The sequence below is a fragment of the Myotis daubentonii genome, chromosome 10 (genome assembly GCF_963259705.1).
Source record: "Myotis daubentonii chromosome 10, mMyoDau2.1, whole genome shotgun sequence".
In the NCBI taxonomy this organism is placed as follows: domain Eukaryota; kingdom Metazoa; phylum Chordata; class Mammalia; order Chiroptera; family Vespertilionidae; genus Myotis; species Myotis daubentonii.
Genome location: NC_081849.1, coordinates 38,573,235 through 38,837,254, shown reverse-complemented (window position 1 = coordinate 38,837,254; position 264,020 = coordinate 38,573,235). Strand labels below are relative to the sequence as shown.

General features: G+C 46.7%; 7 protein-coding genes and 11 non-coding genes across 32 annotated transcripts in view; 17 read left to right on the top strand and 1 right to left on the bottom strand.

Annotated features, from left to right (window-relative positions):
* The first annotated feature begins 3,267 nt into the window (after positions 1 to 3,267).
* On the top strand, positions 3,268 to 22,237 carry ZNF746 (zinc finger protein 746). 5 transcript variants are annotated; one of them, XM_059712125.1, is made up of 7 exons: positions 3,268 to 3,547; positions 6,446 to 6,745; positions 6,872 to 6,953; positions 7,892 to 8,005; positions 17,533 to 17,724; positions 18,226 to 18,351; positions 19,715 to 22,237. In XM_059712125.1, the coding sequence occupies exons 1-7, from the start codon at positions 3,524 to 3,526 to the stop codon at positions 20,767 to 20,769; spliced, it is 1,893 nt and encodes a 630-aa protein (XP_059568108.1). In that variant the 5' UTR covers positions 3,268 to 3,523; the 3' UTR covers positions 20,770 to 22,237. The 5 variants fall into 5 exon arrangements, with proteins under 5 accessions (XP_059568108.1, XP_059568107.1, XP_059568106.1 ...); XM_059712124.1 differs by having other exon boundaries at positions 19,712 to 22,237; XM_059712123.1 differs by lacking the exon at positions 3,268 to 3,547 and adding an exon at positions 3,858 to 4,082.
* A 12,850-nt stretch (positions 22,238 to 35,087) lies between these two features.
* On the top strand, positions 35,088 to 67,322 carry ZNF777 (zinc finger protein 777). Of its 3 annotated transcripts, none has more exons than XM_059712118.1 (6): positions 35,088 to 35,333; positions 41,428 to 42,279; positions 43,778 to 43,904; positions 46,452 to 46,565; positions 60,551 to 60,802; positions 65,778 to 67,322. In XM_059712118.1, the coding sequence occupies exons 1-6, from the start codon at positions 35,103 to 35,105 to the stop codon at positions 66,941 to 66,943; spliced, it is 2,742 nt and encodes a 913-aa protein (XP_059568101.1). In that variant the 5' UTR covers positions 35,088 to 35,102; the 3' UTR covers positions 66,944 to 67,322. The 3 variants fall into 3 exon arrangements, with proteins under 3 accessions (XP_059568101.1, XP_059568102.1, XP_059568103.1); XM_059712119.1 differs by lacking the exon at positions 35,088 to 35,333 and adding an exon at positions 35,444 to 36,077; XM_059712120.1 differs by lacking the exon at positions 35,088 to 35,333 and adding an exon at positions 36,185 to 36,418.
* Positions 53,123 to 53,229, top strand: LOC132211667 (U6 spliceosomal RNA). The gene has a single exon (XR_009447552.1). It is a non-coding gene; the product is annotated as a U6 spliceosomal RNA (small nuclear RNA).
* A 14,874-nt stretch (positions 67,323 to 82,196) lies between the features above and the next one.
* Positions 82,197 to 82,268, top strand: TRNAC-GCA (transfer RNA cysteine (anticodon GCA)). The gene has a single exon. It is a non-coding gene; the product is annotated as a tRNA-Cys (tRNA).
* A 1,432-nt stretch (positions 82,269 to 83,700) lies between these two features.
* Positions 83,701 to 83,772, top strand: TRNAC-GCA (transfer RNA cysteine (anticodon GCA)). The gene has a single exon. It is a non-coding gene; the product is annotated as a tRNA-Cys (tRNA).
* A 13,827-nt stretch (positions 83,773 to 97,599) lies between these two features.
* On the top strand, positions 97,600 to 132,903 carry ZNF398 (zinc finger protein 398). The gene is made up of 6 exons (XM_059712117.1): positions 97,600 to 97,876; positions 101,887 to 102,282; positions 111,507 to 111,633; positions 112,378 to 112,491; positions 123,311 to 123,424; positions 124,950 to 132,903. The coding sequence occupies exons 1-6, from the start codon at positions 97,853 to 97,855 to the stop codon at positions 126,101 to 126,103; spliced, it is 1,929 nt and encodes a 642-aa protein (XP_059568100.1). The 5' UTR covers positions 97,600 to 97,852; the 3' UTR covers positions 126,104 to 132,903.
* A 7,819-nt stretch (positions 132,904 to 140,722) lies between these two features.
* Positions 140,723 to 168,274, top strand: ZNF282 (zinc finger protein 282). Of its 2 annotated transcripts, XM_059712111.1 has the most exons (8): positions 140,724 to 141,003; positions 143,546 to 143,965; positions 150,199 to 150,325; positions 150,790 to 150,909; positions 157,303 to 157,419; positions 159,345 to 159,458; positions 161,291 to 161,404; positions 163,762 to 168,274. In XM_059712111.1, the coding sequence occupies exons 1-8, from the start codon at positions 140,839 to 140,841 to the stop codon at positions 164,523 to 164,525; spliced, it is 1,941 nt and encodes a 646-aa protein (XP_059568094.1). In that variant the 5' UTR covers positions 140,724 to 140,838; the 3' UTR covers positions 164,526 to 168,274. The 2 variants fall into 2 exon arrangements, with proteins under 2 accessions (XP_059568095.1, XP_059568094.1); XM_059712112.1 differs by lacking the exon at positions 161,291 to 161,404 and having other exon boundaries at positions 140,723 to 141,003.
* Positions 168,275 to 170,123: 1,849 nt separating this feature from the next.
* ZNF212 (zinc finger protein 212) lies at positions 170,124 to 181,059 on the top strand. Of its 3 annotated transcripts, none has more exons than XM_059712115.1 (6): positions 170,218 to 170,435; positions 173,048 to 173,139; positions 176,505 to 176,876; positions 176,966 to 177,092; positions 178,205 to 178,294; positions 179,038 to 181,059. In XM_059712115.1, the coding sequence occupies exons 2-6, from the start codon at positions 173,110 to 173,112 to the stop codon at positions 179,892 to 179,894; spliced, it is 1,476 nt and encodes a 491-aa protein (XP_059568098.1). In that variant the 5' UTR covers positions 170,218 to 170,435; positions 173,048 to 173,109; the 3' UTR covers positions 179,895 to 181,059. The 3 variants fall into 3 exon arrangements, with proteins under 3 accessions (XP_059568099.1, XP_059568098.1, XP_059568097.1); XM_059712114.1 differs by having other exon boundaries at positions 179,035 to 181,059; XM_059712116.1 differs by lacking the exon at positions 173,048 to 173,139 and having other exon boundaries at positions 170,124 to 170,435; positions 179,035 to 181,059.
* A 4,806-nt stretch (positions 181,060 to 185,865) lies between these two features.
* On the top strand, positions 185,866 to 202,908 carry ZNF783 (zinc finger protein 783). Of its 4 annotated transcripts, XM_059712107.1 has the most exons (7): positions 185,877 to 186,383; positions 190,068 to 190,469; positions 190,553 to 190,679; positions 190,817 to 190,945; positions 196,476 to 196,592; positions 197,570 to 197,680; positions 199,862 to 202,908. In XM_059712107.1, exons 1-7 carry the CDS (start codon positions 186,360 to 186,362, stop codon positions 200,671 to 200,673), a joined length of 1,722 nt encoding a protein of 573 aa, XP_059568090.1. In that variant the 5' UTR covers positions 185,877 to 186,359; the 3' UTR covers positions 200,674 to 202,908. The 4 variants fall into 4 exon arrangements, with proteins under 4 accessions (XP_059568092.1, XP_059568093.1, XP_059568091.1 ...); XM_059712109.1 differs by lacking the exon at positions 196,476 to 196,592 and having other exon boundaries at positions 185,866 to 186,383; XM_059712108.1 differs by lacking the exon at positions 197,570 to 197,680 and having other exon boundaries at positions 185,874 to 186,383.
* A 2,934-nt stretch (positions 202,909 to 205,842) lies between these two features.
* On the top strand, positions 205,843 to 205,914 carry TRNAC-GCA (transfer RNA cysteine (anticodon GCA)). Its single transcript has one exon. It is a non-coding gene; the product is annotated as a tRNA-Cys (tRNA).
* Positions 205,915 to 206,929: 1,015 nt separating this feature from the next.
* Positions 206,930 to 207,001, top strand: TRNAC-GCA (transfer RNA cysteine (anticodon GCA)). The gene has a single exon. It is a non-coding gene; the product is annotated as a tRNA-Cys (tRNA).
* A 3,958-nt stretch (positions 207,002 to 210,959) lies between these two features.
* Positions 210,960 to 211,031, top strand: TRNAC-GCA (transfer RNA cysteine (anticodon GCA)). The gene has a single exon. It is a non-coding gene; the product is annotated as a tRNA-Cys (tRNA).
* Positions 211,032 to 213,487: 2,456 nt separating this feature from the next.
* TRNAC-GCA (transfer RNA cysteine (anticodon GCA)) lies at positions 213,488 to 213,559 on the top strand. The gene has a single exon. It is a non-coding gene; the product is annotated as a tRNA-Cys (tRNA).
* A 4,650-nt stretch (positions 213,560 to 218,209) lies between these two features.
* On the top strand, positions 218,210 to 218,281 carry TRNAC-GCA (transfer RNA cysteine (anticodon GCA)). Its single transcript has one exon. It is a non-coding gene; the product is annotated as a tRNA-Cys (tRNA).
* Positions 218,282 to 229,849: 11,568 nt separating this feature from the next.
* TRNAC-GCA (transfer RNA cysteine (anticodon GCA)) lies at positions 229,850 to 229,921 on the top strand. The gene has a single exon. It is a non-coding gene; the product is annotated as a tRNA-Cys (tRNA).
* Positions 229,922 to 238,551: 8,630 nt separating this feature from the next.
* Positions 238,552 to 238,623, top strand: TRNAC-GCA (transfer RNA cysteine (anticodon GCA)). The gene has a single exon. It is a non-coding gene; the product is annotated as a tRNA-Cys (tRNA).
* A 6,125-nt stretch (positions 238,624 to 244,748) lies between these two features.
* On the bottom strand, positions 244,749 to 244,820 carry TRNAC-GCA (transfer RNA cysteine (anticodon GCA)). The gene has a single exon. It is a non-coding gene; the product is annotated as a tRNA-Cys (tRNA).
* Positions 244,821 to 255,005: 10,185 nt separating this feature from the next.
* ZNF786 (zinc finger protein 786) overlaps positions 255,006 to 264,020 on the top strand; it is a 12,357-nt gene continuing 3,342 nt past the window's right edge. The window contains exons 1-4 of one of the 3 annotated variants that reach the window (XM_059712106.1): positions 255,090 to 255,123; positions 256,337 to 256,760; positions 259,817 to 259,943; positions 263,389 to 263,541. In XM_059712106.1, the coding sequence (XP_059568089.1) occupies positions 259,910 to 259,943; positions 263,389 to 263,541 (187 nt within the window). In that variant the 5' untranslated portion in view covers positions 255,090 to 255,123; positions 256,337 to 256,760; positions 259,817 to 259,909. Of the gene's footprint in view, positions 255,202 to 256,336; positions 256,761 to 259,816; positions 259,944 to 263,388; positions 263,542 to 264,020 lie in introns of all 3 variants that reach the window. The other 2 variants (XM_059712105.1, XM_059712104.1) reach the window with 2 other exon arrangements.

The following is a 264,020-nucleotide window of genomic DNA, read 5'->3' as shown; positions in this document are numbered from 1 at the left end:
CCTCATCTGTACTCGGCAAGGTGACCTCACTTCTGCCCTGGAGAGCCCAGGCCCAGAGTAGAACATGGGGTTCATGCTCACCAGCTTGTTCCCCAGGCTCCTCTGGGTGAGCTGCAGCCCTCCATGACCACGCACCTTAGATTTTTCTAGGCGGGTGAAGGAGGTGGTGGTGGCAGTAGTAACAAACCAAAGGGGAGTGATGAATTCTTGGGACCACAGTTGATCATACCACATATCACAGTTAATTAAGATTTGTACTAAGTAATTACTTTATGCTCTGTAATACTACCCTGTATCCAGCACCATAAGGAGAGAAGAGAAATAAGATATAACCTCTGTTCTCAAGAAACTTATAATCTACTAGAGACCCGGTGCATGAAATTCGTGCACGGGTGGGGTCCCTAGGCCTAGCCGGTGATCAGGGCCGATCAGGTTCCCTGCCTCCCCCTCGCCTCCTTCTCTTGCCACCCATGTCTGTCACCACCTACTCCTGGTTCCCTGTCCCAGCCCTGGGCCTGGCCCCAGTTAGGCAATTGGGACCTGCTGGCCAGGGGAGGGCCAGGGGGAGGGACCCCGGAGGTTGGCTGCCGGCCCTGAGGAGGGAGCCGGCCCTCGGCTCCCCCTGGGAGAGGGGCCTCGTCTGCCACCACCACCCCCGGTTCCCCATTCCAGCCTGGGGGCCCGGCCCCTATCGGGCAATCAAGGCCTGCAGGCCAGAAGGAGGGACCAGGAGGTTGGCCCGCAGGCCCCATCGGTGATCGGGGCATGCGAGCTTGGGGCAACTCCTGCATTGAGCGTGTGCCCCCTAGTGGTCAGTGCACATCATAGCAACTGGTTGTTCCAGTCGTTCTGGTCGTTTTGTTCTGTTGTAATGATTACTTAGGCTTTTATATATATAGATGAGATGAGTTAGGACGCTATTTCATGTGTTAACATTTTTCTCTAAATGCCAACTGAATGGTACCAATATTGAAAGTTATGAGGTTGGCCAAGGCAGAGTTGGCTGCAAGCTTGATTGGGGTGGAAAGGCTCAGTGGGAGTTACGGGATGAGCTGGTCTGGGAAAGACAGTGGGGTGGGGGGGACCTCCAGGTTTATAAGAGGAGGGGAAAGGTTATGAGGAAAGGCATGGGAGTGGAAATTCTCATGCCTGCTTATGACACAGACTGGGCAAAAAATTGGAAATGGTGGGAAGACCATGGAGGTCTTAAATATCAGTTCAAAGGGGTGGGGTTTGTCTTTGTTCTTTTTGTGAACAGAGGCTGGAAGGCCATCTACCAGGGGTGCTTTGCAATGGATCCTTGCCTTAGGGGGAAGGTTGGGGGAGTCATTCTTTCCCAAACCTGGCTGTGTACCAGAGCCTCACCCCCACCCGAATCCCTATTAGAAGCTTGTTAAAAAATACCTTCTTTTAAGCAAGTTTTCCCCACAGTACTCAGGACCCATCCCTATTTTGATTCAATCGATCTGGGATGGGATCCAGAAATCCATGTCCTTCACGAGCTCACCCCAGAGACTCTGATGGAGCTAACCTGAGAATCTGCTAGGACAGGTTATTTCTACCCCAAAATGGCCCTGGCCTAAAGCAAAAGTTGAATTTTTAAAAAATCATATCCCTGAAAACTAGCTCTTCTTTCTGATCACTTCATTTCTATCACAAGTGCACACTCCCGGCCCTTCAGACTCAGTACTTTAGCATTATCCTGGAATATTTTTCACATAAACAACACAGGCAGCTGATTACCACTTCTCATTTCATATTCTTGACAGCGCCCTCAGATCTGCCGGTTCCTTTCTGTTCCCACTCGGGCTACATTTAGTCAGACCTTTTCTCACCTCAAGCTTAGACTGCTGGAGTAGTCTCCTGATTAATCTCTTATCCCTCGGGCACATCGCCTTCCCTGTCTCTGTCAGCACCATGAGTGGCAATCCCTGGGAGCTGAGGGCAAAGGAAAACAGCCAGGCCAGTATCAGTGAGGAACACACACACACACACACACACACACACACACACGGCCAATATCAGTGAGGAACACACACACACACACACACACACACACACACGGCCAATATCAGTGAGGAACACACACACACACACACACACACACACACACGGCCAATATCAGTGAGGAACACACACACACACACACACACACACACACACCCTCCCAAAATAGTTTGAATTAAGTGTCTCCCCCAGCATCACTCCTGAAGAGGCTGCACTTTAATACACAACGAACGCATCCGGGGTGACCCCTTTGCCCTGGTCTGCCCAGGCGGACGAGAGAAAACAAGGGCACGCTGAGCCCTCGCTGCTGCCCCCAGCCCCGCAGAAGTCTGGAGCACGTGGTGCAGGTTCCTCTGCAGGAAGGAGCCACCCGAAAAGGAAGCGGAAAGGAAATGCATCCTGTGGCCACAGGGGGGCCCCCTTCAAAGGCTCCTTCCGCCCCCACTCAGGTTCACTTTAGGTTTTTTTCCAATTTATTTTTCTCTCTCCTTCTTGTTTAAAAATACTATTATTGCCACAAACTACTATAAAACATTATTATTACAAAATTTTTAAATTTGAAAAAGTTAGAAAATGTGTAAAAATGGCCTGAGGTCTGTCTCACTGTTATAAAGAAGATTCCTTAGACTACATGCTTCCAAACTGGTCATTTTATACACATACAGTCATTAAAAAAAATAAAAATAGGACCATTCTGGACCGGCATCTCTTGTTTTGTTTTATTTCTTCTTGGGCCGGCGTCTCTTAAAATATCAGGAACATCTTCCCATACCAAGTTCTTTACCAACATAATTTTAAATGATGATACTGTGTCCCCCTGGTCATTCCATTAAAAATGTGTTTATGGGTAATAAACACGGTAGGGTTCTGAGTGGCTGCCCACCGGGGTTGACCGAACCACGTTCCTATTGTTGGGGGAATTTTTTCCGTAAATAAGCAACGACACCGTAAGAAGCCCAACGCGCCCGGCAGGACCCAAAGCGGCAGGTGCGACGTCGCGGGTCCCCCGGGGGCGCAGGGGGCCGGGGCCAGCCGCGCGGGTCCCCGGAGGGGGGCGATCCTCGCGGTCACCGGGTCCCTACGGACGCGGCCGGCGGCAGGTGGGGCGCGGGGTCCCGCGGTGACTCAGCGCGCGCGCGCGCGGCCGTTTCCGGAGGGGCGGGTGTCGGGGGTCCGCGGGGCGGGGCGGGGCGGGGTGCGGCGCGGCGGGGCGGGGCGGGCGCCTGCCGTTCGGCGCTCGGGCTGCAGGTGGGGCTGTGCGGCCGCGCTGCCTCCAGGAAGCCTCACGGGCCTGCGCCGGCTCCCAGGATGCAGTGTGGACCGGCCGGGCGCTGACGGCGGCGGCGCGTCTGCGGACGGAGCAGCGCGGGCCGGCCAGCGAGGAGCGCGCGCCGCGGACGGGGACGGCGGGCCGGGCGGGCGGGCAGGCGGCGCCTGCGGAGAGGCCGGAGCCGGCCTGCGTCGGGCCGCGCGGCGGCGGCGACTTCCTCCGGGCCGGGCCGGACAGCGCAGGGCCATGGCCGAGGCGGCCGCGGCTCCGGTAAGGGCGGCCCGCGCGCGCGGACTCGGGGCCGGGCCCAGCACACGGCGCCGCAGGCCCCGGGGAGGGGCTGCGGGGGCCGGGCCGGGCCGCCGGGCCTGGGGCTGCGGCGAGCGGGGCGCGGGGTCCGCCGGGGCCTACGGCGCCCGCCGGCTGGGCCCCCCATTCCGGGATGAGCCCGAGCGGGGTGGAACCGGCCGTCCCCGCCCCGGAGGCCGCCCCGCGCCGGTTCCTGAGCCCTCGGCGGCTTCCTGCCCCGGCCCCACCCGCGGGCCCCTGCGTCTGGGCGCCCCCACCCTCCCCGCATCTCCTTTCTCTGCCCACCGCCCTGCCCGGCGTTCCCTGCCCCCGTAGCTCCCCCCAGCGGCCCGGTGGCACCTGGGAGGTGTCCGAAGCGGCTTGGATTCCGCATTCACCCCGTGCGGAGTGCCCGGCTCGCTGGGGTCCGGGCGGAAGACAGCTGCCCCCGTGCGTAGAAACAGGCGCCGCACCAGCCCGGTTAGGCATGCCTCTGTCCGCACAGCAAGCCTGCAGGGTAGGTGCTCGCTCGCTCTGTCGTACGAAAGGAAAACCTGAGGCCTAGAGAAGTTAACTTGCCCAGGATCGCACAGCTAGGGAGGGCGTGCAAAGACAAGGTCGCTCTGTGTTCAGGAGCACGCTGCATGGGGCGCAGCAGGCAGGGGCGCAGGCAGGAGTAGTGCAGGACAGGTGAGTGTTCCCCGCATTGAGGTAGACATGCTTGCGAGGCGGGGGAAGCAGAGGGCACGGGCTGCCCTTGCAGTCCGCACCCCTCCCGGCCTGAGCCTCTGTGATTTGAGCTGGGCTCGCAGGGAAGGCTAGGATTTCAGGCGGGGAGGACGGCTCCCGGCTCAGGGAGAGGCGGCCGTGCTCGCCTGTTCAAGGAACGGAGGGGTGTCCTTGCACCTGAAAAAGATGGCTTTGGTCGGGAGGCTGCAGGAGAGAGGAGGCTGAGGGAGAGTTGGAAGGGGTTCCAACGCCTGGACTTCCACCGCATGGGTGAGGAGCTGTTGAAGAATCTGGGGCTCTCTTACCATCAGCTCCTCTCAAGCACAGAGGTTTCAGCTTCCTTGGCAGGAGTCGGGACAGCCCCGTATTGTCCAGCCACCGTTTAATAAGGAGCTGGGCTTGAGCAGAAAGAGTCGCCACCTCCCACCAGGTAGTGTGAAAGCCTTACACAGGGCCAGGTTAAAGTGGTTAGAAAACGGGAGGGGGGGGTCATTGTTTACAAAGTAGGAGTTTTCTCAGGCCCTTTCTGCAATGCAAAGATTGTCATGATGGCCGACAGGTGCGCTTGGAGGCTGGGTGAGTAGGACTTAAGTGGATGGGGAGCTTCTGGAGCAAACTCTTGGAGGCTGGGATCATGATGGGGACAGGCGGGGGGTTGGGGGGGCAGAGGTGCTAGCCCAGTGCAGACACTGCAGCCCCTGGAAGGCAGGAGTGCCACGCACAGCCGGCTTTCTGCCTGTCCGGTTCCTCTGAGGCCCGGCCAGAGCTCTTCTTCAGGTCAGAGGTCATCTGGTCCAGCCTCCCTGCAAACAGCCAGATCCTCTGGCCGCTGCTCGAACTCTCCTGTCACTGTTTTCTGAGGTGTCCACCCATGTTCTAGTGCTCAGTGACTTTCCCTACCTGCATCCACACTGGTTCCTAGTAGTCACTTCTTTATTTTGCAAATAGTCACTTACCATTTGTTTAGGAGTCATTTCCAGAACGTTGTAAGGTACTGTGGGTCCTCAGGCAACGGGCCCGCCAGGAAGAGGCATGAATAGTGAGGACCGCCGCCCCCCCCCACACACACACACACTGACATGTGGGTGAGTCAGGTGGTCCAGCCCCCACCCAAGGCAAAATCTGCCCTTTCCTCAGTGTCCCCAACTGCCAGTCAATCAAGCCACTGTGTGAACTTTCCAGAACAGGAACGTCAGCTGCATGGGGAGGCTCCACGTCTGTGGGATGTTGCTGCACATGCCAAAGTCAAACCTAATGGCGTTGTCTTACCTTCCCCTCCAATCTGTAAGGTGTGTCGCAGCCTGGAGCAGCTGCAAGAATGTCTGAGGCACACACAGAAAAGAATGTCTAAGACCATAATTCTCCTCTTGGGAGGAGCAGTAGGAACAGTGACAGAAAAAGTCAGACTCTCGAGGGGCCTCCGGGACTCGTGTTATAGCAAAAACCCTAACTTGGCTGGTGGAGATTTGCAATAATGGTGATTTTTAAATTGGGGTGGGGGGGTGGTAACTGGGTAGGGAACCAAATCAGATTGTCCTGTGGGGAGAGGAATTAACCATTAGGTTTTTATGTTTATTAAGAAGAGACACAAGCTGCTTTTTAAAAGCAGTTGAGCAGCACTCTTGTTTGTGCCGTTTCAGTGAAGCAGCTGAGTTGTTGTTTTGCTCGGTCATCATCAGTAGAGGTTCTTGTGTGATTGTGATGGGAAGTGCTGGCTGGCCTCTAGTAAACCTGCAGTTTACCGTTTCTCCACTAAAACACCCAGTAGTGCTCAGTCATCATTTGTTTAGCAGAATTGCACTGGGCGCCTGCCGCAGGCCGTGCGCCATGCTGTTAAAAGGGCCTGTGCAGCCTTCAGAGGTCATACAGGAGGGTGCAGGAGATAACCATAGGGCAGTGAATGCCACCGTAGGGGTGTGCATGGCGTGCTGCAGAGGCCTGGGGGGACGGCAGCCACCCAGGCTTGGGTGATGTGTGAGACACCCAGAGGAGGTGATCGTTAGACTGAAACCTGGCGTGTGGCCCAGGGCATCCCCACTTTTCACATATGGGTTCCCACCCCTACTCCAGCTCCCCCACACCTAAGACAGCTGGGCTCACAGAACATGACTGGTGGAATGATCAATGCTGGTCTCTCTTTGTTTCTGGAAGATTTCTCCCTGGACAATGGCAGCTACCATTCAGGCAATGGAGAGGAAGATCGAATCGCAGGCTGCCCGCTTGCTCTCCCTAGAAGGTCGAACAGGGATGGCCGAGAAGAAGCTGGCCGACTGTGAGAAGACGACCTTGGAGTTCGGGAACCAGCTGGAGGGCAAGTGGGCCGTGCTGGGGACCCTGCTGCAGGAGTACGGGCTGCTGCAGAGGCGGCTGGAGAACATGGAGAACCTGCTGAGGAACAGGAACTTCTGGGTCCTGCGGCTGCCCCCGGGCAGCAAGGGAGAGGCCCCCAAGGTAAGCTGGGCACCTGGGGTGGGGCAGCCCCCGGGGCTGTGCCTATAAACGTGGATGGTGTGATGACACCTGTGCTTCCAGATGCCCATGACTTTTGATGACATGGCTGTCTGTTTCTCCGAGCAGGAGTGGGGCAAGCTGGACGAATGGCAAAAGGAGCTGTACAAGCACGTGAGGAGGGGCAACTACGAGACACTGGTCTCCCTGGGTAAGGCCTGATAGTCTGTTCAGTGTTATCTGGGGAGTCCTCAGATCTCTCTTTTCATGCTGGTGGGTTTTATCACGAGGATATATAAATTACTGGAAACTTTGACCATGCAAAGAGTTATCTCTTCATCCTAAAGATGAGCGCTGGGTGACTGAGTTATAAGGTCCCTTCCACCTGGCAAAATTCACAGGATACCAGTCCGAGGTGGGGTGGCCCCTCACCTAACCAGGGGTGGAGCACGGCTGTTTCCATTCCCCTGCTGGGGCTTAGAGAAGGCGCCTACCACTGACTCCAGGAGCTAATCCACCCACATCTGAGAAAGGCCTTCTCTTTTCGCTTTCTCTTACTGAGAGATGTGGCCTTGACTGTGACGCTCCTCTGGGTCAATGGAGAATGTGAGCAGACCATGCTTCTTGCAGCCAGTGCTGTCTTCATGCTCGAGACTTTGCTCCCCCAGACCCTGGGGCTGTTGCCACTCTCCTCATGTGATACCCCAGAAGGGCTGGGCTCTTTCTTCCTGGGCTCACTTCCTCTCGGGGTGTTTCTGTGACCCCAGACCTGGAGGCAGTGAGCATCCTTAGTGAGGCTGGAGCAGGTGAAGGTGTGATGTTATATTTCAGTTTGCAGAAATGTGTCGCTTCTTAATGTAGAGACTATACCAGAGTTTCTTCACCTTGGCACTGCGGCATTTGGGGCCAGATGATTCCGTGTGGTGGGGTAGCAGCATCCCGACCTCCTCACAAGGTGCACCTCTCCTCCAGCCCTCAGGCCTGACAACCAAAAATGTCTCCCTGGGGATAGAATTGCTTGTGGTTGAAAACACTGCCCTGTGTCAATCAGGAAATTTAGTGTCTTGGCCATTCTGGGTTTCCCAGGCTGCTATCCCCAGCTCTGAATGGAACCACGTGGCAAAAGCTAACCTTTATGTCTTTCCTCAGACTACGCCATCTCCAAGCCCGAGGTCCTCTCCCAGACTGAGCCAGGGAAGGAGCCGTGTGGCTGGCGCCGCACAGCCCCCAAGGTTCCAGATGTTCCTGTGGACCCGAGTCCAGGTGAGGAGCTGGGCGGGGGCCCGGGAGACGCCGGGAATCTGATGGAAACAGGAGTAAAGGTCCAGAGAGGGCATGGCCTTCTAAGTTTTGTTTTGTAGTTGAGCTATGACCTATATACCCTATTCAGCTAACACTCGGGAATACGTCTGAGCATGGAAACAAATGGCAAACCCAGACTTTTAGGAAAGAAATAAAACCAGTAACACTGAATTGGTGAAAGTGAAGGAAGGACATTGATAGGGAAGGTAGGCGTCTATTAAAGACAACATTGAGTTTCATGAAGAGTCAGCCTCTCCTCCATCCCAGAACCACATCTCATTGAAGTTCATTAGTTGTCTCAGAACATTAACTCATTAGCCACGTATTAACCACACGTTTGCTATGATTTAGAACCAGATTGATTTAAGGAGAATCTGAATACCAGGTATCCCTGTCTCAGATTTTCCTGGAGCCAGTCAGCACCTTTGAAAGTTAAGGAAAGGACGGGTGGATGTGTGAGTCAAGCCACATGACTGAGTAAGCCTGGCGGGGCTGAGGGGTAAACGACAGTCTGTCCCTTGACCAGGGAGACCCTCCTCCTCCTCGTCTGTCCCCATGCCGGGGCTTCCCTTTCTGCCCTTCAGCTGTGTTGCTAAAGAGTCTTACTGTGTGTGATTTGTGGTGACTGAAATGTGTCTGCTGTGTTTGCCGTTTCACCGCGACTACACTTTCACTTTTCAAGGGCAGATGGTGTACAGAACCAGCCACACTGCCAGTGGTCAGAGCATTCACCTGTTTAGGTGCCTAGGACAGCCTGAAAGCTAGATGACAGAATGACAAAGGGTTATGACACAGGATCTTGCAGTTTCTTACTCTGGGTGGGAGGTTCACAGTGGGCTTCTTTTATTACATTTATAACATGAATGGTTTCTATACCATCGTTAATAAGAGTGAAAGGGGACCTGGAAATAGGGCAGCTGCTGGTAAGACCCCCCCATGCCCTGCCTACACACCGAGAATTGTGTATGGCCTTAATCCCCACTGCCCCTGTCCAAGACCGGACCCCACTCACTCATCTCCTCTGGGCTTGGTGCAGCCCCTGTCAGACCTCCTCCCCACTTCTCTCCAGCTCTAACTGCCTTGCTTTGTGGAACTCGGGTCTCAGCAAGACCTCCAACCCTCAGGCTCTCCTGGGTGTCCCTGCCCCACCGTCCTTGCTCAGATGAGACCTGGGTCCCTGGGGGCCCGGCGTCCTCTGCAGCTTCCCCTTTCCCACATCCCTCCACCCCCGGCCTGGCAGGGGCTGCTCTGTGCCAGGCTCCCCCCTCCCTTGAATTACATGCTTTCCGTCTCTCCACCGCCTTCTGCAGACCTCCCTCACTTATCTCTGCTCCTGCCTTCGCTCTTGGCAATGGCAGTCCCATGAGGGTGGTCCTTTGAGCACCTGGCCTCTCTGTTCCTTAGCTCCCCACTCTGCACTCCCTCTCTGCCACCCACCCCGTGGTCATTCCCCTGATCGTTGGCGACAGCAGTGTACCTCTCCCATCGCCTCGATCTCATCATGCCCTCCCTGTCCTCCAGCTCTCGAGAGCCTTTGGGCCTGCTGCCTTTGCCCACCCGGCCACATTTCCCTCCTCACCCAGCCTGGGTTCCGGGCCCATCATCATCATTCCCTTGCACACACCCTCAGCTCCATCACCCCTTTTATTCCTTGTAGTCCTCTAGCAAAACCATAATCCTGGTTTAACCTGTCTGCTGTTCTGCACCAGCTCCCCAGCAGCTGCATGTGGCTGGAAAAAGCCCCATGTGCTCGCCATTTCTCACCTGGGATTCAGAGCGCAGTCGGCGTGTCTCCTCAGTCCATTCATTCAGTAGTCCAGAGGTTGGCCAGCTGTGACCCACAGGCCAAATTGCCACCTTTCTGTTTAGAATAGTTTTTATATGAAAATACATTATTTAATTGAAAAACAAAGCAAAACACACAGTCCTCACCACCCCATCTGCGCATCTGCCAGCATCTGTGCCCAGTTCTCTCTTGGCTCCTGTGACTTATGACAGACTGACAACCCTGTGGTCAGAGACCCTCCTCCACTGGGCACTCATTCCCATCCAGGCCACCTTCTCCAGGACTGCAGCTCAGCACTTCTTACCTGTCTCCCTCATCCCCGCCAGCATCTACCCCTGCTCATTCCCCAAAGCCTCTGCCCCACACTCCCTGCTGCCTCCACCCTGTCTTCCCACTATGCACCCCTTCACCTACTCCGGTCAAGGCCACCGGGACCTCCATGGTGCTAACAGCCCATCACCCTACCTGCCCTGTTGGTGACATTTGCCATTATTGATCCCTCACTTCCTAGATGCACTTTGCCTGACAGGACATCCTGCCCCCCCCCCCCCCCCGGTGTTTCCCCCCAACTCACTCACCACTTTTCCTTTGCTGTGTCCTGTTGCTCTTTCTGACCTAACCGTCTTTCTTGCTATTCCCCCAGCACTCTAGGTACCGATCTCCGAGACTTTGCACCTGCTGTGTCCTCTGCCAGGACGGCTCTTCATATGTTTTCCTGCTCAATTCATTCCCTCCTGGTCTCTGCTTAAATGTGACTTTCCCTAATCACCCTACTTGAAGGTGCAGCCCACTCCCCGCCTGGGAGTTCCAGCCTCCCTTTCCTGCTTTGTTTCATGACAGATACCGTCATCTATTGTTATGTTTTATATCTATAGATTATTAAGTGTATTTCATATTTATTTATGGATTTATGTAGTGTCTCCCCCCCCCCCCATTAGAATGTAAACTTCAAGAAGATAAAAACTTTGATCTGTTTTGCTCATATAATCATCTGGGCATCTAGAATACTGCCTGGCACAGAGTAGGAATTCAGTAAATACGTTTTGACTGTATGTTATGTTTCATAATTTAAAGTGTGTGTGTGTAAAAAACCATTTCTGATACAATTTAAATTCCTTTTTAGATCTCAGTCTTATTTGTCCCCGGGTAAATATCTTTTCCACCCACATTTTAAAACGTCTATTATGTACATATGTAGGCATAAATAATCTATAATATATGTTTTTCTGTGTTTTGAAAAATTACATAAATATATATTTATCACTTAATATTCTTTTTATTTTTATTGCTTAAAGTAATACAAAGGGTATTACATATGTGTCCTTTTTTTTTCCCCTGCCCTTGACAATCCCCTGGCCTCCCCTACCCCCCAGTGTCTTATGTCCATTGGTTATGCTTATATGCATGCATACAAGTCCTTCAGTTGATCTCTTACCCCCTTCTCTCCTGCCCCCCAACCCTCCCCAGCCTTCCCTCTGCAGTTTGACAATCTGTTTGAGGCAGCTCTGCCTCTGTATCTATTATTGTTCAAAAGTTTATAATCGTCTTTATTATCCATGAATGAGTGAGATCATGTGGTATTTTTCCTTCATTGACTTGCTTATTTCACTTAGCATAATGCTCTCCAGTTCCATCCATGCCATGGCAAATGGTAAGAGTTCCTTCTTTTTTACAGCAGCATAGTATTCCATCGGTCACTCAATATTCTGTATTTCAGATTTATCCCTCTTGATGCAGATAGGTGTTGATCATTTTCACAGAAGCTTCATATTCCAAAAGCAACTGTATTACAGTTTATCCTCTGTCCCTCCATTGAGCTCTCTCTGATTTTTCTCTTATATGCGGTGTTGCAGTGAACATTCTAGAACATGCCTCTTTATGTCCACAAGCTGATGTCTCCATAGGGACTAGACTGAGGGGTGGAACCCTGCAGCACAGAGCGTGCTGGTCTGCACCTCTGCTGGGCTCCTGGGCTCCGGGCTCTCCCGCGGGCACACGAGCTTGCACTACTGCCCAGCACTTAGGAAGGACCTGTTTTCTTAAATCTGTCCCCACTTTTCAGTTAGATTTTTGTCAATTGGATGCCGTTGAAATCATACCTTGTTTTAATTTGCATTTGAAGTTGAGCATCCTTTCCATAGGTTTATTTGGTTTCTTCTCCAGGGAAATGTCTCTTTCTGTTTTTCTACTGTTGTTTTCTTTTTCTTACTGATTCAGGACTTTCTGTGGGTTCTCCACATGAACCCTTTCTTTGCCTTGCAGATACCTTCTCCCAGTCTGTGGCAGGTCTTTTCACTGTATAGTTCGCATGTAGAAGTTTTCGTTTGGGGTAGAGTCAGCATATCAGTCTTTCCCTTTATGATCCCTGCTTTTCTGTCTTAAGATACCCTTCCCCGCCCTAACCGGTTTGGCTCAGTGGATAGAGCGTCGGCCTGCGGACTGAAGGGTTCTGGGTTCAGTTCCAGTCAAGGGCACACGCCCAGGTTGTGGGCTCGATCCCCAGTGTGGGGTATGTAGGAGGCAGCCTATCAATGATTCTCTCATCATTGATGTTTCTATCACTCTCCCCCTCTCCCTTCCTCTCTGAAATCAGTAAAAATATATATATTTTTTTAAAAGATATCCTTCCCTGCCTCTCCCCAGCTCAGAAAGACAGCCTTCATTATTTCTTATTAAACTTTTAAAGTTTTGTTTTTTTCACATTTAAGTCTTTCATCCATCTAGAATTAATATTTGTGTAGATTGCAAGGGAGAATTTTAAAAATTTCCCCCACGAGGACGTATGATTTTCCCACAAAGTTTGCTGAACATTGACTTTTCTGTGATGATTTGTGATACCAGTCCCATGGGGAGCAGTTTCTGGGCTCTGTCTGATGTTTCTTGGTCTCTGCCATCTCTGCACCCACACGGACTGTTGGAGCTTCCTAGGAAGCCAGATTCTAGGAGACCAAGCCTTTCCTACTCCTTTTCAGAACTTTTCACAGCTATTCTTGGACCTTTATTCTATGAGTTTCAGAAGCTTTATGGCAAGTTCTCAGAAAATCCTATTGAAATTTTGATAGGAATTGCACTTTATAATTTTGTTTCTGGAGAATTACCCTCATTCCAACGCTGAGTCCCTCTATCCATAGAAAGACTTATCTCCTGAAGGCTTCTATGTGCTTGAACAAGTTTTTATAGTTTTCTTCTGAGAGTTATTATTTGTATTCTGAATGGGATTTTTATTTATTTAATTTTTAAAAAATATATTTTATTGATTTTTTACAGAGAGTAAGGGAGAGGGATAGAGAGCTAGAAACATCGGTCAGCTGCCTCCTGCACACCCCCCTACTGGGGATGTGCCCACAACCAAGGTACATGCCCTTGACTGGAATCGAACCTGGGGCCCTTGCGTCCGCAGGCCGACGCTCTATCCACTGAGCCAAACCAGTCAGGGAAGGGGATTTTTATTTTTTAATCCTCACTCAGGGATATGTTCTATTGATTTTAGAGAGGAAGGAAGGGGGAGAGAGAAACATCTATGTAAGAGAAACATGGATCAGTTGCCTCTTGTACGTGCCCCAACCAGGGACTGAGCCTGCAACCCAGGCATGTGCCCTGACTAGGGATTGAACCGTGACCTCCTGGTTCATAGGTCAACGCTCAATCACTGAGCCATGCCAGCCAGGCACTAAAGTTTTTATTGTAAACAAGTGTTATATTGGATCAGCTGTTTTTTAAAATATATTTACTGTGTATTTTATATAACAAACAAAATCACATACTGAACAAATTCAGATAAAGATTAGAGCAAGACAGTAAAACCCCATAACACCCTGCATGAGAAATAGATCACCACCAGACCCTTCCAAGACCCCATTGTCCCTCTCTGGTTCCAGGCCCCTCCCTTCCTCTTACAGATACAGATACACACACACACACACACACACGCACGCACGCACGCGCACACACACACACACACACACACACACACACACACCTCAGAACAAGCCTGATAGGTCTCTTGCTTTTCTTTACATTTTTATTTCTTATGTATATATTTCTGAATAACATTTAATTTGCCTGATTTTGAACTATATAGGAATAAGGTCATATATATTCTTCTTTAACTTGCTTTCCTCCTTTGACATGTTTTTGAGAGTCATCGTGTTTGTGTGGCACAGCTGTAGGTCATTCATTGTCACAGCTTTCGCCACATTATCCCTTCCTATTTTGTGGATGTAACTCAGTGCATTTATTCCTTCTGCTGTTGATGGTGTTTGTATTGTTTCTAACTCTTTTGCTTTTAAGAAAAATGCTGTTGTGAAAATTCTTATACATGTGTAAAAGTTTCTCTAGGTATAGACCTCGGAGTGGAAGTGCCGGGTCATAGGAAACATGCATGTTCGACTTTTCCAGGTACCGTCGGAGAGCTCTCTGAGTTGGTAGGACCAGTCAGTGCACAGCCGTGGGCCTGGTGGGCCCTGCTGCACCTCACCCTCACCAGCCCTGGAAATGCCTTACATTTCAATTTCTGCCCACCCGGTGGGAGTGAAAACGGTTAAAATTTGTAGTTTAAAACATGTAGTTTTTCCTGATTAATGAGATTGAATGTTGTATACTGTTTATGGGCCACTTCTCCTTCCTTTTCTATGAAATACCTATTTGCCTTTTGTCCATCTTTCTTTTCCGTTGTCTTCTCTTTCTTAGATTTGTAAGAGTTCTTTACATATTCTGAATATTAATCTTTTTGTCAGGTATGTGTATTAATGATGTCTTCATTTATGGTATATTGAACAGATGCTTTTAATATACTTAGATTTACTAGTCTTTATCTTTATGGTTTCTCCTTCTTATGTCATAAAAATTAAGAAAATTTCCCCTACCTCGAGGTTGTAGTACACCATCTCATGTTTTCTACTAAAAGTTTTGCCTTTCCTGTTCAAGTTCTGAATCCATCTGGAATGGATTCCTGTGGCAGTAGGGGGTCGGGACCCCAGTTCTTTCTCATGAGCGCTTTGGGTCTTCTTTCCCTGTGCTCTTTCAGGTAAACTTTCAAATTACCTTATCAAGTTCCATGAAAATCCAGATGGGATTGTGGTTGGAGTTGCATTCATTCAATTAATCATTTTGGGTAGAATTGGCCCCTTCACTGAGGCTTGTTATCTGTGAATATTTTAAATCCCTCCATATAACTCATCTGTAATACCTCCATGAAGTTTTGTGATTTTCTCCAAAAAAAGTCTTGAACATTTCTTTGTTAGATAGAGTCCTAGGTTCCTTTTTTTTTTTTTTTTTTAATCACTATTGTCATGGGTACCTTCTTTAACTTGCATTTTCTGTTTGTTGTTCATATGGACTGGGGGCTTGGGGCAGGAACATCCCTTTTCCAGTACATGTTCTTGTGTAGCTGGGCTGTTATGTAATACCCCTCTCTCTGCCTCATTAGGCACCCCACCAGAGGTCCCACCAGGGACCTATATGGTTAGAGAGTTTGGCAGCAAGGGTTGGGCAGCTGGCCGCCCCAGGGGACAGGTGGTCTCTGCTGCTCTGCTGGGGACAGCCTCTCTGACCAAGTGGTCTGGCAGGCGGCTTCCTGATTCCAGGGTCAGTATAAGAACCCCTCTCGCCCACAGATAAAAGCTGCATCCTCAATTATCAGTGGGAAAAAATGGTGTACCCTCACCTGCCTTCTCTTTTGTTTTACATCTCTATTAAAATCCACGACAGAGGAGTGGGATAGAAGAGGGTAAAGGGGGGATAAATGATGATGGAAGGAGACTTGACTTGGGTTGGTGAACCTACAGTACTATATACACATGTGTTACAGAAGTGTACAACTGAAACCTGTATAATTTTACCAACCAATGTCATCCCAATAAATTCAATAAAAAAGAAAAAAAAAATGACCCATAACAGAAAGATAAATGGTCATTGATGGGCTCCCTTAAAACTCTAGTAGTGTACAAAAATCCATTTTCTTTCATTTATTGATATTTCTGTCTAGGAAGCTTGATAAAATTTTCATTAATGCTAATAAGTTTTCTAATTGATGATTCTCAAATAATCTGAAGGGATAATCATATCATTTATGAGTCAGGAGAATTTTTTGTTTCTTTTAAAATATGGTTTATTTTTCTCATTTTCTTTTTTTAAAATATATTTTTATTGATTTCAGAGAGGAAGGGAGAGGGAGAGAGAGATAGAAACATCAATGATGAGAAAGAATCATTGATTGGTTGCCTCCTGCACTGGGGATTGAGCCCACAACCTGGGCATGTGCCTGGAGCGGGAATCTAACTGTGACCTCCTGGTTCATAGGTCAATGCTCAACCCCTGAGCCACGTGGGCTGGGCTCCTTGGTACCTTTTAAGATTTTGTCTTTACTGTTATTCCATTTTACAGAACATTGTCGAGGCTAATATTTTTTAATTCCTACTTAAGAATTGGTGTGTCCCTTCAAACTGTGTGCTCGTTGCCTTCAATTTGGGAACATTCACAATCATTATTTCTTTACATATTCCTCTTTACTCGTTTCTCTATTCTCTGCTTGGATTTCCCAGTGTGTGTAGGAACTTCTCATTCTCTACTCCATGTCTCTCAGTTCTCTCTCTTTTTTTTATCTCTCAATGGAGTGCTGTGGATTATTTTCCCAGATCTTCTTACAACTCACCAGTCTTCTCTCTAGTTATGTTCAGTCTATTTTTAAGCCATCCATTGTGTTTTTCATTATGTTGTCATTTCTCGAATGTCAAATATATTTAGTTCTTTTTCAAATCTACCTTTTAAAACATGGTTTGCTTTTCTTGCCTTAGAGAGTCTGTTCCTCCCTTCATTTCTTTGAATATTTTAGATATACTATTCTGTGTCTCTCAGCTTATTCTTTTTTCTGTAGTTCTTGGAAGTGAATTCTGCAGTAACTGTCATGCGATTTGGCTGCTCTTCTGGTTTGTAAGTTTAGTTTTTATTAAGGACCCTGTGGGGCAGGTTTGCATTTACCTGTGCTGGGCCTCCCGGGTTGCCGGGGTTCTCAGTCAATCTTTGTGTGAATTTCTCAGGTTAGGGTCCCTACATCGTATGGGTAGTATGAATTCAGTGTGGGCATGGGATTCTGATTTCTTATGTGTGGCTTACCACCTATGGTCGGGGACAAGAGGGCAGCTTCCTTAGAGGCCCCTCAGATGGAGCTTTCCTGGTCCTTGTCTCACAGCTGGGACAGAGCCTGTGGCTCCTGGCTTCATGCAGGCAGCTCATCTCTGCTCTTGCCTCACTTGAACATCAAAGCCCCAGCCCTTAAGGCTTGCATCCTGTCCCAGCAATTTCCTGGGTCACTTAGCTCCCACTCAACTCTTGATTTCACTTTGTGTTTGTCCTTATTCTCATACCCAGGATCTTTTTCTTTATGCTCACTTAAATACCTGTGTGTGTTTGAAAGCAGGACCTCCGCAGAGTGGCTAAGTCTTTCCCATGTACCAGTGGTCTAGCCCTGAGAATGTGTTGGTGTATTCCTCACCCTTTCTCACCCGCCCCATGTGCTCAGTGCCATGTGCTCAATGCCATGCTTTGCTTGGGAGCCCTTGCAGGCCCTGTTTGCCCTTCTTCCCCTTCCTACCAGGCTCTCATGCTGTGTGACTCTTGAGAGGTCCATTTCCTTGCCTGGCTGTGTGTCCACCTCAGGGCCAGGGAGCCCTGAGGCTGTGCTCACACACTCTCCCTTTCTTAGGCTCGGGAGCCCCGGTTCCTGCCCCTGACCTCTTAATGCAGATCAAGCAGGAGGGCGAGCTCCAGCTCCAGGAGCAGCAGGCTCTGGGGGTAGAAGCGTGGGCAGCTGGACAGCCAGATATCGGGGAGGAGCCATGGGGCCTCAGCCAGCTGGATTCCGGAGCAGGAGACGTCTCTACAGATGCTGCTTCTGGTGAGTGGCTCAAACTGGGAGCAGATACCAGGAACGAGAGGCAGAGCCCAGGGCAGGCCTTGGGGTAAGGAGTTCCTGGGAGCCACATTATGGGAACTATGGGCTTTCAAACATCTGGCCTGACTAGCACAGAAGTTTCCTCACTTTAAGACAGGACCTGCACTAAAGGACACCTTGGGCACCTCTGGGTTTGGTGAAGCTTTTGCCCTGGTATTTCTCTGCCTCATTCCATCAGCTGCACTTGTCTTGCCCCCAGCATTGGGCATTTAAGGCACCCGTTGCCTTATATTAAGGAGTGGCTATATGAAATAAGTCAGTGACCTCTGAGCCTCCTGGTGCCTCCAAGAGGGGAGCAAAAGAAACCTGGGTTCAGGGGCAGTGGGTGGTTCTGCTCATGCAGTGTGCCCGGGTGGGTCTCAGGGTCTCTTCTTTCTATCCTGTGGGGTTTTTTTCCTGCTGCTTCTGTTCTCTAACCCACAGGCTCTGATCTCTTCATTGCAGGCGTCCACTCCAACTTCTCAACCACTATCCCACCTACTTCCTGGCAGGCAGATCTCCCTCCCCACCACCCCTCCTCCGCATGTTCAGACGGAACCCTGAAGCTCAACACGGCGGCCTCCACAGAAGGTACAGGTGGCAGAGAGAGGGTGGGAAAGACTCACAGCTGCCCTGCAGGCTGCCTAGGCCCCGGCTGCCTCCTCATTGATGAGCTGCCCTGCCCTGTCAGCCAGCAGGTATTAGGTATCTGGGATGTTAGGGCTCAATGGTCTGTCTTTCATCTCTGTCGAGATTCTTAGGCTTGGACAGCCTTCCTTGAGCATGTCCATATTTCCAGCCGTTCTTTTCTCATGTTAACCAGTCAGTGCTCATAAGCCAGTCCCTTGAGAGAATGCGCCTCCTGCCCAGGCTCAGAACCTGCCTCCTCTTCCTCTCTGGCAAAGAAAAACAAACCAAGCCAGAAGCACTTTTTCGATATCAGCACTACCAAAGACAAGTGTCCAAAGGCCAGAATTGGGAAGAAAACTTCCAAATTTATGTATTATTTTTCTATTTATTTCTATTTTGTAGGCCTGTTATCTGTTACTTTATATTTTAGCACTCCAAAAATGTGCTCTAAAAGCCTAGATCCCTGATACAAAATTTCAGGAAATGAATTTCAAATACATTTACATAATCACATTTTTACTCTTTACTAATATTTTTATTATTAGCTAGCTGGCCACATTTATTGGATGCTTGCTGCATGCCAAATCGCATGCAAGGTGTCTTCAGACATGTTATCTGGTAACCCTCATACAGCCCTGTGACCAGGGTTCACAGATGTGCTGTTGGTTAAGAAATTACCCTGCAGTCCTGGCCAGGTGGCTCAGTTGGTTGGAGCATCATCTGATACACCACCAATATTTTTTAAAAAGGTTGTGGGTTCGATTGCCAATAAGGGTACATACCTAGGTTGTGGGTTCGATCCTTAGTCGGGGCAGGTACGGAGGGCAACGGGTCAATGTTTCTCTCACCTTGATGTTTCTCTCTCTGTAAATCAGTACAAACATATCCTTAGGTGAGGACTTTTAAAAATCATCCTGCAGCCCACAGCTGGTCTGTGGGAAGCTGCCGAGCCACCTCAGATGATCCCCAACCTGGTGCCTTTCCCTCCGGTACATTGCCACCGGCGGTCAGAGTTCCTTCCTCGAGATAAATTCTCGATTAGCCTTAACAGCCAAAGTAGAAATGGAATCCTGTAAGCAGGTGCGATGGTGGTTTTACTTGCAATGAAGGTACTAGTACAGGGATGTCCTCACATGGGGTTTGAAGCAGCCTGGTGACCATCTGGGGGCGCTCTGCTGAGCTGGATCCTGTGGCTTGGAAACCAGGGCTCCGTGGGCTGGTAGGGGCGGAGGAGCTACTGAATCTCCAGATGAAAGTATCAGATAATTGCTCTAAGCCCAGGAGGGGACAGAATGATATCTGGTCTTTCTGTCTTTCTCAGCAGATGTAAAAATTGTGATAAAAACTGAAGTCCAGGAAGAGGAGGTGGTGGCCACACCAGTGCACCCTACTGACCTAGAGGCCCACGGGACCCTATTTGGACCAGGCCAAGCCACAAGGTTTTTCCCTAGTCCTGTCCAGGAAGGCGCCTGGGAGAGCCAGGGCAGCTCCTTCCCCAGCCAGGACCCTGTGCTCGGGCTCAGAGAGCCCGCCCGGCCTGAACGGGACCTGGGAGACCCCAGCCCCGCCGTGGCCCAGGACGAGACCCCACCAGGTGACTGGCTCCTTGGGGGAGTCCGGTGGGGCTGGAATTTCAGGTGTAAACCTCCGGTGGGGCTGAACCCGAGGACTGGGCCTGAGGGGCTGCCCTATTCCTCCCCTGACAACGGAGAGGCTGTGCTGGACCCAGGCCAGGCCCCGAGATCCTTCAATGACCCCTGTAAATACCCTGGCCGGACCAAAGGCTTTGGCCACAAGCCTGGCCTGAAGAAGCACCCTGCCGCGTCTCCCGGGGGACGGCCCTTCACCTGCGCCACGTGTGGGAAGAGCTTCCAGCTGCAGGTGAGCCTGAGCGCACACCAGCGCAGCTGCGGGCAGCTGCCCGATGGGGCGGCTGGGGCGGCAGGGGCTGCACGCGATGGAAGCGCCCTGCGGTGCGGGGAGTGCGGGCGCTGCTTCACGCGGCCAGCCCACCTGATCCGGCACCGCATGCTGCACACGGGTGAGCGGCCCTTCCCCTGCACGGAGTGCGAGAAGCGCTTCACTGAGCGCTCCAAGCTCATCGACCACTACCGAACCCACACGGGTGTGCGGCCCTTCACCTGCACCGTCTGCGGCAAGAGCTTCATCCGCAAGGACCACCTCCGTAAGCACCAGCGCAACCACACGGCGGGGGCCAAGGGCCCGGCCCGGGGCCAGCCGCTGCCTCCCCTCCCGGCCGCTCCCCCGGACCCCTTCAAGAGCCCTGCCTCCAAAGGACCCTTAGCCTCCACAGACCTTGTGACTGACTGGACTTGTGGCCTGAGTGTCCTGGGACCCACCGAGGGCGGGGACCTGTGAGGCACCCCAGGATGGCCAGAGTTGTCTCAGCCTTCTGACCCTCGAGGGCCATGAGTGTAAAAAGTCCCGTTTCCAGATGTCCTCGGGGTGGCGGCCAGCGCAGAGGCGGGAGTGGAGACGGGGAGACCAAATCCCCAAGTTGCTGAACTGATCACTGGAAGAAGAGAAACTGTCAAACAAATACAGCTTCCGCCTCTGAACAAAGTAGAACTCTGATTGTGAAACAGCACCATAGAATTTTAAGTAACTTAATTACAAAACTCTTTTTTAATTCTTGAAGAAGCTGAAAAATAGTCGTAGTGCCAGTTTAAACTTTCTAGCATATTTTTGGTTTCCGGAGGGTGTTCATGTGGGCTCTGTCCTTACCAAGTCTGACGTACGTGAAGGTCGGCGGGGCTGGGGACACAGTGAGGAGGGCCACGGACCAGACCTCCCCTGGCCCCACTGACTCCTAGGGAAGAGATGGTCTTGGCAAAAAGTCCTGGGGAATTGAGACCCTGCTCTGCCCAGGCCTGGGCTGGGCTCCAAGCCTTCTGGGACCTGAGACCAGCTGGGTGCTGTGGAACTGCAGCCTCATCTCAGCAGGGAGAAGGACTCATCCCCAGAGCAGCCCGCTTGCCCCTCCACCTGATAAGGCCCCCAGCAGTGCTGGCCCTACTGTGTGTCCCCGTTAGGGCCCTGGCCATCCCTATCAGACCCCTGGGCTGACAACCCGCCTGGAGCTGCTTTTCCACTCTAGCAAAATGCTTCTGTGTCCTTGGTGTAGTGTTTTCTCATGGTCAAAGTTCTCTCACGTCGTGTCTCATTTGTTACTGTGACTTTGTGAAACACGCAAGGCAAGTCTTGTTAGAGTTGAGAAATAAATTAACTCAAAGGGGATATATCCCACTAAGCCTTGCACCATGGGGGCGAGTGGGGGGGCAGCAGTTGGGAAAAGCCTCAGGTTAGACATGGCTTATCTTCCAGAAGTTCAGTTTGGGGAAGGAGAACTGTTTTTGCCCTCTCAGAAGATTTGTCCCACATGTGCATGAGCAAAATCGTCAAGCCTCAGGCTTTAGCTGAGCCCGGCCCCGCGCCCCCCCCCCCCCCCCCCCCCCGCCCCGTGTGTGCACACCCAGCAAGGTCTGAGAGGCTGGGTATGGATGATGCTCCTCTGCTGACATCCTAACGGTGGAATTGGACATCGGCCCAGGTTTCTTCATTCTACCACAGTGCTGTCCCCAAGTAATCATTCCTGTTTTTTTGAAGCCGTCTCTGGATCCCTTATCCCCCCACAGAGGAGAGACCAGGGCTGCTATTCACTTGGCTCCCCCATGTGTACTTTTGTTAGGCAATAGACTAGTTAAGAAAATTGTTTCTCTGTACTGTATATTTTGTACCTGTTTACACCTCTAATTGATATAACTGATATTTTGAAAAACACATGAAGAGGAAATGCCCTGTTAAAATAAAACCTAACCAGCACTGAGGTGGTTTGGTGGGTTTCATTCTTAGATCTGCGTCTCTGGTGCTGATGCCTCTAAACATGGCCCCCCAAGGCTGTGTGGTCAGCTCCCCAGGCACTTGGTCACTTTGGACCCAGGGAAGTGACAGTGCCTAAGACAGCCGTGGGCAAACTACGGCCCGCGGGCCGGATACAGCCCGTTTGAAATGAATAAAACTAAAAAAGAAGACGACCGTGCCCTTTTATGTAATGATGTTTACTTTGAATTTATATTAGTTCACACAAACACTCCATCCATGCTTTTGTTCCGGCCCTCCGGTCCAGTTTAAGAACCCATTGTGGCTCTCGAGTCAAAAAGTTTGCCCACCCCTGGCCTAAGAGCTATGAATGGAAGATTCTGGAGACGTTTGGAGGGGTTTATGTAATTTAGTCTTAGGTAATTTGATATGACGCACAGGAGGACAGGAAGGTCAGGAGAAAAAGTGCAGAACATCAAAGCAAAGCTGATGCCGGATGTTTTCTCTCTGCATCTTCTGGCTCAGCCAAGGCGAGGAAAGGATGGGCAATGCCTGTAGTTGTGTCTTAGAGTCAAGTCTGCCCCATGGCATTAGACTCAGGCTGACATGCATATTCCCACCAACCAGAGGTAACAGTTGTTATCTCATGTTTTCATCTCTACCACCAGCCCCCTTCCAAGTTCTCATGCCTTCTCTCCCTCTTGCCCATGTTCTCTGCATGCAGGAAACTTTTCATGCAGAACCCCCAACCATTTAGTGGTTCACTAGATGGATGACTTGGAAGCATCTGGCTCGGCTGCACTCTTCAAGACAATATGGGAGGAGAGGGTTTAGATGAGGGAGGGTGCGGAGTTGAGTTTCAAACATCCAAAAGGGGGTTCCCAATCAGTAGTTAGGGAGACCACCAGTGGCGGGGACCCAACACTGTTTTCAGACTCCTGGCAACTCTCGCTCTGAACCATTGCTCTGAAGCATTCTGTTAAGGCCATAGCACAGTGATCCCTTCCTGTGTTAATCTTAGGTTGCTACTGTGACAAATTAACACAGACTTTGTAGCTAAAGCCAACACAGATTTTACCTGACAGCTCTGGAGGTCAGAGGCCAAAATGAATCTCATGGAGTTAAAATCAAGATGTTAGCTGGGCTGCTTCCTCTGAGAGTCCAGAAGAGAATCTGTCTCCTTACCCCTTTCAATTTGCAGAGGCGCTTGCATTTTATTTTATTTTATTTTATTTTATTTTTTAAAATATATTTTATTGATTTTTTACAGAGAGGAAGGGAGAGAGATAGAGAGTTAGAAACATCGATGAGAGAGAAACATCGATCAGCTGCCTCCTGCACATCTCCCACTGGGGATGTGCCCGCAACCCAGGTACATGCCCTTGACCAGAATCGAACCCGGGACCCTTCAGTCCGCAGGCCGACGCTCTATCCACTGAGCCAAACCGGTTTCGGCGAGGCGCTTGCATTTTAGCACAGGCAGGACAACTCTTTGATCTCACCCTCTAGGTGAACTGAATTGCCTGCCCTTCCCTGAGCGCCATGTTGTTCCATGTGTCTACACTGTTTAGTGTTGTTCCTGCTGCATACAGTGTCGCCCTTCCCCTCACCCCCAGCCATCTGGTATATTTCTTACCCTCAGGTCTTGGCTTAGTGTCCCCCAGCTGTGCCCAGTCTCTGCAGGTAGAACTGATGCCTCCCACGTTTCTCTAGGACCCTTGTTCAGACTCCTGTTAGCTTGTTAGACTCTCCCTGACTTTGTATATAACATCTTCCTGGAAATGTGTATAAAGGTATATGTATAAAATGAGACAACAGACTCACAGACACAGGAAGGCTTTATTCCCTGACCGCTATAGAAAGAAGTTTCTGATTTGGTATAATTGTCAAACTCCTTTAAGACCCTGAGTATTGTACAATGTATACATGATTCCTTAAAAATATTAAAAGCATAATTTAGACAATAAATATATGCAATTTCTGTCTTTAAAAAATAAGTAAAAAATGGGTGTTCTCCCACCAGGGAGCACACCCATGCCATTCCCTTCCCCCTATCCTCCCTCCCCTTGGCACGTGTCCCCTAACCTCTAAGGCAGCGGTCACCAACCTTTCAGACCTCACAGACCACCGGTTGGCGACCACTGCTCTAAGGGACCTTATGAGACTTGCAACCAGGGGAGCAATGGGCAGCAGCAGCTCATCCCAGGCTAATCCTCTGAACCTGTCTCCAAGTCCCCCTTTTCCCCCTTTTCTCTGACTTCCCAGTGAGCTAAGGCAGCCCAGCATAGGCTCTCCTATTACTTCTTCTATGCCCTTCCGTGTTTCACTGCCCTAGTATGTTTTTGCTGTGGTCAATAAATTCTTGCTTTTCTACAAAAAAAGTCAAAAAAATGTACATATCATGGATTGTATATCCTGAACACACTCCTGATATAAACATCTAGAAGTTCCGAATGGGATATAACATAATATTAAATATAAAGATAAAATAGAAAGTAATACATGAAAATCCAAGTGTGCCAGAAATGACAAAACTAAACACCCACTGTAAGCATTCGAGGAGCTGCTGTACCTACCTGCTGTGGGGTAAGGAGTTGGAACTGACACCTCCAAATAAAGTCCCTTGAAGGCTTTGTCTTCAGAAAATACATAGTTTAGTAAAAATGCATCCCAGTACCAAAAGATGTATCCTCAGGAAGTAGATGCTGAGACAAAAGTACAAGAGGTTTATTGGGGAACTAGAAACCCAGTGCACAAAATTTGTGTACGGGTAGGATCCCTAGGTGGGGCTGGTGATCAGGGCCAATATGTGGGTCGACCGGTGACACCCACCTTGGTGGCGGCCTGGCACCGCCCGCTCATCGGCCCTGACAGGGGGGCAGCTCCTGCATTGAGCATCTGCCCCCTGGTGGTCAGTGCGCATTATAGTGATTGGTCATTCCGCCATTCAGTTGATTTGCATATTAGGGTTTATTATATAGGATAATGACTATGAAAGGTAAAAGGGGGAAGCGGGGTTTTGCATGAAAAGTCTCAGAACAGGATATATATCCAACATCTGTGAAAGGAAAGGAGAGGAAGCAGGTTCAGGCAGCAGGAACAGAACATGAGCAGCTCTGACAAAGTTTTAACCAACCGAACACAGGGTTCTAGAGCAAATATTGCCTAGTAGAGGAGTCTTGTGCTGGACAGAAATGACCAGGCCCTATGAACATACCCACTGAGGACTGGGGCTGCCCAAGAAAACTGTGACCTTGCTTTAAAAGCCAAGGCATTTCTCTGGTTGGGATGGCTCAGCAGCCAATGTTTCTCACATCGATGATGTTTCTCTCTCTCACCTCCTTCTCTCTAAAAAATCAATGAAAATATTTTTTTAAAAAAGCCAAAGCATTTCCTGAAGGAAATAATAACTGGAACAGTCAGCTGAATCACTCCTTGCAGCTGAATGATAAGTTCTTGAATAGAGATCTGAGTGGCATAACTCCATAGCTGGGCTCTGGGTGATGGTAGTAGATGGGGCAGTATCTTTCTTGAAAATCTAAAACCACAGCTATTGCCTCATGGAGTTTGGGATTCAAATTTATATCCCACAGGGCTGATAAATTGACATAAGAACTGGAATTGGGCCAATGCTAGCACTTGAGGTTTCTGGCTGAAGGGAACTCAGAAACAGGAGGAACTACCCCACAATCCAGACCACAAAACTGGCTCAATATAAGCTCACAATTAAAATGTTAAACCCACAAGGAAACAGTCCACCATTAGTGAGAACACAACAAACAGCAGGATCAAAAAACCAGGAAGTTGAGTCTGGCCTGCATGGCTCAGTGGTTGAGCATCAACCTATGAATCAGGTCACAGTTCAATTCCAAGGTTGCTGGCTCCATCCCCAGTGGGGGGCATGAAGAAGGCAGCTGATCAATGATTCTTTCTCATCATTGATGTTTCTGTCTCCCTCTCCCTTCTCTGAAAATCAATAAAAATATATTTTAAAAAAACACAAGAAGTTGAATGTATATAAATATCATCCAAAATAGAACATAAACGTGATTAGTTTCATAAGGTATAAAACTAACAGGGCAGAAAGTGGAAGAAGCATGGAAAGGCATTGTAAATACAAATCACCGAACCTTAAGAAAAATCAAGTTACTGTTATAAAGAAAAATTTGGAAACAGAATTTCTAAAAATAAAACACATAGTCAATGAAATTTTAAAAAACTCAATGAGTTGGATCAGGGGTCCTCCAACTACGGCCCGCGGGACACATGCAAATACAAATATTGTATTGGTTCCCGTTTTGTTTTTTTACTTCAAAATAAGATATGTGCAGTGTGCATAGAAATTTGTTCATAGTTTTTTTTAAAACTATAGTCCGGCCCTCCAATGGTCTGAGGGACAGTGAACTGGCCCCCTGTTTAAAAAGTTTAAGGACCCCTACGTTTGATAAACAGCAGACCTAGACACAGCTGAAAAGAATTAGTCAAATGAAAGATAGATGATGAAAGTACACACAGAATGAAAGACACAGAGAGAAAAATGGATGGAAACACATTCAGAGCACAGCCTACAAACATCTACCATACATCTCATCAGATTTTCTCATCTACACTGCTGGTGGAAATGAAAAATGGCAGCCACTTTAGAATTCTGGCAGTTCCTCTAATGATTAAACATAGAGTGGCCATACAATCCAGCAATCCTATATAGTAAAAGCCTATACATCTGCACAATGGAATACTACACTGCTACAAAAAAGAAGGAACTTTTACCATTTGCAACAGCATGGATGGAACTGGAGAGCATTATGCTAAGCGAAATTAGCCAGTCGGAGAAAGATAAATATCACATGATCTCACTCATATGTGGGATATAATGACCAACATAATTTGATGGACAAAAATAGATCCAGAGACAAATGGCAGGGGAGGTGGGGAGGGTTAGAGAACAACCAAAGGACTTGTATGCATATATATTAGCATATCCAATGGACACAGACACTGGGGCAGTGGGGGCTTGCCCAGGGTGGGAATGGCTGGGGGGTGGGGGGAGGTAAATCAGGGAAAAAGGAGACATGTGTAAAACTTTAGACAAAAAAAAAAAAAAAACTGATCACATTTATACTGAAAAAATAAATAAATAAAGGCCTAACATGCTAAGTGTCCAGTTGTCGAGTTGACCATTCAACCAATCAAAGCATAACATGCTAATGATACACTAAGGCCGCTCAACCACTCGCTATGATGTGCACTGACCACCAAGGGGCAAACGCTCTGACCAGTAGGTTAGCCTGCTGCTGGGGTCTGGCTGATAGGGACTGAGAGAGACAGGCTGGATATGTCCTGGAGCCTTCCTGCAGTCCCTCTCCGGCTGGCCAACCTCCCATGTCCCTCCCAGCCCTGATTGTGCACCGGTGGGGTCCTTTGGCCTGGCCTACGCCCTCCTGCAATCCGGGCTGAGGGACCAACCCCCCCAAGTGCATGGATTTTGTGCACTGGGCCTCTAGTTTCACTATGAAAGATTTGAAAGCTGGTATGCAAATAAATATAAGTACATGACTGTTCATAGCAGTACTAGTCACAATAGACAAAAGGTTGAGACAACCCAAATGTCCATCAACTAACTAATGGATAAATAAAATGTAGTATAGCCATATGATGGAATATTATTTGACCATAAAATATGACTGAACAACTAATACATGCTACAACATGGATGGACCTAGAAACTATTATGCTAAGTGAAAGAAGCTAGTCACAAAAGACCACATGATATATGACTCCATTCATACAAATGTCCACACATTGATAGAAACAGAAAGTATATTAGTGGTTGCATAGGGCTGGTGGTGGAGGAAAATATTAGGAGTAGGGATAACTAAAACATATAGGGGTGTGTGTTTTTTGAGGTAATAAGCGTTCTAAAATGGACTGTGCTAATGGTTGCACATATCAGTGAATAAAAACCATTGAATTGTACATTTTATTTTTTTAAAAAATATATATTTTATTGATTTTTCACAGAGAGGAAAGGAGAGGGATAGAGAGTTAGAAACATCAATGAGAGAGAAACATCGATCAGCTGCCTCCTGCACACCCCCTACTGGGGATATGCCCGCAGCCAAGGTACATGCCCTTGACCAGAATCGAACCTGGGACCCTTCAGTCCGCAGGCCAATGCTCTATCCACTGAGCCAAACTGGTTAGGGAGAATGGTACATTTTAAATGGATGACTTGTATGTGTGTGCATTATATCTAAATAAAACTTTTATTAAAAAGAAAAGAATAGCTGACAATATTCAAGAATTGATAAAAGACATAAAAAGAAAATACTCAAATTCAAGAGAAAAAGACTGACATCAAAGAAAAAGATATTAACCCTGGACGGGTGGCTCAGTCAGTTGGAATGTTGTCCTGTGTTTTGATTCTGGTCAGGGCACATGCCTGGATTGCAGGTTTGATTCCCCATCAGGGCACATGCAGGAGAGAGCTGATGGATGTTTTTCTCTCACATCGGTGTTTCTTTCTCTCTCCCTTCCTCTCTCTAAAAAAATTAATAATCAATGAAAACGTGTCCTCAGGTGAGGATTAAAAAAAAAACCTTTTAAAAAGGTAAAAGCTATTAGATTGACAATAGACTTCTATGATAAAAAATAGAAGTCAGAAGACAGTAGACTAACACCTACAAAGTGGTGAGGGAAAATAATTCAACCTCAATTTTATACCCTGATCAATTATCATATACAAGCAAAACCAAATACAGACATTTTCAGAAAAGAAAAATTGAGAATGTACCATTCACTGAAAAACTACTGAGGACTATCCTTTGAGTAGAAGAAAGAAAGTAAGGGGCCTAGTTAGCAAAAAAAAAATAATGAACATGGGTAAATCTTTAACATGTGTTGACTTTATAAGACAATAAAAACAAATTTGGGTGGACACAACAAAATGGAACTAAATACTAAACAACAATAACATGTAAGAAGGATGGAGCATGATGTCAATGAAAGCATCTTATGGACCTTGTAATTTCAAGGGATGGGCAGATATATCAATTCCATTTAAACTTTATAACTCAAATACATTTAAAATGTTCATCATAGCGCTCAGCCTGTGCGGCTCAGTGGTTGAGCATCGACCTATGAAACAGGAGGTCACGATTCAATTCCAAGTTGTGGCACATACCTGGGCTGCAGGCTTAAATCCCAGTGTGGGGCATGCAGAAGGCAGCCAATCAATGATTCTCCTCTCATCATTGATGTTTCTCTCTCTCTTCCCCTCTCCAAAATCAATAAAAATATATTTTTAAAATAAAATATGTTAAAAAATAAATAAATAAAATGTTCATCATAGCTGCTAAAGGAACAGAAGCAGAATAACTCCCAGCAGAGAGAGAAAAGGTGAATAAAGAAATCTTTTTTTAAAAATATATTTTATTGATTTTTTACAGAGAGGAAGGGAGAGAGATAGAGAGTCAGAAACATCGACGAGAGAGAAACATTGATCAGCTGCCTCCTGCACATCTCCCACTGGGGATATGCCCGCAACCCAGGCACACGCCCTTGACCGGAATCGAACCTGGGACCCTTCAGTCCGCAGGCCGACGCTCTACCCACTGAGCCAAACCGGTTTTGGCAGAAATCTTGATTAATCTAATAGAAGTAGGAAAACAGGGAAAGAAGCAAAGAAAAGCAGCAAAATAAAATAGAAAAAATCCAAACATATCTATATTCACCATAAATGGGAAGAAAATAAGCTCTCCAGTGAAAAACAAATGGTTAGCCCTACCTGGTTTGGTGCAGTGGCTAGAGCATCAGCCTGCGGACTGAAGGGTCCCGGGTTTGATTCCGGCCAAGGGCACATGCTTGGGTTGTGGGCTTGATCCCCAGTGTGGGACGTGCAGGAGGCAGCTGGTCAGTGATTCTCTCTCATCATTGATGTTTCTATTTCTCTATCCTCCCTTCCTCTCTGAAATCAATAAAAATATATTTTTTAAAAAATGGTCATATTATAACACTGACAAATCCAGCTCTATGCTTTGAAGTTTTAGTGAGAAACATTAGGTTATGATAATGGTTGCAGAACTTTGAACACACTAAAACCACTGAATTGTACACTTTAAATGAATGGCTTATGATACTTGAATTATATCTCAGTAAAGATGCAATTTAATAAAAGCCAAAAAATTTTCTAGATTAAAGACCTGTGAAAAAGGGAAACTGTACAGGTTGTATAACAAAATGTTGAGGACTATCCTTAAGGCACTGGAGGAAGGAAGAAAATAAACAAAAAGAGACAGAAAAAAAAATAAAAACCTAAAAAGAAAAGTACTAGATTTGATTGTACTTAAATATAAATTTTGGTGCAACACCTACCATGAAAAATCTTGAGATAGTTGGGAGAAGATTTTTGGTCATGTGTATAATCAACACTGCATTATGCAGATTATAACACTAAGAAGCATCAAATGTAAGCACAAGGGTGGGGGATAACTTGTTGTAAGGTTGATGCACAACAGATGAAGTGGTAGAATGTGTGTGAAGTAGGCTGTTAAAAATTAAAGATGTATATTATGAAACTTAGGGCAATCATTAAAAATTAGATATAAGTGAATGGCGAAAAATATAATTATTTTAAAATTAATTTAAGCCCTGGCCAGTGTGGCTCATTTGGTTAGGTGTCGTACCATGCACAGAAAGGTTGTTAGTTGTATTCTCAATCAGGGCACATGCCCGTGTTTCCACCTTAATCCCCGGTCAGGGGCATGCAGGAGGCAGCTGATGGATGTTTCACTCTCACATCAATGTTTCTCTCTCTCCCTCTCCCTCTCCCTTCCTTCCTCTCTAAAAATCAATTTAAAAATCTTTTAAAAAACTAAATTAATTAATTAAAAAGGGAACTTCCATTTGACCCAGTAATCCCATCCCTAGGAATATATCCCAAGAAAGCAGAAACACCCATCAGAAAGGAGATATGCACCCCTATGTTCATAGCAGCACAATTTATAATAGCTAAGATTTGGAAACAGCCTAAATGCCCATCAGCAGATAAGAGTATTGAAAAACTGTGGTACATCTATACGATGTAAAAAAGAAGGAACTCTTACCATTTGCAACATCATGGATGGGCCTGGAGAGCATTATGCCAAGTGAAATAAGCCAGTCAGAGAAAGATAAATATCACATGATCTCACTCATTTGTGGACTATAATGAACAACATAAACTGATGAGCCAAAATAGAGCCAAAGGAAAAAAAATATTTTAGGATATAATAGAGGTAATCCTGTTATTTGCAGATTTTTAATATTTTCTACAATTTTTGTGATATTATACTATGTTAGTACAATTTTGGTAATATTATATTTAAAATATTTTTTTCTTGAAATATTAATTTTTAGTGCATGTAATATTATATTTTAAATCGTTTTTCTTGAAATATTAATGTTTATTGCATGTAACATTATTATACTTAAAATCATTTTTCTTGAAATATTGTTTATTGCATGTAAAAACAAAATACATATGGAAAAAAAACTAAATAAATTACAAATAGAACTTCCATTTGACCCAATAATCACACTCCTACAAATCTATCCCAAGAAAGCAGAAACACCAATCAGAAAGGATATATGCACCCCTATGTTCATAGCAGCACAATTTACAATAGTTAAGATTTGGAAACAGCCTAAGTGCCCATCAGCTGATGAGTGGATTAAAAAACTGTAGCACATCTACACAATGGAATACTACACTGCTGTAAAAAAGAAGGAACTCTTACCATTTGCAACAGCATGGATGGACCTGGAGAGCATTATGCTAAGAGAATAAGCCAGCCAGAGAAAGATAAATATCATATGCTCTCACTCATTTTTGAAATATAATGAACAACATAAACTGATGAACCAACATAGATCCAGAGACATAGAAGCATCGAACAGAATGTCTAACCTCAGAGGGAAGGGAGGGGGTGGGTGGGTGGGGAGGAATGTAAGAGATAAACCAAAGGACTTGTATGCATGCATATAAGCATAACCCGTGGACACAGACAGTAGGGGGGTGAGGGCATGTGCTGGAGGGTGGGAACGGCTGGGAAGAGGTCAATGGGAGGAAAAGGAGACATATGTAATACTTTAAACCATAAAGAATTTAAATTTTTTAAAAAGCCAGCTAGATTTTTTTTTATTAAAATTGGGCTCAATTTATAATCAATCTTAACATATTGAGTCTTCCAATTTATAATGATGGTATTTATTTATCATATTTGTATAGTTTTAGTTTCTTGTAATGTTTGTAGTTTTCAATACAAAGACCTTTGCACATATTTCACTATATTAATATCTAGTTATTTAACATTTTGGTGATGCTATTATAAGTGATGTTTTAAAATTTTATTTTAATTTTTCATTGCAAGTATATAATATATACCGACTTCGTATCCTGAAGCTATGATAGATCCACTTTTTAGTTCTAATAAAATTTGTGTAGATTAAAAAAAAAACCCTAAATAAAGTAATTTAAGAGCAGACAAAAAAGGGGAATTATCAAATATCTGGAACACATGGAAAACTACTAGTAAGATGGCAGAGTTAAATGCAATCACATCAGTAATCACATTAAGGATTTGATGATAAGATCAATATCCAGAATTTTTTTAAAACACCTGTAGCCCAGACGATGTGGCTCAGCGGTTGAGCGTCGACCTATGAACCAGGAGGTCATGGTTTGATTCCCGGTCAGAGCACATGCCCAGATTGCGGGCTTGATCCCCAACCTTGAGTGTGCAGGAGGCGGCCAATCAATGATTCTCTGTCATCACTGATGTTTGTATCTCTCCCTCTCTGAAATCAATAAAAATATATATTTAAAAAAATAAAAACACCTATAAACCGCCCTGGCCCATGTTGTTCAGTGGTTAGAGCATCAGCTTGCACACCAAAGGGTCTTGGGTTCAATTCCCAGTCAAGGACAGGTTGCAGCCCTGACCGGTTTGGCTCAGTGGATGGAGCGTCGGCCTGCGGACTGAAGGGTCCCGGGTTCGATTCCGGTCAGGGGCATGTACCTGGGTTGCGGGCACGTCCCCAGTGGGGAGTGTGCAGGAGGCAGCTGATCGATGTTTCTGACTCTCTATCCCTCTCCCTTCCTCTCTGTAAAAATCAATAAAACGTATTTAAAAAAAAAAAAAAAAAAAGGACAGGTTGCAGGTTTGATCCCCAGGTCCAGTTGGGGCACGTGTGGGAGACAACCAATGGATATCTCTCTCTCACATCAATGTTTCTCTCCCCCCCCCCATTTCTTCCACTCTCTCTAAAAATCAATGGAAAAATATCCTCCAGTGAGGATGAACAAAAACAAAACAAAAAACACCGGTGAGAAAGACTTCACAACAGGAATATTGGCAAAGGATATGAAGAGGAAATTCAGAGGAAGGAACCGAATGCCTAGTAAATATGAAAAGATGTTCAGCTCTCTTAATGATCAGGGAAATACTAATATAGATACCAAGGAAAGTCATGAGCTACCATTTCACAGTCATAGTGCTGGCAAGGCTTCTGGGTCCATTATCAGGGAGTGTTGGCAAAGATGTGAAAACAGGACCCCATCCAGGGCTGGTGGGCGTGTCACCAGGCACCAGCTTGCTGGTGAGCTGTGAGGTGGGCCTAGGGAAGGCGGAGGGGCTCCTGTCCCCAGGGTGCTGCGGCCCTGTCTCTCCCAGAGCAACCATGTCACGGTGCACAGAGACCCGCGGGCAGATGTTTCCAGCAGCACGTCTGCTCTCATTCCCCTCAGGGGCATTGGAAGTAAACTGGAGTTTACTTATTCAATGAAATACTATGTAGTGGTTAAAATGAATGAACCTGATATGCTTGTTTAAATGTATCTCAGAAACATGACAAATGGGGGGAGGGGGGGGGAGAAAGCAAATTCCAACGGGATATAGACTGAATTTCATCATTCACAAAAAACTGTAAAATACCAATACTAATGGAATGCACTGCTTATCGATAGAGGGTAGGGAAAGCAGCAAGACTAGTGGTAAGTCTGATCTCTGGGAAGGGAAGGGCAAGGGCTGGGTGGCGCTGGGCTTATCTCTACCCATAAGTTTCCATTTTTAAAGAGAGACCCGAGCCAACAGCACACGGAGTCCTGCTCCCGTTGGCCTTTCATGCAGGCTCCACCCCTGACCTCCCTGGGGTCCCCTTGCAGTGGTTCTCAACCTTCCTAATGCCGGAACCCTTTCATACAGTTCCTCATGTTGTGCTGACCCCCAACCATAAAATGATTTTCCTTGCTACTTCGTAACTGTAATGTTGCTACTGTTACGAATCGTAATGTCATTATCTGACAAGCAGGATGTATTTTCAGGGGTCGGGACCCTAAGGCTTAGGGGAACAAATATTACCCCCCCCCTCCCCTTTAAGTTAGCCCCAGCTGTCTTCTCATCGCTTGTAACCACAAGGCCTGCCTATACGTTTTCTTTCCTTTTTTCTTCTTCATTTCAACTCCAGTTCTTGCTCCCTTGTAGGTAGATGTCCCATTAATATGTGAGTGAACCTGCGCAGGTACAGGAGTCGCCAACTCCCAGCTCCACCCTGGCGTGGGGGACCCTGCTCAGGGGTGGAGGGAGCATCCACACCGGGGACTTGGACTGCGGCTCCGGGTAAACAAGTGCCTTCCCGCCCGGCCTCAGTTTCCCCCCCAGGACGGGTCTGGCCCCCGCCGGCCCCGTCGCCCCGTGATTCTCGGAATTCCGCCCTTTCGGGTCACACACCGCGCGCGGGCGCTTCGCTCGGGCACCCGGCCCCCTGGCTCCCCTTGGAAGCGCAGCCCGCGTCCCCGGCGCGGCCCTGGACCCCGGCTGCACCGAGCTGGTCACATGCGCCGGGGCTGCCTCTGGTGTGACGGGCGGCGGAGATCCCTTTGTGAGCGCAGGTTTGAAAGGGTTCTGGGTTTGAGAGGCGCCGGGGAGCCGGCGGGGGAAGGCTGTCGGAGCCAATCGAGCCGCCTCCAGACCCCACCACGTCGCCCCGGCTGCGCGCTCCGCTTCCTCCTCTGCGTTCCCGCCGCCCGGTCTCGCCGTAGGGTGCCGGGCCGGCGAGGACCCCAGGTGAGAGGCCGGGGCCCGAGGGGGAGGAGGCCCGGGCGGCTCGGCCCGGGCGGCACGACGGGCTGGCCCGGGGCTCAGGGCGTGTCCGTCGCCGCCTGGCTGCTCGCTCGACACTGTTCGCTCCTACCGGCTGTAGATGGAGCTGTCTGGGTTCCTGCAGCCTCCGACGAGCCCCGGAGTGTTTCTCTTTAAACGGCCTGAGAGGGACATGCCTCCCAGGATGCAGTTTGTATCAACATGGCAGCTGCGGTGCAGCTCCCCTGCTGAAGCGGCGCCGGGACGGCAGCGCAGCTCGCAGCCGGGGCCGGGGCCGCAGCCGGGGTCGCAGCGGCGGCCGCACAGGGGCCGCGCGCGGGCCTGGGGCCGGTGCTGAGGGCCGGGCCCAGCTCGAGGCCGGACGCCGCCGGCCGGGCCGCCCGCCCCGCCGCGCGCCCCGCTCCGACGCCGCCGCCGCCGGGCTCGGCCGCTCCGTCCCCGCCCGCCCCGAGCAGGCCGGGCCCGACGGCCGCGCGAGCCCGGGCGGGGGAGGAAGGCCGGGCGGGCGGGCGGCGCCCGAGGCGAGGCCGGGGCCGGCCTGCGTGGGGCCGCGCGGCGGCGGTGGCGGCGGCGACTCCGGGCCGGGCCGGACCGCGCAGGGCCATGGCCGAAGCGGTGAGGGCGGCCCGCGCGCGCACGGACACGCGGACTCGGGGCCCCGGGGACGGCCTGCGCGTCCCGGGCTCGGCGGCCCGGCCCGGGGTCTCGGTAAGGGACGGGAACGCGGCGGCGTGGCGGGGGTGGGGGACAGGGCTCGCGCGCCCCTGAACGGGGCGGGGGGGCTGCGGGACGGAGCGGGGCCGCGGCGCCGGCCGCCGTCCGGGCGAGGCTGCGGGGACGCGCCGGGCCGGGCACGCACGCGGGCTGCCGGTGGGCGCCGGGGCGGCGCGCTGCGCTCCCTGCGGAGCCGGCGCTGCGTCCGTCGGGGTTGCCGCCGCGCGTTTTCCGCAGAGCTCGGCCCCGCGGCGCTGACGCGGCTCTCCCCATTTCGCGGAGCGGAGACACTGAGGCTCGGACGCGCGGCGGCGACCTGCCCTGCCTGCCCCAAGGTCACGTAGCGAGTCATCGTGGCTCGGTGCCCGCGTCCCCAGAAATGCCTGCCTCCCGGGCCGCGGGCCTGGACGGGAGGGGGGCGGCCCCGGCGGCGGCCTCCCCTGGGTTCCGGGCCTGGGCCCGGCGCTGGGTGGACGCGGCCCGTCGGGGTGGGGGAGGGGTGGCGGCCGGGTCGGGGGCCCGGCGGCGCCCAGCGGAGCGTCTCCGTCGCGGGCGGGCGGTCGGGGCGGAGGGGGGGGGGTTGGGGGGAGGCGGTGTTGTGCCCCTCGGGCTCGGCATCTCGTCCTCCAGCCTCTGCGTATGGAGGGCCCGGGACGAACTTTGGGTGTCTAGACGGATGGGGTGTGGGGCGCGCGCTCCTAAGGGTTTGGGGGCTGATGTGACTCTTCCGGCGGCCAGTCACCACGATCTGCCCGGAAACCTCCCCGCAGACCACCTCTTGGAGGCGCGGCAGCGGCTCTGGGGGGATCGCCGCATGGGAGTCGGTGCCTCCGAGCCTCAGTTTCCCGTTGTGCACAGGAAGGGGGCCGGATATACGGCTTTCTAAAGAGCCTCTCGGTTCTTAAATAATGATAATAAAACTCTTTGTAAAATAACCTGAAATGAGGATTTAAAAATGTCTACCTCCAGGCTTAGGTCTGCAGGGCCCCATATAATTCTGGGTGCATCACAACAGCACAGCTTTCTTTATAAATCAGACATGTAAGGTTATGTATTTTTCTGCTAACATGGCATGAATCCTAAAGACCCCATTCACTCCGGAGACATGGGGTAGGGAGGGACAGTTAAATCCTATACAATACAGTTCAGAAGAATTCTGTCTCCCCTACAGTTGGAGAATACAGCCTATTAATCTTAGAGGTAATATTTACATCCCTCTCTTGGGCCACTTCTCTCTGCTTAAGGTAATATAAAGCCATTATGCAAAGATAGCAAGGGGCCTTTATTTGGGGGCAGGGGAGGGGACATGCTCCTGTGACCCCCTCATCCCTCCATAGTCTTCCAAATCCGGAAATGGAGAGAGACAGTCGAATAATAGAAAGCAAAGAAATGATGTTTTCCTTTGAGCTCTGATTAGACTAGTTGGTAACGATGTCTTACTCTGCTGGATTTATTTACTGTACTGGGCTTGTTTTCGTTGTTTTGGTTAAACCCCTGAATTACTCAGGGAGGCTAACTTGGCCCCCAGGGGATTTTCCCTTCTTCCTACTACTTGTAGGCAAATGCCCTAATCCCCTCAGAGGATGGGGCCATAATGTGCCTATTGTGTTGCATTACGCTAGTCACTTTCCCTGTGTCTGAGGTTCCCGTCCCAGAGGGCCGTCCAGTCTTGCCCTCTCACCTGGGAAGAGTGAAGAGTTGAGAGGTGGCTTAGTTGTTGATGAGCCCTCAGCTTTAGGGGTCTGTGAACCCCTTGAAAGTGTTTGCAGAATTTTGTGTATGTGCCCATGTGCATTTTTTGAGGGGGAGAATCCGCAGCTTTCATTAGGTTTTCAAAGGGATCCCTGACCCCAGCTTTAAATGGCAATGTCTTTTCCAGAAGGGCCATCCACCTCCCCCACCGTAGGACCCCCCCCAGAGATCTTTGTTTAACGTCCAAGCTTCTGAATTGCAGAGGTAAAAAAGGATTCAGAGCACTAACCAGCTGCCTCTGTTGATAGATAAGATTTGGAGGTGACCTACAATGTGAACTGAGACCCGGGCCCAGGAGCCAGATCACTTTTGTGACCTTGGGCAATTACTTAGGCTCTTCTGCCTCAGGGTCTTCATGTGCAAAGAATGGATAACAATTCTAGTAGTCCCTGTTTCATAGGGTTTCCTGAAGATTAAATGAGATAACCCTTTAAAATGTTTAACACAATTCATGAACATAAATGTGGAGTAATCGTTAGGCATCTCCCTACAAATAGCTGTCATGTCTGTCTGGTTAGCTGTAGAGCTGTTGTATCATACTACCTCCGAATTCTCTTGCCAGAATAAAGTCTTACGCCTTTCATCCTTGGCTTACAAATGTAATAGTGTCTTAGTTAGTTGACTCATAAGTGAATGAACAGAGAAAAGAAAGATGGTAATAGAAGTATAAATAGGTTTAGATGACCTTTGATACAAGACTGAAAGAACTTTATTTACCTTAATAATTTTTTTCATAACTTGACAGTTTATACTATTCATTCATTCACCAGCCATTTATTAAGCACATACTATATCTCAGACTGGACACAAGGGATATGTTAATTTTCAAACAAAGAAAATGGGGATTTCAGTTACTTTAAAGATCCCTAGTATTTGGTGCATAGTAATTGGCATTTGGTAGATTCATTGAAGGAAGCTGATGAGGAAATGGGCAAACGTTGTTATAGGAGAGATTCTGTTCAGTTTCAGTAAAGCTATTGGTTGTCTGGATAGGTAAATGGGGAACTCATCATGCAGATGTTGGCTTCACATCCCTGATGACAAAAGAATTCTCTCAACATGGTTGTGTCAAGGTGGGGAACAGGGAGAGTATGACTAATTGAAATCCCAAAAGGAATCAGTCTTTATTTGGGTTCTCATCCCCTCCAATCTTTTTTTTTTTTTAATTTTTATTTATTTATTTATGTTTTAAAAAATATATTTCTTTATTGATTTCAGAGAGGAAGGGAGAAGGAGAGAGAGATAGAAACATCAATGATGAGAGAGAATCATTGATCAGCTGCCTCCTGCACACCCCCTATCGGGGATGGAGCCTGCAACCCAGGCATATGCCCTTGGCCAGACTCGAACCTGGGACCCCTCAGTCCGAAGGCCGACGCTCTATCCACTTAGCCAAGCCAGCTAGGGCATCCCCTCCAATCTTGACATGCATAACAAAACTGGCAGACTTTAGCTCTGCTTCCAGCCCTGGCAGGCCTCTTCCTCATTTCCCACCTCACAAACCATAGGGAGGAACCCAGACCATGAAGTAGACCATCTGCCCAAGGGACCTCCCTAGGAGTGTTGAAATGCCATGCCTCTGCCAGTCTCCTTGCTTAGAGCAGAAGGCCATTCAGCCTCCAGTAGGGGCTGTGTCCATATAACATGTCAAAGCCAACCCACACCATAAAACTCTAAAGAATTTTATTGGTAAGTCAACAGTTCAGCTTTTATCAAATGGTCAGTAAAACTTAAGGTCATTGTGTGTCTTCACTATTGGACAAAGTGGGGAAAAGAATATGGGCACCATTGACAATTCGAGTAGAAGCAGGGGGCCAGATGACTTACCTGTGAGATAGGTCAGTTGACAGCACTGGCCTCACCTGACATCACCTCTCACCTTGCTGGGAGTCGGCATAGGAACCATGCCTGGCATTGACAAAATTCTGCTCTGTCGTTTTCCAGGGTTTTATTTTATTAAAGAACTAGAGGCCCGGTGCACAAAAATTTGTGCACTCGGGGGGTAGGGGGGGGTCCCTCAGCCCGGCCTGTGCCCTCTCGCAGTCTGGGACCCCTCGGGAGATAACGACCTGCTGGCTTAGGCCTGCTCCCGGGTGGCAGAGGGCAGGCCCAATCCCTAGGTGCAGCCCCTGGTCGGGCTCAGAGCAGGGCCGATTGGGGAGTTGGGGCACCGCCCCGTCATGCACAGAGCAGGGCAGATTGGGAGGTTGTGATGCCACCCTCAGTCACGCTCAGGGTAGGGCCAATTGGGGGGTTGGGGCACCGTCTCCTGTCACACTCAAGGCAGGGTCGATGGGGAGGTTGTGGCACCACCCCCTGTCACGCACAGAGCAGGGCCAATCAGGGGGTTGGGGCACTGCCCCCGTCACACACAGAGCAGGGCCCATCAGGGGGTTGGGGCACTGCCCTCTATCACCCACAGAGCAGGGCCGATGAGGGGGTTGGGGCGCCGCCACTCTCACACTCAGGGCAGGGCCGATGGGGAGGTTATGGCTCTACCCCATCACACACAGAGCAGGGCCCGTGTGGGGGGGGCGTTGGGGAGCTCCCCCATATCAGGCACAGAGCAGGGCTGCTCAGGGGGTTTGGGCGCTGCCCCCTGTCACACTGATCCCGGTGCCGGGAGGCCTCTTGGCTCCGCTGATCCCGGTGCTGGGAGGCATATTACCCTTTTACTATATAGGGTAGAGGCCTGGTGCACGGGTGGGGCTGGCTGGTTTGCCCTGAAGGGTGTCCTGGATCAGGGTGGGGGTCCCCACTGGGGTGCCTGGCCAATCTGGGTGAGGGGCTGAGGGCTGTTTTCAGGCTGGGGGTGACTGAACTCCCAAACGCTCCTTTTTTTCTTTTTTTTTTTTATTCTGGCCCAGCTTTACCTTGATGCTTGGCTCCAGCTCTTAGGCCTCCACGGCTGAAACTAGGTTTCTGGCCTTTGCTTACAATGTTGCAAATCTGCTTGCTGAAGTCCGGCAGTATTTGTTACAATGTTTCTTAAACTTCCTGCTCAGAGGCCTGCAGCCACAGGTCGGGAGCAAGCCTCATGTTAGTTTCAAGCTGCCTGGCTGCCGGCCGCCATCTTGGCTGACAGTTAATTTGCATATCTCGCTGATTAGCCAATGAAAAGGGTAGCGGTCGTACACCAATTACCATGTTTCTCTTTTATTAGTGTAGATGCTCAACTCAGTGAGGTAGCAGGATGTGTCGCATTTGATGGATGAGGACACGGAGAACAGAGGGGTAAAATGACTGGGCCAGAATGACATTGGCAGAAATAGTTGTGGACAGGCCTGAGAGCCACGTGTTCTAATTCAAGACCAGTACCCTTTCTCCTCTCCAACACTACAACTCCTAAGATGGTACCCATGAAAAGTATATTGTGAAAAAGGAACTGGCTCTACGAAGAGAAGAAGGTGGCATAACCATCTTCTATTTGTTGTTAATGGTTTTTTAATTGATGTCTGAATGAGTGCTAGGTTTTCAGGAAGATTCATATCCACAGAACACATTGCTATCAGTGCCCTATTAATGTGTGTATCTTTGGCATTTATTTTGCTAGCTGTAGACTGGCCTTTACTCCTACCCTTTCCTTGAACAGGTCCAACAGCTGGACATGGAGACCCAGCGCTCATCGCCTCTGTCATTCCCCAATGTCCTGCCAGAAGAAACGCCACGGCAGGCCCCTGCTGGACTCCCCCGAGAAGCCCTGTTCCAGTCCCGTGTTCTTCCCCCCAAAGAAATGCCTTCTTTGTCTCCCTCTGTTCCCCGGCAAGGCTCCTTACCCCTCACCCCCAAGCAAGAGACCTCCAGCCGCATGCCGCACATCCTCCAGAAGGGACCCTCACTCCTGTACCCTGCAGCCTCTGAGCAAGAGACACAGCTCCAGGGTCCCCTGACTTCCCAGGAAGAGACCCGGTATCCACCCCCATGTGCTGCTGAACAAGAAATCTCACTTCTCTCTCACTCCGCCCACCACCAGGAAGCCTCACTCCACTCCCCTGAAGTTCCTGAGAAAGACCCCCTTCCCCTCTCCCCCACAATTCCCGAGGCTGACATGGACCCCTTGCTCCAGAGCCCAGTTTCCCAAAAGGAAACCCCCTTCCACATCTCTTCTGCAGCCCAGAAGGACACGCCACTCCCAACGGCGGAGATCACTCGCTTGGCCGTGTGGGCTGCTGTCCAAGCGGTGGAGAGGAAACTAGAGGCCCAGGCCATGCGGCTACTGACGCTGGAGGGACGGACCGGGACAAATGAGAAAAAGATAGCTGACTGTGAGAAGACGGCTGTGGAGTTTGCAAACCACTTGGAGAGCAAATGGGTTGTGCTGGGGACCCTGCTGCAGGAGTACGGGCTGCTGCAGAGGCGGCTGGAGAACATGGAGAACCTGCTGAAAAACAGGAATTTTTGGATCCTGCGGCTGCCCCCAGGCAACAATGGAGAAGTTCCCAAGGTAACCCTGTCCCAACTGGGGCTCCCAAGGAGTGATCTGAATTAGAATATGTTTTAGGAATGTAGTTAAATGTAAAAGAAGGGGAAAGTGATGGTTGAGAAGAAAAAAATATAATGATACCTGGTTGGTTTTCAGCATCGCTTTATTAAGAACAGGACACACCACCCTTAAATTATTTCTCCTGTTGTTAAAAGCATAGGTTAATAGATCAGAGGAAGGTCCTAGTGATCAGAAGTGTTGATTTAGAAGGGCGTTCAGTCCATGATGTCTGAGAGGGTGAGAGCACAGAGCAAAGGCCCAGGTATAGAGATGTAGTCGGTCCTCATGAGTGTGAATTAGCCATTCACCACTAGGGAGAACTCGGGAAATAGTATGGGGCTTGGTTGGGCTTAATGTTTTTTTGTTTTTTTCTCTCAATCCTCATGTGAGGTTGTGTTTTCGCTGAATTTTAGAGAGAGGAGCATCAATTGGTTGCCTCCCATACTTGCCCCCACCCGGGAATCAAATCTGCAACCTAGGCATGTGTCCAGACCAGGAATCGCACCTCAACCCCCTGGTGCACTAACTAGCTGAGCCACACACAGCTAGGCTGAACTCAACATTTTTATCAGTTGACTTATAAATCATGTTAATGCCAGTAATAATATGATTTCAAGAAGGAGCCTAAAAACACGAGAACATTAGGTTTTTGGTTTAAAAAAATTTTTTTTATTGATTTCGGAGAGGAAGGTGAGAGAGAGAGAGAGAGAGAGAGAGAGAGAGAGAGAGAGAGAGAGAGAGAGAGAGAAACATCAATGATGAGAGAATCATTGATGGGCTGCCTCCTGCACGCCCCCTACTGGGGATTGAGCCCACAACACAGGCATATTGCCCTTGACCAGAATTGAACCTGGGGGCCCTTCAGTCCGCTTGCCAGCGCTCCATTCACTGAGCCAAACCAGCTAGGGCAAACATTAGGTTTTAATATTATTTTCCAGAAGATTCTGTAAGAATATGAATGTGGACCAGATTTCTTTCCAGTTTTTTGTGCTGCTGCCGCTTTTCCCAGCCTTTAGGAAAGAACTTGGACTATATTCTTGAGGCCAGCACTTGTCCAATTTTATTGTGTATGTGAATCACCTGGGTTGCTTATTAAAAGCAGAATCTGATTAGTGGGCTTACAGTGGGGCCTGAGAGCCTGCATTTCTAGCAGGTTCCCTAGCTGTTGCTGCTGGTCTGCACACCAGGCTTTACAGCAGTGAGGGCTATCCCGTTGCGAGGAAAAGAACCAGACAAGATCAGGTCCTTACTCTGTGGTGTCAGAACAGTGGCCCAAGCCTGGTTAGACCTCTTGGACACATCCCAGGCCATGCTTTGGGGCCTTTCCCACTCCTGTCCTAAGAAGAGGTGCTTGAACCAGGCCAGGGGGTTGCGGCCATTTGCTTCCTTGGGATTTGGCAGCCGAGGACCTGTGACAACCCTCCAGTGGGTCCCAGCTGAGCTTGTCCTGTGGTTTCAGGTCCCTGTCACGTTTGATGATGTCGCCGTCCATTTCTCGGAGCAGGAGTGGGGGAACCTGTCCGAGTGGCAGAAGGAGCTGTACAAGAACGTGATGAGGGGCAACTACGAGTCTCTGGTTTCCATGGGTAAGGAGAGGGCTTCACTCGCCAGGGCTGCCTTGACACAAGCTTGAGGTTCATTTGGAACCGTTGGGAGTTCTGAACTCCAGCACTACCAGTAGTTGAGAACAAGGGAAACTGAATGTTAAGAGAACACAAGAGATTAGAAAAACGGGTGCTCATATACTTAAGTATATCAGTACATCCCAGATCAGGACAGCTCATGAAGTGGTCCTGGAAAAGCCACTGGGGCAAGAGGAGAAGGCAGACTCGGATCTCTGGGGTCTCTCACCTTGTATTATTTTCCCCATGGGCCCTATATGTATATTTTAAAATTAGTTTGTCCAGCAGACTGTTATTAAGCAAATGTAAGGTGCTTTACAAGAATCATATTACTTAATCCTCCTCATCCTCAATAAGGGAGTTAGGAACAGAGGTGAGCACTCCTGTTTTACTGTTCAGGTGACCGAACACTGTCATCTGTTGAGGGCTTATGTCCCCTAGGTTCCCATCCCCCTATGTAGAGAGGGGCTGTGACCCAGGGCGGTCCTAGGTCCCCACCAGGAAGTCAGTTTCACTGAGCTCTCTCTCACCCCAAAGTCTAGGGATTATTGTTGTCTTCATTAAGTAAGAATATCATTAAATAAGAATATTTAAAGATGAAAATCTAGGACAACTATAGTTTTATGTGTATCCTTTTCTCTGATATGGAGAACTTTTTGGGCACACAAAAAAGTTTAAAAATATTAAACACACTGTTGTATAGAAATGTTGATTCTTGCTAGAGTTGGTAATTTTTAAAAAAATATATTTTATTAATTTTTTACAGAGAGGAAGGGAAAGGGATAGAGAGTCAGAAACATCGATGAGAGAGAAACATCGATCAGCTGCCTCCTGCACACCCCCCACTGGGGATGTGCTCTCAACCAAGGCACATGCCCTTCACCTGAATCGAACCTGGGACCTTTCAGTCCTCAAGCCGACGCTCTATCCACTGAGCCAAACCGGTTATGGCTAGAGTTGGTAATTTCATACACATCTCTTCATAGGATAACTTTCCTCTTTTTAATTTGTTTTTTCTTTTCATTTTAAAGTACATACATAATTGTGAAAAATCAGCAATTTAGATTTATATAATAAAGAGCATCCCCCACCCTCGCACCAGTACCACTTCCCAGAGGTAACCACCTCAAACCCACTGGCCTGCGTGGTTTCCCATATTTTTTTAAAATATATTTTATTGATTTTTTTTACAGAGAGGAAGGGAGAGGAAGAGGGATAGAAAGCTAGAAACATCGATGAGAGAGAAACATCAATCACCTGCCTCCTGCACACTCCCTACTGGGTATGTGCCCGCAACCAAAGTACTTGCCCTTGGCCGGAATCGAACCTGGGACCCTTGAGTCCGCAGGCCGACGCTCTATCCACTGAGCCAAACCGGTCAGGGCAGTTTCCCATATTTTTTGTGCACATGCAGACATAACACACGATGCTTGCACTCGTGCACATGCAGTTTGTGGTTTGCATCAATGGGATCCTTCACTCATTTCATCTAACGGCAGGTCACAGACAGCTTTTCATGTCAACACACATAGGCTTGCTTGGGAAGATGAACACTGGGCATTTAATGGGCAACCACTGGATTTTGTCTTCTCCCTGTTAGAGTGTTGCCATAAAACATCTCTGTGTGTCTGTGCACTTAGAAGTATTTCACTGGCACAGATTCCTAGAAGTGGGTTTTGGAGTAAAGAGGATGCACATTTACAATAATATCATGGTCCCTGCTATAGTGCCCTCCAGAGGCCCTGTATATTTATGCAATGGTGTGTGAGAATGCCTTTTCTCCACACCCTGGACCAACTGATGTTCTTCTATTTTAAATATTTGTCTTTTCTGATGGGTGAAAAATGACACCTCATTATCTTAATCTGTATTTCTTTGATGATTAGTGAACTTGTTTATCATTTCATGTGTTTACTGGCCATTTGCATTCTTCTATGAATTACCTATTATCTGCTTTTTTATTTTTTACTAATTGTAGAGACTTTTTATATATAATTATGGATATTAGCCATTTGCTTTACATATGGCAAATGTGTGTGTGTAATGATATTTTCTCCATGTTTCTTCATCTTTTAACTTTATTTCCAAATAACTTTAAGCTTTTTTAATATAAGGAAATTTATCAGTGTTTTATGTTATGGCTTCTAGAGTTTATCTGGATAGTTTTGTACTTTATAAAAACTTAAATATCTTGTGCCTTTGTCATGAAAAACCTGAATAACAGGTGTGACAATGACAAAAGAGCCAGTTTTCGTTGGTGGCAGGTAGAGCCCTACTACCGGACCCCGCATGGGAGGACATAGTACATGGCTAACACACACATCCATGTGCACATGTACACACACAGTGGGCCCCAAGAAAAGGGCTGGAAACTTGGCTCATTTCTTTTCCAACATTGTTAGCTGCAAATTAGGGGAGCTGCCGTGGAATCACATTCACACAGGTGACACATTGGCAGCATCCAGTGCAACCTCACCCCATATTATACCTTCTTTCCTTCCTTCTTCCCAGACTATGCAATTTCTAAACCAGACCTCATGTCACAGATGGAGCGTGGGGAGAGGCCAGCCATGCAGGAGCAAGAAGACTCAGAGGAGGGCGAACCGCCTGCAGACCCCAGTGCTGGTGAGTGGCTGCCAGGCAGCCCAGAGATCTGCCTTCTAGATCTTTCAGAGTTATAATCCAGTGTAAACCCTGGTCAGATATGTTAGCCAACTGCATGCAGGAAGGAGGTCCATCTGCAGGTGCTGGGGTCTCCTTGATCACCAGGCTGATAAGTAGGTCTGCTGTTGGGTTCCTTGTCTCAGGGAGTTTTGTCATAACTGAGTGTCACCTCAGTCTACAGGAAACAAAACAAGAACTGAAAGAAAGATGGGCACTTGTCAGGGTGCTCATACATGCTAGAGCTCCCTGGAGAAGGGCCACATCCGGATCCTGTAGCTGGTCAGTGGACTAGGGACAGACGTGGCTTTACCTGAAACATCCTCCAATGTGCAGGGCAGTGTCTATACAGGGCGTTAGATGGAGGCAGCAGAGAGGACTGGCCATGTGGCTCAAGTGTCTGGCTGCCTTTGTTTAAATCCCAGTTTGTCTGCTGATCAGCAGTGTGAGTTTAGTTACTCGGCCTTTTTGGAGGCCTCATTTCTTCATCTGTTAAATAGGATTGGTACTAATATGTAGGGCCTGTGTGGTGACTGGCATATAGTGATGGCCCAGTAAACACCAGCTGTTGTCATTCTGTGGGGCGTTGTCCTTTCCACACCGGGCATTTGGTAGCTTGCGCACTTACTCTGTGGTGCTTTCATGGTGTGTAGTTCACTTTGGGAGCTTCTGGTTTGGAATTACCTTTGGACTTGCATGACTTGTCTTCAGTGGAAGCAGGTCCTTGTCCTTCGTGGCCAGCCGTCACTGGTGATCGTGGAAGGTAATCTCATTGGGGCCGACAGTCAGGTTTTATTTTGAGGAAATGTCATTGATTCTAGGACCTATAAACTGGCCCCAAGATGAAACATGAAGGGTTGTCATCCCCATGGACTAAGAGCAAAGGTCACTTACGGAAATGACAGACCCTGTGGAAAAATAAGTGCTGGCATGTTTTAGAGAAAACAGTGCCATACTCTCTCAAGATTTGCCTGGAGATTTGAATCAAAGGGAGTGGCTTTTCCTGAATTAATCCGGCAGACAAAAAGATGAATTTAAAAGTAGATGAGAATGGGGGGTTGGGGCAAAGTGTGGCATGTGACAGAGTGATCTTTTGCTTGGAGGAAAGTAAGTATATATATGAAATGTTTGGTTACATCCAAAAACAAGGGCTGTGTGCAAATAAAGAGATTCAGAGTAGAAGAAATAAGGAAAAAGAGTTGTGAGGCCAAGAATGAGAGTATGGGAGAGGTGATTTGGATGTTCCAGTGTGGTCTTGTGGTCAAGGTGCTGCTCTTCTAGCATCTAGTTGCAGCGGCTGGAATGAGAGTATCGCTCCCCTTCCTCTGTCCACTTGTCATACCCTTTTCACAGGTGGGCCTCCTACAGACTGGGGCCAGAATTGAAAAGCAAAGAACCCCACCTACTGTGCTCTGGGCAGTTTGTTCTGGCACATACACATCCATGGCTGGAGCTTCTGTGGGAAGTTGCAGCCTCACAGAGGCTGCCTTGTATGGCGGGAATGTGCCATTTGTCCCACTAACCATCTCTAGCCACTGGAGCCTGACCGGGAGGGAGGAGGGGAGAGCATGGGAACTGTGCTCCAGGGTTGGCCTTGATCTCACACCTCTGTGTGAAACCAGAGGCCCTGGCCTCTGGAAAGCAGAGTTGTTCTGAGAATCTGCAGTTACCAGAGCCCCAGACACGCCCCTAACCTGTCTGTCCATGCGTCTTCTCCCTTACAAGGGGGCTGCGAAGCCAGCCCTGAGCTAGACCCAGCGGTATACCCAGGAGGAAAAGTCCAGAAAATTGAGAATGTTCATAGTTCCATAGTTGTTTGCTTAAGGTGGGGATTGCTAAAGCCTATTGGAAATTTTGATGGGAAAGTTAATGATGAAGAATTGGAAAATGTCAATACAACATGAAGTCAGTGATGTAAACAAAAGGGAAAAAATAATGGATGTAACCATACCAAAATCACATTTTTCGGTAGTTTGCAGAATTTTCTGAAGTGAACATGTATTCTTATTCATTAAAAAATTTTTTAAAAATGTGTGAATAATGACGGGTTTAACGAATTGAACATGTGTTTACCCCATCTCCCCCCAAATCCTACTAAAACCAGAGTGAAGGAACTTTCAAACAAATGGACAAGGAGACAACAGCAACTAGATTTTGGAAGCCTGAAAGCAAGTGACTAGATGATGACCGATTTAGAAAGCTGCATCCAAAATTGATACTGGGGAAAGCTGAGCAAAAACGTGATTTTCACTCCACCCAACCACATTCAGGACTCAGGAATTAGTACCAGAGATTTCAGGTATCTTTGGAGATGGGGTAAAGGTCAGGTTAAACTAGGATTTGTGAAACAGCTTTTATTTATTTTTTGTTTTATATTTTTATTGATTTCAGAGAGGAGGGGAGAGGGAGAGAGACATAGAAACATCAATGATGAGAGAGAATCATTGATCAGCTGCCTCCTGCACATGTGCCCTGACTGGGAATCGAACCATGACCTCCTGGTTCATAGGTCACGCTCGCTGGCTGGGCAATGTGGAACAGCTTTTAAAAAGGCCTTTAAGGCACTACCCTCTTCATTGCTTCCCCCCAATTCTGTTCTCTGCCTCTCCCAGCCCTGGTAGAGGACCAAAACATTTTCTGGAGAGGATGAACAAGAGGGTCTCTGAACATGAGCACCAGGCACAATTTCCCATGCTGAAAATAAGGGAATAAGTAAGAGTTGATAACCAGATGTTGAGATCACCATCCTTCTTCCCTAACTTCTCTCCCAAAATAACGCTGGCATCCAGGATTAAACCCTCAGGGTGGGATATTGGAAGAGTTTTATAGGGAGACTTTTGGGACCATCCAAGAAATTTCCCATTGAAATGACCCAAAGAAATCATCTTACTGGGAGGTGCATAGTCAGCAAACGCTACCTGAATGCACCAAATTTTCAGTTCCCTTCTGAGTGTTCCACTTTAATATAAATGGACAGCCAAGAACCACAAGACATTCGAGAAAAGCCTCTAATATACAGAGACCAAAGGGGAAAAAGCCAGAAAAAATAAATTTTGAGACAACAGAGACCATGCAGAGAGGGAGAAAAAGAGAGTTTAAGTACATACAGACTTATATAATCCTAAGAGAGTTAAAGTGAATGCATCTATGACACAAAAGTACAATGCTTATTTTTAAAAAAAGGATAGGAAGGAGCTATTCAAAATTAAAAATTTAATAATAGCCCTAGTTGGTTTGGCTCAGTGGATAGAGCACCAGTCTGCAGAGTGAAGGGTCCAGGGTTCGATTCTGGTCAAGGGCATGCACCTCAGTTGCAGGCTTGAGGCCACATGCAGGAGGCAACCAATCAATGTGTCTCTCATATCAGTGTTTTTCTCTCTCCCCCTCCCTTCCACTCTCTCTAAAAATTAATGGAAAAATATCCTTGGGTAAGGAGCAATAACAAGTGTGTGTGTGTGTGTGTGTGTGTGTGTGTGTGTGTGTGTGTGTATAAATATATATCCTATAGCCAAAACCGGTTTGGCTCAGTGGATAGAGCGTCGGCCTGCGGACTGAAAGGTCCCAGGTTCGATTCCGGTCAAGGGCATGTACCTGGGTTGTGGGCACATCCCCAGTGGGAGATGTGCAGGAGGCAGCTGATCGATGTTTCTCTCTCATCGATGTTTCTAACTCTCTATCTCTCTCCCTTCCTCTCTGTAAAAAAATCAATAAAATATATATTTAAAATATATATATATGTATCCTATATAATAAAGAGGTAATATGCAAATTAACTTTCATGCCCTCACAAGATGGCTGCCTACAACCAGGCCAGCAGGGGGGTTAGTGAGAAACGACCAAAGGACTGAACAAGCAGGCCGTGAGGGGTGAACAGGCCAGCAGGGGGGCAGGTAGGGGTGACCAGGCCAGCAGGAGGGGCAGTTAGGGGCGACCAGGCTGGTGGGGGAGGCAGTTGGAAGTGATTAGGTGGGCAGGGGTGGCAGTGAGGGGCAACTTGGCCAGCGGGGGGCAGTTGGGGGGTGACCAGACCAGCACAGGGGTGCAGTTAGGGGCGACCAGGCAGGCAGGCAGGTGAGCAATTAGGAGCCAGTGGTCCAGGATTGTGAGAGGGATGTCTGACTGCCAATTTAGGCCCTGGGATTGGGTCTAAACTGGCAGTTGAACATCCCCCAAGAGGTACTGGATTGGAGAGGGTGCAGGCTGGGCTGAGGGGACCCCCCCACTCCCGTGCACAAATTTCGTGCACCGGGTGTGTGTGTGTGTGTGTGTGTGTGTGTGTGTGTGTGTGTGATACAAGTTAAAAGCTCATAACAGTGTTAGTATATAACATTGACTGCACATCTCAGAAAATAAAGCAAAAGGGTAAAAAAAGAAAATAGGGAACGAATAAGAAAATGGAAGGATGAAAGTCCAATTTCCAGACATTGGGAATTCCAGAAAAAAAGAATAGCAGAACCAAAAAGAAGGGAATTAGCAACAAAATAATTCAACAAAAATTTCCAGCTACAACTGAAACTATCAACTATAATTGAAAAATAAAAATAATAAAAAAACAAATTTTGCACAAAGAAAGAAAAATTCCCAGCTTCGAAAGACATGGTTTTCCAAATTGAAAAAGTCCCCACCAACTGTCCAGAACAATGGATGGAAATAAACCCACACCTTAGATGCTGCAGCAAGAAATTTCAAAGACACTGAGGATAAAGGAGACCCTGCAAGTTTGTGGAGAGAAAAAATGGGTTCACACAGAGGAACAAGATAGAATGGCTCTGGACTTTTAAACAGTATTGGAAGCTACAAGGCAGTAAAGCAATGCCTTCAAATTCCTTTAAATTTTGAAATTGGAAAATATCATCCAACTGTTCTAGAATGTGATATCTAGACTGTTAATTCATTATGAGAGTGAAATTGAGACATTTTGAGGTGTTCACAGTCTCCTACGCCTCCATTCTCAAAATGGGGAAGTAAACCCAGAAAGGCTTAGGAGCTCCAACATAAGAGAGATGAAGGGAGCCCTGGGTGCTGTGGAAACCCTCAAAGACAGCTGTGCACCTGGAAGCAACCAGGCCAGACTGGAGCACATTAGGAGGTTTCAGAAGTTTTTTTTCAAGTAGCTGACATTGAGAAATATCCAATTTGCATTGTTTGAGAAGAGAGTTACAGAGCAGGTTTGGGGGAGAGTTCATGGTAATAGTAAGCCAAGGAAAAAAATTATTAGCTCCAAGGAAAAGCAAAGAGGGCATTGAACAGTGCTTATAGTAGACTGTATTGATCCAATCAGAATTATAAGCTAAACTGGAAGGATCAGGGACTTGGAAGAATATGGCTGGATGAGGAAGAGATGGTCCTCACTACAGCTCTTGGAAATCAATAGATGACACTTAAAATTGAAAATTCTAAAATCCTCAATAAAATTCTAGCAAATCAGATCCAGCATTACATTAGAACAGTGGTTCTCAACCTTCCTAATGCCGTGACCCTTTAATACAGTTCCTCATGTTGTGGTGACCCCTAACCATAAAATTATTTTCATTGCTACTTCATAACTGTAATTTTGCTACTGTTATGAATCGTAATGTAAATATCTGATATGCAGGATGTATTTTCATTGTTACAAATTGAACATAATTAAAGCATAGTGATCAATCACAAAAACAATATGTAATTATATATGTGTTTTCCGATGGTCTTAGGCGACCCCTGTGAAAGGGTTGTTCGACCCCCAAAGGGGTCGCGACCCACAGGTTGAGAACCGCTCCATTAGAAAGATCATACACCATGACCAAGTGGGATTTATTCCAGGGATGCAAGGCTAATACAATATCAGCAAATCAATAAACATGATACATCACATAAATAAATTGAGAGACAAAAATCACATAATCATATCAAATGATGCAGAAAAGGCATTTGACAAAATCCAACACTCTTTCCTGATAAAATTGAAAATTCAAGGAGTAGCAACCTAAGTATGTTACTTAGAGTTATAAAAGTATGTGACAAACATCAGCTAGAAGAATTGAAAGTGATTGTCTCTGGTGAGCTGGTAATAAGGAGTTGGGGTGGAGGAAAGCCTATTTATTTATTTTTTTAATCCTTATCTGAGGGTATGTTTTTTATTTATTTTAAAGAGAAAGTGGGTGGGGAGAGAGGGAAAGAGACATCGATCAGAGGCCTCCCATAGGCACCCTGACTTACCCCGAAATCTGAGTATATGCCCTGACTGGGAATCAAACCCATGGCCTTTTTGTGTATGGTACCACACTCCAGCCAACTGAACCATACTGGCCAGGGCGCGGAGAGCTTTTTAAGAACAAGTTTTGAAGCACTGTTCAATCCTCTGACCTGTATACATGTATAACTTTTTAAAAAGACTTAAAAAGCTAATATACCAAAAATTTAAAAATCTAACAGGAAGTGTAGCCATGAGAAGGTTGGAGAGCCAGTGTGAACTGTCATTTCTTTGCTTAGAGCTGATAGAGAAGGTGAAACAAAGTTTCATCAAAAAGAAGAAAATAACAGTGCTCACTTGGGCAGCACATATACTAAAATTGGAATGATACAGAGATGATTAGCATTTCCCTTGCTCAAGGATGACATGAAAATTCATGAAGCATTCCATATTTTTTTAAAAACCCACAAGAAAAGAAAGTTTAGAGAGTAAAAGTCCCACATAATTCTCCTACAAGTCAACAGTTTATTCCATCCAATTTATGTGCAAATAGTAACACACACAGAGAGCCTTAATTTTATAAGTGATACATACCCATTGTAAAAAAATATCCAAACAGCATAGAAGTATATTATTGTTTGGCAGATAGTTTGTTTCAATACTGTATCTTTGACATCTTTACATGTCAGAACATATAAATCTATCTTGTTATTTTAAAACTAGTGGCCCAGTGCACGAAATTCGTGCACTCGAGGTAGGAGGGGGGGGTCCCCCAGCATGGCCTGTGCCCTGTCACAGTGCGGGAGCCCTGTGATCCATCACCCCAAAGAGGTAGGCCCCGCCCACCCATCCGGGGCTCCTTGATGGATTGCCCCAAAGAGGTAGGCCAGAGCTCGAGGAGGCCTGCAGACTCCCAGTGCAGGCTCACGGAGGCCCTGCCATGGCCCTGCCCCTGGGCTGGGCCACAGCGGAAGCCTGTGAACCTCCGCACACCTGTGGACCCTTGGCCGGGCCCACAGTGGAGGGGCCTCTCCATGCCTGCAGAACCCTGGGCCGGCGCAGGGGGACAGGGACATGAGCCTCCCATTCCCTGGGCCCATTGCCGAGGTCAGGGACGCGAGCCTCAAGTCCCTGGGCCGGCGCAGGGGGCGGGGACATGAGCCTCACGTTCCGGGGCTGGGGACACGAGCCTCAAGTCCCCTGGCTGGTGCAGGGGGCGGGAGCGCAAGCCTCACGTCCCAGGGCCCGTTGCCGGGGTTGGGGACATGAGCCTCATGTCTTCGGCCTGGCGCAAGGAGCGGGGACACAGCCTGCCGATGGGTCATTACGTGATGGCATCCCAACCAATTTGCATATTATTCTATTATTAGGTAGTAGAAGACTATAGCATCCTGTGCATTACTTACATAACTTATTTAAATAAACTTCCATTCTTGTACACTTAGAGTGGTTACAAGTTTCAGTGCTTTATTAAATGTCCTTTATAAATATACTAGAGGCCCGGTCACAAAATTCGTGCAAAGGCCTTGGCCCTGGCTCCCGCCCACCATGGCAGCGGCTTTGTCTGGAAGGAAGGATATCTGGAAGGACATCCGGTCTAATTAACATATTATGCTTTTATTATTATAGATTTTGTGCACATGTCTGAAACTTATTTAGAAGTATATTTTCTGGGTCAAAGGTTATACCCATTTAAAAATTTAATAGATATTTGCAAGTGCCCTTGAAATCAATTGTTCCAATTTATAGACCTTCATCTATGCATGAAACTACCTGTTTCCCCACATCCTTGGCAATAGTAGGTATTATTTATCCTTTTATTATTTGCTAAAGTGATGAGTAGAAAGGACAGTATTTTGATGTTTTCATTCCACTTCTGTAAAAGTGAAGTTGAGTGTATTTTTATACCTTTATTAACCACTAGTATGTCTTACTTTATGAATTGCCTTTTGCTCATTGTTCTTTTGAACTATTGATTTTTTTTATTATTGATTTGTAAAAGCTTCTTAAATATTAAAGATAGTAGCTCGACTCTTTTTTTAAATATGTTTTTATAGATTTTAAAGAGAGAGGAAGGGAGGGGGAGAGAGAAACATTGATGAGAGAGAGAAACATCAATCAGTTGCCTCCTACACAGCCCCTATTGGGGACCGAGCCGGCAACCTGGGCATGTGCCATGACCTAGAATGGAACCAGCAACCTCTCAGTGCTTGGGACGACATTCAACCAATGACATGAAAATTCATGAAGCATTCCATATTTAAAACACACACACACACACACACACACAAGAAAAGAAAATTTTGAGCCACATCAGCCAGAGCAGCTCTTCTCTGTTTTATGTATTTGAACATGCTCCCAAGTTTATGCTTTAACTTTCTATAGTATTTGTGTGTAGTATAGCTATCTTACATTTTTATGTGTTCAAATTTATCAAGTTTAAGTTTCTATGTATTTAAATTTACCAGTAATTTTCTTTATGGTGTCTGTGTTTTGTATCAAATGTAGAAATACTTACTTGGCCCATTTTATTCAGTAAACATTATGATCACAGACCTTGCACCTATGTGCTTTTCAAATTCTATAAAGATATTTGAAACATGGATTAAAATATATTTTGTTCCAGAAAACAAAAATAAAATTGCAAACTGTAAATTACTGTTTAATTAAATGTTTACAACTTTAACCATATACCAGATTTATTAATTATTAAAAATGCATTTGAAAAAAATTTATCGGACAGATTTTTCCCATCTCATCAAAGTTCTTATGAAGAAACGTGATTACAGAGATTACAGAGAAATCATAAATTAGATGTGTCCTATACCCAAACAATATCGAGGCAAAACTACAAAAATGGTTTTCAAAAAATTATAGTTAATATGGGTTGGGTACACCAAATATGTTTGGATGACTGACTAGACAGCTTCCAGAAGGGATAACTCAGGTCCCTGGTGTCTAGGAATAGCCGGTTCTTCAGCTCAAAGTAGAAAAAGAAAAAGGAAGAAGGAGGGGAAGAGAGAAAGAAAGGGCTGTGCTTTTTTCTAATACTAGTAGATTTTATTATTTATGTTTACATTGTGGATTCATTAGTAATTAATTTTGATATGAAATATATGAAGCTTTTTTTCCCCTAGGAAACCAGTTGTGTCTAATTCATTTGTTTGTGTATTTATTTAGTTAGTTATTAATATATTGCATTGATTTCAGAGAGGAAGGGGGGGAGAGGGAGAGGGAGAGGGAGAGGGAGAGGGAGAGAGAGAGAGAGAGAGAGAGAGAGAGAGAGAGAGAGAGAGAGAGGGAGAGGGAGAGAATGAATCATCAATGGTGAGAGAGAATCATTGATTGGCTGCCTCCTGCAGCCCCTATAGGGAATCAAGCCCACAACCCAGGCATATGCTCTGACTGGGAATTGAACTGTGACCTCCTGGTTCATAGATTAATACTCAACCACTGAGCCACACCAGCTGGGCTTTAAACTTTTTGAAAAGCTACCTTTGGTCATAAACTATATTCCCACAATGTATGTGTCTTCAATTCATTTTTTCAATAGGAGAACAAATTACTACTTAAAATTGCAAGTTGGTTATCAGTATTCTTTCAAAAGTTGTTTGGGTGGGAGACCTTTTTGGGGAAAAACAACTGGCTTCTCTACTACCTAACAAATGCAGGGGAGGGTGGAAATGTGTAAATACATGTTTTGAGAGGAAAAGAATTAAATATCACACTGAGGAATAGAAGAGTACTAGGAGTTCAGAGAAGAGCACAGCTGTGCTCCCTGAAAGCACTGTGAGAAGTTTGGTAGAGTAGGGAATGCTGGAGTGGGGTCTTGAAGTAGGGACAGGTGTTGGAAGGCAGTGGTCTTCAAGCTGGGGTACCCATGCCCTTGATGGTACAAGGTCCAAAAGAGACATGACAGATGGCATTGAAGGTTCAATTTTTGGGTCTTTAGTCCATCTGTTCCCATTCATAAAACCCATCAGCTAGAGTGCACAGCACAGGCAACCCCTGAAATGCTGGTCTTTGTCTAGAACAGGTACCTTCCACCCATCTCTACCTTATTATGGAGCATTTCACTTAAGTATAAAAAGCCCTCTGGGTCACGAAACAAAGAAACAATCCTAAATGTTGGGGTACATGACCAGAAGTTCATGCTTTGGGGCCTAGGTGGCAAATTCTTTTGCAAGTGAGATCATTTCCAATACTTTGCTTTTAACAAAATTGAGAGAGAAACTAATTAAGATGTCAGCTAATAGGTCATTAAAAACAATTTTTGATATGTTCACCAGGTGCTTTCATAGAATTATATTTCAGAAATTCAAAGAAGAGTGATGATTCCCTAACAAATCTCCTGCTAGCCCATCTATGTATCTATCTAAATGAGCTTTCCCAGAGCTTTTATATATAGAAATGAAAAATAGGAATAGATTGGATTCTGAACTCGGCCTAATTCAAACAATGAGAATATTCATTTTCAGATACATTAACTAATTGGAGAAAAAACCCTATCTATCCTTGTAAGATACTTTTCCAACCAGTTTTTTTTTTTTTTGTTTTCTGTCTTGAATAATTGTTTATCTTCCTACAATTGTAATAAGTAAAGGTAACTTAAACCAGGGATGAAAAAAATAAACACTGAGAGCCCTATGGTTATTAGAAATGAAAGCAAAATTAATCTTTCAATTTACATACACATTTTTGTGGCAGAGTGGTAGATGAGGTGATCAGTAAAAGGCTTCTAAGCATGAAAATGTTTTCTATTAGGATAAAATTATGTGGGCAAAGTGGGAATGGAAATAGAAGTTCAAGGTGGAAAGGAATGATATAAAAACTTCAACTATCAAAGAAGAACTTGTTGGTGTGTTTTTTAAGTGAAGAATGGTGGGTTTTAAATTGCTGGGATTTTTAGATTCCATTGGTGACATTAAAGGGTGATGGAAGAGTTTATTTTAAAATATCAATATTTACAATACTCCAGAAATGACATCTTTTGCAGTTACTGAAGCATTTCATATGTTTATTCAAAAAGATGCAGAAGATACATAGTTTTAAAAACATTTTAGGGAGGAGGATAGCAACAAAATATTTTAAGGAGTCTGCCAGGAAAATCTTTTTCTAATGCTGGAGTCATGCTGTTTGTGGATTTACTGCAGAGAGGAGGATTGAAGACAGAGAAGAAAGGGACACAGCGCATGCAGCACACACAGTTCCAGGGGGAAACATGGGCAGGACTAAGGAAGCAAGCAGAGGACTTAGGAGAGAGGAGAGACACTGTGTAACTGAGATTGGGGTCGGGGGGTGCGTTCCAGATGGTGACCTTGAGCTAGAGCAGGGGCAAGTCCAAGAGGTAAGTTTGGATAGAGCATAGGACACTGATGACTTTGGACAGTGAGAAGAGATCTTTGGAAACTCAGCTCTGGAGGAAAGAAGCCACAGTCTGCATTTAAGGCTGGGGGCGGGCCTGTAACCTGGGAACATTAGAGCTGCTTCATATTCTGTCTACTCCCTCCCAGATGGGCTCAGGTGGTCAGTCAGAGGGGAATTAAAGGGTTTCCGCACATCAGAAGGAGCCCAGTTTGGGGTCGTCAGGTATGGTTACTAGCATACGTGGCCGGTTCGCTTTCTCAGTGATGTGGTCCACTTGATGGGAGTGATGAGAGCATTTGGCAGAAGAACAGAGGAGGCTTCGGGGAGGCAGGGACTGTCATCCTTGTCCACTAGTTTTCTGGTCCCTCCCTCCCTCCCTCTCTTCCTCCCTCCCTCCTTTTTTTTCCTCACCCAAGGATATTTTTCCATTGATTTTTAGAGAGAGTGGAAGAGAGAGGGAAAAACAGACAAATATTGATGTGAGAGAAGCACATCGATTGGTTACCTCCTGCACAAGTCCCCACCCGGGCCTGGGCCCTGGAGGAGCCTACAACTGAGGTATGTGCCCTTGACCGGGATCAAACCTGGGACCCTTCCCATAGGCGATGCTCTATCCACTGAGCCAGATGGGCTGTGGCATAATTTCTTCTCTTTTTTCCACAGTACTTACACTTTCTAACATACCATAGAATTTATTGGTTATTTTTATTGCCTTATGTAGGATATATGATGCAGGGAGCTCTGCTTTGTTCACCACTGTATCCCAAGTCACTAGAACATGGCATAGTTTGTGCTTAATAAATATCTATTGAGTAAGCATTCAGTGAAAGAACAGATATGTTTATGCATTATACATTTATTATTTCCTTAATTAACAAAGTGATGTTCAGCCTGCAAGGGGGTTTATGTTGGCACAACTCAGAAGGAAGAAAATAAAGTGGAACCTCTAACTCACACCATACACAAAACAAAAATAAATTTCAGATGCAGTAAAGACTTAAGTGTACATAATTAAACAACAAAAACTTTGGAGTAAAATCTAGGAGACCAGCCTGGCCAGCGTGCCTCAGTGGTTGAGCATCGACCTATGAACTAGGAGATCACGGTTCCATTCCTGATCAGGGCACATGTCCAGATTGCGGGCTGATCCCCAGTGGGGGGTGTGCAGGAGGCAGCCAATCGATTCTCATCATTGATGTTTCTATCTCTCCCTCTCCCTTCCTCTCTAAAATCAATAAAACTATATTTTAAAAAAGAAGAAACTAGAAAACTAACAAAAGTAATTTAAAACAAAATCTAGGAGACCAGATGAACCATCTACGATGGGGCAGATCCTCTTAACTAATGAAGAAAACTCAGGAGCCATAAAGAGAAAGAGGGACACATTTGACAATATGAAAACTTTAAGGAATAGGTGTGGTAGAAGGCAACAGAGTCAGCAGACAAATGATAGATTTCGAGGAAGTATTTGAAATGTTGATAAGAGCAAATGGGTTATCTTTAACACAGAAATCAAAAGACTCTTAAAAATTGAGCAGAACATGATTGGCATATAATCAAATCTAAAAGGCTAATAAAGAAATGAAAAACACACACACACACAAAAGAAATTATATTTAGATAAACTTAGGGACATGGAATTAAAGTATCAAAAGTTATCACTTTATACCCATCTGAGGAAAGTTACAAGTACATGGTGTCTGTTGCTGGCAGGAATGGGGAAAGGATGTTCTCTTGGTGGGCTGGTAGAAATCTGAATTGTCACAGCCTTGTTGAAAAGCAGTCTGATGACATTTATCAGAATTAAAAATACACTTCTTGGCTTTGCATTAACACTCCTGGGATTCTCATAGAAATAAAACCGCAATTTTTTAGTTAGAGATATAAATAAATAAATGTTTATTGCAGTATGGTTTATCATGGCAAAAGACTGGGAAGAAAAAGTGAATGTTCTTCAGTAAGGGACTAGTTGAACACATTACAGTATCATTCTCACCATAGTGTGTGTGCAGTATTCAAAAGGAATGCATTAGCCTACCTGTAGAGAAAGGTACTAGATTAGTTACAGGGTTATCTGGGAAGGTCATAACTATGAAATGGGAAATGAGGGAGGGGAAGGCAAATTAAAAGGAAAAAAATACTGTACTAAAGGACAGAAAAGTATGCCATAATCCCATTTATGTAAAATGATGCCTGTGTAGGTGATGACATTTGAAATTAGCCTTCAGACTTATAGGCAAGTTTTAAAAAAAGTCAGGTCCAGAAAATTCTATGTCAAATCAGTGCCAACTTAGTATTACATTTCTTCAGGAAATATAAGAGTTTTTGAAATGTAAATTCTAGGGCAGGTAGAATGAATGTGTTCTGGATTCTTCTGTCCTCCTTCCCCCACCCCTCCACCTTCTCTCAGCCCATGACGGCATCGTGATTAAGATTGAGGTGCAGACCAACGACGAGGGCTCAGAGAGCTTGGAGACGCCAGAGCCCCTGATGGGACAGGTGGAAGAACATGGCTTCCAGGACTCGGAGTTGGGTGACCCGTGTGGAGAACAGCCAGATCTGGACATGCAGGAGCAGGAAAACATGTTGGAGGAGTCCACAGAAGGCTCCGGCGAGTTCAGCGAGCTCAAGCAGATGCTGGTGCAGCAGAGAAACTGCACAGGTCAGTCGGGGCAGGGACACTGATGGTTCAGCAGGTGTGACAGAAACCAAGCACAACCTCAGGTACAAGCTTCCTGCCTCAGGGTTTGTGAGCATCTGTCTCTGGGCTAGGGAAGAGGTGTGAAAGCCAAATACTAGGTCAGGCAGGATCCCTCCTTCTACAGGCAGGAGACGATCCAATGAATTGCCCAAGATGGTGGCAAAGCTAAAACTTCCCGGTGCTGACATGTCCTTGATTGTTCTTATGTCACACTAGATCTCTCACCTGACTTGAAAATTTCAACCCTTGGAGAGCACGTTTTTTTGTTTTGTTAATCCTCACCTCAAGATCTTTTTTTCATTGATTTTTAGAGAGAGTGTAAGGAAGGGGAAGAGAAAGAAATATCGATGTGAGAGAGACACATCAATTGGCTGCCTTCTGCACGTGCCCAGGACCCTTCAGTCCAAGGACCAATGCTCTAAACACTGAACCAAATTTACTAGGGCCAGAGCACATATTATATATATACTAAAGGCCCAGTGCACCGATTCATGCACCGGTGGGGTCCCCCCAGCCTGGCCTGCGCCCTCTTGCAATCTGAGACCCCTCAGAGGATGTTAGACTGCTGGTTTTGGCCCGATCCCTGCAGGAGGCCTGGCCTGCAGGGATCAGGCCAAAACTGGCAGTCCAACATCCCCCGAGGGATGTAGTAGTGCATGAAGTGGCAGGCAGCTGGGGAAGAGCCGCTCCCGCTCATCCCAGCCCTGCTGCACCTGCTGCCAGCAGTAGCAGCTGCACTCGCCAGGTGTGAGCCTGGCATCTGGTGCCCATTGGTCAGCTGAAGTGGCGTTTCCACTGTGGGAGTGCACTGACCACCAGGGGGTAGCTCCTGCCTGCTGGTGATCAGTGCACATCATAGCGACTGGTTGACTGGTGGTTCGGTTGCTTAGGGTTTTATATATATAGACTAGAGGCCTGGTACACGAAATTTATGCACTGGGAGTGGGGTCCTTCAGCCTGGCCTGCACCCTCTCACAGTCCAGGATCCCTTGGAGGATGTCCACCTATGAAATTTGTGCACTTGGAGGGGTGGTCCTTCAACCCAGTCTGCGCCCTCTCACAGTCCGGGAGCCCTCGGGGGATGTCCAACTGCCACAGAGGCAGGAAAGGCTTCCACCACTGCCATTGTGCTTGCCAGCCATGAGCCCTGCTTCTGGCTGAGCAGCGCTCCCCCTCTGGGAGCGCACTGACCACCAGGGGGCAGCTCCTGCATTGAGTGTCTGCCCCTGGTGGTCAGTGCGCATCATAGCGACCCGTCATTCTGCCGTTTGGTCAATTTGCATATTAGCCTTTTATTATATAGGATATTTTATTTCAGAGTGGAAGGGAGAGAGAGAATCATCAATGATGAGACTCATTGATTGGCTGCCTCCTACATGCCTCCTACAGGGGATCAAGCCCACAACCTGGGCATGTACCCTGAATGGGAATTGAACTGTGAACTCCTGGTTCATAGGTAAACGCTCAACCAGTGAGCGACACTGGCCAGGCAAGAGCACATGTTTTAAAACAACTGACTGTGCTTTTTCTAGTAGAATCTAGGCATCATTTTCATTTAATTATAAAATTTCAGGGTCACCATTCTGCAAACTTAGGAGTCCAAGGAGAACAGTAGAGAAGTGGGCTTGCACAGCCTCATCCCAGGATATCTTTTGTGGTCATTTTCTGATGCTGAACCAACCATCCATGCATTCCTAAGAAGAAGCCCTACCTGATTGTGGTGGTGTCTTTCTTAAACCTATATTAGACCTTGTTAGCTACTATTTTATACAGGAGCTTTATAACTGCATTCATAAATAAAATGAACCTGAAGTTCTCTTGAGTCATCCTCATCTGTATTGGAAGCAATATTGTAGTAGACTTAACCAATGATCTGGAAAGCTTTTGCTCTTTTTTCTATATTCTAAAAGTAATGTATAATACAGGAACTAAATATGTTCCTTAAATTTTTGGTAGAACTCACTTGGGTTTGGATAATTGATTATGTGTGAAAGTCAACCATCATAGCAATTTACATATTCTTTATATTTAGAAATATGTCCACATCCATTTTCTATTTATTTTCCAATTTTTATTTATTGAATTGAGAGAGAGAGAGAGAGAGAGAGAGGGAAGGAGAGAAAGAAACATTGATTTATTGTTCCCCTTATTCATGCATTCATTGGTTACTTCTCATATGTGCCCTGACGGGAGATCAAACCCACAACCTTGGCATATTGGATGACACTAACCAACTGAGCTACCTGGCCAGGGCATTTTAGTTAGGTTTTTTAAAGTATTATGTTGATTTTTTAAAGTTTTTTTATTTTATCTTAGATGATTCCTCTGCAGTTTGCCTTTTTGCACCTAATAAAATGTGCACATCCTTGGTCAAAAAATGTGGATCTAGTTCCTTATTTTTATCTTTTAAACATTTTTTATTATCCTCACTCAAGGATATATGTATATATATTTTTAATTGTAAAGAGAGAAAGGGGACGGAGAGAAAAAGAGAGCAACATCATTGTGAGAGAGAAAAATTGATTGGTTGCCTCCCATACATGCCCCAATTGGAGATCAAACCTGCAACCTTTTGGTGTACAAGAGGATCCTCCAACCAACTGAGCCACACCAGCCAGGGCTAGCTCCTTATCCTATACAAGAGGCCCAGTGCACGAAATTCGTCCCTCAGCCTGGCCTGCGCCCTCTTGCAGTCTAGAAGCCATTGGGGACGTCCGACTGCCAGCTTAGGCCTTGGAGAGTGGGCCGAAGCCGGCAGTCAGACATCCCCCAAGGGGTCCTGGACTGCGAGAGGGTGCAGGGCGGGCTGAGGGACAGCCCCCGCCCTCCAGTGCACGAATGTCATGTACCGGGCCTCTAGTTTTTAAATAACTGCATGCTGTTTCAGAAGCCTTTTTAATATACCGTGTTGTCTTTCACAAAAGAATAGTGAATTGATTCCAGTCAAGGGCATGTACCTTGGTTGCGAGCACGTCCCCATCATCAATGTTTCTAACTCTCTATCCCTCTCCCTTCTTCTCTGTAAAAAATCAGTAAAATATATATTTTTAAAAAAGAATAGTGAAAGACACAAATCAAATTGTGAGTAGATGCTAAATTAGACCTTCATGATAGAAATTCCAGATTGTCCTTTGAACAGTCCCCACTAATTCTATTAGAACCTTAGAAAATTACTAAATAGTCCTTTTGGGATTTTGAGCCATGAATTTTAGGGCCAGATGTTCCATTCTTATTTCATTAAGAAAAAACAACTCTGATGCTGAGTCATTGAGATTCTTTCTCTTCTGCTCTGAAATAAAATATATAAATATAAAATGTGCTGGAGAGTCTGAATCCTCTAAGGTCTATACTTCCCCTCTGTCTTTCACAAACAACCCTGGATAAATACAGGGCAGCTAGTTACCAACCTCGAAAGCTGCTTCCTCCTTCCCCGTCTTTTAAGCATTGTGGTCCTAGGACCTTCTAGATCACTTCCTGTCAAGAATCCTGACAGTACCGAGGCAGCGTTGTCTTATGGAGCTCAGCACATCTATGTTCTGACTATTACACTGCAATTGTTTTGGCTTCAGAGGAGTAGTAGAAAGTGCTATGGCCTAGCAGTCACTAATAAACTTTCAAGACCTTGCCAGTCACAGACACTGCCAGCTTCAGTTTCTCTGTCAGTTGAGGGGATTGAGTAGGTGGTTCCCAAACTGCAAGCTCTGGAAGTTCTGACTTTATTTACTTTATTTGGGAACACAACTTGATATCTACAGTCTTGGATGCCCCATGTCTGTGAAGTAGGGGTAAGATATAGTGAATATGAAAAGAGAGAATAGGTATGAAGTGCTTTGAAGAAGTTCTCTGTTTGCTTTTAAGAATTCCATCTCACAGGTGGGATTAGAAAAGTGACTTTCTCAGGTCACACAAAGTTGGTCAGTGTGACTAAAAATAGAATCCCCCATTAACAGTGTTTAGGGAGTACCAAATAAGTTCAAGGCACTTTTCCCTAGGACTTACATTCTCATGGGCCACAGGAACACAGCCTTATTTTGGTCGTAAAGGACCAGATTAGAGGGGGGAGGGGGAGGACATTCGTTAGTGGGAGTGTTTGTGGCACACACACCAGGGCTTGTGGGAAAGGCAAATGAAACCCCCTACCCTAGCTTCAGGGTTGGTAGAGCCTGACTGTGCAGGTGAGTCATCCACCTGTGCAGGTGAGATGCTGCAGGGGAAGGCTGAATTCTCGGTCCTGAGGAGGTGCACCCCACATGCTGAGGGCTGCAGGTTGGGATGATCAGGGAAGGTTTTAGGGAGATGAGAGGATTGGAGGTGGGTGTTAATTGATGGGTACGATTTGGAGACATGGGAACGGGGCGGGGGGCGGGGGAGTGATGAGTAAAGGTACCTGAGGAGAAATCTCCAGTTGAGTCAGAAAAGATGTAGCCAGTGGGGCTGAGCTGAGTTCAGGTAGAGGAGACCCGGTAACAACTTGATGAGTCAAGACCCTTCGGATACAGCGGGAAGAAACCCATCCCTTAAGTAGCTTAAATGGAAAATTAGTTTATGGGCTTGAATAACTGGTAGGTTCACGTGTATGCCAACCTCAGCACCTGGATCTGGGGGCCCCTCAAGAGGACTCACATACTGGTGTTCTTTCCTGCTGATTACTAGCAATGTGGGAAATGGGCACCAGCAACTCGCCTTACGTAAAGTTCCGAGAGGATCTGGGCTCATTCCTGAACCAAATGGGTATTTGGTTATTTATCCAACCCTGTGGCTGTGGGGATCACAGTGGCAGGCACTGGAAAGTCTTGTCCCAAAGAAAGGAATTAGGGTGACAATATTTGTGCCATGCTTGTTGGTGAGGATGGAGCGATGCTTACCTAGATTAGCGTTGCCAGTGCTAGGCAGCAGCTAATTTCTTACTGTCTCTCCCTTCCTGTGCCTGGAGCAGAGGGGATCGTGATCAAAACCGAGGAACAGGAGGAGGAGGAGGAAGAGGAGGAGGACGAGCTGCCGCAGCACTTGCAGGACCTCGGGGAGCTGTCCGGGAGATACAGCGCCAGCATATACCAGACCCCGCTGCCAGGGGAGCTGTCTCCTGAGGGCGAGGAGAGCCCCCCGCCCCTGCAGCTAGGAAACCCGGTGGTGAAGAGGCTGGCGCCCATGTCCCATGGCGACCGGCACATGGGTGACCGGCACATGAGTGACAACCGGAGCTCCTCGAGTCAGCAGCAGCGGAACCGGCGTGGAGAGCGGCCCTTCACCTGCATGGAGTGCGGCAAGAGCTTCCGGCTGAAGATCAACCTCATCATCCACCAGCGCAACCACATCAAGGAGGGGCCCTACCAGTGCTCTGAGTGCGAGGTCAGCTTTCGGCACAAGCAGCAGCTCACGCTGCACCAGCGCATCCATCGCGTCCGTGGAGGCTACGTGTCGCCAGAGCGTGGGCCAGGCTTCGCTTCCAAGCACACGCTCAAGCCACGCCCCAAGTCGCCCAGCTCAGGCAGTGGCGGCGGCCCCAAGCCCTACAAGTGCCCCGAGTGCGACAGCAGCTTCAGCCACAAGTCGAGCCTGACCAAGCACCAGATCACGCACACGGGTGAGCGGCCCTACACATGCCCGGAGTGCAAGAAGAGCTTCCGCCTGCACATCAGCCTGGTCATCCACCAGCGTGTGCATGCGGGCAAACACGAAGTCTCCTTCATCTGCAGCCTGTGCGGCAAGAGCTTCAGCCGCCCTTCTCACCTGCTGCGCCACCAGCGGACTCACACGGGCGAGCGGCCCTTCAAGTGCCCCGAGTGCGAGAAGAGCTTCAGCGAGAAATCCAAGCTCACCAACCACTGTCGCGTGCACTCCCGGGAGCGCCCGCACTCCTGTCCAGAGTGCGGCAAGAGCTTCATCCGCAAGCACCACCTGCTGGAGCACCGGCGCATCCACACGGGCGAGCGGCCCTACCACTGCGCAGAGTGTGGCAAGCGCTTCACGCAGAAGCATCACCTGTTGGAGCACCAGCGCGCCCACACAGGCGAGCGGCCCTATCCCTGCACGCACTGCGCAAAGTGCTTCCGCTACAAGCAGTCGCTCAAGTACCACCTGCGGACCCACACAGGCGAATGAGCCGCTGCCCAGCCTGCCTGCCCAGAGGCCTGAACCCAGCGGGCAGGGCACCCCTCTAAGCCCCCAGCCCCTTTGCTGTGAGCCCCCCTCTCCTTTCATCCCTCCTCCCAAGGACACAGGGGTCCTGAGACCAGGTCGCTTGCTGCCGTGTTTACCGGGGCTCCAGGGGTGGGGAGAGCTTGGACCTGGGGGAACCCCTTCGGGCTGTTAATTTCCTTGACAATAAAATGGATGAAACCAATCAGCACGGGGGGAGTGATTTGGCCGCCTGCCACTGGGAGGGGCGGTGCAAGGGCACTTAGTTGGGGGATAGAACTTTATAATTACCTTTTGGATACTGTGGTTCTATTTGATAATAATAGAGTAATTTTTTAAAAGATGAGTGTTTCCTGTTTGCCGTTTTTGTTTGGTTTTGAAGGGGAGGGGTTGAGACGGTGGCCAGGGGACATCATGTGCCTAGTGTCAGTTGACAGGTTTTCTTGAGTCCCTTTTATGTGCTTATTCCCTATGTTGGATGGTGAAGGGGATGCAGATCCCACTGATTATAAAATCGAAGAGAGACGGGGCTAAGGAGCTTGAAACAGTGAATGGGCCTGTGGAAGTGTAGAAGCTCCTGGCGCCCTGATGTTGGCGGACAAGTGGGAGTTCAGGGGGAGGCAGGAAGAGTGACAGGTCTAGCATGGCCTGGAAAGATGGTCCTGCAGCAAAAGCTGGGTGCTTCCCTCAGGACCAGGCAGCCTGCTGAGCTTGAAATGTGGCTGGAGGGTGGTGTGGCTGGTGGCAGGGAGGCATAGGGAAGGGGTGCAGAGGCCCCTGGGGCCAGTCTTAGGGGAACCCATAAAAGAAGACACCATTCTGGACTTTTTTTAATTTTGTTTGTATGTTGCCCTAAAACTACTCTCTAGATTTGTTACATGCATGAATGCACCCTGGTTTCACTAGATATTCATTACCAATTGCCATCCAGTGAGGCCTAGAGAAAATGCAGCCATGTTCCATTGCCCACAGAGCAAATGACTCATTCTGCTCCTGGGTTTGGCAGTGACCCAGAGAGAATTCAGGTACTATGGAGGCTAATGGAGTGCCCCACTCCATGAGAACCGGGGAGGCCAGACTTCGCTGAAGGCAGAGAGACTGACCTGAGAGACAAGAAGTAGGCAGACTAAGTCGTGAGTCTGGGAGTGGGGCGGGGGGCTAACACACAGGAGAATTAGAGGGAGGAGATGCTACACTATTGTCTGAAAGGACCATAGCAGTCAACCCACCTCCTTTCCTTGTAAAGATGCATAAAGCATGGAAAGGGGAAGTGATGCCCAAAAGCTGATACTTGAAAGGATATGACTTCTCTGTTTAGACTGCAAATTTGTAAAAGGATGGTAGGACATCAGGGCAGGCAGCCAGAGCAGGGGCAGAGGCTGGACTGGCACAAAGAGCTGGAGAGGTGGCCAGTCTTAATCCGGATCTCCGGAACCAGCTGGAGAGGAGTCACATCCAGAAGCAGGGACTTAAATGCAGGAAACAGCGCCAAGCACAGTGTTCTACTGACCACAGGAGCTGGAGAAGTCAGGACAGCTCCTCCGTGGAGGTGGATCTGTGGGCTGGGAGAATTCCACAGATGAGGAAAATGAGGAAGGCCTTTGGGTGGGGGTATTCGGAAGTGTGGAAAGTGGGCTGTAATTGATGAGAGAACAGTGATTTGGGAGAGAACTTGTGGAGAGAAAACAGGGTCAACAAGGTTGGCTTGGAGTAGACCTGGGGTGCAGAGGGATCTCAGACTTCAAGACTGGAGTTTGAATTTGACCTTTTATGAGAAATCACTGAAGACTGCTGAGCAGGAGAGAACACTGATGCAAATAGATGGCAAAAGACTGAACCTGGAGAAGGAATCCTACCATAGACATGGGAGAACCAACTGTATTCAATGGATGGGTCATGATGATGTTAAAGGATGGCTGAGGAAATGGCTCTTTTGAACACCACCGTATTTGAAGCCTTGAAGAGGTGTTAGCAGAGATTTTTTGGAAATATTTAGTGGAGGGCCATTGCTGCTCCAAATCTTGACTAGTCCTGGAATTTGAGGACCAAAGAGTGCTGGAAACATTCTGACTCAAGTGAAAGATGATGTTTTGGGATGAAATCCAGGGTAGGAACTCAGAGAGTAACTTCATTTGTTATGCATTTACCAAGAATGGTGCTAACAAGCTTTCTTTTTCTAGGCATCTGGTGTAAAAGATTCAGTATAGTCAAAGACTGGTACTTCTTATGTGGAGCTGGGCTGTCAGGGGATCTCTGTGTCCCTATCTCCCTTTCCTGGGCTTTAACCCCCTCTTCAGGCCTCTTCCTTCTACGCATCCAGCACCCTGTACTCCAGTCGTCCCTCTCCTCATCCTGACACCTTGATACCATCATGATTCTCACTTTCCACCTGGCATAAGTTCCATAGTGGTCCGAGGCCGACATCTACAGAGATGGTCGCTAAAGTGTGGACAGCCTCTGGGGTCAAGCAGATGTAGATTTCAGTTTAGTTGTGTGAACTTGCACAAATTAACAGAAAACCAACTTCCACATCTGTTCAGGGGGATAACAAAGTTCCTATTGTTCTGAGGCTTAAATAACATAAAGAACAAATACATAACAAAGGCATTGGCACCTACTAAAGTTTTTTTAAAAATATATTTTATTGATTTTTTACAGAGAGGAAAGGAGAGGGATAGAGAGTTAGAAACATCGATCAGCTGCCTCCTGCACACCCCCTACTAGGGATGTGCCCGAAACCAAGGTACATGCCCTTGACCGGAATCGAACCTGGGACCCTTGAGTCCGCAGTCCGACGCTCTATCCACTAAGCCAAACCGGTTTGGGCCTAAAGTTTTGATAGAAGTTGTCTAGAAGCTAAAATTTCATTATGAGCTTCTAGCTAATAATGCCAGTTTAACTTCGTTAAAACAGAAGTTCACGTAGGTGGTGGGCTGACAGTGTATTGTAAAAGAATGAATCTCTGAAAAGGAAATTTCCCCAGCAAGCAGAAGCAGAAAATTATTTTCATGTGAGGAAGTTCAAATCAAACCACATAGGCAACTACACTGGGTCATGATGTCATAGTTGGTGGGGGCGAGGGGGGGGGCGCGTTCAGCTCACCTTGCAGCCGCTCCTCAGAGTTTGCAGTGGGTAATACCCTCCTTGCTGGGTATCGGGTACTCTTTCTTAGTGCTTCCCAAGAGTGCCCTTAATTTAATTAGAAAACCAGACTTTAAAACTCCTAAATTGCCACTGGCCCCATGGGGTTCTGTACCAGAAAGAATAATTGCCACTTATTGAGCACATATTACTTTAGAAGACTTTGCCTTCTAAACAATGCATAATTCTGTATGCATCATTTGACTCGTTTCATAGGCGAGGAGCTTGAGGTTCAGAGAGATTAAATAGGCCCAAAGTCACACAGCAATCAAATGGTAGAGCCAGGATTTGAACCTGTGTCTTATTCTGAAGTCCATGTGCTTGGCCACAAAGTTCTTTCCCTGGGACCTGAAAGATTATTAAAAAAAGGAAAGCCGGCGCCTCTTTCAAATTATTCCATTTTATTCTTAGACAAAATGAAGGAAAACAACATATCAAGCAGAACATGCTCTGTGCCATATGTTTGTCAAAATTATGAATGTAGTAAGAAAATAAAACTTTTAGAGGCAAAAATGGCCTTGGTGTCCAGCCTATGGTTTTCCAACTGGAGAAGTTGAGACAAAGAGGAGCAGGTTGCCTGTGCTGGCTTGGTCACTCACGGAGGTCAGCAGATGGAGCAGAGCCTGGCCCCTCAGGGATGCGCACTGTCACATAGCCCCCATTTTTATTAATATATGTGTGCAAAGCGTTGTGCTGAGCTTCATGGAGAAACAAAGGATCAGGAAGCCATCCACTGCCATGACCACACTGAGAGCCTGATGGAGACTCTGTGGCCTAACTCTCTATGCCAGGGGTGGGCAAACTTTTTGACTCGAGGGCCACAATGGGTTCTTAAACTGGACCGGAGGGCCGGAACAAAAGCATGGATGGAGTGTTTGTGTGAACTAATATAAATTCAAAGTAAACATCATTACATAAAAGGGTACGGTCTTTTTTTTTTTTTTTTAGTTTTATTCATTTCAAACAGGCCGTAGTTTGCCCACGGCTGCTCTAGACTCAGCCTTTGGGAGTCTGGAGAGCCGAGACCATCATGGAGACCTGTAGGCAGAAAGAGTCACGCCTCCATCTTTTCTCTGTCCCTCCTGTTAGGGTAGCTTTAACTAGCCAGGTGTCTGTGGGGACCTTTCCTGAGGCAATGTGGTAGGCTCTTCAGATTAAGGGATCAGGGCCAGAGGCCTCTGGGCCCTACTGTTCCCAGGGCAACGGTGAGTCAGGCCAAGGCCTATCCTCCCGCTTTTTGGAAAGTGTTTTGGTGCTGAGGCCTCTTGCTGCTTCCCAGGCATAGTGGAAATCTCTAGATTTAAATTTAAAAATCAATTCTGCATTTTCTAGTTCTAGTTAGGTTCCTTGAAACGAGTATTTTTTGTTAAAACATAATAGAATCTAACCTTTTTATTTCTATTTTCTACAAAGGGTAACTCCAGCCTAAAAGAATTTTTTTAAAAAGGGAGAGAGGGAAAGGGGTGGGGGGAGAGAAAGGAAGAAGAAAAAGAGAGAAAGGGAGGGAGGGAGGGAAGAAAGGAAGAGGAAAAGAAAAAAGAAAAGAAAGAAGGAAGAAAGGAAAGAAAAATGAAATCAAGTAGTACTGATAGTGGCCTCACATGAAAACTTCCAGGAAGCAGTCAGACCCTACCCTCGAGTTTGTTAGGGATAATAATAATCATCACTGATTCTTACCATGTTCCAGGCACTGTACTGAGTTAATGTCTTGTTTTATCTTGTGACAACCTGTGAACTCATATTCATATCCCCTTTTACAGATGAAGTTCAGAGAGATTAAGCAATTAGCCCAAGGCCACATGGCCAGAATTTAAACCTAAGTACAGTGGGGCCTTGACTTACGAGTGTCCCAACTAACGAGTTTTTCGAGATACGAGCTGTCTCTCAGCCGATTTTTTGCTTTGAGTTGTGAGCTAAAATTCGGGTTACGAGCCAGCTTCAGATACCCCACCGCTAGTTGGCGCAGCGAACGTCACAGTGAAAGCCACAACATCAGCCCAGCATCACGTGTCTCACTCGTTCACTTCTTGATTTGACATACGAGTAACTTGAGTTACGAGCTCCGTCACGGAACAAATTAAACTCGTAAGTCAAGGCCCCACTGTATGTGCTGTTAATTGCTGTTATATACTGCCTCCCAATTTCAACATGGATCTTTAATAAAAAGGCAAAACAGCCCTAACTGGTTTGGCTCAATGGATAGAGTGTCGGCCTGCAGACTGAAAGGTCCCAGGTTCGATTCCGGTCAAGGGCATGTACCTTGGTTGCTGGCACATCCCCAGTAGGAGGTGTGCAGGAGGCAGCTGATCGATGTTTCTAACTCTCTATATCTCTCCCTTCCTCTCTGTAAAAAAAATCAATAAAATATATTTAAAAAAAAAAAAGGCAAAACAGTACTATTTCTCTCTGATTGGCAGCTCTGCCTGTCCTGTGTAAGTGCCAGACCTGGCTGAAAGATAGCTCGCTGGCTGGCCAGTCCAGCAACACTGGGACTGGGATCCAGCTCACCTAACCAGGATAGAATGGATGTGTCTGGATGCCAAGCTGGCCCCCATTTTAAACCGATCCCCTCTCTTCCGGAGGAACTTTGGGAAGAGGCTATCTATCAAGGCAAAGGCTCCCTTTTTGTGTCTGTCTCTGATGTTGGGACCTAAGAAGCCATTTGTTTAGCCCTCAGAGAAGGAGTTGAGTGAAGTAGAGTATAAGGAAAATGCACTCATACCCTAATAAAATAGCACTCACACCCTGAGTCTAATCTTTTGGGCTTTTTTTTTCTTTTCTTTTTTATATTTTATTGATTTTTTACAGAGAGGAAGAGAGAGAGATAGAGAGTTAGAAACATCGATGAGAGAGAAACATCGATCAGCTGCCTCCTGCACATCTCCTACTGGGGATGTGCCTGCAACCCAGGTACATGCCCTTGACCGGAATCGAACCTGGGACCTTTCAGTCCGCAGTCCGACGCTCTATCCACTGAGCCAAACCGGTTTCGGCATCTTTTGGGCTTATACTACCTCTTGGGGTTCTCACCATTCCTTCCCCTACTATTACATGAAAGAAATGCACTGCTTCTCTTTATAAAATAATGGCCAAATTCTCAAACTAACTCAAACTGCAAGATAGAAGTACCACAACTGTCTCTTTTTTTTTTCTTTTTTTTTTTTTTCACAACTGTCTCAACTAGGGTAATAGAAAGTTGAATTTTAAGGACAAAATGTACCAGTGAAAATTACCCTCACAAGTAATGTTATTTAAATAATGAATTTCAGGATAACAAACTGTTTCCTTCTGGGATCAGTATCAACACTAATAAAAGAGAAAAATGGTAATTGGCGTACGAGCTACCCTTTTCATTGGCTAATCAGGGCTATATGCAAATTAACTGCCAACTAAGATTGGCAGTTAACTGCCAACAAGATGGCGGTTAATTTGCATATGTAGGCACAATGCAGGGAGGCGAAAGGGAAAGCAGGAAGAAGCCCCCTGCCACTGACAGTGATTGGAAACCCTGGGGCCGCCTTTGCCCTGCCCCCCAGCCATGATAGGAGAATCGGGTGCCATTTCCGCCCTGGCCAGTGATAGCAGGAAGTAGAGGTGGAGCCAGCGATGGGAGCTGGGCACGGTCAAAGCTGGCAGTCCCAGGAGCTAGGGGTCCCTTGCCTGGGCCTAAAGTGAAGCCCACGATCGTGGGGCCGCTGCAGCTGCGGGTCCCCGCTGCCCGGGCCGAACGCCTAGGCCAGAGGCGTCAGGCCTGGGCAAGGGGCCGATCCTGCGATTGGAGGGTGATGGGGGTCAACACCTGAGGGCTCCCAGTATGTGAGAGGGGGCAGGCTGGGCTGAGGGACACTCCCCACCCCCCACACCCAGTGCACGAATTTTGTGCACCGGGCCCCTAGTAGTCTAATAAGTATACAACCTTTAAAAGGACCATATTCAATCAGTTCTTTATTTTCAGGATACACAAGTACTAAAGTTATGCCCTCCAAGGATTGAAATTGATTGGATTTAAGCTAAATTCACTTAAGTAAATTAAACAGGTTATGAAATGTGACATTTACCATTCATTCTCCTACTGAAGGTTTGATCCAAGAACCACAAGATTCCATGATCAAATTTTCTGCAGATAAATTATTTATGCAAATTCTAAGTTCTAAGATAAAAAATTTATGTCTCTATTATCTTCATTGCATGGATGGTCATCACTGAATGTCATATTAATTTTGTCCAAACGTAAAAGCCGTAAGTTGGTTGGCATAGTTACCCCCTGAGCAGTTTAATAACAAATGTCCCACTAAACGTATTATTCCTTTCCCATTTTAACCCAGTGGTTTCCTTTGTTTATCTTGAAGTACTGATACCTTACCAAGCCAAAGGTTATGATACATTTTGAAATAAAGCTAGAAAAAATTAAATCTCAAACATTTCAGAGTACCACTAAAAAAGCCAGTCAATATCCAGACCCAATCACACCAATCGCCAATATATTTGATGCAAACAGTAGACATAGTGAGAAGAAATAGACAAGTTTTTCTTGCCCAAATCTCTGCCAGTTCTTCAATCTTGGAACAACATAAACTGCATACAAACTTGCTTGGGTGTTCATTTTACCAAAAAGATTAAGTCAGGTAATAATCGCATAACAGAATTAATTTAACCCCCCTCCCAATAAAAAGGCCATTGGTAGGTGTGTGTTTTTTGGTCACCTTAAAGGGATTTCTGAGTTCCAAACAATAAAAACTAATCTTAGAATTGAATGATCCCTTATTTCTCCAAGAGAAGGTATCAATTCTTATCCATTAATGTAACAGAAAAAAATCATTTTATTTCCCAACCAATTTGAGAACTTTTAGCCATCTCCACACCTCACATATTTTTCAGATTCAGGACACAATCTTTATCAGGTTTATAATGTTGGCCAACTTTTCTGGGCATTATGTGTGGTGGTGTTTGTTTTTTTTCAGTTTAAAATGTATAAATTTTTATTACATTCTTTTTTAATTAAATCTTTATTGTTCAGATTATTAAAGTTGTTCCCACGTTATGCGTGTTTTCAAGCTGTTGTTTTTAGCCTCAGAATCCCTTGTTTAAATAGAACCATTTTCAGAAGCTACATATGTAAAATACTTGGAGGCAGAGGAGCTGGAATTGGAGTGAGTGGGAGCCAAACCCACCTGCTTGGCCCTCTCTGGGGCCGGGAGGCTGCTCTGAGGGGTCTGCAAACCCTGCCCTGGGCAAATCCTGCCCATCCTTCTCCCTTGCTTTAACCTTTCCCAGTCTCAAGCCAAACTCCATATGTTTCATTTATCCAGTGACACATGCCATGCTTACTTAATTCTTTGCTAGGACACAGGATTCCTTAAGTTTATTTCTTCCTTCAAGGGCATACCTGCATTTCTACTCTATAATCTCTACTGAGCAGATGGTCTCGGCAGACAGTGCGGAGTCCCTATAACCTCATCCAGGAATCTAGCGAGCTGACACCCACCAAGAATCCCTGGAAGGCATGGGAAATAGCAGCACAGATGTCCAGAAAAGCCCTGTCAGAAGCTACAAGGATCCCCAAAGTTATTTTTGCAGCAAACGCCTACACTGAAGGCAAGGGAAGATTCAGATGCAAGTTACAGCCCTACAGGACCCTGGGCCCCACAGCCTGGCTGCAGGCAGCTCTGGGTCTCCCTCCCTGCTTCCCTGGGCTCAGCGGGCACACCCGGTGGCATGTGTGCTCAGTGTTCCCAAGCACAGGCTTCTGTTTCCCTGCTTGCTCCTGGGTCTGGCCCTGCAAGGCACTCCATAAAAGTTAAAAAATGAATGGGCACAGAAGCCACAGACAACAGTGCAGGAAAAAACACAGGTAAAATCCTAAATCTGTCCTGTTGGGATGCAGATAACTTTCTTCATTAAAGGTAATCCAAAACCTTTAAAAGATACAATGAACACGTCTTGCATTATTTCCTCTGGTATTAGGCAGAGCCCCCATCGCTACCAAATCCTCTTACCACAGTCGCAGGGTGCCTCCGGCGATGACAGAAATCCTCTGGGCTGCTGGGCCTTTGAAGGAAGGTCACCCAGCCCCCTGAGAAGGAGTCAGGGGCAGGCAGCAGAGCTAGACTGCAGGGAGATGGAGCCGTTGGCATCTCCCTGGCACCCAGCGCCCTCCCACTCTTCCTCTGCTGGCCGTGAGCTGTCACGTAGTCACTGGTCTGTTTGCACAGGCTTTCTCTCGGTTTAAGTCGCCTCGCTCTGCTGTGAGCTCCTGCTCTCTACAGCAGCGGCACACACACACACACACACACACACACACACACACACACACACACACGGCACAACATCGAGGCGCCGGGACCCCCAGGAAGCGGCCTCTCCCAATCCCAGGTTCCCAACCCCCTGAAGACGTCCCTGGAAGTCCCGCCGAGCCAGGTCCCCACGGGGACAGCCCTGTCCTGTCCTCGGCCTCCCTCGTCGACCTCCTGGCTCCATCTTTTCCTGCCTGAGACTCCGTGCACCCTCCGTCTGGGCCGAGTGAGCGCCTGTGCACTGAGGACGTGCAGTGTCTACCGCAGGGGCGCTGGAGGCGACGCGGCGGGACGACGGGGGCTGGGGTTACTAAAAACCGCTACATATTTTTAATAGATTTATATTTTAAATAAATGTATGTGTAGTTTGTAAATTTGATTTCTAATGACTTGAATTATTTGAATTCCTCGTCCCGAGCCTCCGCTCGGCAACCGGCGGACCCTGCTGCGCGCACCCCGGCCCCGCCGCCTGCTCCGGCCTCGCCGGGGGCGCCCGCGCCACGTGGGGCCGCCGGGCCGTGCTGCCCCCTGGCGGCCGGAGCCGGAGCCGGAGGCCCGAGGCCGGCGCCGCACCTGGCCGCCGCGGCCGCTCTAGGAACGCCGGCCTCTCGGTGGTGGCGCGGGGTCGCCGTCGGGCGCCTGGGAAGGGCCGTCCCCGGAACCCCGGGGTCGTGCCGGAGCCGGGCCGCTGCACCCGGAGACCAGCCAGTATCCCGCGTTTTCTGGTTTCCTCCCACGCCCGGCCCGCCGGGGCCCGTGAGTGGTGCAGATGCGGGCGGCTGGCGCGCACACAAAGGGCAGGTCCCTGGGCCCTGCGGGGTGCGACGGAGCCGAGCGAGCCGCATCCGAGGGCGCCAAGCCACTACGGAGGAGAGGGGTACAGAGGCAGTGCGGGGGCGCGGGGACAAAGAAAGGAGGGATGGCCCCAGGAATTTACCCGAGCGAGCGGCAGCGTTTATAGAATCCTCTCCCGGGCGGCAGTTCCTTCTAACGACTGTCCGTTAAGCTAGTGGCAGATGCATTTCCACCATGTGCAGGCGGGTGCACCTTGAGAAGCGCCCTGGTGATGGGCGGGACCTTTCCTGGTCCTTGAAACATTTTCAGATATTTGTCTAGTTATGTCCAAGGGGTCGACTTGCCCTGTCAAAGGATATGGACACTTTTTTAAGGCTTTGTATGCATATTGCCAAACCCGTCTCCAGAAGGGCATGAGTTTACCCTTGTTCTCTGGTGGGTACCTGCAGGCAGAGGTGAGAATTGGGGAGGCGGCCCCCTGAGGGAGAGGGAGGACACAGAATCACCTGGTTCCTTGTGAGTGATGGCCATGGCATCGGAACGGTGGCCTGGGCCAACATTGTGAGGCCTGACTCCATGCTTTGAGAATGTTGGGCCCGAGGAATCCTTTGAAAATGCACATTTGCTCATGGTGTTCTGTGGTGTTTGTTTTGTTTTTTGGTTAATCCTCACTGGTTGGTTGGTTGCCTCCTCCTTGACCAGGAATTGAACCTGTGACCCTTCTGTGCACAGACAGATGCTCTAACCACTGAAAACACCAGCCAGGGCCCCTAAGAGTAGCGGTTCCCGTTGCTCTTGGGGTAAAATCCAGAATCTCCTGAGGGCCCGCCAGGCCCGCCTGCCTCTCCAGCCCTATCTTGGGCTGTGTATTTGTTTATTAGTTTCCTAGGGCTGCTGTCACCAAGTACCACAACGTGGATGGTCTTATACAACAGAAATTTATTGGCTAGATAGAAGTGCAAAATCAAGGTGAGGTCACAGTTGGTTCTCACTGGCGGCTCAGGGAGAATCTGTTCCACACCTCTCACCCAGCTTCTGGTGGCGGCCGGTAACCTTTGGCATCCCTTGGCTTGGAGACATATCGCTCCAGTATCTGCCTCCGTTGTCACCTGGCTTTCTCCTTGTGTGTCTCTATCTCTGTGTCTCTTCTTATAAGGACAACAGTCATATTGCACTAAGGGCCTACTTACTCCAGTATGACTTCATCTTAATTTAATTACATCTGCAATGACCCTATTTCCAAGTGAGGTCACATTCTGAGGTTCCTGGGAGGACATGAATGGTAAGACACTATGCAACCTCCAAGACGCCCTGGCCCTGGCTCCGCCCAGGCTGCCTGGTCCTCCTGGACTACTCATCTCCTAACTCGCTCCCCTCCCTCCTGCAGGGTGTTGTGGAAATGTCACTTCCTCAGAGAAGCTCTCCCGAACCCTACAGACTAGGGTCACCCTGCCCTGCTCTGTGGGCTCACAGCACTCATCACATGGTATTTGAAGGGGTATCTGAGTGACAGTGGGTCACCCTTGCATGTGCCTCCTCTGCTATAATATGGCCGCCACCAGGACAGGAACAGGCCAACCGGAAGAACAATAACAAACCTAAAATCGTGGCCAAAGAGGCTAACACGATAGGACAGGTCAGAGATGACAGGTCCCAGGAAACCCACTGCAGAAAGCCCATGAGGAAGGCTTCAGAGCAGTGGCCCCTGCACATGGCCGGAGATAGGTCTGCGTTCAGACCAGGCTCCACCCTTCCCTAGGTGGCACATGAAATAAAACCCACTGCTGACCGTGGCTTACCAGGCCCTGTACTGTGACCTGCCTCACCTCCCTGACCTCTGCTCCATCCTGTCCTGCCCCGTCCCTTCCCTGCAGCTGCACTATTACTGTTTATGCTCCATAATCCTGCCTTGCTAGTTCCTACCTTAGGCCCTTGGCAGTCATTCTACCCATAGCCTGGAATGTTCTGTATTCAAATTTCTACATACTGGTTTCTTATCAGTCAGACTTAAGCTCGAATTGCCACTTCCCTGAGCACCCCATCTAACTTCCACCGTCTTCCATCACACCACCCTGCTTTACTAGTATTTCCCTACAGTGTTTTCAGTGTCTGCAGTGATCTGGTTCATGCATTTGCTATCTGCCACCTTACACGTCTCGGAATAGAAGTTCCATGAAGGCAAGGACCGTGTTGTTTGCCTTGTTCACTGCTGAGCCCTCAGTGCCTAGAGTAGAATTTGGGATGCAATGGGTCCTTACTGTTTGTTGAATGAATGAAAGTGACTTAACTTTCATTCATTCAACTTGTTGGGGAGCACACAAGACTTGGTTGGAAAGTTTGTAAGGAGGTCATTCTGAGAAAAGCAAAGTGCGCCAAAGGCCACCTGCCCTGTTTATCAGAATTCTGACTTAGGAGAATGCTGAATGACCTATCCAAACAAGTCTGTGCATGTGCAGACCCCCAGGTGTTTACTGGAATCCTTATGCTTAAATCTTTGGGTGTCCTTGCTTAAAGAATACTACAAACATGTGTTCTCCCAAGATTACTTACCCTACTGATTGTCTCTTAAGATAAACTTTATCTCAAACTGCTGTTACAATAAAAGCCTAATGAGGCAGGCAATCAAGGCTGCCTGGTTCCTTTAGCCAGGCAGTCCCTTAGCCCTCTCTTTCACAGCAAACATGTTGGAGTAATCCATTCATTCTTCACTCAGGGTCTGCTGGTCAGCCCTGGCATCAACTGAATGTTTTTCATCTGTAAAATAGGGGTAATCTTAGCTACTTCATGGGAGACAACAATTTTACCTGCTTCAAAGAGTTCTTGGGAGGAAGCTGTCCATGCAGTGCTCCCAACAGAGTAAACACTCGACATATGTGAGCCTTGATTAATGTCTTAGATTGACACACATCCTAACTGAAGAGGTAGTAGACAGCAGATGAAGCTATGTCCTCATCTGCAAAAATGGAAATAAATGTCCGTTTAAAAGCTTGATGAGCCCTCACTGGTTTGGCTCAGTGGATAGAGCATCGGCTTGCAGACTGAAGGGTCCCAAGTTCGATTCCGGTCAAGGGCATGTACCTTGGTTGCGGGCACATCCCCAGGGACTGGTGTGCAGGAGGCAGCTGATAGATGTTTCTCTCTCATCGATGTTTCTAACTCTCTATCCCTCTCCCTTCCTCTCTGTAAAAATATCAATAAAATATATTTTAAAAAAAAACAAAAGCTTGAATGAATGCTATATAAATTATGCATATTTCTCAAATTAGTGTTCCATTGATCCTTTTTGTCATAAAGCAATTATTTATGACAATAGGAAATTATGTCAATAGGAAATGGTATTGCTTGCCATTACTAAAAGGGAATATGCTTAAATTTGTGGTATTTATTGGTTGTTTTGATTTTGAAAGCAATACATTCTATGCAGAAAATTTGAAGACTATAGAAGAGTATAAATAAGAAAGTTTAAAAAGTCACCCATATATAGAATGGTGCAGCCACTGTGGAAAACAGTATGGAGTTTCCTCAAAAATTTTAAATGGAACTGCCTTTTGACCCAGCAATCCCACTTCTGGGAATATATCCTAAGAATCCTGAAACACCAATCAAAAAGAAAATATGCACCCTTATGTCCATAGCAGCGTTATTTATAATCACTAAGATCTGGAAACAGCCCAAGTGCCCATCAGTAGATGAGTGGATAAAAAAGCTGTGGTACATTTACACAATGGAATACTATGCAACTGTAAAAAAGGAAGGACCTCTTACCCTTTGGGACAGTATGGATTGACCTGGAGATAATTATGCTAAATTAAATAAGTCAGTCAGAAAAAGGCAAATACCATATCATCTCACTAATACGTGGAATCTGATTAACAAAATAGAACCAGAGGCATGGGTATATGATACAGATTGACCATAGGGAAGGTAGGTGGGGGAGACTGGATAAAAGAAGGCGAAGGGATTAGTCAACGAGCATATATGCATAGCCCATGAACACAGACAAGAGAGTGATGAAGACCAGGGAAGAGGTAGGGGGCTGGATGGATTGGGGCAAAGGAAAGGAAATGGGAGACATCTTAATAGCATCATCATCAACAACAAAAACACACAAAAGTCACCTATAATTGCCCTCTATATTTTTTTAGCCCTCACCTTAATGCCATGGAGAAAACAATGCAAATGTAATTGTATCAGAGAGGAAATGCGATGCCAGCAGGCCGGTGGAAGGGACAGCTACGCATGTAGGCTGTGATAATCTTTTCATTAAATCTGCATATATACTGTGGTGTTCTCCCAGTTCCGGACTTCAGGTGTCCTGTTCTTGGGGCTGTTTTCAGTCTTGGGTTTCAGTAAATGTTCTAATTTTACTAGGATAAGTCCTCCAACACTGCTCTGTTATTTTCAGTTTTCTTAGCTTCCGACATCTATTTTGTTTTGGGGAGTAAATGGTCCACGTTTTGTTTACTAGGCCTGTCTTCCATTTATATCTCAGGTAAGGAGTAAGTTTTAAAAAGACAACATTTGAAGTAGAAAAAGGACTAAGAAGGTCTGGGTGGTTAGGAGAGGAGAGAGGCTGGGGAGGTGGGCAGTGACATCAGAGAATAGTGGGAAGAGGAAAGACAGGTGGCGAATAAAAGAGGAGAAAGATAGCAAAAAGGAGGGATGAAGACAAGATGACAGATGGAGTGACAAGTGAACAAGGTGGGCCAGGCCCTCAGACCCAGAGCTTGGTGTGGGAAAAGGGTTTTTTCCCTCTCAGTAACAAGCGGGTACCTAGACCCCTGCTATCTCTCACTGTGAGCAAAAGATTGTGACCAAATTATGGATGGATTCACCAAACTTGGGAAAGAAAGTGGGTTGGACTTCAGAGCAGAAAGGCCAGTTTGGAATGACAGTGGATATGAAGCTAATGATGCAGAGGCTGTGATTTATGGTCTGGGCGAGGCTATATGAGTATAAAGGTATGAGTGAAGGAAAAGCACATACCTGGGGGTATAGCTCAGGGGTAGAGCATTTGACTGCAGATCAAGAGGTCCCCGGTTCAAATCCGGGTGCCCCCTTTGTGTGTCCCTTTTTCCAGGATTCCAGGCTCCCAGCAGCCTTCCCTGGTCTCTGTAGATCCAGCATCCCCCCTAGAATGAAATTAGGACCCACTCTCTCCTCTTGACTCTGTGCCCTCTGTTAAAATATGTCTTCACAGTCTTATATCATCCTCAGAGGAAAACTACAAGATAGGTATTTTCATCAGTAGTCCTCTTCTGGTTACTATCTCAATCACCACCGCCATCACCATCCTTATCATGGATGACGGTGACACAGAAATTTGAGGCACCTTGTCCCAAATCACAAAGTGACAGAATCAAGGGTTAAATGACTACCACTAGTCATTTAGCCAGTAGTTTGTGACTACTTCCAAAAAAGAGGAAACCAAAGCAGTTATAAGATAAACTAGAGGCCTGACGCATGAAATTCATGCAAGAGTAGGCCTTCCTTCCACCGGCTGCTGGCACCAGCTTCCCTTCGGCTGCCGGCAGACACCTGGGACGTGGGCTTCCCTCGCAGCCCTGGCGTCATCCGGAAGGTCGTCCAGTCTAATTAGCATGTTACACTTTTATTATTATAGATGACTCTTGGGGTGTAATGTATAGCATGGTGACTATATTGTGTATTTGACAGTTGTTGAGAGAGTACATCACCCAAGTTCTCATCACAAGGGAAAAAATCCTAACTATGTATGGTGAGGATGTTAACTAGACTTACGTGATTTCTTTTTACTTTATTTGTATTAAATATTTTCCAGTTTTATTGTGATATAACTGACATAAAATTGTAGTTTAGGTGTACAACATAATAACTTCATATGTGTACATATTGAAAAACGATCACCACAATAATAACAGAGTCTTAATTTTTCTCTGTATGCTATTTTGTACATTTTCAATTCTTTGCCATGTGAAAACATTACTCGTATAAAAGCTAATGAATTCACACATTTAGAAAATCTCAGTTCAAGTGCTCTGACTTCCAGAAGCCACTTGGGTCCTCTCAAAGCTCTGATCCGCTCTGCTTTTCTGGGCACCTCCATTATAAGAGGGGGAGGAGTTTGCAGGGAGGTAGGGGAAGGGGACTGCTGATTGTCACAGGGCTGGAGAAGGGTTGGTCCTGAGGCAGCAAAGCCCTAAACACCCATCCTCCAAGGGCAGCTGAGTTGTGGCAGGGTGAAGTGGTAGTCGTTTAACTCTTGATTCGTCACTTACTCTGTGATTTGGGGCAAGTTGCTTCAATTCCCTGTGTCACCGACATCCATGATAAGGATGGTGATGGTGGTGATGGTTGGGACAGTACTACCACAAATAATTTTTTAAGTCATACATATGAAGGTCTTAGAACAGTTTATCTAGCACATTGTAAGTGCTCAATAAACATTATAATAGGTGTCTAGGGTGTGGCTGCTCAGTAGAAAAGTTCTGAGGAGGCCCAACTCTTCCAAGAGGGGGTATAGCTCAGGGGTAGAGCATTTGACTGCAGATCAAGAGGTCCCTGGTTCAAATCCAGGTGCCCCCTATGTCATTTGACTTTTACTCCAGTGGAAATATATCTCCTTGTTATCCCAAAGGCCAAGCCTCATGGAATCTAAATTTAGAGACTTAAGTGTTTCTTGTGACATTCATCATGCATTTCATTTTTACCTCCTCAGCCATACTCATTTGCTAGAGAGGTAGAGTAAGTCTGTCCTAGGCGTTCTCTGTTTCTCTAGTGCCTAATTATTACCATCCTGATTTTATTTGTTTATACCAAGCTTGCTTCAAAAAATAGGATTTGAGGCAGCTTACAATAAAAGATGCAATAAAAGTCCAACTGATCAAGCAGGTATAAAAAGGCAAGGGCTTACTTATATGAGGCAGTCAAAGTCATAGAGATGGAAAGAATCATGGGAGCCAGGGGCTGGAGGTGGAAGGATGGGGGGGTTATTGATTAATGGGGACAGTTTCGGCTGGGGAAGATGAACATTTTCTGGAGCAGGATGGTGGTAATGGTTGCACAACATTATGAATTACTTAATACCACTGAACTGTACACTTCAAAGTGTTATGTGTGTTTTACCACAATTTTAAAAACAGAAGGCAAGCCCTGGCCAGTGTGTGCAATAGTTAGAGTGTAGGCCCAGGCACCAAAGGGTCATGGGCAGGTGCCTGGGTGCAGGTTCCATCCCTGGCCCCAGTCCAGGCACCTGTGGGAGGCCACCAATCTATATTTCTCTCTCTCACTCTCCCCCACTCCCCGCCGTCCTCACCCCTGCTCCCTCTCTCCCTTCCACTCTCTCTAAAAATTAATGGAAAAAATATTCTCAGGCTGGCCCAGCCGCCTTGGCTCAGTGGTTGAGTATCAAGCTATGAACCAGGAGTTCACAGTTCCATTCCTGGTCAGGCCGGGTTGCAAACCCCCAAATCGCAAACTATAAAAGATAAATTTGATTATATCAAAATTTAAATTTTTATGTGACAAAAACTCCTTAAACAAGAGATTGAATTTTGCAACATATATGATGGAGACTGTATTTGTCCCAGAAAATAAACAAAATGGAAAAGGAAAGTGTTTCTCAACAATAGTCTCATCTCCAGCAACCTGACCCTCTGTCCCCAGTGCTAGGTGAGTAATGTAGTTATCAGATGTGACTGAGATTTCCGCAGGGCACTCTGTCTCACTCCTGCCTCTGGTGCCTGTACTGATTTTATTTTGGACTCTCAGTTAAACCACCTTTAACTGTTTAATTTGATTACATTATAGAACTGAAAAGTTTTATTTACCTATTCCACTATTAATGGACATACTAGAAATGTTTTGTCTTTTTACAAATGATGCTTCAATGAACATCTTTGTACATATCTCCTGATACACATATGCTAGAGTTTCTCAAAGGTACTCTGAAATGAAACTCCTGAATTGTATGCACACTTCTAATTTTATTAGAAGTGGAAACCCCCGAGGCATGGCCTCAGCTAGTCAGGGCGAGGTGGAGGCAACTGGAAAAGGCCTCAGCACAATTCTTTTAAATGACCCAAGACCTAGACTTCCTATGAGGAAACAGGTGACCCCATAGTACTCAGCCAATGAGGAAACGGAGGAGGGACTGAATAAATGGGCTGTGTTCGCTGCCCCAGGTGTGCCTGTACAGCCAGACAGACACTGCTCTCGAGAGCCTATTAGAAGTCTCGTTTTCACCATATTTCTGTCTCTGAGCACGTTATTTGAATCTGGACAGGTGAGCATTTCTCACACTAGGAATGAACGCTAGGTGTGGAAGGACCATGTCCCAACTCTCCCACTTCTAGAGAAGAACAGAAGTTGAAATCAGAATCCATTTCAGAGTATTGATTATTACATGCGATTGGATATTTTGATTACTGAATTCAGACAGCAACTATGGGGCTTTCTGTTACCTATGATCATTAAAGTCACTTGAACAAGAAAATATTTCACCGAGAAAGTTTAAAAGGTCAGCAATGAGAGACAAAAATGAGGTTGCTTTTCTCTTTTTTAAATATATTTTTATTTATTTTTAGAAAGAGGAAGGGAGAGGGATAGAGAGATAGAAATATCGATCAGCTGTATGTGCCCTGAATGGGAATCGAACGTGACCCTTGGTTCATGGGCTGATGCTAAACCACTGAGCAATACCGGCCAGGCGAGGTTGCTTTTCTTATTACCTCCTGAGTCCCACAGGTCCAGTGTTACCAGATCAAGAGTGACACAGATAGCTCTCAAAGACATGGAGTCTTGTGCGGAAAAAATTAAGATGCAGAACTACACATCCAGCCACTTGGGTTTTAAAAACCTAGAACAGTACTGGCTATTGTTTGTGCATTTTCAGTTATGAACATAAAAGTATTAAAAGGGGACTTGTATTTAAAATACATAAAGAGCTGTCAAAATTCAACAAAATGCCCAATTAGAAAATGGGCCAAAGATATGCACAGACACTTCACCAAAGAGGATGCACGGATGGCTAATAGGCACTTGAAGAAGTGTCAACATCATTACCATCAGGGAAGTGCAAACTGAAACCTCAGGGAGATGTCACCATACACCTATCAGCAGAACTGAAATAGGAAAGGTGATAATATCAAATGCTGGTGAGGGTGCAGAAAAAATGAGACCCTACTGTACACAGCAATAAGAATGTAAAAGGATGAAGCCACTCGGGCAAGCAGTTTGTCAAGTTCTTACCAAACCAAATATGTGCTTACTACATGTGATAGTTGATTTTATGTGTTAACTAGACTGGGCCACCTGGAGCTCAGATATTCAGTCACACACTACTCTGGGTGTCTTTGAGGGTGTTTTTAAATGAGATTAACACTGGGGGAGGCCTGTTGCCGTGTCAAAAGGGTACATCAAGAAGCCCTGTGAAGAGGCCCATGAGACCAGGACCTGAAGCCTCCCCCGACAGCCAGTGAGGAACCGGGTCCTCCTTCCAGCATCATGTGAGTGTTCAGAGCTTAGGCTGGCTCCCCCAGCCCCAGGCAAGCCTTCAGATGAGCATCCCCAGCTGACATCTTATCTGCAATCTCATGAGGAACCTGAACCAGAACTGCCCAGAAAAGTCTCCCCCAGATTCCTGAACCTGTGAAACTGCAAGTTAAAATAGAGATTTATCATTCAAAGCTGCTAGGTTTTGTGGTGTTTTGTTATGAAGCAGTATCTAACTAACACAGAGTCATTTTGCCCTAGAACCAACCAAGCCTCTGGACCTCTTGGGGAAAGCACAAGAAAGACAGCGATTTGGTGACTAGAGAGAAAGTCAAAGAAACAAAAAGTTTAGAAGATTTATATCATCATGGATGGGAGGGAATGGCTAAAGAAAAGACAGGACGGGGAGTGAGCAGTGAGGGCAGGATACAAAAGACAGAAAGCTGAAATAAAAAATGAAGTTCAAATGCCTTAAACAGGTGTGGAAACTAAAGGTGATGGGAAGAGAAGATCATCTTGGTCTCACACTATGGATTATTTGAAAGTGATTTCAACTGAAAAATAGGTAATGAACAGTCTAGTCCTTGCTCGTGAAGCATCAGCTTGCCTCTGGGCTTCATTTATTTGATATACCAAGCCAGGTACAGGCTGTGCTGTCTCAAATGGAACTGGGCAGTTCTAAATATGATTCATTGCTAAATGTTAAAATACAGTGTAGTATTTTGCAGACCCAGCAATAAACAAGATGAGCTGACAGCAACTCAATCACATGAAAGTAGCCAACTGCAAAAAGAGAGAGGAGAGAGAGAGAGAGAGAGAGAGAGAGAGAGAGAGAGAGAGAGAAAGGAAGGAAGGAAGGAAGGAAGGAAGGAAGGAAGGAAGGAAGGAAGGGAGAGAGAGAGAGAGAGAGAGAGAGAGAGAGAGAGAGAGAGAGAGAGAGAAAGAAAGAAAGAAAGAAAGAAAGAAAGAAAGAAAGAAAGAAAGAAAGAAAGAAAGAAAGAAAGAAAATGTAATTAACCAAATACCTCCAGGAGGCAGAGCTTTGGACATGAATCCTGGGTCTCCTTTACTATCTCAAAGTTCACAAAACTACCTTGTGGCAGCCACATCTGGTTCTTAAATGGAGCGGCCCCTGTAGTGAACCCCTTGTGTTCAGTTAACAGCACTTCCAAGCTGGTGCCAACAAGAGATGGTATCTTTTTGGAAAAGAATGATAGTTATGGTGTGAGGAATGCATGCACCAGCATTCCTTAAGGAATGAGCAGGACCAGCAGCTGGCTGCTGAGTCAGAACCAACAACCTGTGTGTGAATGGAAGTGTAAAGAACACTATTAGTTACACAGTATTGTTAGTAAAAAGGGATATAGCTCAGGGGTAGAGCATTTGACTGCAGATTAAGAGGTCCTGGGCTCAAATCTGAATCCTGGATCCTGGGTGCCCCCTCTAAGAATCTCTTTCCCTGTTTGATCTAAACTGACAAAATCAGCTTTATGCCAGCCATACTGTAGTCTGCTTCCAGGAGGAGACTAGCTAGAGCAGTGGTTCTCAACCTTCCTAATGCCGAGACCCTTTAATACAGTTCCTCATGTTGTGGTGACCCCCAACCATAAAATTATTTTCGTTGCTACTTCATAACTGTAATGTTGCTACTGTTATGAATCGTAATGTAAATATCTGATATGCAGGATGTATTTTCATTGTTACAAATTGAACATAATTAAAGCATAGTGATTAATCACAAAAACAATATGTAATTATATATGTGTTTTCCGATGGTCTTAGGCGACCCCTGTGAAAGGGTCGTTCGACCCCCAAAGGGGTCGCGACCCACAGGTTGAGAACCTCTGGGCTAGAGCCTATGAAACAGCACATTTGTGGCCGTCCCTTCTTATTAAGGATCCAATGAGGTGCTAAGCACAGCCTTGAAGACCAAGGGCAAGACTAAATGTATCCTCAATGCCTTCTTTTAGGGTCTGTTTCCTGGAACCCCAATGGGACTAAATTAAGTCTCATCCAGGGTCCAGTCCAGACACAAAAACTGAGCCAGTTATGGGTGAGAAAGGTGAAGGAATTAAGGAGACACACACATACACAAACAGCCCATAGACACAGTCAACAATATAGTGATTCCCGGAGGGACAGGGAGGTAGAAGAGGGTAAAGGGGGGAATAAATGGTAATGGAAGGAGACCTGATTTGAGGTGGTGGACACACAATACAATATACAGATGATGTATTATAAAATTGTACACCTGAAACCTATATGATTTTATAAACCAATGTCACCCAATAGATTCAATTTAAAGAAACTGAACCAGTTATTTTAACAGAATTTAATATAAATAATTGTTAACCAGTATATCAATTTCCTGTAGCTTCTGTAATTAAGGACCACCGTGTGGGTGATAAAACAACAAATTTATTGTCTCACAGTTCTGGATGCCAGAGTCTGAAATCAAGACTCTAGAGGAGGGTCCCTCCTTGCCTCTTTCCAGCTTTTGGTGTTTGTTGGCAATCCCGCCTTCCTTGGCAGCTACGAGCTGCTGCCTCATTTCAGCCTCTACCTCTGTCTTCACCTGGCTGTCTTCAGCCTGCGCGTCTCTCCTCTTCTTATGACACCAGTCACGTTGGATTAAGGGCCCACCCACTCCATGGTAATCTCATCTTAAATAATTCCACCTTTGAGGACACATTCCTGCACACGGGGGCTGCGGGGATGCTACAAATTCAGCATATCTTTTGGGGGATACAATTTAATCCACAATAACCAGGAATTTGAAGTAAAAGGGCAGAAAGGGAAGACTAAGTATCATAGAGGTAGTTTCTGTAGAAGCAGCCACCACTCGAGGGCTGCGGACAAACAGAAAGGAGGAACTTAAGTCTTACAAGTTTGGGGAGTATCTCTGGGATCAGGGACTCAGATCTCCAAGGTGATGCTCCTGTCCCTGAAGAGTCATGACGAAGCCGGGCCTGTGAGCACCACACTGCACGTGGCAGTCGCTGTGTCTCCTGGATGGACAGCGGCTGCCAGGTAACACTGACAGGAACCTAACGCCGGAACCCAAAGCAAGCGCTTCTTCCTGCTCCAACCTTCCATCTCATCTTGCAGCTCTACTGGCAGGACCAGCCAGGACGCCACCTGGCGAAGGAGAGCCTGGCTTACAGAGGCCCAAACCCAGCACCACAGAGCAGAGCACAGGAAGGTGGACTTGGAGCCTAGAGGCTATCATGTTCATCTCCCCCAGCAGTTAAAGGGTTGACTGTGGAGATTCGGGCACGGGGAGGGGTCAGCACTGTGCAGAGAGCTCTGATCTGTAGCCAGGCAAGTGTGTTCTCTCTTTGAGGTGCTCCGTGCCTGGTCAGGCCATGAGGCATTTTGAGTCTGTTTTCAGATGCTCAGCACAAAAACCACTATAGAGATGTGAGTGTGGATCCTTCCAGGGCCAGGGAGTGCTCCCCACATTACTGCCCTCCTCTAGGGACTGAAGGTGGGGAGGGTGTGGAGCTGTGGGAGGAGGGAACCTGCTGCTTCTTCTAATGTGGGGAGATGAGTTAGCATAAAGCAGGTCTGGCAACTCAGCCAAGCTATGTGGACAGGGTATCTAGGGCAGAAGCTCTGGGAGTGGCCACACAAGGAAAGGGTGTTCATTGGGCCTCACTGGTATGGCAGGGGGTATAGCTCAGGGGTAGAGCATTTGACTGCAGATCAAGAGGTCCCCAGTTCAAATCTGGGTGCCCCCTAGCATTTTAGTCTCAATGGTCATAAAGGTCATAAAGGAGTTCCAGTCTCCTCTCCTCTTTCTGAATCTGATCTCTAGTCTTCCTGCAAAAGGTGAAGAAGCTGAGGAGGCCCTTTCTGCCCAGAGCAGGGCAGCTCTGCTCAGATGATGTGTTTATCTCACCGCTCTGATCTTCCTACTCTCCCCTCACCTGGTCCCCTGCTCTCCAATGTGAACTTGATCTCCTGGCTGAGGTTGAGCACTCTGACCTTTGCAAGTAGCCAGAGGGAAACCTGAGATCACCTACAAAGGAACAATAGTTGGACTGCGGGTTGACTTCTCAATAGTTACAAAGAAAACCAAAAGATAGTGCAATGACACATTCCATATGTTGAGAGAAACAACAGTTAACTCTGAATTCTATTCCCAGCTAAACTGTTCTACATTCGAAGATCAGAGAGTTTACTACCAACTGACCCCCACTAAAGAAAAAATTAAATATATACTTTGTAGAAAAGAAAACTGATCCCAGATGGGAGGTCTGAGATACAAGAAGTAATCTGAATAAGGAAATTGTAAGTTATGTAAGTAAATCTAAAAATCATTGACCATATAACAATATTAATGTCTAAGTTTGCAAAGTTTTTTTAAGTTAAAACTAAAATACTGTTTAACGATATTATGTCAGGAATGGGATGATAAGAGTGAAAATTTTTATGTAATTTGGGAGGAGGGTAAAAATATTTATTAACTTAGACTTTCAAAATTTGCACACAAATTTCTAGGGTATCATTTTAAAGGTTGTGGTTTTGCCCAAACCGGTTTGTCTCAGTGGATAAAGCGTTGGCCTGTGGACTGAAGGGTCCCAGATTTGATTCCAGTCAAGGGCATGTACCTTGGTTGCAGGCACATCCCCAGGAGGGGGTGTGCAGGAGGCAGCTGATCAATGTTTCTCCCTCATCGATGCTTCTAACTATCTATCCCTCTCCCTTCCTCTTTGTAAAAAAATCAATAAAATATATTTTAAAATAAAAATAAAATAAAGTCGTGGTTTTGCCAAACTAAAGGTGATAAGGGAATGTATGGCTTATGGTGTAGCCTTGCTAAAACACTCATTAATTCTAATAATTTGTTGATTCTTTTAGATTTCATATATATATATAATCATACCATCTAAAAATTTTAAACATTTTATTTTCTTTATCCAACCCTTATATATTTTATTTCCTTTTCTTACCTTATTATACTTATTAGGACCTCCAGTATAATGTTGAATAAAGATGTTAATAGTAGGTGTTGCCTCCTTTTGATTTCACATGAAAAGTTTTCAACATCTCACCATTAAATACGTACTGTAGACTATACTTCTTGTAAATGGTCTTTACCAAATTAAGGAATTTACCTTTAGTTTGCAAAAATAAAATTATCATAGCCCTAGCTGGTTTTGCTCAGTGGATAGAGTATCAGCCTGCGGACTGAACGGTCTCAGGTTTGACTCTAGTCAAGGGCACATGCCTGAGTTGCGGGCTCAATCCCCAGTAGGGGGCATGCAGGAGGCAGCCAATCAATGATTCTCTCTCATTAGTGATGTTTCTCTTTCTCCCTCTTCCTTCCGCTCTGAAATCAATAAAAATATATTCAAAAATAAATAAAATTATCATGGATGGATGTGAATTTTTATCAAAACCTTATTTTTGGAAACTATTGAGATAATCATATGCTCTTTCTCCTTTAGTCTAATATGGTGAATTATATTTACAGGTATTGCTTTTTGTAAAATTAAATACAGCTTGCAGTCTAGATGCAAGTCCAACTTGGTCATGAAGTTCCATTATTTTTATGCAGGTTGGGCCAAAAGAAGTTTACAGTTGTGAGTATGTGAAACACAGAGTGTATTTTTATATTATTTATTAATTATTGTATTATTTTCCATATGAACCACTGTAAACCTACTTTTGCCCACCCCTTTATATTTGTGGACTTAGTTAGATCATAATTTATTTAATTTTGTACCTATGTTATGAGTGAAATTGGCCCATACATTTTTTTTTTTGTATTGTCCTTGTTGTGTTCTGGAATCAAGGTTATATTTTTGTTGTTGTTGTTGTTGCTGTTTTTTGTTTTGTTTTGTTTTTTTAAATATATTTTATTGATTTTTTACAGAGAGGAAGGGAGAGAGATAGAGAGAGTTAGAAACATCGATGAGAGAGAAACATTGATCAGCTGCCTCCTGCACATCTCCTATTGGGGATGTGCCCGCAACCCAGGTACATGCCCTTGACCAGAATCGAACCTGGGACCTTTCAGTCCGCAGGCCGACGCTCTATCCACTGAGCCAAACCGGTTTCAGCCAAGGTTATATTTTATTTTATTTTATTTTTAAAATATATTTTATTGATTTTTTACAGAGAGGAAGGGAGAGAGATAGAGAGAGTTAGAAACATCGATGAGAGAGAAACATTGATCAGCTGCCTCCTGCACATCCCCCACTGGGGAAGTGCCGGCAACCCAGGTACATGCCCTTGACCGGAATCGAACCTGGGACTCCTCAGTCCGCAGGCTGATGCTCTATCCACTGAGCCAAACCGGTTTCGGCCAAGGTTATATTTTAGATGTGTCTTTTGTAAATAGGATATACAAAATCTTGTCATTTAATCTGGGGCATTTAATTAATTTATTTTTAATGTAATTGCTGATGTATTTATATTCACATCTACCACCTTATTTTGCACTTACAATGTTTATCCCTTACTTATGTTTTTCTCTCCTACTTTTGTTTGAGTTTTTTTAATAATGTCATTATTTCCCCCTGCTACTTTGAATATTTAATACTATTTCTTCTATTTTAGTGGTTTTACCAGAAACTCCATAATCCCATGGTTAACCGCAAAATTTACCCTCCTTTCAGCCGAAACCGGTTTGGCTCAGTGGATAGAGCGTCGGCCTGCGGACTGAAAGGTCCCAGGTTCGATTCCGGTCAAGGGCATGTACCTGGGTTGTGGGCATATCTCCAATGGGAGATGTGCAGGAGGCAGCTGATCGATGTTTCTCTCTCATCGATGTTTCTAACTCTCTATCTCTCTCCCTTCCTCTCTGTAAAAAATCAATAAAATATATTTAAAAAAAAAAAATTTACCCTCCTCTCAGATAATACAGGCCACTTGAGAACACTTTAACTCTCTCTACTTCCTTCCCAACTTATAGTAGCTCTTATGATATTAATATCCCATTGTACTACTTGGGCACTCTTTGTCCCATCACAGTGAAATTCACTCTAAGGCCTTAGCTAGTGGTGCTCCTGAGTCATCAAAGCCACCGGAGCCCCTTTCTCTTTAGGTGTGGAGCGCTCACAGACTTCCTCGGTGTTTTTGTAGTCTCTCCAGGGCTCTCCCTCTCTCTCCTCTGTCAACAAGCGTGTCACTGTTATTTTCATGCGTCCGCTGTTGTTGTGGCCACCGGCTGTTTCTCCTAAAGCTGCTACTGGGTCTTGAAAGTTGGGGGCCTGTTTGTTTTTTTATCATATATAGTTGTCCCCCAAAAATGTATGCACACTTTAACAGTTGGTAGCTGTTAAAGTGTGCATACACTTTTGAAAATGAAATGTTAGGGTTAGGCCAGTGCCAGGGGCTGTGAAAAAGAATTCACAACTAAGAGAAGAGATGCAGAGAGGAAATGTATTTTACTTTCCAAGGGAGGAAAGGGCCAGTTTATTGGTAGTCAGTACAGGGTGGGGAAGAAAGAGTGGCCTGCACTTCCAAAGAGCAAGCAAGAGTCAACCTGTGAACCAGGGGGTCACTGTTCCATGCCCAGGCAGGGCACATGCCAGGGTGCAAGCTCGATCCCCAGTCAGGGGCGTGCAGGAGGCAGCCGATAAATGACTCTCTCATCATTGATGTTTCTATCTCTCTCTCCATCTCCCTTCCTCTCTGAAATCAATATATTTAATATTTAAAAAAGTAAAATAAAGAGCAAGCAGTTGCTGTTGCTAAGTGACAAGGGGGGGAGGTGTTGAAGTCGAACAGATTGGCAGGCGGGGTATCTTGAAAAGTTACAGTTTGTTTGCTTTCCAGGAGACAGTCAGACAGATGTCCTAAGGCAGTGTCTTCGTATTTTCCCCAAGCCCATAAGACATACTTAGAGCAAAAGTTACAAAGAGGCTTGTCTGAAGGGGAGAGGGAAGGGAACTTTGTACTAATTAGAGATTCCTTGGTGCAAATTATCCCTGAGTTGTTAAAACGGCAGGAAGAGGGGAATGCGAGGATGCAACCTTGAGAGTAAGTAGAGGAGCCAGCAATCTCGAAGTTTAATTACCAGGTGCTTCTCATAAATTGTGGAAGGCCACAGCAAAGAAAAGGAGAGGACTTTTTCTGTCCTTACAAAATGTATTTTAATAAACAATGCCTTTATAATTATTCAAAGTGTGTGTATACATTTATTGGGACACTCTATAGCTTTTCCCAATTACAATTTGTACTCAATATTATTCTGTATTAGTTTCAGGTGTGCAGTATACTAGTCGTGGTTAGAAAACCATGTGCTTTTCAGAGTGGTTCCCTCCATGTTTCAAGCATCTACCTGGCCCAATACCTAGTTACTATAATATTATTGACTCGATTCTCTATGCTACTTCACATCCCGGTGACGATTTTGTAACTACCAACTTGTACTTCTTAATCCCTTCACCTTTTCATCCATCCCCCCCCCCCCCCTTCTCTCCTGTCAAATGGCAGTTCTCTGTATCTGTAAATCTGTTTCAATTTTATTTATTTGTTTATTTTGTTTTAAAATTTTTTTCCTGATTTGTATTTCTTATGTACCAAAAAGGTGAATGAAATTACTAAATATGCTGCCACAGTGTATGGTATATGTGACTTTTAGACATGAAGAATCAACCTTAATTTTTTAGGTTCAACAACAAAAGGATAATGATTAGTTCAACCATGTTTCTGCTTTCTTTACCTGGTGAAAGATTCCTGGGTCCCACCCACATAGTGGTGAAGCCGACTTCAAGTAATATTTATGGCATGTAAAACCAGTGAAGAGAAATGCATGAAATTATCGTTGACGGTGAGACAAATATGGTGCAGACTATGAGCAGAAGCAAACTATAATTTGTTTATACATTTTAGTTTATAATCAGAAATGGTTATAGCTTTAAAAGATGTAATAGAAAACGACTAGCTGCAAGCAGAAAGACCGTCGACCACTTCTGCCAATAACAAATTATATGACACACAACAGATTTCAAAATTGTCTTGTCATGTACATATACAAAATATTTAAACAAGATGGAGCAGCAGCTATTGGGTCCTTCAAAGGCTTAAAGAACAAAGAAGACCTTAATTTTGTATTTTCCAGAGTAAGACTTACTAATAACTAATAGTTGCTTGCATAGAGAGCAGTTTGTGGGAACTTGCTGAATAAATTGATGTGCCTACATGATTCCTGCTGAAAATATTTCCCTTTGATTCTACTCGAGGGAAGATGCTACAGTTAGTATGCCTACAAGGAAAGTTAGATACAGATGGAAACTGCAAGTCTTTTCTTAACTTGACAACCAATTAAATTGCTCCATTGTCACATTTCTTAAAAAAATAATAATTATTGCTTCTAGAGAGGAAGGGAGAGGGAGAGAGGGATAGAAACATCAATGATGAGAGAGAATCATTGATTGGCTGCCTCCTGCACGCCCCCTACTGGGGATGGAGCCCGAAACCTTGACAGGAATCAAACCCGGGGACCAGTCTGCAGGCAGATGCTCTATCCATTGAGCCAAACCGGCTGCTAGGGCATAGGTCCAAACTTTAGGACAAATTTTTCTCTAGTGATTGTGTGTAGCAGCAAGAACAGACAAAAATATTATAAATTGGAGATAAAAATATGAGTACAACCATCTTAAATCTACTTCTGGAATCATGTATGTTCTTGAAACTGAGTAAAACTTCAGTCTGTGAAATTGCTTCTATGAAATGCCATCACCATTCAAAAAATTTTCAAGACTAAGAATTAAAAAGGAGTAAAGTCTTTTTACCCTAAGTTCCTATTAAAGGAAGGTCCATTTAATAAATTGGTAGCAATGTTACCATATTATACTGGCAGAACTACACTTGCTGGCTAAAGAAGCTCAGTTGAAAATACCTCTTTTAGTAATGTCCCTGTTTAATGGCCATGGAGGTATCCAGCAGTTGACAGGGCTGTGAAATTCCTGTTCTTGCATGAAGGTCAACTTTAAAATTTTTAATCATTTTTAATAGTAAAAGTTATAAAAATTAATTTCCTTTCCAAGAAAATTCAGGGTTGTTTTTTTTCCTTTTTTTTCTAGAAGTTCATTCTGTTATGGTGATATTTTGATTCATAGAATTGCAATTTTTAATAGCCAAACATTACATTTGACCAAAATGTATATTCAGGTATATTCGACTTACATGCTGCAAGTATAGCTACTGTCTAAAAAGAGCTTAGTATACAGGTGCCCCAACAGGATGGTCCTCATACTTCAGTGATTTATGCATTTTGTTATGGACATCGGCTTGATTCGGTTGTTGAAATACAGGTTTGGGTGGACTCTGGTTTGTGTTCACCGTGTGTGAAAGGAGGGCTATCCTGGAAACTCCTGGTCACGTGGTTGTCAACCGGAAACACACAGCCCCCATAGAGAACACGTGCTTCCTTCCAGTCCGTTTGCACGGACCTAGCAAACCATAACGCCAATGATCCGGATGTAAGGACAACTGTACACTAGCTTTTGGTCCTAACACGGGCCACGTGAGATGTGAACCGCTTCATCTTGGCTGCCACATATGCAATTTATGCAACTTAAGGAACGTCCTCTTCCTCACCGCCGTGTGCCCCTGCGCCACTCATTCCAGCCCGCAGGCTCACGGGCACCTGGCTCCCGCACTGCGCCCTTTTCCACCTTTCGGAACTGGGCTGCCTCCCGCCCCAGCGCCTCCCTTCAGGCGGTGCCTGCTCCTTGGACCTCCAGGAAGAACACACTCCCCTGACGAGCACTGGTTTGCGGCTGAGCCCTAAGCTGCAACCTGTTGAGAGCTCTCGGGTACGAGAAAACGCTACACTTGATTCCTAGAGCAACCACCGCGCACGAGCCCAGACGACCTCGCCGCGGGGCGAGAGTGTCCGCCGGGCCGGCAGGGGGCGCGCTGCGCGGCGGGTGGGAGGGCGGGCGGCGCGTCTAGGCCGCAGCCGTGCCCGGCGTGCGCTCGGTGCCCACAAAGCGCCAGCTGAGGGGCCGCTGGGGGCCGAGCGCAGCTGAGCTTCCCCGTCACCGCGCTCCTCAGGCCGGTCCTGCCCCTGCCGCGTCCCCGCGCCCCGAGCAGCCGGGCCCCACGGCCGCGCGAGCCTGGGCGCGGAAGGCAGGCCGAGCGGTTGCCGTCTCTGTGGGTCTGTGCGGCGGCGACAGCAGCGACTGCGGCCCGGGTCGGACAGCGCAGAGCCATGGCCGAGGCGGCCCCAGCTCCGGTAAGGGCGGCCGGCGCACGGAGTGCTGCACGCCCGGCGGGGTCTGGGCGCCCCGGACTCCGGGGCCGGCCCCGCGGGAGGGGAGGAGGGCGAGAACCCGGGCCTGTCAGGGACACAGCCCGAGCGGCGGAGCCGGGGTGTCGGGTGGAACCCCGACGCCCAGCGCGGGTCTAGGAGGGCCCGTCCCCTCCGGCCTCCCGAGGCCGCCCTGGGTGTGAGGCCCGGAGCTCCCCAGCCCGGCGGAGGTTTCCGGCGAGCGCAGGTGCAGCCCCGGCAGCCGGCCGGACGCAGGGCGGCGGGCTCGGTGCGGCGATGCCGTGGGCCACTCAGCCGCCCCGGGCGCATCCTCATCCTCGCAGAATCAACCCGGGGCGGCCCACCGGAGCCTCGCACGGCCACATCTGCGGGGAGACGGGGACACCGGCCGCGGGGGCGCAGGGAGCCCGGGCCCCGCACGCGACGGCGCGCCTCCCCGTCGGTGCCAGCCGGGGGCTTGTCAGTGTTTGTTCTGGGCGTGTGGACTGCGGGCCGCGGCGCCCCGCTGTCCGCCTGCTGCCGGGGCTGCGGGACCAACTCACACCAGACCCCGGTGGAATGAGCAGGAACTAGACAGGTTACAAACGGCCTTGCATTTGCGAACTCAGGTTTTCATCCCCCCCGCCCCCGAGGAGAGCAGTCTCGGTGGGCCAGGAGCCAGGCCGGGCTATGGAGAGTGACCGGGGAATGAGAAAAGCAGAGGAAAAAAAGGGAGCAGTACCACTGGGGTGGGGAATGGGGCACAGGGGAATGCCAGCTCTGCTCCTGGGTCTTCTCTTCCTTCTCCAGTCTTTCAAAAACATATGGTAGAGGTGAGCACGTGTGTGCCAGCCCGGGCCAATAGAAATACAACGGAAGCCGCATGTGTCACCTGATGCTTTCTAGGAGTCGCATTTACAAAGTAAAGAGAAATAGATGAAGTGGATCTGAATGATCTACTTTATTTAACCCGGTGCATACAAAATGTTTCAAAGTGTGGTCAAAAGTAAGGCATTAATCGAGCTTTGCATCCCTCCTCCCCCATACCAAGTCTTTAAAATCTGGTGTGTATTTTATACTCACAGCACATAGTGATCAGAATAAGCACATTTCAAGTGCTCGGTAGCCACGGATGGCTACCATATTGAACAATGCGGGTCTGTCTTATGGAGAAGAAATGTTGACCATAAAAATTAAAAAACAGCCCTAACCGGTTTGGCTCAGTGGATAGAGCATCGGCCTGAGGACTGAAGGGTCGCAGGTTCGATTCTAGTCAAGGGCATGTACCATGGTTTCGGGCACATCTCCAGTAGGGAGTGTGCAGGAGGCAGCTGATCGATGTTTCTAACTCTCTGTTCCTCTCCCTTCCTCGCTGTAAAAAAATCAATAAAATATATTTTTTTAAAAATTAAAAAACAAACAAAAAAACAATGTACCCAAAAATGTGGAAGGAGTTGGTATTCGGAGCATGAAGTGGAGAGATTAGTTTTAAATATGATGAACCTTTTTCCTGTGGGAAGGAAAAAAGAAAGCGTGGGTTAAGTTATTAACACTAGAAAGACTGAAACTTAGTATATACGTATATTGCCCAAAAGCAGTCAAAATGACTGCATCGTGAAAGAATAATATCGGAGCACTCTTCACTTATGTTCCTTAGCGTTTCCAATAACTCACTTCTATTCGACATTTCTTTCATGAATTTAGGGCGCAAAAGAAATAAAATAAACAACTTATTAGAACAAGTATCACTGCATAAAGATTCAAATAACAAGTACTAGTTTAGCTTATTGAGCAACTGCAACTTATCAAGTATCGATAATTTATCATGTACTTGTATGTTATCATGTGACGGTAATCGAAAAAAAATGAAAACTGTTATTTCAATACAGAGCCGAACTGGTCATATAAGAAATTTACTCAGTTCAATAATAAGAGTCATTTGATTATTTAAAATTTCCCAAGCAGTCAAAATGACTGCTTTTGGGCAATATAGGTATAACACACACACATATATATATACCGGAAATGAAGGAGGGGGGAGGTAACTACAATTATTAATAAACGCATTTATATGTTGTACAAAAAGTCACAAAATTCTAAGAAATTGTGTCATTATATACATCATTGTTTTTCTAATTGAAATTAAAAAGCAGTCAAAATGACTTCCTTGGGCAATCTAGTGTTAATGAGTCTGAGGTGGGAAGGGGTGAGAAGAAAAAGGAAAACGTTCAGAGAGTTTTTATCTAATTTTTTTCCATGCCATCTGAGCGTGAGGGGCGGGCCCTGCGGCAGCAGCAGTACCTGGGAGCTGGTTAAAATGCAGAATCTCAACCTTCCTCCCAGACCTACTAACTCAAAGTCTGCATTTCAATGAAATCTCCAGATGATTCTTACGCACATTAGTTTGAGGAGCGCTGTAGCAAAAAGCGTAAGGAGAGGGGCTGGGGTTTGTAGTGGCCACACATGGGATGGGAGAAGCAGTATGGGGGTTGCCAGGCAGTGTTGAATCCCTGCTGAGCTTAGAGGCGGCCGGTTGGTGCGTGGTGACACCAGTTTGCCTGGTTCTGTGACTTACCAGCCTGCCTGCAGAAACAGAACGAGAAGGATCAGACTGATTCCAGCCTGGAGGTTAGCCCAGCAGGTGAGGCAGAAAGACAGGGTTGAAAGTGGCTGAAGTGATCAGCTGAGGAGGAAAGCGAAGCTGGGAGCGGTCTGATAAGCCAGCAGCAAATGGAATGGCCAAGGGTTTGGTGGGTTGCAGAGCAGGTGAAATGAAAATAAGCTCGGGGGTGAGCTGAAGAAGTGGGAGGTTGTGGCCGTAGAGCCGGTTACCATAGCATCAGAAGTCTTTGTAGAGGCCATGCTCATCCAACCTCCTGTTAGAGCAATTTCCTTTTTTTAAATACACTGTTTCAATGTACATTCAGTGATGGGATAACCTGTTACTTTCTTAGAAGACCTAGTTCAAAAGTTAACTTATATAGACCAAAGTTTGCCTGCCTAAAAATTCCATGTTGGTTCTAGTTCTGCCTTGTGGAGTAATACAGTATATTATGTTCTGTTTTATAACTCTCCAGACTCAACTTTCAAAGCTTGTTGAGCTATTACTGAATAGTATGGTTGTGTTGTTGTTGTTTTTTTTAAAAAAAACTTACATTTTTATTAATTTCAGATAGAAAGGGAGAGAGAGAACCACGGATCAACGCCTCCCGCACCCCCAGCCCGCCCTCCCTGCACTGGGATCCAGCCGGAAACCCAGGCATGTGCCCTGAGTGGAATCGAACCGAAACCTCCTGGTTCAACCACTGAGCCACACCGCCGGACATATGGTTGTGGTTTGTAAGAAGGGTGGTAGACAGGGTCAGAGCCCAAGTCAGTACGCACACTGAGCCGGGTGAAATCTGGAAAGTTCCTGGGGCATGTAGGACTTTCCATGTAGGCCTTTCCCACTGACAGAGAATGCAGCAGCAATCTTGAGCCTGTGAACAGTTGGCTAAAGTTCCTTGCGTCTAGGGCAGTGGTTCTCAACTGTGGCTGCACATTAGAATCACCTGGGAATCTTTTTAAAATCCTGATTTATGGGCCTCATCCACGGGAAATTCTGTTTCTTTGTTATGGGGTGAGGCCACAACATTAGTAACAAAGAAACAGAATTTCTGGCGAATGAGGCCCAGAAATCAGGATTTTAAAAAGATTCCCAGGTGATTCTAATGTGCAGCCAAGGTTGAGAACCACTGAATTCTAGGGAATATGCCAGGCTAGTTCTTGATCCAGTTTCACTCACTGTCTTGACCTAATCCATCCCTGACCCATCAAAGCAGTTCTCTTGACTTGATGCTGATGAGCTCCATGAAGATGAGGCATATGCAAGCAGTAATCAAACTATATTTAGATGAATCTCAGATAGCCAGTTAAGCAGTTCTTATCTCGTTTAAGTTTGGATTAGGGCTTCTTCTAACACTCAGTGCCTTGTCTCATCTCTCCACTGCACACAGACTTCTGAATGGGACTCCGAATGCCTTACGTCCCTACAGCCCCTTCCCCTCCCTACACCCCCAGGAGCAAACGAGGCACACCTGCAGACTGCAGCCATCTCCCTGTGGACAGTGGTGGCAGCTGTGCAGGCTATAGAGAGAAAGGTGGAGGTGCACAGCCGGCGTCTCCTACATCTAGAAGGACGGACAGGGACGACAGAGAAGAAGCTGGCCAGCTGTGAAAAGACAGTGGCTGATCTCGGGAACCAGCTGGATGGCAAGTGGGCCGTGCTGGGGACCCTGCTGCAGGAGTACGGGCTGCTGCAGAGGCGGCTGGAGAACTTGGAGAACCTGCTGAGGAACAGGAACTTCTGGATCCTGCGGCTGCCCCCGGGTATTAAAGGAGATATCCCAAAGGTAGTGCTTCACTTCTAGTTGGAAAGTGATACCACTCGTCCTTAGTAAGGGACAGTCTTGGGAACCTTGACCTTGTTTTATGTGTATCTATTTGGGAAGCATTTCATGGTCAATTTAGCAGTTCATCTGAAGTGTCAAACTTCAGATTGGAAAACTCTTTCCAATACAAAATTGGCAGTCTGACAGGTGGATTTTTTTTCTCTTTTGCTTTCTCTTACTCATTACACCCAAGTCACTTTTTTCTTTGTTAACCTGTCTGCCACAATCTTGGTGTGGAAACTAAATTAAATATCATTAAATCAGTCAATTTTAATTTGTTGGCAATTCTGGTGAAAAAGTTAGAGGAAGGACAAGAGAAGGGATGCAGAGTAAATGGTCAATGTAAGGGTTTGGGGTGATTTGTAGGTCTAGGGTTGATGTAGACTCTGTCCTTCAGCTCCTTTACAGAATTGTGCTGCAATGCTGGGGCCCAGCCTTTCTGAATGGAATAGCCTTTAAAACAAAAGGAAATAAACATTATTCTTAAGCTATAGAAGACAGCCTTGAGGCAGCTGGTTCCCAACCATGCCTGTTTGTTTATTCATTCATTCAACAGATATTTCCTGAACACTTACTCTTTTGCTTGATATTTGCTCTCTGAAGGCATAGCAATGAACAATTCCTGTAAACTCCTCTGGAGCTTAAATTTTAGTAGAGAAAGAAAGATAATATAAACAAACAAGAAAATGAATATATTTAAGTGCTTTGACAAAAATGAAGGTGCTATCCGGTGATTTATTAGATTGGCTGTCAGAGACGGTCTCATAAAGGAGCTAATATTTAGGCTGAGACTGATTAACAGGAAGGACTCATCTGTGAGAAGTTCTGAGGAAGAGCTTTCTGGCAGGAAGAATACCTAGTGCAAAGTCCTGAGGGGAAGTAAGAAGGCCAGTTAGCAGGTATGCAGTGAGTAAACGGGAGCGTGACTAGAAGAACGAGGAGGGCAGTGCTTTTCAACATAGCCATCACTTACATGGTTTTAAATTGTAGATGGACATCTCACCTTGAGATTCTGATTTAATAGGTCCAGGATGGGGCCTAAGCATGAATAATTCTTAGAGCTCCATCATGATTCTAATATGTACTAGGTTTGTGAACCACAGCTGTAGGGCATTGGAGACCAAGGTAAGGAATGTGGATTTTACCTTAATACTCTAGGGCAGGGGTGGGCAAACTTTTTGACTCGAGGGCCGCAATGGGTTCTTAAACTGGACCGGAGGGCCGGAACAAAAGCATGGATGGAGTGTTTGTGTGAACTAATGTAAATTCAAAGTAAACATCATTACATAAAAGGGTACGGTTTTTTGTTTTTTTCTAGTTTTATTCATTTCAAACGGGCCAGCCCGCGGGCCATAGTTTGCCCACAGCTGCTCTAGGGAATAAATTGGAGGGTTTTAAGCAGAGGAGATACATCTGGTATATATTTTGAAAGTATCACTTTGGCTGCTATGTGGAGAATGGATCATGAAGGTAAGAACAGAAATGGAGAAGATTAATAAGGCAACTGTAATATTTGGGGGGATGAGAGTGGCTTGGATGAGGGTAGCAGTAATGGAGCTGGAGACAAGTGGACAGATTGAGGATATTTTGATGGTAGAATTGATGATAGGACTTACTGGTGGGAATTAGAGAATGAGGAGTTAAGAATAATAATTTACTGTTCTAAATGTTTTCATCATTTTCATAAGAACCCTAACTTGTCCAAGATCATGTAGTTACGAGGTATAAATAATGGAGTTGTATTTAGCCCAGAGCATAGTCTCTTAGAGACCTTAGGTTCACTGACACTTAGGCTTTTGGCTTGAAGAACTGGATGGATGATGTTGACATTTCCTGAGATGGGGACTATCTTGTGGGCAGAGGAGAGTTAGGAGTTTTCCTTTGGCAGGTTTGGGATGCCTGTGACACATTCAGGAGAGGTGGTAATTGGTCTCTGAAGCTCAAAGGTAAGAAACACTTGGGAATTGTTGATGTACAGATTGCAGTATAAATCATGAGCCTGGAGTGGTTACCGCAGGAGAGAAAGTGGAGAAGCAAGAGAAAGAGTCCAAGGACAAAACTCCAGGAGTGGGAGGAGTGGCTATGAGGTAAGAAAAGAAACAAAATGGAAGTATGTGGAGTCCCAGGGACGAGGAGAAAAAGCATTTCAAGGAGAGAATTGCCATTTGAGTTGAGTGTGTTACTGAGAGGTCTAGAAAGATGAGGATATGATTTGGCAACATCGGCTGGTGACCTTGATAAAAGTTGTTTCAGTGCAGTGGTAGAGATAGAAGACTGAATGGACCAGGTTGAAGAGTGAACGGCAAAGGGGGAAGTGGAGAAAATGACGTTAACTGACTCTTTCAAGGAAGAGGTACCTGGAAGGATCTCAGAGGCAGTGTCTGATGGAAAACCTTCCCCACAGTGTGTTTCATTTTTGTTTTGTTTGTTTTTTGTGTTTGTTTGTTTGTTTTTTGGGTAATCCTCATTCAAGGATATTTTTCCATTGATTTTTAGCGAGAGTGGAAGAGAGAGGGAAAGTCAGAGAGAAATATCCATGTGAGAGAAACACACCGATCAGTTGCCTCCTGCACAAGCCCTGACCAGAGCTTGGGTTGGGGAGGAGCCTGCAACCAAGGTATGTACCCCTGACTGGAATGGAACCCAGGACCCTTCGTTCCACAGGCCGATGCTCTATCACTGAGCCAAATCGGCTAGGGCCCCACAGTATGTTTTATTTTTATTCGGAGCCCCTCCAAAAATTCTTTAGGATACTTTAAACTTAGCATTTGCCATAATAATAGCAGAAAAGGTAAGCTAAAGTTACTTATTGTCTTCCCTGGGTAAGTGGGTAACATTTAAACTGTCCATCTTAAATTCTAAAATCATATCCTATCTACTAAAAGAGAAACATGGTAATTAGCCATACGTCTGCTACCCTTCCCATTGGCTAATCAGGGCAATATGCAAATTAACTGCCAGCCACGATGGCGGCCAGCAGCCAGGCAGCTTGAAGTGAACATGAGGCTTGCTTGCTTCAGTGACGGAGGACTCCAACGTTCCCCGCCTGCCCTGCCTGCCGCTGCCGGCCTCTGAGCTTGCAGTTTGAAACATTGTTACAAATACAGAAGCTAAACAAGACCCCAGAAACCTGCTTTCAGCCAGCCGGGATCTCAGAGCTGGAGTTGAAACAGTGTTTCGATTATAGAACCCAAACAAACCAGATACCTGCTTTCAGCAGTGGAGGCCTAAGAACTGGAGCCAAGCCTCAGAACCAAAGCTGGCTCAGAATAAAAAAGAAAAAAAGGAGCGGTTGGGAGCTTCAGTCACCCCCAGCCTGAAAACATCCCACAGCCCCTCACCCAGACTGGCCAGGCACCCCAGTGGGGACCCCCACCCTGAAGGGCATGTGACCAGCTGCAGACAGCCATCATCCCCTCATCCAGGCTGGCCAGGCACCCCAGTGGGGACCCCCACCCTGATCCAGGACACCCTTCAGGGCAAACCAGCTGGCACCCACCCGTGCACCAGGCCTCTATCCTATATAGTAAAAGGGTAATATGCCTCCCAGCACTGGGATCAGCGGAGCCGCGAGGCCTCCCGGCAGCAGGATCAGCGTGACAGGGGACAGCACCCAAACCCCCTGATCGCCTTGCAGCTCTGTGTGTGACGGGGCGGGGCCACAACCTCCCTATCCGCCCTGCTCTGTTCATGACAGGGGAAGGTGCCCCAACCCCCTGATCAGCCCTGCTCTGTGCCTGATAGGGGGGAGCTCCCCAACCCCCTGATCACCCTGTGGCTCTGTGTGTGACAGGGTGCGGCGCCCCAACCCCCTGATCGGCCCTGCTCTGTGTGTGACAGGGTGCAGCGCCCCAACCTCCCGATCGGCCCTGCTCTGTGGGTGATAGAGGGCGACGCCCCAACCGCCCCCCATGGGCCCTGCTCTGTGTGTGACGGGGTAGAGCCATAACCTCTCCATCGGCCCTGCCCTGAGTGTGACAGGGTGTGGCGCCCCATCCCCCTGATCCACCCTGCTCTATGTGTGACAGGGGGCAGTGCCCCAACTCCCCTATCGGCCCTACTCTGTGAGTGACAGGGGGGAGCTCCCCAACCCCCTGATCGACCCTGCTCTGTGCGTGACAGGGTACGGAGCCCCAACCCCCCTGATGGGCCCTGCTCTGTGCGTGACAGGGGGTGGCACCGTAACCTCCCCATTGACCCTGCCTTGAGTGTGACAGGGGGCGGTGCCCCAACCCCCCAATCGGCCCTACCCTGAGCGTGACTGAGGGTGGCATTGCAACCTCCCGATCCGCCCTGCTCTGTGCATGACAGGGGGGTGCACCTAGGGATTGGGCCTGCCCTCTGCCACCCAGGAGCAGGCCTAAGCCAGCAGGTCGTTATCTCCCGAGGGGTCCCAGACTGCAAGAGGGCACAGGCCGGGCTGAGGGACCCCCCCCCCCCCTGAGTGCACAAATTTTTGTGCACCAGGCCTCTAGTATAAAATAATGTTATTTATCTTAAAGATTTCTTTATATATATATATATATATATATATGTGTGTGTGTGTGTGTGTGTGTGTGTGTGTGTGTGTGTGTGTATATTTTTTTTTAATTGATTTTTTACAGAGAGGAAGGGAGAGGGATAGAGAGTTAGAAACATTAATCAGCTGCCTCCTGCAAACCCCCCACCAGGGATGTGCCTGCAACCAAGGCACATGCCCTTGACCGGAATCAAACCTGGGCCCCTTCAGTCCACAGGCCAACACTCTATCCACTGAGCCAAACCGGCCAGCGCTATCTTAAAGATTTCTTAATGAAATTACATATATTGAAGATTTGCTAGATTGGTATATGGGAACTAAACTTTTATGTCCTTGCTTTGTTGAAAATGTTCTTATTCTGCCCTTTTGAATTCCAAGTTCAAAATAATTTTCCCTCGGAAAACTCTTTATTTTAATTTTTTTTTTATTAAATCTTTATTGTTCAGATTATTACATTTGTTCCTCTTTTTTCCCCCCCATAACTCCCCTCCTCCCAGTTCTCACCCCACCCTCCGCCCTCACTCCCCACCCACTGTCCTCATCCATAGGTGCACGATTTTTGTCCAGTCTCTTCCCGCATCTCCCACACCCCTTTCCCCCCCACAAGAATAGTCAGTCCACTTCCTTTCTATGCCCCTGATTCTATTATAATCACCAGTTCATTCTGTTCATCAGATTATTCACTTGATTTTCAGATTCACTTGTTGATAGATGCATGTTTGTTGTTCATAATTTGTATCTTTACCTTTTTCTTCTTCTTCCTCTTCTTAAAGGATACCTTTCAGCATTTCATATAATACTGGTTTGGTGGTGATGAACTCCTTTAGCTTTTCCTTATCTGTGAAGCTCTTTATCTGACCTTCAATTCTGAATGATAGCTTTGCTGGATAAAGTAATCTTGGTTGTAGGTTCTTGGCATTCATCACTTTGAATATTTCTTGCCACTCCCTTCTGGCCTGCAAAGTTTCTGTTGAGAAATCAGCTGACAGTTGTATGGGTATCCCCTTGTAGGTAACTGTGTTTCTTTCTCTTGCTGCTTTTAAGATTCTCTCTTTGTCTTTTGCTCTTGGCATTTTAATTATGATGTGTCTTGGTGTGGTCCTCTTTGGATTCCTTTTGTTTGGGGTTCTCTGCGCTTCCTGGACTTGTAAGTCTATTTCTTTCACCAGGTGGGGGAAGTTTTCTGTCATTATTTCTTCAAATAGGTTTTCAATATCTTGCGCTCTCTCATCTTCTGGCACCCCTATAATTCTGATGTTGGTACGCTTGAAGCTGTCCCGGAGGCTCCTTACACTATCTTCATATTTTCGGATTCTTTTTTCATTTTGCTTTTCTGGTTGGGTGATTTTTGCTTCTTTGTATTTCAAATCTTTGACTTGATTCTTGTGCTCCTCTAGTCTGCTGTTGGGAGTCTGTATAATATTCTTTATTTCAGTCAGTGTATGCTTAATTTCTAGTTTGTTCTTTATCACAACATCGAGGGTCTCATTAGATTTTTTGAGGATCTCATTAAGTTTATCAGCTGCTTCTAGACAGTTCTTGAGAGACCTTAAAAGTGTGGTTTTGAGCTCTATATCCTCCATTTCTGTCATTTCTGTCCTGTTTCTTTGTCTCGGCATTTTTTATGCTTTCTTGGTGCCCCCCCTCATGGTCTTTGTGCGCAGTCTTGTTGTAGTTAAGCCTTGATTGTTTTGGGTAATACCGGGGGTGATTTGACCTCCAGGCCAACTGGCTGTGAGAATCAGTTGTGTCTGCAGTGAGAGAACTTCTGTCCTCTGGGGAGGTGCTAATCTAGCCTTTGCCTGAGGCTATCCAGCAAATGCCTCTGTGCAGGGCTTGGGCGGGGCGGGTCGCATGGGATCAACAGTGCGGGCAGAGCGAGCAGTTATGGCTGCTCTCAGTCCCGTCCCCAGAAGCTCTGCCTCTCAGAGTCCCAGCAACCGCTGCAAACCTCGGAGAGAAAGCTGCCTTCAGGTTCCGACTGAAGCCAGACAGTCCCGCTTCTCCCATTTGAGTCTGGGTCCCTAGAGACTTGCCCAGAACTGGAGCTCAGAGCCTGAGACTCCCTCCCGAGTGAAACAGACAACCGCGCCCTCAGCTGCCAGCCCACTCCACGCGCTCCTCCGCACCTTTGTATTTTCCGCACTGTGCCTCCTCTGAGTCTCAGTATGCTGTTCTCTTTCCTTCTAGTTGAAGAATTTCCCTTCAGCCAACCTTCCTGTGGTTCTGGGTGATGTCTGTTCCGTCTTTTAGTTGTATTTTTGAAGTGGTTGTGCAAGGCAGCAATCTCCAGTGTTTACCTATGCCGCCATCGTGGTTCCTTAATTTTTAAAATTGTGGTAAACCATACATAAAAGTTATCATTTAACCACGTTTAAGTGTACGGTTCAGTGGCAGTAAGTACATTTACATTGTTTGCAACCATCACTGCCGTTCATCTCTAGAACTTCCCAAACTAAAAAAAACTCTATTCCCATTAAACACTATCTCCCCTTTCCCCCATTCCCTGCCCCTGGCACCTACCATTCTACTTTATTTCTCTGTGAGTTTGATAACTCTCATACAACTGAAATCATACAATATTTGTCCTTTTGTGATGGGTTTATTTCACTAACATAATATCTCCTGGTTCATCCATGTTATAGCATATCAGCATTTCCTTCTTAAGGCTGAATAATATTCAGTTTTTCTCAGAATTTTAAAGGCATTGGTCCTTTGTCTCACAACATCAAATGCAATTGATGAAAAGTTTACTACCCAATTCTCATTTGTTTGTAAGAAATCTGGTTGTTGTTGTTTTTCTCTCCAGAAACTTTTATCTTCTATTCATACTGGTTTTTCTAAAATTTATTGAGGATATGTCTGCATGTAGGTTTTGTTAAATTTGTATTGGGCAGTTGTCATGACCTTTCAATCAGAATTCTGGGAAATTTTCTTCTATGAATCTATATACTATTTCATCCCCTCCCCATTTTTTTCTATTTTCATCCTGGAACTACTCTAGGATTATTTGTAGTATTTGTTCATCTTGGTACTTTTTTTATATTGCGTAATCCTCGATTATATATATATATTTATAAGTAGAGGATTCCACTGATTAATAGGTTAATTATAGGAAGCTGGCATGTCTTCTCAGCCACTGCATAAGTCTGTTTACCAAAGGATCTTGCCTTTGCAGGACAGGGTTAGGTCTGTAGGTGCCTCATACAGATGGGCTTCACTTTAAGGTTCTGTGGCAAGGAGTAAATAGGCAGTGCAGGGACCACCCAGAGGCCAGGCGGAAGATGGTACCTAGTGGTCAGCCCATAGGAATCCCATGCTGTCTCCAGGCAGGCGAGACAATTTCTTTACAGGTGAGGCTTGTGGTTTCAGTTTTGTGGTAAAGGCTTCTGCTACTCCACTCTGCCAGGGCTGATGAGGATGACAATGGGGGCCCCACTATTATAAAGATGGACCTTCAAACTGCAGTTTATAATCACTTGCATTCCTACTCAGTGTATCTGCCAGCTTTCAGCTTGGAATTCTCTGGGTTCCTCACCTGCAGTCCTTTCCCATGTACAGGTGCCGCTTCCTCATGCACCTTAGACCCCAGCAGGAGCCCATCCTCTGGGTCTCAGTGAGAAACTCATTAAGAATTCTGGTCTAGTGATGGCCTTTCCTTCTCATTCTTGGTGCTGTTGTAGATACAGTTCCTGTTGATCTTACATACTGTCATTTCAATGGAACTCTGACAAGGAAGGGAAGTACATGTGTGCTTAGTTCAAAACCTGGAACCAGAAGCCCATCCTGATCCTTAATTTTTGTCATTCTTTTATCATCTGTATTTTTGTTGTAAGATACACAAATCTTTTGTGCAGTGAGGTTAGATTAAAATAAACTATTGAGTATCTACATTTGCCCTAAGAACAATTTTAGGTACTGAGCAAGATGTAAACATGAGCTTGGCCAGGGTGGCTTAGTGGTTGAGCATCGAACTATGAACCAGGAGGTTGCGGTTTGATTCCCAGTCAGGGTACATGCCCGGGTTGTGGGCTTGATCCCCAGTGTGGGGTATGTAGTAGGCAGCTGATCAATGATTCTTTCTCATCATTGATGTTTCTCTCTCTCTCTCTCTCTCCTTCTCTCTTCCCCTATGAAATCAATAAAAAAAATATTTTTAAAAAAGATGTAAAAATGAGCAATTGGTGGCTCTAGCCTGTTTATAATATACCTGTCCTTTAAGACTAGCTAGAGTCCTATCTCTTCTAGACTCACCACAGCCCCAGTATAGCTATTTCCAAAATTTTTTGTCCATGTCATTAATTCGAATACAGCCAAGCACTCCTTTTGAGTCAGTTAGAGAAATAAGCTTATTTTTATAATCCTGGTGCTTTGGATAGGCTTAGTACTTAGTGAGTATTCAGAATATGTTATGTTGTGTGAATTAAATACTGTTTCTCATTTGTACCTATCTCTGAGTGACTGTAGCCCTGAAGCTTATCACCTTTCTCCTTGAAAACATTGTAAACTCCTGGAGGTTGGATCTGTGTCTTAATTTTTTTTTCCTGTAACCTTTCAGCAGCTCACGTAGTTTTTTATAACTAGAAGGCACTTAGTATACTAGTAGGTTTATTGAATGATTGAATTGCAGTGGGAGGGACTAACCCCACTGTCGTTGTAATTTCAGGTGCCTGTGACATTTGATGATATCTCCATCTACTTTTCCACTCCAGAGTGGGAAAAGTTAGAAGAATGGCAAAAGGAACTTTACAAGAATATCATGAAGGGCAACTACGAGTCTCTCATCTCTATGGGTGAGGCTGAGTTGACACCTTGTGAGTAGGTGATAGCAGCCCCAGGAGGGCTCAGAACAGGCCCTTTTCCTCCAGTGGTCCTCATTTTCATGCTGTCCTTACACACTTCAGATTCTGCTTCCAAGCCACAGATATCTAGTTCACACTTGCTAAATAGGAAATATAATTTCTCCTTGTGCCAAACATAGGACAGAGAATGAAGTTCAGAGCTATGCAGTGGTTTCCATGGGTAGCCTTCACTTTGGGAAGGCCTTGATTCCTCCTCTTGAGACACACTGTCACTCTTCCTCAATGAAAGTAGCAGGTGGGCTGTGCCAAAGTAGCCCATGTGCTTTTCCCACACGTTACCTCTCCTCTTACCTATTTTCCTAAAAGATATAGTTGGAGGTGAGTGGATGGGGAGAAGTGATCTATAATTTAAAAGAAATCTGCTTGGACTGTGGACCCCAAAGCCTTCAGCTCTCCCTGGCCAGTTGCTCAATGGTTAGCGCGGGTTTGATCCCCCAGCTCCGGTCTGGGAGGCAACCAGTTGATGTGTCTCTCTCACATCAATGTTTCTCTCTCCCTTTCCCTCCACAAACCCTCTCTTCTTTCCACTCTCTCTTAAAAAAAAAAAAAAAGTCAATGGAAAAAATATCCTGGGGTAAAGATTTATAAAAAAAGCCTTCAGTTCAACCTTGATGGCAATTAGTTGTCATTCTGATTTATCTCTTTGTTATACCTCCTTTCTCTTCTTACTCCTAGATTATGCCATGAATCAGCCTGATGTCTTATCTCAGATTCAGCCAGAAGGAGAACATAATACGGAGGATCATGCGGGGCCAGGGGAAAGTGAGATTCCCACCGACCCCAGTGAAGGTAAGCGAGAGGAAAGATTCGCCACTCCGTGTCTCCTGTATACCTATCACCTAGATTTTACTTGGTCAGAGATGATGGCTCAGGACTGAAGAAGCAGGCCTGGTGGCTTCTAGAGCTTCTCAGTGCCACAACAACTAGACTGATTGGGTCAGTTAGAGAATGAGCTGAGAGACCACCTTGTCCCATGTTTTCACCCATCAGTACCACACATGTGAGCACTGCTAATTGCATCCCATGACAAAGGTTGTGAACCCTAGTTATTTAGTAAAATAAACATGTCCTTAGGTGGCAGAGCAAGCAGTTGTGCTCATTTGGAAGGAAAGTGGCTTCCGGGGAATATACACCTGGTCACTGAGAAGTGCTGGAGATCTTCAGGGTTCCTCCGAGAGATGCACTCAACCAAATGTTGCCCAGTGTGGGAACCAGCTATCATTAAGTAACCATCCCTAATATATTTTTTGTTAAGCTGCTTGGTTTTGTGTGGGAAAGACTGCTAGCCAATGTCCACCTCTGCTAGCAGAAAAATCTCATGCCATTTTTGTTCTTTGCTGGATAGAAAGCTCATAGAAACCTCATCCTCCAGATGTCTCTACTAGATGAATGTACAACCCCCCCCCCCCCCCCCGTCTCATCTACTGTTATTTTATTCTAACATTTTATTGCAAAAAATTTAAAGCAATCAGAAAAGTAAAAATAATTTTACATTAAACTTCTAGGTACCTGTCACCTAGGTTTTACCACTAACATTTTATACTTTATCACATATATACCCATCTCTACACCCCTCTATCCATCATCAATTCATCCATTCTATTTTCATTATATTTCAAAATCCGTAGAGACGTCAACACATGTCCCCCTACGTAGTTTAGCATGGATAGCATTAATCTAGAGTTCAGTTTTGTTTTTTCTTTTGAGGTAAATTTTACATGTAATGAAGTGTTCAAATCTTAAGTGAACATTCTCTCTGTGGTAAGGATATATCTGCCACACATTATTTTTAAAAATGTATGAGTGATAGTATTTAGGCAATATAATAGGTTGAATTTGATTAATATCTATGTCATGAATATATGTAATGAGTCTTATCACAAATAGAGATGAGTGACTTGATCAGAAACATGCATTATTCTTATTCTACTTTATTAGTTACCTAACATAGCCCTCAGCAAGGATAAAATCAGTGTGTCATTTTATTTTGAGGGATGAATGGAAAAGATGTAAGTAATTTGGTTTTGTAATGATGTCTGAAAGTTTTATTTAGCTGCCATCTTGTCAACTTGTGGATAGTCAACCTATATATGTTTATACATTTTTAGTTAAAATTAAATAGTATAAGCTATGAATTTACTTAATACTGTGGTTTGATTCTTTACAGTTTAGTTTTCATTGGTGATTAACAACCTAGACATTTACCAGAACTTGAAGATAGGAGTCTTAAGACTTGGACCAATCAATGTATAGCACTTTTTTGAAAAGCCCCTCAAGTTTGTCTATCTTTAGAACCCTTTATATTTCCCCCCTTTTATGTTTATATCAGTGGTTCTCAACCTTCTGGCCCTTTAAATACAGTTCCTCATGTTGTGACCCAACCATAAAATTATTTTCGTTGCTACTTCATAACTGTAATGTTGCTACTGTTATGAATCGTAATGTAAATATCTGATATGCAGAATGGTCTTAGGCGACCCCTGTGAAAGGGTCGTTCGACCGCCAAAGGGGTCGCGACCCACAGGTTGAGAACCGCTGAACTATATATTCAAGAGTTTATTAAGCCAATTATTTTCTTTGTGTTGTTCCAACTGTCAACTTGGCTAGTGAGAGGACGTTACATTGTCTCCTGTGTCCTTTCAGTACTGCCTCAGTACTTGTTTTCTTCAAACATGATTTTTTTCTTATGGAAATTTAAGCAATAAGTTATTACTTTTATCTTATTTATTTATTTACTTATTTTTGGTTAATCCTCACCTGAGGACATTTTTCCCATTGATTTTTTGAGAGAATTGAAGTGAGGGGGAGAGAGAGAGAGAGAGAAACATTAGTGTGAGAGAAACACATTGATTGATTGCCTCCTGCATGAGCCCCAACCAGGGCCAGAAATCGAGCCTTTAACCAAGGTATGTGCCCTTTACCGGAATCAAACCTGAGACCCTTCAGTCAGTGGGCCGACTCTCTAACTACTGAGCCAAACCAGTCAAGACAGTACTTGTTTGTTTGTTTGTTTGTTTGTTTTTAAAAATAGATCCTGGCTGGCATGGCTCAATGGTTGAGCATTGACCTATGCACGAGATGGTCACGGTTTGATTCACAGGCAGGGCACATGCCTGGGTTACGGGCTTGATCCCCAGTGTGGGTTGTGCAGGAGGCAGCCTATCAATGATTCTCTCTCATCATTGATGTTACTATTTCTCTCTCCCTCTCTCTTCCTCTCTGATATCAATAAATATATATATTTTTAAAAAGTTCCAGGCTGTGTTTGGGGTCCCAAGACCACCTTCAGGTTCGGTAACTCACATACAGGACTCAGCATATAGTCATGCTCAGGGCTAAGATTTATTGCAGCAAAAGGACAGAAAAGAAACCAGCAAAAATAAAAGACACAAGGCAAAGTCTGGAGGAAACTGGAGCTTCCAGAGGCCTCTGCTCTATAGAGGACTCACTCAATTTCTCCAGCATGGGGTTGTGACACTTGCAGAGTGTTGTCTCCCAGAGAAACCGATTAGAGACTCAGCACCCAATGTTTTCATGGGAGCTGGGCATGTAAGCACCCTCTGCCGAACACATACCAAAATTCCAGATTTCCGGGAGGAAAGCGGGTGTTCAGCATAAACCACATATACATAGTAGGCCCCCTGAGGCACTCTTAACATTTAGGGAAAGTTTTACATCAGTATAGGCAACTGTTTTCCAGCCAGGGGCCAACCTTGCAAGCAGGCCTTTCTAACAGAGTCCTATGTAGATTTCTGCTCTCCTTACACATTAAAAACACCCTGGTTCCTTTCAGTGGAGAATAGAATTAAACCGTCTGGTCCTTAAGGTGCATAACAGATCATTTCACATGAATATTAGGTGGAGGATATGCCGAAACCGGTTTGGCTCAGTGAATAGAGCGTCGGCCTGCGGACTGAAAGGTCCCGGGTTCGATTCCGGTCAAGGGCATGTATCTAGGTTGCGGGCACATCCCCAGTAGGAGATGTGCAGGAGGCAGCTGATCAATGTTTCTCTCTCATCGATGTTCCTGACTCTCTATCTCTCTCCTTTCCTCTCTGTAAAAAATCAATTAAAAAATATATTAAAAAAATATATTAGGTGGAGGATAGTAATTCTAGACCACTTCAGTGACAGAACTAATAAAATATCTTTTTGATAGATTATTCTCCACTTAACTTTCACTTAACTTTAACTACTTAAATCCTTTTTCATCTTGTTCTACACCTGATCTTGGCCAAAAGGCCAAGAAGCAATCATCTTGTTCCCATAATTCTTATAAAATTAAACCCATAATTTATTATTGTATTCCATGGAGCTTTCAGAAGTACATTGTGATTAAATAAAAATATAGTGTAGAATGGAATTAATTTTATATTCTCAATCACCATTGTCTAAATCCAATGAAGGGAAAGATAAATTATTATATCCTTTCATGGAATAGTCTTTGATTCCTAGTATCTACACTAATAAAAGAGAAAAATGGTAATTGGCGTACGACGATACCCTTTTCATTGGCTAATCAGGGCTATATGCAAATTAACTGCCAACTATGATTGGCAGTTAACTGCCAACTAAGATTGGCAGTTAACTGCCAACAAGATGGCGGTTAATTTGCATATGTAGGCACAATGCAGGGAGGCGAAAGGGAAAGCAGGAAGAAGCCCCCTGCCACTGACAGTGATCGGAAACCCAGGGGGGAGCTAAGAGCTGGGGGGCAGGGCAAAGGCGGCCCTGGGGCCACCTTTGCCCTGCCCCCCAGCCAGGATCGGAGAATCAGGCGCCTTTGCTGCCCTGGCCAGTGATAGCAGGAAGTAGGGGTGGAGCCAGCGATGGGAGCTGGACACGGTCAAAGCTGGCAGTCCCGGGAGCTAGAGGTCCCTTGCCTGGGCCTAAAGTGGAGCCCACGATCGCGGGGCCACTGCAGCTGCAGGTCCCCGCTGCCCGAGCCGGACGCCTCAGCCAGAGGCGTTAGGCCTGGGCAGGGGCGGAGCCTGCAACCGCGGGGAGCTGGGGGTCCCCTGCCCAGGCCTGACACCTCTGCCGGAGGCCTCAGGCCTGGTCAAGGGGCCGATCTGGTGATTGGTGATCGGAGGGTGATGAGGGTCAACTCCTCAGGCTGAGGCATCAGGTCTGGGCGGGGGGCTGAGCCGGGGATTGGGGGGATATGATGGTCCCCTTGCCCAGGCTTGAAGACTGGGTCAGAGGCGTCAGGCTTGGGCGGGGGGTGGAGCAAGCGATCAGAGGGAGATGGGGGTCCCCTGCCCAGGCATGATTCCTGGGCCAGAGGCCTCAGGCCTGGGCGGGGGCCAGAGCCAGTGATCAGGGGGAGATGGGGGTCCCCTGTCCAAGCCTGACACCTCTGGCGGAGGCGTCAGGCCTGGGCAAGGGGCCGATCAGGCGATCAGAGGGTGATGTGGGTCTACGCCTCTGGCTGAGGCATCAGGCCTGGGCAAGGGGCAGAGCCAGCAATCGGAGGGGTCTGGGGGTCCCCTGCCCAGGCCTGATGCCTGGGCCAGAGGCATCAGGCCTGGGCTGGGGGCAGAACCAGTGATGGGGGAAAACGAGGGTCCCCTGCCCAGGCCTGACGCCTCTGTCAGAGGCGTCAGGCCTGGGCAAGGGGCCGATCCTGCGATTGGAGGGTGATGGGGGTCAACGCCTGAGGGCTCCCAGTATGTGAGAGGGGCAGGCTGGGCTGAGGGACACTCCCCCCACCCAGTGCACGAATTTTGTGCACCGGGCCCCTAGTCTTAGAGATAAAATTACATGCAATTAGAGAATGGGAGAATACAAAAAAATGAAAAGTTGAAATTTTCTGAAATTCTTCTTTAATTCTATTACTAGGACTAAACTGCAGACCAGCTGTGTGTATGTGGCCATTATTTGGTCACTGTTAGGTTTTGTTTTGTTTTAATCCTCACCTGAACATATGTACTCTTTACTTATTTTTTTAGAGAGAGAAACATTGATGTGAGAGAGAAACATCGATCACGTTGCCTCCCGTACACACCCTGACTGGGGATCAAACCCACAATCTAGGCATGTGCCCCAACTGGGAATTGAACCTGCAACCTTTTGGTGCATGCTCCAATCAACTGAGCCATTCGGCCAGGGTGGTTACTGATCATTTTAAAACTGAACTCCAGGTTTTTAAAATTCTTTTGGAAAAACAAGAGGGTCAGATGGGATAATTACTAAAAGTCATTATCCAGCCAAGAATGACCCAAAAGTAAAATATATTTATTTCTAAATCTTGTGGTTCTGAGGAGACTTCTTTTTTTTTTAAGAAATGGCCCGGTTTGGGTGGGTTTATTTTACTTTAAATTATTTTTAATTTTCAATTACAGTTGACATACAATATTATTAGTTTCAGGTGTACAAGCCAGTGATTAGACATTATATAACTTACTAAGTGATCACCCTGATAAATCTAGTAAGCATCTGATACATAATTATTATAGTACTAGAGGCCCGATGCACGAAATTCGTGCAAGGATAGGCCTTCCTTCCCCTGACTGCCAGGACCAACTTCCCTCTGGCACCGGGGACCTGGGCTTGCTTCCCTCCAGCTGCTGGCAGGCACCCGGGACCCGGGCTGGCTTTCCTCTGGCTGCCCGCAGGCACCGGCTTCCCCCAGAAGGACGTCTGGTCTAATTAGCATATCACCCTTTTATTATTATAGATTATTGACTATATACCTTGTGTTGTACTGTACATCCCTGTAACTATTCTGTAACTACCAATTTCTACTTCTTAATCCCTTCACTTTTTCCACCATTCCTCCAACCCCCCTCCCATCTGGCAACCATCAAAATATTCTCTATCTATGGGTCAGTTTCTGTTGTGCTTGTTTGTTCATTTTGTTCTTTATGTTCCACATATAAGTGAAGTCATCTGGCAGTTGTCTTCCTCTGTCTGACTCATTTCACTCAGCATAATACTATCTGGGTTCATCCAGGGTGTTGCAGGTGGCAGCATTTCATCTTCTTTATGGCTGGGTAGTATCCCATTGTGTACATGCACCACCTCTCCATCCACTCATCTATTGACGGACACTTAGGTTGCTTCCATATCTTGCCTATTGTAAGTAAGATGTGTTTCGATTTAGGGTTTTAGGTTTCTTTGGATAAATATCCCGAAGTGGATCCTTCTTTGTCTCTTGTTATATAGCCTTTGTTTTAAAGTCTATTTTATCTGTTGTAAGTATTGCTACCTCAGCTTTTTTTGTGTATCCATTTTCATGAAATGTCTTTTTCTATCCCTTCACTTTCAGTTTGTATGTGTCTTTCCATCTGACTTGAGCTGGGAGACTTTGATCATCTTTGTTTTAGGTGTATCACCATTATCCCATGTTTCTCCCTCTTCACTCTGGTCCAGCAAGACCATCTTTTCATAAGTAAAATCAGTGATTAAGGCACATCCCAATATAATCCTTTTATTTTAGTTTATCCTATTTGAGAACAAGAATCATCCTGGAAATGATAAAACTTAAAGATTTTGAATTATTACACAAATACTGAACACATTCACCTATTACAGCTCCACACCTGTTTCACAGAAAGTTTCAAAATATTAATTTTTATATTTACCCATGGTATTTGCATGTATCAAATATTTTTTTGTCTGCTTAAGCTTTAAGCCTTAAGGAGTCAGATCTCAGTACCAGTTTTAACTCAGTTTATATCTTAGTATACATCCCAGAACCTCAAGGTTTCAGCTCCATTCAGACAGCATGGCCCTTACCTGTTTAAAACATACACACAACACAAAATCAGATTTCCTCATAGTTAAAATAATAGTCAACAAGTGTAGACATTACAGTCTTATATTTTCTTGTGATCAGACTTTCTATTCTTGACTACCTCTCAAACCTTAAAACCTCAGCATTTATCACCTTCCTCTTACCTGGTCAGTATTCAGTTTTTTCTGGATTCTCTTGCTTTCTCCACAGCCTGTTGTTGGCATAAACTAATGATTCCGCGTTCCTTTTGTATGTCTTTAAGTGTCCACTGTTGGGATTCCTGAGGCCTGTGAGGAATGTGCTTTGAGTGCCATTGTGGTGACCTGGCCAGCAGTTGCCATACTGTCACCACACAGGTATCTGTATCAGGCCTGTATCTTAGTATCTAAGTTCTCCTGATCTTTTATTTATAAAAGTCCTCAGGTTATATACTCCCACCACTCTCACCACACTGTAGTTGATATAACTGTATTCTATGCACTGTAGGGTTAAAACCTAATTATTTAATCCAGTAAATATTAACTTACTTATACTGATCTACTTAAGTGACCAGAGAAACTTTTAGCATCATTATTCAAAAAGAATGGTTAGCTTTCTGGGATTTCCCAAGTTTAATGAAGACATACACAGCCAATGAACTGTATTAACAACTTATACTTCTAGAAAACTGGCTTAGTTTTTTTCAGTTCTGCATAGCTTTTATGGTCGGCCGCTGACTAATATTGTACCCAAAGGTTGGAGAGAATCCAAATGCCCATCAATAGGAAATTCTTGAATAAACAGTGGTACAGCTACACAGAAAAGCTATGAGAAGGAATGAGAAAGATCTCTGTAAGCTGCTGTGGACATGTCCAGAATATACTGTCAAGTAAAAAAACCAAGGTACAGCAGTTTGTCTAGTATGCCACATAAAGGGGGGAAAATATCAAGATGTATACATACTTGCTTATATTTTCACAAAGAAACAATGGAAGATTAGAACAAAACCAGTAAGAACAGCTATCTATTCAGGGAGAGAGAGACTAGAAGTGGAAACTAGACCTCTCTGAATGTACTGTTTTATAGGGTTTTGTTATTATTATTATTGTTGTTGTTTTTAATCCTCACTCGAGAATATGTTTTGTTGATTTGAGAGAGAGAGAGAAACATCAATGTGAGAGAGAAACATCGATCAGTTGCCTCCCATATGCACCCCGACCAGGGACTGAACCTGCAACCTATGTATATGCCCTGACTGGGAATCAAACCCATAACCTTTTTGGTGTACAAAACAGTTCTCCAACCAACTGAGCCGCCTGGCCAGGGCTACAGTTTTGATTTTGTAAATATTTTACTTAAATTTTTTAAGATCATGTTAATGTCATTAGGAACCAAAACTTTTCAGGGTGAGAAAGAAAAGATACAAGTATTAAATCAAAGGATTTAATTAAAATCTTATAATCTTAAATATGAATATAAACTCATGACACTTTCCTTTTTCTAAAAGGTATGTCTTTTATAGCTCCATCCATTGAAAAGATCTAGAAGCAGTGACAACCTATTAGCAGTTAGCATCCTTACCATCCAGAGTGTGGTCTCTAAATTCCATTGATTGTGTGCTTGGAATGTCCAAAGTGAACCTGAGATAGTTTGTCATATCAGAAATGGAAAAAACCCCACAGATGTTTGATGATGTGAAATGACAGAGCAGATCTGAGGGGTCTCCTGCTGGCCAAAGTAAGGACCATTTGAGCATTAAAAAGAATAATGACTACAGTGGATTGGAGCTCATCAAATATATAACATTCTATGAGTTTGTAATGATAAAAAGAAATGTCAGAGCCACTTGAATTACTTTGAGGTTTTGAGAGCACTAACTTGTTACTCAGAAAATTGATGCAGAGAAGCAATTAAGCATTTTTTAAAGGCTTTTTATTGATTTTTGGAGAGAGAGAGAAACATCACTGTGAGAGCAAAACATCAACATTGATCGGCTGCCTCCTGTATACCCCCTGCCAGGGATTGAGCCCACAACTCAGGCATGTGCCCTGACTGAGAATCAAATTGGACACCCAACCAACTGAGCCACACTGGTCAGGGCAGCAATTAAACATTCTAAAAGTCTCGTATCGTTGATGAAGAGAAAGTTCATCTATGGATGTCTGTTAAAACATCCTTTTCCTTATGCTTAGCCTTTCCCCTTCTGCTTCTTTCTTTATATGTGTGTATATCAAACCTGAAAGAAAAAGAAAAGTTAAGGTCAGAGCATGTTTAATACATTTCAACCTTGTAGCTCAAAATGGGATGTTGGAAAGGCAAACTGCCACATGTGCTAACACCTGTGTCCAGTCTCTGTGTAACCTGACTACCTTTGGGGCCTTAGTTTTGTTCAAGCTCTTATTTCTGCTTGGGGTATACCTTTAGATTTCAGTGGTCTCTGACTCAAAGGCATTGGGAAAACCAGTGCGTTCTCATTTACTAAGGATAAAGCCATAACCTGCCTATAAGGCTTTTCTGAGAAATACTAGTAATATAGAGAGCATGAATTTACTCTCTGGACCTTGTCAGCTTGCCAGCTTGTTGTTTTAGTCCAAAAAAGGTTATATAGGCCTCACCTGGAATAGCAAGCATAGCTGTTTCTTGCTGACCAGATGAGGCATGTTATAAGCTTCTGGAGGCTTTTCTTTCTGAAAGAACCTCCAAGGTCTGAGGGACTTATAAACACTATTTTCCCCCATCCCAGCATTCAGGAAACAAAGACCTGTGTAATTTAATAGGCAAAGGTAATATGATGTCTTAGAGAGAGCCTAGAATTGGGAACCTGAAAAATATGTTTCTGAGGAGTCAGGTCTGTATTTAAACTTAACCTAACTTTGTAATTCTGGAAGTATATTTGTTTTTTAATTAACATTTAAGAAAAAAATTGTTGGTCATTCTTGTTTCTTTGTGTTTTTTTCTGCTGTATTTTAAAGTAAACCATTGAACATAAGGTACTTACCATAAATACTTATTATCTATTTAACTTCTGTGGGCCCTCTACTTAAATGGAGAGAATATTCCTTATTTCATAAAAAAGCTATGAAACAAAAAATGGAAATATTTTTTTTTAAATATATTTTATTGATTTTTTACAGAGAGGAAGGGAAAGGGATAGAGAGTTAGAAACATCGATGAGAAAGAAACATCAACTAGCTGCCTCCTGCACACCCCCTACTGGGGATGTGCCTGCAACTAAGGTACATGCCCTTGACTGGAATTGAACCTGGGACCTTTCAGTCCGCAGGCCGACGCTCTATCCACTGAGCCAAACCGGTTAAGGCAAAAATGGAAATACTTTTAAAGTAATTGTGCTAATGAAATGTAAGGTACTATTGATTTTAGATTATTTCTTTTTCTTTTTTTCTTTTTGGAAAATGTATTTTTATTGATTTCAGAGAGGAAGGGAGAGAGAGAAACATCAATGATGAGAGAAAATCATTGATCGGCTGCCTCCTGCATGCCCCCTGTTGGGGATTGAGCCTGCAACCCAGGCATATGCTCTTGACCAAAATCGAACCCTTCAGTCTGCAGGCCGACACTCTATCCTTTGAGCCATACTGGCTTGGGCGATTTTAGATTATTTATGGGTGTTATCTACAAAATAAAAATGTACTTGTTTTGAAATGGTCTCACTGAAAATAGTGAATCAAGCTGAGTACATCATGTAAAAATAAATTTGGCTTCATTTTGAACTAGTTCTCTAAGTATTGTAAACATTTTTTAAAGGCTGACTCCATTTTGTTGTTAGAGTTAAATTTGGGCAAAATGTGTAGTAGTCAACAAACCAACATGATTATTTTCACTTTCTGATTCAAGTCCCTGAAGGCCATTCTCTTTTCCCCCCACAAATAGAGCCTGTCATTTCAACATCAGATATTCTGTCTTGGATTAAACAAGAGGAAGAGCCCCAGGTTGGGCCCCCACAGGAGTCCAAGCAGAGTGACATATACAAGGGTACCTATGCTGGTGAGTAATGCATTGAAGAGACCTTCATGCCCAAGTCCAGCTTTGCCAGGACTGACTGAAGACACAGCAGTGAAATGGGTTGTGGAGGCAAGGAGGTGAGAGAAGAATGGGAAAAGGGGGAAAAAAAGACATACTCAAGTAAGTTAGAAATGAAACAAATCAAATTAAGATACATTTAAAGCGAGAAAACACACTCTTTTTTAAAAAAAATATTTTTATTGATTTCAGAGAGGAAAGGAGAGGTAGAGAGTGATAGAAACATCAGTGATAAGAGAGAATCATTGATTGGCTGCCTTCTGCACACCCTACACTGGGGATTGAGCTCACTTCCCCGGGCCCCAACCAGGACTCAAACCGTGGCCTCCTGTTTCATAGGTCAACGCTCAACCACTGAGCCACGCCAGCCGGGCAAGAAAACACACTCAAGTGTAAAGACAAATTAGAATTGTCAGAGGAAGAAAATCAGTGCATACAGATGGACCAAAAATATGAGGATGGGAAAAAACAGAAGAACATTTAAAGATCATGGAGAAAGAATAGAACAAAAAGGGGGGAGGGGAGCAGGACAAGCAGTGGAGACAGAAATATTGGGGAAGCACAAATGGGACTATGGATAAAGAGCTGGCCCTCAGGAGAAATGATGAAGGGAAACAAAACAAATCATCTTCCTTTTAAGGTAGGTAGCACCATCTTTATTTTGCTATCTGAATTACAGAAGAGAATCTCAAGATCAGAAGGTACCTGATTGTTTACATAACTTAATGCAACCTGATTTTTAATAGCCTCTATGCCCTATGTTCTTTCAGAATCTAGGAAATAAGACAGTTTCTGTTCTTCAAGATATTTATATTGGGGACTCACATCAATACTAGGCCTGCCTGTTGTTAAGTGTCAGGGGTGAGTGGGATGGGTGACTTATATACAAGAAATGAGAAGTTTGAAGAATATGCATTGGTTTTAGTTTACATTTTTAGAGAAGGCCTAAAGAAGGAGGTGAAGCCAGAACTGGGCCCTGGATGGTTGGTGTGAAGTGCTGGGTACAATTGGAAGAGGGTGGATGCATTCTACAAAAGGAAGGACAGAGTAAGCAGAGATGTGAAGCAGAAATGTGTACTTCATTTTCAGGGACAGGAAAGAGAGAGCTAGCAATCGTGAAGGATTTATCTGGCAGAATACAGAGGAATGGGAGTAAATTAATACTCCTAATATGAGTTTAGGCCTGTCACAATAGGCAACAGAGACTCTTGCAAAGTTTGTGAGCAGAGGAGGAACATAATGAAAGTAATGCTGGGAAGATTGATGCCAAGGTTGTTCCTTTCCAAACAGGGAGCATTGAAGATGTTCAGTAGTAAATTCTCTGATGATTTGCCACTGACATCATGGATGGCTTGATGATCATCTCAGCCCTACACTGAGCTTCTTATCGGAGCCAGCTGAGAACTCAGAGCAGCCTGTGAGAGCGGGGGAGGAACACTCAGTTGCTGTGAGACTTTTGATGGGTGTGACTCTGAGTCCTTTCTTTCAGATGAACAGCTTGTCATCAAAGCCGAAGGCCTTGCCGGAGCCTCCTTGTGCCCCGAGGTTCCAGTCACCTTCTCTTCACCACCAGCAGCAGCAAAGGATACTTTTTCAGATGTGGCTTTCAAAGGCCAGCAACCTGCATCCATGACACCTTTTGTACATCCAGCCACTGACCTGGCAGAAGCCTCTGAGGGACAAGTGACGTTCACACAGTTGGGTAGCTATCCCCTGCCGCCCCCTGCTGGAGAGCAGATGTTCTCATGCCACCACTGTGGCAAGAGCCTCAGCCAAGACATGTTGCTGACCCACCAGTGTAGCCACACTGGTGAGCACCCCTTATCCTGTGCCCAGTGTCCCAAGCACTTTTCTCAGCAAGCCGAGCTTGGCAGCAACCCCCAGACCCATGCCAGTGAGACGCCCCCCACCTGCCCGCACTGCGCCAGGACTTTCACTCACCCGTCAAGACTCACCTATCACCTCCGGGTCCATAGCAGCACTGAGCGCCCTTTCCCCTGTCCTGATTGCCCCAAGCGCTTTGCAGACCAGGCCCGCCTCACCAACCACCGGCGAGCTCACGCCAGCGAGAGGCCCTTCCGCTGCACGCAGTGTGGCCGGAGCTTTAGCCTGAAAATCAGCCTCCTGCTCCACCAGCGCGGGCATGCACAGGAGCGGCCTTTCTCCTGCCCCCAGTGTGGCATTGACTTCAATGGCCACTCGGCCCTGATCCGCCACCAGATGATCCACACAGGCGAGCGTCCTTACCCGTGCACTGACTGCAGTAAGAGCTTTATGCGCAAGGAGCACCTGCTGAACCACCGGCGGCTGCACACGGGCGAGCGGCCCTTCAGCTGCACGCAATGTGGAAAGAGCTTCATCCGCAAGCACCACCTCATGAAGCACCAGCGCATCCACACGGGCGAGCGGCCCTACCCCTGTGCCTATTGCGGCAGGAGCTTCCGCTACAAACAGACGCTTAAGGACCACTTACGTTCAGGCCACAACGGAGGCTGTGGGGGTGAGAGTGACCCATCTGGACAGCCGCCTGACCCCCCAGGTCCTCTCCTAACGGGGCTCGAAACCTCTGGCCTAGGCGTTAACACTGAAGGTCTAGAAGCCAATCAGTGGTATGGGGAGGGTAGTGGAGGGGGAGTTTTGTGAACCTCCCTCCCGGTTATCCATGCTCACCCAGGACAAGAGAAAGGGGCATGAGCCCCTCCACTCCTGAAGTAATCACTATTGATTGCTATGTTGATGCATTTGGGGTCCTATACACTTGACTAGAGACATGCTTGAGTTTGGGAACTTCACAGCATTACAAGTATACCACTTTTTTTAACATATTTTTTTATTTCAGAGAGGAAGAGAGAGAGAGAGAAACTTCAGTGATGAGAGAGAATCATTGATTGGCTGCCTCCTGCATGGCTCTCACTGGGGATGGAACCCGCAACCCAGGCATGTGCCCTGACCAGGAATTGAACCGTGAGCTCCTGGTTCATAGGTCGATACTCAGCCATTGAGCCACCCTGGCTTGGCCAAGAATAACACATTTTGAAACACAGAAGAGCCCAGCATCCCCATCTTTTCAAAAAATGAGACCTAAGCAGAAATTGCAGAGAGAGAGGAAAACATGATTTGGCCTTTGGTAATTCATCACAGGGTAATAGATTGAGCATGATTGCAGCTCTGGGTAGAAACAGTTACATGGGAAGAACCTCCAGAGCTTGAAGCCCATCTGAGGCAGAGCCTTTCATTAGTCCCCTGATGATAAGACAGTTGTTAGAAGAAAGTACTCCAGCCTCAGTCCATATTCCTGCTCCTTCCAATGCTAGCTAAAGCCCACTCGTGCTGATGGACTGTCTCTTCCCAAATGATAGTGCAATACGGCCTTCCTAGACTAATTCTTTTTAAATACATTTTGTTACATATTGGGTGAGCAAGAAATCTGACTAAAAACTTCTTGAGAACAGTGCTTAACTTTCACCACTTGATTTGCAGCATTAAGCCTCTCACTGGCATTTAAACTGCCAGAAACCTCTACCGAGGTCCTGGTTTAAAAAGTTTGGAACAGTGTTCTCAGCCCCAGCTGTAAAAGCTAGAAATCTCAGAGAAATGATGACAGCCTAACCTTTATGCCTGAACCATGTTTCTTAGAAGTACTTACTTCCAGTTCTTGTTATCTATAAGCCAATAAGATGGCTTTTCAATTTCTAGTGTCTGATATTCTTGACAGTCCTCAGCAAAAAAAATCACAGCACTTCCAGAAGCATTATGGAGTTTCAGAAAAGCTGGGTGCACTGGCACACCCAGCTTTTGTCTCAGCAGTGAGGTGCTGGTGTGATAATGCAACTTTCTTGAGCCGTTAGAAAATATTCACCCATCTGGCCATTCCCAAGTTGGCAGTGGACAGATTGAGGGACTTCATAGATCACTGAGAGCTAAGCACCAGATGCAGACAGGGATAGCCTCTTCCTGCTGATTTTGCTTTTAGGGACCTTGACTACCATGGGTCCTTTTGTCGGGGTCATTCATTCCCCTGGGAGCATCTGAGCCTTGTGCTGCTCCTAAGTGGCTTTGCAATTGTGCGTACGTCCCTTCTTTTCCTTTACAAATCTCATATTTTCATCTGTGAAGTGAGGCTGGTGAAAGAAAAAAAGTGAGCTTCTAAGAAAATTTTTTTTTAGATCTTGTGATACATTGCTTCTTCTGCCAAAATCCTCTCTCTGTCTCTGGCTTCTATCCAGGCAAAGCCAAATAAGAAGCAAAATCAAAGCAGAGACATTCCTGCTGAAACTTGACTGAAATCAATTTGATTTGTTATTTTACTCCTGCTTGGAGCCTGAGGTGGAAGGCAGAGAATACAGAAAACCCTTAAGTCTTAGGCAGAAAAGCTGTGTATATCCGCACTCTTTTGTTTCCCCTGATCTTCCTGAGCTGCCTGGAAACAAGGTCTGCGAGTAATTAGGACACTTTATTGATGAAATAGTAAGGGAAGGACTCATTTTTTCCTTATCACCTAGCACAGCCTTTACCCTGCCTGGTTGTGCATAACCACACCAGGAAAAAGCGTCTTTACCCCAGCCAGCTTTGCCTCTAGGAAGGCTCTGTCTGAACATGCTGCTCTTCAGATAATCACAGTGATAGCATCTACTCTGTGATAGTCACAGTACCAGGAATCATATGAAGTAATGAAGAAACCCAGGGGTATAGAACAAACCAGGACATGAGGAACAGAATGCTGGCATAGTGGGAGCTTTCTAACTAGGATCTAGACTTGTACTCTGAGAAAATTTTGGGGTTCTGGGAATTCTAGTTTCACAGGTTGACCCACTAGGAACATGAGTGTGAGGTCCAGCTCTGGTTTCCACCCTGATCTTAAAGATAAGGGAGAAGAATTAAAAGTATTACCTTTAGGTGGTATGTTCCCTTTTCTGAACAGATTTAAGCATTTAACCACAGGATGCTGGAGAAGGAATTCTAGGTATGATGTTGGACTAGGTAATATGGAAAATTCTTTTTTACTCAATGATTTACTGATGACATGGAGTTTACTAACAAAAGAGACCTGTGGGTTAAAATGCTGCAGAAAGATGGAGGTAGGGGTTTTCCTAATCTTTGGCCCTGGTACACACTAGATGTTCGACTATGGTGCATTCTGGTCTCCTCTCCCTCCACCAGGTAGAACTCCAGGCCATCTCCAAATTGGAGAATTTGCGTAAAATTCAAGAATGGGTAAGTAAAATGGATCAGTGGAAAAGATTTCAGTGTATGGAGAAGCTTGGTCCAGCCAGGGCTCCTGAGTGAAACCAGGCATTTAACTCAACAGTTAAAGAAGTACCCGCGGATTGGGTGTCATGAGCAGATTTGATAGGAAAGCCAGAAACATGCTCATTAGGCTGCCCTCTGGACTAAGAGATCTGTACTATCACATAAATGGGCACCATCTCACCGGAGTGGATCCAGGTGTTGACTGTAACCAGATTCAGTCTGCTTACTAGGTTTTTTCATTGTCACCATAAGACGAACCTATGGTTCAGCCACAGATGTGGAAATAAATGGAAGTTTATCTAGAAAGTGAAAGCTGATGACTGCTCCTTTCTCCTGGATATTCGATGCTGGCACCATAGCGGGGCTCTTGCTAGAGCAGTGTTTTATATAACTTCCCTCATCAGGAACAGTCCACAGAGTTCCCACTGAAGGGCTGCTGGGCTGCTCTTTGGAGCATTTTTGAGAGATTGAGTATCCCAGCCTATCTCAACCAGGACCAGACCCTATGCCCTACTGGGGCATAACATATGCTCACTGTCTGTCTGCAGAAGCCTTGTTGGTATAAAGGACCCACGTTCCTTTATCTGTTCATTCTAAATGATATGGAGAACCCAAATTTTTTTTTCTAATGATGCCCCTGACCAGAATCGAACCCACAACCTTTCAGTTCACGAGCCAACATTCTAACCACTGAGAAATCTGGCTAAGGCAGAACCCAAATTTCTGCTCGGATTTCTCTTGAGGAAGGGCAGGAAAGCACCCCATCCCTTCCTCAACAGCTAGCGCCCAAGGGCTGCTCAGTAGCAATGAATAAAAGCAAGTCTTTCCACAAGGCTCTCATAGACCAGGGACTCTTATCTTCAGATACATGTTTTATCTGTGTGCTTGATAGCTTTGATCCTGTTCCCTTCACTCTACAAAGCAAACAGCTTGTCCACGGAGGACATTCTTTGACTAGGAAGTGTCAAGCTCTTACAAGCAAAAGGTAGTCAAGTTAGGTCAGGTCGGGGATGGGAGGGAGTGGGAGCGGGCAGTGTGCAAGGCCTTAATTTGAGGCCACATCACGTGGGTTAGTACAGCTTCATGGTTTAGAGCATGGACTCAGACCTAGATTCAAGTCCTGGTATCAGCAAAAGTAACATACTGAACATGCATTATTTAACCATCATGGGCCTAGTTTCCTTATCTGTAAAATAGGGAGAAGGATACCTCTGTCTCTGAGGTGTTAGGTTAGGGGATACCTGTGAAAGTGCTGAGCACGAAGCCTGACATGTAGAAGGTGTCAGAATGGCAGCCCTCAAGAGGTGTGCAGGACCAACCAGAGAGGGCCACACAGCCAGCTGAGCCTGAAGTGGTGTCAAGAACCAAGGCTGCTCTACGGAATCATGGGATTTTTTTTTTTTTTTAAGTACATGGTTCTTAATGTCTCATCTTTTTGCTTTCATGCAGCCTGTTCTGTTACTCCATCTTTTCTGTACTTCTGGCTCCCACAAGTTCCTGTGTGCCATAATACCATGTGGCTCTCTGGTTCCCTTGGTTTTTCTTAGTTCAGATTCTAAGGGGTGGGGTCTGGCCTTGTCCTTTCTATATCAGGCCACAGGAGTTTACAGCCAACCCTTGGATTGGCTGCCCGTCGGTTACGTGCTCATCTTGGTTCCGTCAGCTGTAGTCAGGAGGGACGATCTTGTGGTCCTTGCACCAGGATCTGTGACTTGGGAATGGGCAAACAGTGGCATAGTATGGCATGTCCAGTACTACCAGGAGAGGAGAGCGTCCGCTTTACCTGCATGAGGGTCTCTTAAAAGACTTCTGCTTCATGAGCACTGTCAGAGACTAGAGGTTGTTATTGTCTCTCATAAAGGACCCGAGAGATGCTGTTTAAATAACTTGCAAAAGGAGTAATTTGTCACTTTGTAGGGTTGTAGTCCTCCCTTTCTGGTCCTGCTCCAATTTTTTTTTAAAGTGTGTGTAACTCTGAGCATATATATATATATATATATAATTAACAATGGTTGTTCTAGGTGTGTGTAAACACACACACACATACAATGACTTTCATCAACTTGGCCAAATTGCCTCTTCAAAACAAAAAATTATTTCAGCCCTGGCCGGTTTGGCTTGGTGGATGGAGCATCGGCCTGGGGGCTGGGGGGTCCCGGGTTCGATTCCGGTCGAGGGCATGTACCTTGGTTTCGGGCACATTCCCAGTGGGGGGGGGGGGCGGTGCAGGAGGCAGCTGATCGGTGTTTCTCTCTCGTCGATGATTCCAACTCTCTATCCCTTTCCCTTCCTCTCTGTAAAAAAAATAAAATATATAAAAAAAAATTATTTCAGTCCTAAGACCATCCACTAAATGCGGAAAGGTACAGTCTAATCAAGGAAGCCGAAGAGCAGTGTGCTGCAATGCTCTGAAAATTGCCAGGTGACATTTCAAATAAAAGAGTTGATAAAACCTCAGTGGGCAACATGGCTTTGTTTCTGTTTATTAGCAAAGCCAGTATTTGCTGTGAAATCTTGAAACTGGTCTAAAAATTCAGCCACCCAAGAATGGAGGCCACATGCTGTTAGGGATGTGGCTACTCCATGAATAATTGTACAGTGGGAAGACCACCTGAGCAGGGGTTAAAAACGGGATTCTGGTCTTAAGATTCTCTACCTTCCTGGTACGGAGCAAGCCACTTAATTTGTGGAGATCTCATTTTCTTAATTCTAATGTGCACATTGAACAAAATGGTAATGTAAGGTCACATCCACCTCTAAAATCATAGACTTCAAGATTTCACTTCCTGGTCCTTTCCTTATCTGGTTTCTCTCCAGATTCTGCCATACTAAGTGATTGCTTCCACCCAACAGAATAAGCACCTTGATGAGTTCGGCATCATTACCGAACAGCTTCATTCTACTAGTATCTTTATTATAATTACTCCAAAGCCACACAAACTGACAAGATGTTAGCAAAACTGTAAACTTTTGTTTTAAATACACAGTATGCAGTTGACTGCATTTTTTAAGGCTAGGAAAACACACCAAAATTAAGAATGGTTTTTCTAGGGTGTTGGGGTTATTCAGTGGTTATTTTACCCTGTAAATTCTGTGTAATGTAAAATATCTTGTGTATAGCATTCAGAGAGGAAGAAAGAGGGAGAGACAGAAATATCAATGATGAGAGAGAATCATTTATTGGCTGCCTCCTGCACACCCCCTACTGGGGATTGAGCTCACAACCAGAACACGTGCCCTTGACTGAATCGAATCCGGGACCCTTCAGTCCGCACGCTGATGCTCTACCCACTGAGTAAAACCAGCTAGGGAGTGTATAACGTTCTTAATGCTTTTATAAGAACATGGATTATTTTAGTGAGAATGGTCCTGGAAATGAAGTCAGGAGGCCAGAGTTTTAATCTTGCTTTGATTTGTCATGTGTAATATGAGAATAATGCACATTTTACTAACTTTACATTGGTGTTGTGAGGCTCAAATGAGGGGTGGTCTTAAAAAGTGCTTTAAAACATATTAAAGGCCTGAGAAGCAAGTGTTGCTACAGTAGATGCAGAAGAATTACTTGCTGACCAGGTAAACAGTCTCTGGATGTCGGTGCTCCTCATTCAAGATTGGACAGTGGTTGCTTCTTCACTTCCAGTTTGCCTGTGCTGGCTGGTGGGGAGAAGCTGCCTGAGGTTGCCAGTTGGGAAGCAGTGGGGAAAGGGAAGTACGTGTGGGCAGAGATTGAAAACAAAGTGGGATGGAGAAAATACCAGGTTGACCTATATCCCATAATGTGTTGACTTTTACCAGCAACTTATGCAAGATCACCAGCTGTACGTATACGAGGAATTGTAACAAATCAGGGAGGCAGGCATGTCACTGGAGAGATTGGGTTAAACAAGCAGAATTCACAACCAGGGATGTACCCAAAGCTGTGCACATCAAGCCAGTTCTTGGCTTTGAATTTATAGTTAGTAAAAATTATACAAGAAAACCGGTATCGACAAGCTAAGCTCATGAGTAAGCAGGATAAAAACAATGCGCAAGAACAATGAAATCATAGTTTATTTTTAACCAGTAAGTGATCATTTAGAATGACCCTCAGGGTGATCTTGTGGGGCTGAGTCAAGGACCTGAGGAACAGCAAGAAGACTGTTAGCTGGTTCTTGGCTGGACATTATACTAACCTGGGGAGCTTAAAACTCTGTACGCCAGGGCCCGCCCGGCGTGATTTCGTTTGTCTGAGATGAGGCCTGGGTGTTTGTTTGTTTTTAAGGTTCCCCCAAGTGATTCTAATGTGCCTGCGAGTTTAGAAGATGGTGGAGTCAAAACGTGAATCATTAGACTGGAAATGATCAGTTAGCCTGCTTTTCTTGAGCAGGGAGCTGTGCACTGGAGATTAATAAAGGGCCTTTGAATCCACAGTGGGGAAGTCATAATTTGGTTCTAGAGGCAGGGCTCAGAAGGAAATAAGGCAATGGGAATGGTTGTTGAGAAAGTCCTGACACATCTCAGTAGTTAGGTCAGCAGCTCTAGAGGCTGTGGGAGAAGCAGCATTCACTTGGGCTATGCCCACTGTTGGCACTGTCCAGAGAGTGGGTACATCGAACACTGGCAGCATACCGGATGAGCACAGATGGTCCCCGGCCTGCACCTTTCTAACCTCTATGGTGGTGAGGCCAGCACCTCCTTGCCAGAGCAGTTTGCTGAAGAACAAAAAGAGACCTTGGTGACATCACTACCAGCTTGGATTTAACAATAATACATGGTTTTAATACCTTATTTGTTGCTTTTAGAAAAAAACAACAGTATTGTTCTGCATGAACATTAGGTTTTATTTGGAAATATATTTGACTATTTTTAGAAAGCAAATCCACACTTAAAAGTTGAAGGGTTGCCCACTGAGAAGATTCAAGAGAACATACTGCGGTTATTTCCAGCATAAACCATGTCTTCTGCAGAAAGGGTTTTTAGCTGTAGGTGCTGGTTGCATTAGAACTGTTGAGTAGGGAACTCAGTCACCCAAGTGATTACACATTTATTAAAATGAGAAAAGTACCACAGAGCTATTAAGAACTGAGGAGAAGTCAATGAACTTCACTGTCTTCTGTGCCAAGACTTGTAAGGAAGATGATGAAATGCCTCTTTGAAGTAGGCTGAGAATAAACTGAAGAGGGAAAAGGTCATATTTTCCCTGAACTTTACATAGGTATAAAGCAGAAATGTTCAGAAGTTAGGAAGAGAGGGAGTGAAAATGTGTGTGTATTTGGCACTTAAGTTTGAATTAAATGGTGGCAAAAGGTGGATCTAAAAAAGGCAAGGATGTTGAAAATTCATTAGCAAGAGCAATTGATCTTAAAACTATGATACAAAATATTTGACCGTGATCCCCACATTAACACTTGGTGTCTCTTCTAAGTCTAGGAACTTTACCACCTGGCCCCCAGTGCCCTTCCTCTCCACAAAGCCTGCCTCTGATTTGTAGTCACACTTAGGATGTCAGTGACTTTGAAACCTAAGGAGTTACCCTTCCTTGGAGGTTGGCATAAGGGACAGTGTCCTAGAGTGAAGACAGGTGTTATAATCACGGACATGCCAATGGGCCAAGGAAGCTTGAAGACCTCTGGCTGCCATTTTCTTTTCTCTGCCCCATTGATTACATTGTAGTCCTTAAACCAACTTGTGAAATTAGGCACGGGAGACACTAAGATAGAAGTGCAAATCTGTCACCCTCTTGATTCAGCTGAGGGTTAATCTAGAGGTTTTCTTCAAATAAAGCTTGTATATAGTTGTTGAAGGACTTGAAGTGCACAGGGAATGGTAGAGTTCTCCAGAGAAACAGAACCAAAAGGCTATAAAGAGATCTAAGAGATTTAATATATGAATTAGTTCCTGCAGTTATGGAGGCCAAGAAGTCCCTCAACCTGACATCTACAAGCTGGAGACCCAGGAGAGCCGGTGGGATAATTTATTCTGAGTCCAAAGGTTCACGGACCAGGAGCACTGCTGTCCAAGGCAGGAAGGATCCATGTTCCAGCTCAAGGAAAGCGAGTTAGCCTTCCTCTGCCTTTTTGTTCTATCCAGGCCCTCAGTGGACGGACAATGTCCATCCATATTGGTGAGGGTGATTTTTGCTCAGACTACTGATTCAAATGCAATGTTTTCTGGAAACACTCTCACTGACACACCCAGAAATGTTTTATCAGCTATCTGGGCATTCCTTGGCCCACTCAAGTTGATATGTAAAATGAACCCTCATGACACATACATGTTCTGGTATTTATGAATTCCCTCTCCTTTGGCCTCCCCTACATCCTGTAGTTCAGCATCAAACGCCCTGTCCAGAGCAGTAGCTATAGAATTCCTAGGTAAGGAGATGAAAAGCAGTCAGTTCCCACCTGAGAGTGAGAGGCCAGCCTGGGTCCTTCCCTTGCGAGAAATGTTTATTAACAGTGATATTTGAATCTTTAATCCACTTTATCCCGTTGCTCATTCTGCTCCTCCATAAGTTAGCTAGCTGCCTCCTAACTGACCCAGTAATTTATACAAACAAGCCTAATGACAGACACCTCTTCCAGCTCAGGACCTCTCCTGCCCTTGCTTCTCTCTGCCCACGGGTCACTGAGCATCCAGGAGAGGGCCCATGGCCTGTGCTGCTACAATAACCCCCTCCTCATGTCTCTCTGGTCTGCTTTCTGGGAAGCACACCTAATCCCATCATTCACTACCTCCTGCTAGATCCACTTCTGGTTTTTGTGGTCTGCAGTTGCTAGATGGAGTGGTTGTAAACCAATGCTAGTACAATGAAGCTTGTGCATTTACTGCCGGGGTTCTTGTCCCAGCATCAAGAAGGGTTCAGGAATCTGGAGAAGGCTGTGCGTAGATGACAGGAATCCAGAGACTAATAAAGAGTCCAGAGACGAGATATAATTTTGAAAGGCATTGGGGGTCAGAGGGCCTTTAGCTAAAGGAACTGAAGACTCCCTCCTTGTCTAGGACCCTTGCTTTTATTAACACAATTTGTCCTAAGGCAAGGTGGAGATAATACACTTCAAAGGGTAAGGTTTCAAAGAGTGCAGAGCATTGTCAGTTTGGGGGAATTAGCCTACAGCTGTTCAGGTGTTTGGTCAGTAGGAGGCAATAACATGTAGATTAAGATGCCCTTTAACTGTCTGGCAGCCACAATCAGTTTACCATTCAGGTTTGGGGAAATGCCTTTAGCCATTCCCAATAGGTGACTACATGTGTGACTCAACCCTGTTGAGTCCCCAAGTTTCATCAACCTTTTGATGAAACTCTTGAAATTATGACATGCTGGAATTGGGTCCAGCATCTAGCCCTTTTTGATTTTTTAAATTTAACAAGAATGTATGTTTTGCCCTAACCGGTTTGGCTCAGTGGATAGAGCGTCGGCCTGCGCACTGAAGGGTCCCAGGTTCGATTCCGGCCAAGGGCATGTACCTTGGTTGCGGGCACATCCCCTGTAGGAGGTGTGCAGGAGGCAGTTGATCAATGTTTCTCTCTCATCGATGTTTCTTACTCTCTATCCCTCTCCTTTCCTCTCTGTGAAAAATCAATAAAATATATTAAACAAAAAAAAAGAGAATGTATGTTTTAAGATTTTTAAATTCAATGGAAAGGGCAGAGTTCTATCATGTCCCTTCAAATTGCTGCCAGGTATTAAAGGAATCGTTTGCAGTAAGTTTCTTTTTGAGCCAACAGTTCTTAGAGTCCCAATTTCAATGTCCAACAGTTTCTTTTCTTCCCCCTCCCCCCCCCCCCAACAGTTTCTTACGTATACATGTCAGCAATGATACTTCAGTTCTGGATGGTGGACAAATGGTGGCAATGCAGGTCCGACCCTCTCTGGTTTGGTCCTGGGCAACCTGCAGCGATGCACAGCTGCTGACTGCTAGCATGGCAAGGCGTCTTCACCATCTTCATTTCTGGACTGTTTCTCTTCTGTTGTTCTCATGGGGCCACTGCCATTCTGTGGCTGGAGAAGTCTGGTCACTTCCTCTCTGGAATTCCTTGTTGCAGGAATCCACATGGGCTTGGAGGAGTTTTCTGAAAATATACAAACATATTCTCCACCAAAGGTTAATAAAGGAATCATTTTTATAAATTAGACTTGGGATCTTTTTCATTTTTTTGCCCAAATGATTTTCCTTTGGCTTATTTTGACACCATGTGTGTTTTGACACCATGTGTGTCTTGCTATTAGCATTACAAATTAAAATTAATTTTCAAGTAAAAATTTTTTTGATGTAATTAAGGCTTTTACTTACAGGGCATTATTCCACTATCCCCCCTTTTTTGATTTAAATATTAGGAGGCTTTTAGAGATTTTACAATGCAGTCATGATAACTTTTAATTTCAATTTCTTGTATAGAAATATGACTGCTCTGGATTTATTGCATGTTAAGCAACTTTAATATAAGATGAACCATCAATAAAAAACTATAGTTAATACTTCAGGAACAGTTTCCTATCTAGTACAATTAAATTTCTTGAATATTTCAATTAGCCAATTTAAATTAATCTGAATAACATTTATCTTTATTATTTTTTTAACTTTACTTGTCCTAGGACCTAGGTTATAGGCAATAAATGATACTAATTAAATTTCTATAATCAGTCTTTTGAGTAATTTTACACTAGCTATATTAAGGGGTGCAAAAACAACTTATTTACCTTTTCACATTAGACCTAATAAAATTAACTGCAGTTCTTAAGATGTTTGAAGGAAACCTCTTTATTTACTTCTAACGTAACTTTCAGTCCAGCTTAAAAATTTCAACTAAGAAGCATCTTTGTCTTTGTCTTTACACCCAGCAACCTAGAAGGTCATTTCCTGGATGTTAACTGATAGTGCAGCAAGGCCATGTATTTCAAGTCCTTATTCATTCATGGTGACTGTATTTATTTTCAGATTTGGTATTTTAATAATAATATTTAGATTATCCTATAAATATTAGTGGAAGAGGTTTCAAAAATTTAAATTTCTCTTTCTATTAAATTTAGAATAATATTTTTAAACAGCATTCCCTTTCAGCTTATTTGCATATACAGAGCGATCATGGGAAGCCTTCAGTAACTTTTTTAGAAGACTTTACTAGGATTCAATTGTTTACAAAGATATTGGCTTCTCATATAACTTAAATTATAGGAAACTTTGATTATATTTTTAAAAGTTAATTTAATAAGTAATTTAAGTAGGTTTTTTATTGAAAAAGCAAAGTTAGTAAATTTAGTAAACTTTTACGTCTGATTCACAAGACACAAATGCCGCCCACCTCCAGCCTAATTTAAAATGCAGGTGGCGAGGAGCTTTTGTCTTTTAAATTACATCTTAAAATTCCACTGCTGTATTTTCAGAGATATTAAACAAAACTTGTTTAGCCCTTCTTAGAGGCCAAACCTTTTATAACATTTAAGATATAAGTAAAATATATATGATTTAAAGATTATATACCTTTTATAGTTATCTTAAAATATCAATTACTAAATTTAGACTGGTTTTAGTATTAAAAATTTCGGTTGGGATCACAGAATGAATCCGCTTTTTTAATTAGACTAATGAGGAACATATTTTGAATTTCTAATTTTTCAGAGAAAACACAAGATTTTCTTAAAAATTAAATTTCTATACTTTAGACATTTACTTACTACCACAACTATAATTTCTCCCAATTTATTCCAAAAGCTTTTAGATCTGGCAAGTCAAATATTTAACATTTCTTTAGATAAATAACACCTTATATTCTTAAGAATAAACTTCAAAAATACAAGACACAATCAATATATTCAATTCTGTCCTCTAGGTTTTTCATGAGGCAAATTTAGATTATTGAACAAGTTTTATCATTTGATTTAGTAAACTTTACTTTTTAGTTTCTAGCAGCGCTGGAAAACCACATTTGAGCCTTGCAAAGCAGGTTTTGGCCTACCTGGTCTTTTCAGACGTAAATTGACCACATTCTTTTTTTAAGATTTTGCTACAGGCAGGAAGCGACACTAGCCCCTTCCTCTATTAGAATGGCATAGCTGGCTTTTTTAATTAACAAAGGGCTACTTAGATTTTTTAATTATCTATTTTTCACAGAAATCCCAGACGCATTTCTAAATTTTGTAAAACTTTTCAATTACGAGAAGGAGACTTTAAATTAGAATACTTGGGAAGGGGGCATCCATATTGGATCGCCATGTGCTCCCTTCTTCTCTTCCCCCACATCCTGCTTTGGGGGAAGTTTCAGCAAATGACTCAGATGGTGTATTTTTTCCCAAAGTCATGCTTAATAGAAAAAGACATATTTTAAATTTTTTCCTATTTCGCTTTCCAAAATAGTAGCTATCACCCAAGGTTATCTTAGCCAAAATTTGGTTATCATAGGATGTTCTCTGGTAATTTTTAAACAAAACATTAAGTAATCTCATTGTGGGAGAGCTTATAGCTCTGCCCTCTCCTGCCACCTTTGAATCTTTCTGCACCAGAGGCGGATTCGGCAGCGGAGTTTCATTTCTTACTACAGATTTTAGATTCCAGATACGAATTAAGATTTTAATTTGAACAAGAAACCACATTAAAGATGACCATGGCACTCTTTTTTCAGCCTGATTTAAATGAGTACCTTTTAATAGTCTAATTTCTTTATAATTTTACCTTCTTATCAAATTTTTCCCCATAATAATCTGACTTAAACACAAAGTATCACCCATGCACTTGCGGATCCGCGGGCTTCCGAAGCTACTGTGTGCTACGCCCTGTTCTCATCTCATTTGATTCTACAGTTGGTGAGTTGGCATTAGTTTTTCATGTATTTATATACAGTGGGGCCTTGACTTATGAGTTTAATTAGTTCCGTGACGGAGCTCGTAACTCAAATTACTCGTATGTCAAATCAAAAAGTGAACGAGTGAGACACGTGATGCTGGGCTGATGTTGTGGCGTTCACTGTGACGTTAGCTGCGCCAACTAGCGGTGGGGTATCTGAAGCTGGCTCCTAACCCGAATTTTAGCTCGCAACTCAAAGCAAAAAATCGGCGAGAGGCAGCTCGTATCTCGAAAAACTCGTTAGTCGGGACACTCGTAAGTCAAGGCCCCACTGTATGAAGAGACAAAGTGAAGCTCAGAAGTTAAATAACTTGTTAACAGTCAAAGCTAGTGATTGGTGATTTTGGAATTTAAACTCAGGTGTATCCAACCTCAAAGTCCAACCTCTGTCTAAGCAGCACCTGGCAATATTTGTGGAAGGAATTAATGAATTTTCTCCCTTCCGCCTATCTTCTCCATTCGCCTACCCTGGCCTCGCCTTGGTTCCTCTTCTTCCTTGGCCTGAAGTGTCAAAGTAACTTTGACCTGCATTTTTTTAATATATTTTTTATTGATTAAGATATTACATATGTGTCCCTATCCCCACGTTATCCCCTAGCACCCCGCTCATGCCCTCACCCCCCTGTTGTCTGTGTCCATTGGTTAGGCCTATATGCTTGCATATAAGTCCTTCGGTTGATCAAAGTAACTTTGACCTGCATTTAAAGATTTTGGAAGAGGCTGCTATTAACACGCAGTGCACCTTTCCTGGTAGGAAGAGTTCAGCCCTCCTCTGACACATTAGCCCGACCACTTCTCCATCATCCACACCAGTGCAAAGGCCTGGAACTGGTCCGGTAAATTTGGATTGGGAAGAGGGAGAGTGGGGAGGTGACGCCTGCAAAGGAGAGAGGGAAGGGAGAAAGGCCAAAGGAAGAGGCTGGAGACACAGTTATTCTTGCAAAATTCCCCCAAGGGTCATTCACCATTTCCCTTGGGATGCCCAGTACATGTGCAGAGTTAGCAGAAACCAGTGCCCTGCACTGTTTGGGACGTTAGCGCAGGCCACCCCAGACTGAAGGGCGCTGAGGAGCGTAGCCGCCCAGGGGCCGCTTCGGGGTGGCCGCGGCCCGTCGGTCCCTCAGGCCGGCAGGGACTCGGAAGCCATTGGCTGGCGCGCGGGCTGGGCGGGGCGGGGCGCGCCGCCAAAGGGGACTGTTTGCTCCTACGGGCTGTAGATGGAGCTGTCCGGCCCCGGCGAGGGGGAAGGCGCCTGCGGAACGTTCTTCTTCTCCCTGGCCGGCCCGAGCGGGGAACAGCACTCCCAGGATGCAGTTTGTGTCAACACGGCCACAGCCTCAGCAGCTGGGCATTCAGGGCCTGGGGCTGGACAGCGGGAGCTGGAGCTGGGCCCAGGCTCTGCCCCCGGAGGAGGTCTGCCACCAGGATCCGGCGCTGCGCGGGGAAATGGCCGAGGGAATGCCGCCCATGCAGGTGGGTGCAGCCCCAGCCCAACGCCATGGCCGCGCCGCCTGGCCGTGGGGGCGGGGCTGCGAGCACCGGGGGGCCCGGGCGCGGAAGCGGGCCCCCGGCGGGTCGGGCACGGGCGGGCTCCGGTGGCGGGCGGGCCCCGAGGCAGGCCCGGCCCCGAGCCCGGTACCCTGGCCGGCCGGGGCCGCGCCGCAGAGCCGCAGGCCCCCGAGGCCGCGTGCCGCCGGGCCCAGTGCCGGCGCCGGGAGGAGGCTCCGCGGGGCCCAAGGGCCCGGAGCGCGTGGTCCGGGGACCTGCACCCGGCCCGGCTCACCTCCGCGGGGGCCGGAGGGGTTGCCGGGAGCGCCTGGGCCGCCTCCGCAGGGCTACACTGTCGCCACTGGGACGAAAAGCTGTTTTAAACCTGTGACCGTCTTCCACCCAGTGTAACGAGTCATTCACTTTTCCCTGCACCGGGCGTGACGGGGCCATGGAGAGGTGACTTTGCCTTCCCTCCTGCGGTTGGCAAACTTGGCTGCATAGTCTAATCACCTGAGCAACTCTCAGACTCCTGCCGCCCAGGCCCCATCCCCGGCCAGTTCAGTCGCGTCCGTGGGGTGGCGGGCAGGCGCCGTTCACTTCCGAAAGCCCCGCGGGGACCTCAGCGTGCGGGCGAGTCTGGGAGCCAGTGCGCCGGGCTTGTGTGCACAGGCCAGAGGCCTGCGGGGGAGCCTGGGAGCAGGCCCGGGGGGCCCAGAGCCCCCCAGCGGCTGGCCTGGTTCTCTCAGCGGGCTCTGACCGGTCAGCCGGGCGCTGTGTCTGATCATTCTTCAGTTTTAGGTCTCCAAACCGCGGAAAAGTTAGCTGGGCCTGGTGACTTCCCCAGTTCGCCCTTGTTGCCTTCTGTGGGCCAGGCAGGAAGGAAGCCTAAACGAGCCCGGGTGCAGAGCTCGGATGGAAATACCACTGTCTCTCAGCAGGGTCTGGGGCCCAGAGGCCTGGTCCCCTTTCTCCTGTGTCAGTGATTTCCCGGAAGCTGTGGGATGTTCCTCTGTGGCCGTCACAGCTGCTCCAAGTTAGAGAGGGCGGTTGGCATGCCTGCCCCAGGCCTGCCCAGGTCACCTCTAAGCAACAGGTCTCCACTTTGCCCAGCCTGAGGCCACTTCAGCAGCAGCAGCAGCAGCAAGAACAGAAAATGACACCTCTTCCTGTCCCTGGTGGCAAGGAGAGGCCGCTATTAGACCCGCTGTTGTCCAGTAACTGCTGGGTGCTGGTCCCAGGTCACCTGTGAATGGTCACCAACCTCACTTGGTCATAGGATTCATTCAGCTCCCAACCTGCACCCATGGGGTACCCCTCCCCAGGAGGCAGGCAGGGAGGGGGCTGAGAGGTCTTCTCTTCCTCTTAGGGATGTCTCCTCCTCCCCTCCTCAGAGCGTGACATTTTTTTGGCAAACCTATTCTCATTTTGGAAGGAATCTGAACCAATAGTTATATATGGAAAAAAGGCTGCTCGTCTGCTCTCTCGCTTGGGCTGCTTGGTGTCCCCCCTGGTGCGACTCTGCTGGGAAGGTGTCAGCACCACGGACCTGCACTGTGTTTCGTTACCTGCAGCCACACCTAGAGTCGCTCGCTCCAGGTGGCAATGAAACCAGGTGCTGTAGAAGGACCAGCTGCCTGTCTTCAGAGCAGAGATCATCATTAATGGCCCTAACTGCTTAGAGTTTGCTGGGAAGGTTAGAGTCAGATGACTTACATCAGTGGTTCTCAACCTTGGCTGCACATTAGAATCACCTGGGAATCTTTTTAGAATCCTGATTTCTGGGCCTCATCCTCCGGAAATTCTGTTTCTCTGTTATGGGGTGGGGCCACAACATTAGTAACAAAGAAACAGAATTTCCGGAGGATGAGGCCCAGAAATCGGGATTTTAAAAAGATTCCCAGGTGATTCTAATGTGCAGCCAAGGTTGAGAACCACTGACTTACATGAACATTCTCACCTTGAAACAGAAAACATGAGGCCACCCTAAACAGTGCATCATGCCTGGCTGGTGTGGCTCAGTGATTGAGTGACAACCTATGAACCAGAAGGTCACGGTTCTATTCCTGGTCAGGGCACATGCCCGGGTTGCCGGCTCGATCCCCAGTGGGGAGCGTGCAGGAGGCAGGCAACAAATACGTAATTTTCTCTCATCATTGAGGTTTCTGTCTCTCTCTCCCTCTCCCTTCCTCTCTGAAATTAATAAAAAAAGAAGAAAAGAGTTCTTCATTAAGTCTGGCCCTTGAGGAAAGTAGCTGTTCTGTTCAAAGAAAGTCATATGTGACATTTTAGGCCAAAGCTCAAAATGGGTGAACTAGTGACCGGACTGACTGGTTGGAAATGGGAAGGTTGGGTGGGTGGCTGCTCGAGCTGTTGCTGGGGACATTCATGAACACCATAGCCTGAGAGGCAGGGGCTTGGCAGAGGAATGGGAACCTGTGGCATTTGATTCGTTGGGCTCTTAGGCCACTCTCCTCCGCCACACAGGGTCTCATCCCAGGTTGTCATTTTCTCCCTCTGCACCCAGGCTCAAGAATGGGACATGGATGCCCGGCGACCTATGCCTTTTCAGTTCCCGCCCTTCCCAGACAGGGCACCCGTCTTCCCTGACCGTGTGATGAGAGAGCCCCAGTTGCCCACGGCTGAGATCTCCCTCTGGACCGTGGTGGCCGCCATTCAAGCTGTGGAGAGGAAGGTGGATGCCCAGGCCAGCCAGCTGCTAAATCTGGAGGGACGGACGGGGACAGCCGAGAAGAAGCTGGCCGACTGTGAGAAGACGGCCGTGGAGTTCGGGAACCACATGGAGAGCAAGTGGGCCGTGCTGGGGACCCTGCTGCAGGAGTACGGGCTGCTGCAGAGGCGGCTGGAGAACATGGAGAACCTGCTGAGGAACAGGAACTTCTGGGTCCTGCGGCTGCCCCCCGGCAGCAAGGGGGAGGTCCCCAAGGTATGTGGTGGAACGTTCTCCCTCCAGGAGGTAGCCTCCTCCCAGTCCCCACAGAGTCTGCATGCTTCTGTCCTTGACCTTTCCCCTCCCTGAGATGTCTGGGTGTCTGCAAATTCCTGAAGCTTTCATGCTTGGGTTTTCCACTTGGCACCGAGTGACCATTTGTCGTTGGTTATCTTTGTGTACGCTTTTTGTCTGAACGTGGCTGGAGACAGACCCAAACCATGCTGATTAGAATCCCTTGAAAGTCATAACCACTACCCTCCGGTGTCCCCTCTCACAGTTCCTATTCCATTCGCAGAGAATTCATGCTCCGGTTCCCATTCCAATCGTGGCTCATCAACACCTCACTTTCTGTCCATGGCCCTGGTTTCTAGTCCACTGAAAAACTGGAGTCACTCACAGGTGACGTCCACGTGCAGCCACGGCATTCATCCGTCCGTCCGCCTTGTGCACTCTGCCTGTTCTGTTCCCATGGGCTCCCTGTCCCCTGTCACTTACTCCAGGAAGTCACTCCAGCATGTCCCCCTTTTCTTCTGGGACTGGCCAGCTGTGCCATCGAAAATCCCCCTGGCCCCTGCATTTCCCTCCAGTTAGTGCCTAGATTCTCAGCTCTGCTGTAGAGCAGAATTCCTTCGACTGGTCTGTATGTCTCCAGTTCTTGCTTCTCCACTTTCTTTCCCTCCCTTTTTCACCTTTGTATTGTAGAAAATTAAGTCGCTAGAAGAGTATAATGAAACCTCGCAAACCCATCATCCAGTTTCAATAATGATCAACTCTTGGCCAATCCTGTTTCATCTAAATCCCTACCCATCGCCTTCTCCCATTTTATTTTGAAGCAAATCTCAGACATTAATTATTGTGTTTATAAATATTTCTATATGTAGCTCTAAAAGGTAAAGACTCCTTTTAAAAATGAATAATCTCAGTATTATTACCACCACAGCAAACGCTTCAACCTCCTCAAATATCCAATTGGTGTTCACGTTTCCAGTTCTTTAAAAAATGTTGTAATCCCCCCACCCCCCATTTGTTTGTTGGTCTGTTCATTGTGATTGCTTTGTCTCCTAAGTCTTTTTTGAATCTGTAGGTTCCTCTTCCATCTCCTTCACTTTTTCTTGCAATTTCTCTGTGGAAGAAACTGGGCCATCCATCCTGTCAAGTTTCTCACTGGATTCTGCTGCTGCATCCTCCGTGGTCTCATTTAATGTGTTCATTGGATCATGCTCCCTGGCACCCACCCCATCAGGCTCTGCTACCACCTTTCCATCCTCCTGGTCTTGCCAGAGCCCTCATGCCCTTCATAGTGTTAAAGCCAGTGGCCGGTTCTCAGTCTTCCTCCTCCTGGCCCGACACAGCATCTCCTGGAGGTGACCTCTCCCTCCTTGAGACCCCTTTCCTGTGGCTTCCAGGCCACATCTCGGGGTTCTTTTCCCACCTCACTAGCTGCTCCTCTCTTCCTCCCAGGTTTCACCTCCTTTCCCGACTTCTTATGTTTGGAGTGGGCAGGGTTCTGTCTGACCTTCAGCTCATTTTCTACACTCCCTCCCTCACGATTTCATCCAGTTTCAGGGTTTTAAACCCAATCTATGTGCTGTCAGCTCCCAAACATTGTCATTTCTTCCTGCTCTTTACCTTGCCCACACTTCCTTGAATGCGATTCACAGTCAGCATCTCCCTGGGGGTGTCGGTAAATATCTTAGGTTTAACATGACCTACCTGAGCTGACGCTCTGCCTGACACCTATTCTGCCCAAAGTTGTCCTCATCTCTGGGGAAGACAACTACATCCTTCCACTTGCTCAAGACAGAAGCGTTGGGGTCACACTCCTTCCTCTTTCTCACACCAACTTCCAGTATTTAGTAAATACCATCTGATTTTTCTTCAAAATAACATCCATAGTCTGACCATTCCTGCAACCTCCACCACTCCCACCACCCTCATCTCTCATCTGGTTTTTGCCATGGCCGCATGCCTGCGCTCCTTGTCTCTGCCCTGTCCCCCAGCCCACATGACCTGTCCTCAGCAGAGCAGCCAGAGTGGTCCTTTTCAAATATCAGGCAGTCATATTACCCCTCTGCTTAAGACCCTCACCTGGCTTCCCGTCTGATTCAGCGTTAAGCCCCTGGTTTGCCAGTGGCTGTCTCTCTCTGACCACCTTTCTGACCTTATCTCCACTCCACCCCTTTGCCACTCCTTCCTGGCACAGTGGCCGTTTACCATTCTGCCATCACACTGTCCATCCCCCTGAGGGACTTCCCTCCACTGAAAAGTTCCTTCCCTCCCTGTCACTTCCGCCAAGGTCTGCTCAGTGTCACTGGATCATTGTGCCCTTCTGTGGCCCCAGGGAGCCACGCCTCCCCAACCCCAGCACGCTCTTCTCTCTGTGCCTGCTCTCATGTTCTCCAAGCACTTACGCCACCAGGCATCTTAAATATTGACTCCTGTTTTTATCTTCTTGGTCGGTTCTCTCTGACCACAATGTCAGGTTTGCTTGTTTCACTGTTATGTCTCTGTGCCTAGTCGGTCGGTATGCAAGAAAATTCTTACCGAGTGACTCCAGCCGGAGAGCTCACACTCCCATGTCCGGGACCGGGTCTTCTGTGTCTGTATCTGCAGGGGCAACGCCCAGTGATTTCGCCAGAGGAGCTGTTAGACACAGGTTAACTGAGCCCTCATAGAACCTAGTTGGAATAGGGGCCTGGTTCCTCCATGAGGCCGTCCCTGCCACCGCAGTCCACGAACCTGGTTGTCAGTATGGCTCTTACAGTGCCTGTCCAGCACAGTCAGCACCTCTCACGGTGCTTTATGGTTGACCTCGGTGCTCTGTCCTTACGTGGCTTTGTGGTGTGTTCTGTGCGTTGGATCAGTATTAGGACCCCGGAGTTGACGTGTGCCATCACAGAATGATGGAGTGGTTATGGGTCTGCAATCAGAGGACCAGGGTTTGGATCTCAGCTTCATATGTACTGGTTTCCTTACCATTGGTCGAGTAGGTGTTTTGCTCTCGCTGAGCATCCTCGATCCTTCCTTTGAAAGAAGTGAAGTTTAAATGAATACTAGCCTGGGAAATTTCCAGCTGGTCTCTGAGCTTGTGCTCTCTTCTGGAAAACGAAGGTGATAACATGCTTAGTGCATGGAGTTGTGAGGATTTGTTGGTTTTGCTGATGGGACACTATATATTAGTTCTCTATTGCTGTGTAAAAAGTTACCCCCAAATGTAGCAGTCTAAAAAAATCTTGCCCCTTTTGTGGGTTAGGAATCCGGGAGCAGCTTAGCTGAGTGGTTCTGGCTCAGAGTCTCATGAAGCTATTGACTGAAGGCCTGACTGAGGTGGGAGGGTCTGCCTCCAGTATCACTCACTCATTTGGCTGTTGACAGGAAGCCTGAGTTCCTCCCCTTCTGGGCTTCCCCACAGCGCTGCTTGGGCATCCTCCTGACATGGCAGCTGACTTCACTCAGAGTGAGTGAGTCAAGAGAGAGACTAGAATGGAAGCTGCAGTGTCTCTTATGACCTAGTCTTGGAAATCATATGCTATCACTTTTTCATTTATTTCTTAGAAGACAGCCACTAAATCCTGCCCACACTCAAGGGGGAGAGAAATAGGCTCTGCTTTTTTTAAGGGACTGTCAAAAAATATATGGACATATTTGAAACCCCCACAACCATAAAGCACTATGAGAATATAAGTTCATATTGCTAGCAATTATTGTAATTCATTGTGGACTCTTGGCTGTGCTGGAAGCATCCTGTTTGTCAGATTCAAGGAAGGCTGTTGGCTCACAGATCCTTTATGCCTCTTAGATTTTGTTGTGTCTGTTCATTGGTTTGCAGATAATTTGTGGGTGCTTTTTATCTATCTAGCTCAGCCGTGGGCAAACTACGGCCCGCGGGCCGGATCCGGCCCGTTTGAAATGAATAAAACTAAAAAAAAAAAGACCATACCCTTTTATGTAATGATGTTTACTTTGAATTTATATTAGTTCACATAAACACTCCATCCATGCTTTTGTTCCGGCCCTCCGGTCCAGTTTAAGAACCCATTGTGGCCCTCGAGTCAAAAAGTTTGCCCACCCCTGAGCTAGACTGTAGGCTCGGGCCATGTCTCAGACTTCTGTTGTATCCATAGTGAAGTTTTCAAAAGTGACTGTGAGAATTTCCAGCTGTGAGAATATGGTTCTAGGATGTTGACAGTCCACAGTAATGGTGAAGTGAGACAGAGGAGATGGCATGTCAAAAAAATAATGAACTTGATTTTGGATACGTTTAGTTTGAGGTATTTAAAAGATGATTAAATGGAGCCACTCAGAAGACTGTCGAAATGTGAAGTATGAAGGGAGCAACGAAAATTGAAGGGTGTCGTCTACAAAGAGGTAACCGTTGAAGTTGTGAAAAGAATGAAATTGCCAAGGGAAGAGTGAAGAAACAGGGAAGGGCAAGGGCAGGACCTTGGGTCTTGGGGGAGGAAAAGGAAGCTGTAAAGAAGACATGAGCCACGAGGACAGGAGGCAGCATCGCTGTGGAAACCAAACAGGAGAAAAATTCCACCAAGGTGGTGTGACCTTTAAAAGGGTGCAGGCTAACAGCAGGAGACCACCGATGGCCTTCCAGGGTGGGCTCCAGAGAGGGGGTTAGTAGAGACACATTTGGAGGTTCAAGAATGTGTGAGTTGTGAAGAAGAAAGCACAGAGTGTGTCTTGGATGTTTCAAGTGAAAGGAGAATGTAGAGTTGGTTGCGGTAGCAGAGTTGAGTGGGGTTCTTCTTGGGTTGGATGACCCTGGAGGGAAAGCCAGTGGAGGGGGGACTGAATGGCCATTTGGGTTAGGTTTCCCAGGCAGGAGGGAGAGGAGAAATGAAGGGCACATGAGGAGGGGTTTGGCTTGGCAAGAAAGAGAAGGGCAAGGAAAAGGGAGCTTGCCAACAGCTCCCCGAGATCAAGGAGAGACTGGGGAACTCGGGGTAGAGTTTGAAAGAAGCCTCTCAGGGAGCAGCCTGAGGCAAGGGATATGAATGCACTGGGCGTCACCCGCAGAATGTTGTGATTTTTATCAGCAGCTGGGAAGCAAAATGAAGAAAGTGGTCTGCATTGGCTGTTCCAAACTGGGGACTCACCCAAGTCTCTTGAGGGTCCAGGGAGTCTGTTTCTCAAGATGGCTGGTGAGCTGTGATCAGCATGTAGGTGTGTGCATCGTGCCTGTGCAGGAGGCCCTTAGGGCTGTGAGCACTGGTGCACGGGCTGGCGTTCCTAATTAATGGGAGGACATTGCCCACCCACCACACTGTGCACCAGTGAGCGGAAACCTGAGGGCTGTCTCTCATTTGCACACAGGTGGCTCTGTATGTGCAGGTAGGAGACTGGTGGACTAGGCTTAGAGCCTGGGGGAGATCTGAGGGGTTGGATTTCAGAGAGAGGGTGAAAGGCTGGTCCATTAGGGATGTGAAAGTGGTGGGAGGTAAGGCTCTGTGGTCAGAGAAGGGAAGTTCTGTTATTAAAATCATGGAAGTGAAACCATTTTGAACGATTCAGTCCCAGGTGAGGCCATGCTGGTGAGTGACAGACAAGTATCCTTGTCAAACTGAAATAACAGCTTAGATAACAGATTAGACTGCCTGGGATAACGAGGGACTGACAGTAGATGGTGGGTGACTCAGGCTACAGTGGGACTTCCTGGTATTGGCAACCGCAATTCAGCACATTCAGCAAATGTCTTGATTTCAAACTTTGTGCTTCTAGCTTGGGACATAGCTGTGAACAAAGCAGGCGGCGATCCCGGGCTTCCTCGCATGCCTTTAGCTATTACATGGGTAGTGACCAAAAATGTCACTGTGTGCCCAGAGGTGACCTGACCAGAAATACAGGTTTTATAACAGGGTTTTACTGTGTTTGGCTCACCGATACCCACTCAGAACTGACCACGCCCCGTCTCCCTGAGCGCCAAAAGCAGCACAATGACTCCTCCAGCTCTGCCTTCATGAACACAGTAACTTAAAGGTGAAGTTACAGAGGGTATGGTAAATGCTTAAAAAAAAAAAAAGAAGGCAGTGTTGACCATCATTGTTCTGGAAGCAAAGGTAGGAACAGAATGGACTGATCCCATTGAAATGGAGCGGGCTGGGTTAGGGGGACGAGGAGCCCTGGAGAGCAAAGGCCGGGCTCCAGGGTCACATGGGCCCCAAGGTCTGAGAAGGGGAGGCAAAGGGAGGTGCAGACTAAAACTCTTGTTGGCCCAGGTTCCGGTGACTTTTGTCGACATTGCTGTGTACTTCTCTGAGGACGAGTGGAAGAACTTGGATGGATGGCAGAAGGAGCTTTACAACAACCTTGTGAAGGAGAACTACAAAACCCTCATGTCCCTGGGTGAGCACCCCTCCCGCCTGCGTGGCCGCGGTCCTACCGAGGGGCATGGCGTGCTTTCAGCCCACGTTCACACTACCTGGCCAGGCTGTTTCTGTAATGCACAGGAGATAGAATGGTTCCTAATCGGATGAGAATGAAAAATCCAGGAACAGGGCTGATCATAGAATCGAATGCCACCACTCTTTTGGAATACGGTCGGAAGGGCTACCTCCCAGCAGCCTGGATAAGCCACAGTTGGCCTGCTGTTGGCTTTCCGAGACCAGCTATTTCCACACCAGAAATTGGGGTATCTATGGACTCGTTTTCAGGTTCCTCCTAAGAGATTGATTACCTGACGTGCTCACATAACGGCTGCCACCAAGAGGGGCACTCAGCAGGGGGGAGGGGAGGGTTCTGCCAACGCCCTGGATCGTAACCCCTTGCTCAGCTTCACTCAGTCCTTCCTTCCTTCCAACTCATTCCAGACGCAGAGGGTCCTGGGCCCAAGCCAGAGGCCCCATCCCAAGCTGAGCCCAGGGAAGAGCCTTGCGTGTGGGAGCAGCGTAACCCAGAAGAGAGAGAAATCCTGATGGACCCTGACACAGGTGATGGCAGCTACAAAAGAAACCCCAGGTCCCGGATAGGGCAGGAGAAAAGCCCTGCCCCGACCCGGACCCCCCCCACCCCCGCCTCGCCTCAGTTCAACAGGGGCTTCTTTTTAAAAATTTATTTTTAGAGAGAGGGGGAGAAAGAGAGAAACATCAATGAGAGAGAAGCACATCAATTGGCTGCCTCCTGCACACCCCCTACTGGGGATCGAGCCCACAACCCAGGCAGGTGCCCTGACCAGGAATGAGCTGGTGATCTCTGGATGCCTGGGTCCACGCTCAGCCACTGAACTACCGGCCGGGCAGCAGGGCTTCTTTTGAGTTGTTTGTGGGGCCAGTTCTGCCACCGTTGAAGTTCGGTGGCCACTCACAGGAAGAGATTTCAGGGCCTGAAAGCCCACCAGGGTGCTGGGATAGAGCCGTGCAGCTCTGGACGCCCAGGCAAGCTGGGGAGAGAGAAGGGGACCAGGCAGGCTTGCAGCATCCCAGGCCTGACCGTGACCTGCAGTGAGAGGCCTGAGACCTGGGGGCAGCCCCATTGGCGGGCGGAAAGGGAGTGTGCATGGTCGTGCAGTTTTGCTGGGGGCCTGCTGCTTCTTGCCCATGTGTCATCTCCAGTATCGCCATCCATTCTCACACGACCCCCGCATCACAGGCAGACTTCTTACCCCTAAGGCTGTTTCCTCGCTCAAGAAGGAAACCCAGCTCCTGCAGCATCACCCCTGGTCAGCTTTCACTGGGGTGGGAGGTGCTAGGCTTCCCGCCCCACTGTGCCCTGCAGGTCCCTTCTCGGGGCTGCAGCTCTCCTAAGCCGTGTTGGACCAGGTGAAATCTGTGCTCTAACTGCATTCTCTGCCTTAGCATATAACTCACCTGTCCGTGCCTGTGTTTGGCATTTTTATTGTAAGCATCTTTGCTGCAAGCATTTTTGCCACATATGTTTTGCCACACAATTGGCCATAGGCAATTTCACCACAAAAGATCAAATAACCGGCTGACATTTTGGTTTATGTTTGACAGGCTTCACGCATTTAAGCTGATTGTCAGTTTGGTTTCATCTGCATTGACAAGGTTCTCACAGTGTTCATGTTATTAAATCTTTTTTTTTTGAGGGGGGCGGGGAGGAAGAGAAAGAAATATTCATTTACATTTCACTTATTTACGCATTCATTGATTGATTCTTGTATGTGCCCTGACTGGGGATTGAACCCACAGCCTTGGTGGGTCAGGGTGATGCGCTCACCAACTGAACTACCCTAGGCCAGGGCCTCTTCATTTATTTTTTTCTACATTTTTTGCCTTCTTTTGGGTTAACTGGTCAATTTTTATGATTCCATAGCTCTTGTATTGAATTATTATTTATATATATATTTAAATTTTTTCAGTGTTTACCAGAGAGTTTTTCCTTCTTCTTAAAGCATTTTTTATTTTCAATTATAGTTAATATACAATATTATATTAGTTTCACGTGTACACCTCAGTAATTAGACATCATGTAACTTACTAAGTGATCATGCCGACAAACCTTGTACCCACATGACACCATACATAATTATTAGAATTTTATTTTTACTTTTTTAATCCTCACCCAAGGATATTTTTTCCATTGCTTTTTAGAGAGAGTGGGTCAGAGGGAAGAAGGCGGGGCCAGGGGTGTGTGTGTGGAGGGTGGAGGGAGAGAGAGAGAGATATACATCTATCTGTTGCCTCCCACACGAGCCCCAACCAGGGCAGGGATTGAACCTGCAATCTAGGAATGTGCCTTTGACATGGACTCAAACCTGTAATCCTTAGTGGTGCAGGCTGATGCTCTGCTGAGCTACACTGGCCAGGCCTAGAATATTATTGACTATACTAGAGGCCCGTTGCAGGAAGATTCCTGCAAGAATAGGGCTTCCTGCGGCTGGAGCGAAGCAGGGAAGGGAGTGAAACCCGCTAAGGCGGGCTTCGCTCCCACTCTGAGCCGCTCCTGCTGGGTTTCCCCTCCCGCTTCCAGCCGCTCCTGCTGGGTTTCCCCTCCCGCTCCCAGCCGATGAGGCGGGCTTCGCTCCCACTCCCAGCTGCCATGGCTGGGTTTCCCCTCCCGCTCCCAGCCGCTCCTGCTGGGTTTCCCCTCCCGCTCCCAGCCGATGAGGCGGGTTTCGCTCCCACTCCCAGCCGATGAGGCGGGTTTCCCGCCCACTCACAGCCAATGAGGCAGGCTTCGCGCCCACTCCCAGCTGCCCTGGCTGGGTTTCCCCTCCCGCCTCCTGCCTCCGCAGCGTTGGCTCCATTCCTGTCTCCGCCGCCTCTACTTTGTATCTTCTGTAGCACTTTGCTTCCACGTTGTCTTCAGTCTTCGGTCCCAGCAGGTATATGCAAATTAACCACCATTTTGGTTGGGTTAATTTGCCTATAGCCTCTCTGATTGGCTGGTGGGTGTGGCTTAAGGCGTAGCAAAAGTATGGCCAGTTTGCATGTTTGTCTTTTATTAGTGTAGATTCCCTATGTTGTATTTTAAATCCCACGACTGTTTTGTAAGTACTGCCTTATACTCCTTTTTTTTTTACTTTCTTTTTTTTTTGTTTTAAATTAAATCTTTATTGTTCAGATTATTACAGTTGTTCCTCTTTTTTTCCCCCCATAGCTCCCCTCCACCCGGTTCCCACCCCACCCTCTGCCCTTACCCCCCCTCCCACTGTCCTCATCCATAGGTGTATGATTTTTGTCCAGTCTCTTCTGCACCCCCCACACCCTTTCCCCCACTAAGAATAATCAGTCCATTCCCTTTCTATGCCCCTGATTCTATTATATTCACCAGTTTATTATGTTCATCAGATTATTTATTCACTTAATTTTTAGATTCAGTTGTTGATAGAAGTGTATTTATTGTTCATAATTTTTATCTTTACCTTTTTCTTCTTCTTCCTCTTCTTAAAGCAGGGGTCCTCAAACTACGGCCCGCGGGCCACATGCAAATACAAATGTTGTATTTGTTCCCATTTTGTTTTTTTACTTCAAAATAAGATATGTGCAGTGTGCATAGGAATTCGTTCATAGTTTTGTTTTTTTTAACTATAGTCCGGCCCTCCAACGGTCTGAAGGACAGTGAACTGGCCCCCTATTTAAAAAGTTTGAGGACCCCTGTCTTAAAGGATACCTTTCAGCATTTCATATAATACTGGTTTGGTGGTGATGAACTCCTTTAGCTTTTTCATATCTGTGAAGCTCTTTATCTGACCTTCAATTCTGAATGATAGCTTTGCTGGGTAAAGTAATCTTGGTTGTAGGTTCTTGCTATTCAGCACTTTGAATATTTCTTGCCACTCCCTTCTGGCCTGCATAGTTTCTGTTGAGAAATCAGCTGACAGTCGTATGGGTACTCCCTTGTAGGTAACTGAATCTCTTTCTCTTGCTGCTTTTAAGATTCTCTCTTTGTCTTTTGCTCTTGGCATTTTAATTATGATGTGTCTTGGTGTGGTCTTCTTTGGATTCCTTTTGTTTGGGGATCTCTTTGCTTCCTGGACTTGTAAGTCTATTTCTTTCACCAGGTAGGGGAAGTTTTCTGTCATTATTTCTTCAAATAGGTTTTCAATATCTCACTCTCTTCTTCTGGCACCCCTATAATTCGGATGTTGGTACGCTTGAAGTTGTCCCAGAGGCTCCTTACACTATCTTCATATTTTTGGATTCTTTTTTCTTTTTGTTTTTCCGGTTGGGTGATTTTTGCTTCTTCGTATTTCAAATCTTTGACTTGATTCTTGCGCTCCTCTAGTCTGCTGTTGGAACTCTGTATAATATCCTTTATTTCAGTCAGTGTATGCTTAATTTCTAGTTGGTCTTTTTTCATAACCTCGAGGGTCTCCCTAGATTTCTTGAGGGTCTCACTAAATTTATCGGCGGTTTCTAGAAAATTCTTGAAAAATCTTAAAAGTGTGGTTTTGAACTCTATATCCAGTAGTTTGCTTTCCTCCGTTTCTGTCATTTGTGTCCTGTTGTTTTTTTTTGTCTCCGCATTTTTTGTGCTTCCCTGTGTTGGTAGAGTGGCTTTCTGTGCTAGGTGTCCTATAGGGCCCAGTGGCTCAGCCTCCCCAATTACCTGAGGTGGACACTCTTGGTGCACCCCTTTGTGGGCTTTGTGCACAGTCTTGTTGTAGTTAAGCCTTGATTGTTGTAGGTATCACTTGGAGGAATTGACCTCCAGGCCAATTGGCTGTGAGAATCAGCTGTGTCTACTGTGGGAGAACTTCTGTGCTGGAGACACCCTTCTGGGGCAAGACTTGCTTCAGTGGGGCTTTGGTGCTCACTGAGTCTGCCCCCTGAGTGTGTCCCTTATGGATCTGAGGAGTTGTAATCTGGATGGTCCCACTCTGACCACTGGCTCTTGAATCTCTAAGGAGGTGCTAATTTAGCCTCTGCCTGAGGCTACCCAGCAGGAGCTATGGAGAGATCTGCAGATTCCTCTTCTTTGTTTGGGTTTTGGAGGTGCCCAAATGAAGCCCAGCTGTGAAGCAGAGCAAGCTGCTGTGGGGCCTTGGGCCTTCTTTTGGATGTTCTGGGTCTCTCTGACCCAGCTGCAGTTTGTTAGGTAATTTTCAGATTGCAAAGGGCCAGGCCTTTCCTATGCAAAAGCCTCTGTGCACACCTTGGGTGGGGTAGGGTCTCAGGGAATCAACAGGGTGGAGCAAACAGCTATGGCTGATCCTCAGTCCTACCCAAAGAGGCCCCGGGTCTCAGTGTCCCAGTAATCGCTGCAAGCACCTCTGAGAGAAAGCCACCCTCAAGTTCTGCCCGCTTCGAGACAGTCCAGTTTCTCCCCATATGAGTCTGGGTCCCCAGAGACTCGCCTGGAATTGGAGTTCAGAGCAGTCGGGAGCTTGAGACTCCCTCCCGATTCAAAAAGACAGCCGCATCCTCAGTTGCCATCCCTTTCCACATGCGCCTCCGTACCTCTGCACTTTACTTCCGCACCTCCTCTGAGTCTCAGTGTGCTTTTTTCTTTCCTTCTAGTTGTAGAATTTCCACTCAGTCAGCTTTCCTGTGGTTCTGGATGATGTCCGTTTTGACTTTTAGTTGTATTTTTGAAGTAGTTGTGCGAGGCAGCAATTTCCAGTGTTTACCTATGCCGCCATCTTGGTTTCTCTCCTGCCTTGTACTTCTTAATCCCTTCACCTTTTTCAACCATCCTTCCAACCCATTCTCCCTCTGGCAACTATCAAATTGTTCTCTATATCTATGAGTCTGTTTCTGTTTGTTTGTTTATTTGGGGGATTTTTATTTGCTTAGATTTTCATGTTTTATTGCATCCTTTTTATGTCTCTCTCTTATATTTTCTTATTTTTATCTATTATGGCTGAAACTGCTGTATGGCCTGTTAGTTGTGCAGTGAAAATGCTTGTGGCAAAGATGCTTAGGCTGGAATATCTAGAACCTACAACCGTCTGAGGTCGGCGGCCGAGGCAGCCTTTCACAGTGACAGCACTGAGTTATGGCCCATCAGTGTGCCCGTAGGACAGGGACCACTGTGTCTGTTTTATGGGTGGGATGAGCAGGCAGAGCCAGAGAAGTCAAGTGATTCATCTACTGGGCTGGGGCAGAGTTCAGACCAGGACCACATGTTCCGATTGCTCCTCTAATCTCTTTATTGCTGCCTGAGCTGTCTCCTGCCGGGGCTGGTACGGCAAGCCATAGGACAGCGCAGGAGGAAAATGCCTTCTTGTCAGATGTCAGGGTCTTGTCCTGTCTGTTATGTGTAAGGATGCCATGCTGTGCATTCTTATGGGGGGTTGGGTTGCAGCTCTTTGCCTAGTCTAACTTCTTGCTAATTATATGCCTGTGTGAGAGGGTGCATGGGAGTATGAGTGTGTATATTTGGCCACCTCTTTCTGACTCGGGTGACAAACAGGACCAATGAACTCCTCCTACACGAAGGTCAGACTAATCCTGATTAGCACCCAACCCGGCGTGGGGCTGTTTCTAGAACTCTCTCCTGGCCTTTCACACCACATTTTGCTGCTTGGCCCAGTCGTTCTCAACCTTCTGGCCCTTTAAATACAGTTCCTCATGTTGTGACCCAACCATAAAATTATTTTCGTTGCTACTTCATAACTGTAATGTTGCTACTGTTATGAATCCTAATGTAAATATCTGATATGCAGGATGGTCTTAGGCGACCCCTGTGAAAGGGTCGTTTAACCGCCAAAAGGGTCGCGACCCACAGGTTGAGAACCGCTGCTTGGCCTAACCCCTGAATGTCTCTGCTCCTAGGACTTCTGCTCATTGGGGTTTCCCATAGTTGCCTGCAGGATCCCGAGACCCCCTGTGCTCGTCCCTGCTCCTGACCCCAAGAGCACATCCAGATGACAGTCATTCAGAAAAAAGACACTAAAATGATACGATTTTATGTCCCAGGAGCGGAGCCTCTGGTGCCTGCACAAGACGCGTCTCAGGTGAAGCGTGAGGAAGCCCTGTGTGTCCGGGGTCAGCGGGGCCTGGAGGAAAGAGCTATCCCCACGGAGTCCATTACCGGTGAGTGAGCCCAGTAGCCGCCCACACCAGGGAGGAAGAGGAAAGGTTCAGCAGGGTCTGCAGGTCCCAGCATCGTCTACCTGAGCTGGAAATTGAAGAACTGTATGTCCAGGATGGATGGAGAGACAGGGTTTCCCCCTGGGGCACAGACGGGGCACACAGCATGATGATTTGCCAGCACATCTGGGCTTAGTTTGGTTTTCTCTGTTCTTTGTAATATGTTTTTAACTATTCCTTTTGACAAGCGAGGTTAGGGCAGCACTTTATGAGGCTGTGTGGATGGGGGAATGTGTCGGTCCGTAAGACCTTCTCCTGACCAGGAAGAGTGTTCACTGTTTTATACAGATATTCATGGACTGTGGCCTCCAGGCACCAGCTCGGTTGCAGTCCTGTGGGGTAGTCTGGGGAGTTCCTCTTAGATGGCATTGCAGCTGAACTCTGTGTGAGAACTCTGTTAGAGCACATGTGTGTTGAAATTCTCCAGAGAACCAATAGGGGTGTGTGGGGGGGGTGGTGTGTGTGTGGGTGGGTGGGGTGTGTGTGTGGGAGGGTGTGGGTGTGTGTGTGTTGGGGTGTGTGGGGGTGTGGGTGTAGAGAGAAAGAGAACAGATTGATTGATTGATTGGTTGATTGATTGATTTGAAGGCATGGCTTCTGTGACTGTAGAGTCTAGCACATCCAGAATCTGCAGGGTAGGCTATCAGGCTGGAGACCTGGTCTGCTGGTCACAGTTCCTCTTCCCCGGGGGAGGCCAGCATTTTCTTTAAGGCCTTCAACTGATTGGATGAGGCCCACCCACATTATGGAGGGTAATCTGCTTTACTCAAAGTCTACTGAGTTCAGTGTTAATCTCATCTTTAAAAAATACCTTCACGGCAACCTCTAGAATGTTTGGCCAAATATCTGGACATTGTTTATTACTTCCCTGTTCCCAGAAGGTCCTGGGAGCAAGAAGTAAGAAACATTCAGAGGTTAGGCCAAGCAACAGAATGTGGTGTGAAAGGCCAGGAGACATAAAATGAGACATCACCCAATATGTTAGCATACGGCAGCTCTCCTAATCCACAGATTGGAGCTCACAAACCTCATCCCCTTTGTCAGAGCCTCACATCCATAAGCAAGTGACAACAGAGGCTGAGTGGAGAAAAGCCCTTGTCATGCAGTCCTCCACGGCACTGCAGCATTGCTATCTTCAGAGAGATCTTTCAGAGATGAGAGGGCAGTGAAGGGTAAGTGAGGTGTGATGGCTGCTGAACTAGAAAGGGGATGTAGAATACATCTTAGAAATAGCCCACTAAAATGGTTGAGATAAAAGGCTCCCGAGAAGGTATGATTTTCCTGGAAAATCCCCACGTGAGGAATAGCTGCTTCTATGGTGGTGCTCAGTACTCAGTTCATAGTACTCAGTACCTGAGCATGAATCTCCTCTAAGGAGTTAAGTTCCCAAGCACAGAAGGACTTACTCTTTTTTTAAATATATTTTATTGATTTTTTTACAGAGAGGAAGGGAGAGGGGTAGAGAGTTAGAAACATCCATGAGAGGAAATATCGATCAGTTGTCTCCTGCACACTCCCTACTGGGGATGTGTCTACAACCAAGGTACATGCCCTTGACCGGAATCGAACCTGGGACCCTGGAGTCCACAGGCGGATGCGCTATTCACTGAGCCAAACAGGTTAGGGCCAGAAGGACTTACTCTTGAAGTCACTGTTACATCATTCCCCAATGGAATCCACTTATTTGCAGCAAAAGCTCCAGTATTTGAGGCCAAGCTGACTTAAACCTCTAATTAATTATCATAAGTTAGTTACACCCAATTTGTAGGAAAAAGACACAACTGCATGTAGTAAGAGATTTACTCAGAGCAAAGACTTGTGGGCATTTTTGTGTCCCGACGCCTTTGCTGGTCTCTTCCCACTTGCAGACTCGCCAGCCTCTGCCCAGGACCTCCTGTCCCGGATCAAACAGGAGGAGAACCCGTGCGTGTGGGATCAGCAGGACTTGGCAGAGAGAGATATTCCAACGGACCCCAATTCAGGTGAGCATGGTGCTCTGGAATATTGGGAGGACAAGGCTGCTGAGTTTTTTATTATTATTGACTAGAAGCCCGGGTCACAAAATTTGTGCACTGGGGAGGGGATTTTCCTCAACCTGGATTGTGAGAGGGTGCAGGCCAAGCCGAGGGACCCCACTGGTGCACGATCGAGGCCTGGGAGGGACACGGGAGGTTGGCCAGCCGGGGAGGGACTGCGAGAGGGCTCCAGGGCATGTCCTACCCATCTCGCTCAGTCCCAATCTGCCGTACCCCAGCAGCAAGCTAACCTACCAGTCAGAAGTCTACCCCTAGTGGTCAGTGCACATCATAGCCACTGGCTGACCGTTTGACTGTCTGCCCCCTGGTGGTCAGTGCATTTCATAGAGAGCGGTTGAGTAGCCTTAGCATATCATTAGCATATTATGCTTTGATTAGTTGAACAGACGACCAGATGACTGGCCACTTAGCATATTAGGCTTTTATTATATAGCATTTTACAGAGTGAGAGTGAGATGAAAACATCAATGATAAGACAGAATCATGGGCCCTGACCAGTTTGGCTCAGTGGATAGGGCGTTGGCCTGCGGACTCAAGAGTCCCTGGTTCAATTCCGGTCAAGGGCATGTACCTTGGTTGTGGGTACATCCCCAGTGGGGGGTGTGCAGGAGGCAGCTGATTGATGTTTCTCTCTCATCAATGTTTCTAACTCTCTGTCCTCTCCCTTCCTCTCTGTAAAAAATCAATAAAATATATATTAAAAAAAAAGAGACAGAATCATCGATCAGCTGCCTCCTGCATGCTCCCTACTGGGGATTGAGCTGCAACTCAGGCATGTGCTCTGACCCAGGAATCGAGCTGTGACCTCCTGGTTCATAGGTTACTCAGCCACTGAGCCACTCCAGCTGGGCTGCAACTTTGTACAGAGTTTAGAAAGTGGAAAGGGTTTTTCTAGAGGAGTCATTAATTGACAATTTACTGTGTTAATGTAACTAATACTAAAATTACTTCAGCACCAATTTTTAAACAATAAATATAACTGAAAAGGCTTTTAAAAGTTGTGTATATGTCTGTAAATGTATAGTTACACTTTCTGGAATTTTTCTTGAGTGAATACTAGTTAGATGTCTCCCAGGAAAACTTCTGGGGAGGGTCTAGGCATAAAGGAAAACATAAAATAATAATTGGGACACCCTACCTGCCTTGGGCCTGTGTGTGTGTGTGTGTGTGTGTGTGTTGACATGTGCTTGCAGACCTGGAGAACTCCAGTGTCATCTCATTTGGTAATTATGACCCCAAAGTTTGACGCTACCCCTGCATACCAGGAAGAGAAGACCAACTCTACAGCTTTACAATGGGGAGGTTGAGAGGCTCCAGGGCAGAAGGGAAAGCCAAGCCTTCCTGATAGAGTGTAGTTCTTATGACAACCTTTGCTCACGGCTTCCCCCATCGCTGATCTTTAAGTTCCACCTCTCATCCCTCGGTCCTGTGGGCCTTCAGAGACCAGGCTGCCCTCTGGCTTGTCCTGGACCTACAAGCTGTTCTGGGGCTCAGTGGGCATAGCCAGGAGACCTGGGTTCTAATCCTGGCTCTGCCGCCACACACACTTTGGGACAAGCCTCCTCCTCCCTGACCACAGGGAAATGTAGTGAGCACAGTGATATCCCGTTTATGAAGGCGTGAGGAGGGAGGACTGCCAGTAAATGAAACTGATACCAAAACCGCCACTTGCCCCGCGAGCTGGAGCTGCGGCCTTTGCATGTGATGGTTTTTGAGCCTTTGATGGGATGCTCAGCAGAAATGAACAGATGCTAAAACTGCCTTCTTTCCACCAACAGAGTCTCTGATCTCAGCACATGACATTTTGTCATGGATCAAGCAGGAGGAGCAGCCGTACCCATGGGGGCCTCGCGACTCAATGGAAGGAGAGCTGGGATTAGACTCTGGCCCCAGTAAGTGCTGCGTGCAGCGCCCCCGGGGCCCCTGGGTGTTTGTCCAGAGGGATGGCTGCTCCCTCAGCCTACGCCTGATAAGGCGATGCTCTGTTGGGGCAGGCAGCCTTCCGTCAGTCTGTCCCAGAGGCAGTCCCCTTTCCTTTTGCAGGCTGGGAGGCATGTTCGTTTCCTAGGGCTGTCTTCAAGGCCCCCACACTGGGTGGCTTTAAAAAACAGAAATGTGTTGTCTCACAGGTCAGGAGGCCAGGAGTCTGAAGTCAAGTGTTGGGCAGGGCCACACCCTCTCTGAAAGCTTAGGAAATCCTTCCTTGCCTTTCCCAGCTTCTTCTGTTTTGGCAATCTTTGGTGTTGCTGGGCTTGTGAGTGTGTCACCCTAGTCCTCTGTCTTCACGTGGCATCTGTGTGTTCACCAGGCTCATAAGGACACAGTCATATTGGATCAGGGGCACCCTCCTCCAGTGGGACCTCATCTTAACTAATTCCATTTGCAAGGACCCTATGTCCAAATAAGGTTGAATTCTGAGGTCCTGGGCATTCAGATTTTTATAGTTTTTGGTGTGGGAGAGGGGAGGGAGGTATAATTTAGCCCATAACAGTAGGGAAAGGAGAGTGGGCTGGGACAGAGCTGACAGGAGTTGATGGCTCACGTCTAGACAGCACTGGCCAGAGCCAGCCCTGAGCTGGCACCCCCGTGTCACTGGTGAAGATTCTGAAGCTCCAGTAGAGAGAGAGGGGATTCCCCCCACCACCATCACCAGCAACAGGTTTCTGACCAAACGTCTCACTCAGTTTGGGTCTCCTGGGCATTTTTTGAAGCTCCACGTATTAACCAGTGACCTTAGGCATATGTTCATGGGGATTTAACACTCTTAGCATCAGGGTAGTGTTCCTTGCCAGACCCAGTACCGTCACCTCTTCTGGTTGATCGGAATGTTGAATCCATATTCCTGACACCCTCTAAGAGCTTAAAATCCATGTAAGAGCCGAGGACACAAGTCATTCCTGACCTGAAGGGCCATTTCAAACCCAGGTCAGCACATCCCACTCTCTGTGAGACACTTAATTCAGAGTGGAGGCCCTTCTGACATGAGTGACTTCTCCAGCCCTCCTCAGCTGCTTGAGACCGGACGCAGCAGTGGGTTCCGGTTGCAGGCAGAACAGAGGACAGAGGGTGAGGGGGTTTCACCGTGAGTGACCGCAGCGCTGACCACAGAGCTAAGCTGGGTCAGGAAGGGAGAACAAAGGAGACAAAAGCAGCCCGGTGCTCACAATGCGTTTGCGGAATCGTCAGAGTAGCATTAGGGCTGTTTTGGGTTGGGTTTCTAGGGAAACGGTCCCTGAGATGGAGGTTTAGTGTAAGTGGTGTCCTCAGGGTCCTCTGGGAAACGCCTGTGAAAGAATGAGGGGGGCAGGTTGGAGTAGAAGGAGCAGCGAGGCCGCAGGCATTGTCCTGGACGTGCTGACTGAGGCCTGAGCATTACCTCTGCTCTGACCACTGTCCTATGGAGAGGGCTCTTCGTTGTTTGCTGGTCAGTTGTGATTGGCATAGAGAGAACAGGCTGGGCCCAGTCTGTTTAGGGGTGACATAGAAGGAGAACAGGCTTCAGTCAGATACTGACGAGCATGGGGGTAGGAGTGTGGCAGATGTGGCCTGAAAAGTCGCCTCCAGGGAGCAGATGGGTCCTGAGCAGAGGAGAGAAAGGGATGCCCACAAGAGGTGGGGGACAGGGTGCCAGCTTCACCTTTATTCTTCTTCCATGGACTGCCCCTGAGTGGGGGAGGGGGACCTCCAGGGGAAAGGATTGCCAGCTGGGGGTTGGGGAGGTGATGGAGGGTAGAGAGATGAAAAGACTCCAGTTTGCAGAGGGAGTAGTTCCTTAGGCGGAATCCTGGGCCAAAGGTCACTGCTCTGATGCTCAGCCTGGACTTTGTGCCTCACGGTACAGGAAAACTGGGAACTTGTCCTTGAGACATGGGGGTGCAACGAAAAAGGCATCATTGCAGGAGCAGGAACAGGCTTCCTGGAGAGGCGGGCTGGGCAGCCACTTCCACATTGGGGGATGGGGCCCCAGGCACACGTGGTCAGGGTCCAGGTGGGGTCAGGCCTCAGGATGGGACTCACACCCACCCAGCTGACCAGGCTGCTGTACAAGTCGGAAGGCAGCTTGCCTGGTAGAAAGATGACTCACCTGGGAGGGTGGGTATGGTCCCAGCTCCCCACAGCCCATTCCTGTTGGCCTCTAGACAAGCTTTTCAACTTGAATACCTTAAGCCCCTGGGCCCCTCGCAGGGACAGTGTGGGGTCCTGGTCAGAGCACTGTCAGGGTGTCATTTCTCTGTCTCTTCTTCCCCAGGTGACAACCTGCTGCTGGTGAAGAACCCGACCCCGGCCCAGCCGCCCCAGCCCGCGCAACCTAGCCTGCCCCCACCTCCGGTGGCCGAGAATGCCGGCGGCCCCCTGAGCCGGGGCGCGGCCGGGCTGCTGGATGACAGCTTCCCAGCACTGGCTGGGGAGCGGGGCCCGGCTGGCGGGGCGCAGGCTGGCAGCGGCGGGGGCGCAGGCGGGGGACCCGGGGGCGGTGGGGGCTGCGGCAGCTGCTGCCCGGGGGGCGGGCTCCGGAGGGGCCTCCTGCAGGGCGCGCGCAGCAAGCCCTACTCGTGCCCCGAGTGCGGCAAGAGCTTCGGGGTGCGCAAGAGCCTCATCATCCACCACCGCAGCCACACCAAGGAGCGGCCCTACGAGTGCGCCGAGTGCGAGAAGAGCTTCAACTGCCACTCGGGCCTCATCCGGCACCAGATGACGCACCGCGGCGAGCGGCCCTACAAGTGCTCCGAGTGCGAGAAGACCTACAGCCGCAAGGAGCACCTGCAGAACCACCAGCGGCTGCACACGGGCGAGCGGCCCTTCCAGTGCGCGCTGTGCGGCAAGAGCTTCATCCGCAAGCAGAACCTGCTCAAGCACCAGCGCATCCACACGGGCGAGCGGCCCTACACGTGCGGCGAGTGCGGCAAGAGCTTCCGCTACAAGGAGTCGCTCAAGGACCACCTGCGTGTGCACAGCGGGGGCCCTGGCCTGGGCGCCCCGCGGCCCCTGCAGGCGCCGCCTGACCGAGACTAGGGCTGGGCTGGGGGAGGGAGGGCCAGCGGCAGGCGCAGGGGTGCGGAGGGCCTGGGGGCGGCCTGACGACCCTCGATCCTGCTGTGGCTCCCAGTGCGCCTTCCCTCCCTCCACCTGCCACCCGCTGGAAATCGGGAACAGGAATTACACTCTAAACAGGGTCCCCAAGAGTTGGACAGGGGTCCCCTAGACCTGTCCAGCCTGAATGGACGGCCCAGCTCATCTCCTAGGTGGATCAAGGGGCCGGCTGAGCGGCTTCCCGCAGGGAAGGTGCGGGAGGGACAGTGAGGAGGCCAGAGGCTTCCCGCACGCCCGCAGACACCTGGAGTGCCCATTTGGCCACTGGGGTCACAGATTGTGATCAAGGGAAGCAGCCAGGGAGTCTCGGAAGCCCGAGATCAGGAAATCAGGTCCCAAGGCTGAGACGCTGCAAGAGGAAGCAAAGGTGTGACTGAGCTGAGGGATGTGCTAAGGGATGCCACCTCCATGACGACAACACTGCCTCGCGTTTGAATAGCGCTTTATACTTTTTTAAACGTGTTTTCTATCCGTTATCTATTTTCACCCTTAGCCTATCCCTCTGTGGTAGGTGGGGGTAGGGTTTGCCTGACTCGGTAACCAAGGAAAGGAGGTGCAGGCCAGATGGTTTAGCCCAGATTACAGAAGAGCGGCAGAGCTGGGACCAGGGCTCCTGACCCAGCGCAGTGTCCCCACCACACACACTGCCTACCTCCTGTGTTTGAGAGACAGACCTCTCTGGCCTTGCCTCTCCTGGTCTCTCTCCCTTGCCCCTGACCCACCAAAAGTAACCAGAAGCCACCGGGGACAATTCGTGGGGTTACTGGGAATGGGGAACAGATGGGCGACAGAATGCCTCAGGTGGTGCTTCCGAAAGACTCTTCCTATGTGGGCACTTTTGGGGTCCAGGGCCCATCCCCCAGCCCGTCCCTCCCACCTCTAGTCCCTCAACCTGGTGCAACCCATCTTGTTACTACACAGTAGTGACCCGGCCCTCCAGAGGCAGCTGGTGCCCTGGGTCAGAGCTCACCCTGATGATTTATTCCAGTTTCCCCAGAGCCAAAGGGTGAGAGCAAGGCTCATGCTGCAGGGGCTGCCATCGAGGAAGTGAATCTCTTCCCAGGAGGGCCAGGCAGTGGGTGCTAGAGGCCGAGAGCCTCAGTCTCTCTCCTGCCCTGAGCCTCCCAACCGGTGCTATCTGTTAACTGACCATGCTCACGGACATGGACGTGGACACAGACCTCCTCTGCTCCAGACCCTGCAGGCGCCTCAGGAGGTGCCCAGAGGACTCCCTTGTGTTGGTGCAATGCTCCATGGCCCTGAGGGGCCACCGTCTCCATTTCTGCGTCTTGCATGGCCAGGCACTGGGGTGGGGTGGCATGCCCCAGGACCCTTGTTTGTGTTGAGAATGACTTTTCCTGCGCCGCCCATCCACCCCACTTCTCTCCCATCCGGGAGCACAGTGGGCAGCCTGCACCTGGCACCACATTTGTGAGCGCTCTGCTTCCTCCCTCACCCGCACCGCTTGGCTTTCCTCAGACCCCTGTTTGCCATGCAAAGGGAATTCTTGAAATTAAATAAAAGGTGTCCAGATTGCAGACTGCATGTTCACAGGGCCGAGGGTTCTGCATTGTGGCTTCGGACAGGAAAGCCTCCATGCGACTGGAACCCAACTAACTGGGATTTTTCTCCTTCATTCTTTTTGAAGGAGGCAAATCTTAAAACTAGTTGAGAAATTAAGCAGACAAATTCAGTGGAGTTTTATTAGAGCAGAAGGGACCCTCTAAAACATTGTTTTTTGTGGGGAGGGAGCAGTGTTCTGCTTTTCAAAGGCATATGCAGAAAATCAAGCTTTTCATAATCTAAATAATTGGAAATAAGACTTTTTTTTTTTTGGCTGTTAAGAGTATAAAGATAGGGAGAGGTCACTATTGAGTGATCAATATACTCGTGTATATTTTGCCCTCAAGGAGCTGATTCCCAAAGAGGTTTCGTGACTAAATTAGAGGGCAGAAAGTATCTGGTTCCTTCATCCTAGTCTGGTAGCTCCCAGGGCACCAAGAGCCCCTCAGCTAGGAGTCACCCCAGCCTCCAACACTGGCCCCAGGAGAGTCCGATCGTGAGCCCTGCCCCCGCGCTATCCAAGGTGATGCCACTCAAGATGGACCTCTCCCAGGCAGCAAGGATCCCGAGTGGGGACCCTGCCGTCCACTTTCTGAAGGGCCTGCTTTGGGTGGATTTTTATTCTCCATCTGATAGTGTGTTAATTAAAATTAACTTTTAATTTAAAAGCTAATGTGCACAGTAAAAATTCAAGTGGTTAAAAAAAAGACAATCCTCACTCGAGCATATATTTTTATTGCTTTTTAGAGAGCGGAAGGGAGAGAAGCATCAATCATTTTCCTGCCTGATCCCCTGTTGAAAAGCATCCACAGCTAAGAGCTTTTTTTTTTTTTTTAATATATTTTTATTGATTTCAGAGAAGGGAGAGAGAGAGAGAAACATGAAAGATGAGAGAATCATTGATTGGCTGCCTCCTGCATGCCCCTCACTAGGGTTGGGGCCCACAATCTGGACATGTGCCCTGACCAGGAATGGAACTGTGACCTCCTGGTTCATAGGTCAATGCTCAACCACAACCACACTGGCTGGGCAAGAGCTTTTTAAAAATATCTTCACCCAAAGATGTTTTCATTTCTTTTCTTTCTTTTTTTTTTTTTTTTTTTTTGAGAGAGAGGATGAGAAACATCAACTGGTTACCTCCTGTGCCTGCGCTGACCAGGGATCGAACCCACAACCCTCTGATGTACAGGATGACACTCCAAACAACTGAGCCACCTGGCCAGGCTACTAAGAGCTTCTTATATGTCCTTCCAGAACTGGAGAAGTCCCCAAAGGGAATGAGGTGACAGGCCCAGAGGAATGGAGAAGTGCTAAGCTGACAAAATTATCAGATGTCCGCCGCACACGTACACAGCACGGTGGTGCAGCTTGAGCCAAGCGTATTCTGCTAGGATTCTCACTGACCTCCAGCCTAGTGAGCATGCTCCCCAGCACTGTGTTTGTTTGTTTTAGAAAGAAGGTACACAAAGGATATGGTCCCTGCCACCCAGAGACTAAGATAAGGGGAACAGAATAGAAAGGGTCTCTACTAAGTGGAATAAAGCTGTGGCCTGTAAACTTTCTTGGATAAAAAATGTTTGGGCATATATATGCTAATACATATACTATAAGCCACACTTGCAATAGAAAATTTAAAGGTCAAGGTAAATATTTTAAAGCATTTTAAACTATATTATTTGTAATTCAAAGAATATTTCTGTCACTAAAAATGGGGGTGTGAGTGAGATATTCAAGGTCACATTCAGCTCTGGGTGTGTGTTATGTATTTATTGATTTCTAGAGAGAAACATCGATTTGTTCCACTTATTTATCCATTCATTGGTTGATTCTTGTATGTGCCCTCATCAGGGATCAAACCCACAACCTTGGGGTATCAGGAGGGCACTTTAACCAGTGAGCTACCTGGCCAGGGCCTCTGCATGTTTCAGTCATTCTATAGATGACAGGATATGAGTATATTGATTTCTCTGATAACATTACCACCAATGGGAATAATTGTGAACCTAATTTTAAAGTTTATTTGGTAGTTGCTCTTTGAGCCTGCCCATTCTCGCTCTCCTCCTGAGAGTGTACTTTCACTTTAATAAATCTTGCCACTGCCGCTTGAACTCCTAAAAAAAAAAGTTTATTCAAAGGCATGTGTCAAGATCTGTGTGTCATTGGGAAAGGACAAATGGGTGGCTTCTCAGAGTCAGCAAGGAGACATTTATCTTGGTGAATTCTAGCACCTTGACAAAGCAAAGACAAACCAAAATGAGAAGTTGCCTGTTATTGAGTGCTTACTCTATACCAGGCCTTCAGCTACATAAGCATTTTACTTACACAATGTCATTTATTTTAACCCCATTAAAAACCCTTGGAAAAAGAAAAAAAAAAAAACACCCTTGGATATGGTTTTCATATCCTCAGGGAGAAGACACTGAGGCAGAGTGAGCATGAACCACACCACTTGGTGAGTGAAGGAGCCAGGACACACATAATAGCAATCGTGAGCATATCTTGAGCTCTTACTAGGACAGGTTGCACTGTAAGCATCTGACTTGAACTAACTCGTTTAGTCTGCACAACAGCTCTCAGATGCGTGCTATTATTTCCCACTAATAATGAGGAATTGGAGGTGCCAATAAGTTAATGACTTGCCCAAAGTCCACATGTAGTAAGTGGGGATGCTGGTCTCACTCCTTGGCCCCACTTTCTAACTCCTTGCGCTACCATCTCCAAAAGCCCATGACACTGCAAAATAGTGCCTGATGCTTCCTCCCTTGCACACTGGAAATTTGATCTAAATATTCTTCCAGAGTTCCAGGCTCAGTCAGGGATGCTGAATCATGCTGACTCTCAAGAGACTGACTGATGGATAAGCCGGAGTATCAGTTTAATAATTTCCAAGGGTGGGCTGGATAGTTGCATCAGCCTGACCTGTCTGTTGTCTCCCAATACACAGGGACCAGCATCAGCATAAGGTTGCCTGGTGGACATAGAAATGGAATGGTGTTTGAGTTCTCTACCTGGATCGCTTAATGACCTCAGTATTCTATGTCCTGATATGTCTATCTCCACAATCTCTGTACATTATTTTCTGTATCTGCAGTAAGTTTTTGTTGGCCAGAGAGAGTAGATCAAACTCTGGATACATCTCAATGGCTGACTAGTTTCCTCCACATGGCCCCTTCTTTAAATAGATTAATGATTCAATCAATCTGTCAAAGTGGTTGCCCTGGACATCATGCCTTCTCTTGGAGGTGACTTTTCCTAGCCTTGCTCTCTGATTTGCTATTAAATCACCCAAAAATATTTATGAGCACGTCTATGAGCAAATAGAAGTACCGAGGAGGGAGAGACATTTTAGTGAATTACCATATAAACAAATGAAAAAAAAAATGAGGTGATTTTGGATTGTGATAAATGCTATGAACAATGTTCAGAGGAAGATAACTAGACTGAGGATTGGGATAGAGGAAGATACAGGGAATGTCTCTCTGAAGAGGTGAAGTCTGACCCGAGCCCTGCGTGCCAAGAAGGACTTGGTCATGTGAACATAGAGTTTAGTTCTCAGGGGAAGCATTTTATGTCTATATTGGAAGTGGAAGTTCATTGCAAATCTCTGCAGAGACAATGTGGCACAAATTAGGCAAATACAGTTGCAAAACTCCACACGCATCATTTCACATGCAGCATGTGCACTGGATTACATATTTGATATCAGGGCTATCTTGGGGTTTCCAAGGCATGTGATTACTATAATGAATAGGCTACGGTGGGTTGGCCTTGGCACCTGACCCCACATTGTTGAGATGGGAAGTGTGCTTCTAGCTGCTAAAAAGCAACATTTTGGAATACAACCGCTTGCCATTTGGGACCATAGCTCTTTTCCCTAACTAGATTACATGTTCTCTCAGAGCAAAGTCTGAGTTTTATACATTTTGGAATATCGCAAAGCACCTAGCAGAGTTCTGGGCATGTAAAATAAGAAAAACAAAGTCCGCTGGGTTTGCCTTAACTTTGGAACCTGCACTTGACTTGGAGGGACCAAGTCCTCCGCGCGAAGCTGCTCTTCACCCTCCGGCCGCGCGGGGGCGCAATGGGAATCCCGCGCGCCGAGCACGAGCGGCTGGAGCCGGTCTTGGCCTTGTGTCAACACGGCGCTGGTGGCGGCTTCGAGGAGGGGCTGGGACGCCCCGCAGACCCGCGCGCAGTCCGAGGGAGAGCAGGCGCGGCCCCGCCGCGGACGGGCGACTGGCAGCCATGGCGGAGTCGGCGTCGGCTCGGGTAAGAGTCCCCCTGGCCCGGGGGTGCGTTCGGGGTGACGGAGCTGCGGGGCGGGGCGGGGCGGGTCCCCCGGGCTGCCGCTGCGCCGGTGAGCGCCCACCTGCCCCCGCGACCCCCGGCTCTGCCCTCCCCTGTCCGGTCCCTTCCGCGTCGGGCCGGAGCCCCCGAGCGACGCGCCTTCGCCGGGAAACTTCTCCGAGGCTAGTTCCGTGCTCTCGGGCGTGTGACCGTCCCCACCCGCGCTCTCCGCGGCGCCCGGAGCGGTGTCGCGATGGAAACTCTGGGTCCCCACCGCCGCCCGGGAGCCCGCCGGCTGCTCCGGGCGCCCGAGCGCTCCTCGCTCCTCGGCGGCCAGCGCGGCTCGCTCCCGGCCATTGTGCTGCGCCGGTCCCTCCGGCCACATTGTCCCGCGACGGACTTCGGCGGCGGGGCTGCAGCCGCAGGTTGAAGGCGGGCTGGGCTGCCGCTCCCGGGGGACAGGTGTCAGCTCGCCGCTAGTTGCCCGGGTTGGTGGGTGAGGCTGGGGGGTCCCCCCGAGCCCGCCCTCCGCGGGACTCGGGGCTCGGGGAGAGGAAAGTCCTGGGCTTGGAGGCAAGAAACTGCTTCCAGCCGCAACTCGGCTCCCACCCCCCAGGGCCGGGCCTCCGTTTTCTTCCCAAATTATGTTGGACTAGTTGCTGGATAGTCTCTAGGGTTCCTGCCAGCTCTGACATTCGCTTGTTATTCGAAAGTAGTGGTGGATTTGATCATGCGAGAGGATCTGCGATGGAAAGGGCAGATGGAATTTAATTGGTTTATTTTATTTTGTTTTTTGATTTAGAGAGAAAGAGCAAGAGAAACATCGATTTGTTGTTCCGCTTATTTATGCATTCATTGGTTGCTTCTTGTGTGTGTGCCCTGATGGGCGATCGAACCGGCAACCTTGGCATATCCGGACGACACCCGGCCAGGGCTGGAATTTAATTTTTTTTTATTATTGATTTTTAGATAGAGAGAAGAGGGAGAGAGAGGGAAAGAGAGAAACATCGATTTGTTGTTCCACTTATTTAAGCGTTCATTGGTTGGTTGGTGTTTTTTTTTTATAACCCATTGATTTTTTTTTTTTTTTTACTCATTGATTTTTTTTTTTTAATCCTCACCCGAGGATATGTTTTTATTGATTTTAGAGAGGAAGGGAGAGAGAGGGGGCGGGAGAAAGAGAAACATCGATCGCTGCCTCCCATCTGCGCCCCAAGCATTTCGTGGTCTAGAAACACTTTCAGAATCATATGAGATCTCGTGAGAATTGAGGGCCAGCAAGATGCACTGTATTTGATTCTTTTTTTATTTTTTTAATCCTCACCCGAGGATATGTTTTTATTAATTTTACAGAGAGGGGAAGGGAGAGAGGCGAGAGAGAAGCAGCGGTGGTCAGGGCTGTTTGATTCTTGCAGGAAGGGGGTGAGAGCTCGGAGGGGAAGGATTGGCAGGCTTGCAGAGAGAGCGGTGTTTGCTCTCAAGGAAGCTGAAGTTGAACTATGAAGACAAGACACAAATGTTTACAGCATTTGCCTCATCTGACTCCTTTAACTAAGGCGATACAGTCAGACCTGGCTTTTCCTCAAGGCCAGATTAGTAGTGAAGCAGGGCAGGAGGGCAAGCGGGCGAACGGCCAGAGTGCTTCTGCCTGGCTGGTCAGTGCACAGCGACTTGTGTGGCATCAGCAGGTCTTGTTAAAAGGAAGCCTTGAAGATCCTCCAAAATTCGAAACTACGCTCTAAGTAACTTATGGATCTGTCGTTGTAGAATGTATTTAAATTGTCCTCCAGCATATTCCTATTCTCAGGCATTTTCTTTTCAGATGAGGATTCTGTACCTCTCATTTGACAGGGTGGCCAAGTAGGTACCATGATGAAAACAACTAAAAATGCTGAGGGGGGGGGGGGACGACGACGATGACGACACAAATATACTTGATGTTTATGTTAGTAAAGAATACTTGGAGCCCAAAATCCAGGGGAAAGAGGGAGCTCTTAAGAGGTAAGGAGAGTTCTGAAACCAACTTTGAGGGCTTTTGCTGAACATTCATCTGTGGTGTTTATGACCTCAAGGGGCCTGGAAAATAGAAGATAAAACTCAAAGCCTAAGGTGAGAGTCAGGAAGCCTCCTGCCTGAATCCCATAAAGCTGAGACCCAAAGGGCAAAGGGCAACATGAACGAACTAAAAGCTCTTACCCCCAGGTGATTGCAGAGAAAGTTACATATGTCCAACCTTGGTGCCGAGAGATGGGTGCAAGATGGCTCTTGAAAATTGATGACTCTTAGATGGTTTTATTGCCTGAATTTATATGACCTGGATGGTCCAAGAAACTGCAAGCAGAGAATTTAATTTAAAGTAGAACCTCCAGCTGTCTGACAAAAATAAACATGAATTGCCCTAGCTGGTTTGGCTCAGTGGATAGAGAGCATCGACCTGCAGACCGGTTCGATTCCGGTCAAGGGCACATGCCCAGGTGGCAGGCTCGGTCCTCAGTAGGGGATGTGCAAGAGGCAGCCCATCAATGATTCTCTCTCATCATGTGTTTATCTCTCCTCCCTTCCTCTCTAAAATCAATTACAATATATTTTAAAAGAAAAAAAGGAGGGGGAATAACAGAATAAGGAAAAAATCATCTAAAAGAAGGCAAGAAAGAAGATGAAAGATGGGATAAATCACACAGAAAAGGTACAAAATAAATATACATCAATAATTAGAATAAATGTAAATGGACTGAATGATCTAGTTAAAAGAAAAAAAGATGGGCTGGATGAGGGAAATTCAACTGTATGGTTTATAACATACAATACAGAATAAAGCTGTGGAAATGACTGAATATGAAAGGATAGGAAATCATATACCAGGTTAATACTAATGAAAAGAAAATTGGCCCTTGTTGGTGTGGATCAGTGGTTAGAGCATCGACCCTCGATCCAAAGGGTTGCAGGTTTATTCTGGTCAAGGAAACATACTGGGTTGCAGGTTCCCTGCCCCAATTGGGGCGAATGCAGGAAGCAACCAATTGATGTGGCTCTCTCACATTGATGTTTCTCTCCTCTCTTCCCTTCCCTCCTCCCACTTTCTAAAATCAAATGGAAAAAATACCCTCCGGAGAGAATTAACCAAAAAAAAGAAAGAGAGGGAGGAAGGAAATAGGCTTAACTATATTAATATTGCTAGAGATAGAGAACTAGTACTACTTTTATAATGGTAAAAGACTCAATTTACTAGCTTGATATGACATTTCTAGTGTTATATGCACTTAATTATGTAGCCTCAAAATATATAAAACAAAAGTTGATAGACCAAGGAAAATTCACTACCATAGTAGAAGATTTTGATATTGCCTTATTATTATTTTATCAAGCAGGAAACAATTAGTGAGGGTGTAGTATCTCCAAAGAACTTTCTGAGATAGTGGAAATACTCTGTCTACACTGCTCAGTGCAGTAGCTACAAGGTACATGTGGCTATTGAGCACTTAAAATGTAGCTAGTATGACTGAGGAACTTGCATTTTTAATTTAATTTCAATTAATTTAACTTTAAACAGCCACACGTTTCTAGTGGCTATTATAGTAGACAGGACATATAGAGAGGATATGATTAATTTTCCCATATATCTACCCCATATATATACTTCTGATGTATAGAGAGATTGATGAAGAGAAAAGAGAGAAGGCATAAAGCCCTATTACTGCCCTGGCCGGTGTGGCTCCGTTGGTTGAGCGGTGTCTCATGCACCAGAAAGATACAGGTTCGATTGCCAGTCAAGGGCACATGCTTGGGTTGCGGGCTAGCTCCCCAGTGGAGGCTGTGCAGGAGGCAGCCGATTGATGTTGCGCTCTCATATTGATTTTTTCTCTCCTCTCCCTTCCTCTCGCTAAAAATCAATAAAGTATTTTTTTTTAAAGAGGTGGTGGTGGAGGGATTGAACAAAAAGAAAAAAAGAGCTTATGGACACGAACAACAGAGTGGTGATTGCAAGGTGGTGGGGGTGGAGGTGGAAGAGGGATAAATGGTGAAGGAAAAAATAATAAAAGAAAGAAAAAAATAAAAACAAAACCCTGTTAGTAATGAAAGTGTGTCCTGGTGCTGACTGTGGGTGGGGCTGGGACCTTAGGTAGGGCTGCTGAGCAGAATGTCACCATGCGCCCTCTGTGCGTGGCTTGGGGTTCCTCAGATGGTCCCAGTGCCCGCTTGCCTATTATCTGCTCCAGGTGACACAAACTCCCTGCCAAACCCTCATTTAATTGCAGATTCACGAGCAAGATAGATGTTGTTGTCTTAAGCCTCTAAATTTTGGGATTTGAGGATTGGAACAGGTACCTGGGAAATATGCTCAAATATTGAAAGACATCAAAAATACTTTTAAAAAGGAGTGTATAGTATGTGCATGGATTGAAACATTTCATCCTAAAGATGTCACTTGTCAAATTTACCTATGGATTTGAGGCAGCTCCAAACAAAATCTCTAAAGATATTTTTTTGTGAAATTTTTCAAATTTGTAGAATATCAACAGGCCTAAAATAGTCAATATACTCCTGTAAAACAAGGAGGTAGGACTTTCCTTACCAGATATCAATAATTATCAAAAAGCTATGGCCATTAAGATGGCAATATTGACAACGTGATAGAAAAATTGACCCGTAGAACAGAATAGGGAAGCCAGAAACAAGCATATGTAAGAAAACTTGACTTATGACAGAGATAGCAGTTCAGATCAGTGGGTAAATGATGGATTTCTCATTATGTAGTGTTAGGTCTGTTGATTTCCCATATGAAAATTGAGTCTTGCACCGCAAATATCAGTTCTAGTTGAGGTAAATACTTAAATGAGAAAATCAAAACTATAAAGTATTTAGAAGACTGTATTGTAGGTTCTAGATTTCTGTTTTACAACTTTTGACACAAAAGTTCAAACCATAAAAGTATTAATACTGATAACATTCAGCTCCATTAAAGTTAAAGACTTTTGGTCAAATAATACTGAAGAGAGTAAAAAAAAAAAAAGTACAAATAAAGAGAAGATATTTGCAACATATATAACTGGTAAAGATTAGTGTCCAGAATTTACAGTGAAATCCGAGGGGACGTGAAAGAAAAGTCAGATAACCCAAAAGTAAGTGGGCAAGACTTTAGCAGGTAGTTCACTAAAGGGGACATTGAATGGCCTGTAAACATATTTCTTCTCAATGTCTTGGTCTCAATGTCTTCATTGTGGTGAGAGAAGCAGCCTTGCACAAAGTGTGCCACATAAAAGGAGATGAGTCTTGCGGGCTTAGGACTGAAATGTGAACCTGCAGTAGGACAGTGGGGCTAAGAGGACAGCTTCAAGAGGACTCCCCAAGTATTGGACTTGGTCATGTTGAGCTTCAGCCACAGTGATTTTCCTCTTGTCAAGGACAGACCATAAAAGTGAGAAGTATAAGAAGAATGTCAGAGGACTTTGATCATTTCACTGAATGATTATGAAGAATTTGTGCACTTATACTGGCTGCCAGGGTGCACAGATGAATGAGTTGAGTCTTGTAGGTCCTGCTACAGGAACCTTAAGGGCTGCTGAAAGGTTTCAGCAAAGGGGACCTGATCAACTATGAAGTCTGGCAGGAATGTGGAGACAGGAGTAGATGTAAATAATCTCATCACAGCAAAACATCACAAATAGCCCAAAATATCAAACAGAGAGATTGGTTTAAAAAATGAATCCTGACACAGAAAAGTGTTAGACAATATGCTATGTATGAGACACAGGTAACAAAACATGTACAGTGTGATTTCAATTTCATTGACCAAAAAAAGATGAAGGGAAAAAAACTTATAGGAAATACACCAATATTCTAACAACATATTTTACATAATCCTCCTCCCCTCCTTCCCTCTCTCTATTTTTCCATACTTTTTATTATATGTGTACAATTTGCAGTATCAGAATACAAAAGAGCATACTTTTTAAATTAAAAAGTAGCAGCCAGGTGCTCGTTATGAGTCTGCCGGACTCTCCTTGGGTTGGGAAGTGGCGCTGACTGACCGACCCGGGTCTGGCTCTTCAGCACAGGAGGAAGCGCCGCGCCACACCCTTGGCTTCTCCCTCGCCGCCCCCACAAGAGACAGAGGCCGAAGAGATGTCACTCCAGTCAGTGATGGCCGCCCTCCAGGCCGTGGAGAAGAAGATGGAGGCCCAGGCCGCCCAGCTGCAGAGCCTGGAGAGACGCATGGAGACAGCCGAGAAGAAGCTGGCCGACTTTGAGAAGACGGCCGTGGAGTTCGGGAACCAGCTGGAGGGCAAGTGGGCCGTGCTGGGGACCCTGCTGCAGGAGTACGGGCTGCTGCAGCGGCGGATGGAGAACATGGAGAACCTGCTGAGGAACAGGAACTTCTGGGTCCTGCGGCTGCCCCCGGGCAGCACAGGGGAGGCCCCCAAGGTAGTCCTTTTATTTGAGATTCTCAATTGGCGGCTTTTCCCTAATGGCTGAGACAGGAAGCACTCACTGTATAACATTTGCGATTTCAGTTGCCCCGGTCACTCGAGAATGATGGCGTCTGCTTCTCGGAGCAGGAGTGGGAGAATCTGGAGGACTGGCAGAAGGAGCTGTACAGGAACGTGATGATGAGCAACTATGAGACGCTAGTCTCTCTGAGTAAGCAGCCCTTTCCGCCCAGACACCCCACAATTCCTGGCCTGTGCTGAGTGGGAAAATGGGAGTCTCCGGGGCCTCAATTTACCAAGACATTAGGAAAGGTCATGGTGTCATGCCTTTCTTCTCTGTGGTCACATAGTCAGATCTTGATAATATTTACTAATAGATAAGAGGTCACGATATGCATTATAGTATAACATAGCTAGGGTTCCTCATGCTATTTTTTTTTCTTAATATATTTTTATTGATTTCAGAGAAGAAAGGAGAGGGAGAGACAGAAACATCAACAATGAAAGATAATCACTGATGGGCCACCTCCTGCACACCCCCACCAGGGACCTAGCCCGCACCCTGGGAATCGAACTGTGACCTCCTGGTTCACAGGTCAACGCTTAACCACTGAGCCATGCTGGCCAGGCCCTCATGATATTTCAAGTGCTTAAGACTATTGGATAAGGAATCCTTTGTTACCTGGGATGAGACAGGCAGTACAGGCTAACCAAAAATTGTCCTGGGCACTTGGCTGGAATCACAGCCAGTTGTGGTCTCGGTGTTTATTTTGTGTTGATGAGAAGTACTGCTTAATAGATACAGATCTTGATATGCAAAATGTTAGCTGTTACATTATAAATGCATTTTGTTTGGTAGACAAAATGTTTGACAGCCTAACGGTTCATGGAAGGTTGTCAAGAAGGCCACTGGGACTGGAGCAGAGTGGAGCGGGCAGGAAAGTAGCAAATGGGTCAGAAAGGTCACTGTGACCTCACTGGGTCATGTGTTGCTTGTGGCCGATGCCTTATCTGTCACAGGTGGGGGATAAGTGCCTGCCATTTCGCAGTGGTATTGGTGGAATGAGTGATGGGCTCCTGTGCCTGCCTGCTGAGCCACAGGGGACTGATGAAGGGGTATCGAGGGCGCAGTTAGCTGAATACATCATTCCAATGGGCCATAATTTTCTAATTGTCCCAAACTACTAGGGGAAAGTGACAGAAACAGTACTTTGAAGATTTAATATTGACTCCTTGACATTGGTCACCTCGTTCATCAGCAAATGACTAGTGTGCAATGAGAGTTTACTCTCCTGGGCTCACATTGTGCTATTTCCAACCCAGAGGTCCTTGGCCAGCCAGAAGGAGAAGCGGAGCTGGGTACAGAGATGCTGGGAGACTTGGAGGAGGAAGGCCTTGGTGGTGTCCATCCAGGTGAGTGGCTCCAGAATATTCCATTCCCCTCCCCACTCCCTGCAGTCTATAGTGAGCTTTCCCACTGCTAAACTGCCAAACATTGATCATCAGTAGCCTCATGTGGCATTTACTTATTCTGGATTCTTTTATGATTATCATTAGCTCACCTATTATGTGTGTCTGAACTCCTTGCTGCTATTTGGAACCCTTGAGATTCATGACCATATTGGACTTCGTGTCCTACACAGGACTTTAGTCAAAACCCACAGGGCATTGAGGATAGGGTTGCTCACAGCATCAGGAGAGAAGCTGACTGGGTGAGAGACAGGAAAAGCATTTATAAGCCAGGTAATTTGGGGAGAATGTGCAGGAAGAACAGCTGGATACATGAACTTTTAAGCTATAGGTTTAGCTGTGTGTGTGTGTTTTTAATCTTATTTTTATTACTTTAACACTCCTAAGTAAGTATAGTTTTTCAGTATATTGAGCCATTTTTCAGAGATTGAATATAATTTGTGGACAAACTTAGAAAAACTATCGTTTATAACATTGTTCTATAAGAAGATATATTCAGATTTCCCACCCACATGTCTCTACCTGAGTATAGGCTTCCCTTTCCAGGTTTCGGAACCCAGTCGGTCTCTAATTCCCTTGATCCTTTGATTTGAGCCCTTCTGGGATTCACATATGTTTAGCTCCAAAGAAACCGAAAGTGCTATAATGTGATCTTTTTTTGTTGGTTTTCTTTGTTTTGGCAGCAGAAGGGGTTGTGATTAAGCAGGAGGTAGAGTACCCGCCGGAACGCTCTGAGGATCTTCCGGGAGAGCTCTCAGGCCCCGCGGAAGAGCCGGCTTTCCTGGGCCCGGAGCAGACTGAGCTCTGGAACACTCAGGGCGGCTCTGTCCTCTTGGAACCAGGGGCCGGGGACGCTAATCTAGAGGAGCCCACTGAGGGCAGCAGAGACCCTGGCAGTGACAGAAATCTGGACTGCCCCCCGAAGCAGAAATCTAATAGGCCGGTGCAACTGGCTCCGGAATGTAATCCGGCCCTGAAGCTGAATAGGGAAGATTTCGGCCCCTACGATTGTCCTGAGTGTGAGCTCAGCTTCCGCTGTGAGCAGCAGCTGGCCTATCTGCGGGCCCACCCATCATGGGAGTCTTCCACCACCTCAGAGCCAGAGGAGGGTCTTAGGTCCAGGCCGCTGCTGAAGCCCCCGTCCAAGAAGGGGAAGCAGCATCAGTGTGACGTGTGCATGAGGAGCTTCAGCAGCAAGGTGAACCTGGCGAACCACCAGCGCTGCCATTTGCAGGAGGGGCCCAGTGGTGGCCAGCGTGTCCAGGAGAGGTTCTCGCCCAACAGCCTGGTTGCCCTGCCCGGCCACATCCCCTGGAGGAAAAGCCGGAGTTGCCTCATCTGTGGTTACTGTGGCAAGAGCTTCAGCCACCCATCAGATCTGGTGCGGCACCAGCGCATCCACACGGGTGAGCGGCCCTACACCTGCCCCGAGTGCGAGCGGAGCTTCGTGCAGAAGCAGCACCTCCTGCAGCACCAGAAGATCCACCAGCGGGAGCGAGGCGCGCTGGCCTCGGAGCCAGGCAGGCCCAACGGCCTGCTCTAAGGGTGCCAGCCCCCCGCCTGTCCGGGGGGGCTGAGGGGGCTGGCATTGGTCCCCCGAAGAGACACTGTGCAGAGTCAGGGACTGACTTCTTCCTTGGGGGTGTCATTTTGATTTGCCTAACTTTGGCCAAGCAGCAGGCCGAGCCCAAGTCCTCAGAACTGTGTGGAGGAGGGCGGGGCCAGGCCTGTCCCTGCTGTCTACCCTGCTGCTGTGTTTGCCGTGTCTTTGGCACCTTCGAGTCTCGGGTTTTCCCATCCATGCTGATACTTGTGCCCTGGGATTGGTTTGAGGGTCTATCCCAGGGCTTCAGGGCTTCCCGCGGGTGGAGTCGGGCCAAAGGAATGAGCAGGTGTGCAGAAGAGCTCTGGGAAGCATAACCCTCTGTTTTCTCTTCTGTTGTAGTCTCCTTGTTAATAACAAGTAGAAGTAATTTAAATGAACTGCTCACCTTGCTCTGAAGAACCTTTTTGGAATTAGATTTTAGCTGATTTAAAGAAAATACGGCCTGACACTTGTTTTTTAAACTTCCCAAGTTGTAGAAGTTGTTCCTAACATGGGGACTGCTGCCATCTGGGAGGGGATTGTGTCCGGGCCTCCTTTAGCCTGCCCACACTTAGGCCAGCGATCAGGGTGCATAACGCGGGCTCCCTATTGTGAGGGGACTTAGCACTCTCGGATGGGGCTCACTGAATCAAAAGGACCAAGGGGGAGAGAGCAGTGGGAGGACCCCAAAGCCCCCATTGAGAATGAGGAGTCTGGGAAAGGAGCTGAGAGTACGGAGCTGCTTCCTCCCAGGAGCTCGGTGCTTGGGCTTCTCACCACAGCTCGCTTCCTCTTCCGTCTGTGTCCTCGCTGGGTTCTGCAGCCTCACAGGGTAGACGACTCCTTTGTTACTTAAGGTTGTTCAGCTTGTATCAGCTTGTATTTGAGTTTGTTCCTGTTAGACCAGTTGTTCCTTGAGGTTGTTCAAATGACACACTTTCCCAATTAGTTCTGGGGTTGACTGTTCCAGAGATGATGGAGAAAAAGCACGTGGGTGCTTGTCTCCCAGGAGTGCTGAATGCCTGCCGCACTGCTGTTGGGAGCGGGCTCCTGGGTCCTGTGTGAGTGTCCCCTTTGATGACTTGGCAGTTGCTTAGAATAAAACTTGCTACTGGCAAAAAAATGTGCTCATGTTGGGTGTTTTTCTTCAGTTGTCAAGAAGACCCTCCTAGGAGCAAGGTGGAGGAGGTGCCTGACCTGGAGCAGCGACAGGGCTGACTTAAACCTAGATTTGCAGACGAGAAGAGGGTGTGTGTGGGACCCTGTTGGTGGACCCTGGGGGCTGCAGACAGTCTGAATGTCAGTTGTTGGAAGGCAGTAGGTAGAGGAGGCAGGTGCACCAGGGAGTACTGGGTAGCAGTTGGAAATATTGACCTCAGTATACATGTAGTCATATGGATTGATCTTAAAAATATAATGTTGAGTGGAAAATATAAGAAATTGAGATATATAACAATACCATTTATGTAAATTAAAAATGCATGTACACAAAACAGAACACATAGAAATAAAAAATTACACATTAAAGGCATCTCAGGACTCTGGCCAGGGTGCTCAGTGGTTAGAGCGTCCGCCGGCACAGTGGACAGGAGAGAGGAACAAGATTGACAAGGTACAGTCAACAGCACAAGATGCTTTTTGAAGGTAGGGACCATGTCTTAATCGTATCTGGACTCCCCAGCTCTGAGTACAGGGACTTTGCACAAAGGTGCTCAACTCACATTGCATGAGCAGATGCATGAGGGGAGTTCACAGAACAGGGAGCTCAGCATTGTCTGCACAGGGCCGGCTTCGAGGAGGAAGGGGGCTGGTGACATTTTTGGTCTCCCTCTACTAGTAATTTCCCTCGCAAGTTTTACGTACTTGGGGTGGGGCCACTTTAAAAACTGATACTTTTTCCAAGTAAGGTGCAGCCCTGGAATTTGGGGCCAGGTTAGGAGTGTGGCTTTGAAGCAACAAGGGATCAAATCAGTATATGGCATTGTTCATTGTGGAATTCGCAGGGTAACAGACAATTTGCAAATGAGTGCTGAAGGCATTAAGAGGATCTCTAGTGTGGACCCTAAGAAGAAAGATTCATTTGATGTGAGCCCCGAGAAGGAATTTATCTGCTGAGATGGGCTCCCCGGGGCCCAACCGAGGGCCCAACTTTTTTTAATAATAAGAGCCTAGCTGCCATTTGCTGACGGGCTCCTCACGAATGCTGTGTACCAGGGAGAACCTCAGACTGAGCTCTCAGTGCCCGCACTATTCCCAGCTTGTTTGTACCACCTGAGTCAACCTGGTTTTGTCTTCTACCAACGGACTGAGACCTGCCCTGTCCTATCAGAACTGCACAATTTTGATACCTCACATAAGAAGGACCTAATTAAGAACCTCAGCGGGAACTTTCACTATAAAAACAGCCTTCATGCCCTAGCTGGTTTGGCTCAGAGGATAGAGCATTGGCCTGCAGACTAAAGGATCCCGGGTTCAATTCTGGTCAAGGGCACATGCCCAGTTTGTGGGCTCGATCCCTAATAGGGGGCATGCAAAAGGCAGCCAATTGATTCATTCTCATCATTAATGTTTCTATTTCTCCCTCTCCCTTCTCTGAAATCAATAAAAAAAATATTTAAAGAAAACACACACACACACAAAGAAAAAACAAAAACAGCCTTCATTACCCTGGTCGGGTACTTCACTTGGTTGGAGCATCATCCCATACACCAAAAGGTTATGGGTTTCATTCCCAGTCAGAGTACATACCTGGGTTGCAGGTTTGATCCCCCGTCAGGGTGTGTATGAGAGGCAACCCATCAATGTTTCTCTCTCTCAAATCAATAAAAAAAACACATATCCTCGGGTGAGGATTAAAAACAAAAATGGACTCTGTCTTGGTGGAAGAGTTTGGGTATTACTTTAGTCTGTGTCTCTAGGCTGAAGCTCCTTTTTGCTCAGATAACTGCCTTTTATTCTTTACTGGAGGCCCGATGCACAAAATTTGTGCAAGGGGCTCGGCCCTCCCAGTCCTCGAAGCCCCAGCTTTGTCCGGGAGGACGTCAGAAGTACGTCCGGAAGGTTGTTCAGCTGTCCGGGCTAATTAGCATATTACACTTTTATTATTATAGATTACAGGCTACAATTGTTTTTGATTTACACTAGGAGCTCATCAGAGATCCATCAGACCAATATATTAAGAATTATAAAATACTGGTAAGTTGTGATCTTAGAAAATAAGAATTGATGCCCAATGTAAACAAGAGTTTGTAGACTTGTTGGACAAAGATTATAAAATGAATGGGAAATGCAGAAAGGTAGAAAATAAAAATTTATACTGCATACAGCATGTTTCATTTTATATTTAGTGATTAACTCTGGTTTTCCACAGTAAGGCTTTTTACAAATAAGGAAACAGGTCCCTTATTGAGTGGTTTATTCAAAATGCCTCAGGGCCTGAATTAGTGGTGGATTTACTTTTGCTGCAAGCCCAGCCTGGAGCCAGAGCTGTGAAGATTCCAGAAGATGGCTGACATGCAAGGGAAGACTGGGCGTTGTCAACCTAAGAAATGTTTAAACCTGTAGAGAATTTTTATGAGTGTATTTGAGCCAAACTGACAATTGCCAGAAAGCAAAATCTTAACATATTGAGAAAATGCTCCAGAGAATGACAGATTTGCACCTTATTTTATACATTACAATCAAAGGAGGAGGCTTAAGGGGTTACATGAAATCCATGTAACTGGACATGATAGATTAGGGAGGTGGGAGAAAGCAAAGTGGAGAAATCTCTGGGATTGGATAAAAAGTAAAATAAATAGACACTTCTTTTACATTTGTGGTTATAGGATAGTTAGCAGTTAACACTAGAACAAATCAAGAGGGGTTTTGTGATCTTTGCTCTGGTGCAGTGAGGGGTCCAGAAAAAAGGAAATTACCCTGACATTTCTCTCTTTTTTTTAATCCTCGCCCGAAGATATGTTTCTTATTGATTTTTTAGAGAGGGAGGAAGGGAGAAAGAAATATCGATTGGTTGCTTCCCGTAAGAAGGGTTTTGTGGTCTCTGCTCTGGTGCAGTGAGGGGTCTAGAAAAAGAGAAATTACACTGGCATTTCTTTTCCTTTTCTCTTTACTCCTCACTCAAGGATATGTTTTTGTTTGTTTATTTTTTAATTTTTAGAGGAAGGGGGAGAGAGGGAAAGAGATCGGTTGCCTCCCATACTCACCCCAACCAGGAATCAATTCCACAACCCAAGTATGTGTCTGACCGGAAATTGAACCTGAAACCTTTTTTGGTGCATGGGATGATGCTCCAACCAACTGAAACCCCTAGCCAGGGCACCCTGGCATTTCATAGATGCGAAAAGACAATAGACGGGCTCAGTTAAGGTTAAAGATTAACCTTTGTCAGGGTATCTCCCCTGACAAAGGTCAATCTTGCCATGATTAGCTTTTGTTAGAAAGTTTTAATTTCAGACCATCCTGTGTGGTTACTTTAGGTCTCAGTTTATAAGGCATACGGAGCAGGCCTTTGCTGAGCTTGTCAGGTTTAGTATGTGGCCCCTTTTTGGTCCACCGTGTGGCACAGAGGACTTCAGGGGTACACTGTGGCACAGAGGACTTCGGGGGTACACTGTGGCACAGAGGACTTCGGGGGTACACTGTGGCACAGAGGACTTCGGGGGTACACTGTGGCACAGAGGACTTCGGGGGTACACTGTGGCACAGAGGACTTCGGGGGTACACTGTGGCACAGAGGACTTCAGGGGACACAGTGTGGCACAGAGGACTTCGGGGGTACACTGTGGCACAGAGGACTTCGGGGGTACACTGTGGCACAGAGGACTTCGGGGGTACACTGTGGCACAGAGGACTTCAGGGACACAGTGTGGCACAGAGGACTTCGGGGTACACTGTGGCACAGAGGACTTCGGGGGTACACTGTGGCACAGAGGACTTCGGGGGTACACTGTGGCACAGAGGACTTCGGGGGTACACTGTGGCACAGAGGACTTAAGGGGACACAGTGTGGCACAGAGGACTTCGGGGGTACACTGTGGCACAGAGGACTTCGGGGGACACAGTGTGGCACAGAGGACTTCGGGGGTACACTGTGGCACAGAGGACTTCAGGGGACACAGTGTGGCACAGAGGACTTCGGGGTACACTGTGGCACAGAGGACTTCAGGGACACAGTGTGGCACAGAGGACTTCGGGGTACACTGTGGCACAGAGGACTTCGGGGGTACACTGTGGCACAGAGGACTTCGGGGGTACACTGTGGCACAGAGGACTTCGGGGGTACACTGTGGCACAGAGGACTTCGGGGGTACACTGTGGCACAGAGGACTTCGGGGGTACACTGTGGCACAGAGGACTTCAGGGGTACAGCGTGGCACAGAGGACTTCGGGGTACACTGTGGCACAGAGGACTTCAGGGGTACAGCGTGGCACAGAGGACTTCCACAGCTCTGCTCAGGGGCTAGGTCTCAGGAAAGGAAGAGGGGACTGACGATTCCCAAAGCTGTTTGGGGAAGAGAGGGAAGGCTTTTTTTTTTCCTTTTTTTAATGAATTAAATTTTTCCTGAGGTCTCTATTTGGTCTGGAAAACTAAAAGAGGTTTAGCCTGGCTGGCCGCGGTTCAGTGGTTGAGCGAACGTGGACCTATGAACCAGTAGGTCTGGGTGGCAGGCTCGATCCCCAGTAGGGGGCGGTGCAGGAGGCACCCCGACAGTGATTCTCTCATCATTGATGTTTCTATCTCTGGATCCCTCTCCCTTCCTCTCTGAAATCAATCAATCAATAAATAGGTTGATGGATTTTCAGAGTTAAAACCTTTATTTTTTCCTGGGCATGAAGTACTATATTCAAACTAATAGTCACTTGGGTCCATTAGAGGTGTTAAAACGGTGACTCTACATACACTGAGATTCCCCACCGGGGGTTGGGGCGAGGCGGACCTCCCAAAGTTTTCAAGTCACGCCTTTCCCCTGTCAGCTCTCTGGCCCGATTCCGGGGTGGGACACTGGGCTCCCTAAGCCCCGCCATCCTGCAGCGGGTTCGAGGCCGGCCTGGGCCCCGCGAGCTGCGTCTGCGCGTGGCCCGCACCCGCCCGGCGCCCGCCCGACGGTGTCCACTCCCGCGGCCCAGGCGAGGCTGGGTGGCCCGCCCCCTGGGTGGCCCCCGCGGCCGCCGGGACGCCGGGCTGCGGCCACGCGCGTGCGGTCCTTCGGGCTGCAGGGGGCGCTGTGTGTGCCCGCGGGCCGGGCCGCAAGCGCAGCTCTTGTTTAAAGGGCCGGCGGGGCACGTGGCTCGGACGCAGCTCGCGGCCGCCGGGCTGGGGCTCCGAGGCTGGGCGGCTCCGCTCCGCCTCCGCCGCCGCCAACGCGCCGCGCCGGGCCCGACAGGCCGCCGGGAGGAGCTGCGAGAGAGGGACGGGCAGCCATGGCCGAGGCGGCGCCCCACCGGGTAAGCGCGGGCCCGCGGACGCCCAGACGGACCGGGCCGCCCAGACGGACCGGGCCGCCCTCGTCGGCGTCCGCGTCGCTTTCGGGCCGAGCGACCGGGCGGCCCAAAGGCCAGGCCGGGGGGTGGGCGGCCCGGCGGCGGGGGATCGGCCCGCTTTCCAGCGGCACCCACGGTGGCAGGCCTTGCGTTGGAACCGAGTGGCCGACTCCCCATCCATTGTGTCACTGGAGGCCAGCGGCCCGGAGGCCGGCGGGCGGGCAGGGTCTCCAGCCCCGTGGGGTTTTGACAGCCGCGTCTGAGGTTCCGGGAAGGGACCGGCCCAGGGTCACACGCAGTGGAGGCCAGGCCAGGGCTGTGGAATTACATCCCCTTTAAGGGACCCGGTATTCCGCTCGTACCTAAGGCAGAGGTACTAACCGCTGTTTACAAGAGGGAGTGGAGGTGGATTTTTATTTTTAAGATTGCTTTATCACATTTTGGAATGTTGGCTGATAATGTTCTGTATGTGCAAGTCAGAGACAGCAATCCTTTGGCCGTTCGGACACAGTAGAGAAGCGGTGGTGGAGAGCTCTATCAATGGTACCTCCTCTCATCAATACTTGTCAGTGAAGTTTTTTGATTTTTCTGGCTGCTTCTCAAGGAGGAACTTTCTCTCCCTCCCCTTCGGGGAGGTCTCCCTGAGTGCCCGGGAGAGACGTGAGGTGGAGGTCTGCAGGTTTGCTGGGGAGAGCTGCAGGTGGCCTTTCTGTAACTGCACAGGTGACATCTTCGGCTCCCACCCAGCCCGGCGCTCTTTCTGACGGTCCTATCCACCCTCTTCTGTCCCCTCTGCCCACTTGCATCTCCTGAGATTCCTTAGAAAAGCTCCCAAACAGGACTGATTTGCCCCCAACTTTTGTTAGCCTTTGGGTATCACTCTTGTATTTCTATACAGAATTTTCCTGCTGGAGAAGGAAGGAAGAGCCAGGTAATTTCTCTGCATCCCCATTGAGGATGACAGGTGTTCTGTGGTTGTTACTGAATGAATGTGTTGTTGAATTGGTTAATCATTCATTCATTCATTCATTCAGTAGGCATTGATTGGGCACCTGCTGTGAGTGAGGCACTCTTAGAAGCTGGGCATACTGTGGGAAGCCACCTATTGTCTTCACTAGCGGAGAGGTGTGGACAAGGAACCCTGAAGGCTGGTGACCCTTGAAGCCCTGGCAAAGGTCAGGGCTGTGCACCCACTGTTAGTCCAGACAATGGTAGATGAAGCAACTTCCCCATTTATTATTATGTAAATCCTTGCTGATGGGCTAGTCTGCCTGTTGCTGGAAATTGCCTGCCTAAGGGCTATGGGTGGATCCCAAACCAATAAAAGGTGGTGAGGCCTGCGCACCAGTGAAAGTCCTTCCCCTTGAGTTGGACTTAGCCGCCTGGCCCCCCAGTATTTCCAAATTATCTCTTGTCTCTTCTCTTTCATTTGTGTGAGGCTCCTCTTCCAGATCCCGAACCCTGAACCATGCAGGACGTGGGGGAACAAACATTACAGAGATACAACTGTGAATTAGCACCTACACTCATGGAGCTTATGTCCCTGGGGGAACTCATAACCCAGGCAGACACACAGGGTTGTCATAGGTCAGTGATGGCGAACCTTTTGAGCTCGGCGTGTCAGCATTTTGAAAACCCTAACCTAACTCTGGTGCCGTGTCACATGTAGAAATTTTTTGATCTTTGCAACCATAGTAAAACAAAGACTTATATTTTTTATATTTATTTTATATATTTAAATGCCATTTAACAAAGAAAAATCAACCAAAAAAATGAGTTTGCGTGTCACCTCTGACACGTGTGTCATAGGTTCGCCATCACTGTCCTAGGTTATTCGTGCTTGTGCCCTGCCAGCACAGCCGAGGGTTCTGTGAGCCTGAGGAGGGGCTGTGAAGGATTAGACAGACAAGAGAATACAGCTGGGTCTCAGCAGATCTCCTCTGCCTGCAGGAGGCTTTATTTTATAGTGAGATCAAAACAGGGGCAGTGGTCAACATGTTTACAATGTTTTTGTGAGTTTCACTTATTTTGGCAGCACTTGCTGCACCTCCCACAGCTCATTAGCTACCTAGGAACAAACTAGGGAGGGCTCTAAGGTTAAGCTTAATGATGCTAAGCGGGCTCTGCCCTCCAAGCTGGGGCTTGTTTGTGGCCCTGCCGCACGTCAGTAGGAGGCTTAACCCTAGAGCTGCTCCCTACAAGTGCTATGAAGGAAGGGAATAACAGGGCACTATTTTAGATGTGTGGGTCTGTGAAGGCCCCTGTGAGGCGATGTCTAAGCTGGAGATTTGTATGAGAGGAAGCCAGGAGGAGAGCTCATGCAAAGGTGGAGGAGTCCAAGGAGGCCAGGGCGGCTGGAGAGCAGTCAGTGCCCAGGAGGAGACAGGTCAGGGAGGTAGGCTGCAGTCTGCTAAGAAGTTTAGGTTTTGCCCAGCCGGTTTGGCTCAGTGGATAGAGCATTGGCCTGCAGACTAAAGGGTCCTAGGTTCCATTCCGATCAAGGGCACATGCCTGGGTTGAGGGCTCAATCCCCAGTAGGGGGCATGTAGGAGGCGGCCAGTCAATGATTACCATCATTGATGTTTCTGTCTTTCTCTCCCTTCTCTGAAATCAATAAAAAATATATTTTAAAAAAGTTTATATTTTATTCTAGGTATACTGGGGAGCTGAGGAGAGTACTGTGGGGGAGGAGCAAGTGGGGAAATGAATTGGGCGGAATTGCAGTGGCTCAGGTGACAGGTGAGGGGGTTTGGACTAGGTGATGGCAGTGGAGGAGGAGAAAAGGGGATGGATTTGAGGTGATTTCAGCAGTCAAAGAGTAAGACTTGTGATTTGACTGAGATGGATGAGTGAAATGGAGGGGCGATATGTTGTTTTGTCATTCCAACAAGGCTTTTAGCAAGATGACCTGGGACTGAGGCCATTGCGCAAGCCTCAGGGAGGCTTGTCATCAGGCACCCACGTAAGCTGAGGCACTTCAGAAGCTCTTTTCCAAGGCACTCCGGGACCCTGTCTGCACTATTCATACTGCCTTCCTGAGCCAGAACCGTCATACCCTCAACATTCTCCTCACAGTCATCTTAGCCGTATCAGCATCGGGCTCACATTTATTGGGAAGCACAGCTAGACATTGTGCTGAGTGCTTTTTACCAAATTGTGTCATTAATTCTCATAATCATGTCATGTAGGTCCTATTATTAGCTCCCCTTTCTAGATATGGAAGGGACATTGAATGGTGTGTAAGAAACCTTGCTCCCCGTCAGCCAGGTGGAGTTGCCAGTTGCACCCAGGCTGGCTGAGTGCAGAGCTCATGTTCTCTGTACCTCATTCAAGGCCTGTCCCTTCATATTCAGAGGAAGAGACCAAGACCCAGGTAGGGGTCACCTGTCTGAGACCACAGATACTTCTTTCTTTGGCCTTGTTTTTCCTTCTGTTTCTCACTTGCTAATACCGTGGCCCAGCCAGTGTCTCCTGTCCTGGACGTGTAACTGATGTCCTCACATCCCCAGCCGACACGGCTGCCTGGCTGCCTTCAGGATCCCAGATGGGGCTTCACCGGGGCAGGTGCCATTCTGAGGTTTCTTTTTGACGTGGACATTTTGGTTGTATCGTTCTGGTAACGTCTCTCCGTTCTCTTGTTGAGTACAGGCTTCAGAGAGGGACAGACAAACAGGGGACGAAAGGCCTTCGACAACTTCTCCCTCACCCCAGCCGGCTGCTGAGAAGAACTCCTACCTCTACTCCACGGAGATCACGCTGTGGACAGTGGTGGCTGCTATCCAGGCCTTGGAGAAGAAAGTGGACTCCTGTCTGGCCCGCTTGCTGACTCTGGAGGGACGGACCGGGACAGCGGAGAAGAAGCTGGCTGACTTTGAGAAGACGACCTTGGAGTTCGGGAACCAGCTGGAGGGCAAGTGGGCCGTGCTGGGGACCCTGCTGCAGGAGTACGGGCTGCTGCAGAGGCGGCTGGAGAACATGGAGAACCTGCTGAGGAACAGGAACTTCTGGATCCTGCGGCTGCCCCCGGGCAGCAAGGGAGAGGCCCCCAAGGTAAGCTGGGCACCTGGGGTGGGGCAGCCCCCGGGGCTGTGCCTGTAAGTGTGGGTAGGCGTTCATGACAACTGTGGTTCTAGGTGCCCGTGACCTTTGATGATGTGGCCGTGTATTTCTCCGAGCTGGAGTGGGGCAAGCTGGATCCTTGGCAGAAGAATCTGTACAAGCACGTGATGAGGGGCAACTACGAGATGCTGGTCTCCCTGGGTAAGGCCGAGTCATAGCACCTGGCCCTCTGTCTGTGTCTTTGCTTTGGCTCCTGTTCCTCTGGTGTCTACATCTGGGCAGTGAACCGAGGGGCAGGTGTCCTGACCCAGCTCTCTCTCTCTCCATTCTGTACACAGATTATGCCATCTCCAAACCAGACATCCTCACTCGGATAGAGAGGGGAGAGGATCCCTGTCCTGAAGGCCTGTGGGGCCAGGAGGAGGGGGAAGAGAGAGAGGCAGCTTGCCCGGGCAGGCCGGATGCTGGTGAGTGGGAGCAAGATGGTGAGGGCAAACTGAACCATGTCCCTGCTCTCCCGGGCTTCCCAGCATGCTGTGAGGCCAGGAAGGGAACACAGGCCCATAACCCAAACTGGGGACGCTCTGTCTCAGGCCGGCCCGTCGGGTGGGTACAGGGATTTTGCCTTAAGAGCCATACGGTTTCTGCCTCTGTGCAAGAGGACGGCGGTACTCGCCTTACCTGACAGTTGTGGGGACTAAAAGTGATGGCGGGCTTTGCGAAGCCGAGCATTTTATGGTAAATAGGAACTTGTTACTAGCAGTACTACAAGTAGCAGCAGCATTATCGCCACCACCTCCTGGTTCCCAACTGCATCACCTGCAGCTGTAAGGCCTGAACTGTTCCGGCTTCCCTTTGGGGAAATGGACCCTCTCGCAGGAGCCCAGGGCTGATTTCATCCCCACAGCTGGTGTATACAGGACAGTGGTTCCAAAGTTGATTGCATATCAGAATCTTCTGGGGAGCTTTTTAAAAATAAAATTTAAAAAAATAAGTGAAAGTAGAGAGAATAGTACTTTCCCTCCAGATGATCATCCCCCAGATTCACCAGTGATCAAAAGTTTGCCACATTTGCTGTGTCCATGTCTTTCCCCCCAAAACATAACCAAAGTACCTCTGTCTCTGGCTTCTGTCACTTAGCATGTTTTCAAGGTTCATACATGTTGTACTGAGTATCGATACTTTTCTTCTTATTGTGGTCAGATACACATACCATAAAATTTACCATCTTAACCGTTTTTCTGTGTGCAGTTCAGGGACATTAAATACATTCATAATGTTTGCAACTATCACCACCATCCATCTCCAGAACTCTTTCATCTTGTAAAACTGAAACTCTATACCAGCGATTTTCATCCTTTTTCATCTCATGGCGCACACAAACTAATTACTAAAATTCTGTGGTATACCAAAAAATATATTTTTTGCTGACCTGACCAAAAAATAGGTATAATTTTGATTCATTCACACCGATAGCTATTGTGTTGGTGGTAGTTGTCATTTTTTTATTTTCTTTTTAAATCCTCACCCGAGGATATTTTTTAGGAAGAATGGAAGGGAGAGGGAGAGACAGAGAGAAACCAATGTGAGGAGACACATCGATTGGTTGCCTCCCACATGCCCCTTACCAAGGCCAGGAGCCTGCAACCGAGGTACATGCCCTTGACCGGAATCAAACACGGGACCCTTCAGTCCACAGGCTGACGCTCTATCCACTGAGCCAAACTGGCTAGGGCAAGTTGTTGTCATTTTTTTATTTGACAATCTAAGGAAAAAGAGTTCAGTGCCCCTGATCAAATTGTCAGGTATTGCATGTTTTAAAAGTTCTTGTGGCACACCAGCTGAAAAATATTCTATACCATTAAATAATAACCCCATTCTGCCCCCTTCCCAGCCCCTGGCACTCAACAGTTCTATGATTTTGATTACTATTGAGTACCTCATATAAGTAGATTCATACAGTATTTGTCTATTTATGACTGGCTTATTTTTAAAATATATATATTTTATTGATTTTTTTACAGAGAGAAAGGGAGAGGGATGGAGAGTTAGAAACATCGATCAGCCTCCTCCCACTGGGGATGTGCCTGCAACCAAGGTACATGCCCTTGACTGGAATCGAACCTGGGACCCTTCAGTCCGCAGGCCGACGCTCTATCCACTGAGCCAAACCAGTCAGGGCTATGACTGGCTTATTTTATTTAGTATAATGTCCTCCGGGTTCATCCCTGTTGTAGCCTGTGCTGAATGTCTTTCTTTATATTTTTTTAAATATTTTTTTAATCCTCACCTGAGGATATTTTTCTATTGATTTTTAGAGATATGGGAAGGGAGGGGGAGATGGAGAGAGAGAGAAACATTGAGGTGAGAGAGACCGATTGGTTGCCTCTTAACACTAACCCCAACCAGGGAGTCAGGTCTGGGAGTTGAGCTTACAACCGAGGTACATGCCCTTGACCGAAATCGAACCCAGAACCCTTCAGTCCTCAGGCCGACATTGAGCCAAACTGGCTAGGACAATTTCTTCCTTTTTAAGGTAGACTAATATTCTATTGCATGGGTAGACCACATTTTGTTTATCTCTTAATCTATCTATGTACACTTGGGTTACTTCCATGTTTTAGCTCTTGTGAATAATGTTCATGGATGTACAAATATGTCTTCAGTACTCTGCCTTCAGTTCTTTTAGGTATAAACTCAGAAGTGGAATTGCTGGATGATGTGGTAGTTCTATTTTTATTTTTTGAGGAGCCACCATACGGTTTTCCACAATGGCTGTACTGTTATTTTCTGTTGTTTTTTTAAATAGTAAACGTCATAATGAGTGTGAAGTAGTATCTCATTGTAGTTTTGATTTGCAGTTCCCCGATAGTGATGCTGAGAAACTTTTCATGTCCTTATTGACCATTCTCATTGACTTATTGAAATATTTCCTTTGGAGAAATGTCTAGTCAAGTCCTTCACCATTTTTGAGTCAGGTTGTTTCTTTGTTGTTGAGTTTTAGGAATTCTCTATATACTCTATATATTAATCCTTTATATGATAGATGACTTACAGATATTTTCTTCCATTGTGTGTATTGCTTAATTATGTTGATAGTGTTTTTTGATGCACAAATTTAAAATTGTTCACAAAGTCTAGTTTGTCTGTTACTTTTTTTAATGGATTCTACGTCCTTTTTAATGGTCACTATTTCTTTAAGTTCTCACTGAGATTATCCATTCTTCCTCTAAGGTCCTTGAGCATCCTTATAACCATTGTTTTAAACTCTGTATCTGATATTTTGGTTGCTTCCATTTCATTTTATTATTTATCTGAGCATTTCTCTTGTTCTTTCATTTGGGGCATTCTTCTTTGTCTCCCCATTTTGTCTGTGTGTATTAGATAGATCTGCTATGACTCCCAAACTTGCTATAATGTCTTTATGATGAAAGTGTCTTATTGCTGTCAGGTGTTTCTTTTGTGGCCTGTGCCTTTAGTGTCATATCCAAGAAATCATTGCCAAATCCAGTGTCCTGAAGCTTTTGTCCTGTGTTTTCTTGTAAGAGTTTTATGTTTTAGATTTTGCATTTAGGCTTTGATTCATTTCAGTTAATTTTTACACGTGGTGTTAGATCAGGGTCCAACTTCATTCTTTTGCATGTGGATATTTAGTTTTCTAAGCCACATTTGTTGAAAGATTTTTCTTTCCCCATTAAGTGGTCTTGGCACCTTTCTCAAATATCATTTGACCAGATATGTGAGGGCTTATTTCTTGGTTCTCTATTCTATTTATTCTGTTTATGCCAGTACCACAATATTTTGATTACTGCAGCTTTGCAGTAAGCCTTGAAATCAGGAAGTTATCCAATTTTGTTCTTCTTTTTCAAGATTGTTTTGGATATTCGGGGTCCCTTGAGATTCCATATGAATTTTAGGATGGATTTTTCTATTTCTGAAAAAAGAAATGCTATTGGGATTTTAATAAGAATTACATTAAATCTGTAGATTACTGAGGGTGGTATTGACATCTTAATAAGTCTTCCAATCCATGAACATGGGATGTGTTTCCACTTATTTATGTATTTACAGTAATCTCCCCTTAATCCACTGTTTTGTTTTCCATGGTTTTAGTTACCTGCAGTCAACCGCGATCCGAAAATATTAAATGGAAAATTTCAGAAGTAAACAATTCATAAGTTTTAAATTACGTGCCATTCTGAGTAGCGTGATGAAATCTCGCGCTGTCCTGCTGCATCCTGCCCAGGATGGAAATCATCCCTTTGTCCAGCGTATCCACACTGTATATGTTTCCCACCCGTAAGTCACTTAGTAGCCGTCTTGGTTATCAGATCGACCGTCAAGGTATCACAGCGCTGTGTTTAAATAACCCTTATTTTACTTAATAATGGCCCCAAAGCCATTGACATAACTTTTATTATAGTATATTGTTATAATTATTCTATTTTATTATAGTTATTGTTGTTAATCTCTTACTATGCCTAATTTATATAGGTATGCATATGTAGGAAAAAACAGAGTGTTGAGTACTACCTGTGGTTTTAGGAACCCACTGGGGGTCTTGGATATATCCCACATTGATAGGGGGGGCTAATGTAGTTTCTTTCAGCAATGTTTTGTAGTTTTTATTGTAAAAGTCTTTCACTTCCTTTGTTAAGTTATTCCTAAGATATTTTTATATGAGTATAAATGGACTTGTTTTTGTAATTTCCTTTTCAAATTGTTCATTATTAGTGTATAGAAATGCAACTGATCTTTTTATGTTTAGTTTTATTATCCTGCTAACTTGCAGCATTCATTGATTAGTTTTAACAGTTTCTGTATAGAATTTTTGAAGTTTTCTATATATGTGTTCATATCATCTGTGAACAAATAATTTTTTCCTTTCCAATTTAGATGCCTTTTATTTCTTTTTCTTACCTAATTGCTCTGGCTAGAACTTCCATCACTTTGTTGAATAGAAGTGGTGAAAGTGGACATCCTTGCCTTATTCCTAATCTTAGAAGAAAAGCTTTCATTTTTCACCATTAAATATGATGTTCGCTGTGGGTTTTTAATATATGGCTTTTGTTATGTTGAGGTAGTTTCCTTCTGCTTTTGTCTGGTAAAGGTATATAATTTTATCAGATGCTTTTTCTGCATCAGTTGAGATCATCTTGGGGCTTTTCCCCCTTCATTCTGTTAATATGGTGTAATCCATTGATCTAGTTTCATATGTTGAACCATCCTTGCATTCCAGGAACAAACTCCATTTGGTCATGATGTTTAATCCTTTTAATATGCTGCTGATTTTGTTTTGCTATTTTTTTGTTGAGGATTTTTGCATCAATGTTCATAAGAGATATGGGTATATAGTTTTCTTGAAGTGTCTGTCTGGCTTTGGTAACAGTATAATTTTAATGGTACCTCTCATTATGAGTGTGGTTGCATATCCTTTTATTGGTTTATTGGTCATTTAACTTCTTATTCTGTGAAATATTTGTTCATATGTTTTGCCTTAGGAAGCTTTTAAAAAATATAAACTTCCTAGGCCCACCCAGATCTACTGATGAGAATCTTGGGGGTGCTCCCTAGGGGATCCTTATATACCAGCCTGGTAGAGGACTTGGGATTGTGAACCATGGTTGTAGTGTTCTGAGCCAGGTGTCCTGAAAAAGCCAGATCTGTGGCCCTGTTGTGTGACCTGCCTGGTACTATCAATAAGATACCGTGCTGCCCTGTTTCCTTTTCTCATACATGCAAGCTTTAGCCTAGAACAGTGGTCGCCATCCTTTTGGACCTCACGGACCACCAGTGGTCTGCGGACCACCAGTTGCTGGCCTAGAATGTAGTCACTAGATGATCAGTGAAGTCCACTTAATTATCATACCCTGTGTTTGACCTGATGTCCCAGGTCCCAGTGGCTGCATCTAGCCAGTTCCCAGAGGCTCTGGCTACCTGGGGAACTCTGTGTTGTTCTCGGTGTCACTGATTAGCGTATCCCCACTCTCCCTCCAGTTCCAGAGCACATTCCCAGCCCAGTCAGGTCTGACCAGGAGGGTCCAAATGAAAGGCAGGCCCCCGAGCACCAGAGAGACTCAGGAGCAAGAATAACTCCACCTGGAACAAGCACGGGTGAGTGAGGGCTGTCAGGTGGCAGTGTGACTGGCATCCCAGCAACAGTACCAGCCAGTGGTACTGAGAAGAGGGTGGGGGAATGGCTGGGACCAGCTGGGCTGAGTGGGACAGGCTTCCTAGAAAAGGCACCACTGAGGTGGGCCATAGAGGAAGTCAATTTTCCCGGGGACAGCATTTCAGCAGGAGAAAATAGTCTGAGCAAAGGTGTGGGTTCCTCAGGTGTGTTGGGGCCAGACACACTGGTCTGTCTGGAGTGAGGGGAAAGGCACGGAGGGCAGGTAATAGACTGCTTACAGTGGGTTCATTAAGGGGAGGTATGTGTCATACACCTAGCATGGGGCCAGCCTGTGTGCTCGTCAGTACCTATCGTCTTTCTGAAGGCCTGTGAGGAGCTCTGTGGCTTTAGTCACCTTTCCAATGTTCTCTGTCTGCTTCTTTTAAAGGAAACTCCTGCCATCCTTTACCAGAAATGAAATATAATTCAGAGGGCATTAGCCTAGGGCTTGACAGATAATTCGGAGCCATTTTCTGTCTTCAGACTGCGCTTTGCTGCCTTGGCCTTCTCTGTGTCTCCTTCCTGCTGGCCTGGCTTGTCAGACTCGGGGTTCTCTCTCCGGTTACTTCTGTGCATCTCCCCCACTGAATATGGCCTCCCTGAGGTTGAATATGGCCTCCCCTCCCTTCCCTGTTTCCCTCCTTCCTGGCCACTGACTGTGTAAGGAGAGATAGGACCCTCTCATGGTCCCTGTCTGTTGCAGACCTGGCACTGTGCCCCAGGGGCCTCCCCAAACCCTCTGTCCTTTAGAGGCCCATCGGAGTGACAGATGCCAAGGGACCAGTTGTTGGCACTGGGGAGCACGGGGCTCCTCTTCCTGGCAGGTGCTGGAGCATAACCAGGACCTGCTGGGAAACGGCTGTGTCACCCTGCAGGAGCCCGGTGTCGGGAAAGACCCTCACAGGATTCTCTCCCACAGGGCCTCCAGCCAGTACCAGCATTTTGTCTGCAATTAAACTGGAGGAAGATTCTTCAGATGGGGTGTCCCCTGTCTCCCCTCCTAGGGACATCCTGCCCAGCATGGGGCTAGGTGAGTCAAGGGAGAAAGCCCTGTGGCCACTGCAGAGCCTCAGAGGAGCTCGGAGTCCCTTTGGGAGTGGGCTGGGGGTTAGCATGATGAGACCTGCTGGGTTTCCTCCTGAGGGGTCCCTTCTTCATCCCCCAGGTTTGACTTCCCTGGGGCTCTGGGGACCCAGAGCCTCTGTGGTCTGGTCTTCCCTCACTGTGGTCCAGCCTGACTGGAAAGTGCTGCTGGGAAACAAGCTGCATGTCGCCAGGATTGTGGTCTGGTGACAGAAAAGCCTCATGGCCACCTAGGAGTGGCCCAGGCTAACAGCCTCCAGTAAGTCGCAGCTTGTGTGCGGTTTAAATTTAGTTCCCACTTAGAGTCTGTGTATCTTTTGTAAACCGGCTGACACCGTGGTGAATAAGAAAAAGAAAGTGACTATTGCCCACTCTGGCCTTGGGCAGGTTTTCTGTCCCCATAGGAAGGGATCCAACTCTCCCCTGGTTCCATCCTGGTATCCGCTTCAGTGGAAGGCAGAGGTGAGATTTGGATCCACCGCAGGGTTGTGGCCTGGTGGGACCAAGCTACAGATGGGCTCACATGAAGGGATCTGGGGCTTTGGCCTTCACTAATCCCTAAGTTCAGGAATACCATGGTAGCCCATTAAATGCAACACCATTTTACCCCAAAGTTTAAATGATTCTTATGGATTCTATGGTTCTGTAGCTGTAGGACTAAATTAATACCAGTGGGTTATTTCTAACAAGTAAAGTTCTGTCCTGAGATATTTGTGAGGGTTAGGGGGGAGCTTCAGGGAGCCGTCGGGTGCTGTCCCTGGAGGTCCACCATGGAAGGGCTCCTGAGTGCACTGGCCTCCTGGCTTGTGGTTTAAGTTCAAGCTTTAGCAAGAATAGAAACTTCTGCCGAAACCAGTTTGGCTCAGTGGATAGAGCGTCAGCCTGCGGACTGAGAGGTCCCGGGTTCGATTCCGGTCAAGGGCATGTACCTGGGTTGCGGGCACATTCCCGGTGGGGGATGTGTAGGAGGCAGCTGATCGATGTTTCTCTCTCATCGATGTTTCTAACTCTCTCTATCTCTCTCCCTTCCTCTCTGTGAAAAATCAATAAAATATATTAAAAAAAAAAAAAAGAATAGAAATTTCTCTGGTCCTGGACCTTGGAAGTTGCCTGTAGAGGGCTGAAGATTTTCATTTTAATGTGCAGAGGTCAGGGTTCATGTGACCTTTGAGCAGACCTTGTGGTCTAGCAGCTGAGGCCACCAGGTGCTGGGGGAGATTAGAGAAGAGTGGTGGGGGCTGACTGCAGAGCAGAAGAGAGGTGAACAGCAATAGGAGGGTATAAAGGACGCACAGTGTTCCAGGAAGGGCTCCGTAGCCAGGACCCTCCTTAACTAACGTTAGGGACCCTTGGGACCTGCTGCCCCAGGCATAGGCCAAGTGACCAACAGACTGGGTGGCATTAGGAGGCAGTCCCCGTGGGTGGGGCTGAGCGAGAAGGTCCCCTGCTCCCTGTGGTGACCCACCCTTTCACTGCTGTGTCCTGGAAGCTCTTTTGCCTAAGTCCCGTCTTAGAGTCAAGTGTGTGACCCACACTGAGGCCCTACCTGGAAGCCCCGATCCTCGTGCCTCCTGCCTGTCACCTGTGTGTCACCGAGGTCACAGGCGCCCAGTGTGGATTTGTTACACAGATACGAGTAGCTCTCAATGTGGCTAAGGCATACAGCACCTCCAGCCCTGAGGCCTCTGACCTAGTAAGGAGGTAGGCAGGGCCCATAGGCTAATTGTCTTTCAAAGATTGAGACTAAAGTCATCAGAAGTCCTGGGGGTCCTGCATGGCCAGCAAATCTCAGGGGTCGGGGTCTCTGCCTGTCTTTGTCTCCTCTTCATTTTCCCACCGATATGTCTCCCACTGGTCTGACCTCCTGACTCCCTGGTTTTGCAGCTTTGTCTCTTTCCTGCAGGCATAGGCCAAGTGACCAACAGACTGGGTGGCATTAGGAGGCAGTCCCCGTGGGTGGGGCTGAGCGAGAAGGTCCCCTGCTCCCTGTGGTGAGCCCTGCAGGAGAAAAGAGTTTAGTGAAGGCAGGAGGGGGGTGCCTGTGAGGCTGGATCTGTGCCAGGAGGGCCAGATTAGGGCAGGGGTGGGGGGTGGCCCACAGGAAATCAACGGAGATTCCTTTCGGCAGGTGGTGCTGGAGGTGTGGTCATCAAGACGGAGGCACAGTCTGAGGACGAGATGATGCCCGAGCAGCTCTTCCTGGGGAAGCCCCCCGGCCAGACCCAGAGTGCAGTCCCCAAGGGGCCCAAGAGCAGGACTGGGGGTCCCCGCCAGCTTCATGCCCAGGGAGTGCCCAGGGTGCGAGCTGGGGACCCTCGGCCTCGGCCCGCAGGGGCGGTGGGGGAGGTGCCCCGCATCCTCCCTCGCCGGCGAGAGCGGACCTTCCCCTGCCCCGACTGCGGGCAGAGCTTCCGCTTGAAGATCAACCTGACCATCCACCAGCGGACCCACGTGGAGGAGCAGCAGCGGCAGGCCCGGGCCAGCTCGCCCAGCGGGTGGGGGGAGGCCCACTCCGCGCTGGAGCCTGGGGAGGTGGTGGTGTCCGGGCCCGTCATCCGCTGGCTCCCCGAGGAGCCCGAGGGCCGCCGCGCCCTGGCGGGCCGGTCCTTCGTGGGGCGGAGGCCGGCGGCCAAGGTGTACCACTGCAGCGAGTGCCTGCGCTTCTTCCAGCGGCGCAAGAGCCTGCTGCTGCACCAGCGGCTGCACACGGGCAACAGCCAGGGCTGGCCGGCCTGCCCCTACTGCGGCAAGGCCTTCCGCCGGCCCTCGGACCTCTTCCGGCACCAGCGCATCCACACCGGGGAGCGGCCCTACCAGTGCCCGCAGTGCGGCCGGGCCTTCAACCGGAACCACCACCTGACCATCCACATGCAGACCCACGCGCGGGGCCAGGCCTGCCCGGGGAGCCCGCCCCGGCCCGGCCACTCGGAGGAGGGCTGACCCGGCAGGAGCCCGGGCACCGGCAGGACCGTCTCTCCGCCTGTTGGGCCCTGCCCCTCGGGCCTGACGCTGGCTCCTGGTTCTGGGATGGCTTTGGAGAGAGCTTTTTCTTTTCATTCAAATGGAAGCAGCACCCTTCTTGGTGACAGTGTATGAGCGCCACAGTTGCTTCCATTCCTGTCTCCTCAGTTTGTTACTCTTCGCTGCCTTTTCTACATTCCTGACTCACAAAGGACCCCCTCAGGCTTAGGGGTGTCTCGTTTTGGGTGGGGGCCTTTGCGGATTCCATGGATAGGCAAGTGGACCAGGGATCGCGGTGCTTTCAGGAGAGGCGATGGAAACATTGAGGTCCTGGGGTGTTGATTGTACATAGCGGACTGGGGCCTGCTGCACGAGAAAAACAGCAGAGCGGACAGGCAGCCTGAAGAGTAGGCCCTGGAAGTTAGGCTTTTCTACTTTGTTACTTTGAAACTTTTTTTGCCTCCTTAGGAAGCTTTTCTGGTGCTTTTGTAAGAGTTGTGTGTGGGTGCCAAGGGGACCAGGAGCCTCTGGGTGGCAGAACTCATCTGCCACCTGCCTCTGCGTGAGGACCATAGGCCCGGGTTCAGACCAGCCTGGGAGTTGATGGGATGTCTTGGCTGCCGCCCTGGAAACCAGGTGTCTTCCCAAGTGTGTGTGCCTTGGCCGAGTGATTCCTGTTGTTCCGGGGCCTTCCTGTAGAGGGGGTTGATTGACTTTGGTTATCAGTAGAGAAGTGGAAACTGAAGCCCAGAGTAGATGATGTCCCCATGGTCTCAGTGTTCAAGGGTGTGCATGCTCCATGCCCATAGGTCGCCACAAGGGGAGGAGGGTGCCTCAGGAAGCAAGCCCAAGAAGCTCCTTCTGAGCAAAAGGTCCAGGTTCGGGTGAGGCTGGTCAGCCAACTGGGTGGTTTGTCATGTTAAAGGAGGGGGCTGTCTCCAAGAACTAGGGCCTTCTGCAGCGTTCGACCAGGAGACCTGGATTGATTTGTTCACCACCTCCAGCCTGGTGTTCCTCATTTACCCCAGTGCATCCTACCTCACCTTAGGGTTGTCAGGGTCATAATAGACTAAGAGGCAACCAAATAGGAAGCCTGATTTCTTCCTTCCTTTCAAGTTCTGGGCCGCTTCTCTCTTCTGTGTTGATCTCCAGCCCATTCTCTCAGGATCCATCAGGAAGAGCCTTTATTTTGTGAAGTGAGTGGAAGGTCAGGTGGGTGCAGAGTGGGATGAGTTTCTCATTGCGTTTTATCCCCAGGAGCGCTTGGTATTTCAGTGAAACAAATTCTTACCAAAGCAGAGAGTCAAACTGAATGCTCAGGCAATAGCATCACGCCTCATGGAGAAGTCTTGACAGCAATGAGCTCCTTGTGCCTCTTAAGTCATACCACTCTGGGTGCTGTCTCTAGACCAGCCCTCCGGTTGGGTGATTTTGAAGCTTGGGTGATGGGTCCTCAGCTATTCTGATTGTCTTATTTGTCTGGCACTATGTGAAGAGGACTGCATCCAGGTGCCTGGGTCCCTGGCTGTGCCCCCTCAGACTGTACATGAACAGAGTTTGGGGCAGATGGTAACATTGCCATCATCTCTAGGGCACAAGTGAGTATACAAGTCAGTGACAGCTCAGCCAAGCTCCCCTGGGCTTGGGAAGAAGAGGTGCCACTGTTTGTCTATACTGGTAGCCCTCAGCCCTCTCCAGGGGCCCCACAAGTCTGGGCAAGGCTGTCAGCAAGTGCTCAAACAGGATATGATGCAAGTGTAGCTGCTCTGATCTTAACCCTCAGCTGCACTGGTCTCAGGTGTTTCCCTGGGGATGCCTCAGGGCTAAGAGACGCCCTGTGTCAATACTGGTATCCTTAGAAGCCAAACCGTGAGAAATTGCAAGGCACCTACGCCCCCTTCTTCCAAAGCAGTAAATGTGCTGGACCCCAGGCAAGCCCTTGTGAGTTCTGACACCCAGTAGGTGTTCAAAGAAAGTTGGGCCTCCAGAATGAGTCAAGGGAGCCTGTGTGTTGCAGGAGCAGATTGGACCTCAGGGACTCCAGAGGCTGGAGCCTGGTATGGCCTTAGGCTCACTCCCAGCTCTGGGTCTTGGCTTCCTCATTTGTAAAACAAAGAAAGGTGGGGTGCTGGTGTTAAAGGCCCTGAACAACTGATGGTGGCAGTTCAGTTCCTTGCCTCAGTCTAGAGTCAATAAATATATTGGACTAATTGAGTGCGTGCACATGACCTGGTTCCTGCTCTCTGGTACAGACAGCTGCGGCACAGGGCAGTTTCTGGGTGGGATGCTCCGCACTAGCACAGGGACTCTGCTGCTGCTCACACCTGCCAGGTTTCCCACAGCACACTGTGTGTGTCTATTTGGGGAGGAGGATGCTCTAGAACACTCACAGACTGAACTAGCACTTGGTATGCATCAGTGCCCTGGGAAGTTTTCAGGATTCAGGTTTCTCACTTCGTTTCTCCTGCTGGGCTGTGTCCCTGGGTGAAGTGGTTGGTTAAGTAATTGACTAAACTCATATCACTGTGTGTGGTATAGCTGGGATTCAAATCCTTTACACTCTTCATTTATTGTGGTAATGCTTTGTTAGTTCATCTTATATTGCCTCTGGGTCTTGGTTCAAGATTCTTCCCATGGGGGTCCTGTGGAGTCCAGCGTCTGCTGTCTTTGACAGTCTTCCAGGTGGGCTCTGTTTGGGGGTCTGACCAATGAGGCCTTTGGATGCCTGGAAGAAGTTTCCCCCTATTCCAGAGCATCCTGACCTACCTGTAGCTGGAAATGGCTCTGGACCCCTCTCCTGGTGGCTGACTCACCCCCTTATGTCTAATACAGGAATGGTATATGGGGAGGCTCAATTCCAATCTGCAGAGACCTCCCTTCTGGCCATCTTGGCTGCCATTCAGCCCATGGAAAGAAGATGAAGTCCCAGGCACTCTGACTAAAGAGCTTGGAAGGATGGATGGACAAGGACAGCTGAAGAAAAAGAAGCTGGCTGACATTAAGAAAACAACCTTGTATAGAATTGTACACCTAAAGCCTATATGATTTTATTAACCAATGTCACCCCAATAAACTCAGGAGAGGGGACCAGAACCCAAGAGCCCTGACCTTGGATCCTTTTAGCAACTGGTCCCTGCCTTTTATCTGAAGCAAACATAATGAAAATGCATTGCTTTTGACCAACAATGCCCTCTTATTTGGGAATGGGTAGTAGAGCCTGAAACTGATTTGAGCTATTTCTTGAAATGGCTGTAACTCATGTTGGTGTGGGCACATTCAGGTGCCTATGACTGCTGAAGATATGACTATGAGTCTCAGGACCTGGAGACTGGCAGGAAGAACTCTCCCAGCTTGTCAATGAAGGGGAACCATGAGACATCCGTGTCCCTGGGTAAGAGGCTGGCCCTAAATCCTTGGTTTTCTTTCTTCCTTGAATCCAATGAGCCTTGTGGGTCTGAGTGCTGGCAGCACTTTGAGATCATTTATCAGCCCTCTGTCTTCAGGAAGGTAGAAGCACCCTTAATTCCCATTTTCAGATGTTATGGATTGAAAGGCAAGGAGGTTAAATGACTTGCCCAAGGTCTCATGGAGCTGAACTATGAATTGGCCTCTGCTCCTCGCTGTCTTGCCTTTCACAGGGCACCAGAACCTGCAGGCAGTTCTGTCTGTGTGAGTGCTGTTACTGCTTCCCTGGGGTTAAGGAGCCTTTGGCCACTAGGCTGGGCCTCTAAGCGGGGGTGGCAGGACAGGGAGGTGTGCAGCACGTAGGGCCTGGCCGAGGTATCCCTACATCAGAGGTCCCTCCAACCCACTTCAGCTCGGACATGGAGCCGGGGTTTGCTCTTATGTGAGGTTCCAATGAGCTCCGAGGGTTTGGGGCATGAGATCCTCTTGGGCCTTGGGTGGGACCTGTGGTCTTAGCAGCTTTCAAAGAAGAACCGAGCAGTCACTTTCTTGCATCCCACCCTCTCTGTAAGCTTTCCAGACACAGCAGGGGAGAGCTCTGCTCCTCCCTCAGCCAGGTCAGGCCTTGCTCTGGGGGCTACTTATGCTCCCTCTGCTGCAAACAGTGGACCAGTTTGGGGTAAGGCTGCTTCATTTACTGGATGCTTCCCAGGGGCTCCTCATGCAGGAAATCTAGGAAAGGTGTAGATGGGTCTCCTTCACTAGGACTGGACTTGCAGTTTTAACACATTCCTCTGGGGATTCTGATGCCAGTTCATGTGGGAGAACCAAGGCTTAGGGGAGCACAGGAAGTTTGAAATCATCTCCAGGCTGAGTAAACCAGCCCATGTGGTCCTGGACCCTCCTCAGTATTTCTGGACAAAAGATCTACGTCCCCAAAGTCCCATGAGCAACGTAGACACCCCGGGGGACTGCTTCCGTGTGGAGGGGAGATGGAGTGGGTGGCACTGGGAAGGCTTGAGAGCACTCAAAACCTTTCTGACTTTTCCATCTATGAGTAGGGTGAGGGGGTCGTGCTCTCTGTGGCTGTGTCCCACATGCCTATGAGCCTTTCAGATGGAGGACAGCCTCTTTGCTGGCTGCCTCCCCATTCTCCCTGCTCTCAATGGCTCCTGCCTCTGCTGTGCAGTCTCCTCTAGGCCCTGGGGGCTCACAAGCAAGTTACCAGGGTTCCACCCCCTCCTCAAATCAGTTTTCTCCTTGAGAGGGAGTTGGGCTGGTTCCCGTTTTCCCCCACCATGTTGATCATCTTGAGTGGATGACAGGGGTTGAGTAGGTGAAGCAGATGGTGGAAAGGGAGAAAGGGGCCTTCTGTCTCAGGGTGTGGTGTCCTGGCCAGACCTGCTCCTCTACCCATGTAGACTTTACTGCCCCCCAGTGCCCTACTAGGAGAGGGCAGTGGGGACCTGGGCTCTCTTAGGCTGGGAAAGCAATGACTGCCCACTGTAGGGCAGACAGAAAAGTGGAGCCAGAGAGGGAGAAAATGGAAGCAGGAAGGATGAGCCTGGCACATAGAAGGTGGTCACCAGGTGTTTACAGACGGACGAGTGAGCAAGTGATGACAGTGAGAGCCAGGATGTCATAGGGCAGGCTGCCTGCTCCCAGAGGCGGGGCTGTAGGATTCCAGAAACAGGAGTCAGGTGCACAGTTGAAGAGGTGTAATTAAGGTTCATAAGCAGGTGTGGGGGTATAGCTCAGGGGTAGAGCATTTGACTGCAGATCAAGAGGTCCCCGGTTCAAATCCGGGTGCCCCCTTCCTCAACTTACTTTTAGTTGAAGTGCTAAATAAAGAGCCAAATGATTGCTCTTGTCACCCATAATGGCCCCTGATGGCTCCTCACTCCCATATCGACTATGCTGTGTTCTAGGGCCAGTAGTGTGCTCTGTTACTCCCTGGGCCTGGGTTCTGTTCTGGCCAAACTGTGCTGCAATTAGACAACACAAGGGTGCTTGTGAGGATTCAATGAGGTCATGGCTTGTCATGCTGTGTGTCATAGGCCTGCTTCCAGTGACAATTGCCGAGTCCCACTCCTGCCTTAGCAGGAAGACAAAATGGTTCTCAGGTCAATGACCACACATGTGTGACATCATCTCAAGCCTCCCTGAGCTCCGGACATGACTGACCCACTTTTCCCTTTGTTCTTCCTCCTCCCTTGGCCTGAAATCCTCTCCACCTTCTTCTGGCAAACCCCCCCTTGTCCTTCTCCCCCAGGAAGCCCTTTCTGACTCTCCAGGCAGGCCAGCTCCTCACTCCCTGCTCCCACGGCTCTCTTCTTGGGCTTCTGCCACTCTTGTGCAAAGTCTTTGCTTCATGATTTTGTCTCCTATTAGAACAAGGACTATGTTTTAAGTCTCTGTGTCCTCAGCATGGATGACAGGACCTGGTACCTCACATGCTCTGTGTTTGCTGAGTGACTGAATGAGTGGAACAATGAGCACCCTTCTTGAGACCTTAGAATAGGGACGAGGCTCTCTCGGCACTGAGTGTGAGGTTTACTGAGGACCAGGAACTGACCGTGATTGTTCTAAAAAGTATGTGCTGGTTTAGGTAGAAACACTATTGTAGACTCAAATGGACTGCCAAGGTGTTAAGGCTGGTGCTGTTATCATCACCTGAAGAAGAGGAGGGCAGAAGACAGGACAGTGAACTACAGTGAGAAGAGTTGCCATGTTCTGGGACATGCAGAAAAAACAGCGACATGTAGACAGGCAGTTATCCTACATGCAGTGCCGTGAGTGAAACAGTGCTAATGAAATATTATATGTAAGTGGGGGTATAGCTCAGTGGTAGAGCATTTGACTGCAGATCAAGAGGTCCCTGGTTCAAATCCAGGTGCCCCCTACTTCTTTGACCCTTTTAGTTACTGAGGCTGGTGCTGAAATTTCTGTCTCTTCCTTCCAACTTTGACTATTAAATGTTATAAAAATTTCAGATTTGGATCAGCACCAGCTCCACGCATCCTCCCCTGACCATCATCCAGACAGCGCCCACTGTGGGCACATTAAACTGAAGAGACTGATGAAGTGACCCAGACCGCCAGGACCGGGCCTCTTGCCCTTCATGGCTTGTGTGGAGACTTCCTTTTCTTTCTCTTTACACATTCATTTTCTCAAACTCACTGTAATTTCCAGAAAGAGACTGACCCCTTCTTCTTGTTGCTACCACTTGTGAAATTTGGAATTACATCTTCCTACTTCCCAGGGGTGACTGCAAGGATTTGAGAACCATGCAAAAGTGAAGGCTCTGGCCCAGCCGGTGTGGCTTAGTAGATGAGCGTCAACCCATGAACAAAGAGATCACAGTTTGATTCCTGAACAGGGCACATGGCCAGGTTGCAGGATCAATCCCCAGTGTGGGATGTGCAGACGCAGCCAACCAATGATTCTCTCATCATTGATATTTGTATCTCACTCTCATTCTCCCTTCCTCTATGAAATCAATGAAAAGTGAGACGCCCCAGAAAGGTCTTCTGTGGCAGGCGAGTGGGGTGACTGGTATGGGTATGTTGTACCCGTTAGTTACTCCAGAACGACCTCTGAGGATGAGGACTGGCTTAGGGAAGGAAAATCACAGAAGATGTGTCTGTACCAGGAGAGGGGACCAGAACCCAGGGGCCCTGCCCTTGGATCCTTTTTGCCTCTGGTCCCTGCTTTTTCTCTGAAGCAAACATAATGGAGACGCTTTTGCCTTTGCCTAGCAATGCCCCCATTCGGGCATGGGTGTCGAGTAAGACTCCCTCCACGTTTTGTGTGGAGTAGGGTTCGGTATCTGAAAGAGGAGCCGCACAACAAATGAGAGAAAAAGACACGAGATATTTTGCAATATTGGGGGACCAGGCGGGAAAGTCTGGAAGGACTTCCTCCCACGCTCAGGCCGCTCCAATCTTTTATTGATCTGGAGTAGCCCTTAGGGTAAGGAGGTTTCAATGACACACAGATCAGCAGACAATTTCCAGGAATAGACAAAGTATCTGATTAGCTCATCAATAGATTTCCAGGAGTATCTGATTAACAATAATCAACAAGGATCTACATAAGTATCTAAGGAATTAAGTGAACTAAGGTGGGGATGCTTCAACTATTATTACCTAAATTAACTGAGTGGCTCCTAGATTAACTGGGTGGTGCACAGCCCTGACCTTTGCTAGGACTTTCAAGGGCTACTAGCTTTTGGGGGGTCTCTGTCTAAACTCAGCTAGTGAAGACAATGAATGGATTCTGGCAATGGGGAGTAGAGACTGGAGCGGATTTGAAGTATTTTACATCCCTGTCCCTGGGTAAGAGGCTGGCCCTAAATCCTTGGTTTTCTTCCTTTATTGAATCCAAAGAGCCTTGTGGGCCTGAGTGCTGGCAGCACTTTGAGATCATTTATCAGCCCTCTGTCTTCAGGAAGGTAGAAGTGCCCTTAATGCCCATTTTCAGATGTTAAGGATTGAAAGGCAGGGGGGTTAAATGACTTGCCCAAGGTCTCATGGAGATGAACTTTGAATTGGCCTCTGACCCTTGCTGTCTTGCTTTTCACGTGGCACCAGAGCCTGCAGGAAGTTCTGTCTCTGTGAGTGCTCTTTCTGCTTGCCTGGGGTTAAGGAGCCTTTGGCCACTAGGCTGGGCCTCTAAGCGGGGGTGGCAGGACAGGGAGGTGTGTACCAGGCAGGGCCTGGCCGAGGTACCCCTACATCAGAGGTCCCTCCAACCCCAGTTCAGCTCGGCCATGGAGCCGGGGTTTGCTCCTGCGTGGGGTTGTGCCGGGGTCCAACCCCAGCGGGTCCAGGGGTCCCCAAAGGTGTGGACGGAGTCGGCGAAGAAGGAATGGTCTCGATCTCCAGAGAGGTTCTGCTTCAGATCTCCAGCGAGGTTCTGTAGCCATGTTCCCTCGCTAGGTTCTCCAGCCAGGTTCTGTCCAGGCCCTCCAGTCAGGTTCAGTGTCCAGGTTCCAGTCAGGCTCTTCCTGCCAATCTCCGCAGTCAGGTTCAGTCCAGGATCCCCTGCCATGCTCTCTTGCTAGGTTCTGTCTCTAGGTTCTGAGGCCAGTTTCTGTCCAGGATCTTTTGCCATGCTCTCTCCAGCGAAGCTCCCCCGTCTCTAGGCGCTGTCTTCTGAATTCTGTCTCCTGAGTTCTGTGTTCTGAGTTCTGAGTGTTTCTGTCTTGTTACAACTGTATTTATACCAGTTGATTCAATCCTATCAATCTCTATTACAAAGGTTAGGGCGTTTCTTATCTCCATTCCAGGGAGAAAAGATTATGTAGTTTAAGCATGATTGTTTGTAGTTAAAGGGATTAATTACCCGCCTGGCACTTAGTTGAGGGGTTTTATTCCCTCCCTAACTTCAGGGGAAAATCCCTACCTGGGGATTCAACCTTTCTCGGAGAGGTGACCTTGGTTAAAACACAGCGCCAAGAAGGTGAGCAAACATATTAAGAGCCGTATGCCATATATGCCAGGTCCCTTGAAACAGCAAGGATGGACCGGCTCCCGGCAGGGTTGAAATGAGCGCAGAGGGTTTGGGGCATGAGGTCCTCATGGGACTTGGGTTGGACTTGTTGTCTTAGCAGATTTCAAAGAATAATCGAGCAGTGACTTTCTTGTGTCCCACCCTCTCTGTAAGCTTTCCTGACACAGCAGGGGAGAGCTCTGCTCCTCCCTCAGCCAGGTCAGGCCTTGCTCTGGGGACAGCCTATGCTCCCTCTGCTGCAAACAGTGGATCAGACAGTTTGGGGCAAGGCTGCTTCATTTACTGGATGCTTCCCAGGGGCTCCTCCTGCAGGAATTCTAGGAAAGGTGTAGATGGGTCTCCTTCACTAGGACTGGGCTTGGAGTTTTAACACGTTCCTCTGGGGATTCTGTTGCCAGTCCATGTTGGAGAACCAAGACTTAGGGGAGCACAGGAAGTTTGAAAACATCTCCAGGCTGAGTAAACCAGCCCATGGGGTCCTGGACCCTCCTCAGTATTTTTGGACGAAAGACCTACTTCCCCAACGCCCTGTGAGCAACAGAGACACCCAGGGGACTGTTTCCGTGTAGGGGGGCGATGTAATGGGTGGCACTGGGAACGCTTGAGAGCGCTTAGTAGCTTTCTTGGCTTTTCCATCCATGCGGAGGGTGAGAGGGTCACGCTCTCGCTGGCTGTGTCACACACACCTATGGGCCTTTTAGATGAGAGGACAGCCTCCTTGCTGGCTGCCTCCCCATTCTCCCTGCTCTCACACAGCTGCCTGCCTCTGCTGTGCAGTCACCTCCAGGCCCTGGGGGCTCACAAGCAAGTTACCAGGGTTCCACCCCCTCCTCAAATCAGTTTTCTCCTTGAGAGGGAGTTGGGCTGGTTCCCGTTTTCCCCCACCATGTTGATCATCTTGAGTGGATGAAAGGGGTTGAGTGGGTGAAGCAGATGGTGGAAAGGGAGAAAGGGGCCTTCTGTCTCAGGGTGTGGTGTCCTGGCCAGACCTGCTCCTCTACCCATGTAGACTTTACTGCCCCCCAGTGCCCTAGTAGGAGAGGGCAGAGGGGACCTGGGCTCTCTTAGGCTGGGAAAGCAATGACTGCCCACTGTAGGGCCTACAGAACCAGTTGGCAGAGGGAAGTGGGGCCAGAAAGGAAGAAAATGGAAGCAAACAGGATGAGCCTGGCGCATAGAAGCTGGTCAGCATGTGTTTACAGGTGGATAAATGAGCAAGTGGTGACAGTGCGAACCAGGATGTCATAGGGCAGGCTGCCTGCTCCAAGAGGCGGGGCTGTAGGATTCCAGAAACAGGAGTCAGGTGCACATTTGAAGAGGTGTAATTAAGGTTCATAAGCAGGCTTGGGGGTATAGCTCAGGGGTAGAGCATTTGACTGCAGATCAAGAGGTCCCCGGTTCAAATCCGGGTGCCCCCTTCCTCAACTCACTTTTAGTGTGAAGTGCTAAATAAAGAGCCAGATGATTGCTCTTGTCCCCATAGTGGCCCCTGCCCCCGATGGCTCCTCACTCCCATGTTGACTGTGCTGTGTTCTAGGGCCCATAGTGTGCTCTGGTTCTCCCTGGACCTGGGTTCTGTTCTGGCCAAACTATGCTGCAATTAGACAACACAAGAGTGCCTGTGAAGATTAAATGAGATCATGGCTTGTCATGCTGTGTGTCATTGGCCTTCTTCCAGTGATAAAGGCCAAGTCCCACTGCTGGGAACCCAGGGGCCCTGACCTTGGATCGTTTTTTTTTTTTTTAAATGTATTTTATTTATTTTTTACAGAGAGGAAGGGAGAGAGATAGAGAGTTAGAAACATCGATGAGAGAGAAACATCAATCAGCTGCCCCCTGCACATCCCCCACTGGTGATATGCCCGCAACCCAGGCACATGCCCCTGACCGGAATTGATCCTGGGACCCCTCAGTGTGCAGCCCGACGCTCTATCCACTGAGCCAAACCGGTTTTGGCGACCTTGGATCTTTTATACCTCTGGTCCCGGCCTTTTCTCTGAAGCAAACATAATGGAGACGCTTTTGCCTTTGCCCAGCATTTGACCAGCACTGCCCTCTTATTCTGGCCTAGGGAGGAGCGACTGGAGCTGATTTGAAGTATTTTACATCCCTGTCCCTGGGTAAGAGGCTGGCCCTAAATCCTTGGTTTTCTTCCTTTATTGAATCCAAAGAGCCTTGTGGGCCTGAGTGCTGGCAGCACTTTGAGATCATTTATCAGCCCTCTGTTTTCAGGAAGGTAGAAGTGCCCTTAATGGCCATTTTCAGATGTTATGGATTGAAAGGCAGGGAGGTTAAATGACTTTCCCAAGGTCTCATGGAGATGAACTTTGAATTGGCCTCTGACCCTTGCTGTCTTGCTTTTCACGTGGCACCAGAGCCTGCAGGAAGTTCTGTCTCTGTGAGTGCTCTTTCTGCTTGCCTGGGGTTAAGGAGCCTTTGGCCACTAGGCTGGGCCTCTAAGCGGGGGTGGCAGGACAGGGAGGTGTGTACCAGGCAGGGCCTGGCTAAGGTACCCCTACATCAGAGGTCCCTCCAACCCCAGTTCAGCTCGGCCATGGAGCCGGGGTTTGCTCCTGCGTGGGGTTGAAATGAGCGCAGAGGGTTTGGGGCATGAGGTCCTCATGGGACTTGGGTTGGACTTGTTGTCTTAGCAGATTTCAAAGAATAATCGAGCAGTGACTTTCTTGTATCCCACCCTCTCTGTAAGCTTTCCAGACACAGCAGGGGAGAGCTCTGCTCCTCCCTCAGCCAGGTCAGGCCTTGCTCTGGGGGCTACTTATGCTCCCTCTGCTGCAAAAAGTGGACCAGACAGTTTGGGGCAAGGCTGCTTCATTTACTGGATGCTTCCCAGTGGCTCCTCCTGCAGGAATTCTAGGAAAGGTGTAGATGGGTCTCCTTCACTAGGACTGGGCTTGGAGTTTTAACACGTTCCTCTGGGGATTCTGTTGCCAGTCCATGTTGGAGAACCAAGACTTAGGGGAGCACAGGAAGTTTGAAAACATCTCCAGGCTGAGTAAACCAGCCCATGGGGTCCTGGACCCTCCTCAGTATTTTTGGACGAAAGACCTACTTCCCCAACGCCCTGTGAGCAACAGAGACACCCAGGGGACTGTTTCCGTGTAGGGGGGCGATGTAATGGGTGGCACTGGGAACGCTTGAGAGCGCTTAGTAGCTTTCTTGGCTTTTCCATTCATGCGGAGGGTGAGAGGGTCACGCTCTCGCTGGCTGTGTCACACACGCCTATGGGCCTTTTAGATGAGAGGACAGTCTCCTTGCTGGCTGCCTCCCCATTCTCCCTGCTCTCACACAGCTGCCTGCCTCTGCTGTGCAGTCACCTCCAGGCCCTGGGGGCTCACAAGCAAGTTACCAGGGTTCCACCCCCTCCTCAAATCAGTTTTCTCCTTGAGAGGGAGTTGGGCTGGTTCACCTTTTTCCTAAAACACATTGATTAATTTGAGTGCATGAAAGGGGTTGAGTGGGTGAAGCAGATGGTGGAAAGGGAGAAAGGGGCCTCTGTCTCAGGGTGTGGTGTCCTGGCCAGACCTGCCCCCCAGTGCCCTAGTAGGAGAGGGCAGTGGGGACCTGGGCTCTCTTAGGCTGGGAAAGCAATGACTGCCCACTGCAGGGCCTACAGAACCAGTTGGCAGAGGGAAGTGGGGCCAGAAAGGAAGAAAATGGAAGCAAACAGGATGAGCCTGGCGCATAGAAGCTGGTCAGCATGTGTTTACAGGTGGATAAATGAGCAAGTGATGACAGTGAGAACCAGGATGTCATAGGGCAGGCTGCCTGCTCCCAGAGGCGGGGCTGTAGGATTCCAGAAACAGGAGTCAGGTGCACATTTGAAGAGGTGTAATTAAGGTTCATAAGCAGGCTTGGGGGTATAGCTCAGGGGTAGAGCATTTGACTGCAGATCAAGAGGTCCCCGGTTCAAATCCGGGTGCCCCCTTCCTCAACTCACTTTTAGTGTGAAGTGCTAAATAAAGAGCCAAATGAATGCTATTACCCCATAGTGGCCCCTGGCCCCCGATGGCTCCTCACTCCCATGTTGACTGTGCTGTGTTCTAGGGCCCATAGTGTGCTCTGGTTCTCCCTCGACCTGGGTTCTGTTCTGGCCAAACTATGCTGCAATTAGACAACACAAGAGTGCCTGTGAAGATTAAATGAGATCATGGCTTGTCATGCTGTGTGTCATAGGCTTTCTTCCAGTGATAAAGGCCAAGTCCCACTCCTGGGAACCCAGGGGCCCTGACCTTGGATCTTTTTTACCTCTCGTCCCGGCCTTTTCTCTCAAGCAAACATAATGGAGACGCTTTTGCCTTTGCCCAGCATTTGACCAGCAATGCCCTCTTATTCTGGCCTAGGGAGGAGCGACTGGAGCTGATTTGAAGTATTTTACATCCCTGTCCCTGGGTAAGAGGCTGGCCCTAAGTCCTTGGTTTTCTTCCTTTATTGAATCCAATGAGCCTTGTGGGCCTGAGTGCTGGCAGCACTTTGAGATCATTTATCAGCCCTCTGTCTTCAAGAAGGTAGAAGTGCCCTTAATGGCCATTTTCAGATGTTATGGATTGAAAGGCAGGGAGGTTAAATGACTTTCCCAAGGTCTCATGGAGATGAACTATGAATTGGCCTCTGCTCCTCGCTGTCTTGCCCTTCACGGGGCACCAGAGCCTGCAGGAAGTTCTGTCTGTGTGAGTGCTGTTACTGCTTCCCTGGGGTTAAGGAGCCTTTGGCCACTAGGCTGGGCCTTTAAGCAGGGGTGGCAGGACAGGGAAGTGTGTAGCAGGCACGGCCTGGCCGAGGTACCCCTACATCAGATGTCCCTCCTACCCCAGTTCAGCTCGGCCATGGAGCCTGGATTTGCTCCTGGGTGGGGTTCAAATGAACATCAAGGGTTTGGGGCATGTGGTCCTCATGGGACTTGGGTTGGACCTGGGGTATTAGCAGCTTTCAAAGAATAACCGAGCGGAAGAAACCAAGATGGGGGCGTAGGTGAACACTGGAAATTGCTGCCTCGCACTACTTCAAAAATACAACTAAAAGACAAAACGGACATCATCCAGGACCCCAGGAAGGCTGGTTGAGTGGAAATTCTACAACTAGAAGGAAAGAGAATAGCACTGAGACTCAGAGGAGGTGCGGAAGTAAAGTGCAGAGGTACGGAGGCGCACGCCTAAAGGGCTGGCATCTGAGGACTGTGCATGTGGAGAGGGCTGGTGGCTGAGGATGAGGTTGTCTTTTTCAGTTGGGAGGCAGTCTCAAGTTCCCGACTACTCTGAACTCCAGTTCAGGTGAGTCTCTGGGAACCCAGACTCATACGGGGAGAAACTGGACTGTCTCGCAGCGGGTAGAACTGGAGGGCGGCTTTCTCTCAGAGGTGCTTGCAGCTATTACCGGGACACTGAGACGCAGGGCCTCTTAGGGTTGGACTGGGGAGCAGCCATAGCTGCTTGCTCTGCCCTGTTGATCCCCTGAGACCCTGCCCCACCCAAGCTGTGCACAGAGGCTTTTGCATATGAAAGGCCTGGCCCTTTGCAACCTGAAAATTACCTTACAAACTGCAGCTGGGTCAGAGAGACCCAGAACTTCCAAAAGAAGGTCCAAGGCCCCACAGCAGCTTGCATTGCTTCACAGCTGGGCCTCATCTGGGCAAGTCCAAACCCAAAACAAGGAAGAGGAATTTCTCCATAGCTCCTGCTGGGTAGCCTCAGGCAGAGGCTAAATTAGCACCTCCTTAGAGACCCAAGAGCCAGGGTACCCAGTGGTCAGAGTGGGACCATCCAGATTACAACTCCTCACATCCATAAGGGACACACTCAGGGGGCAGACTCAGTGAGCACCAAAGCCCCACTGAAGCAAGTCTTGCCCTGGAAGAGTGTCTCCAGCTCAGAAGTTCTCCCACTGCAGACATAGCTGATTCTCACAGCCAATTGGCCTGGAGGTCAATTCCTCCAAGTGATACCTACAACAATCAAGACTTAACTACAACAAGACTGTGCACAAAGCCCACAAAGGGGTGCACCAAGAGTGTCCACCTCAGGTAATTGGGGAGGCTGAGCCACTGGGCCCTATAGGACACCTAGCACACAAAGCCACTCTATCAACACATGGAAGCATAAAAAATGCGGAGACAAAGAAACAAGTCACAAATGACAGAAATGGAGGAAAGCAAACTACTGGATATAGAGTTCAAAACCACACTTTTAAGGTTTTTCAAGAATTTTCTAGAAACCACCGATAAATGTAGTGAGGTCCTCAAGAAATCTAGTGAGACCCTCGAGGTTATGAAAAAGGACCAACTAGAAATTAAGCATACACGGACTGAAATAACGTATATTATACAGACTCCCAACAGCAGACTAGAGGAGCGCAAGAATCAAGGCAAAGATTTGAAATGCGAAGAAGCAAAAAACACCCAACCAGAAAAGCAAAATGAAAAAAGAATCCGAAAATACGAAGATAGTGTAAGGAGCCTCTGGGACAACTTCAAGCGTACCAACATCCGAATTATAGGGGTGCCAGAAGAAGAGAGAGAGTAAGATATTGAAAACCTATTTAAAGAAATAATGACAGAAAACTTCTACCTGGTGAAAGAAATAGACTTACGAGTCCAGGAAGCAAAGAGATCCCCAAACAAAAGGAATCCAAAGAGGACCACACCAAGACACATCATAATTAAAATGCCAAGAGCAAAAGACAAAGAGAGAATCTTAAAAGCAGCAAGAGAAAAAAAGTCAGTTACCTACAAGGGAGTACCCATATGACTGTCAGCTGATTTCTCAACAGAAACCATGCATGCCAGAGGGGAGTGGCAAGAAATATTCAAATGATGAATAGCAAGAACCTACAACCAAGATTACTTTACCCAGCAAAGCTATCATTCAGAACTGAAGGTCAGATAAAGAACTTCACAGACAAGAAAAAGCTAAAGGAGTTCATCAACACCAAACCAGTATTATATGAAATGCTGAAAGGTATCCTTTAAGAAGAGGAAGAAGAAGAAAAAGGTAAAGATACAAATTATGAACAACAAATACACATCTATCAACAAGTGAATCTAAAAATCAAGTGAATAAATAATCTGATGAACAGAATAAACCGGTGAATATAATAGAATCAGGGGCATAAAAAGGGAGTGGACTGATTATTCTCAGGGGGGAAAGGGGTGTGGGGGTGTGAGAAGAGACTGGACAAAAATTGTACACCTATGGATGAGAACAGAGGGTGGCCGGGAAAGGGCAGAGGGTGGGGTGGGAACCAGGTGGAAGGGAGCTATGGGGGAAAAAAGAGGAACAACTGTAATAATCTGAACAATAAAGATTTAATTCTTTAAATAAAGAATAACCGAGCAGTGACTTTATTGCGTCCCACCCTCTCTGTAAGCTTTCCAGACACATCAGGGGAGAGCTCTGCTCCTCCCTCAGCCAGGTCAGGCCTTGCTCTGGGGGCTGCTTATGCTCCCTCTGCTGCAAACAGTGGACCAGACAGTTTGGGGCAAGGCTGCTTCATTAACTGGATGCTTCCCAGTGGCTCCTCCTGCCGGAATTCTAGGAAAGGTGTAGATGGGTCTCCTTCACTAGGACTGGGCTTGCTGTTTTAACACATTCCCCTGGGGATTCTGAGGCTTGAGAGCCCTCAGTACCTTTCTTGGCTTTTCCATCCATTCGGAGGGTGAGGGGGTCACTCTCTCTCTCGCTGTGACCCACAGGCCTATGATCCTTTCAGATGAGGGAACAGCCTCCTTGCTGGCTGCCTCCCCATTCTTCCTGCTCTCACACAGCTGCCTCTCTCTACTGTGCAGTCTCCTCCAGGCCCTAGGGCAGTGTTGGCCAACCTATGACACAATGGCAAATTCATTTTTTTGGTTGATTTTTCTATGTTAAATGGCATTTAAATATATAAAATAAATATAAAAAATATAAATCTTTGTTTTACTATGATTGCAAATATCAAACAATTTCTATATGTGACACGGCACCAGAGTTAAGTTAGGGTTTTTCAAAATGCTGATACGCTGAGATCAAAAGGTTCGTCATCACTGCTCTAGGGGATCACAAGCAAGTAAACAGGGTTCCACCCCCTCCTCAAATCAGTTTTTCCTTTGAGAGGGAGTTAGGCTGGTTCACCTTTTCCCCCACCACGTTGATAATCTTGAGTGGATGACAGGGGTTGAGTGGGTGAAGCAGATGGTGGAAAGGGAGAAAGGGGCCTTCTGTCTCAGGGTGTGGTTTCCTGGCCAGACCTGCTCCTCTACCCATGTGGACTTTACTGCCCCCCCAGTGCCCTATTAGGAGAGGGCAGAGGGGACCAGAGCTCTCTTAAGCTGGGAAAGCAATGACTGCCCACTGTAGTGCCTACAGAACCGGGTGGCAGAGAAAAGTGGGGCCAGAAAGGGAGAAATGGAAGCCGGCAAGATGAGTCTGCCTCATAGAAGGTGGTCAGCACATGTTTATAGGTGGACGAGTGAGCAAGTGATGACAGTGGGAGCCAGGATGTCATAGGGCAGGCTGCCTGCTCCCAGAGGCGGGGCTGTAGGAGTCTAGAAATAGGAGTCAGATGCACAGTTGAAGAGGTGTAATTAAGGTTCATGAGCAGGCTTGGGGGTATAGCTCAGGGGTAGAGCATTTGACTGCAGATCAAGAGGTCCCCGGTTCAAATCCGGGTGCCCCCTTCCTCAACTCACTTTTAGTGTGAAGTGCTAAATAAAGAGCCAAATGACTGCTCTTGTCCCCATAGTGGCCCCTGCCCCCCGATGGCTCCTCACTCCCATGTTGACTGTGCTGTGTTCTAGGGCCCGTAGTGTGCTCTGGTGCTCCCTGGGCCTGGGTTCTGTTCTGGCCAAACCTGTGCTACAATTAGACAACACAAGGGTGGTTGTGAGGATTCAATGAGTTCATGGCTTGTCATGCTGTGTGTCATAGGCCTGCTTCCAGTGAGAATGGCTGAGTCCCACTCCTGCCTTAGCAGGAAGCCAAAATGGTTCTCAGGTCAATGACCACACATGTGTGACATCATCTCAAGCCTCCCTGAGCTCCGGACATGCCTCACCCACTTTTCCCTTTGTTCTTCCTCCTCCCTTGGCCAGAAATCCTCTCCAGCTTCTTCTGGCAAACCCCCCCTTGTCCTTCTCCCCCAGGAAGCCCTTTCTGACTCTCCAGGCAGGCCAGCTCCTCACTCCCTGCTCCCACGCCTCTCTTCTTGGGCTTCTGCCACTCTTGTTCAAAGTCTTTGCTCCATGATTTTGTCTCCTATTGGAACAAGGACAATGTTTAAGTCTCTGTGTCATCAACGTGGATGACAGGACCTGGTACCTCACATGCTCTCCGTTTGTTGAGTTACTGACTGGCTGAATGAGTGGAACAAGGAGCACATTCTTGAGACCTTAGAATAGGGACGAGGCTCTCCCGGCACTGAGTGTGAGGTTCACTGAGGTCACTGAGGACCTGGACCTGACCATGATTGTTCTGATAAGTGTGTGCTGATTTAGGTAGAAACACTAGTGCAGATTCAAATGGCCTTCCCAGGTGTAAAGGCTGGTGCTGTTATCATGACCTGAGGAAGAGGAGGGCAGAAGACAGGACAATGGACTACAGTGAGAAGAGTTGCCATGTTCTGGGACATGAAGAAAAAACAGTGACATGTAGACATGCAGATATCCTACATGCAGTGCTGTGTGTGAAAAATTGCTAATGAAAGATTATATGTAAGAGAGGGTATTGCTCAGTGGTAGAGCATTTGAATGCAGATCAAGAGGTCCCTGGTTCAAATCCAGGTGCCCCCACCTTCTTTGACCCCTTTAGTTACTGAGGCTGGTGCTGAAATTTCTGCCTCTTTCTTCCCATTTGACTATTTTTTTAAAAAAATATATTTTATTGATTTTTTACAGAGAGGAAGGGAGAGAGATAGAGAGTTAGAAACATCGATGAGAGAGAAACATCGATCAGCTGCCTCCTGCACATCCCCCACTGGGGATGTGCCCGCAACCCAGGTACATGCCCTTGACCGGAATCGAACCTGGGACCTTTCAGTCCACAGGCCGACGCTCTATCCACTGAGCCAAACCAGCTTTGGCCCATTTGACTATTAAATGTTATAAAAATTTTGGATTTGGATCAGCACCAGCTCCACGCATCCTCCCCTGACCATCATCCAGACAGCGCCCACTGTGGGCACATTAAAATGAAGAGACTGATGAAGTGAACCCAGACCACCAGGACCGGGACTCTTGCCCTTCATGGCTTGTGTGGAGACTTCCCTTTCTTTCGCTTAATATCTTCATTTTCTCAACTGTTGAGTGTTTCCTTCCACGACTCGCGTGGAGTAGGGTTCAGTATCTGAAAGAGGAGCCGCACAACAAATGAGAGAAAAAGACACGAGATAATTTTGCAATATTGGGGGACCAGGCGGCAAGTCCCGAAGGACTTCTTCTTCGTGCTCAGGCCTCACCAAGCTTTTATTGATCTGGGATGCACCCATAGCATAGCCCTAGGCAGGTGACCCCCTGCAACAGGCAGACTAGCCCATCAGCAAGGATTTACATAATAATAAATGGGGGAGTAGTTTCAGCTACCACTGTCTGGACAAACAGAGGTGGCGCCTAGCTCTGACCTTTGGGAGGGCTTCAAAGGCACCCAGCCTTCGGGGGTTTCTCTGTCTATGCTTATCAGATAGTGAAGGCAATAAACAGTTTCCCACATCTCCCCCTTATTTTTTCTTTAAAAAATAATCAAGTCCCAATTTCAATGTCCAAAAGTTCTGAGTCCATGTTTCAATGTCCAAAAGTTCATGTGTATATGCCAGCAATGAAATGTTGGTTCTGGATGGTGGAAAATGCAGGTCAGGTCCTTTCTGGTCTGGTCCTGGGCAACCTGCAGCGACGCACAGCTGCTGACTGCTAGCCTGGCAAGGCGTCTTCACCATCTCCATCTCTGAACTGTCTCTCCTGTCTTTGTAGCTGGAGCAATCTGTTCAGTTTCTCTCCTGGATCCCTTGTTGCAGGAATCCACATGGTCTTGGAGTTGTTCTCTGAAAGTATACAAACATATTCTGGACCAAAGGTTAATAATTGAAATTTTACTTGGGGAATCCTTTTTATATTTGCCCAAATGATTTTCCTTTGGCTTATTTTGACACCACATATGTTTTTCATGGGTGTCTTGCTGTTAGCATTACAAAATGAAAAAGAAAATTTTCTAGATGCAATTTTAGTTACAGGATATTTTTCCTTACATGGTATTCTTCCACTATATTATTCCACTATCCCCCCTTTCTTTTTATTTAATTAGGAGGCTTCTTGGAAACTTTATAATGCAGTCTAGATAGCTTTAAATATTAATTTTTTCACACAAAAAAATTGAACCTGAACATGCTTCAGGTTCATAGTATGTTTACCATGAAATGAAAGTTTTTGTTAATACTTTTTGAATAATTACTTATTTCAAATTAGCCAAATTTAATTAATTTGAAAACTATTTTTGCTGTCAAATTTAATATTTTAACAATAATCTTAATTTACACTGTAAATATTAATTGAAAGGATCACTTTACATCCTTGTGAAGGCTCTGAGCATTCCTGTTGTTAGGCTAGATTTAGACATAGGGTCTGTTAGCCAAGCCTCCGTTTTTCTGGGTACTGATTTCAGCTGGACCAAATCTCTTCTATTTGGTTCCTTGTCTGGGCTGGGCATGGGAAGCAAGAAGCAGCCATGGGGACAGGAGACCTTCCTCAGAAGGGCCGAGTGTTCAAGCCCGTGCACCGTTCAAGCCCGTGCACCATTGGGGGGGGGGGGTGAGGATCTGTGCCCCACCTTTGTTGCACCCCAAGTTTTCTCCTACTGGCCCCCAGCTGTGCCTGTCTTAGGTCGTCCCACCCTGTGGGATCTTACCCGTCGTTGACTACCAGCTATCTCTGGGCCAAGTAGGGTGATGTGAGGTTCAGTTCTGTCTCCTTGATAGCCTATGTCCCTCTGGCCTCCATGCCCAGCAACTGCCTTTGGATCCCCTCGCCTGCTGGCGGGGCTCCGGCATTGATCATAGGGAACCCAGGTTTCTTCTCCAGAGAGGGCCCAGCTTACACCATTGGGCAAGAGACAAATCCATGGTACCAGCTTTTCATGATCCCAGCTTGAACAGAGAGCTCAGATAACAGCTGTAGGCAATTGGATTCCTCTTGGCAAAAAAAGTCAAGATAGGTCAATACAGAATGCTTAAGTGCCTTCCCCAGGAGGCCCTCCACACAGTGGAAAGGAATAAATCCCTTCATGTAAAGCATTCAAATTCATTTGTAAATTTGTTTGGGATAAATGCACAATTATACTATTATAAAGCATCAAAAATTATTAATAAAACTTTGTAGAATAATACCATGTAAGAATACTCTTTGCTCTAGGTCATGACAACTTAATTTTAAACTCAAGGTTTGGAATGAGGAACCTAGTTTTCAAAAAAAGAAGAAATTTACAGAAGCAGAGACAGTATGCTATCTAAATTACAGTTCTGGGTCTCCAGAGCACTGAGTTGATATGCTAACTGGATCCTTATGACTTTGGAATAGCTATGCTGTCCTTCCCAGGTAAAGGAAAAATGTGCCTTCTAAGACATATGAAACTTATAGTTTTTACCTGAATTAATTGTTACCATACTTCACTTTACCATGCCCCAGGTGGTCTCTGGGCTGTTGGTTGTCTGGTTTGTTTTCCTCCTGTTCCTCATCTTCAGTGGACTGCTTGGAGTCACTGCTCTCTGTGGCTGTGGTAGTTGATTGTTTACAGCTACATGTTATGGCTCCAGGCGCAAGATCTTCAGTCTGGCTAGATTCCTGATGCAGTTTAATATTTCTAGCAGGAATCCATACGGGTTTGGAAAAATTCTCTGGCAATATACAAGTGTACCCTCTGCCAAAGGTTAATAATGGGTCAGGTCCCTTCCATAAACCAGATTCGGGATCCTTCCATTTAACTAAACCATTTTCTTTTGTTTTATTCTGACACCAATGTAGCTCCATAGGTGTCTTTCCATCAGCATCACAAGTGAAAAAATTTAGAGTAATTAAGGCTTGATGCAGCCTACCCACAGGTGATTTCTCCATCATCCCCCCTTTTTGTTTTTCTAATTGAGATTTCAGTCTTTGGTGTTGGCGTTCAATAATGGCCTCTCCTTGGGAATTATATGGTATTCCCGTAATGTGCTGAATTTTCCACTTTTTACAAAATTCCTGGAATTGACAGCTTGTATAAGCAGGTCCATTATCAGTTTTAATAATCTTTGGAATTCCCATGACGGCAAAAGCAGCTAGGCAATGATTAATAACCTGTTTTGCCATCTCTCCTGTAGATACAGTGGCCCATAGGACCTTTGAAAAAGTATCTACAGAGACATGTAACGCCCCAAGACGTCCAAAAGGAGTATAATGTGTTACATCCATTTGCCAGATATGGTCCCTTAGCAAACCTCTAGGGTTGACTCCTGTGTTAGGCCCTTGAGGTAGATGTAACATGCAACTGGGACATTCCTTGATAATCTGTTTTGCTTTCTGTCGAGAGATTGAGAATTGTTTGGACAACATTTTAGCAGGCTGATGTAAAAGCTGATGAGACTCTGAAGCCTCTTTTAATAAAGCAACCAATTGATCAGCATGTGCATTTCCTTTAGTTAATGGACTAGGTAATATTCTGTGAGCCCTGATGTGAGTGATATAAAAAGGGTATTTTCTCTGCTGCACAATCTGCTGAACTTGCTTAAATAGTAAGAATAAACTGGTCACTAAACCATTTCAACTGGGCAGTTTCAATTCTACTTACTAGGCCCGAAGCATAAGAGGAATCAGAAATTATGTTAACAGGCTGTTGGAAATCTTGCAATGCAGCCTTAATAGCTTCTAATTCAATTCTTTGCACAGAAGTATGACTGGTCAGTATGACTCGGTCAGAATTTATAGTATGATAGGCAGCTTTCCCATTAGATGACACATCAATAAAAACAGTTAAAGTTCCAGGAATTGGTTCCTGCCTAGTGTTTTTTGGTATAATGATGGAGGTCTTATATAAAAATTGTAAAAGTTTATATTTTAATAGGTGACAGCTAAGTTCCCCTGAATATCCACTTAGCCCAATTTGCCAATTTACGTCAGTTTGAAATAACATTTCTTTTAACTTTACTTGCCCTAAGTTATGGACAGTAAATGACATTAATTAAATTTCTGGTATTAGTCTTTAAGTAAATTTACATAAACTTTGTTTAAGGAGGCAAAACACAAATTATTTAATTTAGCTTATGAGGTCCAATATATTGATTTTTAATTTTAGTTAGACATCTAAAGGAAACCTCTTTTCATTTCCTTCCAGACAGCTTTCTTTCTCATACAAGCAACAAATGTAAGGAACATGGTTGCCTTTTGAGATTTTAACAAATGCTGTTGCAAAGCTATATATTTCAAGTGATTTTTCATTTATGGTGACTAAATTATTGTCAGATTTAGTATTTTAACAACAATCTGTAAATGTTAGCAATTATATTTTTAAAGAATATACCCTTTGGCTTATTTGCATATACAGAGGAATCATGGGAAGCCTTAAGTAACCTTTTTAGAAGAATTTTACTTTACTAGGATTCAATTGCTTACAAGGATTAGTAAATTCAGTAAAGTTTTATGTCTGATACACGAGGTGCAAACGCTGCCCCACCTCCAGCCTAATTTAAAATACAGCAGTGGGGAGCTTTTGTTAGTTTAAGTAAAGACATTGCTACTAATAAATCAATTTTTTCTTTTATTTGGCAAAAATGCCTTATGCAACCAATCATATTATATTTTGAAATATTGTACTCTGGAAAAACTGTCAAATACATATCTAATTAAAAAATTTTTAACACTTAACAACAGTTCCCAACATAATAGGATCTAGTCTTGACCATGGAATCAATTACTATTAATTTGTGTATGATATATGTATAACTGTGGTTCTACTGAGAATTTTAGATATCTTTTAAAAATGTCTCTATCTACAAGCCTTTTAAGAAATACGAGCTCTTTTGTCGGCCCTTATAAAGCCAACTGCTCAAAACATTGGTCTATCATGCCACTGAAATTATATTAAGACCGTGATTGCTAATTTATTAAGTATTAAAAATATCTTCTTAAAAATAGTATTAAATAAATCCGCGAGGCAAGCACACTTTCTGCCCCATCCACATTTCCGCAGTAAAACTCCGCCTTAAAACTCCACCCCTGAAATTCCACCCTGCCTCAGTGAGCAGACACTCCTTTTGTGATTGGCTAAATCAGAGGGCGGGGCTGTTGCAAGATGGCGGCCCCCAGGGGAGCGGCCGGCCATGCGGCCAACATGGCGGCTGCCAAGTCAGGCAGCTCAAAGTGGCGGCTGTCTACACTGTTCTCTGACAGAAAACATGATTTCCTTATTCTCACAATAAACAAGGGAAGAGCAAACCAAAATCCCTAAAAGATAGATGGCCAACATTATATTGTAGACAAACAGAAATCTCATTAGCTGTTTATACCTTTTATAATTGTCTTAAAGAATATCAATCAAATTTAAACTGGTTTTTGTATTAAAAATTTTCAGTTGAGATTACAAAATTAATCCTCTTTATATCAGATCAATGAGTAACATATTTTGAATTCCTAATCATGTAAGAGAAAACACATTTTATTTTGTTCAAAAACAAGTTAGACATTAGATATTTAATTAATTTCTCCCGATTCAATTTGCACTTTAAACTTTCAGAGCTTACAAGTCTTACAAGTCAAATATTAGCAGTTCTTTGATTAACTACACTTTTATATTTTTAAGAATATATTTCAAATAAAATATAAGGCATTTTCAATTAATAGATTAACTTCTATTATCTAGACTTCATACTAGGCAAACTCAGATCAACATTTCAGTATTATAAATTTCAATACTTTTAGATGATTTGAACTTAAAAGCTTTAAGTTTCCAGCCAATAAGCCTGGCATAGCTGCTAAAATGGTCACAATTTTCCTGTTGGGGAAGTCAAGAAGCAAACCCATAGCTATTCACATGTAAACTTTGACTATCAACTTCCTGGTGGTACTTGCCTCAGGGCGGGAAATTTCAAAAGAGCTACTTTAAATCGCCTTGGGAAACCTGCCTGTATTTCTTTGTCAGGTTCATCTCCACTGTTTTTAAGGCCAAAACAGTCTCGGGTTTTTATTCTGTACACAGCAAAAGGTCAAGTTCAGCTCAAAACTATGCGCACTCGTTTTTAAGCTGGCCTTTTCCCTCTACATGAGCACAGAAATCCCGGATGCATTTATGAATTTGTAAAAGCTTTTCAATTACTAGAAGGACTTTAATTTTAGAATACTTGAGGAGGGGGCGTCCACACTGGATCGCCACATGCTCCTTCTTCCCTTTCCCCACATCCTGCTTTTGGGGGAAGTTTCAGCAAATGACTCAGATGGTGTATTTTTCCCAAAGTCATGCTTAATTGAAAAAGACATTTTAAATTTTTTCCTATTTCGCTTTCTAAAGCAATGGCTAGCACCCAAGGTTATCTTAGCCAAAGTTTGGTCGTCATAAGATGTTCTCCGGTAATTTTTAAATAAAACATTGAGTAATCTCATTGTGGGAGAGCTTATTGCTCTGCGCTCTCCTGCTACCTTTGAATCTCTCCGAACCAGAGAGAGATTCGGCAGCGGGGTTTCATTTATTACAGATAGATTCCAAACACAAATTAAGATAAGAAAACACATTAAGATGACCATGGCACTATTTTTTTTTTCTTTTTTCAGCCTGATCTTTTTCAAGAAAAACAAAGGTTATGTTCCATAATAACACACAAAGAACTGTAAAAGATTACCTTCTAAAATTTTAACACTTTAAACATGCAAATCAAAAGTCTATAATAAAGTTTCTTAGTTTTTAAAAGCCAAATATACCTTTTTAAAGCCGAATCTACTTTTTAAAAGCCAAATCCTTCCCCGTTTGTTAGCCTGGTTAAGAAAACGTTCCCAGTTTACTTACAGACCCGGGCTTCTGTAGTTGATCCTGGGCATTGCGTGCGGTAGACTTCCCCTCACCTTTTTTCGGTGAGTTTTCCACACCTTTTCGGTGAAAACTTCCTTTTCTCGCTCCAGCGAGACCTGCACTTCCAGATTACCCGTTGGGCGCCAGATGTTGAGTGTTTCCTTCCACGACTCGCGTGGAGTAGGGTTCAGTATCTGAAAGAGGAGCCGCACAACAAATGAGAGAAAAAGACACGAGATAATTTTGCAATATTGGGGGACCAGGCGGCAAGTCCCGAAGGACTTCTTCTTCGTGCTCAGGCCTCACCAAGCTTTTATTGATCTGGGATGCACCCATAGCATAGCCCTAGGCAGGTGACCCCCTGCAACAGGCAGACTAGCCCATCAGCAAGGATTTACATAATAATAAATGGGGGAGTAGTTTCAGCTACCACTGTCTGGACAAACAGAGGTGGCGCCTAGCTCTGACCTTTGGGAGGGCTTCAAAGGCACCCAGCCTTCGGGGGTTTCTCTGTCTATGCTTATCAGATAGTGAAGGCAATAAACAGTTTCCCACACTCAACCTCACGGTAATTTCCAGAAGAAAACTGACCCCGTGTTCTTTTTGCTACCACTTGTGAAGTATGGAAATACATCTTCCTACTTCCCAGGGGTGACTGTAAGGATTTGAGAACCAAGTAAAAAGTAAAGGCTGTGGCCTAGCCAATGTGGCTCAGTGGATGGAAGTCACAGTTTGATTCCTGGTCAGGGCAGATGTCTGGGTTGCAGGCAGAATCCCCAGTGTGGGGTGTGCAGAGGCAGACAATCCATGATTCTCTCATCATTGATGTTTCTATCTCTCTCTCCTTCTCCCTTCCTCTGTGAAATCAATAAAATATATTTGAAATGTCAGAAGAAACGTGAGACACAGCAGAAAGGTCTTCTGTGGCAGGCGGAGTGGGGTGATTGGTATGGGTATGTTGTACCCATTAGTTACTCAGAACGACCTCTGAGGATGAGGACTGGCTTAGGGAAGGAAAATCACAGAAGATGTGTCTGTACCAGGAGAGGGGACCAGAACCCAGGGGCCCTGCCCTTGGATCCTTTTTGCCTCTGGTCCCTGCCTTTTCTCTGAAGCAAACATAATGGAGATGCTTTTGCCTTTGCCCAGCACGCCCTCTTATTCAGGCATGGGGAATAGCTACTGGAGCTGATTTGAAGTATTTTACATCCCTGTCCCTGGGTAAGAGGCTGGCCCTAAATCCTTGGTTTTCTTTCTTCCTTGAATCCAATGAGCCTTGTGGGTCTGAGTGCTGGCAGCGCTTTGAGATCATCTATCAGCCTTCAGGAAGGTAGAAGTGCCCTTAATTCCCATTTTCAGATGTTATGGAATAAAAGGCAGGGGGGTTAAATGACAGGCCCAACGTCTCATGGAGACGATCTATGAATTGGCCTCTGCTCCTCGCTGTCCTGCCCTTCACATGGCACCAGAGCCTGCAGGAAGTTCTGTCTCTGTGAGTGCTGTTACAGCCTCCCTGGGGTTAAGGAGCCTTTGGCCACTAGGCCTGGCCTCTAAGCAGGGGTGGCAGACAGGAGGTGTGTAACAGGCAGGGCCTGGCCGAAGTACCCTACGTCAGAGGTCCCTCCAACCCCAGTTCAGCTCAGCCATGGAGCCGGGGTTTGCTCCTGCGTGGGGTTGAAATGAGTTCCGGGGTTTTGGGGCATGAGGTCCTCATGGGACTTGGGTCGGAACTGTGGTATTAGCAGCTTTGAAAGAATAACCCAGCAGTGACTATCTTGCGTCCCACCCTCTCTGTAAGCTTTCCAGACGCATCAGGGTAGAGCTCTGTTCCTCCCTCAGCCAGGTCAGGCCTTGCTCTGGGGGCTACTTATGCTCCCTCTGCTGCAATCAGTGGACCAGACAGTTTGGGGCAAGGCTGCTTCATCTACTGGATGCTTCCTGGTGGCTCCTCCTGCAGGAATTCTAGGAAAGGTGTAGATGGGTCTCCTTCACTAGGACTGGGCTTGGAGTTTTAACATGTTCCTCTGGGGATTCTGTTTCCAGTCCATGTTGGAGAACCAAGACTTAGGGGAGCACAGGAAGTTTGAGAACATCTCCAGGCTGAGTAAACCAGCCCATGGGTTCCTGGACCCTCCTCTGTATTTTTGGACAAAAGAGCTACGTCCCCAAAGTCCCGGGAGCAGCATAGACACCCCAGGGGACTGCTTCCGTGTGCAGGGGAGATGTAATGGGTGGCACTGGGAACGCTTGAGAGCCCTCAGTACCTTTCTTGGCTTTTCCATCTATGAGGAGAGTGAGGGGGTCGCGCTCTCTCTGGCTGTGTCACACACGCCTATGGGCCTTTTAGATGAGAGGACAGTCTCCTTGCTGGCTGCCTCCCCATTCTCCCTGCTCTCACACAGCTACCTGCCTCTGCTGTGCAGTCTCCTCCAGGCCCTAGGGCAGTGATGGCGAACCTTCTGAGCCCAGCATGTCAGCATTTTGAAAAACCCTAACTTAACTTCTGTGCCATGTCACAAAATGATATTTTTTGATATTTGCAACCATAGTAAAACAAAGATTTATATTTTGGATATTTATTTTATATATTTGAAGGCCATTTAACAAAGAAAAATCAACCAAAAAATGAGTTCGCATGTCACCTCTGACATGCATGTCATAGCTTCGCCATCACTGCCCTAGAGGCTCACTAGCAAGTTACCAGGGTTCCACCGCTCCTCAAATCAGTTTTCTCCTTGAGAGGGAGTTGGGCTGGTTCACCTTTTCCTCCACCACATTGATCATCTTGAGTGGATGACAGGGGTTGAGTGGGTGAAGCAGATGGTGGAAAGGGAGAAAGGGGCCTTCTGTCTCAGGATGTGGTTTCCTGGCCAGATCTTCTCCTCTACCCATGTAGACTTTACTGCCCCCCAGTGCCCTAGTAGGAGAGGGCAGAGGGGACCAGGGCTGTCTTAGGCTGGGAAAGCAATGACTGCCCACTGTAGGGCAGACAGAACTGGGTGGCAGAGGGAAGTGGGGCCAGAAAGGCAGAAAATGGAAGCAGGAAGGATGAGTCTTGCACATAGAAGGTGGTCACCAGGTGTTTACAGGTGGACGAGTGAGCAAGTGATGACAGTGAGAGCCAGGATGTCATAGGGCAGGCTGCCTGCTCCCAGAGGCGGGGCTGTAGGAGTCCAGAAATAGGAGTCAGGTGCACAGTTGAAGAGGTGTAATTAAGGTTCATAAGCAGGCTTGGGGGTATAGCTCAGGGGTAGAGCATTTGACTGCAGATCAAGAGGTCCCTGGTTCAAATCCGGGTGCCCCCTTCCTCAACTCACTTTTAGTGTGAAGCTCTAAATAAAGAGCCAAATGACTGCTCTTGTCCCCATAGTGGCCCCTGGCCCCTGATGTCTCCTCACTCCCATGTTGACTGTGCTGTGTTCTAGGGCCCGTAGTGTGCTCTGGTGCTCCCTGGGCCTGGGTTCTGTTCGGGCCAAACTGTGCTGCAATTAGACAACACAAGGGTGGTTGTGAGGATTCAATGAGGTCATGGCTTGTCATGCTGTGTGTCATAGGCCTGCTTCCAGTGAGAATGGCCGAGTCCCACTCCTGCCTTAGCAGGAAGCCAAAATGGTTCCCAGGTCAATGAGCCCAAATCTGTGGCATCATCTCAAGCCTCCCTGACCTCCGGACATGACTGACCCACTCTTCCCTTTGTTCTTCCTCCTCCCTTGGCCTGAAATCCTCTCCAGCTTCTTCTGGCAAACCCCCCCTTGTCCTTCTCCCCCAGAAAGCCCTTTCTGACTCTCCAGGCAGGCCAGCTCCTCTCTCCCTGCTCCCACGCCTCTCTTCTTGGGCTTCTGCCACTCTTGTGCAAAGTCTTTGCTTCATGATTTTGTCTCCTATTGGAACAAGGACAATGTTTTAAGTCTCTGTGTCCTCAATATGGATGACAGGACCTGGTATCTCACATGCTCCGTGTTTGTTGAGTTACTGACTGACTGAATGAGTGGAACAAGGAGCACATTCTTGAGACCTTAGAATAGGGACGAGGCTCCCCGGCACTGAGTGTGAGGTTCACTGAGGTCACTGAGGACCTGGACCTGACCATGATTGTTCTGATAAGTATGTGCTGGTTTAGGTAGAAACACTAGTGTAGACTCAAATGGCCTTTACCGGTGTAAAGGCTTGTGCCGTTATCCAACCTGAGGAAGAGGAGGGCAGAAGACAGGACAGTGTACTACAGTGAGAAGAGTTGCCATGTTCTGGGACATGCAGAAAAAACATTGACATGTAGACAGGCCGCTATCCCACATGCAGTGCCATGGGTGAAACAGTGCTAATGAAATATTATATGTAAGAGAGGGTATTGCTCAGTGGTAGAGCATTTGAATGCAGATCAAGAGGTCCCTGGTTCAAATCCAGGTGCCCCCTACTTCTTTGACCCCTTTAGTTACTAAGGCTAGTGCTGAAATTTCTGCCTCTTCCTTCCACATTTGACTATTAAATATTATACAAATTTAGGATTTGGATTGGCACCAGCTCCACGCATCCTCCCCTGACCATCATCCAGACAGCGCCCACTGTGGGCACATTAAACTGAAGAGACTGATGAAGTGAGCCCAGACCACCAGGAGTGGGACTCTTGCCCTTCATGGCTTGTGTAGGGACTCTCCTTTCTTTCTCTTAACATCTTCATTTTCTCAACCTCATTGTAATTTCCAGATGAAGGCTGGCCCCTTGTTCTTGTTGCTACCACTTGTGAAGTATGGAAATACATCTTCCTACTTCCCAGGGGTGACTGTAAGGATTTGAGAACCATGTCAAAACTAAAGGCTCTAGCCCTAACCGTTTTGGCTCAGTAGATAGAGCGTCGGCCTAGGGACTGAACGTCCCAGGTTCAATTCCGGTCAAGGGTATGTACCTTGGTTGCAGGCACATCCCCAGTAGTGGGTGTGCAAGAGGCAGCTGATTGATGTTTCTCTCTCTTCGATGTTTCTTTCTTTCTTTTTTTTTTTTTTGAAATAGACAATCGTGTCCTCAGTTGCCAGCCCTTTCCATGTGCGCCTCAGTACCTCTGCACTTTACTCCCCCACCTCCTCTGAGTCTCAGTGTGCTTTTCTCTTTCCTTCTAGTTGTAGAATTTCAGCTCAGCCAGTCTTCCTGTGGTCCTGGATGAATGCCCGTTTCGTCTTTTAGTTGTATTTTTGAAGTAGTTGTGCGAGGCAGCAATTTATGGTGTTTACCTATGCCGCCATCTTGGTTTCTCCTCTCATCGATGTTTCTAACTCTCTATCCCTCTCCCTTCCTCTCTGTAAAAAAATTAGTAAAATCTATATTTAAAAATAAAAAAAAGTAAAGGCTGTGGCCTAGCCCGTGTGTCTCAGTGGCTGGAAGTCACAGTTTGATTCCTCATCAGGGCATATGCCTGAGTTACAGGGTCAATCCCCAGTGTGGGGTGTGCAGAGGCAGCCAATCCATGATTCTCTCATGATTGATGTTTCTATCTCTCTCTCCATCTCCTTCCTCTGTGAAATCAATAAAATATATTTGAAATGTCAGGAGAAATGTGAGACACAGCAGAAAGGTGTTCTATGGCAGGCGGAGTGGGGTGATTGGTATGGGTATGTTGTACCCATTAGTTACTCAGAACGACCTCTGAGGATGAGGACTGGCTTAGGGAAGGAAAATCACAGAAGATGTGTCTGTACCAGGAGAGGGGACCAGAACCCAGGGGCCCTGCCCTTGGATCCTTTTTGCCTCTGGTCCCTGCCTTTTCTCTGAAGCAAACATAATGGAGATGCTTTTGCCTTTGCCCAGCAATGCCCTTATTCAGGCATGGGGAGTAGCGACTGGAGCTGATTTGAAGTATTTTACATCCCTGTCTCTGGGTAAGAGGCTGGCCCTAAATCCTTGGTTTTCTTTCTTCCTTGAATCCAATGAGCCTTGTGGGTCTGAGTGCTGGCAGCACTTTGAGATCATTTATCAGCCCTCTGTCTTCAGGAAGGTAGAAGTACCCTTAATGCCCATTTTCAGATGTTATGGAATGAAAGGCAGGGGGGTTAAATGACCTGCCCATGGTCTCATGGAGACGAACTATGAATTGGCCTCTGACTCTCGCTGTCCTGCCCTTCACATGGCACCAGAGCCTGCAGGAAGTTCTGTCTCTGTGAGTGCTGTTACAGCCTCCCTGGGGTTAAGGAGCCTTTGGCCACTAGGCCTGGCCTCTAAGCAGGGGTGGCAGACAGGGAGGTGTGTAGCAGGCAGGGCCTGGCCTAAGTACCCTACGTCAGAGGTCCCTCCAACCCCAGTTCATCTTGGCCATGGAGTCGGGGTTTGCTCCTGTGTGGGGTTGAAATGAGTTCTGGGGTTTTGGGGCATGAGGTCCTCATGGGACTTGAGTCGGACCTGTGGTCTTAGCAGTTTTGAAAGAATAACTCAGCAGTGACTTTCTTGCATCCCACCCTCTCTGTAAGCTTTCCAGTCACATCAGGAGAGAGCTCTGTTCCTCCCTCAGCCAGGTCAGGCCTTGCTCTGGGGGCTACTTATGCTCCCTCTGCTGCAAACAGTGGATCAGACAGTTTGGGGTAAGGCTGCTTCATCTACTGGATGCTTCCTGGTGGCTCCTCCTGCAGGAATTCTAGGAAAGGTGTAGTTGGGTCTCCTCCACCAGGACTGGGCTTGCAGTTTTTACACGTTCCTCCGAGGATTCTGATGCCAGTTCATGTTGGAGAGCCAAGGCTTAGGGGAGCACAGGAAGTTTGAAATCATCTCCAGGCTGAGTAAACCATCCCATGGGGTCCTGGACCCTCCTCAGTGTTTCTGGACAAAAAACTACGTCCCCAAAGCCACATTAGCAGCATAGACATCCCGGGGGACTGCTTCTGTGTTGCGGAAAGATAGAGTGGGAGGCACTGGGTAGGTTTGAGAGCACTCAGTAGCTTTCTTGGCTTTTCCATCCATGTGGAGGGTGTGGGGGTCGCTCTCTCTGTGGCTGTGTCCCACATGCCTATGAGCCTTTCAGATGAGAGGACAGCCTCCTTGCTGGCTGCCTCCCCATTCTCCCTGCTCTCACACAGCTGCCTGCCTCTGCTGTGCAGTCTCCTCCAGGCCCTAGGGGCTCACAAGCAAGTTACCAGGGTTCCACCCCCTCCTCAAATCAGTTTTCTCCTTGAGCTGATTCACCGTTTTCCTCCACCACGTTGATCAACTTGAGTGGATGAAGGGGTTGAGTGGGTGAAGCACATGATGGAAAGGGAGAAAGGGGCCTTCTGTCTCAAGGTGTGGTGTACTGGCCAGACCTGCTGCTCTATCCATGTAGATTTTACTGCCTCCAGTGCCCTAGTCAGAAAGGGCAGAGGGGACCAGGTCTCTCTTAGGCTGGGAAAGCAATGACTGCCCACTGCAGGGCCTACAGAACTGGATGGAAGAGGGAAGTGGGGCCAGAAAGGAAGAAAATGTAAGCAGGAAGGATGAGCCTGGCACATAGAAGGTGGTCAGCAGGTGTTTACGGGTGGACGAGTGAGCAAGTGATGACAGTGAGAGCCAGGATGTCATAGGGCAGGCTGCCTGCTCCCAGAGGCGGGGCTGTAGGAGTCCAGAAATAGGAGTCAGGTGCACAGTTGAAGAGGTATAATTAAGGTTCATAAGCAGGCTTGGGGGTATAGCTCAGGGGTAGAGCATTTGACTGCAGATCAAGAGGTCCCCGGTTCAAATCCGGTGCCCCCTTCCTCAACTCACTTTTAGTGTGAAGCTCTAAATAAAGAGCCAAATGATAGCTCTTGTCCCCATAGTGGCCCCTGGTCCCTGATTGCCTCTCACTCCCATGTTGACTGTGCTGTGTTCTAGGGCCCATAGTGTGCTCTGGTGCTCCCTGGGCCTGGGTTCTGTTCTGGCCAAACTGTGCTGCAATTAGACAACACAAGGTTGCTTGTGAGTATTCTATGAGGTCATGGCTTGTCATGCTGTGTGTCATAGGCCTGCTTCCAGTGAGAATGGCTGAGTCCCACTCCTGCCTTAGTAGGAAGCCAAAATGGTTGCCGGGTCAATGAGCCCACATGTGTGACATCACCTGAAGCCTCCCTGAGCTCCGGACATGCATGACCCAGTTTTCCCTTTTTTCCTTTTTTTTTTTAATTAAATCTTTATTGTTCAGATGATTACAGTTGTTCCTCTTTTTCCCCCCCATAGCTCCCCTCCACCCGGCCCCCCCCCCCTTACACCCTGACCCCCCCGCCCACTGTCCTCATCCATAGGTGCACGATTTTTGTCCAGTCTCTTCCCGCATTCCCCACACCCCTTTCCCCCACTAGAATAGTCAGTCCACTCCCTTTTTATGCCCCTGATTCTATTATAATCACCAGTTTATTCTGTTCATCAGATTATTTATTCACTTGATTTTTAGAGTCATTTGTTGATAGATGTGTATTTGTTGTTCATAATTTGTATCTTTACCTTTTTCTTCCTCTTCCTCTTCTTAAAGGATACCTTTCAGCATTTCATATAATACTGGTTTGGTGGTGATGAACTCCTTTAGCTTTTCGTTATCTGTGAATGATAGCTTTGCTGGATAAAGTAATTTTGGTTGTAGGTTCTTGGCATTCATCACTTTGAATATTTCTTGTCACTCCCTTCTGGCCTGTAAAGTTTCTGTTGAGAAATCAGCTGACAGTCATATGGTATTCCCTTGTAGGTAACTGACTGTTTTTCTCTTGCTGCTTGTAAGATTCTCTCTTTGTCTTTTGCTCTTGGCATTTTAATTATGATGTGTCTTGGTGTGGTCCTCTTTGATTCTTTTTGTTTGGGGTTCTCTTTGCTTCCTGGACTTGTAAGTCTATTTCTTTCACCAGGTGGGGGAAGTTTTCTGTCATCATTACTTCAAATAGGTTTTCAATATCTTGCTCTCTCTCTTCTTCTGGCACCCCTATAATTCTGATGTTGGTACGCTTGAAGTTGTCCCAGAGGCTCCTTACACTATCTTCATATTTTCGGATTCTTTTTTCATTTTGCTTTTCTGGTTGGGTGTATTTTGCTTCTTCGTATTTCAAATCTTTGACTTGGATTTGGATCAGCACCAGCTCCACGCATCCCCCCGCCCACCCCACCCCCCCTCACCATCTTCCAGACAGCGCCCCTGTGGACACATTAAACTGAACAGACTGATGAAGTGAGCCCAGACCACCAGGACCGGGACTCTTGCCCTTCATGGCTTGTGTGGAGACTTCCCTTTCTTTCTCTTTACACATTCATTTTCTCAACCTCACTGTAATTTCCAGAAGACGGCTGACCCCGTGTTCTTTTTGCTACCACTTGTGAAGTATGGAAATACAGCTTCCTACTTCCCAGGGGTGACTGTAAGGATTTGAGAACCATGTCAAAAGTAAAGGCTCTAGCCCTAACCGGTTTGGCTCATTGGATAGAGTTTCAGCCTGCAGAACGAAGGGTCCCAGGTTCAATTCCGGTCAAGGTCATGTACTTTGGTTGCGGGCACATCCCTAGTAGGGGGTTTGCAGGAGGCAGCTGATTGATTTTTCTCTCTCATCGATGTTTCTAACTCTCTATCCCACTCCCTTCCTCTCTGTAAAAAAATTAATGAAATATGTATTTAAAAATAAAAAAAGTAATGGCTCTGGCCTAGCAAGTGTGGCTCAAGGCTGGAAGTCACAGTTTGATTCCTTGTCAGGGCATATTCCTGAGTTAGAGGCTCAATCCCCAGTGTGGGGTATGCAGAGGCAGCCAATCTATGATTCTCTCATCATTGATGTTTCTGTCTCACTCTCCTTCTCCTTCCTCTGTAAAACCAATAAAAAATTTTTTAAATGTCATAAGAAACATGAGACACAGCAGAAAGGTGTTCTGTGGCAGGCGAGTGGGGTGATTGGTATGGGTATGTGTACCCGTTAGTTACTCCAGAATGACCTCTGAGGATGAGGACTGGCTTAGGGAAGGAAAATCACAGAAGATGTGTTTGTACCAGGAGAGGGGACCAGAACCCAGGGGCCCTGACCTTGGATCCTTTTTGCCTATGGTCCATGCGTTTTCTCTGAAGCAAACATAATGGAGATGCTTTTGCATTTGGCCAGCACTTGACCAGCATTTGACCAGCAATGCCCTCTTATTCGGGCATGGGGAGTAGCGACTGGAGCTGATTTGAAGTATTTTACATCCGTGTCCCTGGGTAAGAGGCTGGCCCTAAATCCTTGGTTTTCTTTCTTCCTTGAATCCAATGAGCCTTGTGGATCTGAGTGCTGGCAGCACTTTGAGATCATTTATCAGCCCTCTGTTTTCAGGAAGGTAGAAGTGCCCTTAATGGCCATTTTCAGATGTTATGGAATGAAAGGCAGGGGGTTTAAATGACAGGTCCAACGTCTCATGGAGATGAACTATGAATTGGATTCAACATCTCGCTGTCTTGCCCTTCACGGGGCACCAGAGCCTGCAGGAAGTTCTGTCTCTGTGAGTGCTGTTACTGCTTCCCTGGGGTTAAGGAGCCTTTGGCCACTAGGCTGGGCCTCTAAGCAGGGGTGAAGAAGAGGGGGATGTTTAGCAGGCAGGGCCTGGCCGAAGTACCCTACGTCAGAGGTCCCTCTAAGCCCATTTCAGCCGGGCCATGGAGCCGGGGTTTGCTCCTGTGTGGGGTTCAAATGAGCACCAGGGGTTTGGGGCATGAGATCCTCATGGGCCTTGGGTGGGACCTGTGGTCTTAGCAGCTTTCAAAGAAGAACCGAGCAGTCACTTTCTTGCATCCCACCCTCTCTGTAAGCTTTCCAGACGCATCAGGGTAGAGCTCTGCTCCTCCCTCAGCCAGGTCAGGCCTTGTTCTGGGGGCTGCTTATGCTCCCTCTGCTGCAAACAGTGGACCAGACAGTTTGGGGTAAGGCTGCTTCATTTACTGGATGCTTCCCAGGGGCTCCTCATGCAGGAAATCTAGGAAAGGTGTAGATGGGTCTCCTTCACTAGGACTGGGCTTGAAGTTTTAACACGTTTCTCTGGGGTTTCTGATGCCAGTTCATGTGGGAGAACCAAGGCTTAGGGGAGCACAGGAAGTTTGAAATCATCTCCAGGCTGAGTAAACCAGCCCATAGGGTCATGGACTCTCCTCAGTATTTCTGGACAAAAGACCTACTTCCCCAACGCCCTGTGAGCAACAGAGACACCCAGGGGACTGTTTCCTTGTGGTGGGGTGATGGAGTGTGTGGCACTGGGAAGGCGTAAGAGTTCTCAGTACCTTTCTTGGCTTTTCCATCCATGAGGAGGGTGAGAGGGTCACGCTCTCTCTGGCCGTGTCTCACACTCTTATAAGCCTTTCAAATGAGAGGACAGCCTCCTTGCTGGCTGCCTCCCCATTCTCCCTGCTCTCACACAGCTGCCTGCCTCTGCTATGCAGTCTCCTCCAGGCCCTGGGGGCTCACAAGCAAGTTACCAGGGTTCCACCCCCTCCTCAAATCAGTTTTCTCCTTGAGAGGGAGTTGGGCTGGTTCACCTTTTCCTCCACCACATTGATCATCTTGAGTGGATGACAGAGGTTGAGTGGGTGAAGCAGATGGTGGAAAGGGAGAAAGGGGCCTTCTGTCTCATGGTGTGGTGTCCTGGCCAGATCTTCTCCTCTACCCATGTAGACTTTACTGCCCCCCCAGTGCCCTAGTAGGAGAGGGCAGAGGGGACCAGGGCTCTCTTAGGCTGGGAAAGCAATGACTGCCCACTGTAGGGCAGACAGAACCGGGTGGCAGAGGAAAGTGGGGCCAGAAAGGCAGAAAATGGAAGCAAGAAGGATGAGTCTTGCACATAGAAGGTGGTCACCAGGTGTTTACAGACGGACGAGTGAGCAAGTGATGACAGTGAGAGCCAGGATGTCATAGGGCAGGCTGCCTGCTCCCAGAGGCGGGGCTGTTGGAGTCCTAGAATAGGAGTCAGATGCACAGTTGAAGAGGTGTAATTAAGGTTCATAAGCAGGCTTGGGGGTATAGCTCAGGGGTAGAGCATTTGACTGCAGATCAAGAGGTCCCCGGTTCAAATCCGGGTGCCCCCTTCCTCAACTCACTTTTAGTGTGAAGCACTAAATAAAGAGCCAAATGTTTGCTCTTGTCACCCATAGTGGCCCCTGGCCCCCGATGGCTCCTCACTCCCATGTTGACTGTGCTGTGTGCTAGGGCCCATAGTGTGCTCTGGTGCTCCCTGTGCCTGGGTTCTGTTCTGGCCAAACTGTGCTACAATTAGACAACACAAGGGGGGTTGTGAGGATTCAATGAGGTCATGGCTTGTCATGCTGTGTGTCATAGGCCTGCTTCCAGTGACAATGGCCGAGTCCCACTCCTGCCTTGGCCAGAAATCCTCTCCAGCTTCTTCGGGCAAACTCCCCCTTGTTCTTCTCCCCCAGGAAGCCCTTTCTGACTCTCCAGGCAGGCCAGCTCCTCACTCCCTGCTCCCACTGCTCTCTTCTTGGGCTTTGCCACTCTTGTGCAAAGTCTTTGTTTCATGATTTTGTCTCCTATTGGAACAAGGACAATGTTTTAAGTCTCTGTGTCCTCAGCATGGATGACAGGACCTGGTACCTCACATGCTCTGTGTTTGTTGAGTGACTGAATGAGTGGAACAATGAGCACTCTCTTGAGACCTTACAATAGGGACGAGGCTCTCCCGGCACTGAGTGTGAGGTTAATTGAGGACCTGGACCTGACCATGATTGTTCTGAAAAGTATGTGCTGGTTTAGGTAGAAACACTAGTGTAGACTCAAATGGCCTTTCCAGGTGTAAAGGCTGGTGCCGTTATCATCACCTGAGGAAGAGGAGGGATGAAGACAAGGCAGTGGACTACAGTGAGAAGAGCTGCCATGTTCTGGGACATGCAGAAAAAACAGCAACATGTAGACAGGCAGCTATCCTACACGCAGCACCATGGGTGAAAGAGTGCTAATGAAACATTATATGTAAGTGGGGGTATAGCTCAGTGGTAGAGCATTTGACTGCAGGTCAAGAGGTCCCTGGTTCAAATCCAGGTGCCCCCTACTTCTTTGACCCCTTGAGTTACTGATGCTGGTGCTGAAATTTCTGCCTCTTCCTTTTACATTTAACTGTTAAATGTGATAAAAAAAAAATTTAGGATTTGAATCGGCACCAGCTCCACGCATCCCCCTCTGACCATCTTCCAGACAGTGCCTTCTGTGGTCACATTAAACTGAAGAGACTGATGGAGTGAGCCCAGACCACCAGACCAGGACTCTTGCCCTTCATGGGTTGTAAAGGGACTTCCCTTTCTTTCTCTTAACATCTTCATTTTCTCAACCTCACTGTAATTTCCAGAAGACGCTGACCCCTAGTTCTTTTTGCTACCACTTGTGAAGTATGGAAATACCTCTTCCTACTTCCCAGGGGTGACTGTAATGATTTAAGAACTATGTCAATAGTCAAGGCTGTGGCCCAGCCAGTGTGGCTCAGTGGCTGAGTGTCATCCCATGAACCAGGAAGTCACAGTTTGATTCCAGGTCAGGGCATATGCCCAGCTGTGGCTTTATCCCTAGTATGGGGCATGCAGGAGGTAGCCAATCAATGATTCGCTCATCATTGATGTTTCTATCTCTTTCCCTCTCTCTCTGAAATCTGTAACACATAATTAATTTTTTTTTTCAAAGTAAAGGCTGTGTCCTCTTCCTGGAAATTTCTTAGGGGAGCTGTCTCTACCACAGACTTGACCACCTGACTCTCTCTTCCCCTTCCTTTCTCTGCTACCACTTTTTCTTTTTTACTCTAGGTTAGTATTTTTTTGATGAAAATGTTTAGACGTAGTCCCTTTTTATATGATGATTTTTTTAATTAAAAAATATGCTTTGAAGACATATAAATGTCATAAAGAATCCTGCAAAGGAGTCTCCATGTTCCTTAATGAACAAAGTAATTTGAAACAATATTTACTACAAGGACAAATCAAAAGCTGGGAAAATACTTTAAACATCTCGTTAAAAGCATCAAAGAGCTGGCTATTTAGACAGGAAATACTAGATGGAGAGGATGGGAGACAGAAAGTTAAAGCTCCATGCCAGAGGCTGCTTTGTCCCTGAATGTGGTGTTCAGTCCAGAAGAGGCAGCTGAGAGGCTCGGTGGACCTTTTGGAAGCCTGTCAGGAATTTGGACGATGGAAGTCAGAATTCAGGGTCACCACGAGTAGGGACACTGGTAAAACTACCTCTGGCTTTGGGCTAGTACCCTGTGGAGTAAGGGTGAACTGAGAGAAATAGGCCTTTACAAGAATTTGTAGCTTGTCTTTGTGTCGTCTGAATGGCCCAAAAAACTCAATTGAAGTTATATTGAAGTATCTTGACTGCTAGCGTCCACAGATAATTGAAAAAACAACAACAAGAACAAATAAGGGATGACATTATCTTCACCCAGCCTAAAATTCTACAAATCAAGTTTGGAATCAAATGTTCAACGCATAGCCAAAGATCACTATGTACACAGGGAAGAAAAAACCATCCATGAGAATCAATGGAAACAATAGACCACAGATCTAAACACAGAAACTTTTTATTTTTATTATATTTCTATTGATTTCAGAGAGGAAGGGAGAAGGAAAAAGAGATAGGAACATCCATGATGAGAGAGAAGCACTATAGGTCAATGCTCAACCACCAAGCCACGCTGGCCAGGTTGAACTTTTTATATTAGAACTACGGAAAACACCCTGTAAAGTAACAATTTTGCTGTATTTAAGGAGCTACTAGCCAGGCTGGAAAATTTCAGTCATAAACTTGAAAGCGTTAAAGGCAACTAATGCCACCGGTGTTGCTCAGTGGTTGAGCATCAACCTATGACCAGGAGGTCTCAGTTCGATTCCCCATCAGGGCATATGCTCGAGTTGAGGGCTCGATTTCCACTGTGGAGTGTGCAGGAGTCAGTCAATCAATGATTCTCTCTCATCACTGATGTTTCTCTATCTCTATCTCTCTCCCCCCCTTCCTCTCTCTGAAATCAATAAAAATATATGGTTTCTTAAAAAATAAAATAAAGGTAACTAGGAAGGTTTGAAAGTAGAGCAACAAAGAAAATTTTTATCTAAAAGTCAACAACAAAAATTAAAACTTAATAAATATATCTGTTTCTATTCAATTAATAGATTCAGCCAAAGAGAAAATTGTTAAACTAGAACACTGGAAATAAATGCCCATTTCTCCATTATAAAACATGGAGAGATAATTTGTGGCAAACAGAATAGAGAGTGATAAATATACAGGATACAGTGAGAAGATCTAACATACATTTAAATGGAGTCCAGGGAGAAGAAATGAGAGAATGAAGTCAATGCAAAATCTGAGGAGAAATGGCTGAGGCTATTTTACAACTAATGAAAGACATCAATCTTTACATTCAAGGACCCAAGTCAATCTGAAACATAGTAAACAAAATTAAATCCATACCTAGAGGGAGAGTGCCAAAACCACCACCTTTAAAATGATACCATAAAAAGTTTTGCATGCAAATTTTAATATCTAAGCTAATCAATATCTTCCTCCCAAATTACATAAACACTTTAAATCTTATGACCCCATTCCTTATATGTTATTATTAATCAGTATTTTAGTTCTATCTCTAAAACAACTATAAGTTAGACATTAATATTGTGTTATATAGTCAATAATTTTTAAATTGATTTGTGAGAGAGAGAAAGAGAAAGAGAGAGAGAGAGAGAGAGGAGAGAGAGAGAGAGACATTGATGTATTGCCTTCCATACGAGGGATTAAACCCACAACCTGGTATGTGACCTGACCATGAATCAAACCCACCCACATTTTGGTACACGGGATGACACTCCAAGTGAGTCACACTAGCCAAGGCTATGGTCAATGATTTTTAGATTTACTGACATAACTTACACTTTCCTTGGTCGAGCTTCCTTCTTGTGTCTCAGACCTCCCATCTGGGATCATTTTTCTTTTCTCTGAAGTATATGTTTAAAAATTTCTTTAGTGAGAATCTGTTGGTGGTAAACTCTCAGCTTTGGTCTGTTCTTGAAGGACAGTTTAGCTGGGAATAGAATTCAGAGCTGACTGTAATTTCCTCCCAACATATGGAATGTGTCATTGCACTATCTTCTGGCTTCCTTTGCAACTATTGAGAAGTCGACCAGCAGTCCAGCTATTGTTCTTTTGTAAGTGATCGCAGGCTTCTCTCTGGCTACTTGCAAAGGTCAGAGTCCTCAACTTCAACCAGGAGATCAAGTTCACATTGGAGAGCAGGGGACCAGGTGAGGGGAGAGTAGGAAGATCAGAGCGGTGAGATAAACACATCATCTGAGCAGAGCTGCCCTGCTCTGGGCAGGAAGGGCCTCCTCAGCTTCTTGGCCTTTTGCAGGAAGATTAGAGACCAGATTCAGAAAGAGGAGAGGAGACTGGAACTCCTTTATGACCTTTATGACCATTGAGACTAAAATGCTAGGGGGCACCCAGATTTGAACTGGGGACCTCTTGATCTGCAGTCAAATGCTCTACCCCTGAGCTACACCCCCTGTCATACCAGTGAGGCCCAATGAACACCCTTTCCCTGTGTGGCCACTCCCAGAGCTTCTGCCCTAGATACCCTGTCCACATAGCTTGGCTGAGTTGCCAGACCTGCTTTATGCTAACTCATCTCCCCACATTAGAAGAAGCAGCAGGTTCCCTCCTCCCACAGCTCCACACCCTCCCCACCTTCAGTCCCTAGAGGAGGGCAGTAATGTGGGGAGCACTCCCTGGCCGCTGGAAGGATCCACACAACTCTATAGTGGTTTTTGTGCTGAGCATCTGAAAACAGACTCAAAATGCCTCATGGCCTGACCAGGCACGGAGCACCTCAAAGAGAGAACACACTTACCTGGCTACAGATCAGAGCTCTCTGCACAATGCTGACCCCTCCCCGTGCCCGAATCTCCACAGTCAACCCTTTAACTGCTGGGGGAGATGAACATGACAGTCTCTAGGCTCCAAGTCCACCTTCCTGTGCTCTGCTCTGTGGTGCTGGGTTTGGGCCTCTGTAAGCCAGGCTCCCCTTCGCCAGGTGGCGTCCTGGCTGGTCCTGCCAGTAGAGCTGCAAAACGAGATGGAAGGTTGGAGCAGGAAGAAGCACTTGCTTTGGGTTCCGGCGCTGGGTTCCTGTCAGTGTCACCTGGCAGCCGCTGTCCATCCAGGAGAAACAGCGACTGCCACGTGCAGTGTGGTGCTCACAGGCCTGGCTTCGTCATGACTCTTCAGGGACAGGAGCATCACCTTGGAGATCTGAGTCCCTGATCCCAGAGATACTCCCCAAGCTTGTAAGACTTAAGTTCCTCCTTTCTGTTTGTCCGCAGCCCTCGAGTGGTGGCTGCTTCTATAGAAACTACCTCTATGATACTTAGTCTTCCCTTTCTATCCTTTCACTTCTAATTTCTGGCTGCTGTGGGTTGAATTTTGTGCCACCAAAAGGTATGTTGAATTCATAGCCCCCTTCAATCCCTCTCCCACGGTGCAGGAATGTGTCCTTATTTGAAGAGTGCCTTCAAAGATGGAATTCGTTAAGATGGGATCACCATGAAGTAGGGTGGGCCCTTAATCCAATGTGACTGGTGTCATAAGAAGTGGAAAGATACACAGAAAGAAGATGGCCATGTGAACACAGAGGCAGAGACTGGATTGACACCTCTGCAAGCCTAGGACGGCTGAGGATTGCCAACAAACACCAGAGCTGGAAAGAGGCAAGGAAGGACCTACAGAGCCTTCGGAGAGAGCATGGCCTGTCTGACACCTTGATTTCAGACTCTGGTGTCCAGAACTGTGAGACAATAAATTTGTTTTTTTATGTCTCCCATGTTGTGGTACTTTGTTATAGAAGCTACAGGAAATTGGTATACTGGTTAACAATTATATTAAATTCTGTTAAATTAACTGGCTTGGTTTCTGTCTCTTGACTGAGCCCTGGATGACACTGAAATTGGTCCCAGGAAACATACCCTCAAAGAGGGCATTGGCAATAGATTTGGTCTTATCCTTGGCCTTGAAGGCCCTGCCCAGTGCCTACCTGCAAAGGGACAGCCATATAAAGGTGTCCTTTCATAGGCTCTAGCTAGCCTCCTCCTGTAAGGGGACTAGAGTATGCACTGCATAGAATTTAATTTGTCAATTTAGCTCAAGGAGGAAAAGAGATTCTTGAAGGGGGCACCTGGATTTGAACCAGGGACCTCTTGATCTGCAGTCAAATGCTCTACCCCTGAGCTATACCCCCTCTTGTTAATAATGGTATATAGTTAATAAGTTCTTTACACTTCCGCTCATCTATGGGCTGTTGATTCTGACTCAGCAGAGAGCTGCTAGCCCTGCTCAACTGTACTGGCAATTCTTACGCCATAACCATTCTCTTTTCCCAAAAAGGCATCATTCCTGGTTGGCACCAGCTTGGAAGGTCAACCAATGAAGGTTACATTTGAGGCAACGAAGTCTGTACCTGGCTTGGTGTATTGGGCAGAAGAGGAAGCCCAGAGACAAGCTGACGCTTCACGAGCAAGGAGTAGATTGTCCTTCACCTGTTTTTCAGTTGAGACTACTTTAAAGTTATCCATAGTGTGGGACCACGACAACCGCCCCCACCTCTCCTCCAATTCTGCATCTCTTTAAGGCACTGAACTTCAGTTTTTATTTCAGTGTTTTGTCTTGTGTATCCTGCTCTCACGGCTCACTATTCCTTCCTGTCTTTCCTTTTCCCTCCCATCCATGATAACATAAAACTTTTTGTTTCCTTGAATTTCTCTTGCATTACCAAATCGCTATCTTTCTTATGCTTTCCCAAGAGGCCCAGGGGCTTGTTTGATTCAACGGCAGAAGGACTCTGCATTAATTAGAGACTGCTATATAACAAAACACCTCGATTCTAGCAGCTTTGAATGAGAAATCGGTATTATATCTTACAGTTTCAGAGGTTCAGGAATCTGTGGGCAGCCCTACCTTTCCACATCTGGTGTTACAATTTTCCATCTGATTTCAGATAATATTCCATCCACTACTTCAACATAATTTACCCCTTCTTATACCCACTTTCACTAGAAAGTTTCAGGTAGTTTAAAGGTAATTATTTTTAATCATTTAAAATGAATAAAACTGTGCTGTTTTTATTAGGTTCCTATCTTTTTTAATTTTAAAAAATATTTTTAAATTGATTTTTAGAGAGCGAGGAAGGGAAAGGGGGAGAGAGAGAGAGAGAGAGAGAGAGAGAGAGAGAGAGAGAGAGACATTCATGTGAGAGCAAAACAATGATTGGCTGCCTCCAGCATGCCCCCTATCTGGGATCCAACCTGAAACCCAGGCATGTGCCCTGACCAGGAATCAAACCGACAGCCTTTTGGTGCATGGGATGATGCCCAACCAACTGAGCCACATTGGCCCAGGTGGTTTTATGTAATTTTTAAATTTCCCCTACAATATCTTATTGCCAACATTTTCTCTACACTGAGTATACCAATTATACTCCCATTTTGAGCAAATGAAAAGATCATTTCCCCCCACCCACTCTTGATCCAGTTGAGTCTCAATTTATCCTGTTTTGTGAAGGGAGTAAAAATGGTGCCTCTCTATTTTTTTAATTAATTTTCATCCCTCTGATTTTTAGAAATGTTGAGCATCTTTTCATATATTTATTGGTTATAAAATAATCTGTTATTTTAATTGTGGTAAAAAAAAAAAACCCACAACATAAAATTCATTTTAGGTGGATAGTTCAGCAGAGTTAAGTACATTCAAATTGTTGTGCAACACATCTCCATAATGTTTTCATCTTTCTTCTATTCTGGTACAAATCCATTCTCCATCTTATGTTTTTCACAACCCATAGTCTCTTGTTTAAGGAAGTTTTTGTCAGATGAAAAATTAAATGTTGATATCATCAAATTTATCTTGTAAGTTTTTAAAAAATATATTTTTATTGATTTGAGAGAGGAAGGGAGAGAGAGATAGAAACATCACTGATGAGAGAGAATCATAGATCGGCTGATCGGCTGCCTCCTGCACACCCCCCACTGAGGACTGGCCCCCAACTGGGAATTGAATGGTAACCTCCTAGTTCATAGGTTGGTGCTCAGCCACTGAGCCACTGTGACCGGACTCTTATATAGGTTTTGATTTGGGGGTTGTGTTTAAGAAATCCTTCCCTGGGTCATATGAAACTGAATGTTTGTGTCCCTTAAAATTCATTTGTTGAAACCACATTGTAATATACTAGTATGTTGATATAGAAAAGGCATTATGAGCCCAGCTGGCGTGGCTCAGTGGTTGAGCATAGACCTATGAACCAGGAGGTCACTGTTAGATTCCCCATCAGAGCACCTGCCCGGTTGCTGTCTCAATCCCCAGTGTGGGTTGTGCAGGAGGCAGCCCATCAATGATTCTCTCTCATCATTGATGTCTCTCTCTCTCTCCCGCTTCCTCTCTGGAATCAGTAAAAATTATTTTTTAAAAAGAAAAAGAATATGAGAAAACGAACTATCCACTCACAACAGAACTCTCACTAAACTAGGAAAGGAAATGAACTCCCTCAACCTGATCAGAGGTATCCACCGAAGCGGACAGCTAATCAGCGTGGCCTGTGTCCCGATTGGCCAGGAGTGCCCTCACCTACCCGGGGCAGGACTTGGAGGAACACCCGACCTCCGCTCAGGGACAGTTCTGAGGGTGGTCTGCACACTCCGAGTCCCCAGCAAGGTGGCCTCCAATTGACTACAGGGGGCCTGCTTGTTAATGCCCCTTGATTGTCTGACCTCCCTAGCAATCTGATTCCCGGGGTCACCTCACAGATGACTGGGGTCGACTTGGGGAGGAACCAGACTCCCTCCCCCCCCCCGCCCCGCCCCGCCCCTGTTTCTGTCTCAGTGAAGTGTCCCGTCCCTGTCCCCTTTCCATCCATTTCCAGCTGACTGTGCGTTTCCACCTCCGTCTTCGTCCCTCTCCAGCTCGTTCAATTCGCCTCGGTCTCTGTCCGTCGCCCTTGAGCCCCCAGCAAAGTGCCAGGACCCGTCCTGGGGCAGCTAGGCTGGGCTCCAGCGCAGGTAAGTGCAGCTCTGGCGGCTCCTGCAGGCGGCGTTCGCTCCTCAAGGCCGCAGGGGGCGCTGTTGGAGCCGAGCATCCGGGGCCCGGCCGGCCTCAAGTCCCAGCGTGCACCGCGCCGGGGCTGGACCTGCGCGTTAGGGCGAAGCGGGAGGAGGCCCGAGGCGGGGGGGCCGCGTTCTGTGTTCTCGGGTCCGGGGTCGGTGCCGGGCGGAGCCGCAAAGGGCTGTGGCACACTCGGGCCCGGTGTGAGCGACTGTGGAGGTGGCGGGTCCTGCCTGGTCTCCGGTCCCTCCCGCGGCCTGGAGTTCGTTCCGCGTCCGGGGAGGGAGGCGCGGTTTCGCTGCGGGACCTGTGCATGGACCTGCAGGAAGGGGCCACGTGGGGAAATGCAGGGTCTCGGCCAGTCGTCGGCTCGGCACCACCGCTTTTCCCGCCTTTGATCCGTCTCCGACCGTCGTGGTTCCTCTGCTTGGGAGGGTGGCCTCCAAGAAGTACGTCTTCATCCGCGAACGAGAAAAGGTGAAAAGGAAGACCTGAGGCCGCCTCTTAGGAAAGGACAGAGGATATGCAGCCAGTTTGAGTGGTTCTCCTAAGTCTCATGTACCGCGAATACTCTGTGTTTCAGTGGGAAAATTGGATTCTGGTTTTAGAGTTTGAAAGGCCCATCCCGAACTTCACACGGGAAACTCTGTACATTCAGTGAAGCATACGCTGCCCAAGCTGCACGTTTTCCTTGCACCCCCTGAGGGTTCATGTCCGGAAGTCTCGCTAACACAGTGCGTCCTCTTGCACTTCTCCCACCTCCCCCCAGCTTCCCTTGGCAGGTGCAAATCCTGTTCCAGTTTCTTCAAGCTCTGTCTTCCGTTAGACCGACTTCCTTCTATGAATGGTTGGGAACCTCCTGGACTACCGTCTGTTCCCTGAAGGTGGTGGTTTGTGGCGGTTCTTTAGTAAAAGCTCAAATTATGCTGTTTTCTTGGCTATTGGGTTATTTGTGATAGGCAAGGAGAAAGCAGCATTTTCTGGTTGATTTTACTTTTCTCTGGAGCAGCTCCGTGCCAACTGAATTTGTTCACAGAAGACACTTGCAGGTGGAAAGCGCATGGCTGAGGTTCAAGAAATCGGTTAGAGGAATTTCTTTGAAAGTCCCACCTTATAAAAACACCCCGGGTTTAAACCTGTTGGTGATACAAGCTGATTCTTTAGCCTTGGGGGCTTGTAATAGTTTTGATGATGGAATTTTATCTCTGCAGCTTGGCTCTCCAAAACCCTGTGTCAAACGGCCTCGTTGCCAGGGCTTCTAGAGTCCTTTACTGGGAGAGCTTATGTTGTAGCTTTGGTGACCAACCTTTCTTAATGCACTTGGGAACAGCCCTCGCTGTCGTGGGAGATGCCCAGCACGTTCCTTGGTCAGCAGTCATCTACATTTGTCGCGCAGAATCTGAAAGGACTAAAAATGGAATTTTTTCAAAGGTTAAATGTTTTCTTTCTTCCCTGAGGTCACAGTGGTCTGTCCTTGGAACATTCAGGGGGAGTATTCCTGTGGTCGCTCTATACCAAAGATTGTAGATTCATGGTCTGTGAGGCAATCATGGCTTGCAGATGTATTCTTTTGTTTGTCCATTTGTTTCTTGAACCACCCCTTGTTAAAATTGTGAATTTTATTTGCCAAGATAGGAAAATCAGGAGAGTACACATAAAACGTGAACATCCACTTTTTCTTTAAAAACTGTCACATCTGTGCCCTGGCTGGTCGCTCAGTGGTTAGAGCGTCTGCCCAAGGACTGAAGGGTCTGGGTTCGATTCTGGTCAAGGACACATGCCTTTGTTGCAGGCTTGATCCCTGCCCTAGTTGGGTGTGTGCGGGAGGCAACCAATCGGTGAGTTTCTCTCATCGATGTTTCTCTCTCTGTGTCTCTACCCCTCCCTTTCACTCTCAAAATCAATGGGAAAAATATCCTTGGATGAGGATTAACAAGAAATTTTAAAATGTCATATACAAATGTAAAATGTTAAGGCATAAAATCTATAGAAGATGACACAGGAAAAAATCTTTGAGACCTAGGTCTTGATGAAAAGTTGTTAGAAGTGGCACCAAAATCACAATCTATGCCTGGCCTCAGAGGTTGAGTGTTGACCTTTGAACCAGAAGGTCATGGTTTGATTCCTGGTCAGCGGGGCACATGCTTGATCCCCAATGGGGGGCGTACAAGAGACAGCTGATCGATGATTCTCTCTCATCATTAATATTTCTATATCTCTCCCCTCTGAAATCAATAAAAAATATATATATTTCAAAAGCACCATCTATAAAAGAAAACAGTGATACAGGGCGTGTCATCAAAATTTAAAGCTTTTGCTCTGGGAAAGTCCTGTTAACAGGGTGAAAAGACCAGGTACAGAAGGGGAGAAATCAGCACTTGTGATGAAATCACCTAGAATTATACACACACTGCACCAATATCCATTTCATGATTTCTATATACTATAATAATGTCATGTAACCATTGGTGAGTGGTATAAGGAATTCTTCTGGACTATCTTTGTAACTACCTGTGTATCTAAAATTATTCTAAAATATATTTATTTACTTTTTTATTTTTATGAAATTTATTTTTTTAGACATGTTTTTATTTTAGAGGGAGAGGAAGAGGAATAGAAAGATAGAAACATCAATGATATGAGAGAATCATTGATCAGCTGCCTCCCTCCTGCATGCCCCACACTGGGGATTGAGTCTGCAACCCGTGCATGTGCCCTGACCAAGAATCGAACTGTGACCTCCTGGTTCATAAGTCAACGGTCAATCACTGAGCCACAGTGGCCAGGCTAAGTTTTTGGGTTTTTTTTAATCGATACATCTTAGCAACATCAGCAGGTCTTAGAACAGTTGGTTCCTGCTAAATGAAGGGTCCTCCTATTAGATGACACAAGGGCTCAAAGACCTGCTGCTATTCACTTCATTTGGTTCCAAGGGACATCTGTGACCCCTTATTATTATGGTGTTCATGGCACATCCAGAGACAACTACTTTATAATACAACTAGGGGCCCTGTGCACGAATTCGTGCACCTTGAAAGGCACTGTGGGCTGTAAAGATGCGTTGGGCACAGGGGCAGGTCGTGGCCCAACCTCTGTGCCCCTGCCCGGCTTCTCCCGCTGCAGCCCCTGGTCCCCTGTCTGCTGGCACCCCTGTTCCCATCGCCACTGCTCCCACCTGCTGACGGCACAGAGCGATTGGGGCCGGCGCCGTCAGTAGGTGTGAGCGGCAGCTACTGCCCTGATCGCCCCTCAGGAGCATGAGGAGGTAGAGAAGCCCTCGGGGTGGATCGGGGCCAGCAGCCACCACTCGCACCCGCTGACGGTGCAGATATGTCTTCAAACTTCTGTGCATGTACAAAATGCCTCAGTGTGCTTTCCATTACTGGGCTGCCTTATTTAATTGAGGTTTTCCATTTTCTCACATAGTGAATTTCATTTTTTCTCAAATGGTGAGAGGACATCTGTGTCTTGTGGGAGTTTTTCTATATTGCTCAAAATAAATGTAATTCACTGTCTCATTTGTTAAAATGTTGGCCACATAAGTGTTATTTTCTTCTGAGTTAATTTAAATCACCTAAAGACCCACCACTGTGAGTAGCAAGCAGTATTATAGATCTAACCTGTCTGCATTCCCAACAGTGTGTATCAATTCTTCAAGACATATACTTAACGTTAGGATCTGTGAGTTAAGTACCAAAGGAAAAAATATTGTCAGTCCGTAACCACTCCATTTTTTGTTCTGTGGTCTATCACAGGCAGTTTTCCAGTTCTAGCAGACCTTCATCTGTCTTTTGGACTGTCAATCTTTAATATTATTCTGACAGAAATATGTAGATTTCCTTCCTTGGAGATCTTCAGGGCCTAAATCAGTGTTCTTTGTAGCACAACATGTGGTCCCAGATTACCTGAACCAATCAGCTGGGATTAAGGGCGCTCCACCAATCATAGTGTCTAGGAGATGTGCCATCTCTGGTTGGTATGTTCCTGTCGGTATAGCCTCTTGGTGAGTCCATGGTGCCTTTGTGCAAAGTTTCCTCTAGTGCCTGGGTGTGTGAGCTGGCTGTAGGTGCTGACTGGCTTCTTGTCTATGTACTTCAGGACAACTCTGCCTCGCCTGGGATACACGTTAAAAATGCAGACCGTTGGGACCCTCCTCAGAGGTAGTGAATGACAATCTTCCCAGATGATCTTGTACAACTAAAGTTGCAGAACATTTGATATAGTGAGTGGAGAGACTGTAGGAAAACTGTTCTTGTAACAGTGACTGGAAGTTTCATGAAAAAAAATTGCATTTATATTAGAGTACCAGAATTATGAGCAGTTTTTATTTTAAAAAAATTTTTATTGTTAAATTATATATATGTAATTTTTAAAAAGAAAACCTTTAAGGTAGGAATAGCAATTCCATAAACCCAAGTGGTTCAACCACACTGACTGTTTAGAGCAGCGGTTCTCAACCTGTGGGTCGCGATCCCTTTGGGGGTCGAACTACCCTTCACAGAGGTCACCTAACCAGCCGTGGGCAAATTAAGGCCCGCTTGAAATGAATAAAACTATTGAAAAAAAAGACTGTACCCAAAGCCACTGTTCTCAAAACTGCCTGGTACTGGCACAAGAATAGGCATATAGATCAATGGAATAGAATAGAGAGCCCAGAAATCGGCCCGAACCAATATGCTCAATTAATATTTGACAAAGGAGGCAAGAACATACAATGGAGCCAAGATAGTCTCTTCAACAAATGGTGTTGGGAAAATTGGACAGATATATGCAAGAAAATGAAACTAGACCACCAACTTACACCATACACAAAAATAAACTCAAAATGGATAAAGGACTTAAATGTACGACAGGAAACCATAAAAATTCTAGAAGAATCCAAAGGCAACAAAATCTCAGACATATGCCGAAGCAATTTCTTCACTGATACAGCTCGTAGGGCATTTGAAACTAAAGAAAAAATGAACAAATGGGACTACATCAAAATAAAAAGCTTCTGCACAGCAAAAGAAACCATCAACAAAACAACGAGAAAACCCACTGTGTGGGAAAACATATTTGCCAATGTCATATCTGATAAGGGCCTAATCTCCAAAATTTATAGGGAACTCATACAACTTAACAAAAGGAAGATAAACAATCCAATCAAAAAATGGGCAAAGGACCTAAATAGACACCTTTCAAAAGAGGACATTCAGGAAGCCAAGAGACATATGAAAACATGCTCAAAGTCACTAATCATCCGAGAGATGCAAATCAAAACAACAATGAGGTACCATCTCACACCTGTCAGACTGGCTATCATCAACAAATCAACAAACGACAAATGCTGGAGAGGATGTGGAGAAAAAGGAACACTTGTGCACTGCTGGTGGGAATGCAGACTGGTGCAGCCACTATGGAAGACAGTATGGAGTTTCCTTAAAAAACTGAAAATGGAACTCCCATTTGACCCTGTGATCCCACTTCTAGGAATATATCCCAAGAAACCGGAAACACCAATCAGAAAGGATATATGCACCCCTATGTTCATAGCAGCACAATTCACCATAGCTAAGATCTGGAAACAGCCTAAGTGCCCATCAGTAGATGAATGGATTAGAAAACTGTGGTACATCTACACGATGGAATACTATGCTGCTGTAAAAAGGAAGGAACTCTTACCATTTGCAATGTCATGGATGGAACTGGAGAGCATTATGCTAAGTGAATTAAGCCAGTCAATAAAGGAAAAATACCACATGATCTCACTCATTCATGGACAATAGAGGCCATTATAAACTTTTGAACAATAATAGATACAGAGGCAGAGCTGCCTCAAACAGATTGTCAAACTGCAGCGGGAAGGCCGGGGAGGGTTGGGGGGCAGGAGGTAGGGGGGTAAGAGATCAACTAAAGGACTTGTATGCATGCATATAAGCATAACCAATGGACATAAGACACTGGGTGATAGGGGAGGCTAGGGGACTGTCTAGGGCGGGGGGATAAAATGGACACATATGTAATACCCTTTGTAATACTTCAAGGAATAAAAAAATAAAAAAAAAGACCGTACCCTTTTATGTAATGATGTTTACTTTGAATTTATATTAGTTCACACAAACACTCCATCCATGCTTTTGTTCTGGCCCTCCAGTCCAGTTTAAGAACCCATTGTGGCCCTCGAGTCAAAAAGTTTGCCCACCCCTGCCTAAGACCATCGGAAAACACATATAATTACATATTGTTTTGTGATTAATCACTATGCTTTAACTATGTTCAATTTGTAACAATGAAATTGGGGGTCACCACAGCATGAGGAACTGTACTAAAGGGTCGTGGCATTAGGAAGGTTGAGAACCACTGGTTTAGAGTAAAAGGCAGAGTAAATTTGAGATCCATTTTATATTTACATTATAAGACTACTAGAGGCCTAGTGCACAAGTTTGTGCATGGAGGGGGGTGTCCCTCAGCCCAGCCTGCACCCTCTCCAATCTGGGACTCCTTGTGGGATGTCCGACTCCACAGAGTGTGGTGGCCATCTTGTGATGATGTCTCGCGTGACTGGCAGTCGGACATCCCTCTCACAATCCGGGACTGCTGGCTCCTAACGCTCACCTGCCTGCCTGCCCGATTGCCCTCTATCCGCCCCCCTGCTGACCATCTTGTGATGATGTCACGCATGATGCCACCTAGGCTTTTATTATATAGGATTACTTGGGCTGTATAGACAATAACTCATTCCTAATTTAAGACTGTGGGGTCCACAATGCCATGTCTGCATGACTTCTGAGAATAACCACTGAACATCCTTGCCCTCACCTGTACACCTCTGCTGCGGAGTGGTCTGCATACTCGAGTCTCCCTCAGGTGGAGCAAGACAAAAAGGGAGAAAATGAGAGACGTCTGTAATACTATCAACAATAATTATTTTTTTAAAGAGTCTCCCTTAGGATGGACTCCCAGTTATCAACACGGGGACCTGCTTGTTAATGCCCCTTAATTGTCTGACCTCCCTAGCAATCTGATTCCTGGGGTCACCCCGCAGATGGCGGGGGTCGGTTTTGGGGTGGAACCAGATGTGACCCCCATCCCTGTCTCCTCTCCATCCATTTCCACTTGACTGCATTTACACCTCTGTCTTCGTCCCTCTCCAGCTCTTTCAATTCGCAATGGTCTTTGTCTGTCACCCTTGAGCCCCCAAGAGAGTGCCAGGGTCCGTCCCCAACAGGTGGCGGCTCCCCTGGGCAGCCAGGCTGTGCCCCTCCACAACTACGGGCAACTCGGGCGGCTCCTGCAGGCGGCGTTCGCTCCTCCCGGCAGCAGGGGGCGGTGTGGGGGCGGGGCGTCGGCCGGCCTCAACTCCCAGCGTGCACCGCGCCGGGGCTGGGCCTGCTGGGCGGGGCGGAGAGCGAGGCGCCGGCCGCCGGGGCCCGGCGGAGCAGCGAAAGGCCATGGCTGAGCGGGCTCCGGTAAGGGGTGCCTCGTGCGGACGCCCAGGTTCGGGTCGGGTCTGTTGTTTCCAGCCTGGCCGGCCGGCGGGCGGACAGGTGGGGCGCAGTGTGGGCCGCGCTAGGCTTGGGGTGTAGGGTCCGGGGACCGCCACGCCGGGGGCGCTTCCGTGGACAGACCTGAACGCAGCCGAGCGTGGACGGGCAGAGCCGGGAGCGGGCGGCGCCGGGGTCGGGGCACCGGGCGCGCGGGCGGACCGGGAGGAGGACGGAAGGAGGCCGGGGGCCCGCCCGTGTCACCGTTCAGCCAGCTTTAGCTGCTGAATTCAGAACAGGTGTCAACGACACGATTGTGCCCGGCGCCGCGGTGCTTGGCAGGGGCTTAAATGTCAGAATCAGCCGCTGACGTTCAAGTTCGTGTTGAGTGTAAGAAGGAAGGATGGTGATAGACTGAAAGGGTCAGAAGAGGACATGAAAACCTAGAGCACATATGATTTCATTAGTGTTGTGCTGAAACTGAGGTTTAGAGAGGGGCCATTTTTATTATGTTTTTCTATATAAACTTCTCAATATTGAACGTTTTTGCTGAATCCTAAACGAATTCATGAGATCATTAATTTTAAAATACTGTTAACAATCTCCACAAAAGACATAATTCCTTGGATTAAAAATAGAAAGGATATGCAATACATTTATAGAGGAAATGATAGATAAAGGGGAGGTATACCGTGCCTATAGAAGAAAAGATGATACTTTTCTTCCAACTTAATGTATAAATTTACTGCAGTTTTATCAAAATGGCAGTAAGATTTTTACGAATTTAGATAATTTATAAATTTCATTTGGAAAAATAAAGATCAATAATGTGATTCTTAAAGAGAAAAAAAAAAGAGCAAAGAAGGAGGAATTGCCCCAGAAAATAATAAGACTGACTTATAAATCTGTAGAATTGATACAGTTCTGTTTTGTGTGGAGAGAGACAGAGCAGTGGAAACCAAAAGAGCACCCTGAAGCAGACTGTACCAGATTGAATACCTCTCCAAAATGCAAGTCCTTCTGGAACCACAGACTTTAACAGTGGTTCTCAACCTTCCTAATGCCGCGACCCTTTAATACAGTTCCTCATGTTGTGGTGACCCCCCAATTTCATTGTTACAAACTGAACATAATTAAAGCATAGTGATTAATCACAAAAACAATATGTAATTATATATGTGTTTTTTGATGGTCTTAGGCGACTCCTGTGAAAGGGTAGTTCGACCCCCAAAGGGGTCATGACCCACAGGTTGAGAACTGCTGCTTTAGAGACACAGAAGAAGAGACACAGAAACCTAGATACTCCAAAGGAAAAGGCCATATGACAGCAGAGAACGGCAGCTTTAAGCCAAGCTATGCCAAGGGTGGACAGCCACCACCAGGCACAAGGGAAGGGCATGGAATAGAGTCTCCATTGGAGCCTTCAGAGAGAGCTGGGCCTGCTAACACTCTGTTTTCGGACTAGCCACCAGAATTGTGAGAGGACACGTTTTCATTGTTTTAAGCCATCTAGTTTGTGGTACTTTATTACAACAGCCCTAGAACACTAATACACAGACTTTCAAGAGCAGTATTTGGGACAATTGACTTTCCATTGGGGGAAAAAAGCAAAAAACATTGAGGTAATCACTACTGTATACCATTAAGAAATTACATTCATTCCATGTAAGTTAAAAATCTAAACACAAGCCCTGGCTGGCGTGCTCAGTGGTTAGAGCATGAGCCTGCTTACTGGAGAGTTGCAGATTCAATTTCAGTTGAGGGCTCATACCTGGGTTGCAGATTTGATCCTCAATTTCGGGTGCGTGCAGGAGGCAACCAGTTGATGTCTCTCACTCACTCAGACTGATGTTTCTCTGTCTCTCCCCCTACCTCTTCTCTTCCACTCTCTAAAAATCAATGGAAAAAATACCCTCATTTCTTGGGTGAGGTTAAAAAAAAATGTAAACATAAAATTAAACATCAGCCTTTTGGAAGAAAATGTAGAATATCTTTGTAACCTTAGTGTAAAAAAAAGTTTCCTTAAAACACAGAAAACAAAATAACCTAAGAAAAGATTGATATATTTACATCACAATAAATAAAAATTTTATGTATAGTATTAGACAGCATAAATAAAATTTAAATATTTAGACACCCTAGGAGAAAGCATTTGCGACCTAATGTAGTCAACAATCAATGTACAAAGCATATAAAGAAGTCTTCAAAATGAAAGGACAAGTGGCTCAGTAAAAATATAGGCAAAGGATATGAATAGGTAATTCACAGAACTGAAAATGGATTGAAAATTGTGAAATTCAGACAATGAAACTCTATACAAAATTACAATAAATCAGTTCTCTAGCAATATAAACAGATCACAAAATGTTGAATGAAAAATGCAAGTTGTAGTATAATAAAGCACTTTTGCATAAAAGACAAAGCAATAGTATATATTATTCATAGATATGTATGAGTATTAAAAGTTAAAAACATGAAATGAAAAGTTACCACATTCATCATACTGTTTACGTCTCCAAGAGGAGGAGAATAAGACTGAATGTAAGAAGATTGAAGAGTGGACCAAGAAGACTTGAGCTTCATCTATCATGTTCTGTTTTATTAAAAGGAAATTTGAAGAAAAAATGTTAAATTTGTTAGGTCAATGGTAAATACAAGGATGCTTATTACAGTCTGTGATTTTTTTGGATCTTGTAAACTGAAAATTAAAGTAATAAATAAAGGCTTTTTGAGCATTTTTGAAAAACATCTGTTTAAAAGTAAGGAATTTGCCCGGCTGATGTTGCTCAGTGGTTGAGCATCTATATATGAACCAGATCATAGTTCAGTCCCCACATACCCAGTTGTGGGCTCAATCCCCAGTGGGGCGTGTGGGAAGCAGCCAATTGATGATTCTCTCTCATCATTGATATTTCCTTTCCTCTCCCTTCCTCGCTGAAATCAATAAAACTATATTTAAAAGTAAGGAAATTACTATAGAGAAGAGAATAAGTATATTTAACACAAATAAAAACACTCAATTCTGCTATAATACATCATATGCATTTCAAAAAATCACAGTGCCAGGCAAAATCATGCAATAAAAACCACAGCTTAATGGAGAAACGGTGTTAGGCACACAACAGTCAAAAAGTTTATCAGTGGTGGCCCTGGCCAGGTGGCTTAGTTGACTGGAGTATTGACCAATATGCCAGGGTTTCGGGTACTGTCCCTGGTCAGGGCACATGGGACAATCAACCCGTGGATGCCTGAATGGGTGGGGCAATGAATCGATGTTTCTCTCTCAAGTCAATAACTTAAAAAATGGATTTCAGGAAATGAGAGGGAGAGAGAAATAGAAACATCAATAAGAGAGAATCATTGATCGGCTGCCTCCTGCACATCCCACACTGGGAATCCAGCCTGCAACCCAGGCATGTGTCCTGACCAGGAATTGAACCGAGACCTGGTTCATAGGTTGACGCTCAACCACTGCACCACGCCAACTGGCTCAAATCAGTAACATAAAAAAAAAGTTTGTCAGTGAGATGTTAAAAAAAGATAGGAACTCTGGCTGGTAGCTCAGTTGGTTAGAACATCCTCCCTATATGCCAAGGTTGCTAGTTGGATCTCTGGTCAGGACACATACACGAAGCAACCAATGAATGCATAAATAAATGGAACAACAAGTTAGGGTTTTTTCCCTCTTCCCCTCCTATTTTCTCTCTCTAAAACTTAAAGTATTTTTTAAGGAGGACCTATGTAATACTTTAAACAAAGATTTTTTTTTAAAAAAAATTTAACCCTGGCTGGTGTGGCTCAGTTGGTTGGGCTTCAGCTTGGGTGCCAACTCCCAAGCAGTGGAAAAGATACATAAATTGTACATAAAAGATACAACCCTAACCCCGGGATGTTTCAAGGGTCAACTGTATATGCAAGGGCTAACGGTTGATATTTCCGTCTAAGGAGAAAGAATATTGTATTTAATAGTGTTGTATGATTGGCTCTCCATATATATGTAAATAGATATACCAATTGCCTCTAGGATTAAACTAAATCTAAATGTTTAAAAAAATTAGTAGAATATCTGTAAACTTATGAAGTGGGAAACACTTAAAATGAAACAATATGGAAAAGACTCAGATTTTTAACTAAATGAAAGGCTCGGAATGTTTGGCGAATATAAAGTCAAAATACAATTGATATATTGGGAGAAAACATTTCTAGTCAAGCAAAGAATTAACCCCAATATAAGAAAGTTCATTCAAATTATAAGAGCCCACTAGAACGCTGAACAAAGGATATGAACAGTCATGCACAAAGACATGTGGACCGTCCCCAAAAAGTATGAAAAGGATGTTAAGTCTCACAGGTTAATGCATATTAGAACAGTGAAATACAATTTTTTTACCCATCACATTGGCAAAAACATAAGTCTTAAGGACATCCTGTGCTGGCACAGGTGTAAAGAAATGTTTTATTAGCTAGGGTCAAAGTGCCGGATTCTTTTTGGAATATCGAAGAGTTGTGGTTAACAACAGAACCACATAACTGGAACAGGGAAGGAGCTGTTCCCAAGAAAGAAGCTGCCAAACATTGAAAACTGTGTCCGCTCCAAAAGTCTTTTAAATGGCTGAGAAGGAGCCAGAGTCATTTTGAAGCAATCACGCTTGTATGTGTATTATGTGTGTACTTGCAGGTACCTCTGACTTTTGAGGATATTGCCATTTACTTCTCGGAGCAAGAATGGCAGGATCTAGAGGCCTGGCAGAAGGAGCTTTACAAGCGTGTGATGAGAACCAATTATGAGATTCTGGTTTCTCTAGGTAAGAACTGTTCAACCTGTTTTTGTGGGTAAATCATGGAACTGGGTACTGTATGATGTTCCTATTGGTCGGTCAGCTAGCCAGATTTCTCAGAAATTAACTCAGAAAAGCACTTTTACCCCATATTCTTCCACTAATACTCCCGTCAGCATTGCTGATCCCTACTCAAGGGTAGACAACGTTACATGAGAATATTTGATGCAGCATGGAATGTAAGGTGGTCAGGAGTGACTAAATAAGTATATTTCAGGGCATTTAGTCTCTACATACTTTCAGATTCCAGGATTTTCCACATGGGCACATGCCTAGCTCATATTCATACAGTACCCAGATATTTTAACCTAGGGTATTCTTGTCTGTCACTTTTTCCGGGGGTGTCCATATGCCTTGGAAACGCTAATGTTACTTTCCCCTACAATGAGATTTGGCAAGGCTTTCCATGGACATGTTGAACAGCAGCTGTCTCTGCATGGTTGTGGTCATGGGTGTTCTTTTTAGTCTTGCTGCTTACTTGGTCTTTATATTTCTTTTTATTATCAAATATGTTTATTAAAAATTCAGGTCTTTCTTTCAGAAAAGCATCAAATGGTAAAATCTCTTCATTCTCACTCCCTCAGTTAATTCCCTAAAGGCAACCACTTTTAACCATTTTTTTCTTTTTTAAATTGATGAGAAAGAGAGAGATTGATTTGTTGTTCCATTTATTTATGCATTCATTGGTTGATTCTCATATGTGCCCTGACCAGGGATTGAACCCACAACCTTGGTGTGTCAAGACAACACTCTAACCAACTGAGCTACCCGGCCAGGGCTAACCATTTCTATTTTAGTTCTCACTGTGGTTTCCTTCAATCTGTGTAACTGTCATGCTTACATCTCTGTTTCTTTTCTTATCATGTTTAGGCAGCATTAATGAACTCATTACTATGAAAAAGGAGGCATTAGCCCACTTACGCTGTCAATTTTCTGTCTCCTTTCTCCCCAGATTTTGATAATTTTTCATGCCTCTATTGGCTACTTTAATGATTTAAATAATAAACTTCTAGATTGTGTGCCATGAAATTTACATCTCTTGACTCCTTTAGTATATGAAGATAAGGTAGTTAGTTCTCCTATACTTCCTTCCATCTCTCCTGCCAGTTCTTGACAGCCAGACCATTTCCTTTAGATTGAAAAGTTTCTAATACTTATATTTTGTTTAATTACCATAATTTTTCCAGGTACTTTCTATAGAGTGTTTCTGAAACATAGCTAAGATGTTACATTATTTTCATCATTATTATTAAAGAACCAATTAAAATAATTGAGTCTATAGGTAATTATGTCATTACTTCTGTGCTACCCAAAAAGAATATTCCAAGCATCAAAATCAAATGGATCTATCGTTGTGGTTGTGGTCTGCATTTCCTTAATGGCTCACCATGGTGAGCATTTTTTTTTAAATCTTCTTTGAAGAAATGTCTATTCAAATACTTTGCCCATTTTTACATTGGGTTATTTCTCTTTTTATTGTTGAATTATAAGTGTTCTCTATTTGTTCTGTACCCTGGGCCTTTAGCAGATACATAATTTGCAACTATTTTTTTCTATTCTGTGGGTTTTCTATTTACTTTCTTCATGGTGTCCTTTAAAGCACAAAAGCTTTCAATTTTGAAGAAGTCCAGTTTATTTTTTCTTTTGTTGCTTGAACTTTTGATGCCATATCTAAGAAACCATTGCCTAATCCAAAGTCCTAAAGATTCACTCCTATGTTTTCTTCCAAGAGTCTTATCCTTTTAGCACTTACATTTAGGTCTTTGATGTGTTTTGAGTTAGTTTTTGTATATGGTGTGAGGTAGAAATCTACTTTTACATATGGGTATCCAATTGTCCCAACACCATTTGTTGAAAATACTATTTTCCCCCTATCAAATTCTCTCTAGTCAATTGATTCTTTTGGAAAATCAATTCACTATAAATGTCCATTTATTTCTGGATTCTCAATTCTATTTCATCCATCTATATGTCTATCCTTATGTCCCTACAACATTGTTTTGATTATTATTGCTCTTAGGATCAGTTTGTCAATTTCTACTCCGTCCCCTGCCCCCACAAGTAAGCAGATGGGATTTGGGGAATATTGTCATCTTAACATTAAGTCTTCCAATTTATGAACATGGGATATCTTTCCATTTATTTAGGACTTTAAAATATTTTAAAACAATATTTCACCGTTTTTATTTTACAAGTCTTGCATTAATTTTATTTCTAAGTATTTTACTCTTTATTAATTTTATTCCTAAGTATTAATTTTATTTTATTAATTTTATTCCTAAGTATTTTACTCTTTTGGATGTTATGTAGTTGAATATTGTTTTGTTTGTTTTTGGAAAAATACTTTTATTTCAAAAGCTGCTGGGAGTTCAACCCAGATGAAGATTGATAATAAATGTATGGATTTTTTAAAAAGATAGTGATTTTTTTTTTTCATGAGAGCAGCCTTAGAATTCTTTGGGTGTTGAAGTCAGATTTCGGAGGCTGAGGAGGACTCGGGAGCAGTGTGTGACCAGTCTGCACCTGTCTGGTGCCATCTGACATTTATCCTGGAGGCATTGCCCAGATTGTCTCTCCTCTGATCCGGCCATCCACAACCTCCTCTAGCAACCTTTGAAGCATACTTTTGGTTGTTACTGAAAAAAAGTTTTACTTGAAAATACAGAGAGTAAACCTTTCTTATAGGAGAATGGCGACATATATATTTGAGAATCTTGTAACTTTTAATTCATCATTTTACTCATTGCAACCCACTCTGTTCTAGCAGAACTCAGCCATGGTTTAGGTTGTCGTTAGCACTGTCACTAGAAGTACTTCTGAGAGAATTTTTGCTGGAGCCACCTACTTTGAAATTTCCAGGGACAACCATTTCAGTTCTTATTTTTGTATACCCCCCTCTTCCCAGGGATCTCTAGTTGTCCCACCATTTTCAGAGCACACTACGAGTATATTTTATGAAACCCATGACAATATACAGCATTGCTAGATATATGGGGACAAAGACAAGATTAAAATAGCACGAGATAGCTTATCTCATGTTATGTGTGGGAAGTTTTGCTCTTCTTTGTGTAAATTATTATTATTTTTTTGTTAATCCTCACCTAAGGATATTTTTTCCATTGATTTTAAGAGAGAATGGAAGGGAGGAGAGAGAAACATTGATGATGTGAGAGAGACACATGGATTGGTTGCCTCCTGCATGTGCCCTGTCTGGACTGGGGATCAAACCAGAAATCCTTTGGTGCGTGGGCCGACGCTCTCACCACTTAGCATCACCAGCCAGATTATAATCTGTTTTTTGATATCTCTTTTCCTACATTGTCCCGAGTAAATTTTAAGAAATTTAAAAAGTCAGTGTGCTTTAAATTTCACACTCAAGGAAACCAAACTCCCATTTGGCTTCTCTGTACAGATGGTGGACTTCCCAAACCGGAGCTGATATCCCGGATTGAACAGGGGAGAGAGCTCTTCAGGAATTTCGGAGAACCACAGAAGTCAGGAAACGTGATTTTCAACCCTGCTGATTTGCATTTCGATCCAGTTATTGAGGGACAGCAGTTTTGGAGTAAGTATAAAGAAATCAGGGCCCTGTCCTTAACGATGTCACATTCAGGTTTCTTACTTCTAATTACTTCTGATCTTGTCTTGTTTGGCTGGGCTGAGGCTTGGCATCTGGGTTCTGGAGCCTGCGTCTGGATCTTGCCTTTTCTGAGTGACCTTGAGCAGGTTATTCATCCTCTCAGTATTTCATTTCCTAACTATAACATGAAGCTAATAAAAGTACGTACATTATAGGGTTAAAGTAGTAAGAGCTCAGTAGGTGTGAGCTGTTCTGAGTAGGGGTGGGGGGAAATTGCTTCCTCCCGTCTGGAGACTGTTGTCTCTGTTGGAATGGCTAAACCTTAGCTCTCCACTTGTTTCCTGTCCTGATGGAGAGTCTGGGGCTTCTGGATTCCTCAGAGTCAGTGTTAGGTATGGGATGAGAAAGTCAAATGTGGGCATCATTCCAAGAAATCTGGTCAGTAGTTTGTTTAGCTTTTAGCT

Coding starts and splice junctions, on each gene's coding strand:
- ZNF777 (XM_059712118.1), top strand. CDS start 35,103: ATGCGCCGGGGCTGCCTCTGGTGTGACGGGCGGCGGAGATCCCTTTGT. Junction 43,905..46,451: donor CGAGTCTCTGGTTTCCATGG/GTAAGGAGAGGG, acceptor CCTTCTTCCCAG/ACTATGCAATTTCTAAACCA. Junction 60,803..65,777: donor GCAGCAGAGAAACTGCACAG/GTCAGTCGGGGC, acceptor TGCCTGGAGCAG/AGGGGATCGTGATCAAAACC.
- ZNF746 (XM_059712121.1), top strand. CDS start 4,053: ATGCCTCTGTCCGCACAGCAAGCCTGCAGG. Junction 6,954..7,891: donor CGAGACACTGGTCTCCCTGG/GTAAGGCCTGAT, acceptor GTCTTTCCTCAG/ACTACGCCATCTCCAAGCCC. Junction 17,725..18,225: donor CTCTACAGATGCTGCTTCTG/GTGAGTGGCTCA, acceptor TCTTCATTGCAG/GCGTCCACTCCAACTTCTCA.
- ZNF398 (XM_059712117.1), top strand. CDS start 97,853: ATGGCCGAGGCGGCCCCAGCTCCG. Junction 102,283..111,506: donor TTAAAGGAGATATCCCAAAG/GTAGTGCTTCAC, acceptor TTGTAATTTCAG/GTGCCTGTGACATTTGATGA. Junction 111,634..112,377: donor CGAGTCTCTCATCTCTATGG/GTGAGGCTGAGT, acceptor TCTTACTCCTAG/ATTATGCCATGAATCAGCCT.
- ZNF282 (XM_059712111.1), top strand. CDS start 140,839: ATGCAGTTTGTGTCAACACGGCCACAGCCTCAGCAGCTGGGCATTCAG. Junction 159,459..161,290: donor TCCAACGGACCCCAATTCAG/GTGAGCATGGTG, acceptor TTCCACCAACAG/AGTCTCTGATCTCAGCACAT. Junction 161,405..163,761: donor GGGATTAGACTCTGGCCCCA/GTAAGTGCTGCG, acceptor CTTCTTCCCCAG/GTGACAACCTGCTGCTGGTG.
- ZNF212 (XM_059712114.1), top strand. CDS start 173,110: ATGAAAGATGGGATAAATCACACAGAAAAG. Junction 173,140..176,504: donor GGATAAATCACACAGAAAAG/GTACAAAATAAA, acceptor CTGGCTCTTCAG/CACAGGAGGAAGCGCCGCGC. Junction 178,295..179,034: donor CCTTGGTGGTGTCCATCCAG/GTGAGTGGCTCC, acceptor TTGTTTTGGCAG/CAGAAGGGGTTGTGATTAAG.
- ZNF783 (XM_059712107.1), top strand. CDS start 186,360: ATGGCCGAGGCGGCGCCCCACCGG. Junction 190,470..190,552: donor GCAAGGGAGAGGCCCCCAAG/GTAAGCTGGGCA, acceptor CTGTGGTTCTAG/GTGCCCGTGACCTTTGATGA. Junction 190,946..196,475: donor CCCGGGCAGGCCGGATGCTG/GTGAGTGGGAGC, acceptor CTCTCCCTCCAG/TTCCAGAGCACATTCCCAGC.